This window comes from Manis pentadactyla, chromosome 3 (assembly GCF_030020395.1).
Source record: "Manis pentadactyla isolate mManPen7 chromosome 3, mManPen7.hap1, whole genome shotgun sequence".
Taxonomy (NCBI): domain Eukaryota; kingdom Metazoa; phylum Chordata; class Mammalia; order Pholidota; family Manidae; genus Manis; species Manis pentadactyla.
Genome location: NC_080021.1, coordinates 156,759,680 through 157,019,775, shown reverse-complemented (window position 1 = coordinate 157,019,775; position 260,096 = coordinate 156,759,680). Strand labels below are relative to the sequence as shown.

General features: G+C 40.7%; 1 protein-coding gene and 2 long non-coding RNA genes across 9 annotated transcripts; 2 read left to right on the top strand and 1 right to left on the bottom strand.

The window, feature by feature from the left end:
* Nucleotides 1-16,707: 16,707 nt before the first annotated feature.
* On the bottom strand, nucleotides 16,708-46,037 carry VLDLR (very low density lipoprotein receptor). Of its 4 annotated transcripts, XM_036928423.2 has the most exons (19): nucleotides 45,827-46,037; nucleotides 34,369-34,488; nucleotides 30,737-30,859; nucleotides 29,284-29,406; nucleotides 27,229-27,600; nucleotides 27,004-27,126; nucleotides 26,795-26,917; nucleotides 26,097-26,216; nucleotides 25,864-25,989; nucleotides 24,729-24,900; nucleotides 23,934-24,152; nucleotides 22,938-23,056; nucleotides 22,234-22,373; nucleotides 21,767-21,908; nucleotides 20,656-20,802; nucleotides 19,708-19,791; nucleotides 19,265-19,345; nucleotides 18,256-18,425; nucleotides 16,708-17,361 (listed from the first exon to the last, which is right to left on the bottom strand). In XM_036928423.2, exons 1-19 carry the CDS (start codon nucleotides 45,906-45,908, stop codon nucleotides 17,326-17,328), a joined length of 2,622 nt encoding a protein of 873 aa, XP_036784318.2. In that variant the 5' UTR covers nucleotides 45,909-46,037; the 3' UTR covers nucleotides 16,708-17,325. The 4 variants fall into 4 exon arrangements, with proteins under 4 accessions (XP_036784318.2, XP_036784319.2, XP_036784320.2 ...); XM_036928424.2 differs by lacking the exon at nucleotides 19,708-19,791; XM_036928425.2 differs by lacking the exon at nucleotides 29,284-29,406.
* A 176-nt stretch (nucleotides 46,038-46,213) lies between these two features.
* Nucleotides 46,214-134,762, top strand: LOC130682985 (uncharacterized). Its single transcript, XR_008996514.1, has 5 exons — nucleotides 46,214-46,826; nucleotides 102,639-102,791; nucleotides 104,254-104,341; nucleotides 106,065-106,188; nucleotides 134,353-134,762. It is a non-coding gene; the product is annotated as an uncharacterized LOC130682985 (long non-coding RNA).
* Nucleotides 134,763-135,236: 474 nt separating this feature from the next.
* On the top strand, nucleotides 135,237-192,661 carry LOC130682984 (uncharacterized). 4 transcript variants are annotated; one of them, XR_008996510.1, is made up of 6 exons: nucleotides 135,237-135,356; nucleotides 147,419-147,450; nucleotides 149,608-149,687; nucleotides 151,128-151,234; nucleotides 155,930-155,971; nucleotides 191,550-192,661. It is a non-coding gene; the product is annotated as an uncharacterized LOC130682984 (long non-coding RNA). The 4 variants fall into 4 exon arrangements; XR_008996512.1 differs by lacking the exon at nucleotides 191,550-192,661 and adding an exon at nucleotides 188,367-190,587; XR_008996511.1 differs by lacking the exon at nucleotides 155,930-155,971.
* Nucleotides 192,662-260,096: the final 67,435 nt, after the last annotated feature.

Sequence of the window (260,096 nt, the reverse complement as noted above, 5' to 3'; positions counted from 1 at the left end):
TCCTGAGTCTTTCTCTTCTCTATTTTCATAGAGTATCTTTTTCTTCCCATTCACTTTCAGTCTATATGTGTCTTTAGGTCTGAAATGAGTCTCTTGTACATAGTATGTAGATGGGTGTTAGTCTTTGTCCATTCAGGCACCCTATGTCTTTTGATTGGTGCATTTAGTCCATTTAGATTTAAAGTTATTATTGATAAGTATGTACTTATTGCTATTTTGTTAATTGTTTTCTGGTTGTTTTGTAGTTCTCTGTTCATTTCTTTCTCTTTCACTGTCTTCCCTTGTAATTTGATTTTTTTTTGGTGTTATGTTTGGATTCCTTTCTTTTGTGTGTGTGTGTATCTATTATAGGCTTTAGGTGTGTGGTTACCATAAAGTTCATATATAATTTCCTATATATAACAGTTTATATTAAGTTGATCACTTAATTTCAAACACATTCTAAAAGTATTTTTTATTCTTATTCCACCTCCTCATTTTATGTATATATCATAATCTACATCTTTTTATTTTGTATGCCTTATCTAATTTTATGTATAGTTGATTTTACTACTTTTGTCTTTTTAACTTCATACTTGCTTTGTAGATGATTGGTCTACTACCATTACTGTAGGTCGGTTTTCACTGATGAAAAACATTTAAACTTAAAAATATTTTTATCTGAATGAGTCCCTTTAATATATCCTGCAAGGCTGGTTTAGTGGTGATGAATTCCTTTAATCTTTATTTATCTGGAAAACTTTTAATCTCTCCTTCAATTCTGAATGATAACCTTGTTGGGTAGAGTGTTCTTGGTTGTAGATTTTTTTTTTTCCTTTTCAGCATTTCAAATATTTAATGTCACTCCTTTATGGACTGTAAAGTTCCTGTTGACAAATCTGCTGATAGCCTTATGGAATTTCCCTTATAGGTAACCATCTGCCTTGCTGCTTTTAAATTTTTCTTTATCTTTAATCTTTGTCATTTTAATTTCTATTTTTCTTGGTGTGGACAACCTTGTGTTCATCTTATTATGGGCTCTCTACACTTCCAGGACCTGGATGTCTATTTCTTCCCCAGATGGGGGAAGTTTTCAACCATTATTTCTTCAAATAGACTTTCTACCCCTTTCTCTCTCTCTTCTCCTTCTGGGACCCTTATTATGCAAATACTGTTCCTTTTGGTGTTGTTGCAGAGCTCTCTTAGCATTTTCTCACTTTTAGACATTCTTTTTCTCTCTGTCCCTCAGCTTTGTTACTTTCCACTACCTTGTCTTCCAGCTTACTGATCTGTTTGCCTCCTGTAGCCTACAATTCATTCCCTCTATTGTATTTTTCATTTCACTTATTGTATTATTTAGCTCTGAAAGGCTGTTTTTTATATTTTCTGTTTTTCTCAAAGTTCTTGCTGAGATTGTCAATTATTTTTCCCAGCTCAGTGAGCATCTTTATGACCATTTATTAGAATTCTGTATCAAGAAGATTGCTTATCTCCTTTTCATTTAACACTTTGTCTTGGTGTCTGGTTCTTTTTTTTCTTTTTTGTTTGGTGTCTTGTTTTGTCTTGTTTTTGTTTGGAACATATTCCTCTGCCTCATTTTGTCTGGATCTCTGTGTTTCTTCCTTTATATTAGATGGATCTCCTAAGTCTCCTATTCTTGAAAGTAGTAGCTTTATGTAGTAGGCATCCTGTGGTGCCCAGAAGCACAAAACTCTCTGCCCACTGAGGCCTGGTTCTGTGTTGTGGCTGAGCTGTAGCTGCTGGTGGTGGGCTATGGTCAGTGCCTGCCCTTATGCCTGTCTGCCTGGAATGGTGGATTCCCATTGCTAACCTTTGTGTGCCTTGTGTGATGTTGATATTTTTGTTAGGATGCATTGTGAGTGGGACCCCCCTGTCTGTCAGCAATGGCTGACTATCAATGGGCTGAGCATGTTGTGTGAGGTAAGGCTGCAGGGGAATGCCAGGGCTGAGCCAGAGGGATAGGTGAAGAGTTTCAGATCTGGCTCCTGCAATGATCTGGCGAGTTGGGCTGAGGGAAGGCTGGAAAAGTGTCAACCACCTTCCCTTTCTCCTCTGGAGAGAGCTCCCTCAGATCTCCACCCCTCCAGTACCCTTCCCAAGGCTACCAAATATTTCAAACTGCTGCGTCTGTGTTGGGTCTCAGGGAGGTTGACAGAGTACCCTGGTCCTCCACAAGTGACCGGAGTCTCAGCCCCACAGAGTGCTCCAACTCTCCTGGTGTGGGAGACACCCCCATTAATCATCAAAGCCCAGTGTAATGGGGATTCGTTTTCCTGGAGTAGATCTCCAGGGCCAGGTGCATCAGATTCCTGAGTGTTTATCCCTTTCCCACTCCATTCCTCTCCTTCCCACTTGTGGGCTGGAATGGGGGAAGGGCTTGGGTCCTGATCAGTTATGGCTCTGTCCCTTTACCCTTCTCGATGTGGTTTTCTCATTTTTGCCAGGTGTAGATGGTCTGTTTTATAGTCTCCAAGTCATTTTCAGAGTTAGTTATATTTGATGTAGTTGTTTCAGATGTAGTTTCCTCAGTGTGTATGTGGGAGGAGGTTATCACAGTAACCTCCTATTCTGTCTTCTTTTGGCCAATCACCTGTGATAGTGTTTTATAAAACAAAGCCAAGAACGTCCCCACTGTATACTTCTTATCTCTAGAAATATTTCAGTACTAAGGCAAGGGATGAGTTAAGATAATTCAGGGGATAAAGCTCTTTTTTAAGACAGACTAAAAAATTGTCTGTTTAAAACTTTTTTTGTCCCATCTGAGATATAAGGAAATAGTTTTCCCAGTCATTTTGGCTATTAATTCACTGCTTCTAATCTTTTAATCTGTAGTCATGCTTTTGAATGACTGTTTGGCCAAATTAGGAAGTGGGGCACAAGCTCTATGACACCAAGTCATGTAGTATGCCACACAACTATCTCAGGCATGAACACGGAACTCAAGGGCTCTGGAGCGAGGAGGCACATAAAATGAAAAATGAAAGTCAGCAAATTGCAAACATCTTTGGAAAAAATGACATTTTTCTTTTATTGCTGACCTCCAAAGGAATGCTTCTAGTGTATTTCATCATTAAGTATGGAAATGGCTGTTAAAGAGTGCTATATATATATATATACTTTTTTAAATTGAAGTATTGATATACAATCTTATATTGCTTTCAAATATACAATGCAGTGGTTCAACAGTTACTCGTATTATTAAATCCTCACCCCCTCTATTACAGTCACTATCTGTCAACATAGAAGTATGTTACAGAATCATTGACTATACTCTCCATGCAGTACTACTATCCCCATGACCAACTTATATAATGATTGAGAATTTTGTGCCCCTTAATTCCCCTCATCCTCCCCAGCCCCCACTCCAACCACTCCTCCATGGTAACCACTAGGAATGTCTTAGTGTCTGTGAGTCTACTGCTGCTTTGTTCATTCTGTTTTGCTTTGTTTTTATATTCCACAAATAAGTGAAATCATATGGTATTTGCGTTTTTCCACATGACTTATTTCACTAAGCAAAGTACCCTCTAAATCTATCCACGTTGTTTCAAATGGCAGGATTTCTTTTATGGATGAATAATATTCCATTGTGTGTATGTACCATATCTTCTTTATCCATTCATCTACTGATGGACACTTAAGTTGCTTCCATATCTTGGCTATTGCAAATAATGTGGTGATAAACATAGGGGTGCATGTATCTTTTTGAATCAGGGATTTTGTTTTCTTTGGGTAAATTCCTAGAAGTAGAATTACTGGGTCAAATGGTATTTCTATTTTTAGTTTTTTGAAGAACCTCCATACTGCTTTCCCCATCAGATGTACCAATTTATTTTCCCACCAACAGTGTAGGTTGTAAATGTACCAATTTACATTCCCATCATTTCTCCACATCCTCACTAATACTTGATATTTCCTGTCTTTTGGATAGTGGCCATTCTGACTGGTCTGTGGTGATATCTCATTGTGGTTTTGATTTGCATTTCTCTGGTCATTAGTGATGTGGAGCATCTTTTGATGTGCCTGTTGGCCATCTGAATTTCTTTTTTGGAGAAATGTCTGTTCAGGTCCTCTGCCCATTTTTTAATTGGGTTATTTGTTTTTTTTTGGTGTTGAGGCATATGAGTTGTTTGTGTATTTTGGATTTTAACCCCTTATCAGATAAATCATTTACGAATATATTCTCCCATACTGTAGGATGCCTTTGTGTTCTGCTGATGGTGTCCTTTGCTGTACAGAATCTTTTTAGTTTGATGTAGTCCCACTAGTCATTTTTTATTTTGTTTCCCTTGCCTGAGGAGATGTTCCAGGAAAAAATTGCTCATATTTATGTTCAAGAGATTTTTGCCTATGTTTTCTTCTAAGAGTTTTATGTCTTACATTTATGTATTTGATTCACTTCAAGTTTACTTTTGTATAGAGAGTTAGTAATCCAGTTTCATTCTCCTACATGTATCTGTCCTGTGTTCCTAGCATCAGTTATTGAAGAGGCTGTCATTTCCCTATTGTATATTTCATGGCTCCTTTATTGTATATTAACTGACCATAGATATGTGGCTTATATCTGGGCTCTCTACTCTGTTCCATTGATCTATGGGTTTGTTCTTGTCCCAGTACCATTCTGTTTTGATTACTATTAAGACTGCTATATATTTTTATCTTAAAGAAGTGTCTTTATAATCCTGGGTTCAAAGAATTTTTATTAAAAAATGCTTCATGAATTTTACAAAATGTCTTTTGGATTTTTTTTTATACTTGTCTTATTTGATCCTTTGAATATAAGATTACTTAGTATTAAATCATTCTCACATAGCTTGAGAATTATGACTTGGTCATGGTGAGTTGTGTCCTTTATGATATCATTGAATTTGATTTGCTAAAATTTGACTTGGTATTTCTTTTTCATTTTCTTTCATAAGTGAAAATGATAGGAGTATGTGTGTGATAGTGTATGCATGCACACAAATGATCATTGTCAGGTGTGGAACAGGATTATTCTAGCTAAATGCAGATCATTAAATGCCAGGACAAAGACTGACAGAACTGCAAGAAGCAATAGACAGACCCACATTTATAGTAAGAGATTTTTATAGTTTCTATAGTTAGAGATTGAGAGATTTCTCTCAATCATTGATAAAACAAATAAAAAACTACAAGGAGGTAGAAAATTTGAACAACACTATCAACCAATTTGACCTAATTGACATTTATGAAACACTTCACCTAACAAGAGTAAGACACATATTCTTTTTAAGTGAGCATGCAAATTTATCAAGATAGACTATATTCTTTCTTGTGTTTAGGTCTTCATATCTTTTGTCCCTAAGTATTTCATATTTGATGATATAAAAAAGCATTGTTATTTTAAGTTTCAATTTCCAATTGTTGTTAGTGTATAGAAAGACAATGTTTACTGCATTTGTATCCTGTAACCTGATAAACACACTTATTAGTTTTAGTAGATTTGGGGAGAATAGATTTCACAGGATTTTCTATATAGTTGATCTTGTCATCTGTGAATAAAGAAATTTGCCTTTCCAATGTGGATGAATTTTGTTCTTTTTTCTTGCTTTATTGCACTGGCTAGAAATCAGTGGTGAATAGAAATGATGAGAGAAAACATCCTTTTTCATTATTAAGTGTGATATTAGCTATAAGCAATTTGAAAGCTCTTTGTGAGACTGAGGAAGTCCTCTTCCATTCCTAGTTTGCTGAGAGTTTTTATCAGGATTAGATGTTGTATTTTTCAAATGTTATTTCTGCATATTCTGATGCTGTTGAGATGGCATGGTTTTCCTTTTTTTAAGCTGATGTTATAAATTACATTGATATATTTTCAAATGTTAGATCAGCTCTACATCCTTAGGATGCACCCCATGTGTTCATGATGTATTATCCTTGTTATATATTGTTGGATTTGATTTGCCAATATTTTGTTAGGAATTTTTGCATTTATATTCAAGAAGGGTAATTGATCTGTTTTCTTTTATTATAATATCTTTGTCTGGTTTTGTTTTCAGAGTCTCTTGGAATGAGTTGAGAAAGATTCCTTCCTCTTCAATTTTTCTGGAAAATCTTGGGTAGAAATGGTATTATTTCTTTCTTACATATATGGTAGAATTCACTAGAAACACTACCTTGGGCCTTGGATGCCAGGCTCAAGAACTTGGTCTTTGCTCTGAAGCTTTTAATAGTTCCCATGGTAAAAAGATGATGTGTGCAAAGTGTATTTTGGGAAGATGAATCTGGCAGTTGTGGGCGGGAGATATGTTACCTAGATTTAAGCATTATAGAAAGCATTATATTCTAATTTCCAAAATTCCTGGAGATAAAGATTTGCTCAGTCTTTCACAGGCTTGAGGGAATTCCCCACACAGAAAGGAAAGTGACCCCATTTGATGAAAACTGCAAATAGGCTGGAAGATGCTTTTTCTTTATGGAGTGGGTATGAAGGAGCTACAGCTACTGCCACTGAAAAATTGTTGTTGGTGCCCAGCATTTCTAGTTCAGCTAAATAAATCCAGCCTGGCTTGACACCCCCTTTATGAAAATGCCAAGACCAGACTTAGACTGAAGCATTTTTAAGTGACTGCAATTTTTTAAAAAGAAAGTGATTATTTCAGATTTCTTTTCTTTACAGGTTTAAAGAGTCATAAAAGAAACAAATATTAAGGACTTGTTCATAACACCACTGTAAATTTTCTGCCTCCCCATAGCACTGGACAATTTGTCATTTTGCACGAGTACAATCTCCTGTTCTGGGCATGGTCTTCTACATATTTCCTTCTATACTGTTTATTATTTTTTTAAGAACAATATTGCAATTTGATCATCAGATTGCAGCAGCCTCTCAGTGAGTCTCACTTTATTGCATCAGCTCTAAGAATAGGGTACAATACACCAGTGCCAACCAAAAAGCTTAGTAACTCAAACTGCAAAAATAACATGAATTTGTTTTAAAACTGAAACCACTATATAATACAAGCTCTTTTCAGCTCATGAGTGAAAATATTCCCACAAATAGATGTTTTATGAGAACATCTTTCAGCATTTCCTTCTGTACTGCAACTCAGTGCCTATGTATTAGTAAAGCAAGCACTCCTTTCTAATGTAATAAAGTGCTGTTGGGAGGAGGCACAGTTGACATCAATGGAAAATTCAATGGATTAGAGATGGCTTTCACTTGGCATCAGTGTGAATCACTTCTCATTGTCAATCTATTGACAATGTTATTTTAAACACAGAACGTTCTGCATAGTGATTTTCACTGTGAACCAAAAGTCCATGATGTCAGGCTTCAACAAAATATCTGGAAAGCCAAACTGCAAAATATGTACACAATGCAAATGTCCTTTTTCAAACAGCTCCGAAAAAAAAAAAGCTTACATTTGGACAGTACACTTCTCTTATCCCATGTGGTCCTTATAACGCCTATGTGATGTGACTTAGTTAAATTATATCACTGACTTCTTTTACAGGTGAAGAAATGAAGGCTTGGAGATGGAAGAGAATTTACCAGGATCATAAAGTAAGGAAGTGGCAAAACTCAGGTCAGAACTCAAATGTCTTACCTCTGACTCCCATGCTTTTAGTGTTATGGCACACTGCCTCTCCAGAGTGAAAATACAGATATGGTGATTAAGTGATTCCCAGTGTACAGAACTCAAAATACACACACCTAGTATATAACAGAGGGCAAGCCAGTATTATACTCCTGGAGTTCAATATTTTGTAAATAAACACCCAAATGATACAATTCCATAGAAAAAGAACCATTATGTTTCCCTATTAAATAGAATATTAATTCTATCCATTAATAAACTGTTTTGATGACATCTCAGAGAACTTATGTGTAGAATCTTAGGGAAAAGGAAACAGTCATAGAAAATGTGAATTTATTTAAATGCATGAATCAGAGACCCCAAACCTGGGATATAGACATAGACTGGAGAGGTGAAAGCATTTACAGTGCAGAAAATGGAAGAGTCCAAGGTTGCACACTCGGTGTTCTCTGTCAGCTTGAGCCCCAGATGTCCACTGCACACCATGCTGGCTCCCATCTTCTCCACCTTGCCACTCACAGCACTTCCCCACCTGGCTAAGCCCTCTCTTCATGGAATGCAGAGCAATTCTGCCATCTGCAGCCCACTTCCCACACTCAGCCCACAAACTCCTTTGGCAAATCCGAAGATTTCCCTTCTCTCTACCAGTATAGCCATTTCCTTTCCCAGAACATCCTCAGCTCTCCTGCCAAGATAAAAGAAGCTACAGTAAGTTTGGGTTTTAAATAATAATTTCCCACCCAGTGTTGCTGAATTTCAGAAAGAACTTGAGATTCCGTACACACTGGTGTGGCACTTGAGCGAGTTGGCACTGTTAATTAGGCCCAGTGAAGTCTTATCTGTCTCATCCTGGAGGCAGTTCCCAGAGTGCTGGGAACACAGTGCCTGCTGCAGGGGAGGGAGGAATGAGAAGTGAGGAGGGTGGCGTGCGGTCTCTGTTCTAGGCCTGTCTTTTTGGGAGGTGACCGGATCCTGAGATAGTGGGGTTGGTTTTCTTCTGGGGAAATAGGTCCTGGGCCTGCAATCTGGGAAGAGGCCGCGTTCTGTTTCTAAGCTCTTTGTTCATATTTGGCTTCTCTTCTATGACCTGCATGGGTGCCCTTCAGAGACTCATCTTACTTCTTAACACGTAAAAAAAAAATCCTCAAATTTTGGGTTGTAGGAAGCTCTTGTTTTCCAAAACAGTGCCCCCCCTTTTGTTTTTTGTTTTTCTACTAAAGGCTCACAGCTGTTGAATTTCTAGACTCACTGTGAGAGTGACTGTTACTGGGGGGGACTTAAGGCATTGTCTGGTGAGTGGGGTCTCCTTGCTGGGCCACTTAGGCAGACATTTTCTGCTTCCCCAACTGAGGCCTGTTAGCAGCCAGCCCTGCCAGGCAAGTGCAGACCCAGTGACCTGGGGGTACCTTTTAACTCAGAAATACCAGGATCCTAACATTTTTTGGGAAAAGTAGTTTTGGTAATTCTCCAGTGCCTTTAAGGATCAGGCAGATAAAAGAGAGAATATACAGTGGTTGGATAGATGGGAAATGTTGGATCCTATCTAAAGCCATTATATATATATAAACAAAAAAAATTGTGCAGCTCATAGAAAACACGCCTGTAGAGGACATTACTCCAGGGCTAGCAGGGAACCACTTACCAAAGTGGCCCTACTGACGTGTGCCTTGAAGGTAGGAAAGGACCCCCTTTGAGAGGGTGACACGCTGGGGCACTTGTGTGGTCTGGGGTTTTTGCTTTGGGCTCTTTTTCTTCTAGATTCAGTCTTCCATTGTCAGGGAGGAGCATGGCCTTCCCTTGGCTCCCAAGCAGCCTCGTTCAGTTTCTCCACCACGGCCGGGGTTGCGTCCATCACCCCTGCCTGGTCGGGGCGGCCAGACTGATACCGGCAGGCAGCACGCACAGCTGTGAGCGGAAAGAGACTTTACGGGAGGAGGGGACCAGCTGCCGTGACCCATCCTCCACTCCTGGGAGGCAGCCTTGCACACACCCGCCTCATGGGGCAGGCCAGGGAGGGGCCGAGCTCGCGTCCCTCTGCAGCAGCCCGCCGCAGCCATGGCCATCCGCCTACCGGGCTGCCATAGTCTCTGAGCTTGTCCCAGTGCTTGCCCTCGCCTGCTTGCAGTGTGTGCCTGCGGCCAGTGTGAGCCGTTCAGAATGGGATGTCACTCTCCTGCCCCCAAACCTCTACACTTGTCCCATCACTTAGAAGAAAATCCTGTATCCCAGCCAGAGCCCTTGGCCCCCGCTGCTCCCTTCTCCCCTCCCTCTCTGCCTTGGCCCCCTCCAGCTGCAGGGCCACCTTGCTGTTTTCGTAGGTGAACAAAGCGGACCCCTCGGCCTGCTCTGTCCTCAGTGGGTTCCTCCCACACTTATTCCAGGTTCCCTGCTCAGGGCACCTCCTTGGGGCTTCCTTGACTGCTGTACTCCCATTCTCTATCCCCTACTCTTTTGTTTTCCCTTGTAACTCTTATCACTACCTGACCTATTAAATGTCTGCTTCATGCCTGACTCCCAGCTAGAGTGAGCACCACATAGGATGGGACTTTGGCCTGTCACTGGTTCCCCAGAATCCAGAATAAAGCTTGGCACGTAGAAGGCTGAACAAATGAAGGAAGTAAGGGCAAAGCACGTGATGTGTGTGCGTGTTTGGAGAGGCACCTTCGGAAGGACTGGTCTGTATGTATCCTTCAATTTCATTAAGAGTTAAAGAATGTTTTGTATTTTCCCCTAACTGATGTTCAGTCTAGGATATGCCAATTATAAAACTGTTCTGGAACTGTTTAGAAACTGTCACGGTAATGCCCCTGAGGCCTGGGGAAGAATGCCAATTGTTACCTAGTTATCTAAAATCATCCTTGAGCCTTTATAAGCCCTTCTCAGGAAATCACAGGGCTATTCATCTGGGGTCAGGCCAAAAGGCAAATTTGCTTTCAGCTTTAAACAACTAATCCTCAGCAAATTTCACATGGGTGAATTTAAGAAAACACAAGGGACTGTGGGTTTAAAACATACTGTCTGTCCTAAATCAACCAGTCCTCCAGAAATGCCTCTGAATTGGAGATTACAGCATTAGCAGCAGTCAGAACCAACATTTAGCATTCTCCAACATTTCCTAGATTAGGGGCCCATCACATTTGCTGAGCATAATACATCCAAAGAGCTGCTAACTTGACTTTCTGGAGTGGTATACAATTTAGTATCTTCTTCCTCCACTGTTTAAACAGACCTTTCTCTATAACTGCTGAATTTACCAGTTACCTGTGCTGTTTAAGCAGCACAGGGTTATACACATGACGCTTTCTGCAAGGCTTATAGGTGCAAGATGATTCGTCTGGCTTTCTTGGAGTAAAAAAGGTTGCCAAATGCTAGCATTTCAAGGGCAGCAATTGACATTTAATAGAAGAGTGCAGACAAAATTCAGATCTCCAAATGGACATAAGTAAAGACTTCCACTTTTTTTTTTTCTTTAAACAAATGATGTTTTGGCACTAGAGAGGGAAACAGCAGCTGTTGAGTGAAGCACTCTCTGGGCATTGTCTCTACTTCCTTATGAGAACCCTGTGCAGGTCGGTGTTGGGATTTTCAGAGGACAGCAACTGGGATGGTGAGCGACTGCCTACGGCCACAGCTCATTAAGTGGCAGGAGAAGCATCCAAAGCTCACTGCCTCCATCTCCCTGCACAGCTGTGATCACTCGACATTCCATTCAGTAAGCAAATCACTGCATTTACTAGGGACTCACTGTCGAGCTTTTTAAGATGTGTTTTGAGTTTTTCTTGCCCTACATATTTTCCCCAACTACTTTTTTTGGTTCCCTGAGCCAGTTTCAAAGTGTAGCACCCAATATAATTTAGACAGTTGGGGGCCATTGTTTGGAAAAAGTTTCAGATGGAATAGCTCTGAGGCTCACCAAAATTTAGGCTAATCGAATTTCAACACAGACAGAGCTGATGAAGGCAAAGGATCAGAATTATTTTACTTGCTTGTCGAGACCCGTCTTGTCCCCCCAGGCCAGGGCTTCCTCCCTTGTAGTGCCTGTTCCCTGTCACCCGTGGGGAGGAAGCTCTGGCCTGGCGTTCCTTGGCCACAGCAGCTTTGATTTTCATTTCATGGGGAGAGTGGAAAGAGGAGGGTTTGAGGGCGCTGCTTCAGCTGCCTGTGGAGAGGTACTAAGGGGAATCTCATTCAGCTTGGCAAGTCCACATCTGGGTGGCCCTGCTTGTTTCCCAGAAGAGGGTACTGACCACCTTCAGTGATTCCATTAAGAAAAGGAGAAAGATTTGAGGAAAAGCTTCCTTTAAAAGTTCCGTAGAAAAATGAAAAGCTCACAGCAACTATCTCAAAAATAAATTTTTATTTTAAGCTAAATGTACAGGTCATTAATAAAAGAAAAATGTCTCCGTACAACTCAACAGGACTGGATGCATTCCAACATGTGCCTCTGGAGTTCCAAGGACCCTGCATGTGATGATTTGGCTGTGCACGGCTCTGAGCTCCTGAGGCATTACAGGCTCTTACGTCAAGTGACATTTTAAAAAGGCTAAGGTAATCTCGTCAAAGCCAGTCATCTTATTCAAAGAATTCTCTTCCCTCTGTGTATGTGTGTCGATTTAGAAATACCCAGGTCTGAGGAATAGATTCCAGAATACCTAGGAGCCCATCCTGGAGGCACAGAGAACATCACTACCCAGTTGACACAAGTCGGTTCTTCTGTCTTCTTGGGCATGTCTCTCCTTACAAGAGCCTTAAAATAGAAGGTTTGTTGTGTGACAGCAGTCTTCCCCAGTGTCTTTATATACAAGAATGATGTTGCATGTCAGTACATTCCTTTAGGGAATCTTTATCTTTTACTTTGCGATCCAAGAATCTACTTCTATTTCACATAGATGGCTAAGGAAAATGAATCTGGAACCTCCAGCATCTTATGGGCATGACACGTAACTTAGAGTGATTCTGTGCTGAGCAGGCGTCCTGGTGCTGTTACACTTCTGGGACACTGCCATGTTGGAAGCTGGCCTTCAGGGGCATCTGAGATACCTGAGAAACCTAATATCTAACCTAAGCATCCTAACATCGTGGGAAAGGGGACACGGCAAACGTGCAATGTGACATCCAACTTAGCCTTTACACAGTCTGCCTCCTTTTCTGAGAGAAGATGGCAGTAAGCACACGGGGTATGGAATCACATGTCATTCAAGGCCTCAGTTTCCACATCTATAAAACGGAGATGATACTTACCTATCTGGGTTGTTGTGAAGATCAAATAAAGTACACGTGAACATTTACTTAGCACATTACTAAGTTAAGAAGTTAAGTGGTAATAAGTTAAAAGAGGTTCAAAGTGCTTTAGTTGGCATCCAAAGACCGCTGGCTGCCAGCGCTTGTTACTATCTCCCAGGCGGTAAAATCAATGTTGAGGCAGAAACACACCACCTATATTTCTAGAGTTTAAACCATTTCATCCTTTAAGCCTTTTTAACTATCTAAAGCTGATATCACTGCCTCAATTTCAGACTTAGATCTCTTCAGACAGATGGAGTGGAATACACATGGGATGAGGTCTAATGCATGTTACACTCAGTAATGAGTCAAGTAACCTGTAACTCTCACTGCTAAAGTCATTTGCCAGTTTCTGTGCCCCAATAAATACACACAGGGGCCTATCACCGACAGTGATATTTAGCAGTGACATCTGCCCTGCACTTACTAAATGCCAGACATTGCACTGCGCTCTTCATGTGCATCCTCACTGAATCCTTACCACATCACGGCAAGATAGTCCCCCTCATCTCCACTTGGAGAGGCGATTAGGCACTTGCCTGAGGTACTGCATGCTAGCCCAACATGGATGCCAGGCTGTTAACCTCCTTGCCGCCATCTGCCTTTGTCCTTAAGCACAGTGAAGACAACTGTTTATGATGGGCCACAGGGTCATCCTCAGCGCTTGCACCCCCACCTTCAGCCTGTCTTAATCCCTGCCTCAGTGACATGGCTGAAAGGAGATTCACAGGGGGCTGTCAGTCAGCAGTCCTGCTTTGTTTCTGTTTCTCAGATGAGCCAGGCTCCAAACTGCGGAACAGATTCGGGAAATACATGAGAGAGATGGGGCACGATTGTAAGCTGTTTCTCAGTGTGTCTGTGGACCCCCATAGCTCACATACAGGCCACACTGCTATCTGACATTCAGCTTTCCACATGTGAAAGAGAATGGGAATGAGGTATGTACAAACGAGGCTGACCACCCTTCACATACTACTTTGAGTGGGAAGCTTCTGTGCTTGATTTGAGAGCAATTAGTCCAACAGTGCGATTGTTGAATCTCAGATTCATTTCCCCTGTATCTGGAGTGCCTTTGACACTTTCTCTACTTCTGTAGGTATTCCTGAACTTTCTAAGTTTAGGTCCATGATATGGTTGAAACATGGACATAGAATTCCCACTTTTCCCAAAGAGTCAAGAACACTTGCTTATGGAACTAGGGGCTCAAATTCAGTGATAAGGATTAGCAGATTGTAGTCTTTATTCTTGGACCTACATTGTCATAGCAAAAGTGTATATGCTTTTTGTGAATTTCTCCACTACTGAAAACAAGTATTTTAGCTTCCATTTGCATTCAAAATAACAAAAATGCTTCACTAGGTAAAAATTCTAGGAAATTACTCCAGTTAAACTACATGATGTCAATCAGAATCTTCTGGTTGGGGGTGAGGATAGTTCAAATGTAGACTTTAATTAGATTTCACATTTCTAAGTGGTGTTAACTGGAGAGTTAAGTCTAACTTTGAATGCCCTACAGTGTTGCTGTTTAAAGCCTGTCTTCTCATTTTCTGACTCTCTTACTTTCAAAGACATAAAGAATGGAAACAAGGGCCAAGTTGAAGCCTCAATCTTTTTTTGCCTTGTGTTTATCAAGAATAGAACACCACAGCCTTGGAAGTGATATCAAGGCTTTAAAATAGCTATAAGAATGTTTTAAGGAAGCTGGTTGAAAACTGGGAATGTTTCTTGCCAAAGAGCTTGCAAAGGCTACTTAAAAATTTGGACTCAGGGACTTGGCTGGATTTCCTTACCAGAGGCCACAAATCTGTTTATTCATGTATCATCAATCTTTGTAGTTAATTCCTAAAGTTTCTGGAGGACCCAACCCACTTTCAGTGACTTTGTATGACAGGGTCCTTTACCTCCAACTATCCTCTTTTAGTATTTGATAAGCTTCCTATTTTACCTCTCAATTCATTCTCATTTCCTACATTGAATTCTAAAATTCTAGAGGCCTAGCAAATTAAGGCCAGTGTTTCACATAGATTTTGCAAGTTCTTACTTGCATACTGAAGGCCAAGGCTCTAGTACCTCATGAACTATTATCATATACAAACTCACTAGCCATGAACTATTCTTATTTCAGTTGAAATATCTAGTTACTTTATTTCTTCAAGGGACTTTGTACCTCTTAAGTTAATATCCATGGCTACTTACTGGGGAGGGCAAGGTAAAAGAATGAAATGTTTTAGACTCTTTGAAGACTAGAATAAACACACTAGGAACTGAAATCCAAGAGGAGATGGTGGAGAATAATGCTTGATTTTGTTCTTAAAAACTATGACTTGGGGCCTTGTAGTTGATTAATATTATATAACCCCTGTAATGGGGAAAAACATGGGTATCATTCAGCTTCCTAGATGGGAATTGTGTATTGCTCCAATTAAAATAAATCAGTGAGTTTTATACCTCCGCAGGGCCAAAGGACCAGTCAACCAAACGGCCTTCAGAGGGAGCTATGATGAATGCTAACCTAGTTATCATAGGTACTTCAGACACCCTAGGTCAGCAGGCCACATCCTGTCTAGTGTAATGATTATTTGAAGAGGAAGCAGAAGGTGGACAGCAGAGTCCTAGCTTCATGGCGACAGCTTTTTCCTTCTATATGCTTGACATCCACACCTGCACAAAAAAAGGTTCATGGCTATACTTTCACTTTTAATCATTTGACCAAAATCCCAAGATGGAATATGTTCAACAACAAGAAGACCCAAGCAGCTTCAACGAGGATTACTGAGCTCTGCCTAAGCCACAGGTGGGATGTCCACTGCCTTATCTATTTTCCATAAGCAAGTGGAACATGAGTCATTATCCACTGACCATTCAGCTACTCAAAACACCTTTTCTTCATCCTTTTGCTACTGCATTGGCCGTTTAATCCTGAGAGGAATCATTGCACTGCCTGCAGTGGACTCCCTACCTCATTTCAGACTTAGAGCATCTTTCTAGGACTTCAAGCCTCGTCTCTTCCCATGCTTGCTGGCATCTTGAGAGTTTAGAGAAAGGAAGTGATGGCCAATCTAATGCAAAACTTACTAAAGCCTTGTGCTTTTTCCTTTACCGGATTCCTTATCTGCTCTTCATATTCAATGTTACAGAAATTATCCACAGAAGGAATCCATCCCATGCCAGCCAGGCTGAAAAATTAGGTGTTATTACAGATTCCCTATGAAGTTACATTAGAACAGGGGTTTGCAAATTTTAGTTTGTATCAGAGTAACCTAAAAGGCTTGTGAGAACCCAAATTCCTGGACCCCACCCCCAGGGTTTCTGAGTCAGCAGGTCTGGGATGGGCCTTGAGAATTTGCATTTTTAACAAGTTCCCAGGTGATGCAGATGGCAACCCTACCGAGAACCACAACCTTAGATTGTTCTGCAATGGCACTACTTGTTACCTCCCTAGCTCTTTTCCTGGTAGACTGCCTACACTTGTAAAAGAAGAAAGCCCTTTTCCATGCCTGCAAAGGCACTTGTCCTTGAACTATTTATAATGGTAGAACATGGAAAGTAGCAATGACTTAAGTACGAAGAAGCAGAGTTGACGTAAATCTTAGCTTGTGTTTCTAGATAAGAGAAACTTTCTGCTAAACAAGAGGAATTCTAGGTCCAGGCTAAGCTAACTTCTTTTACAAAATATAAAATATTTGGGGAGCAAATATTAAATGGTATCTCATTCTTTTAGTACTTACTTGATTATAAAGAAACTAGCAAATTATAGGCTTAGTTATATAACATCCAGATCTATATAGCTCATATTTAGTTAGAACACTTGATACTATTTAGGCTGTTTATAGAAGTTTATCCTAGAGGAATAGGCACAAACCATGATTAAGCTGCTTGGTTTAATTTGTTTAGCACTTGAAAAAAAAAAAGTACAGTAGTTTGAACACTCAGTCTTTGTAAACCTCCACTGAGGTCAAAGGTTTCATTTATAAGTACAAAATTAGTTTACAAATTTTTTTGGCAATTTCATCTTAGTAACCCGTTTTATCCTATTGCCATTGTCCCAACCATTGAAAAAGTTTACAATAATTTACATAGAAATATTTTCAAAGTGCTTAAGAATAGTGATTGTTCTCTGGGATATTTACAGATGGCCTATACACCGTATGTACAGGTGGATACACTATAGAACAAGTTTCATTGCTGGAATATGGCTTTCTAGGGAAAGTGCATATTTGGCCAGATGTGGCAATACTGTCTAGAAATTCAAGAGTTACAGATGCTTGGTAACCTCATCCAAAGCTGAAGTAGAATGTGGACAGGAATATTTACAAAAATAATATAAAAATGGTCAAGTATACAAACTTGATCCACGCAAAGACATCTTGATGTTCTTCCAGCCTGGAGGAAGAAAGAGACTTCAGGTGCTGGCTCAGTTACTGTTCCGAAGTGGGGTATTATTGGTTTAGACCTCAAAGGTCAAGACTTGTCTCAGAAGTCAAGCTAGATCATCATCTGTGCTGACAACTGATATCTGTGGAAGAGAAAGAGTATGGAGTGAGCTCGGCGATCCCTCACTGGCAGCAACTCCACTCTCCACAATGGACTGTGCTCTTGAGCTGGTCATTCAGAGACCAAAGGCGCATCGCAGGGAAGTCACAGTGCATCCAATACAGTGTTGAGCTGTCTCACTGACACATCTTAACTTGAATTCAACTGTATCTACTCAGCAGAGAGAGAAAATAGTGTGACTGATTCTGCCTGTTCTACTTAATGACCTTTAGAGTCCTACTCCTGGAGAAAAATATGAGGAGAAACATGTGTGACATGAGCCGGCTGCCATTCTTTGTTTCACCAGAGGGCTTTGGAGAGTATGCCCAGCACTGTGTCCATACTGTTCCCTAAATGAAGGCCAGATATTCCATTTGGATTTTAATTAAAGAACAGGTGACTGATTCTACTGCTGAAAGAAAACCCAGCTCTATACTAGGTGGGAATAGGACACTTTCAAGCATTTGGTAATTTTACCAAATGAACTGTGCTCAATATACTGACTTTAAGCCAACTTGCCTGCATATTATGTGCTGATTGACTTTCCAGTATTTAGCAGGCCACTGATTTAATAGTTCAAAAAGGAGCTACTTGACCCATGCTCATATTTACATGTAGTTTCTAAAACCAAAAAGTATCTCAAACAGTATAGTCACGACCTTAAAGTGACTTACTTGTCATTCTGTTGGGGGCAGATGCTTATCAGCTGACTTACATTCTAACAGGCTAGACTGTCTAATTTGTCAATAGATGAAGTGTTTGGTGGCTTCATGATCCTAATGGCTCTTCCTAGTCCAGGCAGCCCTAGCTCGAGTTAATACTTTCCAAAAAACTGTTACTGCAAGCCAGGATATATCAAAACATAAAGCTGACTTACTGCTGGATACGTGTGTCCGACAGAAGCACTGTGTCTACCAATGTCTATTGACAGGTCCTCTTCGGTAGTCTTCAAGTACACAGGATTGTCAAAGTTCATGCTTTTCATGTTCTTGTGTTGCCAGTTCCGCCACATCAAGTAGCCAGCTACTGCTGCCATTGCTAAGAGCACTGAAAAAAATCAGAAGGTGACTAAACAAAGTCCGGACTCAAGACATAGGAAAAATATCACGTTCAGGAATCCATGATAATTGACATTGATACAAGTTTCATGTTTTATGAAGCTGGGATAACTAAAAGTTAGAATATAAATGGGCCAGGAGCTTGATACAAGTTCCGACTGTGGTAAAGTGTTGTTCTATACACTGGTGCTGAGGGCAGCGCGTCCATCTGAGCAAGCATAGCATCCTGGGCCCCTCCCCAGACCAAACTGAATTAAAATTGCAGAAGCTTCTGGAGAGCTCTTCAACTGGTCCTCCTGGTGTCTTCACTAAGTTTGGGATCCAGTAATATAGGATAAAGAAGCCATTATAGCATAGTGCCTTAGAATTCACATGCCTAATAACAGCGTTATAGGTTCTTCTCCATGGGTTTGCAAGTTCTTAACTATTTTTAATTTACCTTCTATAAGTCCTATGACTGCTCAAGAAAGCATTTACACATTTCTTATCTTTTCTGTGTGAAGCACTATACATATTTCAAAGGAGAATAGAACAGTGCTCTTTAAAAGGGGGTTAGCTGACTAACAGGTCTCAAGTAGAAAGCCAGAACACCTTTCATATAAGAGTTGAATATTTGTCACTGCCAGTCACTATGCTAAGGACACCAGTGAACAGAAAAGTACGGACTCTGAACCCAGGTGCTGTGCTGGGGAGGGAGCGAATATAATTAAGTCACAAGCCCTCTGACAGTGTGAGGGGCCATGGGAGGTACCTCTCTCAATGAACTAAAAGTGCCCATCTGGTATCTAAGACGTTCATTGGATCCAGATATGTAGGGAATCTACTTACAGAGAGGAAGGATGGCCCAGGCAGCAGAAGTCCCTTTCGGGGGAACAGTGACCTCTGATACTGCTGCAGTCACGTTGATCCCTATATGGGATAAAAGGACTCAGTTTAGAAGGATCTAAACTCAGACTTAGAAATTTGCCCATCTGGTAGAGAACTTTGTGCCTTTGTATCCATAACTGATGTTCAGGATCTACTACAGTTATACACCAGGAACAAGTGGATTGGAAGTATCTGAGAGTCACATGCTGTAACAGCCATTCCACTAACAGTCTCTAATGGAAACCTTAATAAGTCAGGTCAGCTAAGATTTGCAGTTTCTAAGTCTGCAGTGTGAATGTTGGTTACTGATCAGGAACAGAACTAATAGTTAAAGGCTGCACTAATTATTCAAGCAATAGCTGCTGTTAGTTGAGATTAACAATTTGCAATACTGAACCCAATACCTCCAGGAACTAGTCCACTAGTTGTTGAAATTTCTGTTGTGCTGGTATCTTTTGTCTCACTGTAAGTCATAGTAGTTGCAGTACCTAAATTATAAAAACCAAGAACCTGGTTAATGCCAAGGTTCCAGAGAAGCTAGATGTTTAATTCCAGACAAACCATGCGATAGGTTATTTTAACACAATGGGAAATAGACAAACTACTGCTGAACTAAGTTGCATGGTGGATGTGTCAAAACTGAGAAAAATGGCAGTTCTTCATGCAAAATTAGAGCCATATGAGACTCTGGGCCGAACAGTCAGCATTTGGAATTTTAATTCAAAAAGATGCATAACCATACTTAATGACCTCTCTGAGCCATGGCCCAGGCTCCTAGAAGTTCCAAGAAACACTCTCAAAGACATTACCAGGCACAGTAGTCTTACTGCCAGACTGTCTTGCAACTACTTTCTCATTAAATTGAGCTAGTCTTTGCAGAGACTCAGTATTAAGCTAATAAGAACTTCACAACATGTGACTCTGAGTTTATCAAAGTCTTAATCAAAAGCTAAGAACAGAAGACTTAAAGGCAAGTCTGGTTTAAGTGTGCGTTTAAGATCATTATCACCCACTGGGCCATCTTTAAGCATAATGTCAGGCCTTTCTCTTTGGAAGTGTTAATACTTTGTTTAATATCTGCAAGTGGTGAGCTCAGTGCTGTTTTGGTACTAATTGGTACAAACCAGTGTAATCACACTGACACTGCAGACTCACCTAATGTGGAAATGAGTTAAAAGTCAGTTCTGAAATAATGACATGAACATCTGACACACAACAGTAGCAGATATGTTCTCAAATCTGTTCCAAGAGTTATTTAAGAGAGAATTTTTAAAATCCAGGCTAGTTTTTATAGACCATATCCTATTGCCTGTTGTGTGTCCTGCTTGTGGCTGAAAAGTAAAAAGCCTTACTTTGGCACTCCTGGCCATTTTCCTCTAGACGGTATCCATTGGGACAGGAACAGGTATATTTTGGGGAGTGGTCATTAATCTGTGGGGCTGGCAGGCATAGGTATTCACATCCTCCATTTTCCATGTCTTCTTCACACCAATTTTTACCTATGTAGAAATAAGAGTCCTTTAAAATCGGTATTCCAGTGCCTAAAGAAGTCCTGATACCAGATCCAAAAGGGCTTGTTCTAGATGAAGACATGAGTCCTTGTCCCCAAAGAGCTTAAATCATCTCTGTCAAACCAAGTCAAACTGTAAGTAAAGGGTGCAGGCCGCATGCTCTCAGGACACTACACATCTGATGGCCCACCTGGAAGTAGAGCCAGAGGCATGCCTTAAATAGGTGGGTGCTGCAGGAGCAGGGGAGGGGCAGTAAGTGGGCAGGATGGGCACTCACTATTGGTCTGAAGCTCAGGGGGAAGGCTCAGGGGAAGGAGATAAGCATGTTCTCCTGGTTTTGTCTGGCCTTTTTCCGACAAGGTGGGAGGAACCCAGCTACAGGGAGGTTTACGGGTTTTATTTAGGTAGAACCAGCCTCCTAGTGCAAGGAGGAGACAGTATGACCAGGTGTGTTTGAGGACCCACATGATCCTGTGTCTGATTATAAGATGTATCCTTCTGGGGGGAGGTAGGGAACGTTTTGGCTTGAAAGCTACTTTGGGGGCTAGTGCAGCAGTCTTGGCAAGAGGGAATGAAAGCCAACAGGATGTGGAAAAGACTGAATAAAAGATGGACTGCTGAAGGTTGAGAGGTTGGGAGGCAAGATAAGTGCTGTAGTTCTGAAGTGCTTTTGCTGGGATGTCAGAAATAAAATACACCAAATACCAGGTTTGGAGTGTTTGGAGTAGGGTATAAGAGGGAAAAGTTCCATTTTAGAGCAAGCTTTCATCTAGGGTATAAGAGGGAAAAGTTCCATTTTAGAGCAAGCTTTCATCTAAACATGCGAGTTGTTTAAAAGTCCAACTGAAATAAACCCAGCAAAAGTTGCTAAAGAGTCACTGATGCCCAACTGGTACTGCATCCTCCTGCTGCCCTCAGAGATGCCGTTAAGGGCCATGCTTATTGATGTTACCTGATGGCTGTACAAGTTCATGATAGATGATGATGTCTTGGGCATCATTAAGGTTGTTAACTAGAGTGGCCAGCTCTGATCCAGTGAATTTATTGGCACCATAGACTGCTTCGTTCTCACCATCTATCCAGTAGACACGATCCTAAAACAGACCCCCCAAATTAGCATGTACACCCAGGATTCACACAAGTCAATATCTCAGGTCATCATTATTTACTGGTAGGTTAATGAATCAAGTTTATTTAATGCTGGCCTGGGACATAAGATGTAAAACTGTAAGAAAAGCAAGTTCAGGTTTCTAAAAGTTCTATGAGGAATCAGCATCTAATTTGTCCCAGGTTTTAAGTGAATGCAGTTTCTCAAGTCATGCTCCCCCACCCTCCCCTCCTTTCCAGGCCAGTTCTTTCTCCCCAAGGTGCCAACAGTATCTCAGTGGTACACACTTAGATGTGAGACACACATCTTACCTCAAATATTGTTAGTGCCAGAGGATGAGCTAGGAACTCCAGAGACTTCAGGACTATCCGACGATCTTGGCCATTCAAGTCCACACTGGATAACATGTGCAACTTGGAATCCAGCCAATAGAGGCGACTCTTTACAAGGTCTATGTAGGAAGAGAATTATCATTGTATGGTAAACCATTACAGCTCTGGCTGCCATTTAAAATATCTAAGGAATCCAACAGTCTACTTTCATGATTCCTTCTCTAGCAAGGCTTCTTAATGGCACCCCTCCAAACCTTGTGAAGCAGCATGCAGAATCTGTACCCATGTTCATTTGGAGGACTAAAGGAGTACAAAGTAATGGACTCAAGAAATGGTACTCACATTACAGAAGTATTAAAAGAGGCTACCATTTCGTTCTCCCCTTAGAAGCCAAAGAAAATTGTTAGAAGCCTGCATTTCAGGAAATGCTAAGGTATATGTGCCAAGAGTATTTAAGAGAGTTCTCAAGCCCCGAGACTTACTGACTTTGTGTCACATGTGAGAGCTTGAATGGACAGAAAAGCTAGTAATTATAGAGCATGTAATTTGCCAAGCCCACCATTCCCCTTGTATTGCTTCATTACTTTTGTTCACCATCCCTGCTGTAGAAGGAGGCATGAGAGTTGTCTGCTGTAGTCTAAACTCTGGAAAGAAGGTGGTGGAGCAAGGCTGAACATACATACCAAGTGTAATTCCGTTAGGCCACTGGATGTCCACTGTCACCAGCGGCCGTCTATCAAATCCATTCATTCCTGCTTTTTCTATTTTAGCTGGTTCACCCCAGTCTGACCAGTAAACAAAGCTGGGAAGAATCACATTAGAAACAGGCCTCAGTGGTTTAGAAGGAATAAAGTTGTAGTTTGAAGTAAACATTCAATGAGGAATAGAAGACTCTAGCGAATGATTCTCCAGAGACAAATAGTAACACTTGAGGGTCTAAATTATGTTCTGGGTAAACAAAACTTAACACTAAGAACCTACAAGCTCATTGTTAAGTCTATTAATCTATAGTAGCCTGACATTTACATTTCAGCCTAAAGTCACAGATTGTATATTTCTTTTACAAAGGCCAATTTTTTCAGGGGAGTGACAGGTAATATCTTTTGAGTTTTATAGTAGGGTTTGGTCGATTGTGTTTTAGTGTGGCTTCATGCTGGCCAACTGTGATTGCTATAGCCTTACTCAAGCTTCCTAAGCCGCTTTTCTATACTATTTAGTGGCAATTTAAGGAAACTCTTCAGTGAAATGTTTCTAGAAAGGCTGGTTTATTTCAGTTGGACTTTCAGACAACTTGCATGTTTAGATGAAAGCCTTGGGGTAATGCTACTCAAATCCTCACAATTCACCTTGTTCATCCAGAGCTAACCGGACAAAGGGTTCACACAAACATTAAAAATCATTTGCATAGAAGCTGGGTGGGCATAAGGGTTCAGACACAGCTTTTGTGTCCATGACATCAGAAGTGTTGTCTCCTTAATGCCAACCAGCTGTCACACTGTTCGGGGAGGGCCTGTCATATGGATGGACCGCAGCACCACTGACATCTTGAACAAATAGGTTTTTGTTGTGGTGAGCTGATAAGTCTTGGGACTTCAGTACTACTTCAGGCATGAGGAAAGCTCCTGGCCCATGCAGATAGCATCCAACAGGCTACTTGATCAAAAACACAGAATACAAACCCGGACAATGGGTCCACAGCTATGGAGGCAGGCTCTCGCAAGTCAGAGTTAAACAGGAACTTCCTCTTGGTCCCGTCTAGGGTAGCTACTGAAATAGTCTTAGAAGCCGCATCAGTCCAGTAGATGGTCTTGTACACCCAATCAACAGCAATGGCTGCAGGATTATAGACATTGTCGATCATTTTAACATGTCTACCAACCTTGTCATCAATTGAGGCACTGTAACAGAATAGGTCACAAGAAATTTAAGTGTTTGACACCATCAGAGCCTAGAGAATGGACTTTCTGCTTACAAAATCATCAGAACTTTGTTCAGGAAGAACTCTAACACCATGAGCTCACCCCTCAAATTATTTAACCATGGTGCTTACAGATATTAAATTAATAATACTGTAGGTTATCTAGTTGCAGTATATATTCTATATGCAAGAATAACATACTTCTGAATGAAACTATTTATTTCTGTAGTCATCATTTGAATTTCTATTGTTCCCATTAAGAAAGAGCTGCCACTACCATTTCTCTTTGTAGCAACTATGAACAGTTCTCAACTGTAGAGAAAAGTAAGAAAATAGGAGAAATTAAGATGTCATCTATTACAATCTTATAGTGTAGCCATCTTTTACTTACTAGACAATCTAATGAGGAACTGATAGTAATTTAACAAAGAATTCGTGTTAAGATTTAATATTCCCTTTAATTAGGTGCTAGAGACAAAAGAAATTCCTCCAAACCATCCTGAAGACCAAGGGGCAATGACTATAATAAGACGCCAAGAATGAAAGTGAAAGTTACCTGAAGATGGCCTTTTGGCTTAAATCGGCCCAGAATAGTTTCTGAGCAGCAATGTCAGCATCAAGGGCCACAGTGTTTCTTAGCTGTTCAATTAGTTGGATGTATTCTTTCCTCTCTAAGCCAATCTTCCTGATGTCTCTTCGATTAGTAAAGATCAGACTTGGCTCTTTGCCTGCAAGACAGGAGACAGGTTTATTTAGTTTTTCTGTAGGAAGGCAAGGCTCTTCCAAGTCACCTCCTCCCAGCAGAGGAGCCTTTAAAAAGTGAAGGCACTGCTGAACACCTCAGGAGTGCTTGTGCAGGAGTCCATGTCCCTGGGACCTGCAAGCACTTCCCACTGTTTAAAAGGCAGTTCTGGGGTCACAGAATTCAACAATAGTACAGCTGATGAATAAGTTACTTATTTGAATTGCACTCAGGTTTCAGGAGCAGCAAGTAAGCAGACCTGGTGGACATTCATGGTATCATGTGCAGAAGGAACTGACCAAGGCAGGTGTCTGGGGAAATAATCTGCTATTTAACTGTGAGTTTAGTAGCACTGCGGTCAAGTATAGACAGTCCTCGACTTAATGATGGTTCATTCGACTTAAGATATTTGACTTTTTGATGGCACAAAAGTGACATGCATGCAATAGAAGCCACTCTTCAGGTTTTGAATTGTGATCCTTTCTGGGTTAGTGATATGTGGTCGTGTCATGTGATTCTGGGCAGTAGTGAGCCACAGCTCCCAGTCAGCCACACAATCACGAGGGTCAACAGCTGATGAACTTATAGCCATTCGGTAAACCATTCTGTTTTTCACTTTCAGTAAATAAGTATTCAATACCTTCACTATAAAATAGGCTTTGCATTAGATGATTTTGTCCAACTGTAGCTAATGTAAGTCTGCTGAGAGCGTTTATGGTACACTAGGCTAAGCTACAATATTTGGTAAGTTAGTGTATTAAATGTATGTTCAACTTAAGATACTTTTAGCTTACAATGGGTTTATTGGGACATAAACCCATCGTAAACTGAGAAAGATCTGTACTATCTTAATTTCATATTTAGTTTGACCATTGTAGTCACTGGCTATATCTTTGCAAAGCACTTACTCATAAAGGTACCAGAGCAACACCAGTCCAAGTCCATTTACCTACTGCCTTGCACACGCCAGTGGCAAGATCCATTTGATAGCCACGACTACATTCACACTTGTAACCACCTTTTAAGTTGATACAAATTTGACTGCAGATTCCAGGATTCTGGCATTCATCAATATCTAGGAAGAAATCAGAGTTAGTCTTGCTGTTGCTAGATAACCTGCAGAGACATACTGTTCTTCCCCATTACCCCCAGGACTTAGGTAGGCTCTCTTCTTCAGCTCACCTCCACAGGTTTTCCTGTCTATCAGTTCAAACCCAGCTGCACAGTCGCATTCGTAGCCTATAACTAGGTCTTTGCAGATATGGGAACATCCACCATTATTAACCAAGCATTCATTAACATCTGAAATGAAAATGTAGTAGAGTTACTCGGCAACCTACTCCACTCTGATATTTGTCCCATTAACATTTAAAATCCAGGCTATTTGTGATAACTGATCCAGTTAGTCTGGTTAAACCCATGACTTTTCTGAGATCTAATAATCTGTCTGATCAATAGGCATCTCACAGTGAAATGGAAAATAATAAACATTATCTTTTTGGCAAATCACCAGTTGGTTAATCAGTTACTTAGTCAAGTTTTTCTACTGCCAACCAGTTATCTTTAAGTATGTAAAACTATGAACTAGTTTATCACTGCTTGGGCTTTTAAGACATAATATTTCTACTTTTTAAAAAAATTGAAGTACATTTAATAAAATGCACAAACCTTAATGATTTTTGACACATGTATACATGTGAATTTTGACACATGTATACACTCATGGTGCCATAAAATTTCACTCTTCAGCCCCCCAGTTGAACATGGTTCATCAAAAGTAGTTGAGCCAGGCATTATGGAGGGCCCAAAGAGCACTAGCTATGTTGGATCTAAGTAACCTTCCCAACCCTGTGCTCAAATCAAGCAAGGCCTCCACTTACGACATTCCTTCAGGGGCTCATCACTCCAGTCTCTGCAGTCCTGCTCCTGGTTACAGACTTTACTGATATCTATGCATTCTCCACTTCTACACTTGAATTTTCCAGGACCCAAGCACTGATTGACTGCAAAGAGCAGCACAGACAAGAAATTCCATTAGCGTGTCTGATCCAAGCAGTCCTTTGACTAACCTGCAGCAAGAGGCCCTTACCATTTTTGCAGTTGACTTCATCAGAACCATCCACGCAGTCACGGATACCATTACACTGCCTGCTGCCGTGGATGCAGCTTCCATCCTCACACTCAAACTGGTCAGGCCGGCAGGTTCGAGAAGCTGCAGAGGGAGGGAGCACCATGGAATGAAGCCAGAGAAACTGTCCCCAGTTCATACATGGAAAAGAATGGAACATGCTGTCCTGAGAAGGAAGCTACTTACGACAGTTGATCTCATCGCTACCGTCCTTGCAGTCAGGATCTCCATCACATCGCCACTTCTTGTGGATGCACTCGCCAGAGCCACACTGGATCTCACTGGCTGGGCACTTGGTGTGTGTCACTGGCTGGCGGCCACACTGCTCCAGGGACTCGTCGGACTGGTCTGAGCAGTCTGCATCATCGTCACACACCCAGCTGATGGGGATGCAGGAGGAGGTGCTGCACTGGAACTCGTGGGAGCTGCAGGTTGGTGGCACACAGTCGAACTCGTCGCTGCCATCGTTACAGTCATCCTGGCCATTGCACACAAAATTTCTGGAGATGCAGCGGCCACTGGAGCAAGTGAACTCATCAAGGCTACATGTTATGTTGCCTATTGAGAGAGAGGATGCCCCATTGAACATGTGTCAAGATTGGTCCTTGCAGGACTCTTGTCTCCAAATCTAACATGCAGATTTTTTATCATGAATCCTAGCTTTCTAGCTTAACTTAAAAATTAAAGAGGAATTACATCAACATCCAAGTTCCTGGAATACAAGGAAACAGTCTCACCATGTAAAAGATGCAGGGACATTTGAATAAAAACAGAAGTGAAGGACCAAGAAACATAGTTGAAGACCAGAAATTAATCTGAGATGAGAACAATGGACTCTTAAAGGGACAGTGATGAATACTTAAACAGTGGTAAGGGATTTCATTTTGGAAGGCAGAGACTGAGTTATCTTTGTATGTCCATTTAAAGACATATCAGGCCAGGCCATGTCATTAGCTGAGGCTATCATGCATCAGGTATACAGACAAACGTTATAAGCATTATGACACTATCACCAAAATGAAGCCATTTTTTTATACCACCATTCATGCATCCTTCTCTTTAATGAGTTCTTCAAGTGAGGAACAGGAATAACAGGTCTTAAATACTTTCAAGTTTTAGAAAGTCATTGCTCGGATTAGATCGTGATCTAGCAGCTAGGTATGCTAATGATGATAAGCTAGTCAGACTAGCCAGTTTGTACTTGGATTCAAATTCCTCCCAAATGAATTCAGGTCACAATTTGGTGGTAATTACAGTAGAGACCACGACTCTCTTGGGAAGCAAAGTCTAAATTTAAGAGGGAAACACTTGGCAGCTCCAGAGCTTACCAATACATAAAGTTCAATTCTAGGGCTGTGTACCAAAACTCATTGGACTAGGTGCAGTAGTACTGACCTCAGAAGGCAACATCTACATGCAAGACTGCTGTTTCAACTGCAACTGCCCTCAGCTCCCTTGCCCATGACTGCATGAGGAGGCCCATGCTGGTCAAACTCAGAAGCTCTAGTTTTAGAGAACCTATTAAAGGGTGGTAGCTTGAAAGAACATTCAAAGCAATGTTTGTTCAACCTAGAGATTTTCCTAGGGCCTCACTTTTAACATGCAGTGTTTTATTGCAGGAAAATGGAAGGATAGGAAACACAGTGTTTGCAGGTAGCAATAAGGACCGGAGACAAAAGCACCATCCATCGGTTGGGTGCAGTTCTCTTTGGGTATCTGCTAGTAAGATGGCAAGTCACATTTCTGTGCCAGTTTAACTTTTGGCAAGGTTAAAATAGAGTCTAGTTTTGGGGCTAAGAAATGTTTGTATGATACTCAAGTAATTTATTCCAATAAGCAGATCTGATGCAGACCTAGGAGCGTGTGTGTTGGCCCTGGTTGCCTTCTAGTTGTAATGCCCCAGAGTGAGGGACGTCCATGAATTACTATCCAAACAGAGACAAAAGCCCACACGGCTGCTGCTTCTCTGAGGAACTTCTAAATTTTTTAAGTACCTTGAATGACTTACCTTCTTATTTCTATTTGCCTAGGAGAAACACCAAAGAAAGCCATGGTAATTACCATGGGAACTTCTTTCAGAGTTTTAGGGCAGATATGAAGGACAAGTAGTTGAGCAGATAGTGAAGTCGCTGAAAAGCAAGTCAATGGAGCTGCTCTTCATGGTTTGGTTAGTTTCCCCTGCCCACCCTTCTCTGAGAAAAAGGGTCTCTGGGATAAGCCACTCAACACTGATCTTCTTACCACAGTTTTCTTCATCTTCTCCACTGTCACAATCACTTTCACCATCACACCGCCAGGACACGGGGATGCACTGAGTAGAACGGGCGCCACAGCTGATTTCATTTATGCGGCATGTTCTCATATCTGTTGACGATACACAGTCTCAAAAGAGCCTCCCAACTCATCGGTGCCAAGCTGCTGCTCCCGCACTGCACTGTGGCTCAGCGGCCTGACACACTGGTGGAATCCGCCTCAGGGGCTGAAGCCCGGTGGGTCCTTGGCCAGCTCCACTGCTGAGAGGCCACACCAACCTGCCCTATTGCACCATGTTACTCCTTCATGGTTCCCTGGCATGCTCAGTTCTGGCTTTTGTTTTACTTGGCACAGTTAGGTTTATTGGCTGGCCTGCTCCTTGACCATTACTTATCTGTTGGATATCAAGGGGCACACCCAGATATTGTCACCTAATCCCGACTTCAGTAAAGGCTAGGCAGTCTAGGAGGTCTTCCTCTGCCTAGATTCCTCTATAGGTTTAAAGTGTGCAAAGAAGGGATGTCTCCTAATTCTTGACCTTACTGGTCACCCTCCACTACATGTAGGGTTCAGTCTTCGTGGAGCCTGTCTTCACCTGGGCAGCTTACCTGCCTTAACCAGTGTTCCTATTACTCTCTTTACGTCTTGCCTAGGAAATTGATCAATACGCTTATCTTCCTTTGTGCATGCTTTTCTTTTGTAATTATGTTCCAGATCTAAGCTCTGTTTATGTCAGGCTTCCACATTTAGTGCTTCAGCAGGCATCTACTGCCTCAAAAGGAACCCCAAGACTTTCTTCACCATGACATTGAAATGATCCCGATTTATGTGTCCCAAAACATCCTCCTCTATGATCTCATAGACTTTTTCCTGAATATCAGCCTAAGGACACATATATTTGCATACCTATTAAGTTTTTTTATTTAAGGTAAACGGTAAGCTCCCTACTTTAATTACTTTAAGTTACATGTTTTTAAAAAAAATCACTGTATCACCCTATTTCTAGCCACCTTATCTCTTTCACAATAGATTTTCTTTTTTCATAACACAAGAAGCTGTGTATCTAAAAGCTTATACTTGGCCTGTGGGGGAAACAGCTTGACTTAGCTTCCAGGACCAGAGTACCATCTGCTCAGCTTCATTATCATCAAACATTTGAAATCTATGCACCTAGTCAAGGAGTTCTTAATCAGATTTGCTGGCTTCAGTCTTAAATATTCAATAGTGAAGCTACCCAAGAGAATGTCAGTCTTGTAGGTCTAAGGAAACATTCTTTAAAGGACAGTCATCAACTGATAATGGCCTGACTGACCTGGGAGTCACTCAGCCTGCACTTCATAGTAGGCAAAGGAAAACTAATGCCAAGTTTGAGATGAAACAATTTAGCTAAGCAACACAGAAGAGACGGGAGAAGTTCAAGTCCAAAGCAAGTCACACTCACGGCACTGCTCTGGGCTCTCATCGGAACCATCCTCACAGTCCGGGTCCCCGTCGCACTGCCATCGGTTGGGGACACACTGGCCATTGGTGCACACAAAGTCAGACTCAGCACACGTCTTCTTCACTACAGAAGTTTATTTGCCAGGTTAAAAGTTGAAGTCATTTACCCAAAGCTCTATATTCCCACTGGGAGTAAAACTGCCCTTTGATATATGTTTTACTCTAAAAATAAAGCTGAATCAATTTTGGAGAACCTTAGGTAAGTTGGCTTTTTGTTTGTTTTTCAGAGGAGGGAGATACTCATTTGAAGACTTGGAGGATACTTGAAAGTCAAGGTAAGACAAAGATTGCCCCTTCTCTCACAACCAGGGACACCTTGCCGTTCATTTCTTGCTTGTTTTATAATGTTGAGATCAAGTAATAGTTTCATTTTCTTCATGCATTTCTTCTAAATCTTTCAAGTACTTCATAAGTTTAAAAGCCAAACATTCCACCCTATGACTAGATTATAATATAACTGTTCTCGGGGCAAATGGGTTTAGTGTAGAGATAGATACTCTAGTACTGAGTACTGTCACCCCTACATGTCAATGGGGACAGAAGAACCTACACAGTAAGAAACAGAGAAAGCTTAAACCTGAGTTTAAGAGAGGTCACATTTAGAATTCAAGGGGTGGCTAACATCAACCCGCTAAAAGTCACTGAAGCTGCCAATATCCATAATTGACTACTAGAGTAAAAACTGCCTAAGACAAGGTATCAATTCTGTTACCAATTCTGACTAGGACAGGCCTTTTCTCCTACCATTAGGGTGACCACACAATTTGTTGTTCAAATTGGGACATTCTCGGTAGAAAGGGGACACTGTTAATTATACCGGGGAGATGAGGATAAACCAGGACTGTCCTAAGCAAACCAGGCAGCTTGGTCACCCTGTGTACAGGGACATCAGAGAGTAAGAACATCCCATGGAGTGGGTATTCTGGGCTCATCCTTCTCAGACTATAGTCTTCCTTGCCCATGTGCCTATACGTTCTACCTCAACCTCCAGTTTAAAACGTTCTTCCCTAAGGAACATTTTACAATGGTAAACCAGCTAAGAGCAGACAGTTTGCTGAAAATCTGGAAGGGACCGCTTCAAGTTAGGGCTCTAAGCTAGGTACAACTCTCAGAGTTTAGAGGGTGCTAAACTGGAGGGCCATTCTGGGTTAGCCTCAGCTCAGATAATGTAAAGAGAGAAGGTAGGGATTACAGTCAATTTCTAGAAATCAAGATGGAGATGACCAATTATGATGATCTGAAAAGGATTATTCATCCCCTTGAATTAGTATAATCAAGGAAACAAGAAAGGGCCTGTTAGATTTATACCTGTTTCTAAAATCACTGAAATACTCAAACCCCATTTTTAATGGGTTAAGCGATATCCAAGGCCCATGTTCTTCTGGGCATGTAGAAAGATTCTAGAGGGTCTGTGGAGTTAGTTGCTGTAATTCAATCTGTGACACTCTTCAGAAGTTGCTAAAAGGAGAGTAGGGAATGGCTGTAAAGAGACCACATGATTTTAAGAAGTATAAAATGTTACATGGCTAGGAAAGATTGTTTTTACTACAGTGTTCAAGCAAAAGATAAATAGGGACAAATGGCTAGAGTTCATCTCCATTCTGAGCACAGACTAGGAGGATAAAGAAAGGCTATTTGAACTGGGCCTTGTGAGATGGATAGAAATGTGGATGTGCCACAGGGGAAGAGAACTACCAGTTACATACTTGGGGTATCTGAGTTACTGATTTTTCTGCGTAGCCTAATGCTTACAAAAGAATGAGTTAATGGGACCAATAGCTACACATGGCCTGTGGAATCCAAGCTAAAGTTGGCTAAAAATGCTAGTTGAGATGCTTGAAAGAAAGAGCCCTGCTGAACTATAACCAAGTTCAATATCAAGTGGTTGGACAGGAAAAAAAGTACAGTGGCTTTATGTTTAAATAATTGTGTAGCTTCTCCCATCCATGTAAGAACATCTCAAAATAAGCATTCAGAACCTCCCTGAGCAATGCTCCCACTTTCCTTCTCTATCTTTATGCCTGAGAAGCAGAGACAAATTCTGGCCAAGAATATATTTAATTTTTCACACCACACATGTTCTTGATTGTATGTACATCTAACTCCTTACCTCTTCCAAACCCTTCCACCCTGTGGCTGGAGGTTATGCACAGACTATTTTTGGAGAAGCCAGGCAAGACCCCTAAAATGACCCAGGTTAGTTTTTACTGAATTGGTCAGATGGTAAAAGGCAACTTTCAAAACATGAAAAAAGTAATTATTTTCTAAGAATAAACAATGGGTTTTGCCAAACATATAGCTCAGAATAGAGGAAGAGTTGCTACTTATGTCAAGAGGACAGTTGACAAGAGTGAGGTCCTTCTAGAGAGATCTTTAGTCAGGAAGTTACATTACCATTACATTACCTAGGTAACCCAGAAATAGCATGGAACTCAATATCTTGTAGAGTTGATTAAAACTTTAGTGTTAGGATGCAAATGAGAAAAGGTTGCACAGGATAATTATTCTTGGTCTTGAGACTGGAAATAAATTTCTTCCATGAGACTGCAGAATGGACTTTCTATGCTTCCAAATGATCTACTAATCCACACATTAGCATGAAAACATCCAAGATACTGCTCTGAGAGCTCAAGCATAGGATAGTCTGCCTTGAAGTTTACACTATAACATTTTAGTAGTGATGTACACTGATAACAAGATGGTTGTTGATGAAATCTACATTTAGCTTCTACTTCTGTATTTCTAGTTTGTATAGGGATCATCTTTACATAACATAAGACAAATGACAATGTCATCACTGACACTCAGTGTTCATAGAACACTCAGGGCTCATAAAGCAAACTTAAGGATGTGTTCAAGGTACCTCAATGCCGTCCTGACATGTAGTTCTCAGCTGTTCTGGCTTGACATGAGGTTACATTGATTGCATAACTAGGCATTTCTCACAGTGATCTTTTGATAGATGCTGATCAGTGGGTTTGATGGCATATCCCCACTCTCTTGGGAATGTCTTCCACCCTACCTAATGCTTTATTTTAGAATTAGCATCTATTTTAGGCAGATAATTAGAAAAGAATCCTTATCTGATCTTTCATCTGTGCTGGCTTATAGTTCCTATGCCTAGGGTTAATTAAACCCCCAAAACTTTAGTAGTTTCTTACTGTCCATGGCTGTCTTTGTTTTGGGGGATCAGAGCCATTTGAGAATATTAAAAAGAAAGTCTGTTCTAAGCAATTTTCTATCTCTACTTCTGGTCCTCCCCTCGCTTCCCCTGACTTCCTATCCAAATGTTTGTCTGGTCTATGATAAATCAGGTCCTGCCATTTGAAAAGAACTCCATTCTATCTGCAACACTCCATACTCAAGTTGATAACTCCATGTCAAACATTCAATTCTATTCCTCTAGACCAGGAAGTATAGAATCTCTGGACTCTGGTTCAAAGCAGTTCTTCAGAGTGGACTCTATTTTCAGAATCTCCATACATTTATATAAATGAAGATAACATCATCACATTTCAATGAGGTGTGTAAATTCTACTGAGGTGACAAGTGAGATTGTCAAACTCTACTCACCACAGTTCTTTTCATCACTGCCATCAGCACAGTCTTCGTCCCCATCACATTTCCACAGCAGTGTAATACAGCGGCCATTTGTGCACTGGAATTGGGAGGGTTCACATTTGGCTTTTCTTCCTAAAATCAGGAGGGAGCACTGAGCTGAGCTGGGATGCAAGGGTGGTAAGTTAGAGATGCATACTACCCAAAACCCATGGATGGGGTCCTCTCAGACGGCCAGCTGCAGACTCAGCAGACTGTCACATTCTGGGGCCCAGAGTCGGATGGGGCTTGGGGTAGTGACTGACAGTAATCGAGTTCTTAGCTGGGCATATGCCATCTAGATGAGACTAGATACCTTTCAGCGAGGTACAGCCATGGATGGACTGAGTTCTAGTTAATGTAATGTAAGCAGAAATGGTATATTCAACCTCTAGGAAGTATCCTCAAAGGGACAGGGACCCATTTTCCTTCCCCTTATTCCTTTCTGGTTCCTAAAAATTGAGCATGGTGGCTGGAAGAGTGATCTTGGGCCCGCGGAGCCAGACAAGGTAGGAGGACCTTAGATCACCCAGAGACCACAGGGGAGGGGGTGAGGTCACCGGCCTCTGGGCTCATTTCTCTCATTTAAGTCACTTGTCTAGCTATAATCACACAGCCAAATTCTAACCCTTTAATGGCACTTCTTGTTCACATTCTATACTGTTATTCATGAATGATACTTCTATTACAAGCAAAGTAATGGAGATTTAGGAGAGGTACAAGGAGACGGGAGAAATAGAAGCTTAACACACAGGTCTTAATCTTAGAATTTGAGGTCTAATTGGAAAAAGACATGTCTACAAAACAGCTCCGAGATAGGATTAAAAAATTTAAGTAGAGTTAAGAGGTAAAGGGAGATCGTTTATAACTTAGTGATGGGAGAAAAGCAAAGCAAGGCAGAGCCACAGACCTAGATTCTATTTCTCTGAACCTCAGTTTTCCTATGCTCAATGTATGATTATTTAATTTACACAAAGGTACGAACCAGTACTTGTAAGTAGGCCACTTAGTTGGTTTTTGTTTTGTTTTGTTTTTTTACCTGGTATGGAGCAGCTATCATTCAGGTGTTTCCTATCATCAGCAGTCTTTCCTTCTGGAGGATGTGATTTCACTGAGGTAAAAAGGCACAGATCTGGTTGCTTAATGCAAATATTTGAGAAAACCAGTGGAGCCATATAGTTCCTGCAGATTACTCAGGAGGCCTTCCAAGCAGAAAGCCTTCTGATTTCCTGCCACCTTTCAGCATCTGCAGCTGTGGCGCGCTGGCTTAAGAACAGATGCTCCAGTGACAGGCACAGACTGGAACTCTTGTGTAATATATGCAATACTGTAGCTGGCTTCCCTACTATCAGATACTCCCTAGCGTCTGGGAGCATTCTATGGTTAGTGACTAATTTCCAGGAAAATTAAAATTTGGTCCACATCAAGTTTACAGTACAGGTGTTTTACCTTTTTAGGTAATAAAAATATTTGTTTCAAAATTGTATGTACCACTGTGCTCCCAAGAGTCTAGCTAAGCTAGAACCCATATACAAAGCAGTAGATTCCATGGCACTTTCTAAATGTATTTCATACTATTCATTCATTTAAAAAATATTTTATTGGGTGTAAGACCCTACAGACTTAGAAGGGAAGCTGAAGGGAAAGTAAAAGTCATTGTCAGGAAACATCACCTGCTAGTTTTTGTATTGATAAACCAGATATGAAGGGCCTTGCTGCCTCCTGGACCCCCTCCCTAATGGTCCCCATTATAACCATAGTCTCAATATATTCTTAATATTCTCAGCACTGGGGTAGTCTGTCCCAGAGGCCACTGACTGTACCTCTGTATCTGCACCACCTTTAAGGGATGTGGGAGGGGCAGGAATCTACTTTGAGTACTTTTTCTGAAAAGTGGAAAAAGCACAATTTGCTGTCAGAGAACACAGATGGAGGTGTACTTGGAAAGAGCCAAGCTGCCATTAGGATGCTGTGTAGGCTGAAAGGTTCTGAGTCTTTTTAAAGGTAGTTACCAAAGGTTGTTCAGTCAAAATGAGACAAAAACTTTGATGTTGATATATACACTGTCAAAAAGAGAGAGAGAGAGAGAGTGTGTGTGTGTGTGTGTGTGTGTGTATGTATAAAATCACATATTATATACATTCTGTATATATGTAAGATATTAAAAACCCATGCGGTCAGACTCGGACAGAGTCCTAAAAGGTGTCAAATGCTGGTTTCCCACTTTGGGGTCAGGGACCTGAAAGATCCCCTTAAAAATGAGTTTTGAAGCTACAGATTTTATACACACTCAAGCTGGCCTGGGAATAACTACAGGCACACACAATATCCTAAGGCTGGTGTTTAGTCCACTACTGTCTTAGAGAAGGTCTCTGAACATAGTTGTAGCATATAAGCAATCAACACTAATAAATGATATTAAAGTTCCAGCAGCGCTGCTTCAAGAGCAGATATTGAGCAGCTCGGGACAGACATAAGCATTCTCTTACTGTTTATTCCACTATCCCAAAAAGGAGTTTAATTTCTATATTTTCTTATCTCAGATGTTTCCACTTCACCCAAGATTGTCTGATTGTCACAGAGCTGTATTTTACCCAGATGCACAAACAACTCTCCTTTAAGAAGCAGGGACAACTGGGGCTAGGAGAGGAGTAGGCTCCTAACATCCCTGCTTTATTAAAAGAATGGGTATGAGGGGGGTGGATATGGCTAGCTGGCTTTACAAAGGACCCTTTCTTTAAAGAGAGGTGAATAAACAGCACAGGCTTTATGGCTATGCCTCAGTTTCTCGTGTTTTCTAAGCACTCTGTTTTGAGAGGTTGCTACCAGGCAGAAAAGTGCTCCCTAGTCCTGTGGGATTCCTGCATCCCTGGAATGGCAAGAGCTTGGACACTTAATCGAATACTGAGATCCAGCCACCTGACTGCAACGCTGGATTTTCTGTCCAAGTTTCAAAAAGATTCTATCTGTACACCTCTGGTGCTTAACTGGGAATGTGGCTGCATGGAGCTCCAGGAAAACAGAAGGCACCAAACAAGTTAAGCTTTGGGTTTCCAAAGTTTTTGGGATTACAGGATTGTGGACCTGTAGTCTATTTCCATCCTTGACAGTTAAGTCTCAAGTTCAGCATTATAGTTTCATAAAGGGAACAGGCTGAGCTCTTAATCATCTGTACCCATGGTTCTTTTAATTCTTAGGCTAAGCTAAGGCCAATGATCCCTAAAAAACAACCCTACAAGCTGAAGCTCTAGGCACCCCTTATCTCAGGGTCTTTCTGCTCAGAAAGGTAAAAAGTTGGAGTAAATGTGATTTATAGTGGCTTCCCCAAAGCCATAGGTTTGCACAGGGATGCCTTAGCACCCAAGGGCTGGTTGAAGTTGGGAGAAAGGCTGTGACATGGGGAACCTGAGTATTCCACCTCTGTTTCAACCAGGAGGGCTTTCTTTTGATTTTTGCAGTTTGGTGTAAGAATTTGAAAAGGGTTCTAGTGCTTTAAGAAATGAAACTATTTGACAAGCTCTAGGTTTCCTTTACTGCTGATACTGAGAATGAATACCCCTGCCCCTTTGGGTCAGGGGCTTGGAAATCACTTGCACCTAGTCACGTACATGGCTACTTAAATTTGTAATGAATGAATGTCCAGAAGTGTCAAAGAATTATTCCCTAATTCTGTTGCTTCCACAGAAGGAATCAGATTGTGCAAACTCACTCTAGGCACCTATTCCCAGGAGCCTTGCTTACCTAAATTTAGTTACTACCCAGACATCTGGCAGTTCACTGGCTCTAAGCAACTCAGAGTTCTTAATGCATATAGAAGTCAGCCTGCTGTGGTCTAATTGTCCCTGCAAGGGTTAAACATGGAAGAGTAACATGTAAGCTTCAGAAGAAAACTGCGTAGGCCTCATAGGAAATATGAAGCCTTCAAAGTGGGCTACTAATTCCCTGTAGTGCTCAGAGTGGCATCTTGGCAGGAGTGCTCCAAAAGGAGTGGCCATGGCATGTAGATGTTCCTGAGCCTCAGGCTCAGACGTGAACTTCCACTTTCAGAGGGGCTCACGCTGCTGGGACCAGCGGGGCCAAGTGTTCAGCTCGCTCACACGCCCCCTCATTGCGTGAGCATACAGGCCTTATCATCTGCTGGAATTTCTTCAGTCCATTTGTTTTGGCACTTCTGGGACTGCCAAGGGCATTTATTTATAGTTGCGCTCACTTCTGCTTGCCACTTTTAATGCCAGTCTTTCTATTCATAGGCTAAAATTCATTTTAGGAAGAGATTTCCGACTCAGCAAAGAAATTTTCCTACAGGGAAGAAGGTTAGTAAGAGGAACTAAGGAAGGGAGTTTAAACTGCCAAGCACAAAGGCAGTGTTCTGGCCTTAAGGCCATCCTCTAATCCCTGTAAGAACGGGTGGGGGACAACTAAAAACTCTTACAGTTTAATTGTCAAAGAGTTTTTCCATTTACATAGGATTGAGATGATCTTAAGAACCATGCTTAAATATGTATTTTTTTTAACAGCCAAACTCTGTTGTAAGACCTCAGTATCTTAATTCATTTAACTCTCCATCCTACATGGTCAGCACTGCTATTCTACCTTTCCATGATCAGGAAACCTGCTCTCGAAGGGAAGTACCATACTTGCTCAAGATCACCCTGGGCAGAACTAGGATTTCAACAGGGGCAGCTGAAATCTGGCCTCAGATACTGGGCTACCCAGCAAGCATACTAACTAGAGCACCTGACTCAGGACTCCTTCCTTGCAGAATATTCTGTTGATTTGTAATTTGGGTAGTCAAGTCAGTTTAACCCAGAATTAGGTAGTTTCACTTACCAAGATGGCACTATTCTAACGCAGCCTTACTGTTGAGATAGAGACCCCACTCCCCATCCCATGTTAGTTTTTAAAACATGCTGCTTGAATGTTCTTAGTAGGTCTTTTCCTAGAAGGCCTACAGTGCTTGGTTTTCTTGACATGGGTCAAGTCAGGGCAAAGGCCCTCCTGAAATACTTCAGAAATTATTATTTTTGTGGGTGGTAAACTACTCCAGTCAGTAGTTCACAAGCTCTAGTTTGCATCAGAATCCCCTGGAGGGCTTGTTCAAACACAGTGCTGGGCCCCACCCCCCCGGAGATTCTGATTCAGTAGGTTGAGGGTGGAGACCAAATGTGCATTTCTAATGAGTTCCCAGAGATGCTGACGGAGCTGGTCCCTGGCCACACTTTGAAACCACTGCAAGAAGATTAGAAGGCTCACATTCTATTCACAATGGTGACTATTTCATTTTGAGGGTTGGAATATGTTGTATTCATCCCTGTAAGACCTCATGCCCATCACTCAATGGACATAGGTGATAAAAGCCAACCTTACAACAGATGTTATGGTGACAACCTGAACACCTTGGTGCTCCTTAGGTAGGTCATACCGATCTAGATGCCTTAAGCCGGGTGAACAGGTACTTCTCAAATCTGTCCTATCTTCCTATTTAATGCCATGTGCCCTATCTCTGGCCCTTTTACTTTTTCTAAATGAGCAGTCCAGTAATGAACCCAGACTCTTCTGCATTTTACCATCAAGCCCTGGCTGTGTCCAAGCTCTCATCTCCCACTCAATGTAAATCTGTCTCCCAAGACTGCCACATTCTCTATGAGAATCAGTGGACCCCACTCCCTCCCCAGGCCCGTTACCCTCACTGTTGCTTTGTTCGCTCATGTTACCCCTGCTCGCTTATCCACCTGTATGGGTACAGATGTCATGTCACCCTTTGAATGAAAATGGCCTCGGTTCCTTTCTTGACCAGTTAGTTAGGCATGATCTGGCTGCCTTCCCATAGTCCCCTGGGCCTGTCACACAACTGTCATGTGGTGAGATGCCTTCACCACCTGTTTCCATCTCTGTAAATGGAGATCCCCTTGGGCAGGGCCTGGAATTTACCTTTGTAACTTGGGACCTGGTGGCTGACATCTAAAGATTGTTTAGGCACGAGTAAGTATTCCTGGATGAATCAATTGATTTATTAGTTCACTAATAAAGCTGGTCTAAACTACAGATTTTTTCAAAGCATTCCTCCCAGCTTTTCTAAACTTGGAACCAAGTCTGGCCACTTGTCTCACTAGCTAGAGTACCTTTAAAGACCCTGGGTTATCAAGGCCACCATTCCCTGTGCCTATGAGGGTACTCTCACCTTGTTACAGCACTTTGCCATTTAAAAAGTGTACTTTCCTATACTTAACTGTCAGAATGAGTGTGTGAGTGTGGGTATGTGGCCTCATTTCCATGTGAGGAGAGAGGTTCCGACATGTGGGGAGCATGGCAGTAGCTAACTGGTAAAGTCAGAAACTTGGTGTTTTGAATCGGGATTTGCTTCTGATGTGTTTTAAGCACTCTTTGGTAATGTTGACAGCAGTCCTCTGTTGCTCAAATCATTTCTGTAAAATCATCTGCAGAGATGGAATAGTTTCTAGTTTTGTCACTTAAGACTCGTTTTGTGGTGATTTTCAGGAAACTTCACACTATAACCCAGGTAGCCTGTGGGAACTGCAGCAATCTTGCACTGTTATCTGCCTCTTTTTTAATTGTCTTAAACACAGGATTTGCTCATTCCTATCCAGAATTTCTATTCCAGGCTGTCTTTGGAAACTTCATTTCCTGATTTGACTTCCCCATGAAACTAAATGCCTTGGGGGTAGGAGCCAGCTTCCTGGTCACCGTGCCCCCCCCATGCCTGGTGCCATATGACTTCACTAGTTAGCTGCTGCCACCCTCCCCACATGTCGGAACCTCTCTCCTCACATGGAAATGAGGCCACCTACCCACACTGACACACTCATTCTGACAGTTAAGTATAGGAAAGTACACTTTTTAAATGGCAAAGTGCCATATGACATATGGTATGGGTATCAAGTGGCAGACGTACAAAGAAGGCCGGCGTCAGTACCAGCTACTTAGTGAACCTACAGCGCAGTTAATAACTCAGATCTTGGGAAGGCTTCTTAGGAAAACTAAAGATTAGAGGTAGTCTATAAAATGGGAACCCCATTTACTCATAGTTATTTGGGGGAAGTATTAAGTTATAACACCTGAAGTAACTTGCAAATGTTGTCTGTCACCCAAGGTTTTATCATTCCCTTGTTTGGCGCTTTGCAGGGGCCGCCCCACCCCCTACTGTCCAACCACATCTATATACCTAAAGGCTCCCAGCCAGTAGGGCCAACCCAGACTGTCCAAGATGGTAGCAAGATCACCCACTTTAGTCTGTGGTTCCATCTTACAGTTTCTACCCCCAAAGTTATCTTTTAAATACAAGCCATGTGCAGTCTTCCTCTTTCCCATCCGTAGCATCTCTAAGATGAAACACAAAGGATCTCTAAGCAAACACTGAGCCATTTTTTAGCAGAATGTCTGTACTTACTTTCACAGCACCTAGCGCACATTCTCTTGCTTAATTTAGATCTCCCAAATAACCAGCAGGCCTGAGCTTTCCCAGGAGCTGTCGCATAAAGGGAAAAGTGTACCACCTGCCATCTCATTTAGTTCCTGAAGTGGGGCTAGTGTATATAACTAGGTGGTATTAATGATATTTAGAACTTTTATTGCAAGCCAACAGAAGAGTCAGGCAAAGAGACATGGATACAGATAAAAAAAAAAAAAATGCCCAGAGTGAAATTGAGATGCTTTTCACTTATGAAGCCAGATTCTCCTAGACCTAAGTCATACTCTGCCTTTAGGTCCTCTGAAAAGCTATCAGTTCTCACATTTCCTAGCCAGAAACTCTTTAGCTGGACAAAAATCTTGTTCCTGGACCACTTACTTCAACTTAACAGAACCATCTTGTCTATCAACTCTGCAGCATGTATTTTGGGGCTCTTTGCCTTGAAAGCAGTTTCCAGGCTGTGGCCTAAGTACTTTCTTGATATTGGCTTAAAGCAGAAGTGAACATGCTAAGCAATTTTGAGCCCATCAGCTAACCATCTGCAGAGCAGCCCACCCTGCAAAACTCTTCTAAGGCAGGTACGTTATCATAAGCATCATTACAGACCTTATCATAACCCTTTGAGGCATTTAATTTCTTACAGGCTAATGTGTACAGGTGGCTTTCCAAAGATAGGTCAGTATCCAAAGTAAATTTAATTATGACTTGAGGCCATATAGGTGACTGCCTAGACCTGCTCATTATTCCCCCTACTGAAAAGTACAACATTATTCACATTCTGTAAGAAAGAGAAAATGGTCTGGATATTTAATGTTGAGCTCAGATATATCTATGCTGAGCTCAGAGTCTTCTGGTCTTTGGCTGAAACCCCACAGCCATATGGCTGGGAGATATCTGTTCCTTGATCATTTGGCCATGTTCTACTCTAGGTGTTCTTATTAAGTCTTATCAGTTTGCTATTCCTTCTGGGATAGAAGGGGCTTATAACTGCTTTTCTCTTCTTCTAGAATTGTGAAACAGCTCAGGTGAGATTGAATTTATGGTTACCCAATTTTATAAAAGGCAGAAACACTTCAATCAGCTCTTCATTTCTTTTGAGCACGGAGGCTGCCATAATTACCTCTGCTAGCAATGCTCAGTGCTTAAATATGCACTTTGTGGTACTGAAGTCTTAACACTTGGCTGCTCCACTGAACTTGGCTTTCATACATGCTTTAGGTATCTGGGGACTCAAGCAATAAAAGCAAAGGAATCAAAATGACACAGGACAGTCACTATAGCTAAATGTCATGTGAAGTGGGCCACAGGACAGTTCACAGAACAAAGCTGCTCCAGACTTCAAGAAGCTGTCGCTGCCAATGAAAGCCTGCCTGGTGACCCTCCTTTAAAGCCCCCACCCCCCAACTCTCCTTCTCACATGCTCACTCTTTGGCCTACGTGAGGATTATAAACATTGCCACACCTTCCCTCGGTGCTACAGGAGGCACCAGGTTTATTTTCCCCCTCACACTTTGGTCTGCTATCCCTCCAGGTCTATTAGTACTACCAATTTCACCAACCCACTCCCCGCAATTGGAGAAGTTTATGTCTACTCTTTTGCCAGTTGCTAGTCCTATCTGAATAGCCCTCACAAAACCCTGCTTCTTCTAGGTTCTGGCCTGAATGAGTATATGGTGCCCCAGATCCCAAGCTTGACTACCTAGGCTGGAGGAGAACATTCTAGAACTCCCAGGGATTGTTGCAATCAGGTATACTACACGACTGAATTTTAACTTCTCAGGTTAGTCTGACTTAAATCCTAATATACACCTGCCCTATAGCATATTAGACCAACACTGTCAGTGTGTATGGGGGCGGGGGTTGGGGAGAGGAGGTAAGTATAGAAAACCTGGGCCAGAAAGTCAGCCCAGTGCCCTGGGGCTTTGAACTTCAGATAGAAGCCAGTCTGGTTGGCTTAGGCTGCCCCAGCCAATCCCAAATCCCCTTCATTTCAAAAAGGATGCGCCTCCTTTCCTTTGAAGAATATAAAATAAGTCTTACATGGGCTTCTATTTTACAGTGTTCACAGCATGTGACATATTTTATATGTGACCTAGGGGAGCAAAGGGATTCTCATTTAGCTAACACAAGGTGGGCATATGGCTTCAGCTAACTTACGGCAACAGTTTAGGTGCATTCTTAGCATTCTATAGGATAAAGAATTAACCTCTAGTGGGAAGTTGTTATATGTTAAAAGTATATGATGAGAATGTGCAGCAAGAATGAGTGTTTTCCCCTATCTCCCAGACAGTAGTTTCTGGTGTAGCTCAGTCTTTTGAAAATTGTTATGAAAAGTATAATGCAAGTCATGTCACTATTCTGAGAAATCGTTTCATAAGTTAGTATTGCCCATCCATTAATGATTAATGTTTGAGTCTAAAAACTCTAGTAGGCAGGGCTTTGCTCTTCGGTTTGTTACACATCAGAGGCCATCTTCAGATGCACCTGCCCTTTTCAAGGAGTCTAGGCAGGGGAAAGCACTTGAGAGAACAGTCCATCAGCTCCTGTTGGATCTTTTACATTCTCTTAAAGATAATACTTCTTCAGGCTGCAAAATTAGGCGTTCTCAGAGACTTGTGACCAACCTGAATGTGACCAGGTGGCCAGCTAACCACAAAGACAGAGAAGCCCGTCTCAGGTTCACGTGCTTGAGACAGTGTTCAGAACCAAATGTCAGGGGGGCATTGGGAAGCTTAACACCCCCCCTCCCCCCTGCCACCCCCAGGTATTGCCAGAGACTGCTTGACTATACACTTTAAAGTTCGCTCTCACTTAAGGAGACACGTGACTGCAGGCAGGCAGGCTGGCCTCCTAAGCCACCAGGCCACAGGAGCTAGGGACACTGGAAGGGGTACTTCATCTTATAAGATGAGGGCTGCTTTCTGTCCCAGTTCCCTAGAGCTTCTGAGCAAGCCCCTTGGTGTCATGTCAAGATAACATCAGTCACCTGCCTAGGAAAGTTGCGTGGCCCCAAGTGGGAGTGTGGCCCAGGACAGGGCTCCCAGGCCCAGTGTGGCAGACCCTGGGGACTGGTCAGTGGTCACCTGCCCTCCCAACAAGCCACAGACACACGCCAACCCTCGCAGCTCTCTCGCTACTCCTTTTGATCTATTGTTGGGACTGAAGACTAATTACAGTCACTAGACTAGGGCTCAATTCCTTTCGAGGAAATCTCACCGGGAAGGCGGATCAGCAAACTAACCTGATTAAGTCTTCCTTCCGTTCCCTTCCCGACCCGTTCGGCTACTCGAGAGGTTTACAGACGCGGCCCGAGGGGTGGAGAGGGGAGGAGGAGGAACACCTAGAGGGGAGTCCTGTTTCAAGCCCCACTTGTCCTCTAACCCGCACTCCAAAGAGACAGCCCGGCGCCTGTGGAGTCGCAGTCCGGGTGCGCAGGCTGCGCACTTCTCCCGGCTCCGCGGAGCCTCCCGGCTGCCGCCCACCGACCGCGCGCCGGCTCACAGCGGCGGGGGACTCCCGGACCCGGCCGGCGTCCCCGGAGACGCCCACACTCGTTCACCGCGCATTTCCACCCTCCCCGAGGTCCCAGGAGATCGCCTGGCTGCCGCGCACGTCTCGGCCCTCTGTTCTTTCCTAACACTCCGCCTGGCAGAGGAGGCAGAACCATTGTTCAGGGGCTCAGAAGCCCACATTCCCGAGACCCTGCCAAGCGGGGTGAAAAACGAGGCAGAGCAGTGGCTTTGGGGGGGAGGGAGTGTAAGGGAATGAAGACTAGTTCAGGCAAGGCTTTAGGACACCCCAAATCCCGCTGTCCCCCAAGCCCGGCTCCCCGAAGCCGCGGCGCTGACAGCTCAGAGGCGCCACCAGGGTGGGGAGGGAAATAAGGCGAGGAGAGTGGAGAGGCGCCTCCTAGGAGGGGGTGGGCAGAAGGAGACCCGCGTCTCGGGGCCCCCTGGCGTCCCGGCTGGGTCCGGGCAGCCAGCGGAGGGGCGCGTCCCCACTCACCCGCTCCGGTGGCGCCGCTCTCCTGGGGCGCCCAGCACAGCGCAAGCAGCAGCCAGAGCGCCCAGCGCGCGGACGTGCCCATGGTGCCCGCCTGGATGGTGCCGCCGCCGCCGCCGCCGCTCGCTCCTCACAACAAGTTACCAGCCCTTCCGAAAGGAGGAAGGAGGGGGGGGCGGGGAGGGGGGAGGGGAGGAGGAGGGGAAGGAGTTAGAAGGGGGAAAGGGAGCGGGAAGAAGAGGGCACCCCCTCCCCTACAACTTGCACAATCCCTTGCCCACCAGCCAGCCCTCCCCCCCGCCCACCCGCCCACCTCCCCCGGCTGCAGTAGCAATGCAAGCCGAGCCTGCAGGCAGAAAATATGCAGGCGCTGCAGAGGAGGGGGAGAGGGGGTGGGGAGCCAAGAGCGGAGGAGAAAACAGAAGAGAGGAGCGGGCCGCAGAGCACCCACACTGGCGGCCGCGGGAGCGCGGGGTGAGGAGCGAGGAGGGCGCAGGAGGGGGAGTGGTCAGCGGGGCGGGGAGCGGCGGCTTCAGCCCTCCTTTCCCCTCGAGGCGCCGGACAGCCAGGTGCCTGCGCTGGGGGTGTGCGAGTGCGGGCGTGAGTGGCAGTGGCCGTGGCCGCCACCGGGACTGCTCCTGGGGCCCCGCGGCTCCGCGCGTCCGCCAGGGCTCACGGGGGCCCGGGGCGGCCGCTGGTTGGCTCGCTCGCCGCCCTCGCCTCCAATCCCCGGTGCCTGCCCTAATTTCCTGATCCAGGGAACCTGCCGCCGCGGCAGCTCTGAGCTCCCTACAGTCATTACCGTACCCTCTCGGCAGCCGCCAGCAGTCAGTGCAGCCGCCGAAGCAGTTAGCGCTGATGCAACTATTACTGCTATTGCCACCGTCTTCCCACTAACGGGGTTTGCAGCCCCTGGGGGGGGGGGTTGCAGCTTCCAAGGGCAGCAGGCATCTCTCTACCACCCTCTCCTGCGCCCCAAAGAGAGGCCGGTACTGTGAGGCCGGTAGGTAGCGTCTGGGGCCTCCTCCACCTAAAAGTGACGAAGAGGAGCGGGTCTGTTTGGGCTGCTCTGATGTGGGGTTCGGGATGCCGATCTCAGTCTCAGCTGAGATGCCATTTTTGCTAAAAATTAAATAGGTCTTTAAGTCGAGTGCGGTGCGGTTGTAGTTTGTCCTCTGTAATAGAGTGGGACTAAAATAACCCAGTCTGGGATGAGGAGGAGGGAAATTGCCAGCGCAGCTCTGCTGTTCTCTCATCAACTATTATAGTTAATTGCTAATTGCACAAAATGATAGTTTGAGGGCCTGTAATTAAAAGCTTAACCTTTTTTTGTTTGGAGGAAGGGGAACCCATAGGTTTATTCTTCTTGGTATACTTTGTAACATTCAATTTTAAGGTTTAAGGAAAAAAAGGAAGCAAAGGCAAGAGTCCTATAAAGGATGATGGATTCCTGTTCGGTGCCTGGCAGTACCCAAGCCTATAATGTGCTTCTTGTGTACTTCAGTTTTCTTGCACACTTTCCCCTGGCCGAGGTATATTGTCTGCCGTGGTCTATTAAGCATTTAACAAGAGACAGAGGGCGCACTGACCTATTTCACCTTCTTAAATAAAAGGTTTATATATATATATATGTATTTAAAGTTGTTTTTATCTTGAATGACCCAAACTTGGCAGGTTTTAATAGGACCTTGTTCTGATGCTGTGCTGTTGGTGATATGAGAAGTGGTGGGCGCTGCCTGGCTATACGCACTTCGCTCTGGTTCTCTTGGGCATTGGTCAAGGCTAGACATCAGTTGGGATGTTTATTACGAGGAACTTGATTACCCAGGAGGCAGGAGGGGAAAATGCTTCTTCAGGATACACTTTGTGGGGGCAGAGGATATCCAGATTATGACTTATAAACATGAAGGGGCTTAACTCTATGTGTTGGTGGAGACTTGCACTTGCTATATAGCTCATTTTGAATGTTATTCTGCCCCACTGTGGGTATATGGTTGGTACAAACGGCAGCAGCCACATACATGTTGCATGTGAAACTGAATTGAAATTTGTTTATGCCATCTAGTAGGGCAGATGCATGCAGGTGTTGTTCACCTAACAAACATTAAGTTGTGATGGCGAAACCTTAAATGCACAGCATCTTCAACATTCTCAGGGTTCTGAAAGGCTGTCCAATAAGAAGCTCTTCATAGAAGAGGAAGGGTTGTTAGAAGGATGAATGGAATTGCTATGAAAGGGCCAAACGTTAATAAACAGTCATGTGGCTTGTTTTTAATATTTTACTCTGGGATAAATGTATACTACAAACTGAACATTGCTATGGTATAATAGACTTATCTAGGACAAACATATATTATGCTTTCTATCTCTCGATATATTTATCGATATATAATTAAATTGTTAGTGAACTTAACTGCAACTCTGTGTTTAATCCTGTAGCTTTTTTATTGACTCAAAGGGAAGCATAAATTTGGCTCTACTTCTGATTGGCTGTGTAACTTGGGAAAATCACTGTGCCTTTCTCTGCCTGCCTTTTGACCTATAAACTGAAAACAAAACCCATCCCCATTATGTCAAAGTACTCCAAGAACCCAAGGACCAGCTCTCTGCAGAGCATTGATTGTTAGAAGAAAATGGTTATAAGGAGAAATGAATTTTATTGATACAGAAAATAACCAAGAAGATAAATTTATCATGAGTGGGACTGGCGTGGTTGAACTACAGATTGGTGTAGTGGTCTCAGAAGAGAGGTTGACAGTGCTAGATTGAGAAGCCTTCAAGTAAATGCATAGGCAATCCCATTCACTCCCACAACCCAACACTTTATATTTGCTGAGAAAACACATATCGGGCATCCCTCGGCACTGTGCTAGGGGGATGTTTACCTGTGGAAGCTCAGGATCTGGATGGAGGGAGGCAGAGAAAACAGCAACTATAGAACCCCATGCCCTGCATAGAGCTTCTCAAGATGCTGTACGATTACAGGGAGAGAGTAGCTAATCTGGCCATGGGGCAAGGGTATCAGAAAACACTTTCCACAGCAGCTTTCTCTGAGCTGCGTAGTGTCATCACTTTTACCATGTAAGCCCAGTTCTGCTTACTGCTGGATACATGGTAGGCTCACACTTCCTTGCCCCCTTATGGTTGGGTAGGACTGAAAGACCAATTTTGGCCATTTATTTGTGAGCAGAATTTATAATGTGCCACTTGAAGACTGCAGCATTTAATTACTTGCATGAGACCCTCTCTTTTTGTCTGCATGACAACAAGAAATGTTTAAGAGGGGCCTGCTCCATTAGCCTGGTCTCTGAATAACTAGATGAGTAGTTCTCCACTGTCTGCATATCTCTGGCCATGACCACACAGAGTAGAGCAAATGGCCAGTGGCCTGTTTTTGCATGGCCTATGAGTAAGAACGGTTTTTACATTTTTTAAAGGGTTGTGCAAAAATTAAAGAAGTAAGAAGAATATTCAACAGAAACTGAATGTTGCTTACAAAGCCTAAGACATTTGCCATCTGGGTCTTTTGAGAAAACAACTTGCTACTTCCTTACAGAGTGAGTATAAAACAAACCTTTGTTTTCTTTATCTACTGAGCTTTTGTTACCTCAGCATGACTTAGCATTAAACTGACTGATACACTGGTGGAGGAAGACCATGGTGAGCACAGGGAGCAAAGACAAAAGGGCATCAGGTATTCAGGGAAATGCAAGGGTGGTTCAAGGGTAGGGTTCAAGCAGGCTAACCATAGAAGCAAGGCTGGGGGAGAAAGGTTGAGGGCTCTCCTTTGATTACGTGGAGATTTGTATGCCATCCCTAACACTCTGGACTATATCCTGTAGGAGGGGCCTTGTGAAAGATATTTTTAAATTAGAAGATCATGCAATTCACTATGGAATAATTATAAAATACAGACAAAAATAAAATAATTTTTAAAAAGCATACTTTCAGTATGCAGATATTAATATATTCTGTTTCTTTCCTTTTAAAAATGTATTTAATTTTATCATCAGGTCACAGAATTGTACTGACATTATTATAATTGGTCCAGTTATAGATCTCTTTATTTGTTAATTTAATTTCATAAATAAAAATAAATAGTATCCATGAGCCCACTACTGCCTCCAAGAAGTAGAATATTGACAATAGCACAAATCTATCTAGGTGCTTCCCTGAGAGAACACATCTCCTGGCCTTCTCCCCTGCAGAAAACCACTATTATGCTAGGTTTGGATTGGAGCCTGATATACAGTGGGTTTTAGAAAATTCAGTCTGGCAGTGGTCTGAAGAGCGGCATGTTTGGGAAGAAAGTAGTGTAAGACCAGAGGAGCTGGTAGTGAGGGAAAACATAAAGAGGAAGGCAGTATAACTTGCAAGCAGCAGCGTTCATATAATTTCTTCATGAGATTTTTCTCCCCAGTCCCTTGGATGTATCTCTTAGAACAGTGTTTTCCAAGCATGCATAATCCATTGAGTCCCTGGCATTGTCTGCTAAAGCGCAGGATTTCCAGTGTGGAAATCCTGATTCAGTAGGTTAGGCAAGAAGCTGTCTGTGTAACCTTACTCCAGTTGATTCTTTGGACTAACCGTGCTTAAGAAACTTCCTTACAGAATGTCTTCTTCAATATAGTTTTAACTGCTGAGTAGCTTTACTTCTCTCAAATATACATACATATATATTTGTCCAGTTTCTCCAGAGAAAATGGGATAGGGCCCACAGAAAACGTGAAGGTTAATGTTGGGCATTTCCTTTCTTTCAAGCCTGGTAAGCTACTAAGTATGGGCAGCAGAAGTTATCTTTATCCAATTTGCTAGTTGGAGGTCCTGATGGCAGTTTTCTACCCCATAGTCTCACCACAGGTAGTAAGAAGGGAAATGAACTGTACCCTTCTGAAGTGTTTTGGTGGTAATTTCTCAGGGCTCCACAGCATCACTGCCTAATTGTGTGACAGCCTGGTGAAACGAATGGGATTCAATTCGCTCTAGACGTCATGGATAGGACCTTCTTGTGCTCTACCCTAGACCTACTAAACCAGCATGTCCCAAACTTTAGTTTCTATCAGAATCTGGGAAATCTGCTTGTTGTTAAATGCAGATTGCTAGACCCCACCCCAGTTTCTGATGCTGGTCTGGGGTGGGACCTGAGAATGTGCAGTTCAAGTTTCCAGGCAATGCTGATGCTACTGGTCAGGGAACACACTTTGAGAACCACTGTTCTAAACCCATCAGCATAACTTCCCACCTCAGCCATAGTAATTCATTCAAGGGCCTCAACCAGGCAGCCTGTGGCCTCTGGCTGCACTGCTCAGAGGCTTCAATCCAGGCACCTTGCTCAAGTTTGTGCAGTGATAATGAAGCTCAGGACTTCTGCTTGCTTGGAAAAGCACCCTCTTCTAGGCAATATGGTGTGTGGACTTGAGGCCAGAACTGCCATAGGGCACTCACATTCTGTTGGCAGTGTGAACTCATGGGTGTCCTTTATTCTGCCAAGTGTTAGGTTTGGTTTGGCTTGTTTTTCAATGAAGGAAAAAGTGGTCCTGCACTTTACTTTCCAGAAACTCTTGATAATTAATTCCTAAGTTTCTAGCCCCAAATTTGATTGTTCTCATTTGTTATAAATGCAGTTTACAGGAGGTTTTGGAATTAGCACTCTAGCAAAAGACTCTTATTTACAATAGGGGTTTCTATGGAAATGAGGGCTTTGTGGCCCCTACTGAGCTAGCTAAGTGTAAAGGCTTATTAGGACATAAGAATTTTAATCTGCAAGTTATAGGTAACGAAACAAATTCTTTAAGTATATACCATTTTACCATGATAGTTCCATTTTTAAACTTTTAGGAGTTTTGTGGATGTGGATAATTGATGTATCTAATGTTTTCCTATTTGGTTATATGTTTTTATATTATATTGCTGTCAGCCTTCTTTGACAGGCTGAGTTTCTGAGTGGATATGCTTCCTTCCAACCTGCTGCTTTGGGAAGGTTTTGTTCTAGCATCTCCATCGTTTCAGAAGCACATTTATGAGGAGTTAATGCTGATAATGGCCTTGTCTGTAGTGCATAGGGGCGTCGTGGTTCTCCAGCCTACTTTTAGGGTTCTTTGGTAGTTTGAAGGAGCTGCAGGCAATTCAGAATTGTTGCAGGATAGAGTGGCTTAAAGTGGGAGCAGATGCCAGAGGGGTAGCCAAATACAGTTGAGAAAGGTATTTGTATATTGTTTGGCTTTTCTTCCATTAAGCAGTTAGTAATCCATCAAAAGCTTTTGATCAAGGGCTGATGGGTTCTGCTATGTGTATTTAGAAATGTGACTGTTTGAGAAGGTGATTATATCTGTACAGGATCCAGAAGGCACCCACAGAGTATCTGGAAGCATTTGCACATTGAAGGACTGCAGAGAGTCAGTGTAGGTTAGTGGTTAAGAAGGAAGACACTGGAGGTACATGGGTTCAAAGCCTGGCCTTCCTCTACTAGATGTGAAATTTTTGGTAAATTATTTATCCTCTCTCTCAGTTTTTTTCACCTGAAAAAAATGGGGATAACAGGTTTATGAGAATTCAATGCGTTCATACAAAGAGAGCACTTAGAATAGTGCCTGACATATAATAAATTCTAGGAATTGTTAGCTTCTATTGTTACTAATGACACTTAGTATTGTTGTTATCAGAGCCTCCCAAGTAAAAGATAGGCAAAGGGATAGCAGGTATGGGCCCAGGATTGGAACAATGGGGGACATTGGTTCTGCACCCTGCCTACATATTAAAATCCCCTGGAGAGTTTTTAAGACTATCAACACTGGAATTCTACTCTAGACCAATTCAATAGCAATGTCTGGAAATGGAGCTTGGGTGTGAACACTTTTAAGCTTCCCAGATTCTAATTGTGAATCATTTGGTGTCAAGCCTGAAGCTCTGGCCCAGCCCAGAGTAGTACCGAAGGAAAGCCATGTAGTCATGTAGTCGGGTTTGAATAGACTTCACCCTCAGGGAGACTTAGAAGTTATGGTGGCTGCTGCAGAAGAATCAGAAGCAAGTCCCCTGCCAGTGTTCCAGAACTGTCCCCATCCCTGCTCTGTGTATCTTGGTCCTGGTCCAGCATCTCACATCCAGTTCGATGTGTCAGCTGTAAGAGGGCCAAGGACCATGGGAGGTCAGGAGCTCTGCACAGCCAGACTGTTAGGAACCCAGATGGCGTCCACCTATCAGTGATGGAATGCATACCACCAATCTCATGCCTTTACAAATCTATCTACCAAAAAGGATGTGTTGAGTCCCTTCTGTGGGACCAGGCATTTGCCAGGTGACCAGAGGGCAGCAGTCAGATAGCAAAGTGGCTGTTGTTGGAGAGTGAGTTGTTACTGTTTAGTTTGCTTTTTCTCTGGGAGCCAAAATTTAGGCTTGTTAAGTGGCAATTGACAGTCCTTTCTTCTAAGGAAGTTTCTCTTGGATTTGCTGCCAATGGGAAGTGTATTATTCCTCAGAACTCTAAGCATTCATTTATCGAGTGCCCACTCAATTATGAGGCATGACAGAGTTTGCCATCTAAGAGAGGAAAGACCACTTAATGATTCCTAGAGTCAGAAGTCTGGAATAAATGGACAGACAGATCAAAGAGTTAAGGGGATGCCATTGTAATTGGAGAAGCACTTTTAGCAGGAGCTGGGTCTTCCACCAAAATCTTAAAAGGAGCCCTTGAGTAAGTTGTGTGTAAGAGAAGGCATGTTTTTGAACATAAAAGAATAGTAATTTCAATGGATCACCTGGTAAATAACAATATGCAGATCATGCTTTTGCTAATGCATGGTGGGAACAGACTTAGTACTTGGTAGAAACTTAAATTTTAGTTTGAGATCTTAAGAATTATTTCCTGCATCCCAGGAGAACTTGATCTCTCTCAGAAAGCTTATTTATCACAGCAGTTTTCTAGGTCTGATTTTTTTTCTGGATGGACAATTCTTGCATATGAAGGAAATAAAAAGCTTCACCTTTTGGGAGGGGTTTCCTTCTGGAGTTGAAAGATGGTTCATGGTTATTGACCCAAATTGAAGGAGTATTGATGGCTAATGACCCCATCAGGCCTTGTTGCTGAACTGACTTGGATTTGCTTTGGAAAGAAGATAATGGAAGGCCATTTGGAAGTACAGATCAGAGTTCTTATGTGAATAGAGATGGAGAGGGGGGAGCTTTGGGGTTGGGCTGAAGGGGCTTGGGAAATGTCACACACCTGAGGCTTCTAGTGAATCTAATACTTGCCTTTCACCTTCTTAACCAGAAAACCCATTATCACCAATATCCTTTGCTATCAAAACTTACTCCATTCCCTTATAAGGAGTAAGTGCCCTGAGGGCAAAAATTAGGGCTTAAATACTGACAGGACCTACCGTGTTTGTGAAATTGAATTGAAATACATGAACAGATCCGTTCAGGTTTGATTGGTTCTCTTGGAGAACTGCAGAGAACCTGTGTGCCTTTCTGGGAATATGTGAGTACAAGGAGGCTGGATCATTGTTTAGTTTTCTCTCTTTACATTCCTTCATTACTCTCTTCCCTTTGCCAAAGACTCCAAGAAATAATGAAGAGGTGATGGAGAGGGGGCGGGCTGGCACAAAGACTGTTCAGAACACTCTACAGGAAATCTGTGAAGGTTGTGGAAGATCTTCTTTTCTTTACCTAGTGGTTCCACAATGCTCACTTGGCGAGAGGGGAAGTTTTCTAAATGTGAGCCAAAAAAATGATGGCTGTGTCTTATATAGTATGAGAGGAATGTCTTGAATTTGCACACTGCCTTTCTTCTGAGACGGCTCAAAGTATTAGGCAAACATAACATCATGAGTCCCTTGGAGGAGACTGTAGAAGACTTTCTGGAGAACAATCCCTCTATACCAGTTTGGAGGTGCTTAAGCACTAATCAGCGACTGTACTGGGTTCAAGTGAGTGTCCCAGGGTTGTTTGAGTTCTGAATCTCACATACAGACAGATGGGCCTTAACATGACATGTGGCTAGATGAAAGTCTAAGTGAGGTCTCTTGATGAACTCAAGATGTCTTATGCTTTAAACACGCACACTGTAAAGTTTTAGTTTCTTACTCTTTTCTTCCAATGGCACTGCTTACAGCTGGCCTCCATGTAGCATCTTTTTTTGGAACAAGGCAAAAATAAAATGAGAGAACAGAGCAAGAGGCACCAAGTAGTATTTGTGTTATCATGACAACACGAAATCTTAGAGAAGAATCCTTGAAGAGAGAACTGCAAACATCCTATCTCACTCTGTTATTGTGATTAGGATCTTGTGGCAGAGTGTGGTAGTTAGAAATTTTGTTAATAACTTGAAGGAAAAAAAGGAAGTAGTGGTAATTTGTGGTAGTTACAATTTATTTTTCTGCCTTTGCAAGGAAATTTTAATCACATCCAACGAAGCTGAGTATCTTCCTTTTTTTCATTCCACCTCCCCACTCCCACCCCATCTCTGCCTTGCCTTCTGCCTGACTCTCTCAAGAATTCTCAAGAGGTTCTGCCCGTGGAAGAAAATTCAAAGGATATGAAGAGAAATGGAACTGCGTCTTGTAGATCTAATATCATTTCCTCAAATCAAATCTACTTCAGGGGAAGATACACTGGAGAAATGATCAGAAATATCCCAACAAGGATTATTTGGAAATTGAAAATGAAAACAAGAACTATTTATCATGAGACCAAATTCTCTTTCCATTTCTTTTGACTCTGATAGGAACCAGCTTCAGTTCATTTATTTCTGCTAATGGGTCTGATACCCTGTCACACAGAGAACTCGTTCTTTTAGAATCTTAATTCCCTCAATCACCAGAGTACATCTGGAAGGACATGTTACTGGCCATTTAAATCTTGCTATAAATACTTGTCCTGTATCTAGCTTGGCCATGTGCATGTTGAGTTTACAACTGTAGTAGCAAGTTGCCCTTTCGTGTGGCTATCTGGATTTTTGGAGGGCTCTTTGGGTTTTTCTTGTTAATTTAAAAAAAAATCCTCTTAGGAGTATGATAGGAGTCTTTGAGTTTTTGCATTGAATAAGAGACTGCAATGGCTGTGGCATTTGTTTATAACTGGACTGCCAAATTCACCTTCTCAGCTTGTGATGTTGTACACATCACTCGTGCTGAGAAATTTCCAGTGTGTTTCCTTTCACAGGCTGACTCCTGTCCTGTGACTCTTGGAGTCTCCTGCCCACCTATTTTGGTGAGCGTGTTACCCCTGCTCCTACCCAGATCTGCCTTTTACAATCATGTGTTTTCTCACAGCTTACCTTTGACTTCAGTCCCTAGTATCATGTGAGGAAGGGTCTATGAAATTTTTGCCATTATATCCACATTGTCATATCCAGTAAGTTGGGGAATCACAAAACATTACTCTTATATGCCTTGTAACTTTGCCTTCTTCTGGTATTTTTAACCTTTTAAGACTCTGTGCAGTCTCTTCAACTGTGTTGACATTCCTGTAATTTTGGGGATCACAACCAGGGAGCTTATGCTAGGAGACGCCACACACACTTAAAAGGCCCTTACGTGATTAAGGAGAATAATCTGTAACCATCCTGTACTGAGTATACCTCCTATAGCCTACTGAAATTCCTCTGGAATCAGAACGCAGACCTGAAATGTTTGAAGAGTTCATGAAGTTCTTTCCTCTGGAGCACGTAGCAGGGGCCTCTCATAGATGTGACACTTTATACTGGAACCCTTATATAACTTGGCAGCACAGAGTCTGGGACTGGATACATGAGACACCTATCTGGTACTGATGTTGCTTCACTGAAAGAAGTTAACAGCTTCCACTGTGTGTCATTTTAACCACTAACTGATCTGTGACACTGGTTCATTGATATAGGTTATGTAGAAAACAAGCGCTGTTCTTAAGGTATAATCTCCACTGGATGGGCACTAGGGGCACACATCTGTCCACTGCCTGCAGCCTTGAGACGCTCCTGTTGGTGGGAGCAAGCACAGGTTTCCGAGCTGCAGAAGCCCGTAGCCATTCTCACCGGCAGAGCGGCATGCACTCACAGACCCAGGTTAGCTCTGAGAGGCGTGCAGGAGAGCTGTTCCGTCTGGCGAGAACCTGGCACGCTCTCCTGGAGTTCAGAGGCACCCTCTGAGGAGAGATGGCCAGGTGCCCTGTCTGATAAGGGAAAGGAAGAATGGCCCTTGTTAGAGCAACACGGGATTGCAGAGCAGAAGGAGACCTTAGCTCCCCTGTCATAAGGAGGCACGCTACTAAAAAGTGGCACTCTTGAAATTTGTTGCTCTTCCCCAGGCTCTGCAGGACCTTTGAGTTCAGGAGTATAGAGCGTAGCAGGCAGTGGTGTTTGAGGATGCCAATATGAAGTCTGCAGCCCCTAGATAAAATTTTCAGTTGCCTGGACATGTCCCATTAGTAATCAGTGGAGTGAGCAACCTTTGGTAGATTGTGTGTGAGTGTGTGTATGTGTTGGAAGGCTCCCTGGCCCCTACTGGTGGTAAAATAATTTCCAAATTTTAAGTAATATCCTCTTTGCTTGGGTATTACTTAAATATTACTTAGATGGTGACTGTGATTATCTTTTTTAAGAAAGAATGTGTTTTCAAAGGGGTCTTGCAGAAGACCTGTTTGACTCTTGGACGGCTTTGCAACCTTGTCCATTTTCATCATATTAATATGATGTGACCTATGCTGGCCTTTGGATTAAAAAAACTAGGGCTTGTGTCTAGGCTTTGTTACCCATGAGCTCTCTGTCCTTGAGAAAGCTCTTCAGCTCCTCCTGAGCTTCACTTTCTTTGGCTGGGGGAAGGAGATAATTCTTGCCCTGCTCATCTCTGACAACATTTCTCTGGCTCCTAGGTGAGAATAAGTGATTGCCAGTGGTTTGGGTGGAGCATCCAGTGAGGTTTATGTTGTGACACTGTGTTGATAGTCAGAATTTTAAATTATAAGGAAAGAAGGGGGTAGGGGCTGGTAAATTTGCATAAGGACTTTAGTGATCCTCCTGGGAAAGAAGGAACCAAAATCTCAACCCCCTGCTCCTTGTAATTTCAGGTTGCAGAAAACTTCAGGGTGGGCTGGGCCATCCAGTACTATGAGAATATAAAAAAGCCTCTAGAAAAGCACTTGGGATCAAAAGATGTCCTGGATATGAGCAAGGGGTACTGGGTGTTGCGTTGTCCTAAAAAGCAAAGGATTTGGCCTTAAGCAAATGGCTTGGATGAGTGACTGTAAAGGCATGACATTTGGGAGCCCAAGTCACTTTTTGCATGGGACGCCCTCAGGTGAGATACCACTGAGTAGGGAAGCCTCGTTTTTACCTGAAGATCCATGTTGCCCAGACAGGATTTTGTACTCTGGTGGAAGACTAGACTGGTTCTCAATACTATCAGTTGCTCCCTTTATTCAATATCTTAAAATGCCCCTTCCCTATCTTGCAATGAAAACTCATAGTTGATATCACATACATACATATATAGTCCACAAAAAATAATCAAAATAATATCCTAAATATAATGTAAAGGAAAAAGGAGTGGGAGACAATTCATAATAAAGCATTACGGCCATGCCACCCCAGAAGACACAAGGCAGCAGTCAGATATTGCACATGTAGGATCTCTGTGAATGCAGTGACACAGATGCCAACTGATACAGGCACAGGGGGTGGAGACCTGTATCTCAAGTTGCATACTTGTTGGTGATAGGATTTTCTGAAATGATGAGCCATAACTGGTGATGTTCCAAACAAAATAAAAAAACATTCTTCCCTTTGCAACGCCATAAGGGAGGGAAAGGCAATTAGCAAGCCTGGCCTACCCACTGGCCCAGTATCTGCTTTTAAATGCATATTTGTTTTCTCTATTCCTTATCATGTCGGTAATAAATCTACCATCACTGAAAAAAAAACGAAAAACCAAAAATGAAAAAAAGCAGTCATCTCTTTAGTGGATGTGGATGCTGCATTCCTGGAAAATTTGGTGTATGTTAAAACCATGCAAATTTATTTTGTGCTTATACATAAACGAGAATCAGGATCTAAGCTCAGATCATTGGAAGCAGGGGAGAAACCCATAATGCTGGGTGGAAGACCTGTAACTGTCTGAGTCACGTGGGCCATCTTTCCTGATGGGTAGAATGCATCCCCTGCTTTGCAGGTTGTCTGGAATCCCTGGCCCTGTCCACTAGAGGCCAGAAACACACCTCTAGTCACTTTACAGTTGTGAAAAGCCCTCTGAAGGTGGTAATACTCTCAGCGAGAAGCACTAGGGTAGAGGCCCAGCCTCAGCTACCTGCTTTGGACTCGGCCGGAAGTGACCACGCCCTACAATGCAGGCAATGCTAGCTAACCAGTGACCGTGTTGAACTTTGGGGACCCCAGTATAATAGCTTGGGTTTCCATGACCAATACCATAAACTGGGGGGCTTAGAGCCCAGAAATTTATTTCCCGTGGCTCTGGAAGCTGGGGAGTCCAAGTTCAGGGTGCTGACATATTTTGTTCACAGTGCAAGCCCCCTTGCTGACCCCCAAGGCTGCCTTCCCACTGTGTGCCCATGTGGTGGAGAGAGAGAGCCTCTGGTCTCTCCTCCTCTTCTTGTAAAGACACTAAAGTCATCATGGAGGACACGCCCTCCTGATCACATCTGAATTTAAGCATTTGCCAAAGACCTCACCTCTGGGGCTTCAGCATAGGCATTTTGAGGGGACACAGACATACAGTTCATAATACTGAGTTTCTGGCCCAACTTTGTTTCCTAAAGCAACCATCTTCTATTGGAAGCTACTGTCGTCTTCTGAGATCAAAGGAGCATGCCTGAATTCTGGCTATAGGGGCTAACTGGGAGCAAGACAGACGAACAAACCCTTTGTCTGTCAGGGAGTCCCTGGGGGAGCTCTTGCAGCTACTGAGTTGGGTAGGCCCTGTAAAGTGAGGTTAAACTTTCTGCTCTTCTGGACAGATAGAGTCCCAATTAAGTCATGTTAAGAGTATATATTTTGGAGTTACATAGATCTGGGTTTGAGTCCTGTCTGTCATCTGGTAGCTCTGTGACTGTGAGCAGCTTAATGGCCTGAGCCCCGATGCAAAAATGGGGATTGAAGGTTGGCGGTGAGGAGTTATGGGCTTTGTAGCCCTTCAGTACAGGGCTTTGCAGGGCTCTAGAGACATGGGAAGAACTCACTCCATGTAACTGTTGTTGCTTAGGGCAATACAGTCATCCTTTGAGCGCTTACTTTTGTGGGGAAGGGCATTAGTCACAACTAAGACTGCATAGAATGGCCCGTGACAAAGTACAGCTGCATTTCAGTGAAAAGGAATGGGAGCTTTTCGAGAAAGTAATTTAGGAAGAAAACAAACCAGCTCTGGATCATATTGCATGGAATGTTTTAAACATGAAAGCAAGCATCTTCCCTCTAATCTTTAATATCTAAGGGTATTCCTTCTTAATACTTCATACTGAGGCCCAAGGGACCTCTGAGTAACTAAGGCATTATGACAGTCACACAGGAACCTTCACACGTGGTATATGCATTGGCTGCTATGGAATTCAAGTTTGCCATCTTACGTTGGCTTGTCCCTGGCTAAGCAGAGTTAGAACCTATTACTACTCTGTGTAGAAGGGACCTAGAAGAGCAGTCCATGTGATCCTCACCTGCACTCTTGTCCTAAAAAGTGAATATTAATGTGATCTTAATACTGATGCAAAACAGGTACCCAGGCACCCTACTCCTGGCACAAACAGCAGAGAGAAATAGTTTCACTGTATTTAAGGACAACATTTTGCTAGCTCAGAACTTCTTAAAGAGATCCAGCTTTCTTTTGGAAAACAGCCCAGGATTCTTAGAGAAAATAAGAAGGTTGGAGAAGTATTCTTTTCCCTTATCAGTATCATTTTGCCAAAGAAAATGCTGGCTATTTCAATGAAGAGTGGAAGGAATATGCTTCCATCATTTCATGGGCACCTCTGCAAATTTGTTTTCCTTTGTAACACTAAGTCAAGTGCTTTTCTTATAACTGTCTTGTTTCATAAAAACTTAAAGACTATTAAAAAAAACACACAAAATATCATGAGGACTAAAGGGAAAGAAATATAAGGCAAAGTTGGTATAGATCATATTTGTGTACCTGGAAAAAAAAAATTTAGCTCTGGGCTGCCCAGCAACCAGGGCAAAGAGGAAAATCTCATTTGGTTACATGATTTTTAAAAACGAAGTTTCTTAGGAGGAGCTCTACTATGCCTGGCCCTAAGCACAGAAGTAAGTTGCTCACAGGTACTCCTAAAGAGAATATTTTGAGCTCTGATGATCAATTTCCCCAAATGCCCCACAGTGACTACCAGTGAATTATATAGGACTACTTTATAGAATAACCCTCACTGTTGGCATTTTGCCAAAGCATAATTCTATAAAGAAAAAGAAAGAGCCTTCAGGCAGTTCTCCATTTATACTATTCATTCTCAACTGAACTTCTGCAAAATATTGAGCAGCAACGAGTTAGAGGTCATTTCTGCTAAGTGTCTGGAATGCAGTTCTTTCTTGCAGATGGGAAAGCACAGAGCCACAGGCTTGAAAGAGTTCGATGTGCTGGGTCAGAGATGACATTCCTTTACAAATGTAAAAAGGAAACCCAAGGTATGGGGCCTGGAGGAAAAGGCCACCCACTTCTCCTTGTAGAGGGGCAAGTGCATCAGAGAAGTTGTAAAAAATTCAGGGGAAGAGGGAAAAAAATGATGATTTTATTACCTTAAGATAACTGCTATTAACACTCTGTATGTTTCCTTCCTTTTTTTTTCCTTTATGGGTAATGTTAACAAAATCAGATTTTTGCATATAATTTGTGATTTTCTGTTTTTCGTTTAACTAAGCAGCATAAAATAAGCGATTATATTTTATATTATTGGAGTATGTGAGGTTCTGTGATATAATTTCCACCATGGATTCAGCCCTTCCATAAAGTATGTTATATACCCGCATGACAGGAGTAAGCAACATTTTGGGACAATTACAAAAAGAGGCCCTGTACATGGAATTGTGATCAGTAAAGAGACCAGAGGAGTCATGGGTGGGTGGGGGTGGGAGGAGCCCGCATATGCAAACACTTCCCAATAATCTACCTACTGCTCACCTTGTTCAATTGTGTGTTTCTCCCTTCCAGGATATATAACCTCTCGGGGCTCCCCACTAAATGTGAGATCAGGGTTCAATTTTATGTGTATCCCAAGATAGAGCAAGAGCATCTGCTATATTTTTAAAAATGAAAACCTGTGCTCTTCATAAAAAGAGGTAAAAATAAGACATAAGATGGGTCAAATAAAGTGCTAGTATAGTGATACTATTTGGCAAGCTTTTTCTCTTTTAAAGCAGCTTTTCCAGGAGTCTCTTTTTTACATGGTGGAAAATTTTTCTTTTTCTGTGGGGCCGGGGGTGGGGATAGGGGTGCAAAAAGTCATCTATTGGTTAGAGAGAGAGGCATTGGTGTTTACATTCAAACTAGTCTGCATATGCAAACACTTCTCAGTAATCTACCTACTGCTCACCTTGTTCAGTTGTGTGTTTCTCCCTTCCAGAGATAAAACATTTCTGATGCTTAAATACAAGCTACAAATTCACCGAAGTCATGTCTCGAATGACCTCTAGGTTCTGATATTCCTTTGTTGATCTTGTATAGATTTGTTTATCCCCTTATTGTATTGCTTTGAAATGTGTCACTTTTCTTTACTACTTTGAATTACCTTCTGTTCCAGGAAGGGATACCTAAATGCATTTTCCTAAATTGTAGTCCTTTCTGCTGGCCAGATGCTGTGGTAAAATTATGCCTTCTCCAGGGACTGAAGTATGACTGTCAAGTGGAGGAGCTAACCTTTTTTCTTTTTATCATATGTGGCTTATAGAAATCCATCCCTCTTTATGATTGCTTTGTTCTCTGACAGACTGAAAAGGTGTAGGGGGAGGGAATCTGTCAGTAGATTGACTCAGACGATCCTTTTGTAGTAACAGACTTTCTTCTGAGGAAATGCTACCAAATGTGACTTTAATCATCTAAAACCTTCCTTTCCCAATAAATGAACATAAGTATCTGAAAATACACAATAAAATTAGAACCTCTCAGTTGATTTAATTAAGCAGGTGGATTAATGAGAGGATGTATTTTGCCTGCAGTTATGAATCTTCCTCTATTACCACTATTCAGTTAATGAAAGGAAACAATCAATACATGTTTTGGAGTTTTTCTTCCCTCCGACATTGAAAATTTTATGAGCTGCCAGTATTATACTGGATGTTAAAATTTTGTAAGAGGGAAAAAACTCCACAGCTTTCTTATTTCCAAAGGGAATGGATTTTTGTGCTTCTGGCACAACAGATAGTCCATCATGAGGTGATACGTTTATGGCCCATCTTCTGTTTAAAAAAATATACATGCAATATAGATAATCCATCATAAAGAAGGTCAATTTCCTGTCAAATTGATTCAGAATTTAACTGCAAGGTGAATTCTCTTTTCTCATTGGCTTCTATTCTTAAGCCAGAGAAGCACTGCCATGCTAGATGAATGATTAGATGGGGGAAATGTCTGATCAGAGGGTCAGATGGCTGCTAGGTCCCTGGAATTCTGGCAACATCAGTGGAATGTACCTGCTGACTATCATTCTCTTCTCTCCTTTCACCGTGTATGTTTCCCCCTTCCCTCTCTCTCTGTCTCCCATCCAGCTCCCCCTTCTCCCTTCTCCTCTAGTCTTACCCCTCACTTCTCCCCACCTTGCCCTCCTTCTCTCCCTTTCATCAATTTTTTTCTTTTTATTGAAATATAGAAAAGCACTGCGTGTAATATAGCCAACAATTTATTTCCACCATGAGAAATTAGTAATTAACATTTTAAACAGCAAATTTTATTTTTTTAAATTAAACATTCTAAATAAAATTAAAGTTCTTTCTCATTCTCTGGTCCCATATTCTTCCTTGCCCTTCCAGGAGGTAACCCTTAGCCAGTGTGAGTCTCATGAGGTCAATGACTCATCTGATGGCCCTTTCTTACACAGCTGTGTCAGCTGGAGCCCCATAGAAAGTTGTTCCTTTTGCTTTGGGTCATTAATTTATTACTCATCGATGGACCTGCAGGCCTTCCAGAAGCAAATTTAATAAATATCCACATCCTCTAAACAAACTGTAGGGGAAGACAAGCAGATTGAGTGGCCTGTGGGGTAAACTCAAGAGGAAGGATCAAGGGTAGGAGACTTTAGCAGATGCATCCAAGTTCTTTCAAGCCACAGGAGCTGTTCTTGGTGTTCTGTCTCCCATCTGGATAAGCTCCTAATTTTCCTTTCCTTCCCAGAAAACCTAACTTGGGTCTTCCTGACCTCATTCTTTATTGTTCTCTTGCCCTCTATGGATTCTAATGTCCACATTTCTAACCCTGGCCTCATGGCTGTTTCCTGATTCCCTGGCTGTGTGATGGTTTGGCAAACTCTGCTTAATTTACTTGAAGAAACTCAGCAGTGGGCTCTGAGAGTGTTGCCTCATCCTAACCCACCAGAGCACAGTAGGAGGTAGGTAGGGGCTGCTCATCCACCTAGCTAAGCTTTGACTTTGCCCCTAGATCTGCACAGTTTTGTTCCATTACTGCCAACTCTCAAGTTGTAGGGGGTAAGTGAAGACCCAGGAAGCAAGGCACCCAAACTGAGCAGTGCCAGGGAGCCTGGAGCCTGGAGCCTGGGCTGTCAGCACCAGCTCTGATGGAAAGCCTGCAGCCTACCACGATGGGTCTCAGAGCGCCTGAGTGAATGTTGTAACTACCCGTAGTTCTAGAGTTCTTTTCTAGGTCTCCGCTTGGTCTCGAGTCTGAGACCCAAAGCCTCTGCTTTCCAGGGCTCCAGGAATGTTCGCAGTGACCTGGGGCCCGAAATTCATAACGCTGGGCTAGCGCTGGGTGCACGTAGGGTACCTTCCCCCTCGCTCCACCGCCTTCATTACATGTGCTGTGATCAATCCACAAGCCTCTTTATGAGCTGCTGCATTTGCCTCTTCTAGCCCTTCTTCCTCCAGCTTCTTCCCATTCATTTTTTCCTTCTCTTTTGCCTTGACTTATAGGTCTATTTGGCTTTCTCTCTCAGGCTGTATCTGGGTAACTTGTCCTCTCAGCTGGTGAATTGTAGTGGCACATAAATGGGGAAATAGAAAATATTGATCAGCCTTGTATAAAGCCTGCCAAATTTTTCATCATCCTTTCTCAGTTTCATGAAATACCAGAGAAGTAATGTGGTGGGTATAGACTCCAACAGGCACCTGAGATTCAGGACTCAGGCTGTAGGTTGTATTTGCTATGAGGAGAAGATTTTCTATTTAGAGTCTATAAAAAGATAATATTACTAAAGAACAGCTCTATTTTTACATATACTATTCTTAGTGATTTTTGGTCTTGTAAATCCCCCAGTAATTAAACCTGTGGTCTGTGAAGAAGAGTAATTGATCCACTTTTCCTCTGTGCTATCTCTATTTAAGGTGATGTTATAGTGTTTGAGGGCCCTTTTACTTGTCCCTTTTCCCTGCTTTGTAATGGAAAACAAACCAAACAGTAAAACCAAATAACATAAAATAGCAAATGAAGCAAAATGAAACTTTCCTTATCCTCCTCAAAATTAGAATATGCTCAAGATTAAAAGGACCAGCCAGAGTTCTCAATGGAAGCCTCTTCCCGACAGTAGCAAGAACATCAGGTCCATTGACACCAGGGCACGTGGCTGTGTGGATTTTAATGTTGGCTCCAGCCTTCACCCGCTGAGGACCATGGACAAATCATCTAACCCCTCTGAACCTCAAGTTTTCTCATGTATAATATAGCAGTTGATGAAACAATCCTCTTAGGATAGTGTGAGAAGCGGAGGCAGTGTGTGCAAGGTGCTTAGCAAAGAGGTGGCATAGAATCAGCGCTCAGGTGTGGCTGACTCACAACTACTGTTCTTCTCTGCCTCCCCTCCTTCTACCCCACCTCCTTCTATAGTGAGTGGGCCAAAATATGGCTTGTCATGGAGTTGCCTGGGGTTGATCTGGGATCCACCCATTGCTATGTTACAAAACCTGCTACATTTCGGAAGCTATTTCTCTATCTGGGAATTGGTGATGATGATGATGCTATAACCCAAATTCATTTCAAGTTTTGACACAGTGCCAGGAGCAAAGTAAATGTTCAATAATTGTTTGTTATTATAATATGATCATTAATACTCTCTCAAGGATCAAAGTCTTAGATTCTTGCAGAGTTTCTGGGGTGCTGGCAGAGTTGATATGGAGATGGGGTAAACTGTTAATAAATTTAGATTGAGTAATCAGTGACTTTGCAGAGGAGACATAGTATTTTGATTTGTTCAGTTAAATGGAAGTGGGTCTCAGGTGATTTCTAAGGTCCCTTTAGTTCTGTTATAGTCCCCACCAAAGCCCCAACCAGCAGGATGATGACAGAGAAATGGAGCTGCCTCAGGCCCCCATCACAGAAGCTGCAGTTGCAGAGTTGGAGGGGAGCCCCTAGTCCTGCAGGCAGCAGGTGGGGTCTTTTTTCTGATGTCTCCACATCTTTTGTCCTTTCCATCTAAAATGTAAATAAACCCAAAGAGGGTCATCACTTGGGGAGTTGCCAACCAGCCTGCACCTTTGATGTGTTGAGTTAGTGGGAATTAACTGACAATTGTTTGAAAGCCAAGAGAGGACATGGGGTGGGTTCAGTCAGTGCCAGAGTGTAGAGCAGATGAGAAGAACCCAAAGGCCATCTGTGTGTTTTATAGGCTTTACTGAGCTCATTTACACTCAGCTCCTTTGCTGAACCTGCCTAGGCCACAATCTATAACCACTGTCGCTGCCCTTAAGCAGCGTAGGCTCCCTACTCACCGGTTCTGAGATGGCCTTCCTCTATGCACTGTCTGGCTGAACCTAATCCGTATGAACGGTGATATTCTTGTGTGTCCCATGGTAACTATACGCTCCTTCCTTCTAGCATATTCAAGCCTCATGACTTGAACAGTAGCTCAAGTGTGGATCTCCCAAACCACTGAGAAAGAGCCCTTCCCCTACCCCTGGCACCATCAACAAATAACAAGGGGCCCTCCCTGTGAGGTGCCCCCAGCACGGCCAGGTTCTCCTTTGCTCTCTCAGCCAACAGGGCAGCGGCCACCCTTCTCTGCAGCACAGACTCAGACTGGACTCTTGTCCATACCCAGCAGAGCTTGTGCACATGTTCTGGAATGGTTTAAATTAGGGGGTGATACAAGTCATCAAAACAGTGATTAACTTAATAAGCATGGCATTAAGTCAGCTGTTCCCTTGGGGAAAAGTCGAATTGGAAACCAGCGTGCAGTGTGCCTGTCTCACTCACGAGCTTCCATGAAACAAAACTAAAGATCGTAAATGTAGATGTCACACATATTTCAGTTTAGATGGACCATGGCCTCTCTCTTTTTGTGGGGGAAAGGATCATGGGGACAAAAAGAAGGAAAGAAGAAAGGTCGTGTAACCAGGTCTGGGGGAACGCCTTTATCGACGAGCAGCCACAGCTGCCTTGTATCAGGGGCTATCTGATATATTTAGCAAATTAAGAAACCGTTCTGGTGGACCTGCCCCAAGGAGGTTAGTATCTTTGGTGGTATAGAATATTGGGCTAATCTAATTATACATACTGACTGTGTTTAGTTTTATTCTTTTAAAATTATATTTTTGAAGATTAAATTTTACTTTTTATAAAATAAAAGAGCTAATTTTATAAAGGAGCTATGGAAACTTTTTTAAAAGGTATCTTGAGTACTTCCTCTCCAATTTGCTTGACTTGGTAGGTTAATTCTGAAAACCTAAGTTTTTCTTCAAACTAGAAGCCCCTCTAGTGAGTGAACATGGCAGTAATCAGATGAGGGTCTTCAGACCCAATGAAGGACCCACAAATACCACAACCAAAGGCTTCCAAAAGGTTTGTTTTTTCCTGACTATAAAATTAGTCTGTGTATATGGATTCTTTGAAAAAATACAGAAGAGTATTAAAAATATATATATTGCTAATGTAACCCTACCATGAGATTGTTAATACTTTACCATTAATACTTCCATGTACTTTCTCCCTTTTTTTGTATGTATCTTCTTTCCACATAATTTAGATCACATCATAATATATACACTTTCATCCTACCTTTACATACATCTCATTAGTGGTTTCTCATTTGTGAAGTTTTTCAGTGAAAAGGTTTCAACATAACTGTGTCAGGCTATTTAATTGTACTTATTATTGGACATTGTCAGTAATAACTAACATTGCAGCACCCTTTCAGTGTATTAACCCTTGGCTCTTCCCGTTTCTCTAGGACATAGTATTAGAAAAGGAACCAATTTGTTTTGGCATCTGACATGGTGCCAAATTGCATTTTAGACAGATGATGCCAATTTTTACTTGCTAGTGCTTATGGGAGCTCTGACTTTACCATATCTTCAATGCCATCACATGTTTTTTTTTTTTTTCCTTCCAATTTTTCTCAACTCTGGCTTCACTTTGGAATCAATGAAGAGGTTTTAAACAAACAAAACAAGGCTATTCTGAGCTCTACTTCCAAGCCAATTAGGTCATAATTTCTGAGGAGTTGGGGGACCAAAGCTCCCAAATGAGTCTTGATAGAAGAGGTTCAGAACTACTTTGCTAACTGTGCAAATGAAAAATATTCTACTTCCAAACCCTTTGCTATCAAAGCATATTAGAATTTAAGTAGTAGTAAGTATGTCTCATTAGCTTGAAACATATGCTGTAAAATTATGGGCCTGGGCGAAATATTTTGTCCCACGTAGATTTTCATATGCTTGGAAAACAGTAAGGCCATTTTTGTACCAAAAATAGCATCTCACCCCATCTTACTTTCTTACTGACTAGTTTTTAGAAAAGTTCTATGGGGCCTTTTTTACTTTTTCCATTTCATCTCTAAACTTTGTATCTTTGAGTTTCTTTTAGAAAGAGTGAATTTCAATTATCTTACTTTTCCCACTATTCAATTGTTTGTCAAATATTTCATTTTTTTTAGCATTTTCAACTCCAGTCATGCATGTTAATGCAAGGTTTTTGTTTTTTTTTAATGTATCTTAGTGTAACATTATTTTCCCATCTTATTTATTTTTTGGTAGACAAAAATACTAAAGAAGGCTCTAAATATCCTAATACAAATACTGAAGAAGCCCCATGAGTAGTTTGGCCTATCAGGTTTGACGAGGCTCCGCACATGTTCTGGGGCCTGCTGTTGCATTAATCCAGGGAAACCCTTTACGGTCACCCTATTTAGGGTAAGCTGATATGAAATACTCTGCTCTTTGGTGAAATACTTTCCTGTGTGTAAGAGATAAGGGAATGTTTCCTTCTCGCCTCTAATGATCTAACATCTCTGATGCAAGATATTTATGTAATCACCTTAAAGGCTCTGATTTCCTTATTTCTATTTTGCTCATGGCCCCACCCCTTGCTCTTTCTCAAGAAAAAGAACTTCCTTTCCCACATCTCAGATACTCATTTTCCTGTACTCTTGCAGCCGAGAGTGGCGTATGCCACAGTTTTGTCCAATTACATGTAAAAATAATTCTGCTGATAGCTTTGGGGAAGATGTCCATCTTCTGAATAAAGGTACAGTGATACTGAAATCCTCTTTCCCTTATTTCTCACCTTGAATTCTGATGTGATGCCTGGATTTTGGTGGCCATTTTGCAACCATGAGGTAGAAGACCTGAGAGAAAGACTAAGAGAATAGCAGAGACATAGGCTCTGCTGTTTTGAGCTGGTGAACTTATACCATTGCTGCATCCAGACTTCTTTTAGGAGGAGAACATACTCAGCTGAGTCAGTGTTAGATGGGTTTCCATTACTGTTAGCTGAAGGCATTCCTGGCTTACCCAAATAATCATCAATATCACATTTAGCCATTGACTGTAGCTTACTTTTTCCTATTTTTTTTCCATATAAGAGCTGAATTACAAAGGCCAAGACCATTTCTAAGTGAGATATGACCTTAGTATCTTCTTATCTCCCTTTTATTCTTTTCTTCCTTGGGCAATGGTCAGATTTCTTGGGCTAAGAACTGGGGAAAGTCACTGCTTCTTCTTGTCTGTCTCTGATTATGTTCCTGTGTATATTGGTAGGTCAGCTTACTTTAGTTTAAAGCTATTTAGGCTAAATCAAATATTTAAAAAGGGGGAGTTTAAAAAAGTTGAACCTCTTCAAGCTTTTACATTTGATTTTGGGCCCACAAACACACATAATGATAGTTACATTATTTCCCATTTGCTGTTGTTTCTTGTGGATTCCTGTCTTTACAGTTCTGGTAAGTATCTGCATGAAACTTAATGCAGGATATTGGTATCACTTGCTCTAATACCATTAATGCTACTCCAGTATTGATACAATTTCTTCACCCTTAATGGTTGAAACAGTTTTGGTAGTGAATGTAATTTCAGGTTACCTCTTATTCTGTACTGCCAAATATTATGGCAGCACCTTAATTGGTTTTATTAGCTTGAGCTTGAAGTTTTGGGTATACACAGCAATTAAGTTCTTTGGCATTTTGCATTAATCATAGAAGCACCATAAATTTTTGATTGGCTATATGATGTACGTATTTACTGAACACAAGTAGATATTATTTGTGTGCATTCAACTAGGGAATGGCTGAGAAAATGCAAATATGTTTGAGGTTAAATATATCAAATGTTCAGGCACTGCAACAGCAATGTGTTGAATCAAGTGGGGAAATAAAGGTAAATTTAATCTCTTTCCTCTACATAATCATTTCAAGCTTTATTTAAGAATTTTAGCTAAGAAATTTTAGATAGACTGCATTGTTCTCTAACTGGTCACTATTGGTTTCTACTAAAAGTGTAGTAATTTAGAGAACTGGTCAGTATTTTGTCACTATACTTAAGTTGCCTTTAGTCTGTGAGAGTATAATTAAACAGTAAGTATTTACAATTCTGGGCTTAAACTAAAATGCTGAAACAAAGACCTGGTTTATTTGTAACCAAGAATCAAGTACACCTTTTCTTTCAGACTTAACGTGTACTGGATAATGAGAGCAGCTATGAAAAAGAGCTTTCTTTGGAGCCCAACTCATGTTACTTGCTCACGGGAGCATCCTCTCCATAGCCTTGTCACCATGATTCTAGCACCATCTGATTGGAACAGATTGATCATGGAAAGAAGTGAGCCCATGCAGATGTTATTTCCTAGCAAAGTGCCTGGGAAAAGGGTGCAGAAGAGAACCCAGGCACTCCTTTGCACACTGACACATGAGAGCATGGACATGATCTTTTTTCCAGAGAAGTCTCTTGTAAATAAGAATCTTTCCTTTCATTCATTTATCACTCTCAGCTTTCTTTATGGACATATAACTGCATGCAAGCTTCAGCCTGACATCTTGATTTTAAATATGTAGAAGGGGTTTTTATGGTCTACCCTGCATCTCAGGCTTCCTGGTAGTATGTTCTCTGCTTGTCTCCAGGTAAGAGCTGGTTCAGTTTTCTGTGAGATCAGGGTATGGGTAGAGGAGAAGAGTATGTCCCTTTTTTATTCTTCGTATCTTTCTACAGGTGTTCTGATTCCTTACCATTCAGAGTTGGAACCCAAAAATCAGATTTCATTTTAGAAATCAGCTGCCAAGCCTTGAAATCCCCCCACATCTGGCTGGATGGCAGCAATGCCCAACCGCAAAGGCACAGTGTTCTTCCTGCCAACACTATTGTCATTAATGCATCTTCTCCATATTCTTAGGGAGTAGACATGTAATAGATATCTTAACCTCCTTACAGACAGAAGAACTAGCAAGAGAACTGAATCTCTCTGTCTCGGAGGCTCTCACTTAGAACTCACCCCGTGTTCTCACTCAGGCTCCTGGTCTTCACTCTGTTCCTCACTGGCCATGGAGGAAACTGGCCAAACACCACCTGCCTGGGCTGTGAGCTCTGCCCCTCTTTTCTCAGTTTCTCCTTGTTCATTATCAGCACAGACAAACCCCAGTGTGGTAAAACTCAATAAAATCCTCACAGGCCTCAAGCGATGAGGATAAGAACTCAAAATCTCTGCCATGGAAGCTAATTGTGTGTTTTTAATTAATTGCTCCAATTAGTCCCACTCTTTTCAGTCTGCTAGTCTCCAACAGTGTCGGTTGGGATGCTTCTGGAAGTGGAAATTGCTGGCATGGCAGGTACTCATCAATTAAAACTCTTATATGTGCAATATCTTCTTTTCAGGTTTTCATGGCAACCTGGGGCATGTGACAAGCATGGGTGCAGCCTTCCACCACTAGAGTGAATGGCATCAATCCATTCCCATTCCTCTCATTTTGATAGCATACAAGTTTTATTATGGGGAAAAGTCAACTATCTAAGATAGTACAATTAATGACAGGCTAATTTTAAAAGGCCTAGTCTTTCCCTTTGTTTATTAAATTTGTTCTTTAACATTTGACGAATAATAAAAGAACAGTGGGTAGTGTATAGTTAAGGGCTCAGAGGAAAATGGCTTTCAATTATAACCAAGCACTTCAGAAACATCTTTTATATCACTGATAGGAATACTTGTGATTAGCTTATTTGTTCATTCCAGTCAGGGTTCTTTAGGACCTCAAGTGAGAACTAAGGGTAGGCTTTTAGTTTTAGTTACATACTTGAAACTCATAAAACTTTTATTTTCCTCAAGTATTCAGCCTTTTTCTTCTGTAGCCTAAAATTTACTGTCCAATACAGTTAGGTTTCACCCAGAGCTACAGCAGTATGGTGGGTACTGTATGATTAATAATTAGATAGAATTCTTTCTATCACAATCTTCTAAAATGTGTTGTGGGCTATGGGAAAACATACAGGAAAGTGCACAAAACATGAATCTGTAGCTCAGTGGTTTCTCACAAAGTGAATACCCATGTGGGCAGATCCAAGCCCCCCTCATGTTTCTTGCCCACCCTCCCTTCCTACCCCAATAAGGGCATCCTCTTTGACTAGATCATTCCACTGACACTCATCCCTCATTCTTAGGTTTTGAGAAAATGGCTGTTGGTCTCACTGCTGCGTTGAAAGCATTATTTTTTTCTCTAGCTGCACTTAAATTTTTTCTCTTTGTATTTGGTTTTTAGCAGTTTTACTATGATTTGCTTACTTGAAGATTTCTTTATTTGTCCTATTTGGAGTTCATAGGACTTCTTGAACACACAATTTGTTATTTTTTATCATTTTGGAAAATTCTCAGCCAGTATTTCTTCAAGTGTTGCTTTGGTCTCACTCTTTCTCTCCTTTCTCTCTAGGACTGTAGAAGTATTTTAGAGCTGCTTATTTTCTCAACCCTCTTTCCTTCTGTTAAAAATATTTTTCAACTTTTTGTCTTTTTATGGGCTTCCATCTGAGTATTTTTGTCCTTGTGAACTAATTCTAATTCATTAACTCTCCAGTTCTGTATCAATTGTTCTGCTCTGATCCATTGAGGTCTTAATTTTGGTTATTATATTTTTTGATTTCAGAATTTGTACTTAGTTATTTTTCAATCTGATATATTACTCTAAAAAGTAATTTCTATTCTGTGCTGAAATCACAGTCAGATCTTTTATTTTCTTGAAAGAGTAAGCGTACTTTTTGTTCTTATGTTTTCAGTGCTCCATCACTCTTCACGGCATACCAACTCTGATGGGTGTCGTGGACCTGAGGCAACATTCCCCTAGGGTGTGTTCCCCATGTGTGGAACAGGCTAATGAAGATTCTCTTTGGATTTATTCATAGACTTTTTCCTTTTTGTTATGAAAAACTCATAGTGTAGACTAAGGTAGAAGGGAAAGCATATGATAGCATAAGAACCTACCACCCAGTTTCAACACTTATCAACATTTAGCAACTGGAGTTAAAATCCATGCCTGACAAGTCTAGTGTCTGGGTCCACTGTGGGTCTGTTTCCATTGTCAGTTGTTTCTGCTGTCTCTTGTTCTTGTCTTCTTGCTTTTATTTTACTGTGTCACATACATTGTACTGAAAAATCGTTTGTAGAAATAATTTGATATCTAGGGCAACTTCTTCCTACAGGCAAGATTTACTTTTCTTCTACTCCATGCCTGGAAGCTCCTACATCTTGAATTACCTTAATCCAGTCCAGGATGAAGATGATTCAAAGCTCAGCTGAAGTTACTGTAAGAGCCAACCTCCTAGTTCTCTTACCAAGGTTCTTTAGCAAGTCCAGGAATACAGCATTTGTGACTATCCTCATGAGGCTGCCGACAGTGCTGCTTAGCCTTTGGCTGCCTCCTCCTGAACTGGGAAGTGCCCCAGAGGAAAAGCCTGAACCTCGTACTTTACTATCCTGTTAGCTTTCCAGTGCTGTCAAGATAAATATGCATACGTACATAACACGTGAGTGTGAGCAAAAGTGTGTGTGTGTGTATACCTTTGTGATCCTCAGCAGGATAGTCCCAAATCTCTTAGTCTGCAATTACTAGAAGCAAAACCTATTCTGCACAGGTCTTGAACCTTCTCTTGCCCTGCAGTCTTTTATACTAGCCATTTTAAAAGGGAAAATTGAATTATAATATACAGTGATTCACATGGATTAATTTATTTCTGTATCAACCAGTAAGAATTTATTAATCATTCTTTCTATAAACTGCTTGTTTACTTTCACATCCATCCCTTGCTCCTTTTCTTCTCCAATTTATATTACAGATACAGGTTCCCTCACTCTTTGGCTTCCAGGTGGGTGTGACCTAAAAGAGGTACTGGTAAAAAACTGAGGGACAAGAATGGGAAGGAGAAGTCTGGGTATTCGTGCTGCACTTTTTGCTTTTTTTAGTATCTCTCTTATAGTAGCTCTAGTTAGTCTCCTGCATAGTTCCAGCTCTTACTGGAAGGCACTGATCTCTGGGCTGTGGTAACACATCTCTTCTCATTGTCTCCCCCACCCCAAGAGTGGTTCTCGTACCATTGCTAACTTGTAGGTTGCCTTATGCCATTAGGCTTCTCAACCCTTTTATTACTGTTGTGATCGGTCCCTTTTGAATTCCCATGGTGTCATAGTTCCCACTATTTTTAAGACCTCGTGTAGTTACTTCACTGGTCTATAGGGTTTTGTGCTGTAGTATGAAGTGCATAATAGGCAGTCCTGTCCTCAGAGAAGGTATAATCTTGACAAAGAAAAAAGGCCTCTGTATGTGAAGAAATGGCAGATGACCATGTTTGGTGTCAGCCTTAATGAGTCACACGACAAGGTCAGTGTAACTCAAGGAAGGGAGAAGCCCTTGAAATACTCATGATCATTTTTGGTGGAGGTAAGTCAGGCTCTATGGGATGTGTAGTAGAATAGAATAGAATATGCTCCTGGTGGTAGATAGGATCAAAGAGTTGAAATAGGAAATTTCTGGAGAATAAAATCCTCTTCCAAGTCTTTGTGAAAGTAGCTTTTTAAATTATTTTCCATTCAGACTTATAGCATAAATGAGTAACTTAGTGATACTTGCACTTGCTTTGAAAAATCTTTGAACTTTGAAAAACCTTTAAAACTATTTGATGTATTGGTGTTTCCGTTCTCACTTTAGACATTTGGTCTTGCTGGGCCATAGACTTGAGCTTCACTGAAAATTACCCTGTCATTCACTGCAAAGTAGCTCTGTCATTTCAGATGCTGCCAACAGACAATTGACTGAAAGCCAGGCAGTATCTGATAGTCAAAAAGCTTGAGCAAATATTTATTTTTCAGAGAAGAAGGGTTCATGATGGGTGCATGATGAGATACCTTTATAAGCCAGGATGTCACTGTACTTGTAGATGGACTGAAGTATCTGAAATGTTAGGAAATGGTAGTTATAGTATGTAACCAGTTATAGTTGACCCTCGAACAACATGTGTTGGACCTGTATGGGTCCACTTACATGTGTATTTTTTTCAATAAATACATTGGAAAATTATTCAGAGACTTTTGTGACATTTTGAAAGATTTTATTTTCTCTAGCTTCATTATAAGAATACAGTATATAATATCTATAACATATAAAATATGTGTCAATTGACTGTTTATGTTATTGGTAAAGCTTCTGGTCAACAGTAGTCTATTAGTAGTTAAGTTTTAGGGAAGTAAAAGTTACATGTGGATTTTTGACTGTGCAGAGGTAGGTGTCCCAAAAGCTTGTGCTGTTCAAAGGGCAGCTGTACTTGGATGTGGGTTGTTACTCTGCTGCTAAATTTCACTGTGCTTGTGTTCAGGTGCAAGCCCAGTGGTGAGGACTCAACATGCCTGTATTTGGTGTATATTGTTTTCATAGAGTCAGTGGGAAGAGGATTACATTTGGGGTCAGCTCTGAGTTATAGAACCCTCTTTAATCTTTTTTGGCTGTTTGATCTTTCATGAAGAATTTAATTTCTTGAATTTTGCCTTCCACATCCATAAATTAGTAAAAATAATGCCATCTCTTAAGCAGTTGTAATAAATTAGGTCTAAGTGTTTAGTCCACTGCCTCATAAATGGAGCTATTTCTTGCACAAACACTTGTTAGTTGCCCTCCTATGTCTAAGCTATGATGCTTGGCTAGGTTATTAAATTTGCAGTGGGGAGAGATAGTAGATGCCTAATGGCACTTCAGTATAGGACCTTGTGCTTATAATACAGACAAGGGAAAATCATATCATATCATATTTTTTCTTACTTTATTTTTAATTTTTTAATTGCAGCTCCTGAAGTTCTGGCACCTGACCTTTAGGATATTTGTATTCATTTTACATATTACCCACATGATGCACTTGGCTGTGCTCCAAAGGTAGAAGCTGAAATAAGTAAATGGTCTGTTTATTTGCTTTGTAACTAAGCTCCATTTCCTTTCCTCTCTTATATCCTGGAGCCCTCACATATATATATAATTTTATGATATATATATATATATCATAAAATGTGCATGAAATAACAAGTCATTACTTGCAAATTCCATTTCTTTTATTCCTCTTCAGGGCCTTATCAGCAATGGATAATCCTAAAATTTCATCTCCTAAGCAGGTTCCTCATCAAATACTCCCTTGCCTCCATTCTGTTAAGCATTCTAGCCAATCATTGTTAAGGCATCTGCTAAAAATCACAGAAAAAACAGCTCAGGGGACCCCCTACAAGCTTCTAGCTTCCCCTACCTAGAACAATTACTAAATCTTGTCAGAAGTCACATTATTTGCTCCAAAAATAGTAGTCTTTTGCAGTTTATGCTTATCTTGTCACCCAACCATGGTAATAGCATGTTTGACACGAACTGCCTGCTAATTACTTTTATTATTTCAGAGGTTTCATGAGCAACAGTCCTCCCTTGCCCCCTCATAGTCCCAAACATCTGAAAATACCATCTTAACTATATCCCTGAAGATAAAATAAATTCAAGCATACACATTTTCTGTTTGTTCTTTCACCTCACCTCAACCCATGCCAAGTATTTCAGCCATTCCTACCAAAAATGCTGGAAGTCAGAAAGGATATCATGATTTCTCAAAAGGAATTCTTGTCTCTTTGAATTTAAGGCTTTAAGAGTCTTAACTCTGGCAGAGGGGACAATTGAATACTTTAACTCCTTTCCTTTAAATTAAAGACAAAGCCAACAAATCATATTCTGTATTTTTAATTTTGTTAGCCAGTTTTCAGCTATTAGCAGCCTAGAAAACAAATGTAAATACTGAACTTCTGAATGCCAAGATATAATTTGAAATTTGAAAGTAGATAATGAAGACACCAAGCCATCAAAATCAATGAAATAACACCCATGGATCACATTCCAATTTTTGTTTTAAGAAAAATTTGATTGAGCAGTTAACAGGCGATCTAAGAGGCAGTAAATCAGAAATGGAATCAGAAATTCAGAAACCTGTGGTATAGTCAGTTTGGGCTATCATTACAGAAAGTGGTAGACTGGGTGGCTTACACAGCAGATGTGTATTTCTTAGTTCTGAGGCTGGGTCAGTGATCAAGTTCCTTGCCCATTTGGTTCCTGGAAAGGCCCTTTTCCTGGCTTGCAGCCTGCTGCCTACTCACGTGGCCTTTCCTCAGTTCCTGCATGAGGAGAGAGGGAGGGAGAGAGGAAAAGGTGAGAAAGGGAGGGATGGAGGGAGGTAGAAGAAGCAGAAGCAAGTCCATCAGTGAGCGCCCTAGTGTCTCTGCTCATAAGGGCACTAATTCCGTCATGAGGGCCCCACACTTATGACCTCATCTAAAACTAATTACTTCCCAAAGGCCACATCTCCAAACACCATTACATCAGGGGTTAGGGTTTAAACATATGAATTTTAGGGGGACAAAACTCAGTCCAAAGTACCCTGCTACAGTCAGATACACCAGCAGCAGCCAAAAGAAAGAGTAGTCCCTTTGTAGGGAGGAAACAAGGAAAAATGTATAACAGTTTATTTTTAAGAGGATCATTTAGTTCAAGGACATGTCACTCTGTGGAGGTGTGGTTCTTGAGGGCATCATGAGTACTAATGTCATAGTACTGAGTCTCATTCATTAAGAAAAGGATGATGTTTACAAGGGAATGGTGTGCTCTATTTTAGGATCCTTTTTGTCAGTGTACTTAAAATGGTGTGTCTGCAGGTGCAATCAGTCATGTGAAAATATCCATTTATGTGGATTGGGTTTTTTAAATTGAAATATAATTGACATACAATATTTTATTATTTTTAGTGTTTTAATTTTTTATTTACATTATGAAATGATCACTATGATAAGTCTAGTCACCATACAAAATGTTTATAATATTGACTATATTCTCTATGCTGTATACTACCTCCCTGTGTCTTACTTCTTTTACAATTGGAAGATTGTGCCTCTTAGTCCCCCTCATTTATTTTATTCTTCCCCTCCCTGCCCCAACTGCCCTCCTCTCTGGCAACCATCACTTTGTTCTTTGTGTCTATGAGTCTGTTTCTGTTTTGTTTATTTGTTCATTTGTTGTGTTTTTCAGATTTCACATAAAAGTGAATCACATGGTCATCTGTCTGACTTATTTCACTTAGCAAAATACCTTCTAGATCCATCCATGTTTTCACAAATGGCAAGATTTCTTTAATGGAATAATACTCCATTTGTATGTACAAGTTTGATATAGTCCTGTTTGTTTAGTTTTGATTTTGTTTCCATTACCTGAGGATATAAATCTAAAAAAATATTGCTAACTCCAGTGTGTGTATGCTGTATCTTCTTTATCCGTTCATCTGTCAGTGGACACTTAGGGTACTTCCATATCTTGGTTATTATAAATAATACTACAGTGAACATTGGGGTGCCTATGTCTTTCCGAATTAGTGTTTTCATTTTCTTTGGATGAACACCCAAAAGTGGGATTGCTGGATCATATAGTCATTCTATTTTTAATTTTTTAAGGAACCCCCATACTGTTTTTCATAGTGGTTACACCAATTTATGTTCCCACCAATAGTACACAAGGGTTCCCTTTTTTCGACCTTTCCCAACATTTGTTATTTCTTGTCTTTTTGATAATAATCATTCTAACAGGTGTGAGATGATATCGCATTGTGGTTTTGATTTGTATTTCCCTGCTGATGAGTGATGTTGAGCATCTTTCATGTGTCTGTTGGCCATCTGTAGGTCTTCTTTGAAAAAAGTCTATTCAGGTCTTCTGCTCACTTTTTTAATCAGATTGGTTTGGTTTTTTTTTTTTTTTTGGTTTTTGGTTTGTTTTGCTATTGATTGTATGATTCTTTATGTATTTTGATGTTAATCCCTTATCGGATATATCATTTGCAAATATCTTCTCCCACTTGCTAAGTTGCCTTTTTGTTTTGCAGATGGTTCCTTCACTGTACAAAAGCTTTTTCATTTGATATAGTCCTGTTTGTTTAGTTTTGATTTTGTTTCCATTACCTGAGGAGATAAATCTAAAAGAATATTGCTAACACCAATGTCAAAGAGCTTACTGCCTGTTTTTTTCTAGGAATTTATGGTTTCAGATCTTCCATTTTAGTCTTTAATCCATTTTGAGTTTATTTTTGTGTATAGTTTAAGAAAGTGGTCCAATTTCATTATTTTGCATGCAGCTGTCCAATTTTCCCAGCACTATTTGTTGAAAAGACTGTCTTTCCCCATTGTATATTCTTGCCACATTTCTCATAGATTTATCTCTTACCATATAGCATGGGTTTATTTCTGGTCTCTTTTTTCTGTTCCATTGATCTATGTATATTTGTATGAGTACCATACTGTTTTTATTACTATAGTTTTGTCATATAGTCTGCAATTTGGGCACGCGTTACCTTGTATTATTCTTCTTTAAGATTGTTTTGGCTACTGGGTCTTTTGTGGTTCTATACAAATTTTAGTATTATTCATTCTAATTCTGTGGAAAATGCCATTGACATTTTGATAGGGATGGAATAGTTTGTTTTCCAAAACCTGACAATCTCATGCGTTAACAGATACTAAAGCATTTTCTAGGGTCAATCAATAGGATACCATTTTCAAAGAACAGTTTTCTTTTAAATTGAATTATACATGAGCTAACAAAATTTAGTGTTGATATTTCAGTTGTTGAAAATAATCCATAAAGTTCTTCACTACTGAGCACCCAGATTGAATAAATTTATCATAGTGTTTTCTTATCCAAGCATATCTATGCATGAGAAGTCTTACTGTCTTTTTACCTAAAGGTGGTACTACAGATTAGGGGTTCAATAGAAGAGAAGACTTATGTTTGACCACAATTCTTTCACCTAGGCTAAGGAACAATGATTTCCTGATTTGTCTGCTCTTCATCTTAGTTAATCTTCTCTCCTGTTAATAGCCATTTGCTGGATTCTTCTGATTGCAGTAGCCAGATTTCCCTTTTCACTGTCTGCCACGCTTACCAAGCAGTCAGCGTCCATCTCTACAGTGAGGCTTATCTTGCCAAAAGTCCAGGATAGTCCAAGTCAGTCGGCTACAAATGCCTGTATCAGCCCCTACAGTAGAGGTGGCCTTGTCAGTGGGACCATAATAACTGACATCACTTGGCAAAGGCTCTGCACACTTTGGATGGTGTTTGGAAAGGTACAGTCAGCCACTGCCTCCAAAATTCTCTTTATATGTATATTTTCATGTCTGAGAAACCCCCATTTGGCTGACACACTCTTTCTTTAGCTATATTAAAATCTTTGAGGTCTGGTCTCATCTTGTTGGCAGTGGTATTGGGCTGTCTTGTTAAGGTGACCCTGCAGGTCTTGGTTGAAGCCTTGGTGCATTAGAGTTTATGTCTGGGTGTAATATTACTCCTGGATCTATGTTCTTGAGGAGGAGGCCTCTCTGTAGTATCCGAAAATCATCATGTACTGAATAATATTATGTACCACATGCTTTATCTCATATCCACATCTAATCTATTAGCAAATCCTAGTGGCTCTACCTAAAAAGCATATCCTGATTCTACTTACTTCTTCCCACTTCCACTGCTATCATTCTAGCCTGGGCCTCTACACACATTCACTGCCATGGTCTCCTAATCAGTCTCCCTATTTCCCATCTTGTCTACTGGGCTTTTTCTTCAACACAGAAACTAGAGTGATCTCTTTGAACACAGAGGTACTCATATCACTCTCTGCTGAAATCATCCAACTTCCTAAAAGACAGGAAAATTTAAATGGCCCTCCACTGGATACAAGGACCTTCCTGGTTTAAGGCCACATCTCTGACCTCACCTTCTATCCCCTCGTTGCTCATTCTGCTTCACCAACATGGGTCTCCGTATGCTTCTTCCAATACATCGACCACATTTGTACCTTGGGGCTTCTGCACTTCTTTTACCCTCTGTGGGTTAGGCTGTTCTTTCCCTCTAATATGTGTATGTCTCAGTCCTTCACTTTATCCTGAGCTCTCACTGGAATGTCCTCTCACTGGAAGCCCTCCTTGACCACCCTATCTAAAATAAGGGCCTCTTATACTGTATTGCTCATCTCTGCTTGCCCTACTCATTTATTTGCTCATGAAATTTTGTTCATCTCCCCCAACTAAAATGAATCCCACCAGGGCTTGTTCATAGCTGTATCCCCTGATCCTAAAACAGTGCCTGGAACCTAGTATGCTAGTATGCCTTCAACAAACACTTGTTGACTAATTGACAGAATATTCCCTTATCTTACTGAATCCTCACAGCACTTCTTTTAGATGTTAGTTGCTGGTATTCTGATTTTGTAAATAAACTGGAAATGCAGGCTCCATACTTTGCTTAGAGAATGTGGTTGCTATGGAGCTGAGTTTTTAATTTTGGCCCTTATGATGCCAAGTTCACTCTCTATCACATATTTTTAACCCCACTGAGTGATGTGGAACTATATGCCAATGTTAGTGAGTGCTGAGAGGTGGCATTTGAGGACTATGCTTTTGATATTCAGTGGCAGGGCAGAATCTTTAGGTTGTAGCTGTTTTTACAGTTAATGATGAAATCTCACAAGAAGCTAAGTGTGGCCCATACACATAGCTCTAAGTCAAGACTCTTCAGTCTCAGTATGGAGGATATGGAATTTAGTTTTCTGTTTTCTTGACATTCTGTTTCTAATTAACAGCTAGTGAACTTGGTGATCAGACATTGCATTGTAATAGTTATTACTAATTTCCGCACCTCCTTCAGATAGCTAGGTCATAACAGGAACTAGAGTTTATGTAGTCTGGGTCCAGAGCCAGAAGGCAGGAAGTTAATCTCATTAGAATCATTTATGCAAGGATCAGAGTCAAATAACCAGCTACAGATCCAAAATACAGAACGTTAAGCAGGTCTTTACAATAGATTACTGGCCCATCTCAGGAATGCCTGCCTGGCATCAGACAGGGAGGAGGGCCTGGAGATTAACCGAGTGCCCACATTTGCCTCTTGATGATGCCTGTTAGCCCAGGGCAAAGGCAAGGTCAGGAACCAGGCTGATCCTGACAGGTGTGTGCCTCTTGGACACTGCCTCAGCAATGGGGGTCAAGACTGCTCCCTGCCTGAGTTGCTGCTGGTGCATCTCTGAGTGGATAATGCTCTCACAGGTTGGTGTCATTTGGTTTTCATTTATATATAAATAAAATTCTAATGACTTCTGTCTCCTGATTTAACCTAGACAGCTGCAAGCACAAGTCTGTTGAAACTCCAAGAAATAAGTGGTTATACATAAATATGTTGTTTTTTTCTAAAGTAAGGGTACAATGGGCTCAACGTGAGTCAGCATATGAGAGTATTACTTAGAGGGCAAATGTAATTCTGGAACTCAAAAACAGGAACCAAGCATGAGGTTCTTTTCCTGCATACATCATTTTAACCATGTATTTTTATAACACCTATTATATTCCAGGTAATGTGTTATATTCTGACAACACATAGATACAACATCCAGTCACTTCTCCGAGGTTCGGGGTCTAGTGACTTCTCTGAGGGCCACTTCTAGACTCCTGTATTTTCCTATTTCTTTCAGCTTTCAAGAATTCTAAAAGGGGAAATAAAAATTTGAGATAAGTGGAAAATAAATTGATGAATTAATCCGAAGGTGACTTAATTATGAACTAGAGGAAAGATACAGACAGTTTACCCTATAGTCCATCTCCCTTCACACTTAATGAGAAGGCCTATGCAACAAGAGAGAAGATATTAAGATAAAACAGATGTAAGGGCCTTCCCTTCCTGCCCTTAAAACCATGGGAATATTTGTATATATATTACATATATCCTATATGTGCGTATGTGTGTGTACATATATTTGTGTCCCCCTCAAATTCATATGTTGAAGTCCTAACTTCCAGTACCTCAGAATGTGACTATATTTGGAGATAGGGCCTTTATAGAGGTAATTAAGTCAAATGAGGTCATTGGGCTGGGACCTAATCCAACATGACTAGTGTCCTTATAAGAAGACATTAGGACACAGACAGGCACAGGAGGAAAACCATGGAAAGACACAGGAAAACATGTCCGCCTGCAAGCTACAGAGGGAAGCCTCAGAAGGAATCAACCCCGTCAGCACCTTAATCTCAGACTCGTTGCCTCCAGGACTGGGAAGAAATACATTTCTATTGTGTAGGCCACCCAGTCCATGGTGCTTTATTAGGGCAGCCCTGGCAAAATAATGCAAATACACATACACAAATTCAAAGACTTCAGGCCAAAAGAATTTAAGAACTCAAATAACATATGCATGCGCAATATACATCAGGTAGTTTAGAAAATTGTGCTCAGGTGCTGGAGTGTGCTGGGTTTGCTAAGCTCGGTGGGAGGCTGAGAAATAATCCTGGCTGGATACTTCAGCTATGTGGATGTCAAGTGCTTCAGGTCTCCACTAGCTTATGCATTCAGTGAACATCTTTAAAGTGCTGACTATGTACCAAGCATTGAACTGGTAAGAGCTAGGGGCAGAAAACACGAGAATGATTAGAATCTGTCCTCAAGGAACTAGTTAGGGGCAGCCATTGCCAAGGTGTGAGAAATCTCAGGACGAACAATGAACAGGGCACCTCACAGTTGTTCCAGCTCTGTATTCCCATAGCCATGAACTATGCTTGATCTTTTTCTTACTTATTTTTCTTGTTTTAAAGGCTTCTTTTTTATTGACCTCCTCCAGGTCTTTTCTTCCTTTCTTTTTTTCCCAAATGACTGAGTAGGCTCCCAGGAAGTTATTCAGAGAACAGGATGCAGTAAATCCGACTTTTGTGTTAACTCTGACCTGAAGTGTTATCATCTGTCTGGCTCAATTCCAGAAGAGAGAACCACCTCCTGTGACCTCTTCCCCTGTATTTCAGGCCATAAATAGGTGTTGGGCCCCTGCCAAGTTCTCATAAGGGACTGTCAGTTCCTCACAAACATTACACAGCTGCAAAATCACTAAGCCACCCATGGTGACTCATAAAATCTACCTGTCTTAAATAGGGGGTATTAGAGATGTCACCTCCTGCCTATGACTATAATGCAATGATGAGCTCTAGTTCTTAGCTGACTGTCCAGAAGAGCCCTCAGAGGAACCAAATAAGAAATCTGGGAAATGTACACTTTGACTTACCCAGGATAAGTATTAGGAAGCAGACAGAGTAGAACTTCTAGACGATATTTTTATTCTAGGATTGTGATAAAATATAAATGGTGTTTGACAGCTGCTTGTGTGTAGTCAGGGTGATTCTCCAAAGAGAAAGACCAACAGCACATATACAGGTGTGTGTGTGTGTGTGTGTGTGTGTGTGTGTACAGAGGGAGGGGGAGAGAGAATGAGAGTGTTATTTTAAGGAATTGACTCATGTGATTATGGAGGCTGACAAATCCAAAATCCACAGGGCAGTCCAGGAGGCTAGAAACTCAGGCAGGGTTTCTATGTTGCAGAATTCCTGTTCTACCGGAAACTTTAGGATTTTTGCTCTTAAGGCCTTCAACTGCTTGGACAAGACCCACCCACATTATGGAGAACAATCTGATTGTAAATATTAATCACAGCTACAAAATATCTTCTCAGCAATATTTAGGCTAGTGTTTGACCAAACAGCTGGGCACCATAGCCTAGCCAAGCTGACACATAAAACTAACCATTACACTATACTACTTTTAACTAAAACAAGTACTCTGAATTCTTCATCATGTTATTGAATAAAAATCCTAATGAAGATAACTAATAGTCACAAAAATATTCTAAACCTCATATTTATGTCTCTATGAATGCTTTCAGCTGTGAGGTTTTGAACCACTGCATCACAAGGCAGGCAAGTCCATCTTTGGAAACTCTCATAGTTGACAAGTCCTTGCTTGACTTTACCTAGTCCCTGTCCCTCTCTTTTATAACTTTCATGCCTTAAATGCAGTTCTGCTCTCTAGAACAGCACTGGAGCAGGAGGAGGGATATTCCTTCTGTATGATGCTCAGCGTGGGGGTGGGGAACAGAGAATATTCTGTGCGTCAGGTAAGTTTGGGAAACATTGCTTGTAAGTTCTTCCTGCAGAAGATTTATCATGGCTCATATTAAAGGCTTTGAAATTTTGCAACAAAGAAACCAGCTGGACTAAACTTTAACAGCATTTCCCAGAGATCTGACCTTGAAACAATCCCCTTTTCTTCTTTTCAGTACAATCCTACAGAATGTGAGTTGAAAAGTTCTGCAAGACTCTCTGACACCATCAGTGCCAGCTCTTGGTTCAGATGTTCTGTCCCCCTGGTCGCTCTGCACTGTGGTTGTGTCAGTTTGTGTTGTGGAACATACCATCCCAGTCCTTAGTGACTTAAAATGATAGCCATTTATTATTTCGTCCAAGCCTAGAGTTCATTGAGTAATTAGACTGCTCTTCATTGATCTTAGCTGAGTTTTCTTATGCCTCTGCAGTGACAAGTGGGCTGGTGGCTGGCTGGCTGGGCCTAACCTTGGCTGGAATGACTGCTTTATTCCATGTGCCTCTCATATTGTTCCAGCAGACCAGCCTAGGATATCTTCATTGCAGCAACAGGTGTTGAAGAGAAGAAATGGAAACATGCAAAGCAAACACTTTTCCAAGTCTCTGCTTGCATCAAATTAAAAAAAAAAAAAACTCTTTTGGTCAAAGCACTTCCCTGGGGGAGCTTAGAGTGGTGGAATACTACAAAGTTACAGGGCAAAGGGCAAGGGTATAGGGTGACCATTGATAATTGAGGCCATTGGTTATATTCATCTGAAGCACCTGCCAAATGCAAATCTGAGAAATGGTGCCGGGATAGCTGCCTCAGAATTGCCAGGGGGGAACACAGTTATAATAGCAGTTCTTCAGATCCCCACCCCATAGCAATGCTTATAGTAGTGCTGGGGACCCACACTTTTAAAAGCTTGTCAGATAATACAGATGTGGGGCAGGTTTGGAAACTCCTGATCTGGACCCCTCTTCTGTTTAACAGTATCAGGTAAGCTCTCACAGTGATAAATGCTGCATGGGATATAAAAAGAGATTTAAGTTGAAGATGTTGGTGCTTCTTCCCATTGAGCTTCTGGTCTTGGGCAAGTAAGACTGATGTGTGATTAGTTACCCAGCAAACAGATCAGCTTTCAGTCCCGTGGCTGCTGTGACTCTTCCCTGACCTAAAGTCTGTCCTGCCTCTTAGGATGCCTACAATTAGACTGTTTTTTCAAATTCTCTGACACATTCCTTCCCATGTGTGCCATACCCTAAGTCGGGGCAGCTGTGGAAGGGAGCCTGAGCCAAGGGTAATACAAACTTAGCCCCATTTATAAGGGGCTGGGAATAGGCGATTCCTTCCCCGAACACTAAGAATGCCTGGGAGGGGGGTCAATGGAGTTACTGTTGTAAGGGGGTTGACTGTGAAAACATATAAGTGCCCAGCGTTATCCAGACTAGTATCTCCCAAATATATATACAACTTTTTATCCCCAATGTCATTTACATACAATAATGATTAGTTAACAGGTAGGCAATATACTGAAGTCATCATATCCAATTATCTATGTGTATATCATCTGTGGGTCAGGGAATAAACAACTAAGTAATATCTTGTGGAAGTTCATGTAATTTTTTACATTTAGAAGTTGGGAACTATATTAGTCTTCTTGGGCTGCCATAAGAAGGCACCGCAGACTGGCTGGTGTAAACACTTTTCTCACAGTTCTGGAGGCCGGAAGTCCACGATCAGGTACCGGCAGGGTTGGTGGGCCTCTTCCCGGCTCGCAGAGGGCTGCCTCCTCGCCTTGTCCTCACGTGGCTCTTGCGTGGCCTCTCCCCTGCGCTTGTGCAGAGACAGAGCTCGGGGGTGACTCTTATAAGGACACTGGCCTGTCAGATGAGGGCCCCACCATTATGTTCTCATTTAACTTTGATTACCTCACCAAAGTCCTATTTCCAAAAATAGTCACACTGGGGGGTTTGGGCCTCAATATATGAATTTGGGGGGACACAACTCAGGCTTTATGGGAACCACTGTGTTAGGCTGTTGCTGAATAGGATAAAATACCCTCACTCCTTACTGCTGCCATTTAGGATCACCTGCCAGATATAACTGGGCCTTGGAAACTTCCCTCAATCCTTCAGAGTGGTCACTGTCAAATATGTTTGGGCTGTAGTTATCCTAAGTAGCTCAAAAGACCCCTTGGCTTCCTACTTCATGTGTTACAGCTAGATTATGCAAAGCAATGGGGCCAAAAAATATGGGAATTGCATGCTTGCTTTAAAATCAAATGATAAACATATATAGATTTTACATTCTAGAATACTGCAGTATAAACAAATAGTCAAATTGTTTCAGGCTCACCTTGATCCTATGTTGCAATTTTAAAAAAGCAAGTAAAATATCCTCATATCCTCAATGAATATACTGCTGTACAAACATATTTTACATTTCCTTTATCAACAAGGGTATGGATGATTAATATTTGAATTGAAATACCTTTGTGTTTTAGCATAGCCCTTAGAATATTTTAGCTTCCTAATCTGCATATGTGCTTCACTGTAAGTTAAGTAGGCAAATGTTAGTAGCATAGTGGTTAACAGTGTGGGCTCTGAAGCAAGGATCAGCAAACTATGGCCCATAGACCAAATCCTGTGTGCTGCTTGTTTTTACAAATAAAGTTTTATTGTAACAGAGCCGTGCCTATTTGTTTATGTAGCATTCAGGCACAGTTGGGTAGATACCATATGACCAAGAAAGCCTAAAATATTTACCATCTTGCCCCTTACAGAAAGAGCTTGCCAACCCTCAGTCTAGAGTAAAGATCTTGAGTTCAAATCCTGGCTCTGCAGTTTCCATCTGTGTGATCTCAGGTGCATTATCTAGCCTCTCTGTGCCTTAGTTTTCTTTTGTGTAAAATGAGAACAGTAATATTACCTGACTCAGAGGAGTGTTGAGGGCAGTAAATGACCATGTAAAGATTTCAGCATAAGTCCTGCACTAAAGTAAACATTCAAACAGTAGCTGTTTTTAACTGAATAACCCACAACAAACCAAATTCATAATGAAGATGCTAAACTAAGAACAATTAATAATTAGAAAAGAAAATGAACAGTAGTTAAAAACCTGACCAACTCAAATCTATATTGGTTAGGCTCTTCCCTAAATATCTTTTCTAAGAATTTACAGGAATTCTATTTGTATGTGAGGCATCCCAGTGGAAACTTTTGAACAGTGGCAAATGTTGCCAGCCACTAAGCCATCTTAGGGGAATACAGAATAAATCCTTAGTGTGCTCTGGCAATATACTAAGTTTAGTTTATTAATAGCATATTTAGTAATCCTTAATAATTCACTGTGTAATTTTTCAGTAAATAGCTTCTAGCCATTCATAAAAATAGAAGTCAGTGGAATTACATTGTATTTTTGGTTCTGTTCCTAGCCTACTGGATGGTCCTTTGCAGCTGTCTCAGCCCAACCCTTTCCTGATGGATGTGCCGCCGTCAGGTCATAGAGTGAATGAAATCAAGTCATGGAGCCAATGGCTGGTTATATTGTCAGCCTGATTCTCTCTTATGGCTACAGGCTGTACCTTTCCCCATGGTCAGCCATGGCAAACTGGCCTCTGGGAGAATTGAGTAGTACTCTGTGTGGTTGGGTAAACGTAAATATCTTAGTGCCCCTGGAAAATACATCCCAGTGATGAGTAGTAGGCCAGTAGCATCATGTTTGTGAAAGGAAGTTCATAATTCAAGAGCTGAGCAGCGGCAGTTGCTCCCCCCACCCCACTCCCTCTACCTTGAGGGTTACGTGAGGTCACTGGCCGTTCTTTCTCCGAGGGGTTAGTTTGACGGTTGTATGGGAAACACTGGAGTAGCCGTCATAAAGAATAAACTGGATGTTTAGTTAGGAGTAGGAAGTGTGAACAGAAAGTTCCTTGTCTAATCTGTTGGTTGTTTGGGTCCTTATCACTGTCAGAAATCTCTTCACAAAATTTCAAGATGAAGTACAAATAATCATTAACCTGTAATCATGGAAAAGAGCCATCAAGAACGGTTACTCAGTGGCACAGCAAATTCATTCTCAACAGCACTCTAATTATTCATCTCATTTTTCAGATATTCACTAGATCTTCAAAAATTCCTGTGGGTAGTTCTTGCCCAAAATGCTCCCTAAAATGGTCTTCTCTCTCTTCTGAAGCTTGGCATCGTCTCTGGTCTGTGAGAATTTTGTCAGAGTCCCTTCTCTTACTTCTTCTCCTGTTTCTTTCTTTCTTCATGTTCTGCCACTGCATAGAGGTCTCCCTCCTTTGCGCCCCACCTTCCTCCATTGATTTCATCACTTTTATTCTCGTCCTTGAGGATTCCTTAAAAATGCAGCCTAACTTCAATCAAGTGAAAGGGAGCCATCCATATACATCTTTTCTTCTGGGTCACGAATGACTAGATGATGTATTATGGAAAAGAAAGAAGGACATAAAAGAGTGGGTGTGTGAATTTACAGTTCTTGTTTACCTTACTTGGTTTTTAAAAATGACATGTGTTTCCTGATGATAGAAAAAATACTTGACCATTGTAGGAAGGATGGCAAAATAAAGAATGCTAATAAAGAAAACATAACCCATAAACCTACCATGCAGGGTAACCACTCTTAATATTTTGCTGTATTTCTTTCCTCTCTTCTTTATCCACATATTAATTACACATATACTTGCATACAATTTATCTGCTGAAAACTTACATCATAATAATAGTTCATATGTACCAAGTGCTTACTATGTACTAGATATAAGGCCAAGCATTTTATCTATAGCATTTCATTTAATCTTCATTATAAGCCTGTGAAGTATGAGTCATATTATTCTCACTTTAAAGATGAGGAAATAGGAAAGAATGAAATTACCTGACCGAGGTAAGTAAGGATGAAAACTCAAGCAGGTAAGAGCCATGGTGTTAATGTTATGCTATTCTGGTCACCGTTTTGCTCCAGTAATATCAGATTTCATTATTTAAATAAATTTATTAGTGATTAGATTAATTTTTTTAAGACCCAATGAGTTATTATCTTTGAAAGAAATAATGTGTATTAATGGTGGTTCAAATTACATAAACTTTAATTTCTTAACAGCGTGCCACTTTTGCCTTCCATAAAATGAAGTGGGAAATTATTGCCCATGTGAAATGCCATAAACAGAACTCCATTCTTGTCATTATCCTGGTTTCTTGTTTCTTCTTTACTGTTCTAAATGAACTGCTGAATTTGTCAGGTGAGAAAGGGAGGAGGAGAAACCATCTCATTAACCCAGAAAAGATTCACATTGAATTCTCCCTCTATACCCACTTGTTCTGCCACCCTAGTAGAGAGACCATTACATCTTGATGAATACCAGGTCAACTGCTCTCTGGATCCACTCCAAAGAAAATGAGTACTAAATCCACATGCATCTAATACTAAGATCTACATGAATGCTAAATCCATTCTCCTAATATCTCCCCAATGGTATTAATCACGAAATGGGCTGAAGTTGAAGCTGTCAGCCAACTTAGCAACATCTGACAAGTTATCATGTCCCTAATATTAGAGTGTGTGTTCAATGTATATAAACATTTTACTGTTTGTTCTGAATGTTATATTTTATCAATATATAATGTGTATTTTCTTCTATCAGTGATTTATGTTTTCTACAATAATACTCTACAGAGTATAATTAGAAGTTCTGCCTCGTCTCCATCTAAAAATATTTGTGTGGGAAAATACTATCTGAAATCATTATACATGTGCACATTTAGAATCTGCTTTTCCACAAAATGGTTTAGTGACTTAGACATTTTAAAGGGCTGCATAATCTTGATTCTTTATATATATATATATATATATATATATATATATATAGTTTGTAAGCATGTAAATTTTATCTATTTTTATACATGAGCTTTGGGAGCACTGCTGCAGAATTTCTTTGAATTATTTTCATTTATTTCCCATGAAATGTCAGCATTGCTTCTTATTACTAAGAGAGCAGAGTAAATAAATATCCTAAAAGGTATTCTTGCAGTACCTGATTTCAATTACTGAGTAACAAGGTTAATTTAGAATAATAAGATTTTATGGCATAACAGGTATGAGATACAAGATGATTCATTTTAGTCCCTTCCTTCTGTGGATGAGGAAACTGAGTTTATGGCTTGCCCAGAGTCAATAGCTGGAACTAGAAAACCTTCCATAATATCTTAAAATAGGAGTGGGTATTTCACTGTTCCCCACAAAAAAAAAAAAAGCTTTTTATATTTGGAAAAACTTTGTGGAAAATTGAACACTTCCCTATATCCATAGTATTGAAAATGGAGTTGCCCCCTACTCTCCCACAACTTCTGCAACCAGCAGTATGCAAGACCATCCAGTGGTCAAATTGTTGAAGAACTTTTAGACTTGAAAAAAAGCAATAATAATACAGAGCATTTCTATATGTTCCTGTCCCAGCATGCCACTCTGTTAACATCTTATACATGTATAATTATCAAAACAGAAAATTAACATTAGCAAAGTACCATGAACTGAGGTAAACCAGAGATTCCATTTCAACTTTACTTTGAAGTGTTTTGAAGTGTCCAACTCGTGTCTCTTTGCTATTGTTGTTCCCAAGATCCAATTCAGGATTCCACATTGCATTTAGTTGTTATTTCTCTCTGGGTTCCTGTAATCTACAACAGTTCCTCAGTCGTTCATTGTCTTTTGTGACTTTGCCCACCAAAGAGTATTGATCTGTTATTTTGCTGCACATCACTCAGTTCAGGCCTGTCTGGAATCTTCTCATGATTGGACTGAGGTCACATATCTCCTTCAAAGAGTACCACAAAAATGGGTATTTATTCTTCTCCATACACTAAATTGTGGCATTCATGATGCTGATATGTGTTATTGATGATGTTGGTCTTGATCATCTGGTCAAGACATCTGGCACCAGACTTTTCCACTATAAAGTTACTATCCCAGTGGACAAAAATAGAACTCTCTGAACAAAAAAATGTATAATAGTATTCAATTTTTATCCATAAAATAATATAAATATCCATGAGTTATCATGACATAAATGAGTAGTTGGTAAAACAGTAGATTCTTGTTCACAGTATTGGTGCTCTATGAAGTCACTGTGTGTGAGCACTGCATTAGCTAGTACTGAACCGTTGCTCTTAGGGGAGATACAGGTTTAGTTTCCTTAAGCCTCTGGTCAAAACCTTTTCATCAGTTGATCAATACACAGCCTGGTTTTATTTGTATTTCTGCTAAAGACACCTTATTTGACATAGTTTTGATTCATTCACATTGAACTCAGAGCCAGCAGCATGCTCACTTACTCCCCAGTGAAGCTTATCTAACAATCATATTTCTTATGGAAGGTGCATCACAACTGTCTTGCACTTAGGACCATTAGACACCCTGCAACACTATGCTGAGGGTCATTTAAACAGCGAAATCAGCAAGAAAGTGCACAAAAATGTGAAAAATATGTCATGAAATAGATTGACCACTTGTTTACATTATATAGAAAGGGTCACTTGTTTACCATGTAAGAGCTAAAATAAGAAGGCAGAGTGTTGCCTTGTTTGACCTCAGCTGGAATGTGTACTTCGCATGATTCAAATATTTCATTGCTCTGAACATGTCCATGAATGACCAAGAAAGTACCATGGGTATGAATTCCAAGGTTACAAGTAAATTCCAACAAGTAGGTAAATCCTCAAATATGTAATCTCTGAATGATGAGGATGGGCTGTGTATGGAAAAGTGACAACTCTTCTTGGCAGTAGAATTCTAATTAATAGATGCGAATAGAATGAAGGATGTAGAAAATTGCCACTAGGCAGCCATCCCAGTGATCACTGTTACAGATGGACCCACCAGTGGATGCTAGAACAGTGGGCAAAGGTTTGAGGGACAAGGGAAATTGCATAGTCTTGAAGTGTCACCTCCAAGACGTTTATTGACTACAGGGGGAAATACATTAAATTTATACTTAAAGTTAATATTGCACCATTTCTATATGTTTCTAATATTTATATATCATTAGCAGATGTTGACCACCAATACATATAAATAGGTCGTATATACTCAGATTCTTGATGATAAGGGGGTCTCTAAATTTTTTTTTGTATTTTGATACCTGGATAATTAGATAGTGTTCACTCTATACCATTGATTTATATATAACTGGGAAAAGTCAAAGAAACTGCCACTTCGAGGTTATACTTGGGATGCTTAATGGTCACTGTGTAAAATCATTTCAGGTAGAGGTAAGTACTCGTTCTTCAGTGTTCCCACTATGCCCTATTTGAACAGATTACAAATGTCTACTTCATGCTCTAGAATTGATTGTGGATACATACGTCTCCTGAGCAAGATAGTGCCTGCATTCAGTGGCTCTCTCCTTCATCTTTATATCTCCAGTGACTCACACATAGTAGATGCTCAATAAACATTAATTGGAAATGGGATGGCATGGGGTAGGACAGGGTAGAATCCAAGATAAATACCCACGTCTGCTGGGCAACCACTGTTTTGTTTTGTTTTGTTTTCCAGACAAGTTTATTTTATCACAAGCGAGTTTTTGTTCTTGTCATATTTCCAGATGCTAATGTTCATCTCCAGTTCATGGTGAAAACAACTATACTCTTTGTTTGTAAAATCTCAAGTTACATGGAAATGAATGCCTTTTAAAACTCATTTGGCTCAAGGGAATTTTCTTATTCCACATGTTCTGGTTCAGATGTGACCTGCAGAGTTTTATTCACATATCTACCTTTATCCTAATAATGGTGGTAGTGTGTGTCTCAGAGGCAAAACAGACTAATGCCAAGAATTAGGGATTTTGTGAAGCAGCTCATCAGAAAAAATTCCAGTGTCCTGGTGGGTTCTGAGCACTTAGATGGTTTCACGTTAAACCAAATGTATTAGTCAGAGTAGCTAACTGACATAACAAACAACTCCCCAATTCCAGAGGCCTAACATAATACATTTTTTCTTGCTCATGAACAACCCAGTGCAGTGTTCCTGGCTGGGCAGTTTCCCTCAGGGAGTGTTTCAAGGACTCAGTCTTCTTCCATCTGGTGGCTCCATGTCCTTAGAATACACTCCCGTCAACGGTGGGTTTTATGAGCCAGGTGTAGAACTGGTTTCATACCTTCTACCTACATTCCAATTATGAAATCAATCATAAATCCACCCCTAAGTGCAAGGCACACTGGAAAATGTCTTACTTTGTGTGCCCAGGATTAAAAATGAGAATTGTTTGGGGAACAACTAGTCAGTCTGGCTCACTGGCTCAGCCTGGCATCTCTCTTTCAAATTCTCATGTCATTTGTTTTCCTTATTTGTTTCCATTACTTAACACTTTCTTCATTGTATTCATTCATCAGTTATTAAACCCATTAATACCATAATGGGCTCCTACAGCAAGCACACCAGGTGATGGAAGGTTGTAAAGAAAAATTAGGTTCAGGGCTCACCCTGGAATTCAATCTAGTTTACCCTTATTTAGCTGTCCAATTATTTGGAAGTCATGCAATACTCATTTAATTCTCTCATCCAAACATGAAATAATATGATTGTTGACTGCCTATCTCACAAAATATCTAAGTACTTTAAGTCACTCAGGCATCCAAATTTTGTCCCAAATATTTATTTCCTGCTCATTCATTTGTTCATGATTTACGTTTTTGTAGTCTTACTGGAAACAAGAAGATGCAGATGTCCAAGACTTAAGGAATATGTAAAGGCAAAAAAACTTTAAATACTCTCTTTAAATTTAATAAGCCTGGAAAATCTAGAAAGGGTTATTATCCTGTCTTATTAGAGAACTAGAGTTTTGAGAACCACTGGTCTAGTCCCCAGTTGTCTGTGAACTTGGTATTCCTCTTTTGTTAGTAAGTGAGCAAGTTGAATTCAGGGGCCTCCTGTAACAGAAACTCTTTTCTATCCACTAAGTTCTATCTTTATTCACCTAATGATGAAATCATCTTTGTAAGAAAAATCATTACTTGTGTAATTTTTAAATGTATTTATCATAGAAAAGGTTGAAAATACAGGTACACAAAAAAGCAAAAATTAGAAAAGTTCATTATCTGATTTCCCCTCATTAAATCCTGTTAAGGTGAATGTGCCTTTCCAAGTCTTTTTCTGAGTGTGTGTGTGTGCCTACAGTATACATAACCTTTTACTAATGGGAACATACTAAGCCTAAGTTATAACTTTTAAAAATTCATTTGTTAACATATCCATCTTTATATTGGGCAGTTTTTTACTAGAATTTCATTCTGAGCACAGTAAGTGTAAGTGAATCAATAGATTAAAAAGCAACACGTACAAGAAACTGGCATTCGTATGTGAAATCGGGTAACAGCAGAGGTAATACAGAATTGAGAGGAATAGCCGAGGGCGTGGTGGTTCTGAAATGGACAGTATGTGTGGTGGTTACTGCTCAGACCTGGGTTTAAATTGAGTCCAGCATAGTTATCATGATATACATTATTTTGTATGGACTAAATAGCTATATCTGAGTCAATAGTTAAATACTCCTTTGTGATACAAATGCAACACTAGCATCTATATACCCTAGCTTTATAGTTTACTAACTATAATCCTGCGGGCTAGATTTCCTTATTTGTCAAATGGCAGGCTACTCAAGAGGGTCCCTGAACGATTAAATGAGTCAGTACATAGAAAGTGCCCGGCATATGGTAAATGCTCAATGACTGTTAGCTTTTGTGATACTGTATGTGCATTTTAAAATAGTAGATGATAGTCTCTTTATAAGTAGGCTTTAAATCAGTGATTCCCAGTCAAGACTTACATCCCCTTCCCTATTCCCCAGAGGACATTGCACAACATCTGGGGACATTTTTGGTTGTCCCAAATGGTGGAGGTGGTGGTGGAGGGAGTGCTAGTATGTATTGGGTGGAGGCCTGAGATGCTGCTCAGTGTCCCACAGGGCCCAGGACGCCCCCTGCCCTCCCCTCCAGCCAAGACTGTCCCCGTCAGTAACCCTGAGGTTGAGAAATCCTGCTTTAAGGGAATGTATATGCTGTGTGGTCATAGATGGGAAATTTGCTATCAAAGTCACACAATTAAAAAGTAATCCCTGGTCATCAATTAAGTCTGGAAAAGAGGTTAATAAATATTACTCAATCCACCTGATTTTTGATCAAATGAAAGACTATATTTAACTCTTTCATAAACTAAGGTACTATGCAAGTATAGGTTAGTTCTAAATTATTTTCCTCAACTTAAAATTTTACTTATTCCCCTACATAGGTTCCTTTTCAGACATCTTTTTCCTAATTACTTCTGCCCATGGTGAAATTTTAATACTACAAGTAATCTGTACATCCAGGCAGTTGGATAGGGTTGAGGTTTTGAGGGCCAGAAACCACTGTGACAGTGATGATCTTTTGCCTCACAGGAATCAATTTTCACTCCCTTAGGGCAATATCACTGTTGAGAAGGCATATTCTAAAAAAGAGGAATGAATTTTGAGAGTATAAAGTGAGTTTTATTTATGTATTTTCATGATGTTCTGACAACTTAAATTAAAAGGACCTTAGTATCTCCTGTCCTGCATTTGGGATCCTATAGAGACAGCAACGGGAAACTCAACAGTAATACTATTGACTTAAAATGCCTAGGGCCCACATTGGGCTGAAGTGCCTGCAGGATTTTAAATGGACAGCACTGCTCACACACAAATGGAGATTTAGTGAATCTGAAAATGCAAAAGTAAAATCTGGTAGAGGACAAACATATGAGAAATTGAAGAGGAGATGAGAGCTTCCTAGAGAGGCAGCACATCTGAATTTAAGCTTATCATGGAAAGGACATATCAAAGAAAGGTTTGCGAGGCAATAGGATGGAAGCAAAATTGTGCTGGATAAGGAAGTTGAAAAGAAATATTTTCTGTTTGTAGGTGAAAGTTACTACAATAACTAGGTAGCTTTTTTTCCCTTTGTTTGAAAAGGAAAGGTTAGGTACAACTAAATCTGCAAAGTGAGAGGCACGTCACACAGAGTGGGAATGGGAAGCTGACGGCCTATATGTTAGCTACCTTGCAGTCAAGCCATAGGTCCGGCGGAATCTTTATGCTGTCGGACCTCTTTTCATCTATTCCCTTTGCTCTTCACTGCCCTGCCTCCCATTTATAAATCCTCAGCAGAGAAAACTCTTGTCCAAGTTTTCAGGCTTACCTCCTACCACACATGTACGCAGACCCCCTCCTCGTGCCTGCTCTGTCCCCCAACATTCTGATAGTTCTTGTGGGTTCCACAGCCTCACTTCTGCTTCTCACCAGTCCTTCTGTTAGGACAGCCTTCTCAGGGTTGCCTTTCTCCCTTCATACTTTTGTACTTGCCCTTTTAATTCCTGCTTTCCCATTCTAACCTTGGGAGGCAGGTATGAGCCTTAGTACATGTATCTGACCCCCTGAGGCCACACAGTGTGATTAGATCGCATGTCCTCTGACTCCACATCTGATGTTCTGCCTACTCTTATGATGCAGGCCTGTCTAGCAACTTGACTGGCATGTCGTGCATCTTCAATGAACATTTAAGTTGTCTGCATCAGAAATTCTTCATTTCCTGCTCCTTTGTTAGCATCTGTCAGCAACTGGGAGACTGAATCTTTGCCTTTCTGTCTGTATGTGCTTTGTTATTGTCCAAGATGAAGGCTGAATGTTGACCCCATAGAATAAACATCATATACTTTGGTTCTGTAGCGTGCCCCGTGAGTGTTTAGGTACTGCTGTAGGTAAGTGGCCACATGGAAGGAGGGGCCAAGGTGTTCACAGGCAGTGCTGGGTGTCATGCTCCTTGAAGGTAGAATTTGCTGCCCTTAGTTTGTATATCCACAGGCTTCCCCTGGCCCTGGAACATGGTTGGTGCTTAACTCGTGTTTATTGGAGCAAAGGAGCTATTGTTTCCCTCCTTTTCCATATGGGTGTCTGCCAAGTCTAGAACAATTCTCCCTTCTCTAGGAACTCAGAATTGGCATTAGCTATTTCTTGCTTGAACTCCCACCCCCATCCACCTCCAGCCCCAGTTAACTGGCCAGGGTCGAACACCTGACTGTAACTGGCTAAAATACCATCACTGAGATCTGGGATTGAGACACTAAGGGACAGAGGGTCACTCTGTGTGGCTAACCCCAGAGCATATAAATCAGGAGCTGTTACAGAGCTGTCCTGTGGATTGAAGATTGGAGAAAGATAGACTTCCAAGATAAAAGGCTGAAGCCACCATTTAGAGAAGACAAAATATGGATAGACATCCCTGAGGAATTCCAGTCCATTCCTAAGTCTTGGTTGCATTTCTGCATTTGATTCTCTGAGGCAGCCTCGTGTTCTTAATAGTAAATTCATTTTTGTGTTAGTTGGTTCAAGTTGGTTTCAGTTGTTTGTAACAAAATCTTCTACCACTGTATCAACATTTCAGATTTCTCATTTCAATGAAAGAAATTATACTAAGCAGAAAATATAATAACCAGGAGAGACCAAACTTAGTTTAAAAACTATAAAGAGAAATCATTTGGGTATTTTATATGTTAAAAATAGATTTGAGGGAATTGGTGGAATAATGCTGAGGGTCTCCATCTATTGTTTTTTTGAAGTAATAGGGAATTTTTCTTTCCAGAAGAATTAGGAGCATGCAGATAGAGAAATAATAACTGCCTAAAAAACAGACAACAGTCAATGATAAAGGACCAAAGAGTTAAACTAGGGCATGTAAGAAACCTGAAAGTCATTCCTCCGTGCTTCCTGAACTTCAGCCCTCATATCCACTTCATTGCCAAATCCTATTTCCCATCTAATGGTCTCTTGAGTCTGTCTCCATCCATGACTGGCCATTATTTCTCACAAGGAGTCATGCAGTGGCCTTTTGGAAGTGGATTTCTGGCAGCCCCTTGTGCCCCCAGGGTTTCTCCACACTGGGGCCAGAGCGGTCTTATAAAAATGTCCAGTTGATCCTGTTAGTCCTTGCCAGTGAAACCCATGCAGCCTTCTTTTTGTTCTTCCCCATTAAGCACTGTAAGATACAGCTGCTGTCCACCTGTCCAGCCTCGTCTGAACCCCTTTCCCTTCCATGTCTGTGCTCCTGCTCTGCGCTTCCTTTCAGTTCCTTGCTTGGCTCCCTGCACCATGGGACTTTTGCACAGTGTTCCTTCTTCTGGAATGTTCTTTTCTGCTTACCAGCCTTCGTGGCTTTCCTGAGTAGACTGATGATTCCTAAGGGAGCACTGTGCGCCTATTCCTTTCTACCATTTCTCACCGTGGTGGTTTTCCTCTTTTCATCATTTTGTTGTCTGTCTATTCTACTAGACTGTAACACCACCAGGGCAGAATGCATCTGCTTTAGATTATTGTTTTAGTCCTAGCCCCCAACAGAATGATCAGATATTTATTGAATAAATAAATATGTGGAAAGGTAAAAAAATGAGAAGCAAGCAGTCAAACCACAAAAAGCAACCTCTCGCTTTTAATACTCTTTCCAAAGACTGGTTTATAATCCTGTTGTTTGTAACTCACAGTTTCTCTTAGATACTAGGCTAGTCATGAACAATATTATTAATAATGCTAAAATCCCTTTGACAAGTAGGAATATATGGTTATCAGTAGATTACATTAATTAATGTTAGTAGGGCTTCTTGGCCAGCCCACAAAGGCCTGGGTAACCCACAGTGTCTCTGAAATAGTAGTATTCCGTCCTGAAATCTACTAAGCCCTGGTGCATGTGGAGGGAAAGAGGACTCTGATTTCTAGCAGAGGAAAGATGCTCTGAGAGGCATGTTCTGAGGTCAGCCCTTCTGGTGGAGAGCACAGGGCTGGGCAGATGGGAAAGGAGGGGCGCTTCGGGACCACTGGAGAGAACAAGCTGCTCATGAGGCAGTGGATGTGGCTGCCTCTTCCTTTCCCTCTGCACATGTCCCTTTTGAAGGTGTGTGCACTTCAGCAGAAGACACAGCTTACCCAGCTGGAGGAAGACCTTTCATCCAGACTGTAGAGCGAGCTGTACTTTGGGCTAGAATTCCTACATAAACATTCCATCCCAAGAAGAAGTAAAGGAAAGGAGTTTCTGAAGGTAGAAGATTGGTAGAGAAGCCCTCTGAGAGCAGGGGAGTGACCTCAGGGCAGTGTGTGGAGGAGATGATCGCATTGGTTGCTGGAGAGAAGGATGGATGGCGCTCAGGGAATGAGAAGGCAGCAAAGGAGAAAAGAGCTCCTGCAGGCTACTTGCCTGAGAGTGAGGTCAGGCCTGCTAGTTCAATGACTGGATTTTCTGACAAATATTCCCAGAGCCCATAGCTCAGGAGAAGGACCAGTTACTTCAGCTAGACTTTTCTGGAGAATATCAGTTTTATTTTAGAGTAATCTGGCTGCAAAGTTAAGAAAAATCTAAAATCCAAGAAATAATCAAATTACATAAACAATTACATTGCAGTGAGTTGTTTTAATGAAACGGGATAGCACAGAGTGCTCTGCAAAAGCTTTTTTGTTGAAATTCCAACAAAGGGGTTGCTGGAAATTATGGCCACTGTTCTTTCCAAGAGTTTTACAAATACCATCCATGAAGTAAGATGCATAGGAATTCTGATAACAGAGTTTTCTTGTATTCACCATCCCATTCCCTTCACTCAGGAGGTGGTCTCTTATTCATGGCCATTGGATGTAACCAGCGAACCGAATACTTGAAACCAATTTGCTGGTTTGAGAAGAGGTAATGGATTCTCACCGCATGTATACACTTGGAAAATTTCATTGTTTAACTCTACATTTTGATGATTCTCACCTCACGCTCTAATAAGTTAGGCAGACTGGGTGAGGTATATGGATTCTCCTCACTTTACTGAAGTCTTCAGAGGCGTTGAAAATGTTTAATGGACTCTCAGTGTTGCCTTGAGTTTAAAATACTGAATGTGCTTCTCAGAAAATGTCTGGTTAGGTGAGGCATATTTTTTTTGGAACCATGTGCTTTATTTTGGGGGAGGATGTGGGAGAGAAATTTCCTGTACATTTTGCTTGGTACCAAGAAGATAATGGAGGTGATGGAGTCAACATCAAATTAAATATATTTCTGGATATTATTTAAAATGATCACTACTTGAGCTGCTGTTGACTTACTGTTGTCAGAATTGCAGTGTTCAATCAATGCATTATTCAATTATTAACATTTATTGGTCATAGGTAGGACCTAAATTTGTTTTCTTGAAATGAAAAGAAGCTACTGTCACTGATGGAAAGTATTGTGTCAGGCACACACATACTCCCTGAATGACCTTGTGCATTTGTATTTTCACCGAGTAATAAAAATTCAATTGAATACTTAATGTTCAACTCTTTGGGTGGGTGAAAATAAACAAAAATTCAGCCCATTTGTGGTCCATATCTCTTCAGTATATTGTCTGAATATATATAAGGTAGTGAAGTCAAATGCTGCTGAGCACACCCCTTCAGATCCTGGAGATGTGGGTCCCACACCACTGTAAACCCTCCCCCTCCACTTATTCCCTAGAGATATTATTTTGGCCCAGGGAAGTTTCGTTTTAGCAGGAAGACTGCCATTTTTGAACCAACCTGAGCAGGCTTTGTGGCAGGAAACATTTATTGTTCCCAGTCATCATTCATGAGATGACTATTATGAACAAGTTTGCTGATAAATCCATAGCTGCAGGGGAGGAAATGAGTTTGTGACAAGGAGAATTTCTTTCCTCTTAATGGGGAGAGACCTCTTTAAACTTTACCTGTATGGGTTTATGGTGGAGTAGGCCCTATGGTTATTTGTGAACTTGAACCAAGGGGTCTTCCTAATAAATAATTGCATTTTAGAAATAAAATTCTCTTGGGCCTCATTTGGAGTAGTCAGTTGGTGAGGAAAGGAATCAAGTTACTATTTTTCTCAAATTCTACAGTTTTGGCTTTGATATATTTTTTTAAACTGACAAGTTATTTTTCTTTTAGTCCATCAGGGTGATGCAGAAGACTGTCCTATGAACCAGGCAGAGCAATGGAAGCCAAAGAGAGGGCTCCGGTGTCTAGCCACAGGCACGCCACAAGGGACGAGAAGGAGCAGCAGTTTCAGCGAACAGGGGAAGAGAAGCTGTGTGTGGACAGGTAGCAGGAAGGGAAGCATTTAATTCCCTGTGGTTATTATTGGCTCATGAGGCTCATGAAATACATAGCCCCGACTTAAGGATCTTGTGGTAGAATGTTTCAAGGACTGTGCAGCAGCCGTGCCAGCCACACAGAATTGTTCTATTTCTAAACAATCGCATGCTTTGCCGATTAGCATTTTTTCTTTCTGCTGCATCTTTTGAGATAATATCCGGAGAGTCAGCAGTAACCCTCAGACTGAGGCAGCTTGCAAGTTGTGAGGTCTTAGGAATCAGGGTGACCTCAGGATGCAGTTTCTAGTCCAGAGCAGGTCACCTGTGACTGAAATTCTCCTGAGACACAGAACAGAAGGACTTATTACTATGAAGGAAGATGCAGAGTAAACCTTTTCCTCTTTGCTCAACGAATGAACCACATTTAAAGGGGGTGGTAAGAACACTGGCAGAATGATGTTCTTACTGTATTAACTGATTTTCCCCCTCTGGCAGCTCCTTTTGCCTCTGTGTCTGTCCCCCACCCCCCAGCCCCATTCAGGCATCACTTATTGTATAAGGGGAAAGAGGAGTCTTATCAAAGAATGTGGGGGGGGGAGAGCTTTTGATTTTCCAAAGTCAACACCCTAAAGGTGCTTGGCATGGAAGCTATGAGTTGGAGAAGGCTTCTAGCCTCAGGAAGAGCAAGACATTTTCCAGGTGTGCAGTGGGGAGCTGAGGAGGAGGAAGGGGAAGAGGTTGGGGAAGGAGGGAGAGGTCTTAGAAACCGGTGGCCCTTCTCTCCTCTGTGCCTTGCTCCCTGGAGGGGAAGGGGTGGGTATGTCAGCCCCAGATGGCTTTGGTTACCATCACTCTGCAGTAGAGCTCAAGGAGACAGCAAAACCCCAGAACAGACATAGCTGAGGGCTGTCTAAGGAACAGATAGTCTGAACCAGCCTTGGAGAGTTGAGCATACCCAGCACAGTGTGCCTTTCAGACACAACCAATGTTTGGGAGACCTTCAACTTTGGAATCAGATCTGGAGTTAATTCCTCGATTGAGCCCTTACTTAGTATGTGACATTGGATGTTGCTCAACCTGAGTGTGTTTCTGCCATCGGGATGGACAGTAAAGCCTACATCATAGGTTGTGCTGAGGATTAAATGAGATAACATAGTACAGCATAGGGAATATAGTCAATAATGCTGTCATATCTTTATATGGTGACAGATGGTGACTACACTTACTGTGGGAAGTGTTTGGTAATGTGTATAATTGTCAGATCATTATATTGTACATCCAAAACCAATATAATATTGTGTATCAACTATAGTTCAATTTAAAACATTTTTATAAAGGTAGTTTAGGTAAAGGACCTGGCACATAGCATGGGTTCAGTACATAGTAGCAAGAGAAAAAGTACAGCATGACTATTGTAGCCATCGGCACTGATTTGCAATGGTCTGTGCTTCCTGTGTTCTTGCTTCTAGCCTCTGCTTTAAGTCCAGCATTAAAGGAATTCACAATGAGTCTCAAGCTCTTCCATGGTTATGAGCAAGAGGTCCCTGGAGCTAAGAGGTGAGTAAGAGGTGATCTGGGTTTTGGTGTGGAAACTGCATTGTAAATTCCTTGGCACAATTAAAAGGCCATAGAACTAACAGTAGAATCACCATTATGTACTTGCACCCATACAAGATGGGAGATGTCAGTGCTTATCTAAAACTCAGAAGAAGGAGGTCCAGGCCCTCCCACAGCCATAAATACCACCTCCTGAGCCCTTTGGTGTGGAGTTGCATGATATTTGAGTGCAGGTCCTCATTAGTACAACCTTCCACTCTAAGGCTGTAGAATCTTATTGTTCCTGAAATGGGCCTGGAAAGCTGTGGCTTGAGAATGGAGGACGAGATCAACTTCCCCATGACCTCAAACCAGGCAGCATGTGGGGTCGCTGGCAGGTTGGAGAACAAAAATCTCATCCACTGTTTCCTACCATGCCCATCCTGTGTCAGATATTTACAATATCTTCAAACTCCTAGTTTAATCATGTTGAGTACTGGATGAAGTGAGTATTATGGTTTGGATGAATAAAATTGTGGTCCATTGCTAGGAATGGTTTGGTGCTGCACACTTAGAGTTGGGGCCTCTTGATTGCAAATTTGTGTCAGTGTTTACCACTAGAGTTGTCCTGCATGAATGGAAAAATGCCTAATGTCCTTCTCCACATCATGGTTTACAACCTGGATGATGTATCACTTTAATCTGTGTCAATCTTATAAAAATACATATGCCTGCTTTCCCCCTATTACATCTCCAACCCTGAGAGTCTGAGTCAGTGGATCTTGGGGATAGCCCACTGGGATCTACATTTTAAAAATATCCACAAATTATTTGACTTCACAGCCAGAGCTGAGAACTACTTCTCTGCTTTAAAGCTGCATAGCTCTTCTTAATAAAAACAGTGAGAGATGTAGCATCTCTTCTTCTGAGATTCAAAATCTTGGCTGACCTTTTCATTTTTGCCTTGGTGGGCATTAAATGGAAAACTAGCTGACATGAAAAGATTAGGACTACTTCCAAAGTAGAGAAGGTTGGAATAGGGTAGGAATAAGGACCACCCAGGGGAGCTCTTGAGAAGACTCTAGGCTAAGTAAAGAAGAGCTAATACCAGCTACGACAGCCAGCTGAGAAGCTGTGCTGGGGCTTTTCAGGTTAAGGACATAATGTAGGACTGAAGGCAGACAGGTAGACTGAGTTACGGTAGTTTACCAATCCTGGGACATCAATGCTCACATTTTCATCCCAGGCATCTGTTGGCTGGGTGCCACTGAGATGCCATTTGTCATTGTGCAGAACAAATTTTGCTGTAATTCATGGTGGCATAACAGATCCCTCAAAGTTTCAGTCAGCAAACAATTTAGGACTATTTGAAGAAAGAATAAAGTCTTGGTTCTTGTCTGAAAATCTACTGTTGTCATTTGCTAGTTAGATTTTTTTTTTTTTAAGTAACAACATCAAAACCTTCAGGTCAAATATGACTTGCTTGGCAGAAAATTCTGTAGGTAATAGTGGAATGCTTTTAAAAGATAGACAGCATTCTCAATGCTATTATAAAATTTTAATTTTTTATTGAAGTATACTTGACACACAATGTCCTATTAGTTTCAGGTGTACATCATGGTGACTTAACATTTTTATACATTTACAAAATATTTCCCTGATGAGTCCAGTTACCATCCGTCACCATGCAAGGCAGTGCAGTATTGTTGACTGTGTTGCCCCTGCTGTGCTCTTGATGACACAGATACTGATACCATGTGAAAAGTGGGAATATACCAATCCTGAGTTGAAAAGCAATCCAGGAGAGTTAGAACCTAATGTGAAGAAGTATGGGATATAGTTTAACTGCTGCATTTTTTCTCTTAACGGTAGGTAATCGTGATGCATCTTACAGCTGATGGGGTCTTAGATTCAGTGTAATACGGTACTTATGTTAGACTTTACAAAGGAGAATACTGAATAAAATTCTCCTCTAAACAGTCCCCTGAAGGAAGCATATATAAAACTCTAGAGAGAGCACAGGGAATCATAGACCGTGTGTGTCTAACTTACTTAAGAATGTTCTTTCTGAAAAAAGAATTACCACCATGTATTTAAACAATAATTATGTTCTTAAAGAAAAGCACCTGTGTTTCATTAAGAAAAAATTAATTGCTTTTTTATTGGAATATTCTGAAGAGCCAAGTAGGCATGTGAACAGGAACAGACAGATGGACCCGGTGGACTTTCACAGAGTCTTTCACATTTGGAGGTCATTTGTTCCTTCCTGCCCTCATGGGCTGGGGTTCCTAAGAAGCATCATAGTCTCTTGTTGGATACCTCGTAGCAGAATCCCTCAAGACCCGTAATCCACAAGTCCCATCCATTTTTCACATGTGCCCTTTGCATTTTTCGAGATAGCTTTCATGTCAACCTAACACTGCTCTTCCATAGATTAAACATCTCTTTCTTCAAAGATTTATCGTAATCCATTTTTGTGAGGCCTTCCTATCCTCAAATCTCTCCTCTGAATACCTCTGATTTGTCTATGTAACCCTTATGACTAGGTAACATAAATCCAGTTCATCCAGGAGTCTTAGTTTATGCCTATTTTCCAGACTTAAGTGTCACCTACAAACCCTTTCATTCTAAAAAAGAGTCCCAATTAGTACAATATCATATATGGTAACTTACTTGCAGCAGAACTGAATACAATATCTAAGGCTGATCTGACTAGTAATAATTAGCACAGGACTCTCACCATTAAGCCTGGACACCTTACAAATGCAGTGAAAAGGATGCCTAGTGACTGGGGCCTTATCATCCACTGCCTCGTGTTAGGCTTGTGGCTGATGGCTGTCCTCTGGGCTTTCCATAAAGCTATGTCTTCTCTGTGTAGTACTGGTGCTGGTGGTTCTATGGCATTCATACCTATGAAATTTCATGACGTTAAATAAAATTCAACTCATTGTTCAGTCTGTCAAGAAGTTTGTTGCTCAAAATGCTACCTTATCCCTTCCAACTTCTGCTATCACAACATACAATCTTGCTTTTCTTTATCGTTATCCGAGTTCTTGATTAAAAATATTGCTTAGAATAGTCTGGTGGCATATTACCTTTTTTTAGTTGATCTTCATTCACATCCCAGGAGTCATTTAACATTACAAACTCACTTAGTTGTAGTATCATCCAGGCTATATTTCTACCCCTTACATGATAATATCTTGGGAGACCTTAGAAAATGCCTGTTGAAACTTCAGATATCTAATGTAGAATGTCTTTTCCTAATGTATTCATCTAGATCGTGGAACAAAAAAGAAAGGAAAGAAAACAAACAGAGTTTATTCCAATGTGACTTAGTGAGCGCACTTCTTTTCAGCCTGTGTGAGGTCTTGGAAACATAATGACTGACACATAGAATAGGTGAGTGGCCAATGAACACTTGTTGGCCCAAGCCTGATTTTTCATTGAAAAGATCTTGTTCATGGCTCTGGCTGTGAGAAAAAGCCTATTTCTTTACACCTGTCAAGGACATCTGCTTTGGGAAGTCCCACACACAGCTTAGGTCCACACCAGAGTATGAATTGACTATTTGTTAATCATGTAAATATTATTGCTGAAATGAAAACATGATTGAGGCTGGAAGTGTGATCCGAATGCAGAAAGTGCCAGCTCTTTAATGTAAGTAATTAATTAGGCATCATCTTTACATCTGGTGATAGGTCCCAGGGTGTTAATCAAATCAAATACCACCAGCTGCTGAGAGAGCAGGCTCTTTCAGGAAGGGAAATGGATTGAAATGGATTTCCTGAGGCTCCATAGCTAGGGACGCCTATAGAGAAATTGCGGATATACTCGTAACAGATCAAACACATACTGTCTTGAGTCAGCGGAAGTGGTGGAAAGAGCCCTGATTTGGGAACCACACAGAGCTGGGTTCAACTCCTCGTTCTGTTTCTTTCTAGCCTTGGAAAATCATGTGAACTGAGCCTGTAGTTACTTCAGCCTTAAGGTGGAGGTGACATTGGGGGCCTTTTGTGAGGGTAAGAGACTGTGCAGATGGCACCCCGGGGTTCCCCATGGCAGTTGGGGTGGTAGTGATGGTGGCTGTTAACAGTTGAATGGGTTCTGGTCCTCACTCTGCTGCTTATGGTCCTCTTTGGCCTTGGACATACCCTTCGCTTTCAGAGCTTGCTCTTCTCATTGCCAAAAAGACAGGAGTGGACTAGATGGTGTTCCAGGGCTAAATGCCCATCATTCTGTGATAGGGATAAGAATGAGGGCAATTTGGCGATAAGTGGACATGGGGAAAATCCACTCATCTATAAGAGGGTGGTCCAGACACCAGTAAGAAGATGTCCTACAGAGAGTTCGTTTTCCCCATTCCAGCCTCCTCCCCACCAAGCAGGCTGGGGCCCCTTGACATGAGCCATCATCGCCAGTTCTCACCACCACATCTACCTGGTCATCCCAGGTGGGGGCTCATAGTGGAGCTTGTCTGTGCAGGGAGACACTCAGACTGTGAAAAGGACACCTTGAAGGAAAAAGCAAATTTTGGAATGTGGGGAGGGTCTGTCTTGAACTATTGAGATATTTAAAATAACATTTCTTTTTCTTTTCTTTTTTCCTATTGCGAATTAATTCATGGTCAATGCAGAGAGCTATGAATACACATGCAGAGAGCTACCATCATTAACATTCTATGTATGTCCTTCTAATCATTTCAATATAAAACAAAATGATCTCACATTACCACCAGATCTTTTAGTCTACTTTCTGAGGTATACCTATCCATCCTCATCATTGCTGTTTTAAGTTTTGCTGATTTATGTTCCTAGTAATGCCTTGGTTGTTCAGCAGAATTATCCAAAATAGTACGCTTGCCCTTAGGGCTTATGCAAAACAATCTATCAGGAGAAGGAAGGAAATTTTAGAATTTCTGTTTATAATATTTTTACCTCTTCATTTCAAAATTGTGTGTATGTTTATTTCACAACATATACAAATATCTTGAGGTAGTCAGTTCAGGGCTGGGATTGTGGTTCAAGGATACCCTCAGGGATGGGAGCTCCTTTTAACTTTGTGCCCTGTCACCTAAAGTGCGGGCCTTCATCCTCAGGCTTGCAGCCTTATGTTTGCAAGATGGCTGCTGTACCTCTATGCTTTACAGCTACATCCCAGGCAGGAATGATGGAAAAGAATGAAGGGCAAAGAGTTTTCTCCTAGTTAGGCTCTGTTTTTTATTCAAGAAAGGATTTTTTTCCCCTCACTAGTCAAATAAGGGAAGTTGGGAATTTGGAAATTTTAGCTTTTCAGCCTCTCTAGCTAAGGAAGTCAGGGGCCCAGGGAATTAGGGATAGTTTGAGGGTAGACAGTCCCTAGGATCTGCCACAGTCCTTGCCCCAGAAAAATGCACATGTGTGTGCAGGTGCAGGTGTGCATGTACACACTCAACTTACCAGGTGATTTCAGGGGGTTTCTCTCCCTGAATCCTAAGTGGCGGTGGACGGAGAGCATCTCTGTAAGGCCAGAACAAGAATGGATGGGTGCTCAGTTCAGCCCAAAGCCAGGGAGCATGAGAAAAGCAGTAGGGGATGGCGATCAAAGAGAAAATGAAAAGTAAGAATATATGAATGAGAGTGGCAGATAGAGAAACAGAGTAGACACAAAGGTTATAAGTAGTAGATAGTATAATAACAGGAAAAAAATACAATGACAGAAAGAGAGAAAAAAAGGATAAAGCAATATGACAGTAGTCATTGAGATAAACTGAAGTTTGAGGGAGTGTAACCCCCTTTAGGACCAGAGGCCAGCCCTCCACTGAGGGGCGAGGGTGGTGAAGGCAGTGGTGGAGATGGGCACCACATAGTGAAGAGTTAGGCCAAGTCCTGTTAGCTTCTGTAGGGTCACAGGACATTCATTAGGAACTCGAAGGGGTTCTCTGGAAGGTTGGGTAACTTGGAGATTGAAGCCTGGCAGAAGGGATCCCGCAAGGTAAGCTTGGCTCTGCAGAGTGCCGCAGCCTGGTGTTCAGGGAGCTACGGCAAGCAGGTCCTAGTGGGGGTATATAAAGAGAGGGGAAGAGCTGGCTGGCAGCACCCGCGATCTATTGTTTGTGCTGCTTCGGAAGATACTGCTAAGACAGGTGACACTGGTGGCTGCAATGCAAAAAAAAGAGAGATTAGAGATTTGCTGGGGTCTGAGGAAGTTACTTAGAATAGGGCTGCTTTTGCTCTTGGTTCAGTAAATGATTTTTGAAAAGATAACAAGTTTACACTGACTCACGTATGCTGCAGCTGGGCATCTTTCATTTTATCTTAAGAGAAAGATGCACATGACCGAATGTGAACATGTTCCCTGGGTGTTGGTTGGTGTAGTAGGCCGCCAGGGCTGCCGTGACAATAAACCACAGACTGGGTGGCTTAGGGAATAAAAATTATCTCCTCACACTCTGGAGGCTAGATGTTGGGGATCAAGGTATTGGCAGGTTTAGTTTCTACCAAGGCCTCTCTCCTGGGTTCTCACATGGCGTTTTTTTCTGTGTGCACACCTACTTGCTCTGTCTCTCCTTATAAGGAAAGAAGCTGTAGTGGATCAGGACTCCACACTTTTGACCTCATTTAACCTTAATTACCTTAAAGGCCACGTCTCCAAATACATTAGGGGCTAGGGCTTCAACATAGGAATTTTGGGGGGACAATTCAGTCCATGACAATTGATTTGTACCCATTTAATATAGGTTCTATAGCATCTTATAACACCAGCATTGTTACTTATACTCATCATCATGTGCCCCTAACTCTGCAAGAAGGGGTAGTCATGCTGGTTATTCGGTTTAGGATGACAAAGCAATGTGTCACACTTTAGAAAAATTTCTATCTTCTGCAAATTGAAAAGACAGGTACCCCAGTGGAAAATGGGCAAGGACTGAGAGTCAAAATTCACAGAAAGGGAAGATACCAAAGACTAACAAGACTATAAGAATACATGCTCAAACTCCTTAGTTAATAGAAAAATGTGCCATAAATTAACAAGGAGTTATCTCTTTGCATGTAGTAGACTGGTAAAATTAAGATAATGACACATGGTGGTGGTGATGTGGAATCATGGAACCCTAATACACTAATGATGGGTATGTAAACTGGGGTAGAAAGTCTGCAGAGGACTCTGGTGTTGCATGTTAGGTCTATGTGCTTCCTGACCCAGCAAATCCACTCCTGGGTACACATCAAGAAGGAATTCGCAGAGTTCCTAAGGGTCCTTTGTGAATAAGGTGCCGAGGCATTTCAGCTGGCCTGGGACAATTATAGTGTACATCTGATTTCCTGGTAGAAATTAATAGAATGTTTTTCATTCCCAAAAGTGTACACCCTTTGCATAAGGATTGTCTTCACAACATATTTGTGTTGGGGGCCAGCGGGCAGAGGTAGTTTGGGGGCTGGAGGGGCAAAATGCTATATGTTCATGCCATTTAGCAGAGATAAATAACAGACGAGACACACCCACAGCAAAATATATACATCTTAAAAACACAGTGCTGAATAGAAAAATAAACAGATTGAGGTTTATAACAATAATTTGCATATTTTTAAGATCCATGCATATAAAACTCTGTGTTTTATAAGAACGCATGCTAACAAAAGGCATGCATCAAGTACATTGAAATGGTTGCTTTGGGACAAGTGGAATAGCAGTGGGATTAATGGTAAAAAAGAAAGAAAATGAGAAGGGTCTTCTCAGACCAAAGATGATGATGAACCACTGAGACTTATGATTAACTCATCAGTATTTGAAATCAGAAGAAGAGTTCCATCAAAATAGATAAAAATAAAGATTATTGTTTTTATACACAGCACTGTTTACTGAACAGTGACATGTAAACAACAGACATGTAAGCAACCAGCTGGAATACCTCAATGTATTGTACATTTGTGTTCAGTCTGCTAGATGAAATCTGAGCATTACCTTTTCTTCTTGAAAATATCTTTGAGATATAGGAACAGGGAATGATTCAAATGACATGTGACACACGTCCACACAGGACAACAACAGATTACTTGACAGGTATATCCAATAGAACATTCTGCAGAGATGGAAATAGTATTTGCACTTTTTGGTATGGTAGTCACTAGCCGCATGCAGCTACTGTGCACTTGAAATATGCTAAATGCAAATGAGGAACTGAATTTTTTGTTTTTTTAAAATTGAAGTATAGTTGATATACAATTTTATATTGGTTGCAAGTATACAACAGTGATATGACAGTTATCTACATTATTAAATCCTCACCCCAACTAGTGTAGTTACTGTCAACACAGAAAGATGTTACATATGTTATTGACTATATTCTGTATGTACTTTCATCCACTTGATAATTTATGATTGAGATTTTGTGCATCTTTATCTGTTTACCTGTTTTACCTATCCCACCCAACCCCTCCCCCATGGTAACGTCCCTTCTCAGTGTCGAGACTATTTCTGTTTTATTCATTTTTATTTTTTTTAGATTCTACATATAGTGAAATCATACGGTATTCATCTTTCTCTGCCTGGCTTATGTCACTTAGCATAATATCCTCTAGGTCCATCCATGTTATCACAAAGATCAGGATTTCTTTTCTGTGGCCAAATAATATTCCATTGTGTATATGTACCACATCTTCATCCATTAACTTATTGATGGACACTGAGGTTGCTTCCATACCTTGGCTATTGTAAATAATGTAGCAATAAACATAGAGTTTTATCTTTTTGAATATAGAGCATATATCTTTTTTGAATAATGAGGAACTGAATTTTTAATTTTAATTTAAGATAACTACATGTGGCTAGGAACTATATTGGACAGCACAGCTTTAGACAATAATTAAACATTAATGGGAATCATTAATTCCCATTAGGGAAGTGAAGAATCTTCTTAAAAGTATTCAAAAAATATTAAGCTATAGTGTTTCTTTGAGAAATGGCATTTATTTATTTGCTTATTTAGTGTCTGAGGCTGTAAAAGACATTTACGTCTACTTAAATAAGTATCTTAAGTAGAACAAAATAAACATAAAAATAGTTGAATGAGGAAAGCAGAAGAGAGAGTACATAAAACTAGGAAGTATTGATAAGGCAAAATCAGGTGTGAGGTTAATATCTGAAATTCACACCAGAAGGTATATAGATTGCTTGAGACAGGGCTTAGATTAAGCACTAAGTTGCTCACAGAAGGAAATATCCTCACACACATGATCTACAATATTTACAATAGCAATGACCACAGAAACTACTCCATGTACTAAGAAGCAGCCCAACCATTTTCCATTCTGAGATCAGAGAAAAACTTTCCCTTGGGCTTTCATAAGGAGGGCACTGTGTAATGGAGGAGTGACCTAGAAAACTAGTTTCCACAGAAAGACTCAATCCAAGCCATGTTGATATGTAAATGCTAATTTATTCTAACAGGGTATGGAATCCTTGAATTTCTGTAAAATAACTCGGGTTCAGTTGCAGAATTGTTTGGGAACTGTTCCTATGTGCACAGTACACCTGTAGCCCACAGATTTTTGCGCACTTCCCCTTGATTATGAACCACAGGGCCAGAGATTCCTGGTCATTTGAGCAACAGCTAATGAAAGGAAAAAGAAAAGGATTCCCCTTCCAGGCTGCAGGACTGCCATCGCCGTATTCCCTGAGGAGGGAGTGGGAGATGAAGAAAGGATATTTTCCTTTATCTCTTCCAGAAACAACTTCAGCAGCAATGAAATTTTTATTGAAAAAAAACTGAACATAGTAATTATTGTTGAGACTACAGAAACTAAATTTATTATGTGGGAGCAGGTGTCACCATAACAGTGAAACCAGCAAAGAACAATGCATAGTGGGAGGGTTTGGTGGCTGGCGTCTGCAGAAGGAATCCACTCGGAGAGGAAGTCTCCAGATGGACAGCTGGTGTGTGTGGGACGGGGCAGGAGAGGAAAAGCGACAACCTGGTGTTTTGGTATGTTCTGGGTGTGGAACGGGTACAGTTCATCAAGCTCTTTTGAAGCCTGATTGAAATAACCCACGAGTGCTGGCCGATTATATTTGGCTTTGTATCTGTCAATTGACCTCTGCTTATTAGCTGTTTCCAAGAGCCTGAGAAAGGGAAGTGTAGAAGATTGATGCTAAAATAGCTGTAATTATTTCCTTTTCTGTATCCTGTGTGTGACTTCGTAATGTGTCCCGTCAATAGGTGGAGACTGTTTCTCAACCTCTTGAATCTGGGCTTGGTGATACTTTGCGGCCAGTAGAATGTGGTGGAAATGGTGGTGAGCCAATACTGAGCCTGGGTCTGGGAGGCCTTGAACACTCTCTCTCTGAACCTTGCGCAGCCACCCCGAGAACACACTCAGGCCGACTTCCTCAGTGATGAAGAACAAAGCCCATTTCCTCATATTGCCTGAGGTTGTCTTAGATCAGCCTGCCTGTGGCCCAACTCCCAGCTAACCACAAGTGTCCACGAGAGGCCCGAGGAGATCAGCTGAGCTTGGCCCAGGTCGGCAGATGTGTGAGCAAAAACAAATTCTTGTTGTTTTAAGTCTCTGAGTTTTGGCATGGTTGTTACACAGCAATGGTTAACTGATACGGGAGGGTTCCCTGATATCAGTATTACAACTAATAGGAAATTTTGTGCACTGTTCTAAGTTAAAAAAAACAAAAATGCTATAAATGAAAAACAAACAAACAAACCACCCCTTGGCATTCTGGTTTGGGTTTTAGGATCTTACAAGTCAGTGAGCATGGAAGTCTTGGAGAACCTGAGTAGCTCTGAGTAAGTGGACGGAATTGAATTTCTGGACTTGCAAAATGGAGGGTCAGACTCTAGACAAGTGGCTTTCAAAACACCTCACCTGGGATTCCCAGCAGGAGTGTGAGGAATAACCGTATGTCTCTCTTATAAATAAAATCTCTAAAATTCAAGTCATCATTTCCCCATCTCCTACTTTACATGACAGAGGGTTGTTTTCTCTCAGTACATTTAATTACTCCTAAATTGCCGTGCACTCATTACTATAATTCTGTGACAGATCTTTTCTCAGAGCAGTGTCTTCCACTCTGTTGATTTATGTCTCATCACCCTTCAGGGAAATGAGGGGGGAATGTGTACAAAAATACCTGTCACAAGGGAAGCTGGAGAATACCAACTTTTAATTGGGTTCCACAGTGGCTTCTGTCCATGGCTGTGTCTGACCCCCTGACATTTTCCTTCCTGTGAATCTTGTCAGTTTTACCATGAGAAGCTTGGTGGTGCTTAATGTTTGCAGCAAAAGAGAGAAGCACAGCTAGACATGCCCCCCACTCCCCTCCTTGAGTCACCAGCATCTGTTATGCAATGACTGTGTCTCATTATTGCTACTCTGCTGGGCTGGCAGATCTTTTGAAAGCAGGAATGGAGGGCTCAGAATCCACTAATGACTCCTGGGAAGATGCTGGAGAAGGGTTACTGTCTGTGCTTGTCTGTGTCCTGCAAGAAATGAAAGATTTCTTTCCTTTTCAGAACTGCGAGAGGAGGCAGTACCTGAATTCTTAGGTTATCCATGCAAGAAAACCAGCAGAATTTAGGATTTGGTTGATAAAATATAAAGGCACTTTGGGGCTATATTTGGGGATTTAAAATGTTCCCATGCCCTTTCTCTTTTACAGAAATTATAGTCAGAGCATTAGGGTACACTGCTTTTTGAGATGGGACGGTACTGCTGGGTTTTTGAGGCACACTGGCTTCCGGGCTCTGCTGTGTGAACTGTATGCTCTGTGGCCCATTACTTGACTTTTCTGAGACTTCAGTTCTCATCTATAAAGTGAGAATGGTATTAAATTTGTCACAAGGATTAAATAATTAAAATGTGTATAGTTCCTAGCATGCCTGGAGCATAAAAACACTTGATAAATGCAGTTCTTTTGTTTTTCTCTCTTTTCACCTTTTCTAATTTTTATTGTTTTTGTTTGCTTGCTTGTATTTTTTACTCTGTAGAATGAAGGATGGGTTTTTGGACAACAAGAAGACACTCATACCAAAATCTTTCAACGGCTTGTATAGTTTCCCTAATAATCTCTCTTAGGGAAATGTGGACCAAAGCAATAGTCCAAATTTTAAAAAGGACAAAGCTATAGTCATAGAAAGATCTGTCACTTCAACACTTCAAAGAAAACATCCTTCCTGGTCATTTCCCTGTTTGCTTTATTTAGAAAAACATAGCACTTTCTTCATGTTTTTTTTTTAATCCTTTATGCTATTTGCTCACTCTCATTATTGTTTCAATACAGTCAGTTAATTCTCAACCCTTCCCCAAATCATTAAAAAATAGACCAATAATAATTCCCCTTGGGCTCAATATGTATCATATATTTCAAAAAAAATTGTCAAACTGGCTTATTTCTTTCACCTAGGCAACCTAATTCCAAGTAGCAAAACTGGATTATAACCCATTCTACATGTTTGTGCATCTATTGGGAGATACTTCGTAATAATAATTGTGCCAGTCCTTCATTATCTTTGTAATGAAGTGATTAAAGATTACACTAAGAAAATGGTTCAGAAAGTATTCAAAGTGGAGAAAAGGGAACTCATCTTGACTGCTCAGTTGCTCTGTTCTTCCCTATGCTGGGGTCTTTCAAGGTTTGGAGTCAGTCAGCATTTTAATCTCTCATATCCTAAATAGGAAACTAAAGCCCCAAGATTTCAAATGGCCTGCCTATAGCCCAAGAATCTGAACAAAGGCTGCTTGACTTTAGAATCCATGTTCTTGCTTCTCATCCCAGCTGCCTCCAAGACTAGGATTCTTACCCTCGGCTACCATTGGAATCATGTGGGGAGCTTTAAAAATATAGCAAACCCAACACAATACTGAAAAAGAACAAAGTTGGGAGAGTCACACTACCCAATTTGAGCACTTACAGTAAAGCTTTAGTAATCAAAACTGTTCATTGGTGAAAGGCTAGATATATAAATGCATGAAACAGAGTAGAGAGCTCAGAAAGAGTCCCACACAAAAATAATCAACTGATCTTTGGAAAAGGAGCGAAGACAAGGGAGAAAGAATAAGCCTTTCAACAAAAGATGCTGGAAAAATGAGAAGTACATATGTACAAAAAAAAAAAATTAACCTAGACCCAGAACTTATACTTCTACAAAAATTAACTGAAAATGGATCATAGACCTAAGTGCAATACACAAAACTAGAAGACTGTTAGAATAAAACATAGGAGAAAAAAGCTATGTGAACTTGGATTTGTTGATGAGTTTTTGAATATAGAATCCAAAACATGATGTATTAAATTAAAAAATTGATAAATTGGACTTTATTAAAAATTAAAAACTGTGAAAGACACTGTTAGGAGAATAAAGGACAAAATATATACACAGAACTCTTAAAACTAACCAATTAGAAAACAATCAAATTTTAAAATGGTCAAAAGATCTGAACATACACTTCACTAAAGATATACAGATGGAAAATTAGCATGTGAGGGGATACTCTACATCATTTGCCATTTGGGGATTGCAAATTACAGATGTAATGAGGTAATGCTCCATCACTATTAAAATGGCTAAAATTTCTAAAAATGCCATTAATTGCTTATAGGGATTGGGACAACAAGAAAATCTCTCATTTTTGGTGGGAAAGCAAAATAGTAGACACTCTTTGGAATACAATTTAGCAGTTTCTTAAAAAAGCTAGATGAAGAATTATAATACCATCCAGTGATCGAATTACAACATATTTACTGATCTGAAAACTTATCACCACACAAAAAAAGTGCATGTGAACATTATAGCAACTTTATTCATAATTCCCCAAACTGGAAGCAAGCAACCAAGGTGTCCTTCAACAGGTGAATGGATAAATAAACTCTGGTACACCTATACAATGGAATATTATTCATCAATAACAGAAATGAGCAATCAAGCCAGAAAAAGACATGAATGAATTTTAAATGCAAGTCGCTAAGTGAAAAAGCCACATATTATGTGATTCAAATTATGTAACATTCTGGACAAGGCAAAATATAGAGATGGTAGATCAGTGGTTTCCAGGGGCTCAGGGAAAAGGGTTGAGTAAGTGAAGCACACAAGAGATTATTTAAGACAGTGAAACTGTTCTGTATGATAACTGTAATGGTAAATTCATTATATGCATTTGTCAAAACCCATAGAACTTTATAGGGCAAAGAGTGAAATTTAATGTATGTAAATAAATAAAAATCATTTAATAGGTCAGGAATCCTGGGATGAAATGCAGAATTATGTAACTATATTACAAGTGTATTAACCAACCTCACTAAAGAGTGTTAAGGAAAATAGTTGCTGATCTAAGTAACCTTGGAAATGAGTAGAATCTGTAAAACTAAAGGCAAAAGGGACTGTACATAAGCAGTTGTTTCCGATGGGGTACAGTTAACAATTCTAATACCGCTATACGTGCATAATGGAATTCAACAATTAAGTAAACCCATGGATATTGGTGGGAGCCACGTTTCTCACTGGTGAAGTGGGGGTTACAGATAAGCAAGAAGAGGCTGGAATCATTGATGTGGTAATTGGAGTTAGAGTTGTGACTCCCTCATTAGAATCAACACGGACTCATGGTAGTTTAATATAGACACAGATGGCTACATATGGAATTACTTAAAGATGTGTGTATATACCTGGGTTAGTACATATACACATGTATTTCCTTGTTCTGTCAACTGAGAGGGCCTAGAAGCAATGTAATTCCCAAAGCAATGAGCACACCTAGAACCCAGATCTACATTTCTAATATCATTCTCCAACAAAGGGCACCAGAATGTGGATAAATGGCTGGTTCTAGAACTAGGGTAGGAAATGTACAAGATGAACATGGAGCCTCTTATAGTGCCAAAAGTAAGAAAGTGCTTGAAACACACCACCACCACCATCATGATGGGGGCATGTCAAAGGGACACAAAGCCAACTTAAAGAGCTCCCAATGGCCAAAGCTGGAACATTTGAGGTGCAAAATAAAGTAGTATTGGACTGAAGCCCAAAGTAGAAAATAAATAAATGAGCCCATACTTACATGAATAAATAAATACATGGAGGAAAATAGGAAAAATTCCTGTACCAAAGAATTCTAAGAATTTTATGTAGATACTATAAAGGAAGTGGAATACAACTGCTCACTCCTTAAGGGTTGAACATACTGACTGTGGATAAAGTGAAGGTTCCTGTGGCCAGGATTCTCACCTGGCCCTGGTTGGCTAGCTCACTACACAAATGTGGGCAATTCGTTGTTATTGACTCTATATAAAGAGCCCTGCCTAGTGCTCTGGGTGACACAGTGGCATGGCTGGAAGGCTGCAGGAGAGCAGAGCAGAGGCTGGAGTGGTGGCAGTGCTGAGGACAGAGACCTAGAGGTTGGCTGTGCGGGCAGAGAGGCCCAGAGGCAGAGACCGGCCTGCTGCCTGCAGACTCACTCTGAGTGAACAGGATTCTAGTGACTGTCCTGCCACCTGGAAATAAAGTTCCTTTGGTCCCACTGAATCCATCGTGAACTTGCCTGGGGCTGAAGCCCATTGGCAAGACAGTGACTTCCTTCGAAAGAGTGTTATGCCCCGTTTCCTTGAGTCCCCCGTGTGGAGCCGCAGTCACCAGCCTCAGTCGGGAGATGTAAGAGCAAAATAGGTCTTTATTGCTAGTTTGAACTAGGGTCCCAGCAGCCCAAAAACACAGGACTTGGTCTGAGACCCTGAACAAAATTCCCTTTTTGCTCTTACACTGTAGCAAAAAACAGGTAGGGGCTTTCCAAGAGGGGTGGTTTATTGTGACCTTAGCTGATTGGCTGAGGAGGGTTGCTGGGCAAGGTTTCTGTGGGAATGGGTGTGGCTTGAGCAGGAAACTCAAAATGGGGGACACAAAACAAAATGGAGGGACATAGTTATTCAAAATGGAAGACACAAAATGGAGGCAGGGGTCATGTAGGGGACACAGCTATTCAAGATGGTGGACACAAAATGGAGGCAGGGGTCATGCTAACCTTCCAGGGGTCCCACAAGAGCACAGTTTGAACAGGGAAGAGAGAGTAACTTTATACTGGAAAAACGAAACAGTATCTCAGTGAAATGATTATTGATAAATCTTGTTGATACCTGTACCCTTAAATCTGATGTGATGAGAATGTGGTCTTCCCAAGAGCAAATAACCCCAGTCTAATCCTGAGAAAAACATCACACAAATCCCAGTTGAGGGTCATTCTACAAAAACACCTGACCAGTACCCCTCAAAATCATCAAGGTTATCAAAAACAAGGGAAGTCTGTGAAACGGGTACAGAGAAAAAAGAGCCTCAGGATGAGAAGGGGACCGTGGGCTTAGAGTAGGGTGAGGGCCTCTGGAAAAAAAAACAAGGTAATCCATTAGGAGATTTGCTTTGGCCTGCTGGGGGCCCAGTTTATTTTTCTAATTTAGCCAAGTGCTACTTTTCTTCCTCTAGCCCTAAACAAATGATTTGTTGCGACTTGGGCAATGTAGCAAGCAAGCCCAAAACAACATAGTAAAAACAGGAAGGATTCCATCTTAAAACCCAATTGTTAAAAAGCAAGTTTCTTAACAAACAGACAGTAACTCAGCCCACCTTGGGAGCAAAGCAGGCAGCCTTGCGTGACATGCTCCAGACCAAGAAGTTGCTATCCTGGAAGGAAATCAGAGCAGTAAAATTCTTAAATAACCAGGAAGACTAATTAGAAACTTAATGTTTCTTCAAAGGTTTTTGGGATCACTTAGCAGGTGTACATCCCTAGCCCTTTGTCTCTCAACTGCCTATAAAACCCCTAGACAACGCACCACCCTGGGGCTCTCTTGTCCTCTCCTGGCCTGAGCCAGGAGCTCTGTCCTCTTGAAGTTCATTGCTCGGCTCCTTGAACAAGAAGCCCGGCATCAAGGAGCCGTGATGACTGAATGTCCTGGGCCATGCTTGGTGGCATCTTGGGGTGCTAAAAGGAAATTAGGGGAAAACTGAGGAAATATAAAAAAGTGTATGGGCTTTAGTTAATAGTAACGTTACCAATATTGTAACAAATGCACCATACTAATAAGAGATGTCAGTAATAGGGGACACTGGGTATGGGGTACGTGGGAAATCTTTGTAGTCTCTGCAGTTTTTTCCATAAATCTAAAACTGTTCTAAAATTTAAAACATTTATTTAAAAGAATTTCCAATGCCTGGGTACTATCTGAGATTCTGATTTAATTTGATGTGTGGTCTGACCCTGGAGACATTAAAATCTGTCCAGGTGATTCTGATGTGTCTCCAGCCAACTGTCTGTCCCACTAAGGAGAGGGATTGTTTTTACAAACAAGCTGTTCTTTCTACCTTCTTTCTTGCTTAATTATAATAAATGCTTTGACCTTGTCCTTGAGAAAATAGCAGTATGACTTCATGATTTTGGTTGTTTGAATACAGCACTTCTTTAAATGTACAGCCAGTGATAGGAAACTTAGTGCTCTTTCCCATCAAATAAAAAATCTTGTCTAAGAAACTTTAAAAATCATAAACAGTTTAGGTAAATAGATAGTAAAGGGCAGACTGTACTAAATGTATCGTCAGCTTAAATGTAAAAGGTGCCTTTAATTTCCCTCTGCTATGCTAATGCCGTATGTACATGGAGGTAAAATATCCCCTAAGTTTCAGTTGCATACAGTTTGCCTTTAATTAGATAGTAGGCTTATTCTCTGGGGTTTGATCATGACAAATGAGATAAAACATCACACACTGGCAAACACAGCGTAAAGGTTCAGGAACTGTGAACTGAACTGTGTCATCCATTTTTTCATATAGGGAACCTGGCAGGAGGGGTGCCTGGCAATCCTATCTGGTGCCAGACATCATTGGCTCCACCAGGCAGCGCAGAGGGGGTCCCACTGACCCCAGCACCCAGACCAACCATCTCTTGTCAGATATCGAATTTTGTGAAGGGTTCATGTAATGCATGTTGGGTAATGTAATAGATGATAGAAAATGAATTTCCAAAAGGTGATACCCATGTAAAATTTAAGTAGATAACCCCTAGAAGGCATTTCTGATCTCAGTCAAGTGTGTATTGTTGCATTTTAATTCCATTAAGTCCATTAAGGTGTGTCAGCAGAGAATTAAGATATGTGACCCAAATACGTTTCTTTCTAGTAATTGAGGGTACTGGAGAACTAGCGCTCAGTGGGTCTCAATGGGGGTAAGGCGGAATTGGGGAGGGTCAGAATGACCTAGGGAACCCTTGCAAAGTGTATAGGTGGCTACCACTAGGGTGTGTCAGAATGGTGAGGTGGAGGGTGGACACAGGTCTGGTATGTGTATGTTTTGAAAAGTTCCTCATGTAATTCCTATGTACCCAATCCAGGTGAGTATTGTTGAGATATAGGAAAAGGGAAATTAGCCTCTTTTCCACTGTAGGATGGGGCTGGGGAGGTGACTTTAAGGACCCCTCCAGGTCCCACCTCTAGATAGGATTCTGTACACTTTGGACGGACCTAGTCTCTCTCTCTCCTTCAAAAGAGCCACTGGTTGTTCCCATCTACCCCTCCCTCGAGGTCATTTAGAATGATTGACTGGCTTGGGAAGAGCTGCCTTAGGCATTTCTTTGCAGCATCCGCCGTCTCTAGTGAACTTCTGCTAGCTGTGTATCACAATCTGTTCTTGGATGCATTTTCTAATCAGGGCCTTAAGTGACAATATGTGCTGCTGATCCAAGGAGGTGTCACATGCACAGAGGATGCACTGGCCAGAGGGGACCCTCAGTGAGGAGATTCAGAAGCTCACTGGGCATTTTTTGCTCAGGTTGAAGGGTACCCTACATCCATAGGAAGGCAGGTGTGGTTGTGTGAGCAGGGCTAAAAAGAGTTGCCAAAGGGACTTCATCAAGCCTTTGGGGAACTGTTTAGGTTGCGTTCAGAGCTTGGCCCTAGACTGTGGCTCCTTTTTGTTAAGATTAGAAGACTGTTACTGTAGAGAAGCCTAGCAGCCCATCAGATTGATAGCCAGCTCTGCCAAAGGATAGAAAATGTCAACACCCCTCCCTCAACTTTCATTTAAACTAGAATTTCATATCATATTTTCAAGGCATATGAGCCCAGAATAGACCTATGTTTGTTTTTCCCTTTGTTTTTTCTGTTAATGGATTTAGAACAGCCCTGCTACATTGGGCATGTTTCTCATCCTGACTTCAAATTTTCTCCTGGTAGAAATCCAGTTTTTCCTATGATATATAAAATGCTGATTACTTGGGATTTTAAAGCATAAAGTGGGATTAAGCTCAGTGGGAAACTGTCCAGAATAAAAGAGCTTTTGGTGGCATGTTGTACAATATATGACATAAGCAGAAATATCCTACCACCCCAGCAAATGTCCAACCTGGCTTCCTACATGTGTTTCAGGCAGCAGAAGCTGTTGGTTGTAAAGGTGAAAAGAAGGGATGAACCTGTGAGGATTCTAGAGCAGACTGTAAATCAGAGGTTGAGGTTCCATGTCTGAGAAATCTTTGCAAATGTTCCTTCTCTGAGTCTGCCTGAGCCTGGGATGTTGGAGGAGTGAAATGCCCTGAGTTTCTGGATGCCAGTCAGGGTTTGCCTTCTCTAGATTATCCAGCTAGAGAGGAACGAGATTCTTAAAGCCATGTACAGCTTTGGCTTAAAACATTCAGTAATCTCTCAAGAGAAAAGAAGGAAGGAGGGAGGGAAAGAGGAAAGAAGGAAAGAGAAAGAACTTCAGAGTGGCCCACTGAAACCGCATCCTTTATCAGCAAGTGTGAGTGCCTCGGTTGTGCCAGGCACTGTGGTACGATGTGCAGGTGTGGCATGATAAAATATGTATTTGTCTTTGTCCCACTTCCTGGCTCAGAGCTCCTAAAATCCTTGGCAATTCCAGAGTGTTAGGAATACCTTTTGTATCCTAATGGGGTGACTAAACACAGGTCCTTAAAAAGCTTTAAGGTGGGGACTGTTGCCAGAGGAACCAACCATGTTCTTAGATGGTCAAAACCATCAGCCCCACCTCCAGCTTCCACGGAGAAGAGAGGAGCTGGAGACTGAGTTCTATCACCAATGGCCAGTAACTTAGTAAACCAAGCCTACATAATGAAGCTTCCATAAACACTCTGAAACATTGAGTCTAAGAAGTTTTCAGTTGGTAAGTAGTTGATGTGCTGTGAGTCAGGGTGGCACACTCAAGAGAAGGTGTGGAGGCTCTGCCTGACCCCCACCTCTCTGTACCTTGCCTTCATCTCTTCCATTTGGCTGTTCCTGAGTTGAATACTTTATAATAGAACAGCAGTGGAAAGCAGAGAGCTTTTCTGAGGCCTTTGAATCAATTCCAGTGAATTACTGAATCTTAGTTGGGGTTGCAAGAACTTCCATATTTGTAATCAGCTGAGCAGAAGTGCAGGTTGTCTGGGGACCCCATTTGCAAGTGGTGTCTAAAGTGGGGCCACTTTGTGGACTGAGCCATTAACTTGTGGGGTCTGTGCCAACTCTGGATAGTTAGTGTCAGAACTGAGTTGAATTATCAGCCACCCAGTTGTTGTCAGAGAATTGGAAAACTGATTGGTGTTGGAGTGATGTAGCTGAGGATAAAATGGTGAACAAGAACAGACATGCTTCTGCTCTTCTAAGATTGATAACTATCTTGACAAGTGTTTGGATTGTTAGGCACTGTGCAATATACCATGCAGTTGCCCCTCCAGATCCACTCACTCTCGTCTTTAGAGGCTGACCCTTATGGACCACACCCACGGGCATCCCACCCTCTGTCTCTGGTTGGATTTGATCATTGGGGAGCCCTGGAAGGAAATTGAAGGAAGGGAGGTGAGCGAGGTCAGGGTGTTTATTCCTATCACCCCCTCTTTGTGAGGATGCTCTGGGCTGCCGTAGATGGAATACCACTGCTCCTTTCAAGGCAGTCTCCTCTCCTTCCAGGTCCAGCCAACCACTCCTCCTCCTCATCCCCTTGTGCTTAGGGGTTGGTAATAGTGTTTCAGCCCCTAACCCTGAATTATTGCCCAAAATCCCCAGTGGGTTTATTACTCCCTTTTTAAAAAGTTCCATAGCAAATAAACCTCTGAATTATCCTGATTTAAGTGGTACATAATATTGGGACCCTAACTAATACAAGCACTGTCCATTTAAATGCTAGATTTATTTGTCAAGTATGTTGGGTTTTGTTTTAATATGGTTGATGCTAAGCCAGTGTAGGTCCAGGCTGGAGGGGACTCCCTGCTCTGGTCAAGTTCACTCTGGATTCAATGAGACCGAAAAGTGACAATGGAATGTTTAGGGTAAAAAGGGACTTATACCAAGGTTTGTTCTCATGGTGGCAGAATTTCTTGCTAGAATCTCATCCGCCTCTGGGTCAGTCTGCAAGTAGCAAGTCCATCTCAGGAGCTGCCTCTGCTCCAGGCTCTGTCTCTGCTCCAGCCTCTGCTCTCCTTTGCCTTTAGTACCAGGAGTTCTTTTTATAGCAACACAGGCAACGATGGTTTATCACCAATGGGTATGCAAGCATGTACCTGTGCAGTAGGTTAAGTACTACATCATTACATGTACACAGTGAGTAAATTAGGATCAGGTGAGGATCCTAGCCATGGAACTTCCGTTTTCCATTTAACTACTAATTAAGAATGTCACCACATTTAGCAATGATAAAATTATACTATAGAATACTTATCTTCATATTTCTTTGGCAGAAGAGTATGCATTCAGTGAGGTAAAGAGAAGGGGAACCAGGACATCAGTTCTATTTTATAGCATTTAGAATTGCTATTTCAGTTGCCAAAATGCTGTTCTTATCCATTATGATATGTTCCAGGCTTTGAAGGTACATCAGTAGCCTGGGATTTATACCAAGATAACATGTTGGTGAGCGGTTGATAAATGTTGCAAAAAGTCATTATTATTAACTGTTTTATTACTGAATAGGAACAGAATATTAGCATTCAAAAGTTCAGTAGCTGTGCCTGAAACATGTTTCCTTTCATGACAAACATTTGAGTGACACAGAGAGAGAGTGCCCAGAAATAGGTGGTGAAGAAAGCACAAAATGTTGGCTTTTATTGTTTACTTTTCAGAGGTTCTGCCACAGGGACCCATGTCATGAAGTTTACTAATTTACCAATTTGGTATTGATCTTTTCATCTGAGCTCCACCCAGCACCTCCTTTAGAATCTATTCTAAGCCAGTTTTTCCAAATGATGAATTTTCTGTTCAAAGATATAAACTTGTGTGTGGCCTTTCATAGGAGTTACCTTGAGCCTCCTTTCCTCCTTAGTTTGCCTCCCAAAATCATTACTAAAATATAAATTAGGATAATTATAAATTAAATATAAATATAAATTAGAAATATAAAATATATATATATATAAAATATATATTACTGAAATATAAAATAGGATCATCAAACATGGTTTCAGCCTGTCTATAATCCATTGATCTGTAGATAGGAAAGCTTTTCTCAGAAGATGCCTATGTACATCTCCGGAGAATTGGTGAGAAGCTACCTTAATCATTATGATTAACCTTTAGAGATAAAAATGATGGCAAAGGGCTTGTACCTCCAAACATTACAGATGAGGAAACTGAAACCCACAGATACTAGAAGAATTACTCAAGAACTCACTTGTATCAGTGGATGTAACAAAGTAACACAAACTGAGTGGCTTAAACAACAGAAGTTCATCAACTCCCAGTTCTGAAGGCTGAAAGGCCAAATCCAAGGTGTTGGCAGGGCTCCAGGTCTCTCTTTTGGTTTGTAAATGAACTCCCTGTTTCTGTTCATATCATCTCCCCTCTGTGTATATCTGTGTCCAGACTTCCTCTTATGACACCAGTTATATCAGATTAGGGCCCACCTTACTGATCTCATTTCACTTGATTGTATCTGTAAAGGCTTATATCTTAAATGAAGTTACATTCTAAGGTACTAGGGGTTAGGACTCTGACATATGAACTGGGGGATCGGGAGGCACGATTCAATTTAAAACCACCTGTCTGAGGACTGACTAAAACCTTGTTCTTCTGATGCCCTTGGTTTTTTTTTTTTTTTCCTATTACACCATGTGCCTTTTAATATTCTTGCCCTGTGGCCACAGAGAAGACCATTTCCTTTTTCATAGAGGTAGGATACAGGGGTCTGGTTAGAACCTCCAGTTTTCTTAGACATTCCAAATTATTCAATTTAGGAGATATAAAGTCAAAGTGAATTTAGGGGAGTAAGGATTCTTATTAATATAGCCTGAATATGTTCATCTTGGGGATAAAGATAAACAACACCATTTTATTATTACATGGCTGATAATGTTGAACTTCAGAGCTAGAGATATTCTCCTAGGCTTATTACATACACTGAAGTTTGTATTATTACCTGATGATAAACAAGTTTGTCCAGTTATTTCCTATTGGATGTGGATCTCTCTGTCCCTGCAAAAAGCACCTCCCGTGAAGCAAGCTTTCCTTCTAGAGGTCCTATGGATGACGCTTTGGCAGAACCATTGCCAATCTTGGCATTTAATTCTCCTAAAATAATTTTATCATTGTAGAGATGCATAAAGCATATAATGGTTATGAAGCAGCTGAATTGATACCAGATATCCTAGGGAAACACTTGCACATTAGTATACAGGATAATTTTGTTATGTTATACCAAGTGGTCTTTTAAAGAAGGTAGATCTGAACAGGACAAATAAATTTTTGTTCTTTTGAAAACTGCAAGTTTTCAGTTCATGTACCATGTCAGCAGGGTCAGTGTGGCTTGCTCACCCTTGCATTAATGAAAATTGCTTTGATTAAATGTTAGAACAGAAGAAAAATTATAGGGTGTTGGACTCTTTGGTAATGACTACATTCTTCCTATTCTCATATGGCCTCACATGGCTCAGTTTGAAGGAGAGAAACCTGATGATCAGAGAAATAATATGATCAGCTCAAGAACACAAGAGCACTCCTCCTAGACCAATGTAGTTTTCACCCAGGACAGCACTTGTGATGTAGAACTCAGGCAGTGTGGACTAAAGAGCAATCCTAACTGTCTAGTGCCCTTCACCGCATAAATTGGGGAATAGCCTGCATAACCAAGTCACAGAATATGCCTCTTGATATTTAAAAGAGGTGGTAGTTTGTAGAATTTTCCCCCTGTGCCTGCTGCCATAGTGTTTCCCAAAGCATATCTCTTATATTACCAGCCTTGCAATATACACCAAGGAAAAAAATTCAGTGGTTAAACAGATTTGGAAGATGCCACATACCATATCCTTCCCTCACACACATTGGAATGCTGAAGGCTTTGCAATGTCTTGCAATGAAGAAGCCATGTAACTTTCTGTACTCAGGTGTTTCCAAAGTCATCTGATCATGGAACCATGTGTTCATGTAAAACCTGTAAGTTGCAAGCCACACGTTTTGAGAACTCCTATCTAAAATTTGCATAAGTTGAAGAGATATACACATTGAAAAAGAATTTAGATCAAGTTCATAGATGATAAAGCAAGAAATCTGCAGAGATAACCCAATAGATACTTAAGTGACAGTGCTTATAATCTCCCACAAAATATTTCTTATGGCTATTTGTAGGAATGAAATAGTAGGCTGGGCTGGGCTGACTGACTTTTCACTCAGTAGGATCTTTGTTAATTGTGGGGCTGTGGATGACTGTGTGTACATATGTGTGGCCTGGATAATCAGATGGCTTAAAAAAGAACAATGTATTAGGCTGGCAATCTGAAGGCATGATACATGATGTTGCATTTCAGTGGTTCTGTTCCTCCACTCTCAAGGTGGGTGTGATTCCACGACCTCCCATTCCCACAAAGTGGGCTCTTAGTACTCTCTGCGTGCTTGAGATCTTAGCAAATTCTGTCTGAAGGTGAAGAGAAGGAGGAGGAGGAGGAGGCAGTCAGGCTGATGACATAATGTCTAAGTGTTTGGGTCACTCTGGTGGAGCAGAGTGCTGGGTATAGAGGGCTGCATCGTTCCCAAGGGAGATGAGGGTGGACTGTCTGACCCCCGCAGCCCAGCTGATTGGCCATCTACCGTGTTGGTAGTTAGATGCTCCTATGACAAAGACCCTTAGATAATGAAAACTATCTTGAGCTGGCTTAAGAAAAAGAGAAAATATATTGAGAAGGTATTTGAGCCTGTGATGGATTATAAATAGTTGAACAGTCAAATCTTAAGTTCAGAAGCATGACAGCTCAAGGGATCTGCATTTAACTCTGTGTCTCTGAGTCTCAGCTCCAATTTTGGGTCAAATGTGCACTGTAGTCCATTTACTTAGGACACACCCATTTGTTTAGGAGACAATAATACCTTGATCTCAAGGAAAATAGGTCGTTTGTCTAGCCCTAGGGGATGAATTATCAGAGTCTCAACCAGTCATAGTAATCTCATTTCCCTTTGACAGTAATTGGTGCAGGCTGGCCATGTGACCCAGTACTAGTGTCAGAGGTAGAAATAGAAGATGTCTGGATATGGATTCTGGAAAAACTTTTGTTTTTACAGTAAAAAGGAACAACAGAGTCATGTGGCATGGTTCTTTTTTCCTTTGATTTACCCCTTTTTCTCAGGAGTTCAGACAAGATGTCTGGTGGTGCAACAGCCATCTTGTGACTGTGATGTGACAAGCCCAGATGGAAGTGCATGCTAGGAATAGGGAGCACAGAGGAGAAAGAGCCAAGGTCCTTCTCTGATTGAGCTGCCCTCTGATACTCACCCAACACCTCCTGATTTGTTCTTATTTCAGAAAAATGGTAACCTATTTGTTGAAATCATAGTACACTCTAATAGGTTGTTGTTACTTGCAACCAAAGTCATTCCTAAGTGAAAAGCTTATGTAGTATAAATATAGATGTCAGGAGCCAGTCCCTACGGTCCAGAGAGTGATTCTCAGATCTTTAATGTGGGAGAGGACAGGGGATGGCTCATGAAATGGTGAGATATTCAAAAGCCACCCCAGAGCCTTGAAATCTCACTACTGCCTCAGAGCACAGAGATGGAAACCTTTATGCCAGTACATACCTATCCTAGATAGAATTTATCAACTCATTACCTAATCAATTAATTGTACTAATCATTAATGATCCCCCATGATCTGAGTATATTTCTAGGTTCTGGGGATAGATAGGAAAAGACAGAGCAGTTGTTGGCTCTCGTTAAGTTAACATTCTAAAGGGAGAAGAGACAATGAGGAAAAATAAATGAACAGAATCACTTCAGATGATGAGACTTCAATATGGAATATGAAATGGAATGTTGCACTAGAATGTTGTGGGCAGGTGTGTGCATGGAAGGCCAAAGGAAGGGAGATTTGGAGTGAAACTCGAGTTGCAGAAAGGAGGCAGCTGTGTGAGACCTGAGCTTCCCAGCTCTTGGGGAGTGCAGGGTGAGTGCAGAGGCCCTGGGCGGGAGGGAGCAGGCCTGCTGGAGACAGAGGGAGCCGTCACTGGGTGTCTGCTCCATGTGGTCTGGGAGGCCTCTGTGCTCATCTAGCTGTCCCCGTCCCAGCCCTCAGCTCCCAGGCGTTGTGATGGATCCGAGGCTGCTGACAGGGCTACATGTTCATGGGTGACTTTTCCAATTGTTGGCTTCAGGCCATCAGAGCCCAGGGGACGGATGGCTGGGGAAGGATTTATTAATACACTGTGATCAAAGTGGCTGAACGTCCTCGCTCCTGTTGAGAATGGACCCGTGTCTCTCAGCCACAGTGCCTAGGCTCCCCAGGGGCTGGCTTCACTCAGAATGGGGTCAGCCCTATTCTGCAGGGACTGGCAGAACATTCAGCGGGTGCACAGCTGCTTCAGAACCACACTGCAGTCGCTGCATGAAATTACAGCAGCCACATTTGATGGGTCTCCCTGTTCAAAGACCAATGCAGAGAGGCAAGGAGCCAGGGAAGGCCCTCAGCTCTGGCTCCCAGCCTGCCATGGCTGGTCATACCCGACATCGTTTTCAAGTGGTACTTATCAGTGAAGCAGTCACACGAGATCACAGGGCTAGAAGTCCCCTCAAAGATCATCCTGTTTGCATTCCCCATGTGTGTGGTATTGCCAAGAACAAAAGTGTTGGAATGCCACCATCTCCACTTCTGGCAGGTTGCCTGCTGAATCAGATATCCACCTGTTCCAGTAGAGAAACTCATTCTTTTTCTTCTAACACTTGAACTTGGGGGCAGTGAAAACCAGTGGAATTTTGTCTTTGGGCTGTTAAATTTCTTCTGGGGTCCTGTGTATTCAGTGGGACCCTAGAAGCTGTGGTTGTTCACCTTAGAAGGGAAAGGTGGCATTCAAGTCCCCACTTAGGAACTCTGGATTCAGTTCGTCTAGATCTGGGATAAAACAAATCATAAGTATCAAAGCTGGAAGAGACCTTGGTGACTAATACCCCTCCTCTTACAGATGGAAAAATGACTTGAACAAGGTATGGATAAAATGAAAGATTCTCACCTGGCCCTGGTTGGCTAGCTCACTGCACACATGTGGGCAATACATTGCTATTGACTCTATATAAAGAGCTCTGCCCAGTGATCTGGGCGACACGTTGGCATGGCTGCAAGACTGCAGGAGAGCAGAGCAGAGGCTGGAGCGGTGGCAGCACCGAGGACAGAGGCCCAGAGGATGGCTGTTTGGGACAACTGTGCAGGCAGAGAGGCCCAGAGGATGGCTTTGTGGACAGAGAGGCCTAGAGGACAGCTGTGCAGGACAGCTGTGTGGGCAGAGGGGCCCAGAGGCAGAGACTGGCTTGCTACATGCAGACTCGCTCTGAGTGAATGGCATTTTAGTGGTTGACCTGCCACCGTGGAAATAAAGTTGGGTATAACCCTTTTAACCCAAGAATGTTTTACTGTCATTTTTCTTTGGTCACACTGAATCCATAGCAAACTTGCCGGGGGCTGAAACTCATTGACAAGACAATTGGCAACAGTCGGCAGGGTTCATTGTTGACCAAGGGAAAAGACAGGCTGCCCTTATGGGAGGGGTGCTTCAGCAGGCTGCCCCTGTGAATGGGAAGACAGTGGATTGTCCCCCAGTGGGTATGTGGTCTGAGGTGGCTTGCCTACCTTGAGGCAGAGATTGCAAAATGCACAACAGACCCCAGGGAGTCACTCCCTCCTTGATTGGCTTATGGCTGCACTTCATGCTGTGTGGCCCAATCAGGGTGATCTACCATCCTCTCCTGCTAGATGGCAGATGTATGCTGAGCTCCAACAGGTGTTTCGGGAACTAGACATAAGAAATTCCATCTGTAGTCCAGAGAATCATGGCCCAGATTAAGAGACTTTCACTACAGGTATGAGAAATATTGTGCTTCAAATGGCTCCCACATCCTTCTTTGGGTCTCTGGTGGCCATTCTTGTCCCTCACTTAGGGCATCCCATAAGTGAGGTGACACATACAGTAGCAGACTTAGGAGAGGCTGAAGCAGTGAGAACGTGGAAAGAAATAAGGTCTGCTATTCACAAGAAGAATTTAAAGGGCCCCATGAAGGTTACGAGGACCCAGATGTGGGTTGATTTAATAAGGGCAGGAGCAGATGGAAGGAAATTAGATGGGAAGCCAAATAGGATATTACTGGAGCTATGGCAACAACTGAAACCAGATCAGCATTAAAGCCATTAAGACCAAAGAGGTAGAGGTCAGAGACAGAGCAACAAGATCAGCCTGTGTGTCCACAAAACTTTTTTGCTGGAGAGGCTAGAGAACAATACTCCAGCTTCTTTGCACAGGGACCATTGCAGAGGACTGAGGGTACCTAGACTGAGAGAATCCTGGAGGGGTGGAGTGTGAATAAAATGAAAGCTTCTGTGGCCAGGATTCTCACCTGGCCCTGGTTGGCTATCTCACTGCACACATGTGGGCAATATGTTGCTATTGACTCTATATAAAGAGCTCCGCCCAGTGGTCTGGGTGACATGGTGGCATGGGTTCAAGGCTGCAGGAGAGCAGAGCAGAGGCTGGAGTAGTGGCAGCACCAAGGACAGAGGCCAAGAGGATGGCTGTGTGGGATAACTGTGATGCAGAGAGGCCCAGAGGACGGCTGTGTGGACAGAGAAGCCTGGAGGCAGAGACCAGCTTGCTGCATGCAGACTCGCTCTGAGTGAGTGGGATTTTAGTGATTGACCTGCCACCATGGAAATAAAGTTGGGTATAACCCTTTCACCATAAGAACATTTTACTGTCATTTTTCTTTGGTCACACTGAATCCATAGTGAACATGCTGGGACTAAATCCCATTGGCAAGACACAAGGGTAATACTCATACTACACAAGGAAGGTTCTTTGATATCCTCATGGGTCTTTCATAGACATTTACAGCGTTTTGTTATAATGTGCTGCTTTGACTTAGGAACAAAGGAAAAAACCTCATATCCACAATGAGTTCAATCAAAGATGTCTGTGCCGCCCTCGGGTTTGACTCTCACCATCCTGGACAGGAGGCATTTTTTTTTTCTCATTTCACAGATGAACAAAATGAATCCATTTAGTTACTAAGCAATACCGGACTTAAATTTAAGCCTTCTGACTTCTATCCGCTATCATTTCCAAGTCCATCTCCACTTTTGTTCTTGGAGGGGTGGAGGTGCATAGCAGAACTGAGCCATAACTTAGGTAGGGGGGATACATGGGAGACCTGAAGCAGATTCTAGGTTGTTAGGAGCTCTGAGGAAAGATTCTGATTTTTGGCAAACCATCCTCATCTTCACTAATAGGGGAATAATCCCTCCTTGCAGCCACTATATGTGCTGGGTGCGCTCATCCCTGCATCCCTCCACTTAAATCAAATGCCACCTCCTGGTCAGTGTGGCACGTAAAAGCCTGGGCTGTTAGAATCAACAGGTCCAAACCCTGGCTCTCCCATTTACTCTGGATGACCCGAGGCTGCATCCTTAACCTTCCTGGATCCCAGTTTTCTTACCTGTGATATGGGGCTGCTAGTGATTGTACAATTCTGAGAAGGTGCTAAAAGAGTAACTGAGGCCAAGTGTTGAAAAGCAAGTGCCCAATGAATGTCAGCTGTTGCTGCCTTTGCTTTTGATACAGTGTGAAGAATCCTGTCAAAGAGCTGCATTTTCTTCATCAGTTAGAAAAGACTATGCTCATAGATCACGGCAACTGGTAGGCACTCCAGGGTGAGACGTAGCAGAGGCACAATCACGCTCAGCTTCCTGCTCAACTCCAGACAGTGATGTTCCAGGCCCTCTACTCTAGGGTCATCTTCTCAGTGGCACCTCTGCCACTAGCAGAAAGCCTCAGCTTACCCACGGGAGAAGGTGACGCTGACCTGGAAGTTCTGCTCAGAAAGGAGAAAGAAGAGCCTCTTATGTAACTTGAAGAGTATAAAGGAGCCAATGGTAAAAGCCACTGCCCTGAACTCTTCCAAAACTCCATAAATCTCTTGCGTAGGATTCTGCAGTCATGGCAAAGGTATTGTTTGTCTTGCTTGTCTTACGACACACTAGAAAAAGTTAGCTCCCTCCCATTAGAGTGTGTGTTTATGTTTAAAGGCTATAAAAATGCTACTATTGAAAGTTATTCCCCTCATCTAGAATAAAATTCATGTTCATTTTATGGTTTCTCAGCAATATTCTGACTTTAATTGGATTGCTTCCTATGACTGTCTGTGACCACACACAAGCCAATTCTCCCTCCATGCCTTTCTCTCTTTTATTCTTGCTTATTCTTTGTGCATATTTAGATCATTTCTCTCTCGACCTTTCAGTGGCTCAGCATTTTGTTGCAATGCACAAGTGAAGTTGGCAAACAGAGCCAGGTTACAAACTGTGAAGCAACAGCTCAGCCTCACTAGGCGAGCGTGTTCTGTGCTATTTCTGGCCAAGCAGATGCAGCCTTGCTGGCCTATGGTGAACAGTATCTCCCAGGTAAAAATAAATCACTAAGCTCAAGATGCAAAGTGACGCAAACCCTTCATTTACAAACAGATCACAAACTGGGAGCCATGTGGAAAGAAGACTGGATTGGGAATTAGTCAGGATCCTGCCCTGGGTTTCATCCAGATTACTCTACCAGTCAGCCATCTGGTATCAGTGAGTACCTGTGACATACAAAAATTTCTTTAGTCAGCAAAAAATAGGGAGAATATAGTAACAAATCTGTGTGTGCCATCATCGAGATTGAGGCAATCCTAACACTTTGATGAGTTTGCTTCAAACCTAGTTATTTGTGGATTCCTCCTTAATTCCATTTCCCTTCCTCCCACTTGAGATAAATGGGCTGAATTTGCATATTTTCATACTTCTGCTAAATATACATGTATCTTTCAACAACAGTTTCTGTCATTTTGCATGTTTTAAAACTAAGTAAATGGAAGCACACTGTATAGACCATTCTGCAACTTAGTTTTAAAAAAATTTGGCATCAGATTTCAACAAGAGAGCTCTGGTTCTACTCATTTTAACTGCTATGTGGTATAATTTTTTATGAACAGACTACTCTCTCTATATATGTATATCCCTTCTCCTGTTGATATTAGATTGCTTCTAATTTTGCACCATTATAAAGAATGCTTTGACGAGTGTTCTTGTACATTTCCTCTACTAAACATACAAAAGCTTTGCTAAGATAACATTTTTCAAAATGTCTTGTCTACACCTACAGTTAAAGACACACTTTAAATGGAAAACCCGCAAGTACACCTCCATTTCTGTGTGTCTGTATGTGTACACATATATGCAGAATAAAATTTTCTGAAGATAACAGTCACACTTATTTTGTATTCAGTTATAATCCAGTTTAGTCTGGTCTATTTCACATACCAAAAACTGTGCTGGTTGCAGTTTACTAAAGTGATTCCATGACGCAATGTTGCCTCTCCACTAAGAACTTGAAAAACATGTTCTAGGTCATGAACCTAGACATGGAATTGCTGGGTCATAGATGATAGCCATTTGCAAATTGAGGTGTTTATGTCTTTGTGAGTTTATTTTATGCATTTAAATGGATATTTGCCATTAAATAGCATTCTAAGTGTTTCTAGAAGGGGTCTTTTCAGGTTACTGTGTCACACGGCTGGAAATGGAAGTCCTGTTTTAGCTTTCTGGGCTTTAATTTTTTCATGTCACAAGGAGCCAAATCCAAACAAAAATACTAGACTCTGCAGCATTTTGCAAACTCCTCTCTCAATTCCAGGGTCCTGGGGAGGACTTCAGGATTGCCACAATGTGTGTAGGTCAGGGAGTGGGTGCTGGGACAGGAAGGTGATAGAATGGTAGGTAGGATTCTGGGCCTCTCACCACAGTCCCTTGCTCCAGAAGCCCATTGTATTTATCCATTGTATTTCCTTTAGATTCAATAGGCAAAAGAGGTGTGCAGCTTGAAATATTCTTACACTATGGGTTTATTCTTCAAGGCTCTTTCCTGAGCTGAACTTGAACGAAAATAACTTTTGAGTCTCTGGACCACTTAAAATTGCTGCCAGAATTAAAGAACCTGTTGGCTTAGGGCACAGAGCTTTGGCAAATAATATTGGTTAACCCAAGCTCTTTGTGGATTTCTGCCACTGTGGAGCCTGACTTGGGGAGGATGGCTTTGGAGTCCTGTGGGGCAATAATGAGGGGCACTGTCCAGAGGCGGCCGCCCTTTGGGAGCCGCCATTTCTATTCTGTGGATCACTGGTTTTCATCCACACGAGGCTGCTCTAAAGAAATTCTTTTGTTTTCATTGTGCTTGTATATTCTGTGAATAAGGGCTTAATATAAATTTTTCTGAGCTCCATTTTTGTCCTGCCAAGTGTTCTACATGCTCGCAGTAGAGCTCACTTGCTCAGCAGGGCACATACACAGTTCAACCATTATATTCACAGAGATGAAATTTTATTATCATTTTAATGAAACTATTCAGCTCCACAAGGGTTTAGTTTTGCCTTCCCAAATATAGCAGGAGCTAGAAAACAGGCAGTAACTTGGTAGTAAAATGACTTCAGGATGGGCACACGTTAATTTATACAGAATCATGGATCCCTTTCCTAATAATAAATACCCTTGCTTTCTCTCTTGTTCTCTCCACCTGCCTGGGTCTGGATGACTGCCTCCTCCCAGATTCTAGTCCCTCCCTTCAATTTGGCCCGCTTGCATTTCATCTTCCTTAATCACTGTTTTCATCCCATCACTGCTATGCTCAGAAACCCTCAAGGGATCTTTATTTCCCACCACATCAAATCTAAATGCGGCTCTGCCTGTTTTCAAGGCTGCTCCTAATCTGTTCTTTCCTTACGTCTCCATCTTTATTTCCTTTGCCAGATGTGGTTCTGGTTCCTGTGGTTTAGAGATAATGGAATTTTTGTACACCAAAAAAAAGCAACATTGAAATCTGCATCATTTTTCTTAATCAGCCTAGTCCCTTTAAACAAAGGCACACATCGGCAGTGATTGCTCACCTCCCCCGTGGGCCATGTGAGCAAGACTGCAGGGTCCTCTGAGGGCAGCGGGTGAAGAGCAGTTTATGCCCCTGTCTCTCTCCACATACTGGGAGCACAGGCACTGGAATGGTTTGTGAAAAGCTCTGTCATTTGGAAAAGACAGGCAGAATGCAAGCAGCTTAGAAGGCAAGTATGAAAGATATTAAATTTCTAGCTGGGAAGGTCTAGTTCAAAAACTTGGAAAGAAGTATATCCCATATAAGGCAAAATTCAGCAGCTCTGAAAGCCCACGAAAGATGCTGCTGGGACTGGTAAAAGGCATTCAAGAGATGGCTTACCTATTGGAGTAGGCTTATAACATCTATGAATATAGTTTATTTTCACCATTTTGTTTATCATGGTGTATATTTGCCTTTTACTTTGTTTTTCTATAAATACTTGAGTAAGTCCTGCCTCTTCTGCTTAGTAGCTGTATGATTTGGGGCAAGTTTCTCTATGCATTAAGTGGAGGTAATGATACATAGTAGACAGCATAGTGAAGACTAAATGAGATAATATAGAGCATAGAACATGGTCCAAGACAAAAATATTAGCTATTAGTTCCTATCATCATAATCATTACAAGTCTGTGTAAGCTGCTTTTCATTTGAGCTGCTGTTAAAATTCCACCTTTTCTCAAGTTGACCTTTAGGCCAGTTTAGTTCAGCAGACATATTACTGAGTGCTTAGTATATTCCAGGCACCAATGTGACACCAATGGTACTATAAGTAAGACACTGACCTTGCCCTTGAGTAGCTTTCTAGCAGGGAAGGCAAACCCATTAGTAGATTATTTCAGTTTAAGGCTGGGCTGTCCAATACACTCACCAATAACCACATGTGGCTATTGAGCACTGAAAATGTGGCCAGTGTGAATTGAGATGTGCTGTACATGTAAAATCTACATTGGATTTTAGAGACTTGGAATGAAAAAAGAATGTAAAAATATCTAATAATTTTAGTAAGGTATTGATTACCTGTTGAAATAATATTCTGGATAGGTTGGGTTAAATAAGAGACATAATTAAAATTTTACCTGTTTCTTTTTAAACACTGTGCTTACTAGGAAATTTAAATGTATGTGGCTTCTGTTGTATTTCTATTGGACAGCACTCTTCTAAGGTGATACAATGGATGTTAAAACAACATGCTTTGGGAATGCAGAGAGGCAGCATGTCATGCAGCCGAGGGGTTGAAGGAAGGCTGCCTGGAAGAGGCTGCCTGCATTCTGAGCTGAGTCTTCAAAGATGAGCGAGGGGTTGAAGGAAGGCTGCCTGGAAGAGGCTGCCTGCATTCTGAGCTGAGTCTTCAAAGATGAGCAGAGCTTAGCTAGACAATGACAAATATGAGTAAAGAGCATTCTAGATTGCGGTAACAGGAAAGGCATGGAAAGTATGATGTTTGTGGGGACACTGGAAACAGTTGGTTGCCCCACAGCAAGAAGTAGTGTCGGTTGGGGACTGACAGCAGGTGAAGCTACCAGAGAAGGGCAGCCTGGTTTCCCCATCATTTAACATCTAATCATCATTCAGTTCATATCCGTGAGGTCTGGTTATGTTTATTCTATTTACTTGTTTGAAGTTTTGTATTATTAGCTATTGAACATTGGAAGTTTATACAAGAATAGGACTCTCCTGAAACTAAGACTAGTGAATGCACACATGCTGCTCAGAAGGCAGAATGCCATTTTCCCCCTGCAGAAAGCCCTACCGAGTGGACAGGCTGCCTAAAGTCACTGCCCAGAGTATAGGACTAATGAATGAGAACCATATAGGAAGCAAGCACTTTTGATATGTTCTGATTCACTGGGTCCATGGAGAACACACATAACTGCCTTCACATGCACTTATCTGTCACGGAAGTTCAGTGGGAGTCCCTCCCACCTCCAAATTCCCACCACTAAGGAGTAAAATAATTCATCAGATTGTATTCATTTGGATGCTCATCATACTCATTCTATCATGAATCACCCTCTGATCTTCTGCATTTAGTAGCTCATTATTAAGTGGGCATTTTAGTAGATCATGCAGGAGTAGGTGGAAGAGGACTAGCAAATGGAGACCCCAAACCTAACAGGATGGAGAAGTTAGAGAGTTTGAGGGCACCTTCCAGGCCTACTTCTCCCTAAAGTGTATTTGAATAACATGGGAATCTGAAAGTGCTCATTCCGAGTCATTCTGTCCATGGGTGGAAGCAACCACCTCTGTTTTCATCAAGGTCCCAGGTGATGTCAGTGCTTTTGGTCCATGGACCTCACTTTGAGTTGCAAGGTCTTAGAGTCTCTTCAGTACAATTCTTTCTCCAGGCTGAAGTCTACATCCCACAGCCCTGCTGAGTGAGTCATTGGAAGCCTTTGCAGGGAGACCTCTGGTGTGCTTCATTCCCTCCTCCTTTGGGGAGTGAGTCCAACTGTGGGAACAGATTTTCTTGTCCCTAGATGCTATCTGGGAAATTTCTGTGCCTTGGTCCTTGTTCTGTTTTTGGAACCACAAGATAAAAATTTGAAGAACATTTTTATATTCCCCTTAATTCTTCTCAGTGGATTAAATCTCCTCATCTCCATCTGGACTCTCCCAGGAATTAGTGTTCTGTAAGTCCCTCTTCTAACTGAGCACAACACTCCAAGCTCTGTCCAAACATCAGAGTAAAATGGGCCTCTTCCCTTCCCAGCTGTTGACTCTCTCCTTCTGCCAGAGGGTCCTCAGTTATTCAGTGGTTTGGCCCCCACATCAGACTTTAGGTTCGGACTGAACTTTGTTGATAAGAAAAAGCCCTGTTCTTTCTCACTGGTTGCTGTAGACTCATCCAGCACTTGTGGAGTTGAGTTTTTTAAAAAAGAAGGTTTTCTGATTATGAAGTAAATAGTTGAAAATTTACAAAATGTGAAGCAAAATGACTACTATTAACATGTAGCTGTATATGTAAACCAATTATTTTATGCATAGGGATTCCTATGTATTATCAGTGGTATTGAGCTATCTTTCATGAAAATGTTTCATGTAGCATTTTCATTAACTATATAATATTTAATTATATTGAAATTTTGTAGTTTATTCAACCAGTCCTCTGTTGTTGGACTTTTAGGGTATTTCTGATTTTTTTATCATTAGAATTAATGTTTTAATAAACATTCATGAAACTAAATTTTATATACATGTTTGATTAAGGTAAATTCCTAGAAGTGAAATTACTGAGCTGAAAGAGATGGTATTTAAGTTTTTTAGTTTATTTGTCTATCATACTGTCTTCTAGAAGTATTGTACTAATGTGTATCACCACCAACAGTAAGAGCACTGATTTCTCTACATACTTGTACCCATAATCATTTTTTTAAAAGTCTTTGTCTATTTGGAGAACAAAAACAAATGGTATTCCACTGTTTTATTTTGCATTTTTAATAACTAGTGATATTGAACATTTTCTCATTTGTTATTGCAATTTTAATTACTTCTTTTAGGGAATTCTATCGGTTGCTCATTGTTAGGACATTTTAATTTTTCTTACTGGCTTGATGGTTTATAGTACAAAAGGTCTTCTGCCTTTAGTACCTCATTATTAAATGGCTGTCGTGTTGGTCATGCAAAGAATTTAGTGCAAAGAATCTTATCGCAGGTAATTTCCCCAGTGTCCAGTGTGTTATTTGCATTTTAGTTTGGTATTCCATTATAACTGAAATGTGTTCTGGAGTGTGGCCTCTATCAGATTATTCTTGATTTATAGAAAAGTTGTATGTTTTTTGTGTATGTGTTACTTAACTGGTGAGCTTGCTAAACATTCATATTCATTTGCATCATTTTTAAGTTAATTTTGAATCTCATCTCTTTATCTTATTGTATTAGCTAGAAATTCCAGAACAGTGCAACTTAAAGTGGTGTTAATAGGCATCCTTGTCTTGTTCCTGACTTTAATAGGAATACATTACATTTCATTATTAAGCATGACACTGGCTTTTGGTTTGAGATCTGTATCAAAGCAAACATATATTTGCTAACAAAATATCCATTTATTCAGATGTTTTCATAATTTAAAAAATCAACAATTGCTGAATTTTATCAAATTATCTTTTAGTACCTGTTTATAAGAATGTGCTTTGTGTGCATCTCTTTCTCTCTTGAAACATTTTCTAACTTAGAGAAAACTTGTAATTCCAGGACAAATAACTGTTTTTCCTGAACCATTTGAGAATACGTTGCTGACATGATGCCCCATTAACCCTGAATACTTTAGTGTATATTTTCTACAAACAACAAATATTCTCCTACATTATCAAAATTCAGCCATTAAAACCAGGAAATAAACACTGATAGATAACATTGTCATCTAATTTCTAACTCCCATTCAAGTTCTGCCAAATGTTCCAGCCCCTAACAGCTAGGAGTTGAAGTTTTTAACAAACATCTGGATGTGAATTACACCTCAATCAAGCCATTATTAAGAGAACTGAGTGTTGCATTTAGGTTACTAGGTCTCTTTACTCTCCTTCAATGTGGAATCATTGTTCAGATATATAGGTGGCACTATTATTCAGTCCTTTCTTGCTTTATTGACCTGGACACTTTTGATAATTACAGGCCAGTTCTTTCATAGATTGTTCCTCTACTTTAATTTATCTGATGTTTCCTCATAATTACATTCAGGTTATGCATTTTGGCTGGAAACATCACAGAAGGGATATACTGTATTCTTCTCATTATACCTTTTCAAGTGCTACATGATTTTGATTTGTCTCATTATTGATGATGTTCAAATTGATCACTTGGCTAAAGTGTTACCTGTCAGGTTTCCCTCCTGTCAAGTCATTTGTTTCCCTCTTAAATAATTTTATTTTGTGGAAAGTTTAAAGGGCATAAATATCCCATTCTTTATCATTCATTCATTCATTTATTTTATATCAGTATGAACCCATGTTTTCATACTGAATTTGCAATGTTATGATCATTACTGAAATTACTTATTTTGATGTATTACTCCAGATTTGACCAGGGGGGGCCCCTTTACACAGGCGTTGGTGTCCTTTTGGTGTATCCCCTTCATACTGTGGGGATACAGTATGTGAAGGATCCCCTTCATACTCCTCACTCTTTGATGCAAGATGTTCCAGTTTCATCTTGTACTCTGCCTTCCCCAACCTGAGAAACAGTCATTTTTCTGAGAAGCCTGGTTCCTCTTGTGGAGAATGATATTTAGACACCCAGGGTTGATCTCTAAGGTATGTTGATGGCTCTTTGGGTGTTATTGCTTCTAAGCCATTCTCAGTGGACTGAGCTAGAGAGAATGTGTATGTCTATGTGTACCTTGCTGTCTCTGTAACGTTTCTGTCTTACGTGTCCATCCGTCTGTCCATCTATAGAGAACCCCGAGTTTATAGTGATACTGTTACTCCAATCCCACTCAATAGGTTTATTCTGGTTTTCTCCCTTTCCATGTTAGTAATTCCCTTATCTGAGAATAAGAAACCATGACTATTGCTATTCTTAAGATAGTTTCCTATGTGATCTAACTCTTGTGTAAAACCAATCTTCCATCTATCCCCCCTTTGTCCCCCCCCGTGTATGCCTTTCTCAAACCACTCCACTTCCAACACACTCCCACCTCTTCTTGGACCCAGCTAGTGGCTTTTGGACTGAAATGTTCTGGAAGGAAAGGGGGATAGAATGAAGAGGAGAGAAAGCTGTTTTTCTCTTTTGCCTTGTAATTTTGTGAATTATACTAATAAATTTTTCCAATATTGACATCTCTGTGGACTTTCACAATGTCCTGCTTTGATTTTTCTACTCTTCCATTCAAGATTTTTTGATCAGGTCATTTATTTTGCGGATCTGAAAAAGCTTTGGAGTGCTAGAAGTTTTCTTAGACATTCCCTTAATTTCATTCTCTTTCATTTCTACAGGGGGAATACAAGTCTTTCTCTTGACTTCTTTGCATTTTTCCAGTGCCTTTGATATTTTGGAAATGCTACCAGAATAATGGGTGCTTTTTCAGTGATGGAAATTGTTGATAAGTCCCAGAAGCAAAGAATCACAGAGTATCTATTTCCAGTGGTGATATATGACTCTCACAAAACCACACCGTTATTTAAAATACCCTAATGAGATTTTTCATAGAAATGGAACAGAGATTCCTAACAAACACTTCCTGGAATTTCCCTTAAAAAAAGGAAGGAAAAAGAATTCAACTGAAAGCCCATTTTTTTGCCTAGTATTGGAAGGGACCAGCCTTAAAGAATAATTGGTGAGTAACCAATCCCAGTACCACTATCCTTCATCCCCTCCATGTCCAGCCTGACCCAAAAGAATTTCTCGGAGCCCACAAAAAGGTTAATTGAAAAAGATATATTTGCTTTGGAAAGTATTTGCATTTTAAGCAGAGATGGAATTTGGGGAAGTGCATATAGACATCTATCCTTCTGGTCTCAAACCACTTCTATGATATCCTAATTATCATAATAATTGTCAGTGACCTGAAACCTGGAGCAGCTTACGATGGTTAAATAATGTCAACTGTTTTGCTCTTCAGGCATGTCTTGTCCCCTACGTAATCATGACCACATTGCCTTGGGTCCAAGAAGCCTAAAATGCATTAATTGCTTATGCTTATCTGCATAGTTGGTTAATTTTGCAGGTTTGATTTTCTTCCTCTGACAGCAAAGCCTGGATTGCTGTCCTTCTCAATATTCACACTTTCTATCCCATCTCCCCTCTACCACCATTTCTGTTTAAAGAAGATATCATTAATGATATATGTAGATCCCATCAAAAAGATACATTTGCCCCTGTGTGCACACACACACATCCCCACAGTACATGTGTGATCCTATTTATGTTATTTTAAACTTTTTCTTGACTGAGCCACTTCTAAAAAAAATTTGAGTATGACAAAAGCTGGCAAAAGAGATGAGGGAAGAAAGGATGATATGTTTTGGATATGAGTTTTGAATCTATTTTAGCATAGTCAGTTTGACTTTGGGGACCCATGTAGGGAGTATCCCAATTATCCAAATAAGGAAATGTCTGGAAGCAATAAATAGAAGTTGCATTTTGGAAGTACATCAACTGGAATCTTGTCTGAGCCTGTGCTTAGAATGTTCATTCAACAAATATTTATTGAGAGCCTTCCGTGTGCTGGACACTGGCCTAGGATCTGGAGATGATAGATCAATAAGTGAAGATCAGCATGGTCCTTGCTGGTAAATTTAACAATTGGTTTTTCAGAAACAAAAACCTTGATTGTTAGTAGTTGCCCATTTCTATGATATAAATACTCCCACCTAGCTATTCAAGCTACCCATGTTCTATATTGCCTGGCACATAAGAAGAGCTCATAAAATGGCAACCACCATCGGTCTTCATATCTTGATTGTAATTATCATCAATAAGCTTGCTTTGACAAGTTTAATGAGTTCTACAGGGGACAATGTCTAAGGTGCTCAGGCGTGGGTGTGTGTGAAGATGTAGAGAATCAGAGAAGGATCTAGATTTGGTATGGTTTCCTCAGAAAGATGTGGGAGGAGGGAAAGTTAGACAACAAAGTGGGACTTTCTCTTTTTTCTAAAAATCTATGAGTTCGAATTTTCATGAGTTTATGTCACCTTTATAATTTCTAAAAAATAGAACTCTCAGTGCCCAAGTGGAGCAAGCATGGTCAGTGACCAAATGCAGAGTGGATAGAAGGTGGTTGTCATGAGAGGGTCCTGTACCACAATATGTGACTTGTTGCAGATGGAATCATTGCTAAATGATTGTTAAGCCATTTTCCTGGTTAAAAGTGACTTAAGCTGCTGACAAGATAAAACAGAATCAAGAAAGTTGTTAAGTTTTCTGTCTGCTGTTGAACAAACCACTCTAAGTCGGTAGCATAAGACAATGACAATATTTATTTTGCTCACATATTTGTAATTTGGGTTGGCCATGCTGGGGGCATTTTGTCTTTGCTCTGTGAGGCAGGTGGGGTGACTGCAAGGCTGAAGGGTAGAATCATCTGAAGGGTCCCTCATTCGTGTGTCTGGCTCTTGGCTGGGACCACAGTGGGACTGTGGCTGGAACTCTTCCATGTGGTGTCTTTTCTCTCCCACAGTATGGTGGCTGGGTTCCAAAGGTGAGTGTCCCTACAGAGAGCCAGGGGGAAGCACACTTTCTTCATATTCTCTTACTCAAAGTGGTCACAAAGCCCAGGTCCCAGGAGAGGGTAATTAGAGTCTGCCTCTTGAGCAGGTAGTAAATTCTGCAAAAGGTGTGAGACCAGAAATAGTAATGTCATTTTTGGGAAATACAACCTACCACAGTAAGTCCTCTCCTTTCTGAACTACGTATCTATGTATCTGTCATCTGTACTACATACTCAGAGCAAATATGGAAAGTTATCCAGATCCTTTCAAGTTCTCAGCTGAAAGTGAGTATTGCAACTTTACTCCAGAAATCACATTCCTGCACTGTGAAAGCTGTGCATTCTTTTTTTTTTATTAGTTTTATTTTGGTATCATTAATCTACTATTACATGAAGGACATTATGTTTACTAGGCTCCCCCCTTCACCAAGTCCCGCCCACAAACCCGTTCACAGTCACTGTCCATCTGCATAGTAAGATGCTGTAAAATCACTACTTGTCTTCTCCGTGTTGCACAGCCCTCCCCGTGCCCCCACCGCCACACTATACATGTTAATCGTAATGCCCCCTTTCTTTTTTCCCACCCTTATCCCTCCCTTCCCATCCGTCCTCCCCCAGTCCCTTTCCCTTTGGTAACTGTTAGTCCATTCTTGGGTTCTGTGCTTCTGCTGCTGTTTTGTTCCTTCAGTTTTCTTTTGTTCTTATACTCCACATATGAGTGAAATCATTTGGTACTTGTCTTTCTCTGCATGCTTATATGGAAAATAAAAATGATTTTACTATTACAGTTTTATATTCCCCATGCCTAGCACAGCCAGTTTTTAATTTTCCTGTGTACCGTAAAGTTTATCTTAACCTAAAAGGCAGATTGACACATACAGGGATAGTGAAAGTCTACCCTCACTAGGTCTGACTCAAGTAGTTGATGGGTTTGTAGTATTTTTGCCTGTAAGCTAACTTTTCAAATGCAAAAAGAGATTGAGCATGGAAAGGAGATTCATGAAAATGAATGTTTTACAATGGCATTTCAAATATTCCTCTCAAAAAAGTATCCTTATTTATCTATCAGCCCACTTTACACAAGGTTGTATTGATCTTAATGTGTTTTGAGAGTCAGTCAGATGCACTTCTCATTTATTTATTAGGGCTTGAGTCAACCTATTCATCTGTATCCCCAATGTCCTTGGTTCTTACTGGGACATGAATTTATAGGACAGACTAACAGGAGACTAATCACCAGGTATGTATGGATTACCAAGAGAGAAACATACATAGAATTGTCAGAAAACATCCAATTAATGGAGTCTGCTACCTTTGAGTCTCCTTTTATTTTGTGGTATGAATTGTTATCCCCAAACCAGATGTAAATTAAATCTGCAGGATCCTGATTTATAAAAACACTATTACTTTAAATTTTACTTCTTTGAACACATTAAGCTCTTTTGCCAAGTTATGTGTAAAACAAAAAGAAAAAAAAGCAGATATTTACACTGTCTTTGAAAAAGTGTGAAAAACAGCTTTTATTCATGGTGGATAAATTCATCAAATTGAATTTTAACAAAATTTTCCTCCACATATTTTCTTGTTTAGATTGAAGATAACCATGAGATACGTCTTTTAAGGTAAGTCAACGTTTTTTTATTTCAGAAGCTTGCTAAAGACGTGTTACTTTTAGCTATTGTTTTTCTCCTGTAACTGCAATGCTGATATAGCAAAATGAGGAAACTGCTGGCACAAATGGAACCAAATATCCTGTGCCTGCATGTTTGTTCATGGATGTATACTCGTAAACGACATTCACTGATCTTCCCAGCTCAGACGATTAATTATAAAAATCATCACTAAAGATAGTCCACATGGTTGTTCTTCAGCTCACTTAGGGAAGCTTCTACAAAGTACTGGTTTTTCTTGGGTCTGACTCTCGCAAAGATACTGACTCACAGGCCAACTTTGAGACGGAGGAATCTGTTCTTCAGATATTCCCTGTATGACTCTGAGTATCAGCTCAGCAAAGGAGTGGGAATATTTGCTAACTCTTACAATATTTTTTGTGAGGTAAGGTATTTTTGCCTTGAGAGAAATTTTTTATAGCTCAGGACAAAGTAATATTATCTTTGAATTTCTATTCCCATTACATTTTACAATACAAACTCGGGTTTACAGTAAATTTGTATATGTTGACTCACTTTTGAGTAGAAGTTACAGCTTTATAAAAGAAATGGGGAAAGGAATTCCAGTTCATAAATCTCATCATTATTTCCCTCTTTAGTTTTGTGTTTGGGATGAAATATATTTTATATATGAATATTATGTAGAATGATAATGATGATGATTCTAATTATTGGGTAGGATTTTTCCTTTAGATTCCCCAGGTCCCTTTAGCTGGCCCTCATGTAATAAATGAACAACTACAATTAATCATGGTTAGAGGCAATGAAAGGGACATGCCTCAGAAAAGGGAACATTGGTGTATAAAGCCACAAAGAATAAGATTTCCATAGGTAGAGGGAACAGAATAAGCAAAGGCACAGATGCTTGAAGTTACCTGGCACATTCAAGGATGGGTGAGCAGCTCACTGTAACCAGGGTCCTATATATATATGCGAGCTATCTGTGGCTTGAAATATTCAGACAAGACTTTCAGTGATGGGGGCAAAGAATTCTATCTCAATTCCATTCCCAGTGGTCTGGAGTGACTTTTAAGGAATGTGTTATGATGAGTTCTGCGGCTGCATCTGGCTCTGGAGTTGATTAGGGCTCAGCTACGGGCAGAAGATGGAGCAATGTATTTTCTATCCCTGGTCTACATGATGTCAGTTTTGTGTATGTATTCTTGATGTTAATGTTTTCCTTCACACCTTCTCTTAATTTAGCATATAGATTCAGCATCTTTGTCCTGCTTTTGATTCTTATGATAGCATGGATTATATATTGAGATCCTTGAGGGATTTGTGATATGCTGATTCTTGGACAAGGGAGTCTTGCTTTGGTATCATTTTAACCCTATTAGTGGGCACTGTGGCCAGACTCAGTGAGAACAGGCAGAATACAGCCCAGTGTCCACTCCTGAGTTTCTGAAGCAGTCAAAGGGATGATTGACTGACTGTAAATCTGATTTGCTGCATTTATGGATTTCCATTTAAAAGCTGATGGGGCACAGACATATTTTTCACCAAAAGAAAAGGAGCTAAAGTAGAAATGAGGCCCTACTTCAGTTTTTACCAAGAAAGTTCACACTGATTATCAGCATCTGCAACTCTTGGTTGGTCTAGTAATGTCTTAGTTTACTAGTTTTCAGAAACAAATCCAACTACTTTGTGATTTAAGCAATTTTTAAAATGCATATTTACCTCCTTAAAACTGTAATTTATAGGAAAATTTTTTATTCCCACTACTTCTTTGTTATGTCTAGCAATCTCATTTGGACAAAATATATAGGCTATTCATTAAAACCACTTAAAAATTTTATAATTGCTTAGCATGGTTATTCAATTCTAAAATTAGGATCTATACATTGTAATTTCTGTGAACATTTCATATAGCATTTTCTGTCTGTTCCATCTTATATCTCCCACTCCCTTCTCCCTGGTACCAAAATGTTATTAAATCTCTGCTGCTTCTTAGCCATTTTAGAAATGAGGAAATGTAGAAAGTACATGCATAGGAGATGGATGACTCTCATTGATTTTGCAAAAAGGGAAAGAATGGGAACACGATCAGTAAGGCAAAATTACTTTGAAGATTTCCAAACCCTGTCTCTCTCTCCCATGATTTTGAAGGTGGCTCTGTGTATGTCTGACAGCTGAAGTTTGAGATGACTTTTCTGCATTGTCTAAAAGAGCAGGAAAAGATGTCTCAGGTACCTTAAAATTACTTTATTGCCAATATTTTAAAATTGCTTTGGTTTAGTAAGTTAATAAGGTCAATTTGTTATTGGTGCTGGAGGGAACAACTTTATTTTTGCCTGGAGATTAAGTTAAAAACCTTAGACTGTGAAATCTAGGGGGAATTTTGCCAGTTCTGCCAAATTATTGGATATGGGGCTTGTTCTATAAGAACCTTCACCTAGCTTTAGGTCCAGAGTTCTGCTTGGGAATCCCTCAGCCTGATGATTATGGAAGTTCTTAGGTACTTCCTCTCCCATTACTTTTGATAAGTTGCTTAATGCACAACAAAGTATGGGGGGTCAGAGAGACTGCAGTTCAAGCCTCCAGTGTTGCCTCCTTTTAGATTTGTGCTGGCCAAGTTACTCGACATTCCTCACCCTGATTTATTCAAGTCATTCAAAAAAAATGAGGCTCAGACATCTAGAATGTGCTTAGCCTGCAGATTGAGCACACATTGCTAAACAAAAGACATAGTTCCTACTTTCAAAGAGCTCAGCTCATAAGATACATGAAAATGAGTTGCCAATTACAGTGTCAAGGACAAGTTCACTGACAGCCCCAGGCTTTGAGATGGGACACAATGTGCAGGCAAACCTGTTGGAGAAATCATGTCAAAGCTGAGATAATGACTTGGAGCAACTTTGAGTGGCTTAGCTTTCTTCCCTGTAAAATGGGGACACACCTACCTTGTTAGGTTTTAGTGAGAAGTAGAGACACTGAATGTAATTCACAAGCACTGTGCCTGACAGTTCATTATACTAAATAGGTACCATCCTAGGCAGTGGAGATTCCCATGAGCAGGATGCTGTCCTGTCCTCTGGACTTAGAGGCCAGAAGTCCAGCTCCAGCTCCCTGGGCTGCCTCTATTATTGCTCTTGTCCCCTGTTGTGTATTCATTGCTTAGCAGTTCCTAGTGGACGTTTGCTGTTCATCATATCCCCTCTAGCAGAAGCAGTCAATGCCTAGTTCATATTGCCCTTACCTTTTCACCTTATACCTACCCAACTTTCAACTGCCAGCCTCTGATTTGCATGATGGTTTTCTCTGGCTGCTGAGGCCCACTCAGCTCACACATGAGGGAGGGAGGCTGGGAGGATGAAGGAATTAAGCCCCAACCCAGCTGTTCCCAAACTGTAGTTTGGATACAGTTAGGGGATGAATAGCCCAACTCTCATCCCCTGGGTCCGATGGCTCTGAGGCATGTCCCTTATACCAGCTCCAAGTTCCCCTACAGGAATTAGTTATCCCATAGTGATGTCTCGATTGATAATTTGCCCTCTGTCGACTGTTTCACCTTCCCCACTTCTTTTCCAGTGTTAAGAAAAAAAAAAGCCACAGGCTCAAAAAGGAGGCCTTATGCTAGGTCAAGTCACCAAACCCAGAATTAATACCTAAGTTGATTGTGCTTTCAGCCTCTCTCCAGAAATGCAGTCCTAACTGGTCAGTCAGGAACTTTCTGGTCAGCAGCAGTAAGGTGGCCTGCCGCATGGACCTTCTCCATCCCCCAGAGGAAGATGAGGTAATCTACCTAGTAAAACCCTTTTGCCCCAGAGAAAGGTGACCTCACCTGAATAATACCTTTTTCTGTTTATGACTTCCTAGTCCTACATTTAAAAACCTTTCCCTTTCTGTGGCCTTTGGGAAATTTCTTCCACTTGCTAGATGGGTTGCTGCCCCATTCATGAATTAAGAAAACCATTGAGATCATTAAAATTTACTCAGTTGAATTTTTGTTATTTAGCACATTTAGTGACAGCAACAGGATCTGAAGTGATCTTGCAGCAGCTTTTGGGGACAAGAAACATAAGCATGGTACCCATGAACCGCTTGAATTCAGTTCCTCCCCATACTGAGCTCCACTCTCTTTGCATTGAGCACCCAATCCAATTGGCTTTCCTTTACTGGGCAGGTCAGCTTGAGCCAACCACAGCTCCCAGGGTGGCATACTCCAGGCCTTAGCTCTGTCCCTGCATTCCACATTGGGAACTGCTGACGGTTTCGTCTGCAGCCCCCATTGTTTGGGGCTTGCTGGTTCAATCCCTTCCCCAGTCCAAGGACCCATGCAGATTGTTGGTGTGCTCAAGGCTTGCTCTTGACCAGGATGCAATGGCATCTCTTGTTTGCTGCTGATCTGTTAAGGTGCACCGCTTTGTCTGTCTTACATTATGTAGATAAAGGCTATTATTAACACATATCTCAGAGATCAAAGAAGCTGCAAAAATTGGTGGGTCCAGGTCAAGCATTTAAATGATTAAAGAGCACTTGCCACCTAACTCAAAGACTCCTGTGATAAGAGAAATTGATCATGGAATGGGTTAGACTCATAGGTCATCTGCCAACTTCAAGTGCAACCACGTACACTATAAAGCACTCTGAAGTTCCCAATCCTGCAACATGGCCCTCTTAGACATGTTTGACTCTGAGAAACCCAAAGGTGAAATGGGATCCCTTAATTCCAAAGAGTTGGGCGCACCACCTGTTGGCACACTTGCTTATTTTACGTCTAAGAAGGAGAGCCCTGGCAGTTGCACATATCTAATAAAATGGCAAAATCTTAAAGACAGCCTGGAATTACAATAGCCATTATGGGCAACATTCCAATTAGTTGAAATCATATAAGAAGTCTACCTGAAAGCAAAGTTTCCCAAGTTAACAGAATGGGATACCTATTTTAACTGACACCACTCCTATAGCTCTCCTCTCACAACCTTTGTGTACTTGTTCTAATAATCCTGTCTGAATTATATTTCCACTCTGAAAAGACCACATGACTGTGAACAAAAGACCACCAAGTTAATGGCCTTACAGATGCCCCCCACATCTATCCTCAAAGGAGGGCCCCCATACGGGCCCTCCTGGAGTTGATGAACCTGAAGGATTTAATGGTAAACTGATACATTATTCCCTTAAATAACCAAGGAAAAAAAATATGGTGGGTACCAGAGCCTGCACGGGAGAGTCTGGAAAATAAATGATGGAAGCCAGCAAAGGGTGAAAATTCTTGGCTCTTCTGAATCTCTGTGAGAAGTGCCCAGTCAAGAGAAGAAAATAAAATGAGACAAATAGGAAGGCAATAAATATTTTGGGGGTTCAGTTTGGGGTTCAATTTAGGGTGAGGAAAGGCTTACAGTCAGATTAGGGTTCGGAGTTAATTTTGGGGCTAGCTTTACATTTAGGTTTAGGCTTGTGGTTGGGTGTGAGTAAAGGTGAGGGTGAGTGGTTAGGGTGAATGGCCAGAATTAGGGGGAGCTGTAGTTTTAGGATTCAATGTAGGGTGAGGATAGGGTTACAGTCACAGTTAGGATTCAGAGTTAATGTTAGAGTTAGCATTAGGTTTAAGTGTAGATTTATGGTTAGGTGTGGCTGAAGGTGATAGTAAGAGTGAGGGTCTGGGTGAGTAGCCAGCATCAGGGTGAGGGCTAGGTTTAGGGTTCAGTATAGGGTGAGTTTAGGGTTACAGAAGAAGTAAGGGTTCGGATTTAATGTTAGGATTAGCATTAGGTTTTACTTTAGGCTTTTGGTTAGGTGTGGATAGAAGGTGAGGGTGACAGGTTATGGTCTGTTGCCAAGGTTAGGGTTAGGGTTAGGTTTAGGGTTAGGGTGAGGATATGGTTACAGTTCAAGTTATGGATTGGGAAAGTAGCAAATTAAGGATGATGTAGGTGGATCAGACTACGATGTCATTTAAGTTTAAACACAATTCTTTGAGTAATTGATAGCGACTGTCCTTATCTTACAAATCTTTGCAAAACTAGAAATATGGCTCTGGAGAATTTTCTAATTCCACCCATTCCTTTTCTGCAATCCCAAAACCTCCCCCATTTACCTCAAAAGGCTTGTAACTTACCAGGGAAGTTTTATCTAGATCATTCAGATCATTCCCAATTCCTAAGACTCAGTGGGGGCAAGAAAAGGGAAAACAGGCCTTTTAAAACTACTGTTACAGAAGATTTTGTGCCCAAAATCTAGCCCATAGCTTCCATAAAGTTACTTGTCAAGGGCAAATAGACATCCTGTGTCCTCTGCACAAATATTAATAGAGAAAGTTTTAGCCATCAAGTACAGGTAGCCTTAACCTACCGCATTCCAGAAAAACTGTTTGAATCCAACTGTTTTATGTTATAAACTAGTGAGTTTTGCATTATTGTACCCTTCTCAGGGCTAAAACTTTTAAAACAACTAAGGCCTGTGATTCCATCTGTGTGTGTGTGTGTTGTAGATGTGTGGTATTTTCTACCTCTGGATGGTGTTGCCACAGTTAACTTGTGAAAGAATTCCATTTCATTGACTTAAGCTAAAGTAATTATCAAGACATAATAGAAACAATCCAAATGTTTTTCAAGTTCACATGATCTAGGATTAATCTTTAATAAATAAAAGCTAATTGGGGTTTGTTGGTTTGTCTTTAGAGTTAGCAGCATTAAATATAATACTTGTGTTCCACCTAGGTTTACTAAATGTCAAAGAAGGTCATGTTATCTCTGTTGCAGAATTTCTCAGCTGGAAAGATAACTTAAAGATGATGGTTAGCTATTTAATGTCTGATGAAATTTTCATAACTAATGTAAACAGTTATTAAGATAAGAACAAGTGAATTAAACGGATGTAAGATAAATGTTGATAAAGACCTTTTCAGCAATATTTATGTCTACCTAGTTTCCCCAAGTGTTTTTGGTAACTTAGAGTTTTACTAAATTACATGATGGCTAGTCATTAAAGATCTAGATCATTTCCAAATGATATAAAATACTCTAACATTAGTTACTGAATATAGGTTTAACTACATTTGGCTTATTACAGAGAAACTAAGAAGTATGTCAATGTATTAGAGGTATATTGGAAAATTGAAAAAGGCATATGCTTCTAGAAATTATGAATAAATTTTTTAATTTTCCGTCCTAAAACATGTTGGTGTAGTAGTTCACAATGGCTTACTACTTAGTGGCTTTAATTACATATCTTATAATTTTTTAAATCCAAGAGATCTTAATTTCTAGTGAGAACTAAGTTTTGAGGAAAAGAAATATTTGGAAAGAAATTTTAATATGTGATCTAGCTCATTAAGATTAAAATGAATTTGACTAAGTTAAAAGTACAAAGTTTTCTTGGACTTTTGGTCTGCTTTTGACAACAGAAAGTGAAAATTTCTATGCCTTTTAAGTGATCTATATAGAAAACAAAGATCCTATGTTTAACATAATTTCCTGTATTTGCTGTCTCTATCAATTCTTTGATTCCTTAGGAAAACCATGTCTTCTTTAGTATTAAAGGAGCTAAGTTTTGCTAACAGATAATTCAGTTTTGTAATGATTTGCTGTACTATTTAGCAAGAGCTTTAAAATCTTTTCTTGATATTTTTTACAAACTTCCCCAAATCAAACTCTAAATGAGTTCTTTTTGACCTGGAAGAAATTTTGGGATTTTTCTGGAGGGTCCCTGGACATTCCAAAAGACTTGTTAAACTAGTTAGGCTTAGTTGATGTGTTAAATTACATGGGAAGCATTATGAAATAAGAATACTAAGCTTCCTAATGTTTTATTTGTATAATTATATAAATCTTCTAAAAATTATATAAATTCCTAGAAATTATGTGAAATTCCTAGAAATATATCCTGGTATAACATTATCATTTACAATTCTAGCTATCTTAAAATGTTGTATGACATCTTCCAGGACCCCAGTCAAACACAGGTAACAAGTAAATGATCTTCTTACTGTTATTCTCTTAACTTTCTAAAATTGTTGTCATCAAAATTAAGGCTCATATTAAAAACACTGAACCTTCATATCAGGGAAATGACGTAGCTGACTTTCATGCAAAGACAGCAGTAACAGAATCTACAAAGATTGAGGCACATGTAGATGAGGTCCACTCTGCCTCTGCAAAAAAATGGCCTCACATTGCCATTGTATGACATGGCAACAGTCTGCTTCTGAATTAGAGAAACCAAAGTTGTATAAACAATGGCTATAAATTAAACAAGCAGTCAGGGCTATGAAAAATCCATGACAGGCTTCTTGGTTCTTCCTGGCTCCCTGGCAAACCCCATTTCTCAGTTTTTGCATTCTTTACCCACTGTGGTACATTGAAGATGACTCAAATTATAAGTAGACATTAGTAGACAGACTTCTATAATATGGTGAAAATGAGTTATCAGCAAAATGTGACTTGTTAGGTCCATAGTCCTGGAAAAACTGTTTTTGTTCCCAAAGGCCTCAGACCTCCTCCTGGACTTCATTCAACTGCCACTTAGTGTAAGTTCTCAATATGTTCTTGATATATGTATGTTTTCCAGATAGGTTGAAGTTTTTCACTGCTATAAGGCTTACGCCCATGCAGTGGCAGCGAAACTATTAGAAAATGTGTTTCCCACTTGGTATATATATTCCACAATCTCCAGTGATCAAGCACCCAGTTCATTAGGCAAATGATATGGGCCTTAATGAAAGTCTTGCAAACTTCTTGGAAGTAGCACTGTCCCTGTCACCTTTAATCATCAGGAAAGACTGAGGGGACTAAGGGGATGCTCAAGCTTAAACTTCTGAGCTTCCGTGGCCTAAGGTACTGCCTTTGGTCTTGCTGACTGCTCATAGTGATGCCAGGTTCTCGTTCATGGAGCTGACGAATGAACTTGAAAAAACAGTCAAGGTAGGAGAGCAAGGCAGAGGCTTTTATTTAGAGAGAAAACAGAGCTCCTGGCTCAGACCAGCAGGGGACAAGAGAGCCCCGGGGTGGTACGTTGTCTGGGGGTCTTGTAAGGAGTTGAGAGATAAAGGGCTAGGGATGTACACCTGCTAAGTGGTCTCAAACACTTTTGAAGAAACACTAAATTTCTTCCTGGTTATTTCCAAGAATTTTACTGCTGTGATTTCCTCCCAGGATAGCAGCTTCCTGGTCTGGGAGCATATCACTCAAGGCTGCCTGCTTTGCTCTCAAGGTGGACTGAGTTATTGTCTGTTTGTTAAGAAACTTACTTTTTAACTATTGGGTTTTAAGATGGAATCCTTCCTGTTTTTACTATGTTGTTTTGGGCTTGCTTGCTACATTGCCAAAGTTGCAACAAATCATTTGTTTAGGGCTAGAGGAAGAAAAGTAGCACTTGGGTAAAGTCAGAAAAGTAAGCTGGGCCCCCCTCAGTAGTAGGCCAAAACAAATCTCACAATAGATTATCTTGCTTTTGTTTTTTCCAGAGGTCCTCACCCTGCTCTGTCTAAGCCCATGGTCCCTATCTCAATAGTACCCGCTTTGGGCAACAAACTCACTTCATACAAAATAGTCACCAGCAGATCAATGTATAGTGGTGTACAACCTTCTGCTAATTCTTTGTTGTCATGCTAAGTGTTAGATTCTGTAATGTCTTATGCTCAAGCTTATGATCAACAGGTTAAAGAGGCTTTCCCAACTCAAAAGACCTTGTTGATTACAGTCTTGATCTTGGTGACTTGGTATTCTGGAAACATCATCAGAGGAAGATAGCCCTCAAGCCCCATTGGAAGGGAACTTACCACTGCACATCCTGAACACTGCACTGCTATAGAAATAGAAGGTATTAAGCCTCAGTACACATCACACAGCTAAGAAGGCTCCACCTGACACCTAGCTCTCTGCAGATGCTGGAGACCTCCAAATAAAACTGATGAGGAAGAAGACTACCCGACTTCGAGGTAGACTACTTCACCCCAGATGATAGATCAAGATTTCATACTTCAACGAAACATGAATACCCTTGTCCATCTTTTCCTTTCCTTTACTCTGGTGTTCGCCTAGAAAGATAATGCCCTCATATGTATCTCCCAGGCTGGTGCTAAGGGGGTAACCTCTGGAATTTAGAACACTTTATTTCAGGTTAGGAGAAAAATATGTGCCTGTAAATTTTCTCAAGAAAAATAAGTCATCTCATTGGTCAATTCTCCTGAATTTTTTCATCTAGTTAGAAAGGCCCTGTCAGGAGACTGTCATGATTCAGGATTTACTCCTTTTGACAGATCACTACTTCCCTGGTGAGGGATAAATGTGCATGAGGCAATGTTCAGTAACTGCTCCTTAATTCTTGACATAACTGCAGAACCTGCTTCTAAAGCAATAATAGCCCATTGAAGATCCTTAGACTCTCTGGCCAAAATCATTCTCGATAATAGCTCCTATTATCAAGAGTTCTTTGACTGTCTTTTAGCTGAGCAGGGAGATGTCTGTGTGCAAATGAAAGGAGGAGCCACACATTTAAAGCTAGAAATGATTGGTGTAGTGAGGAAAGCATGTCAAAAACTGAGATAGGATGAAAGCTAGGTCTCTTGGGGCAAACAGCCCAATTATGAATGGAAAGGAAAAATTCTTGAAAAAAGCAGAACAGCCTTATTGGTGACGTGAAGAAAGTTTTAGTGGTCTGGTTAGAAGACAAACAGCTGCAACATTCCCTTCAACCAAAGCCTAATCCTGATCAGAGCCCTAACTGTTCAATTCTAGGAAGGCTGAGAGGTGAGTGAGCTGCAGAAGTAAAGTTTGAAGCTAGCAGAGGTCGGTTTATGAGGTTTAAGGAAAGAAGCCGTCTCTATAGTATAAAAGTATAAAGTGAAGCAGCACATGAGGATACAGAAGCTGCGGCAAGTTATCCAGAAGATCTAGCTAAGATGACTGATGAAGTAGTTACACTAAGCAACAGATTTTTTGCTGTAGAGGAAATAGTCTTCTATTGAAAGAAGATGCCATCTAAGACACTCATATCTAGACAGAAGTCAATGTCTGGCTTCAGAGCTTCCAAGGACAGGCTGACTCTCTTGTTAGGGGCTAATGCAGCTGGTGGCTTTAAGTTGAAACAGTGCTCCTTGATCATTCTGAAAATCCTAGGGCCCTTAAGAATTATGATAAATCTACTCTGACTGTGCTCTCTAAATGGAACAACAAAGCCTGGATGACAGTACATCTGCTTAGAAGATAGTTTAGTGAATATTTTAAGACTATTGTTGAGACCTACTGCTCATTGTATAAATAGTTTCATTGATCTCTTATATTGCTTTTTACTCTCTGAGAGTTAATTCTTCAGAAAGATAAAAAAAATCAATAAACCTATAGCTAGATTCATTAGGAAAAAAAGAGGACTCAAAATCAGAAATGAAAAATAAGTTACAATATCACAGAAATACAAATGATTATAAGAGATTGCTATGAAAAACTATACACCAACATATTAGACAACATAGAAGAGATGGGTAAATTCCTGGAAACATGCAGTCTTCCAAGAACAAACTATGAAAAGATAGAAAATCTGACCAGACTGATTCCTAGTAACAAAATTGAGGCAGTAATAAAAAAAACTCCCAACACACAAAAGTCTAATATCATCTAGCTTAACAGAAGAATTCTACCAAATATTTAAAGAAGAGTTAATACCTATCCTACTCAAACTATTCCAAAATAATTGAAAGGGAAGAAAAGCTTCCAATTCATTCTATGAGGCCAGCATCATCCTGATACCAAATTCAGACAATGACACTTCAAGAAAAGTACAGATGAATATCTCTGATGAAAAATCCTCAACAAACATTAGCAAGCCAAATTCAAAAATGCATTAAAACAATCAGTCACTACAACCAAGTGGGATACATTCCAAGAATGTGTGGATGGTTCAGTACCCACAAATCAATCACCACATTAACAAAAGGAAGGATAAAAACCATATCTCAATATATATAGAAAAAGTATTTCATAAAATTTAAAATCCATTTATGATTAAAAACTCCCAATGAAGTGGGTGTAGAGGGAAAGAAAATATCTCAACGTTAATAAAGGTCATATACAGCAAACCCACAGCTAACATCATACTCAATGGTGAAAAGCTGGAAGCTTTTCTTCTAAGATCAGGAACAAGAGAAGGATTACCACTCTCATGACTTCTATTCAACATAGTACTGGAAATCCTAACTACATCATTCAGACAAGAAAAAGAAGTAAAATGCATCCAAGTTGGTAAGAAGTAAAATGGTCACTATTTGCAGATGACATGATACTATACATAGAAAATCCTAAAGACCCCACAAAAAAGCCTGTCAGAATAAATGAATTCAATAAAGTCATAGGATGCAAAGTCAATATACAGATATCTATTGAATTTCTATAAAGTAGTAATGAACTAACAGAAAGAGATATCAAGATAACAATTTCCCATTTAAAATTTCACCAAGAAAATTTACACCTAGGAGTAAATATAACCAAGAAGGTGAAAGACCTGTACTCTAAAAACTGTTAAGACATTGATGAAAGAAATATGATAAGCTATCCCATGCTCATGGATAGAAAGAATTAATATTGTTAAAATGGCCATACTCCCCAAAGCAATGTACACATTCAATGCAATCCCTATCAAAATACCAATTACATTTTTCACAGAACTAGAGAAAATAACCCTAAAATATGTATGGAACCATGAAAGACCCTGAATAGCCAAAGCAATCTTAAGAAAGAAGAACAAAGTATGGAGATATGATGCTTCCTGATTTGAAGCTATACTATACAGCTATAGTAATCAAAGCACTGTGGCACTGGCACAAAAATAGACGCATAGATAAATGGAATAGAAAACCCAGAAACAAACCCACACTTACACACTCAATTAATCTATGACAAAGAAGGACAGAATATACAGTGGGGAAGAGACAGTCTCTTCAGTAAATGATGTTGGGAAAACTGGACAGCTACATGCAAGAGAATGAAACTAGACCACTGTCTTATACCATACACAAAAATAAACTCAAAATGGATTAAAGACCTAAGTGTAAAACCTGAAACCATGAAACCCAAAGTAGAAAACAGGCAGTAAACTCTTGAACATCAGCATTAGTAATTTTTTTTTTATATATATTGCCCTCGGCAAGGGAAACAGAAGCAAAATAAGCTAGTGGGACTACATCAGATTAAATCTTCAAAGGAAACCATCAACAAAACCAAAAGGTAACCTACTGAATGTGAGAATATATTTGCAAATGATATATAAGGGGCTAATATCCAAAATATAAAGACCTCACATAACTCAATAGCAAAAAATAATAATAATCTGATTAAAAATGGGCTGAAGAACTGAATAGACATTATTTCAAAGAAAACATACAGATGGCCAACAGACATATGCTCAACATTGGTCATCAATGAAATGTAAATGAAAACCACAGTGATATTATCACCTCACACCAGTCAAAATGGCCTACATTAAAAAAAAAAAAGAAATCACCCATATTGGCAAGCAGTGGAGAAAAGGCAGCCCTCATACAGTGCCGGTGGGATTATAGATCAGTGCAGCCACTATGGAAAGCAGTATGAAAGTTTCTCAAAAACCTAAAAACAGAAATACCATATGCCTCAGCAATTCCACTTCTAGGAATTTACCCAAAGAAAATAAAATCATTAATTTGAAAAGATATATGAACTTCTATGTTTATTATACAATAGCCAGGATATAGAAGCAACCAAAGTGTCCATCAATAGAAGAATGGATAAAGATGTGGTATAATGAAATACTATTTCATTGAATATAATGAAATATTATTCATCCATAAAAAAGAATAAAATCTTGCCATTTGCAACAACATGGATGGACCTAGAGGGTATTGTGCTAAGTGCAATAAGTCTGACAGAGAGACAAATACTATATGATTTCACTTATATATGGAATCTATAAAATAAACAAAAATGACTCAAACACAGACAATGGACTGTTGGTTACCATGGGGGAGAGGGATGGCAGATGGGTGAAATAAGGTGAAGGGGATAAAGAAAGACATACAAGTTTCAAATTATAAAATAAATTCATCATGGAGTTGAAAGTACAGCATAGGAATATAGCCAATAATATTGTAGTTTCTTTATTGACAGATGGTTCTGCACTTATCACAGTGAGCATTTAGTAATGTAAATAATTGTTGAATCACTATGTTGTACATCTGGAACCAATATAACATTGTATGTCAACTATAAAAAAAAAATTAACTGCTCATTTACAATGCACCTGGTTACTCAAGAACTCTGACAGAGATGAACACTGAGATTAATGCTGTTTTAATGCCAGCTAACACAACATCCGTTCTGCAGCCATGGATCAAGAATTTCAACTTCCAGTCTTGTTATTTAAGAAATACATTTTGTAAGGCTATAGTTGCCATAGATAGAGATTCTTCTGATGAATTTGGGCAAAGTAAGTTCAAAACCTTCTGGAAAGAATTCACCATTCTAGATGCCATTAAGAATATTCATGATTCATGGGAAGAGGTCACACAGCAATATGAACAAGGGTTTGGAAGAAGTTGATTCCAGCCTTCATGGATAAGGTTGAGGAGTTCAAGACTTGAGTGGAGGAAATAACTGCAGATGTGGAAATAACAAGAGAACTAGAATGAGAAGTGAAACCTGAATATGTGGCTGGATTGCTGCACTCATGGATGAACAAAGAAAGTGTTTTTTTGAGAAGGGATCTACTCCTGACGAAGATGCCATGAAGATTGTTGAAATGACAACAAAGAATTTAAAATATTACATAAAATTAGTTGATAAAGCAGCGGCAGGGTTTGAGTGGATTGATTCCAATTTCAAAAGACGTTTTACTGTGGGTGAGATGCTATGAAGCAGCATCATGCTACAGAGAAATCATTTGTGAAAGGAATAATCAATCATTTTGGCAAACTTTATTATTGTCTTATTTTAAGAAATTGCCACAGCCACCCCAGCCTTCAGTGACCACTACCCTAATGGGTCAGCAGCCATCAACATTGAAACAAGACCCTCCACCAGCACAATCACAACTTCCTGACAGCTCAGATAATGGGTAGCATTTTTGAGCAATCTTCTTTAATTAAAGTATATACATATTGGTTTTCTTAGACATAATGCTATTGCACACTTAACAGACTATAGTATAGTATAAATCAAACCTATATATGCACTGAGAAACCAAAAAAGTAATTTGACTCACTTTGTTGTGGTGGTCGGAACTGAACCCACAATATCTCTGACGTCTGCCTTTATATGATTTTGATTGGTTTGGGTCTTGGGGACCATGGCTTTGAAATGACCTCCAAGCAGTGGGAATCATCCTTCTTATAGTAATCAAAATAACCTCCCTGGTGCATAGTATTCTTTCCAAAGCTTCAAGGGCATGTTCATAGCCACTAACCACCAAGCAAATGATCTAAGACTGGAATGTCAAAAAGGAGTAAAGAGAATGACCAGCTTGTGTGACATGTGACTATCACAGGGGTTAAGCAAAATGTCATGATCTACAGATATCATACAGAAAAAACAAAACCTACAAGAACTTCAGAGCAGTCGCTAACAGTAACAGTAGACCTTAAATTTTGATCACATCTTCCAGTTGAGCTGAGAGTCTGATCAAAAAGGGAGAATTGTTAAAAAGAAAACTATATACCCGAAATGGAGTCACTTTTGCTAGGCTAAGTCACCAAACCGGAGTTTAATACCTAACCTAATTATACTTGCAACCTCTCCTGGAAATGTGTTCTTAACCGGTCAGTCAGGAATTCTCTGGTCAGTACCAGTAGGGTAAACTGTCAGATGGGTCCCCATCATCCCAAACTCCACCTAACAAGATCCTTTTTCTCCAAAGGTAAGGTGACCTCACCTGAATAATCCCTTTTCTGTTTATGACTTCCTTGTCCTGCCTTTAAAAAAAAAAATTTCCCTTTCTATAGCCATTTGGAACACCCCTGTACTTGCTAGCTGGGATGCTACCCAGTTCAGGAGTTGATTAATAAAGCCAACAAGATCTGTAAAATTGGTTGAATTTTTGTTATTTAACACCAGCAAATTCCTGGATTCCCCCCAACTCCCAAATAAATCACTTATACTTGAACCCTGGTCTCATGTCTGCTCAAACTAAAATGTCCACCCAGCATCCATGTCCCTATCCTAGATTTAAGGAAACCTGCTGCCTCTAAAGAGCCCATCTCCCATGACAGAAGCTGAAAATGTCAGGTTCACTTGCGGCTGAGGGTGGACACATGACCTGTGCTTTACCACTGCACTCTCTAATTGGAAAGTAATGTCATGAAGAGGCAGGAAATGCCCAGAATTGATTTTGTTGACAGATGGTGGCAGAGACAACAATTCGTTTGGTAGCTTCTAGCATCCCATGCTGCGGGCACACTTGTTGCGACCTAAAACATTGAACGTGGTTCACCCAAACAGTTCTACTTGGAGATTTTTGAGCACTGTTTCTTCCCTGCTAGTCTCAGAGCCTGGTTCTTTGGTCCTTTCAGAGATTCTTGACTACTGCAGTATCTTTCATGATAAATTGCTTTCCTGCTAATATGTCAGGTTGGTTCCTGTAGCCTGTCTATATCAGTCAGGATAGAGCTGCAAACACTGTCTCCTAGGTCTTCCAAGCAGATTGGATTTAATACAGACAAGTGGTTAAAAGGCAGGCGGAAAAGCTGGAAAGCCAAAAAGGGAGCAATGAGGCAACCCACAAATTAGTACAGCTGGAAGCTTCCATCACCCCACAGGGCTGCCCGGACAGTGGAGAAAGGCAGTCCATTGTCTCACAGGAGCGAGAATCACAGTCGGGGCTGCCTGGAAGGGTGACCAGTGAGATCCAGGATCTGAAGCACCACAGGCAGGAGGGGAGAGAAGGACAGAAAGAAGTATCTAATCTTCTTTTTCTCACTCTCCAGTTTTACACACCTCCCATATGCTTTAAGTACACAGAAGCTAGAGGGCAGGGGAGCCTGTAATACAGAACAGGGGAAGAGCCAGAAACAGACCTGAAAGCTGATAGGTGGTTGACATGAACATGTAATAAGAGCTTAAACGCTTTTTGGCTGAATGAGTAAGAGAATAACCAAGGAAAGGGCTGGAACCAGTCCCTTATGTTATACTGGCTCTTAAAGGAGAATGGGGTGAGAGGATTCCTCCTAAGGTTAAGCAATCAGCAAGATAGGAGAAAGTGGAGGCAAGGTAGGGTCCTGGGTGCTGCAGCTCAGAAGCAGTCAAGTCTGCCAGACCTTTAGGGAATTTCTGTCAGAGACCTCAAGTTATCCCTTGAGTCTAGACCAGAGACTCGGAGAGCTTATCCATGAGCTCTGGGCATCACAGCATCTAATCCAGGCTATTCCCTTGGTAACTTGGGTTATTTAGTGAGGATAACAGGGCTTACCCACTTTCATTGGGCAGGTGAGAAGCAATGAATAATGAAGATTTTAAACACTTGGCAAAATAGAGAAATGTGTCACAGCAGGAATCTTAATTGATAAACTAGAGACAAGTGCATTCACTCTCACAGTTTGAATTTGTGGGCCTATCCTGGATGACTTCCATGAATAAATGGAATGTAATATCTTTGTTAGTGGCAGCACATAAGGGAAAACACAGATCTGTGTTTGGATTTGTGAGAAGGATGATGGTGTAATAAAGAACATAAATTTAAGATTCAGGAGAACCTTGCTTTAATCTCTGCTGCTCATTAGCCTTGTGATTTTAGACATTAATTAAACTGAGCCTCAGTTCGTTGTTTAAAGTTGGTATTATCATAATAATTACTGGCTTAAAATTATAATTTTCATGATTATGTGAGCGAAAGCTGCTAGCACAATGCCCAGCACAGAATAGGTGCTTCAGAAATACATTTCCCTCCTCAATCTCCCTTCTTTTTATCAGAGCACTAAGTTGGGGAGTGCAGGAAGTGAAAAAAATAAAATACTTCCTAGAAAAAATGGCTAGTGTGGACCAATTTTATAGGGAAATGCTCAAAGGAATTGAAACCCCAAACTCAGTGCTCCTGCTTATTGTGGAAAGCACCAAAATCCATGGGAATCCCAAACCATTTACTCAGAATTTCAGATGTCCTATAAAAAAATTAATCTGCACATTATTTGGTTTCTTAAAAAATCCGCACTTTCCATGGCTGCCGTGAAATGTCTTTGCATTTATATTTTGCGTGGGATTTCATTTTCATGTGGTGTCTTAGTGTTTCTGTGACCCAAGCAAGGGTGCTTGTGACTTTATTATACTGTTCCTTTTGGCGTAGCTGGAAATGCGATCCCCTTGAGGCCCAGCACAAAGGGGCTGGGCCTCCGCTATGGGTCAGCAGCAGCAAGAAGTGTTGCCAAGATACCATACAAAACACAACGTCTCCCTCTGGGTTTCTGAAACAGCTGTCCCTGCTCAGCTGCTGAAATTTCAGTTCCGTCATTGAAATCCAAACACATCTGTCCCTGAAACAAGAAAATACCTAATGGAGTGACTTCCTCCATGCAGGCTAGTCTTTGCAGTTTTATTCAGCCCTTAAGGAAGGGTGGGGACTGGGTGCCACCGAGGTGCCTATTCAGGGATGGAGGCAAGCCCAGTGGAGGGCCACTGAGGTAGAAAAGCACCAGTCACATTGACATCTGGGGCTGCCGTCAGGCTATTCAGAGCTTGGCTTGGGTTGGAACAGCACAGGGAGTGCAGATGAAATCAGGTCTCACTTAAGCTGTATCTTTGTGCAGGCACCCTAGACACCTTCTCTCCCATTCTTCCAGTTCTTTGGCAAAATCCTTTTACTCTTTTTGATTCCAGAGAGAAATAGTGATATTTATCCCTTTATTTAAATGTTAGTCATGTGCCTTTAGATTTTATCATGACCTTCTGTTTTAGAAGATAAGGTCTTAAATCAAAATATACTCCTTTTTTTGTCTAAAGGAGTGCTTATAGTATCAAACCAAACATAACCCATGTCCAAGGTGTTGGAGGTCAAAAAGAAAAGTCCTCCCCTACCATTTTTTAGGATTAGGTTGCACCTGCACGGGCCCTTTTCCAGATAGGAAAAGAAGCTTCCCAGGATATGGGAGACCCATGTTCTGAGCTCAAGGATTGAATGCTGGGGGAGGACAGCACTAACCTTTCCAGCGCCTAGCAGTGCAAACCCCATGCCGGCTGGTGCCCAGGACCCCTAGCCCTGAGGACTCTCTCGGAAGTTGGTGCTCTGAAATTATCTCAAAAGCACCTGCTCTTCCTGTGTTCCTTTTAAAAAATAAGTAAATACACAAATCTCCTTATGTATTCATTCATTCATTTACTCATTCTTTACAGTAACTAAATGGCCATAGTTAACTATGTCCTATTCTTTAAGGATTAATTTAAACATATTTAGCCATTCATTTCAATATTTACTTCCATATTTTTAATAAAATGCTACCTCTATTCACGTCCTTTTATGGTGGATGATGTTTTATCTCTTATATTCCTTTACCCCTCCTCCGTCCTTCCAATCTGTTCCATGACAATTTCAGGATTTGCATTATCTGGCAATGGAATATTCACTGTTGAGCCAAGGAGCCTATTATCATTATGTTTCCATTCTTATTCAATTATTATTTTTCCTAGAGTTGATAATTTGCTCATTTAAAAAGAAAATTTGTTTTCTCTGTACATGTTAAGTCTTCCCAGCCCCTCCAACAACTCATAATATTCAAGGCACTGTTTTTAGCACATTAAGGATAGGAACATGTTTAATTTTACAATAAATCAATGAGGTAGGTACATTATGATCCATTTTAGAGATGAGAAATGTGAAGCAAAGAGGTTAATCAACCTTCATACATCGTAAGTGGCAGAGCCAGGATTTGAACCCAAGCAACCTGGCTCCAGCATCCTCACTTCACAGCTCAAGCAATACAGCCCTTAATACTTTCTGCACAAGAAAAGTTTCTACACAAGCAAATCTACCAGATTATCAGCTTATATCTGTACCTTTCTCCTGTAAGTCCCTGACCTCTGGTTTCTCTGGATTGCTCATTGTCTGTATTTAGGTCCACTTGTCACACTATGACTTATTTTCACTATTGTCCAGGGAATTTCCTTCCTCTCCCTCCTGGGCTGAGTCCTTGTTTTGGGGATAGCATTCCTTCTTTCTTGGTCTACCTCACTGTTTTAGGTGGAGCCATCCTGTGGCAGCCTTCCTGAGAATAGGTGCATGGAGGCAAATACTGTTTAGATCTTGAATGTGAGATGCTTGTATTCTATTGTGGTGGCACTGGGTGTAGCGCTCACTGACATTCTCATTCTTGATCAGTTAGGTGGGACCTGTTTTTCCCCTCTCTTGAAACTTTTACTATCTTACTAGTGTCTAAATTTTACAGTGGTGGAGGGTCTTTGCTCATTTCTCAGTAGGCCCTTCCAGTCTGGACGCTCATGTACTCCGGGTCCAGAAAATGTTCTTGTAATATTTATCTTGACGTTTTTCCTTTTAAGATCCTATTGGTAAGATGTTGGGCCTGTGGGATTGGCCTCCTAGTGTCATCTATTTTCTCAATATTTAAAAAAAAATGATTTTCATATATTTTAAAAATTTTATAAATATATTCATGTACATAATTTTAGCCGTTACATTTAACTTTCTAAGAACACTTTTTTATCCTAATAATAATCTCTTATTCCTTTATCTTATTACCATCCTGACCTTGTTTTAAGGACAAATAGCCTATCTGAGGGCATTAAATATAGTTGTATTACAGTTTTCTTCTTTTTAATATGTTGTCTCTGCTTTTTTGCTTTCCCTTTCTTCCCTTCTTGTTTTGATGTCTCTGTGTTTTGTGTTAGAGACTTTCTTCAAATGTCAAATAATCCTTGGCTTTCTGCTAATATTTTAGAAGTTAGGTAAAGAAATGCTGATTGGAAGCTGTGTGCCGTTGGCCACGGCTTGTCCCTGTCGAGCACACTATGGAATAATTGGGTTATGAAGTGCTTGTTTAGTTGAGAGATTCCTAAATGTCAATACCTATGGGTTTTTCTCTAGACACATGAGGTATTTATTTGGGTAAAATTTTATTAAGGTTTTGTGAAGATTGAGATAATATATTACAGCAACATAAACAGCTTAAAATTCAATGTTAGATATGTGGGTTCCTAAAATTCCTTCTGCCATGTCTACAACTTGGACTCTCTGTACCTGCCATATTGCTTAGCATTGTCTTCTCTCCCTACTACTAAGTTGTTATTTTTAATCTAGAGCTGTTTGGTTCATGCTGACCCATGTCCTCAGAACTCTTTTTCTACCTCTCATCAGTTTTATAAATTATTTTCCTAAACAATGATGGTTCTATGAAAAAAGAGGAATTATCATTCAATTTGTGCCACATACTCAAGCACCGATTGTTGAGTTATAAACTCTAATAGTTATCTGACAGTTATTGATAAACTTGACTCTTGGACTGGTGCCAATTTATATGTAAATATTATTTCCTTATAATATATAATTATTGTGTTTAGATTCATTCCACTCATTGAGATTATTACATTTATCTTGAAGTATACTAATCTTGTTTCAGTGACTCTGCTAAAACCACATGTTTATTTATCCCCTTGATGACTGTGCTTGAGATTTTCTAAATATTGGAACAGTCACACTAGACAGTTTCATCTGTTAACTTTCAATGCAACTCCCCAGGCCCTTTGGCAAATTTACTGCTAAGGGCTCTTCCCCAAGCCCTTAAATGCTATAGAAATATGATAGTTGTACATATAACTGGATCCTTAAACATGATTTCCTTTATATGGAATCAAATACTTGATTTCCTGGTCTTATCATACTAGATCTATAGCAACATTTGATACACTAACCTCTGCTTCTTGAAGCTTCCCTGGATACATCGTCCTCCTAATTTTGTTTCTATCTCCTATCACACTGGACACTCTTTTATATTTTCCCTTGTTAGGTCCATCTCCTCAACTTGACCTCTGACGTAAAAGTCCTTTGGGATTCTGTACGCACCCCTTCTCTTCACTCTGTCTACCAAGCCCCTAGGTGATTCCATCCGGTCCATATTTTTACACTGATAATTCCCTGACCTTTATCTTGAACTATGTTGTATCCCCAGGACCCTGACTCTGGTTGCCTACTTGACATATCCACATACATTTTTCAATAGACATTTAATGCATAGCTTGACCAATACAGAATTCCTGAGTCACTGTTTTTCACACACCCTCTAATTACTCCTTACATATCTCTTTTTCCCATTTTGGAAAATGGCACTAATGTCCAGCCACTTGGTCAAGCCCCAGATCTTACAATTACCCTTGATTCTTCTGTTTCATTTAAGCCACAAAAGCCATTTATCTAAAAATCACTATTAATTCAACCCCAACAAATACCTTGAATCTGTCCAATTCTCTGCCTTTCCATGATTCTTACCTTAGATAAAGACATATTTCTTATGCACTACTGCAGTAGCTACTTACCCAGTATCCGCTGTTGCACATAGCAACCATAAAAAACATCCAGAAGCAGAAATCAGATCATGCCATTGTTCAAAGTCCTCCACAAGCTCCACAAGTCTCTGTGACTTACAGAACCATACATGCTAGCTCTTGCCTGACCACCTTTCACTGGGTTCGTCACAACACCACCGCATTCCCTCCCTAGAATCGTTGGCCTCATTCTTCCTCTGCCTAGAATGAGCTTCTCTCTCATTCACACATTCTTTCTTGTACTCTTATCTTGTCTAAAGAATCTTTAGATTTATATTATGGTAACATAAACAGCTTAAAATTCAATGTCAGAGAATCTTTCTTTGCATGCCCACCTAAAGTATCTATACAGCCATTTTCTTTCCCATCTGCCTATTTTAAGCCTATGGGTAATACTTATCTCTATCTGATATTTTTCTTTTTTATTTATTGTCTGTTTAGCCCCCACCAGCATGTAAACTCCTTGAGATCAGTGACCTTATCAATCTCATTCAACATCATCCGTGTCTGGCACTGAGAAATCAGTCTATGCCTATTTGTTGAATGAATGACTTAATAGATGGATGAAAGGCTCTAAAGAAGACATCTAGTCCAACCTCTTCATTTTTAGAGGTGAGAAAACCACAAAGAAAAGCGACTTGCCAAAGATCACATAGGTAGCAGGCTGTTTGGCCTATGGTTTTAAATTTATTCATTGTTATAGTGACCTCAACTACTCAGAGCAACTATTTTTAATTATAATATTGGTTCCACCGATTTATCAGTTCCCTGTCTCACTCTAGTGTCTTATCAGCATCATCCCACTTGCAGGTGCTATGGACAGAAGCCAGCTATACGCTCCATTGTGTCAGTTGCCAGTACTGGTCGTCTTGTACTGGAGCAGCTATAAGCTTTGTTTGTGAACTTCCAGAACTGGCTTTTTGGCTCTTCTTTCCTGTTGACCCACTACAAATCCTATTTTTACCAAACCAAATACTTGATAGTGTTCATACATAGGGTAGAATTATAAATCTAGTTTGTTAGCATTTTAGTGTATAGTTACAGTTTGATAGAAAGAGCTTTGCTTTGGGAAACCTGGCTTTTCATCCATTTTCATTACTTAGAAGTTATCTGATCTTAAGCAAGACTTTAGCATTCCAACCTTCAATTTTGTTACCTGTTCAGCTTTGCCTGGAGCAGGAAAAAAAACAAAACAAAACACAAAAAGGTCCAACAACCAATTCTCTCAGTCTCTCTCATGTTCTTTCTCTCTAGGAATAATAAATATGAAAATTCACTTCACAGGGATTAAATGAACTCATTAATAATCAGTTAGTTGGATTAAATGAACTCATGAATATTTGCTGAGTGTAAAATGCTTACAGATATAAAAGATTAAATGTAAGGGATTGCTCACATTAATCAGTTCCTAATGTATTAAATATACAGCCATCAGTAATTGTTGTGATTTTTAAAGTCCCTATTATGTGCCAAACTTGAAGAATTATTTCCTTATCCAGTATACTTTCAAATAATGATTTTGATTCTTTTTAATAAAAGTATTATATTCACTGTAACCAGGCCAAATGGTAAAAAATTAAGTACCCTTTCACCTCAAACCCTACAACTATAACTCCCAGACATAAACAGTTAGCATCAGCTTGCTCTTTTTAGTTATTAATAATAAGTTGACATAATAATAGTTTTGCTCTTAACAGTGAGTCCAACATTGTTAGAAACACTTTATAACTCATTTTGATGCTCACAATAACTCTATGGCTCAAGTATTACTCTTAACCTCATTTTGTATATATGAGCAAACTGAGGCACAGGGATGGGAAGCTATTTGCCCAGTGTCACACAGCTAGACAGGCATGCGAGCTCAGGCAGTCTGGCTCCAAAGTTCATGCTCTTAGTTACTATAAGCAACTTGTCTTAGACACCTTTCCATGTGAGTGTATAGAGACCTGCATAATTTTAGTTATGCAGAACATTCCACTGAATGTTGTACCTATCAGCTCCCAATTGTTGGGAATTTTAATCTCTTCTAGATTTTTCATTATTAAAAATAAATTGCCAAAGGACATCTGGTGCTTTTGTGTGTGAGTCTGTCTATGGCAAACACTTCTAGAAGTACATAGTTAAAATAAAGGACATATACACTAAATTTTTTTAGTGATACCACCAAATTGCTGCCCACAGTGAATAGTCACTTTTATCTGGAGCCTACAAATCACTGGAATCACTGAGGGGACCTATTATTTTTATGGGCCCCTATTTTTGTTTTTGTTTTCTCTAATTGTTTTTTAGATCTGATTGCTTCTACTGTTTGACAAGGAATTTCATCACATGATAAACGCAACATTTTGGGGAAGCTCCTATTCCTGTGAAGTGATGCCAACTGCTCCTGGGCATGGGGCGAGCAGGCATCTGGTCGACCTCATGGTTTGTGCTGCCTGGTACCCTGAGGCTCTGGAGAAATTATTGTGAGGCTGTTCACCTTGACTCAGCCTGAGATCCACCCTGACAGATTTATTGGCTCTTAAACATTTATTTAAGCAGAACCTCTAAGCCAATATATGGTTTCATTCATTTGCACTCCAGGGAGAGAGAGAAATGAAAACTGTGAGGAGTGAAACTTCACAGACATGTATCTCCACCTCTACCTCACCCTTGCAAACTTCTTAAGAAATGGAATTCTTCATTTCTTTACAAATCTAGGTCTCTCTCTTTTTATTTTAACTGGAGTTTTTCTAAGTCCATTAGTATGTGAAAAATACTTTGGTAATAAGGACATACAAAGGAAATAACAAGATTACTCAATCAACTACTTCACTGATTATTTGTTTTGTAAGGGAAAGCACTAAATAAAATTTGATGCCTGCCTCCAAGAAACTTGCTATCTTCTCCAGCTTTTGTAGGAATGGAGTGTGGAGAAAATGGATTGAGTTTAAATAGAAGGGAATTTAGAGCAATAAGTAGGAACATATAAGGAAGATCAGGACTGACTAATATTATACCTATTTTCTTGATGAGAAAAATAAAGCTTAGAGAGGTTAAATGACCTAGCATAACTTCCTCAAATAGAAAGTGGTGAAGTCACAGTTCAAGCTTCAAAGGTCATGTTCCAGTTTCAAAGGTCATGTATTCTTTGTTGTGCCCTTTGGTGGTCTCCAAACCTAACAGATACAACTTTTCTAGTTCCATCAACTTAGCATATTGATATCTTTTTGATGTGCTACCGGCACATGGGAATGATAGACAAAATATTAAAAAACTTGTTTAAATAAATGGCCCAAGAAGAAAGGAAAAGAGGGAGGGAGACAGACAGACCGACGGAAACAGAGAGAGGAAATTCCCATGTGCCAAAAATAAAGAAGAACCTTATAACCAATGCAGTAAGTGTATAAACTAATGCCAGAACAGAGCAGAGAATATCAGACATGGCTATGGGAACTAATAGCTAGGGACTGGGGTTTTTAACACATATCTAGAATGAAAGGCTGGCCCTTGGTCTAGTAAAAAGTGAGGAATTAGAAATGAAATTCATACATAAAGCTAAGACTGAGAAAGAACTGCTCTCACCATATAAAGAGACTTCAAAACATCATTCACTTACTACAAATGCAACTGGCAAGATTCTCACTGATGTCTGGTTTGGAAAAAGTTCCCCACAGTAAGTGGAAATTATAAAACCTGTGTCAGGCATAGATGTAGAATCCAAATTTTAGGCTATTTTCATAGTATGGGAATCCCAAATAGAGATACTAATTTCGATACTATAAATATTTCTGACCAGTGAAATTCCTGGACTTCCCAGGAGAATGAAAGCTAAGTCTTCTCCACAAGTTTACTACCATACCTTAAAGTACACAGGAATTCCACTGGGAAAATATATCCTAGCTGAAAATAGGCTCACAATTTAAAAGCGCAAATCAAATAAGGAAGTGGTCTGCAACATGGGAGAGTAAGCAGATAAATGTGGGAGGAAGAAGACCACAGGAGCCTCAGATAATCATAACAGTCTGAAGTTATCTACAAATTAAGTATATTTACAATCACCAAAAAGATAAAGAGAGAAATAAAAACCCTCATGAAAGAACAAGACACTAAAAAAGAACAGGCAACCCAATAGAACAATCCAATATGAAAAACAACCCAATAGAACAATTCAAAATGAAAATAAAATTAAATTAAACACAGTGACCAGCTGTAAGAGCAGTCTGGCACAGTTAAAGAGAAGATTAGTGATATGAAGAATATATCTGAGGAAGTTACCCAGAGTGCTGCAGAGAGAGAGATAAGAGGTATAAAATAAAAAAAAAGAGGTTACGAGATAAGGAAGATGAAATTATAAGTGTCAATTTAGACCTAATGGGAATTTCAGAGGAGAAAATGGGGAAAGCATATTATTTTAAGTGAAAATAGCTATGGATTTTCCAGAAATAAGAAAAGCCATGAAAGTGCAAATTGAAGAAGCACACTGAGTTCTACATAATATATAAACCTACTGCTAGATGCATCATATGAAGAACAGGACACTAAAGATAAGGAGACTCTAGTTGAACAGCAAGTAGCAAAAAAAAATAACATACAAAGGAACAACCATAAGAATAGAGGACATCAGCAAAGCAGAGACCAGAAAACAAACCTGGCAGATTTCAGGTTTACCTGGGAAGTATATTAAAATACAGTATTAAGGTTTTACTGCAGATGCTCTGGATAGTATTCAGGAATATGCATTTTAAAAAAGCTCAGATCCTCAGGTAGACTTAAAACTCTTTTGTTCCTTAGCACCAAATACATAGTCACCCATATATTCATATATTCACACAATTATCTCAAGTGTGTGTTACCCCTCCTACACTCCTTTAAAAAGTGGAGAGGTTGGATCCATAATCAAGGATAATTTTTAAAGTTTTTTTTTCACCCTCAGTCTCTAGGGGATCCATGGTAAATGGTGCCAGATGATCCCAAAAGAACAAGGCATAGGAGTCAACACAAGCATCTCTGACCTCACTATTCTATTTGTCTACCCGTCCTCTCCAGTTATGAATGATGAGCATCCGAGGAGATGGGGCCCTGCCTCATGCCTCTAGAATCCTGTATGTGTGTTTGATGGAAAGAATGAGTGGCCCATGTGTGAAGCAGTGGGTAAGACATGATTCCTATCTTACTTGGTATTTCATAGGAAAGACACAAAGACACTTTAACCCATCAATAGAGATGTTACCAACTTTGCCTTTATAGACATTTTGTTCTCAAATTACCAATTAACTACTATAATAAAGGCTAATTTCACATTAAAGTAATATTAGGTATAAGTAGAATATTTACAATAGCCATACTTTTTGAACTAGTAGCACCACTTCTTACAGGAATTTATCTAAATACCTCAAACACACAAAAAAACCTTTATACTCAAAAGATGTTCATTCTAGCATTATATATAGGTGAAAATCTGGATGTCTCTAGAAATGATGGTGGGTGGTGAAATTTTGGCACATTGTTCCAAACACATATACTAATATATTTGTTTTTTGGCTTGAATTTACACACATACTTGCTTTTCCCCTTTCAGTAGACAATGCTTAAATAATGGCACATCCACATGTCAGAATTACTCCAGTTTAAAAGTTATGTTTTGAACAGACAATTCACAAAAGAATAAAAATGTACCATAAAAACATATAGAAATATTTAACCTCAGTAATAAAGGAAATAATAAAATTCCATTTTCATCCATTAGATTAACAGTTTCTATTTTAAAAAAAGGATTGGTAAAGCCTAGTGTTGATGGAGTTGTGGAGAAATGGGCACTACTTTGTTTTTGGCAAGATAAGTTGGTACATATTCTAGAGAGATATTGGGCAATATGTAGCCAAAGTCTTGAAAATTCACATGAATTTTTTTTCCACTCAGCAATTCTGTGTAAAAACTATATTTTAAAAAAATTGAAGAAGTGTAGCATTGTTTATATTATGAAAATTTGGGACAACCTAAGTATTCAAAAATAGGAATTATTTAAATAAAATATGGTGTTATACAATGAAATATAGTTAAGACATTTCTAACAGACAATTTAAAGGTTGCAACATTGAAAGTAAACCAAAGCAATACTTTTGTTAAATTGTAGATAAAAACACATAAAACTTCAAGAAAGAGATGTACTAAGATTTGATAATAATTCTCTCTGGGTGGTGAAGATTTATGGGTGATTTTTCTTTTTTCTTTACATAGTATTTCCTATAAATTTTGCAATGAAATTTTAATTAAAGAAAGAAGGGTAAGTGATGGTCATAAAAAACTTTGAGCTATATGAGATAATGCCAGTTACGGCAAAAAATGAAGGTTGTCTTATGATTACAACTATGTAAGAATGTGTACATTAAAAGAAGGAAGAAAGGGGGAGGGAGAAAGAGAGTGGAGGAAAAAAACTCTCCTGACCACAGTTTTCTCTGACCAGTGGAATGTGGGCAAATGATTTCCATTTTTATGAATTTTTCATACTTCCTAAAACACTACTAATTTTATACTTAGATGAATCAGAAGGAAACTTAAGAGAGTAATAGCATCTTTCCATCATATTTTAACACCAAATTTATAAGCTTAGTCAGGCTACCACATTAACTAAGTTATACAAAATATTAGTACTGAATTTATTATTTCAATCAATGAGAACAGAGGAAATTTGGAGACTTTTCTAGAATCCCCTCATGAACCCACCCGGGAGCTGGGCAGGATGAGAACTTGCTTTCTCCGCTCAGCATTCCATGTGGGTCTCTAGAGGGGATGGGCACACTGAGATCACGGTGGCGCCGCGGTGCCAGGCCCGTGTGGCGGTGCAGTTGCTTTCTGGCTTGAACTCACACATAGGCTTTGCCTTTCTGCTTCCAAGCGGAGGGTGGCTTGACTGCACCAGTCTGGATGTCAGCAGGCGGCCTCTGGCCCCAAAAGCTTTCTCTGTGAATTACTGTGTGTGGTTTCTGCATATGGATACTTGGCACCCACACACATATTCCGTATTCCAGTAGAAGATGTCCAGATTCTGGCCTGGATTTTGGACCAAAGCCAGACTTTTTCCAAAGAATCACCTAGTTTCCATCTGCTAAGATACCATATTCCCTTTCGCCTTTCCAGATACACAGCATGCTCTCTAGTCACTTTCCAGCTTCCAGGCACTCCTTCTCCAGTCCCATTTCCACATAGCCACCTGATGAACTGATCTTGTCATTCCGTGGCCCTAGAATCTTCTGCGGCTTCTCATCACACTCGGGATAACATATGTATTGCTCAGATGCAACACACAGTCCTTCATGATGTGTCCCCACCTTCACCACGCATTTCCCACCTTCCTCTTGTGCTCTAACACAGTCCCTGGACTTGACCTGCTTTCTCACTTGTCTCTGCTTTTCCACATGCTGTTCCCTAGCTTTCTCCACTTTGTGCCCCCTAGCAGTGCCTCCTCATCCTTCAAAAGTCAGTTTGAGGGTCACCTTCAGCCAGAAGCCTTTCCTGACTTGCCTCTTACTTCCCATCCCCCCATCCAGTCCCAGGGGTCTTCACACATGACCCCTACAAACATCCAAGTGTATTTGCCAGCTCAGCTCTGTTCTTTGCTTGATTGTGAGGTCTTTGCAAGCAAGGACTGGTTTTTCTGTGGTTTTATTCCAGTGCCTCAACTACTTTCATGGTTTCCAGGGAATAGCAAGCACTCCAAAAATGTACCCAGCCCTCTACTCCTGGTATAATCCCAACATACACAAGACATGTACAAATACGTTTCTAGCATTAAGCCCCAAACTGGAAATAATCCAATTGTTAACCATGGAATGCATAAGGAAATCATGACATTTTAAATAAATCCTCTGCACCAGTGAGAATGAAGAAATGCATGTCATGAATTAATCTCATAAACATAATGCTGAGTGAAAGAATCCAGGCAAAAAAGAGTAAATAATGTATAAATCAATTTCTATATGCTCAAAAGCAGGCAAAAGTCATCTAAGTGTTAGAAATGAGACAGTTACCCTCGACAATACAAGTTAACTGATAGGGAGCATCTGAGATCCCAGCAATATTCTGTTTCTTGATCTGGATGCTGACTATGTGAACATTTTCACAATGTATTTATGATTTATACATGTAACTGTATCTTACACTTTAAAAGAAAGTTTGATTTAGGAGACTTCCCTTTGTGAAATACATTTCTCTGTGCTGTTTGGGACAGTGACAGAACTGGGGACTGCAGATTGTTCCAGGGAATTGTCAGCTTGACAGATGTGCTTTTTCCCCCACACAGAATGGGGTCACATGGTAGAAAGGAAAATTTATCTTAAAGATTTGAAAAACTCTCCCTATATTGAGTTTAGATTTGCTTTAAGAAAGGTGATGCCTAATGGCGTCAGCAGGTGTTGATCTGGATAGCTTGACTTCTCAACTTGAACTTGGGCAAGTTCAGATAACTCTGGAGTAAGTCAGGGTGTAGATAAACAAGTAAGTATAGTTGGAATTTCACTCCTTGCTTGGTATCTTCATCCTTCTGCTTTTAAGGCTCCTGCCACCCATGGGCATAAGCTTATTTGGCCTGCACACGTCCATACAGCCTTCCATTTACTTTACTGATTCACATGTTACTGTTGCAGTTGAAAACTGGTTTTCTTTGTCTCAGTACAAGGATTGTGCTTAATTATCTAAATTGGTATCTTTCAGCTGTTGTGTTTGGCTTTATTCCCCCATACAGACTATGGGACATCTTTAAAAATACATTTCTTCTCTTTAAACCGACAAATGTGGAAAAGGCCTGTCTTTGCAGTTTGTGCAGCCATTTTGGTTGTCTTATGATTATATCAGGACAATATCACTGAGGGCAGGGGAGAGTACTGGGTTTGAGATGCCTCTGGTTCGCATGGTGGTCATTTTCTCTGCCTGCAAGCAGAAGCCCAGGGATCAAAGCAGAGAATAACAGTCAGTGTTTATTAAGCATTTCCTATATACCAGAAACAGATCTTAGCATTTTTATAAACTGTGGCAGGCAGAATAATGACCTCCCCAAAATGTCCACATCCTAATCCCTGGAACCTGTGAATTTGCTACATTACATGGCAAAGGGGCATTAAGGTTGCTGGTCAGCTAACTTAAAAATAGAGAAATAATCTTGGATTGTTTGAGTGGGCCCAATGTGATAAAGGTCCTTATAAATAGAAGAGGGAGGCACAAGAGAAGATCAGAATGACGTGATATGTGAACTCAGCCTGCCATGGCGGGCTTTGAAGACGGAGGACAAGGCCATGAACCCTGGTACGTGAGTGACTCTAGGAGCTGAGAAGAGGCAAGGAAAGGGATTCTATCTGAGAGCCTCCAGAAGGGAATGCAGCCCTGCCAAAGCTGTGATTCGTGCCAGATTTTTGACCTATGGAAATATAAGAAATATATTTCACAAATTTGGGGTAACTTGTTACAGCAGCAATATAAAACTAAAACACACGTAGGTTTTCTTTGAATCCTTACAACCGTATTGTACCAGTCAGGGAATTTTAGGAGTTGACTGACTTGGTTATTGACCTGGATGTCATGAGACAGCAAGATCTGGGGACAAATCTTGAGGAAGAAATACTATCTTACAAGGCATCTCCCCAAAGGGAAGCCTTTATAATCTTCTTCAGGCCAGGAGCAACAGGCACTTCCGAAGGCCCAGTGATTCTGAGGACTCGGGGCCCTCAAATTCTTCCACCTAGATGTCCCCACCCCATGTCCTAGGTGTCCATTCTTTCCCTATCAGTTACGCCAACTATAGCATATTAAATTTGGTAAGGCTGCATATCAAGTCTTCTCTGCAATTTGACTCTTAAGTCCTGGGTCTGATTTTCAGCCCCATCTGCCTTGTGCCTATAGTATTGGATGGTCTCTTGCAGTCCACTAGAAAGGCCTTTTGGGTTGCACATGATAGCTTGTGTTAGGTGGTTGCCTAGTGTCAGCCTGCCAGCTCCATGGCCCTTATGATTACTATTGGTACCATGTCTTTCAAGTATTAGTGAGTTTGCATATGCCAGTATTCCATCCCTCTTGACCCCAGGGGAGATTCTTAGTAACTGTGAAGTTATAATGTGTCAGGAGATAACACTACTTCTCTCCTACATGGGTGTTTCTTTCTGGTTCATACAACATCCAATTCCACAAATACCCCCTCTGCTACATCTTAGAATTAAAATAATGTTACTTCAAAGTCAAGACAAAATACCAAGAAATACAGAAGTGGAACTCCTAGATATGTCAATTTGCTTGTGTTTTACAAACAAAATGATAAATTTGATAACTGAAAAATTCCCCAAAGTTTCCAGTCGTGAATGAAGTTGAGGAAGTTGAACCAGAATTGTTATTAAAATATTATGTTCTACCTTTGCCTTCCTTGTAATGACTTAATTTTTAAAGAATGCTAATATCTACTTTGGTTTGCCATATTTTTTCATTTTTACAGTACTAGAACTTTGTCAGTACTCTGAAGGATAAATGGTAAGAAGGAATAGAGTGAACTCATATGTAGCATTACTAAATTTTTCAAGAAGCAGGGCCCACGGACTTTGCATCCTTTGTCCATCTTTTCCCTCATCCCCTTATCCTCAGAATTGCAGAACAGGTGTGGAATTCGCAATTAGAAGAGCAGGATTCCATGTTATTTATTGTCTGTGTGCCTGAAAAGTTGCTCTCCAGCCTGCTTAGGACAGATAAGCAGAAAACACACTTGGTATCACTCTGCTCTTCCCCTTGCTTATGATTCTCCAGCCACACCATGTTGAATTTCTACAACACGCCAAGCTCTTTACCCTCAGGAGGATCCTGTGATTTCCTCTGCCTAAACTACCCTTCTTGCTACTCTCCAAATGGCTGGCTACTCATGCTTTAGGTCCCAGCTTAAATATCACACCACTGAAATCCTAGGGAGTCCTTCCTTGACTGTCTGTCTAAACTAGATCATCTCACAAAATTCACCATCCCTGTACATTATTTCCTTTATGACATTTATAACATTCTGTAATTTTATTTATGTGTGCATGAAATTTACTGTTTATACATCCAGCTATGAGACCTTAAAAGGCAGTGCTAGGTCAGACCTTAGCATAAAATATTCTTAATAAATACTCTTTTAAGCAAACATGTGAATGTACTTCACTGAGCTTGAGTGTATTAGTGACGCAGTATAGGTGAAAAACATTTTAATTGTAAAGTATTTTTATCTGTACCAAACACTAACACTAGACACAAATAATATTTCATAATATCCAAAATGGTTCCCTAATGGATCAGTGATTAGATGCTACCCCCAAAATAGGGGAGTATCTCTCTGTACTTTATGGATTTTTATTTGTATAACAATGTTTCAAATGCTCACATCCATAATTCTTACAATATTTTCTTGAAATGTGTCTGTTACTTTATCTTAAGTAAATGCATTATGTGCAAAATTTGAGTTGTGTGAGAATGACACATTATCAGGGCTTTGAGTGTGTAAATGATTATATGTAAAGTAAATGATTATATGTAAGAGTCCAATGTTGCTTTCCCTTTTGCCTACCAGTCAAATTCTTCAAATTCCTTTGATGCCAGAGTTAAGTAAGAAAGGCAATGTAGGACTGAAATAAATATGCCTCTGAAATGCCAGTCGCAGAAGTATCCATCAGCTTTGAGCCCTGCCTTCACTGAGCATTGGATACGCATGAGAATCTGTTGCTTGCCACTGTCACATGATTTGCATCCATAATCAGAAAAAAATGAGGCTGAAAGTTCAGGTGCGGATTGACATTCTCTAGCTTGCTGAAGGAAGTAGATCATGATCTTTCAAAACTATGAACGATCATTCAATGTCCATTTCTTCTCAGCCACCTGTAACATCAAATCAAGATGCATCAATGGAAGGCTAAGATTTTGCATTGCAAAACGATACCCAAATAATCTAGCTATTTCACATAGGGCTGGGGCAAGGGGAAATTCATCAAGCAGTGGGTTTTTAAGAGAGAAATTTGGCTTGTATCTTTTTATACATGAGGTGAAGGACTCTTAGGTTGAAAACATTATCCAGAAACAAAATCCTTTGTGACTGTAATCCTGTCAACAGTTTAATGATAATATGTCCTGGAGTCATCATTAGAAATACGTAAAATGGGCACACTGGTCTCTGAAGCACATGAACTATCTAGGATCTATGGGAAGTCCATCTCCATGTAATAGCATGCTGTCTTTCACAGGTACAGGATCTGCCACTAGTACTTATTTAGTGATTTTCTCAAACTACACCCTCCTAGATTATTTCCAAAGGACCATAAGAAGCAGGGTATAATTTGAGGACTCAGTGATGGCCTGGCTGCCTTGGAGTGCTGTGGCTTTCCATTTTACATGGGTCCAGAGAGGAAAGAACAGTATTAGTACTTACATTTTGAGTACCTGTGATGAACCAGGTTATATTGCAAATATTACCTCATCTCATTCAGCCCTCTAACACCTGGTATGAATTTTTTTTTTTAATATTTGTTACAAGGAATCAAACAAATCATCAATGGACACAAACTAGTAAGGACCAGAGCATGCATACAAACCCATCCCAGCCACCAAGGCTCATGCTTTCTCCTCTATACTACCTGCTCTGCACTTGAACTCTATTAAATGTTGTTCTGCTCTCCCTGTCAATGTTAGAGCCAGTGCTCACCAGCAAGGCAGATTGGGTCATTGGCTTTCAACGAATGCTCCCTTTTTAAAAAATCTAAGTTCAGGCCCTGGAGAGTTTCCTCTCAGTGGTTCATAGCAGTGCCTATTGACATTGTCAGTCAAGGTGGCAGGGTCCTTAGGAAGAGCCCAGCTGAGTCTGCTCCACCAGTGCTGACTGCCGGGAGCTGAAGCTGATGCCCACTGAACGCCATACTCCAGCACTTTCTGTAGCAGAAGCTCTCAGGATTGATGGCTTTCAACTGCAGCTCTCCTAAATCACCTTTCTGCCACATCCCTGGCCTTCTTTCCTAGCGATGAGACCCCTTGTCAGGAAATAATCCTTCTAACCACTATTAGGCAAATCATTAGCGTAGTTCTTTATGGACTTTCCAGTCCCAGCCAGCTTTGGCTACCCAATAGGTGATCATGCATAAAGCCGCACAGATCCTTGAAGAAAATTATTATTACAACTTCTTTGCAGATTTCCACTCTGCATCATACTTTTGTCTGCCCCCTCAGCCTGCTTACTTGGCATTAGGCCAGGAAGTACTCAGCTTTCTCTTAATCTCCGAAGGGGACTATTCTCCAAGGAGATAGGAATAGGGAAACATTTACTTCTAGGTACCTAGACTCAGGTTCTATAAAGATGTAATACCATAAAAATCTGATTCTCCCTTCTTGGGGCACTGGAGCATCTAAACATATCAAGACCCCAGAAGAGTCCAAGAAATTCTTCAGTCATCACAAGCAGATGATTCAAATGCAAAACCAAGGCTAATTCAGGACACATACTGAATATTTTTCTTTCTCTCATGCTTTCTATGATAATTTGATCTCTCTTAACTTGAAAGACAACCTTTATTTGATTGAACTGTCTGTGGCTGCCAATTGGTTTTCTCTCTTGCCTTTTACTATTTACTTTCTGGACTAGAGATGAACCTGCTTCAATTGCCCTATTTCCTCATATTTTTTGCAATTTGGTTTCTTCCTCCAAAACTCTAATATTGGGTTCCAGGGACCTTTTTAAGTGCTCATTTTCTTTCCCCTCTCTCTAGAACTTTCCAGGAGAGACACCAAGTCTCTGGCTCTCAACTCCAGTAAGCTCCTAGCCAAAAGTTAGCCCCAACTTATTAGTTACATATGGGAGGCATCTTGGAAGCAAATCTTCCAGCACAATAATCACCACCGACCACTGGCTACTCCCCAGCTAATACTTCAAAAAGCAGAGATAAGCCTTCTCCACGGAGCCCTGCCCAGGCAGTGTTCAGTGGGAATCAGCTTCAGCTCCTGGAAGTCAGCACTGAAGGAGCAGACTCAGCTGGGCTGTTTCTAAAAGGGGAAAAAAAGAAATGGCTCTTGTTTTAAGCCACCGTATTAAGTAAAATATAACTTCAACCCTAAATGGTATGACCTTCCCCTGAATCTTTCTATATTATCCATCTATGACTGAACAATGCTGTCTTGCGTTAGAAGGTTTTTTTTTAATGTGTTTAGAGAACAATGCTAGCTTGATGAGTATCTTCTTGGAGATAGGTATCTCATACTGCATTTGTTGAGTTAGCACTGTGGCTTTCTAGGCAGTAAATACTCTATAAATATTTCTTGATTCCAACTAATTCAGAAACTATGTGTTGTATAAAATAATTACTTACTGAGCAAATTCTGCAAATATGAGATATGGTACAGCACATATTAAAAGTTACCACAGACTCTAGGTAGATAAGTACACTGACATTTAAGATACTAAAAGATTTACATTATAGGAAATGCATATAATCACCAATTTTTCAGTCCTCTAAAATGGTTACTTAATGCTGCATTGGTATTTTATATCCAAATCTTGGAATTTATTTTAAAAACTCAACCCACAGTGGAGTCTCAACACTCAACAAATTCTTTTTGATTAGTCAATTACAATACAAATGAAACAATTTTGTGGTTAATTAGCTAAAAATATCTGTAATATTATCTGTACAAATATTATATCTATAAATAATAATTGCCACTAACAGCCAAATTAGTTAGACTTCAGGTTTTTTCCTAACTCTTTGTATTTACATCAATTTTTTCCCTATATCCTAAGCAGTTAAGTTGCATCTAAAAATAATTGGAATGCAAGGACTTCTCGAACGGCAGAATGAGGGGCTGTGCAGATGTACTCCCCAACAAAACAACCTTAACTGGTTAAAATTATTTTTAAAAACAAACTACTATTTCAAATCTCTGTAAATTTCCTAAGGGAATAGAGCAAATGCATAAACATTTATTCAAGAAAATCCACTAAATCTTGGTAAGAATAATGAGAGACTTTATCAGTTGAGTCATGATCTGCTCCATCCCTTCCCCTCTTACCCCCTTCTCATCATGATGAAAGCTCCACTTCAAGGAGGGCTCCCTGTCTCCCAAATTGCCAGTCAAGTGCTGTAGTATCTCTGTGGGATGGACAGGTGCCAACGTTTCTCATTCTCCTCTAGCTTCCCATTGCAGAAGCTAATTTTTAGCAAAGGCGGCCAGGTTGTCAGTAGCTCCCCTCCTCCATACAGCCTCTCTCTTAGGCCCACTGGTTCTATCTAAGGCAAAGTAGGCTGATAATACTGGAGCCAATTACCCTCACCACAGTTTGCTCATAGAGAAGATATTCCACCCTGGGAGAGGCAAGATGAGAAGACCAGAGGCTATTGCCCCTACCCAGTAACCCATTCATTCAAGAAGAGGAGTCACATTCCAAGAGAATTAAGTCTTTGTCCCAGCTTCAAGATCCAAAACAGTGACTGAGATTTTTCACAAAGGTTGAGACAGGCCCAAAGAATATAAGGTATTGAACTCTTCTCAGATAAAATGCATTTATTTGGAATAGAATGTGAAGAAGTTTAATCCTAAAGGCATTCTCAAAGGACAATGGAGAGTTTGGTGGTAAGCAATTAAGAGAAGGTTGATAATTCCATGAAAGCAACAAGGAAAACTCTAGGTCAGCTAGATTACCAGAGAGAACCAGGTAAAGGGGTAACTGCTAAAATGAGCCCTCCTGGAGTCAGAATAAACCTCAGACTGACCCTATAAAGGGGCCTGAGTTTAACTGAATCAGACTCTGGAGCAATGTATGTACTAGGAAATTATCAAAAGTAAGAAAGTAACCATTCAGCAATTAGTATAACCTAACAGCTGGATGTGATATTAACAGACACAAAACATATAACTGGAAAATAGACAAAGAGAACCCTGTTAAAACCAGTCACCCCAGGCTGACTATGCACCTTCTCAAGAATGACATCAGAGGCTTTACACTGCATAGGAAACAGATTTTGCTAAAATACCCCATCTATGTTACTGAACAAATAAGCAAATAACAAGCCTGAGGGAAGAGAAATCAACATCCAGAGTTGCTACAGTATCACATCAAAAATGTTCAGTTTTCAACAGAGAAAAATTATGAGACATGCAAAGAAACAGGACAATGTGACCAATACAGGGGGATGAGGGCAAGCAGGCAACTGCCCCTAAGAGGGCCCAGATGTCAGACTTAACAACTTCACAGCAGCCATTATATCTTCAAAGAACTAATGGAAACCATGCTTTAAATAGTAAAGGAAACTATGATGATAATGTATCATCATCAAATAGGGAATAATAATAGATAAAAATTATAAAAATGAACCAAATGGAAATTCTGAAGTTGAAAATACTGTAACTAAAATGAAAACTTCACTAAAGGGACTCAACCAAGATTTTAACTGGCAGGAGAAAAAGATAATGACCTTGAAGGTAGTTTTATTCAGGTAACACAATCTAAATAGTTATAAAAGAAAAAAGAAAAATTAACAGTGCCTCAGAGAAATGTGGAACATCATTAAGAATACCAACATATGCATAAAGGGACCAGAATGAGAGGGGAGAAAAGGGAGCAGAAAAAACTATTCAATGAAATATGGCTGAAAATCCCCAAATTTGTTGAAAAACAGTTACCCATACATCCATGAAGCTCAACATAGTCCAACTAGGGTAAATGCCAAGAGATCCACACCCAGATGCTTCCTAACTGAAATGTTTAAAGACAAAGAGAGAAGATCTTAAAAGCCGCAAGAAAAGGGACTCATCAAGTACAAGGGAACCCCAAAGATTAACTGCTGATGTCTCACCAGAAACAAGCCAGGAAGGCAATGGGATGATATAGTCAAAGTGCTGAAATTAAAAAAATAAAATAAAATAAGTTGACCAAGAAACTTACATCCAGCAAAATAACTTTTTTAAATGAAGGCAAAGTCAAGATATTCCCAGATAAATAAACTGAGAGAATGTATTGCTATCAGAGTATTTTACAAAAAATACTAAAGGAAGTGCTTCCAACTGAAAGAAGTGACCACAGATAATAATTTAAATCTATGTGAAAAAATGAAGAGCACTGATACAGGTAATTATGCAGTTATAAAGGTAGTATAAATGCATGTTTTTCTCTCTTATTTAAAAAAGGAGCTGTGTATCTGTATGTACGTATGTGTGTGTGTATATCTATGTGTGTGTGTGTTTCTATGTATATATATAATTGTATTTTGGGGCCTATAACATAGAAATAGACTATATTTGATTACCAAAAAGATGGGTGTGAACAAAGCTATACTGGTGTAAGGATATAACACCATATGCTAACTAAAAACCACAGCAACAAATGAGAGCAAGAAATGGCAAATAAGATAGTTAATATAACAAACTCCATAAATATATGTTTGTTCTCCTTTCCTCTCTCAGATCCTTTAAAAAATACAGAATTATATAAAGTAATAAATTATAACACTGCACTGTTGGGTTGGTAATATAGATGTGATATGCATAACAATGATAGCACAGAAAGGGGAAAGAAACAATACCACTATATGGGAGCAATTTTTCTCCATTTTAGTGGAATTAAGTTAGTGTAAATCTGAAGTCGAGTATGAAAATTAAGATGTATATGGTAATCCCTAGCGCAATCACTAAGACAATAACTAAAAAATATATATAGTGAAATGTTATGTTAGAAAATATTCATTGTGCAGGATAAAGAAGATGTGGTACATATACAAAATGGAATACTATTCAGCCATAAAAAAGAAGCAAATCCTACCATTTGCAACAACATGGATGGAGCTGAAGGGTATTATGCTCAGTGAAATAAGCCAGGCAAAGAAAGACAAGTACCAAATGATTTCCCTCTTTTGTGGAGTATAACAAAGCATAACTGAAGGAACCAAACAGCAACAGACTCACAGACTCCAAGAAGGGACTAGCAGTTACCAAAGGGGAGGATAGGTGGGGAGGGAGGGAGAAGGGGACTGAGGGGTATTATGATTAGTACACATGGTGTGATAGGGATCATGGGGAAGACAGTGTAGTACAGAGAAGGCACATAATGAATCTGTGGCATCTTACTACACTGATGGACAGTGACTGCAATGGGGTATGGGGGGGACTCGATAATATGGGTGAATGTAGTAGTAACCAGATTGTTTTTCATGTGAAACCTTCCTAAGAGTTTATATCAATAATACCTTAATAAAAAATAGAGAAAATATTCATTGTACAAAAGAAAGAAGTAGAATAGAGGAACAAAATATTGTTATGGGTTATATTGTGTCCCCTCACCCAAATTCATATATTGAAGTCCTAACCCCCAGTATTTCAGAATGTTACTTTATTTGGAAATAGGGCCTTTACAGAAGTAATCAAATTAAAATAAGGTCATTAATGTGGACCCTAATCCAATCCAACTAGTGTCCTTATAAGAAGAGGAAATTTGGACACAGACACAGACAGAGGGAAGACCACATGAACAGACGAAAGGAGATGGCCATCTTCAATCCAAGGACAGAGACCTGGCCGCATCCTTCCCCACAGCTCTCAGGAGGAGCCAGCCCTGCTCACACCTTGATCTCAGACTTCCAGCCTACAGAGTTGTGAGACAGTGAATAACTGTTGTTCCGTTGCCCTGTCTTCCTACTTTGTTATGGCAACCCTAGAGAATTAATGCATACAAATAAAACAAAAAGTAAAATGGCAAATGTAAATCTAACTACATCTATAGTAACACCCAATGTGAATGGATTAAACATTCCAAACAAAAAGCAGAGATTGCCAGACTGAATAACAACACAAGACCCAACTATATGTCATTTAAAAGAGACACACTTTAGATTCAAAGATACAGATAGACTGTAAACAAAAGGATGGGAAAAGATGTACCCTATAAATAGCAACCATAAAAAAGCTGGGGTGACCATACTGCCATAATGGCAGGCAAAACAGACTTTAAAACAAAAATAAGTTAACAAAAATAAAGACATTTTTATTAAACCAAAAGATCAATTCATCAGGAGGATAGAGTAATTATAAAAATACATGTGTCTACCATGTTGCTCATGTGAAACCTTAATAAGATTGTATATCGATGATACCTTAATTAAAAAAAAATACTGAGTCCAAAAACAGAGCCTGAAACATCTGAAGCAAAAAGTAAAGAAAATGAAAGAAGAAATAGATAACCAACAATCATTAGAGACTTTAATACTGTAATTTCAATAAAATAAATAGGCAAAAGAAGAAAAAATAGAAAGGTTGAACACCACCATGAACCAGTGAGGCCTAACAACTGCACAATAAAGATTCTTCACAAGTGCACGTGGGACTTCTCCACAGAGGTCCATATGTTAAACAATAAAACAAATCTCAGTAAATTTAAAGGAATTTAAATCATACAAATGATGATATCCACGATGGAATTAACTTAGAAGTCAGTAGCAGAAAGAAATTTGGGGAATTCACAAATGTGTTGATATTAACCCACTCCTAAACATCCAGTAGGTCAAAGAAGCCAAGAGGGAAATTGGAGAAAAGTTTGAAATGAATGAAAATTAAGATATAATATAGCAAAAGTTATGATATTCAGATAAAGATAACTTAAGACACGCTTAGAGGGAAATGTATAGCCTATATTAAAAAAAAGGAAAAATCTCTTATCAATCACCTAACATTCCACTTTAAGAAACTAGAAAAAGAAGAGCACATTAACTCTAAAACAAGCAAAAAGAAAGAAAAAAATATTAAAGTAAAATTAATAAACTGAGCAATAGAGAAAAATTTTTAAATCCAAACAATTCTTTGGAAAAAATCAACCTTTAGGTAAACTCACACACACAAAAAAAGAGAAGACTCACATTACCAATATCAGGATGAAAAAGGGGACATAACTACTGACCTTATAGAAATAAGAAGACTAAAAGGATACACTATGGACACTACAGTTGTATGTCAACAAATGAGATGATCTAGAAAAAATGAACAAATTCCTAGAAAGACAAACTACTAAAAGTGACTCAAGAAGCAACAGAAAATCTGAATAGGTCTAGAACAAGAGATTAAGTAGTAGTAACTATTTTAAAAAGTTAATGCCTAATGATGGAAGGGGAACATTTTGGCCTGGTACAGAGTCAACTTCCACTTCATAGGTTGGTTCCTGGTAGTTTGTGGGACACCCCTAATGAGAGAAGGACTGGTACAGAGTCCACTTCTCATAGCTCCTCTGTGCATGGAAGGTACCTATTTCCTTACCACGGTTCTCAGCCTCTCTTTTTCTCTTATTGAGACTTGGCTGCTGAGAGAACTCATTCTGCTAAGCTTGAATCCAAGTCTTGGAGCAAGGCAGACCCACTGATTAGTGGTAAAACAATAATCACATAGGTTACTACTGCTGTATGTAAATTCTACCTCTCAAGGTTAGGAAATGTCAACCTAAAGGAAGCCTAACAGGGTTCCTCAGTGTAGGATTTCTCAGAGCCTTCAGTATGCTCTTGAGCCTTGACTGTCCTCAAGGAGACATTTAAAATTTGCAGTATTTCCCAAGCTTATTTGGCTAGAAAACAGTTTCTCACAGAGCATTTCATGGAGCTAATGTTCTATAGAGAAACACTGGTGTAGCCCAGTGCATTCATTTTAGAGAAATGGAGCCTAGAGAGACATGAGAAAATTGGAGTCCAGAGAAGCAAAGTGACTTAGGTTGTACTTTAAATTACTAACAGAGCCAGGTCTTGAACCCAGATCTCCCATCTCTCATTAGGTACCCTATGCTCAATGGTAGCCCGATGATCATGGACTACCTGCGATGGAAAGCTTGTGAATTGTCCTTTCTCTGTTGTTTGTGCACTAGAAGAGTGTCATCCTTCATCAATTGTCTAAAGCAGAATGAAAATATTTATCATTCCCGTGATCAGCAATTGTCACCTAGTAGAAGAAGCTGAAGACAAGGAAAATTGAGTCAATACTCAGGCCTGTTGGGTATTTCCCTAGCTGTCTAGTGAAACATCATGCTTCTCCCCTTACATAGGTATGTAGAGGTCTAACTATGCAGCCAGGTGTGGTCATAAGACAAGTTCTCACTAATGGACATACAAAGGAGGTCATGAAGCAGGAAAGATACTTTTTCTACTCTCTTTTCCCTTTTACTAACTAGATGCTAAGAACACTGGAGCCCTAGAAAATGAAAAACTATACCATAGAAGGAAACCTGCTTTCTGAACCTGCATGTGATGTGGAAAGAAGTCACTGGCTTACCTGGGAAGAGTCTTAGCTGAGCAAGAAACAAATTTCTGTGATAAATCACTGAAAGTTCTGGGTTTGATACAGCAGTTCACATTGCCTTGTTACAATGAAAGAAAATATGGACAGAAGAAAGGACGGATGTCAAAATCTGTTGGGTTCAGAAATTGGGAGCACAGAGCTAGTCCACCTCAACTAGAAAGAAGCTGGTACAAAACATACTAACCCCTCATCTCAGGGACCAAGGGGGCTGGCACGCAGTACCCCTGATGCCACGCCCTCCCTCAGCCCATCTCCATTCATTCACTAAATCATGTTACTCACTATGTATTCTTCATGGTGTCTTCTCTCTATTCCCACTTCTAGGACCCAAGCTGGGGCATCGTCATCTTTTGGCTGAATTACTCTGAATACTCTCTGACTAGTACCAGCTTCTGTTAGCTGCTCTCCTTGCCTGCTGCTCATTAATCTATTCTCCATGCTGTGTGTTCAGAATCATCTTTATAAACACACAAATCAGATTGTGATCCACCTCACTCCCCAACCCCCAGCTTGAATCCCTTCAATTAATCCTTAATGTGATTGCAATAAAATTCAAACTCCTTTGCAAGATATACATGGACCTCCTTTTCAGCTCTCACTTCCCCTGTCTTGGACTCTATCTCCAGCCATTCTGAATTTCATTCGGCTCCCTGAGCGCATCTTGCCTCCCAGCCACTGCATAGGGTATTTCCACTTCGGAAAATGGCCTGCCCCTTTCCCTCCTCCCCACCATGTCCTTGACCCCTTCCTTCCCACCAATCTGACTCCCACCCCACTGAGCTGTCACTTCTGCTGGGAAGCTTCCCCAATGCTCTCAGACAGCATTAGCTTCTTATTTTCTGTTTGTCCTTAGAACCCAGTCCCACCCTTATCAAAGGACTTTCATGCTCTAATTATATCAGTATCCTTCACTGGAATGATCCTTGAGGGTGGGAACACCTCATTCACCATTAAATCTGAGCACCGGTTGGGTGCGTGGCACAGAGCAAGTACTTGAAAAATATTTCTTGGAAGAATGGATAGGGTGGGCATGGATGGTGGGGATGGATGCCCGTTCTGGACAAGCCCAAGGAAAGAAGTTTTATATAAGGCAGTAAGCAATGTTGCTTAACTATTAGTGAAAATAGGATTACATTTTTTCCCATACCCTTATTTATTTAACTCTGCTCCATAAATGTCTTTTAACATGTGACAATCCAAAGTTGCTGTTTGTTGGATTTGGCTGTTTGATGGATTTGACTCATTGATTTAGTTTGTTTTCTAGTGTGAGTAGACAAGCCAGCACATTTCACTCCCTCTCTGCAAACCAGACTATGAATAAACCTGGCTGTTTGGTCATGAGGAATGCTGCACGCACAGGGCTAAGATCTTGGCTATGGGGGCAGAGATGTCTGGGCTGGGTCCTGTGGCAGGATTCACCACTGGCCACATGAACTTGAGCAATGAAGCAGTTTCTACAGTCCTTCTCAGAGTGTCTGGTACATGTTAACAGCTCGCTAGTTGGTAGCAATTATGATTGTTACATTTTCTACAAAAACTAATATTATCATTATCCTGCCCTAATGTTGCCATAGATCGTGGCTACTACTGGGGAGGTTGTACACTGTGTGGAGGAAAAGTAACCCACAGAGACCAGCCCTATGAGGTCATCTGGAAAGACCGATTCTCCTCATTGGACAGACAAGAAACCTGCACTCAGCAGGGTGAGAGACCTGCTCCTAGTCACGTAGCCAGTGAGCGCAGAGCTGAGGCTCAAACCACAGCTGATTCTGAAGCCAGTTCTCTTTCCACTACACTGCACGGCCCCTGGGTGTTGCATTTGCAGGTCCCATTGTCTTCCAAGTGTTTAAGATCAAATAGGACTAAGGATTCCAAATCTGCCCTCTGGAACTAGCTGTTGCCCTCCATTCTGTAGGTGCTCAGGATTGCGGGCCCCGGGGAATTCTGCCCAGGCTCTAACACTCACGGGTGTGGCTCCTCTCCCCAGACGGCCCTCTTCCAGGCAGACAGACCCGCTCCCTCAGAGACCGGAGTGTCCTTCTACAAAGTGGCTGCTGCATCTCCCTCTGGGACTAAGCAGAGAATGCCAGCTACCCGCTGCCCTCCAGAAGCCATCTATGGAACCTGAGCACCCTTACCACTTGAGCAAACATCAGGGTCTGCTGAGCCTCTGAAGTCTGGTTCTCAGTGCAAATTGCCAAAGCAGATAACACCTAAAGTACTCAGAAAATCATAGATTGTCCAAGCTTGACAAGACCTGAGGCCTCATCTGAGTCTGAACTGTTTATTCTGTAGAGAGGCACTCTAGGCACAGAAACAAGCAGGAGCAAATATCCAGGCTTTGCTGGTGGGGGTGGGGAGGTGGTCCTGAGTCCCATTCCACTGTTCTTTCCATCACAGCGAGATACATCTTTCTGAAGCATCAGCATAATTGGATATCCCTTTGGAGACAGGCTGCCTGAGACAGAAAGCTGCTTAAGACTTTTGCCATCACTATGGGGAGCCATTTTGGACATAGGCCATCTTTGCTATGTGCACCACTTCCACAGGATGGGATGGTTGTAACAGGAGCCCTAAGGGAGGTCCAATGGAGGTGTGGACAGTTTGAGAGCTGCCAAGAATGGTGCTCAGTACTGGGTTTTTGGTACAGAGAAACGCTCTGGAAAGGTTCATTAGGACCTTTCAGTCAAGCCAAAAGGCCAGACCAGGTAAGTGGCTGCCAGCCATCATTTGTAGGGGGTAGCTCTTGAATGGGACTGGAGAATGAACACTGCCCCATGTGGTTGCCTTACCCATAGCTTAGGGTGGCGGGGGCTGCGGAATCCTAAAGGCACCAAGCCAGGCTGATCAGTTCCTGAAATCTTTGATGTCTTCAAATTCCTATAGACTATTGATGTTTTAGAACTTCACAGGAGGGTTCCTGAACCAGGATTTGCTCTAATCAGACAGACAGACAGAGGACTGTCTAATTGATGTCCTCTGTTCTTCAGAGTGTCCCAGTCCCAAATCAGCAACAGGCAATTCCCTGTAGTATGTCAGGCCATGCTGAGGACTAACAGGAGTCAATCCACAGCAGACAGCCATTCACAGATAATGGAGAACTGAAAGGTCTGAAAGGGAAAATTGCCATCTCCTGGGAGCATATTCAAATTCCATCCTGTTTAAGGCAGGAGATAGCATTTTTTTAAAGCCTTCATTATCCTTCTTATCTAGTACATGTAAGAGTCTAAACATCTGACAAATGACTTGGTAAATGAATGAATGAATGAAAGAATAAAGTGAGTGTCTGAGATAATGAATAAAGAAACTATCCAGGTAGAGAATGACTGTGGAAATGCACAAGGGGATTGCAAAACCTTGATAATGCATGCATAAATTCACATTAATTCTATGCTGCAGAAAGAAGTTTGTCTGTTTATATAATTCCTACTGACAGAGCATCTCCTCTGCTGTTCTTTACTCTCCTGAGCTAAGTAGAATGAGAAACCTGTAACTATTTTGTTCTCTGAACATTTGGGCAGAATTAAAATAACTCTTACATGTTATTTCTTTTATTTCTCTAGCCAGCCAAACATTTGTTCCCAGTGCAGAGCCCAGATGAGCTATTTTTCAGTAAACCCTTTCAGTGTCTTGTCTATTGCCACCACCTGGCCTTGTCACCACAACATTCCTTAACACCCTGGTGGGAAAAGGCAAACTGGAAGCAGACAGCAGTGGTAAAGTGAGGTGGGGGCCCTGGGTCAGGCAGCCCTGGGCTTGGGGTCCTAAGTCCACCATTAAACAGAGGGGCATTGGGGAAGTTGCCAAGTGCTGGGTAACACTGGAACTTACACCGTGAACATGATTTTAAGTAACCATGCAAGGAAAGTTCTCTGCTTCATGTCCATCCCACAGTGAATGTTCAAAAAATTACAGTGACTGCTTGCAAAGTATTATATTTTGTTTTATCATATTACATTATATTCCATCATATTGCATATCATATTATAGTGTTTAGTGTTGTGTCATATGGTATTATATATAGTGGTAGTGTATTGACTGTGGCTTTTTTAAACCAGTGACTCTGGGTGTGTTGACCAAAGGCACATCCTCCACAGAGATCTCCTCTAATCACTTTCTTAAGTTTCTTGTCCACACTCAAACCACTCTTTATTTCTCTCTTCTGTACATCCTGAGGTAGGACCCAGTGCTCTTCAAGGAGAAAAATCTTGTTCTTCCTCTCAAACAACATTCAGCTATGCCTCTGTCTGGGCCATACTGGGCTTCCCAATCAGGAGAAGGCACTGGAGTTCAGAGTCCTAATGGGAGCCCTGTGTTGAAGGAAGGAAGTCTACTTCCAATCTCCTTTGCTGACCTGACTTTCACCCTTCCCCTCCAGCATTCCAAACTCCCACTCACCTCAACAAGCTGCATTTTAAAAACTTGGTTAGAATTGCACAAGCTTAAGGTCATGAGAGCTGAAAGATAGGGCCAAAGTGGAGTCTGACAGTTTAACTCCTTGCTCTGGGGTGGTCAAGGCCAGGGCAGTGTTAGTGAAAGGCCAGGGTTTTCTAGCAGCCTTGGGCAGTTGGCCTTATGCTAGGGAAAGGATTTGGAGCTGAAGACATGTCATCAGATTAGACCTGGCACAGCTCTGTGCTTAACCCAGTGGCAAACATGACTAGTTACCGTCTCCTCTCCCATCTTTTTCTCTAAGTTGTAGGATCCCTATTTCTCAAGGGTGCCAGTATGCTCAAAGAAGATGGAATCCTTCCCCCAGCCTGAGAGAATGAAGCATAACTGGCTTATGCCAAACATGGCAATCCCATACCCCTTGCCCCACAATTAACTTAAAAGTGACACAAGATCCAGTTTCCAACCAATGATACCAAAGGGGCAATTTGTTGACAAATTCTTCACAGAAGATCTTTGTTTTCTGTTATGAAGAGAAATAGCAAGTCCCTTCCTAACTTGAAAGCAACTGTTTGAGAACGTGGCACTTGGAGCTACAGTAACCATTTTGTAACTATGAGGCAATAAACCAAAATGCACAGGATAAAACAGTGAAAAGATAGAACATGAGTTTTTTGATAATATCATTGAACTGCTAAACCAACCTGGAACCATTTTCTTCTAGACTTTCATGATTGGTGTGATGACTAAATATTTCTATTGTCTTAGTCACTATTTCTTTTCTGTTACTTACAGCCAAAGACATCTTATGTGATACAAACACTATCCAACTTGTGTTGTAATTCATCTACTTCATGTCTATGGATATTTTATTAATTTTTGTATTTTTAACATTGAATATGATCCTGGCACTTGGTAAGACTTTGATAAATGCCCGTTGAAATGTGTTTAGGTGATAAAAACTTCTGAAGTTGCTAAAGCATGAAGATTGGAAACCAATTTTAGGTTTTATAAAATTCTCACTGCCCTCCCTGCTAGGAACCATTTCATTTCTGTGTGATCCTACCTTCACTGGGGCTAAACAATGATTGAGAAGGACTCTGAAAAATGAGTGGTACTGTGGTTACTGATGAGAAATCGCTCTCTCCTGAGAATTCCCAGCAATTCCCATCAGCCAGATTTAGACCTAACTCTCTGGTGATCAATGTTTCTGATCTGAACTTGGCATTCAAAATCAATGGGATATTTAAATTGGCATTACCTTAGAAAACCTAGGACATGTGCTTTATTTACCGTCTCTTGTTTATTAGGCACTTCATGGCATTGGGGATGTAGAGATGAGCGACCACACAGCCCCATCCTTGAAAAGCTGACACTGATAAAACAGGATGTCACCACTGAGGTAGAGGTGTTTGCGAGGTATCTTACTCGGGACTCTTGGCCTATCACTGGGCACACGTACCACCTTCAGTGCCCCCTCTGAGTTAAGTAAGAAAAACAAATTCCTAGGCACATGTCTTTGACAAAATGGTGTCTATGAAAACTTCCCCAGCTTGTTACTCCTAAGGTGACTTTTTGGCTGTCATCATCTGAGATTCTTAATATTTACCCCATATTCTGCAGAGGCACCCTTTGCCCAGAGAGCTCCATCTGCATGGCTCACTTGGAGCACTTATTTCAAGGGGAATGCAAGTTGAATAAGTAGGTGAAGATTTGGGGAGCCACTTTTTTAGGTGGAGGGGATTACGAGTAGTGCCTTCCTTCCCTGTGAGTCAGCAAAGATAAAGAAAATACAAGTGAGACCCCATTCTCCTCCTCAGCTGACTGTGACGTCTGGACAAGGCCCGGGCTCTGGTGCTCAGCTTCTCTGCTCCATCACCTCGAGAGCACCTTTCAGCTCCATGAACTGCAAGTGCACAAAGGCACAAACTTAGAGTTACTAATTCCCCCACTGGTGTGCCTTTTGTACAAATTGCCAAGAACTGGTTTTTCTATTGCTCTTTCCCAACACATGAAGCTTCTTACCCTCCCTTCACATTATTTTACCCCTCTCATACTGTCTGATCATCAGGCCCTTAGGGGTGCCCTGGCCTCCTGCTGGCAGACCCAGCTGTATTTTTCTTGTTAAAGAGGCACTGATTCTGGAGCCTTATTACTCGGGAACAAATCTCAGCCTCTCCACTTAGTAGTTGTGGGATGCAAGTCACTGTTACTCCTCTGTCTCTGTCACTGCATCTGTGAAGTGGTGATTCACTACCTTTCTTCCAGAGTTACCATCCTCAGCTTCCCGTTTGCCAGCTCGGATCACTGATCCCCTCTTAGCTGACCTCCCACTACCCTCGCTCCCTACCCAGACTTGCCACTGTAGAACCACAAGCAGAACCATCACTACATTTCAGACTCATTCTCCATCTGAATTTATGTACGTTGTGAAAGGCCAAACTGTCTCAACATACAAATTTTTTAAATAAAAAGAAGAAAAGTCCAACTGCGTACTTATTGTTTGAAGCAAGTTATACATCAATAAAATATTTACTTAAAATTTTTGCATTTATGGTAAATCCACTTAGCCAGACTTAAAGGGGTTACTCTCTCCCTCTGATGTCTTTTTCTCTCTTACTTTTTAATTCAAAGGGATGACACATGTACACATAGTCATTTTAGGAAAATAGCATCAAACAGAACTGCAACAGAGTGAAAATTAAAAACTATCCACCCCCAGCACCCAAGAACAACAGCTGTTGACATTTTAAAAGATGTTTATTGTTCTTTCACAAAAAGTGAAATCATATGTTATATGTTAATATTGTTTTTTAACCTTTTTAATGTAATTTACCTGTAAATTCCAGGGTATTATTTTTAAAGGCTGTGTTATAGTCCATTAAATGAGTGTAGCTCAACTATTTAACTATTCCCTACATTTAAGAGATACAGATGGTTCCACCATTGAGCAGTATTGTGATGAACAGGTTGGGGCTAAATAATCACTCTGCACTGGGGTTCCATTCAATTTGCATTTAAATTATTCATATCATTCTTCCCAACCCAGGGTATGTTTTTTGATCTGTGAAGGAATTCAAAATTGTTTTATTATGTACCACATCTTCTGGATTTTCCTTCTGAAAGATTTATGTTTCACTGCTATTTTCAAAGATATGCTGGGAGGGAACAGAGGCACTTGGGTCACACATCCCATGTGCTAAAGTGGCCAGAAGCAAGGGACCTCACACTCCAAGACCCCTGGCTCACTGGAGGCTGGTGTGCTCAGAAGCCCTGTTATGACTCTCAAAGGCATTTGTTTCCTGAGTGTCATTTGCAGTGTTTCCTCGGTGCTAATGACTACAAACTGCTAAAAGCTGTGAAAAGCTAATTGTTGTGCAAGGTGTTTCTGCTCTCCCCCAACTGCCAGGAGAGCTCACAGTCAGAGATCTCATTAGCGTCTCTGACACGGTCCTCCAGGGGAATCCTCCTCGCAGCCTGGTAAATGCAGACCCAGAGCCAAGAGGCTTTGTGCTGGGCCTGCAACAAGATCCCAGGAGGCAAAGATGAGGGAAACATTTCCCGTAAGAAAACTAAGGAAAAGCGATGGTGTCAGAGAGCGGAGAAGACAGATAGGGACGCGGTCTTCGTAGGCAAGTCTCCCAAAACAGCAATGCGGGAGCCAGGCACTGTGCGCAGTCCCTTGGGGATTTTTCTTCTTTAGTCATTTGCACTTTTCAGAGGAGTACACGGAGGCTTGGAGACTGGATAATTTCCCCCCAAATCCTTTAGCAGCTTACAGATCTAGGACGTGACTCTCAGCCATTTTACTTTAGAAAAAATACTCTTAACCACTACATCGTAGTACTTCTTGAGAACTAGTGGACCAGCTTCAGGCCATACTGGAGGGAGGGAGAGAAAGAGGAAGGGAGGGAAAGGTGGGGAGAAAGAGCTGGGGGTGGGGGAAGGAGAGAGAGAGAGAGAGAATGTACATGCATTAGGAGAGAAAAACTTTGAACTCTAAGCTTAATTCGTCACATTCCATGATTGCCTCACAAAAGGTGGGTTGGTTAAGAAACCAGCAGCATGCTTAGATAGGCTGAGAATATTTCTTCCTCTAAGCTGAGGTGCAGGATCTCCCTCTGCTTCCACAAAGGTCTTGTAATCTAAGCTATCCATTTTTAAAAAATCTGTTCTGTTGATTACCTATTATTTCCCTGTCCTTTAACTTAAGTTTAACAATTTATCTAATAAGGCAAACATAGGCCCAGTAATGCTTGTTTAAATTCCTAGTGCTGCAAGTTTGCAAACAAGTTGTCTACTTCTCTGTGGACTCAAGAGTTATTCAGCTGGAGATCTGAGGTTCAGAACCACCCTCTTCAGGACCCAAATTTTAAAAATGTATCCTTCAGTATCCATCTTCCTTTCCCCAGGTACTAGAGCAACTTGGTACTTTGTGTTGGTAATTTCACATGCAACATTGTGCTTTCAATTCTGTATAAGGTTTTTCAAAAAAGAAAATTAATTAATTCAACAGCAATAGAAATTGATACAGAAGCCATGTCTGGATTGCCTTCATGACTGTTTGTTTGAGTTCATCCCACATGTTTGAGAAAACAAAGAAGAGAAGGAAGTCAGTCTGCTAACACAGGACAGAAGGAAGAACATTGAAAAGCAAAACACTGCCGTTTACTATGGCGGGAAAAGTTGCCTGAGCAACACAGAGACTCGAAGGATGAAGGACTGGCCTCACCTGCTATCCTTCTGTCTTTTTCCCTGCCTCGTTAGCTTAACAGATAGCAGTTGCCTTCACTGGCTTGACTATTAATAGGGCGAAAAACTGGCATTGAAGTTAATGTTAAACTCTCAACCAGCTCGATTCAATAACGAGTTTGCTGTGAGCCAAAAATTAACAACACCAACAGAGGAGTCTGTATTATTTCCAACACTCAGGAAATGACATGCACTGATTGCAGATGATAAACTATCCCTGACATAATTATCCCAAGCAGATGATTTCATGCAGTAAGAGAACTGGATGCAAATGATGTGATCTGAAAGTTAAGAGGGAAAGGGACAGAGAAGGCTCCTGAAGTGGAAAGAAAATGGTCCCTTAGAGAGTCAGGCCTCCCCAGTGCTATCAGGGCTCCGTCCAGGATGGGTTATTTCAGTGCAGGTTGAATAGAGAACAGCTGTTATTGTTCCTGTTTGTCATCATGGGCTGGAGCAAAATGAGGACAGCCTACTTCCAGGGTTGCTGAGCTGACAATTACCAACAGCTGTCACCCCCAGCTTGAAAGGACAGGACTGTCATGGGAGAGGTGCCTCCCTTGCTTGCATTTGGGAGATGGAAGGCCTTCTGCCTTCAGCTGAGCTCACAGCCAGCATAGGAGCAACAGTTTGCAAAAGACTTCCGTAAGCTGGCTGCATCCTTGTGATTTCTTTTTGCTGGAATTTGGGACAAGGCCAAACACATTCATGTTTCCCAGAAGAACATCCTGCTCCTACTGTGTAAATGAGAACCATTTAGGAGAGAACGAATAGCAATCTCCTCCTTGAAATCTGCTCTTCTCCTGAATTTCATCTCTTGATGAAAGGCTCTGCTAGCCATCCTTTGCCTAAGCCAGAAACCTGGCAGACGTGGTCCCCATCCCCCTTCACTAAGCTTTCCATTTCCCAGACAAGGGTTCCTACCTGTTTATATTCCTAGCATTTTCTCTTCTCTGTGCTCATGTGTTCTGCTCTGGTTCAGGATGTCCTATTTTCTTGAATCACTCCCTGAGATAGTGACCCAAAGGTCTCCCTGCCTCCAGGCTTGTCACCCTCTATGCCACAGCAAGATTTTTCTTTTAAGCCAAATCTGATTATGTCTCTTCACTGGGCAAAGTGTTTGGTAATTCCTCAAAGCTTGAAGGAGAAAATTCAAACTCTTTAGCTTAGTATAACAAAATGTAAAGAGCACACGTTTTACCCACTTTGTTTGAGCAGGGTGCAGAAGGCCCTGAACCCCAGGGAGGCCTCGCACTACCCTCTTGTGGAGGCAGGAGAGCAAAGGCTACATTAAGTGTCAGTTCAAGGCTTAGACATAAGGATTGGGGCACACGTGGCAAAGCTAGGGTTACCCCAGTAACCAAAGTAGGGTTACCAAACAAAATATAGGATGATGAGGTAAATTTGAATTTCAGAAGAAAAACAAATAATTTTTAGTTCTAAGTATGTTTTGTGCAATATTTGTTTATCTAAAGTTCACCTTTAACTGAGGATCCTGTATTTTTATTTGTAGAATCTGGTAAACTTATGGGGTGTGAGATGGCAGATGAAGGTGAGGGGGACCTCCCAAGACACTCAGTAGGAGAGATCTAGGGTCGAATATTAGGAAAAGGACTGTCAGTTAAATATGGCAGATGAAATGTACAGTTCTATCTCAACTCTACCCAGAAAAATTCCCAAAATGATAGAGAATAAAAAAGAAAAGCCATAAATTTTGAAGGAAACGGGAATAGGGCATGACAAGTGGATGACATATTTCCACTGTTTTGGAAATTTTGTTCCAAAAATTTGCTTCCTAGTGACACATTTGGGAGAGGTACCTAGTAATATGTAAGTGGTAGCCTACTGCATAATGGAGAAAGTTTGTAGAGGGAGAAAGAAACTGATTAAGCTGCAAAAATCTGGCAAGTCTCAACAATCAAGGGACACATGGGGCCTCAGAAGGTTTTGGGGGTGAGGAGGGATTAGTCTGTATAAAAGCAGGTAGCACCAAGCACCCTCCCTGCCCCAAGATCATAGGAGTTGACAGATGTACTGGAGTATATGAACATGACAGGCTCCAGGCACAGAAGAAAGTGGCATACCACACTGAAAACAGAATAATTAACTAAAAGCCTGGATAGTAAATGGTGAGATAACAGCCATTGATTGGAAATATCATTGATCACTTTAAAATGCTACCCCCTCCAGCAACCAGCCATGCCTATTTGGATAGATCATTCATTCTGCTTTCTAGTGACACATTCTTAGCCATGAACAGACAGCTGGAAGTGACTGATATTTAAGAGAAACCTAAAATAGGAAAGAGACCCCCAAAAAGATAAAAGTTACTTGGAGAAAAGACAGGGTCTATAAGAAAAGTTCAAAAATATTATAACTGTTTATTCTCAGAGAAATAAGAGAACATTTTGAATCAGTGAAACAATGGGATGCTATTTTCTAAAATTCAAAACAAGAAATAATCAAAATACAATAAGAAAGAAGACATTCAGCAAAATTATGGAAGACAAAAGTTAAAGAAACCTCAGAAAGTAAAACAAATGATCAAAGAGATGGATAATAGCAGAGAGAACATAAAATTAGAGAAGCAGAAGATAAGATCTACCCAAAAGAAATTTCAGAAAGAGAAGGGAGAAAAATGGAGAGAAAGGAATTATTAAAGAGATTAAACAAGAACATGAATCTCCCATTTTAGAAGGGTTCATGAGAAATTTTAAAAATTAAAAATTCTAGTTTAATTGAATTAAAGTCACAAATCAAAGCAGCAAGAAAACGAATCATGGTGTTTACCACTGACACCAGGGACAAGGAGGATCCTTAACACTTCTGGGGACAATCAAGAAGAAAAAGGTCACACATAAAAATATCAAGAATCGGAAATGACATTTAACTCCAGCCACACTAAAAGCTAGAAATAATTGGGAAACGCCTTCAGAATTCCAAAAGAGAACTACTCCCACCCAAGAAACTCTATCTCCTGCCAAAGCATCAAATCACCTGCGACGGTAGAATAGCGATGTGTTCAGATATGCAAGGTCACACAGCATGAGTCCAGAAATGCACAAAGTGGGCAAAGACAAAGCCACTAGCTGGTGTCAGGCCTCCTCGCTGGGCTGTGAAAGGACAGGGCGTGTGGTTGCACGGGGCTGCCCTGGGCTCTGGCGGGCCCTCGGCTGGTGCTCGCACTGCTTCTTCCCTGCACAAGTCCCCACCCCAACGGCGCCATTCCCCAGTGAACACATGGCCTGCTCATGAAAGCATCACTTACGCTTGTGACAGGATTGGCTTGCAGTCCTCTGTGCCTCCATCCCAGTAGATAAAAAAACTCACTCTATTCCATTTGTCCCTTTATTTGCTGGCCTTGCTGTGTAGACGTCAGTTCCTCGGGTGCATTTGTTTCCATTTCTCTGGCACTAGGTAGTGATTTGTGGTAAACTCTCAAGTAAATACCTAGATGGATGGATGCATGGATGGCCTTCAGGAAAAAATGCCATTACCCAATTAGTAGCCATAGGAAGGGAAGGGTCTCCATATTGAATCTGTGTGCTTAGAAAAAAAGATAATTTCATCCTGCATCTCCCCCAAGGGGCAAAGTGCCTTATTTTCCACTTATTCATTCAACAAACATTTATTGAGTACTGTGTCCTACACTTACTACAGTCTCTGTGAAATATCAGATAATGGATTCTTCCTTTAATTTTCATTGAGGAGAAACGACAGGTATATGTATGAAATCCATAATAGAAGAGCTACTTAACAATACAGGAGATGTCACAATGTAGGATAAAATCAAGTATCAAAGTAGAATATCCTCCAGGAGCTATAAATACTGCAAACTGGATGGAGCAGAGACATGGTGTCAAGAGTCGTGGTTGTGGAATTGGCCTGATGGGGACACACTGCTGTAGACTGTTTGTGTCCCCTCAAAACTCATATGTTGAAGACCTTTTGCCCAAGGTGAGGGTATTAGGAGGTGGGGCCTTTGGGAGGAGTAATACACATTTCAGACACCACTGAGATACCCTTTGCCCTTCTTCTGTCTGAGGACACAGGGAAGACATCATTCAGTGAACCAGGAAGCCCTGGCCAAATACCAAATCTACTGGCACCATGATCCTGGACTTGTCGGCCTCCAGAACTGTCAGAAATAAATTTATATTGTTTTTTAGCCACTCAGTCTATGGTGTTTTGTTCTAATAGCACTACGACACATGTATTGGAGACCCCAGAATGCCACACCAAGAGGGTTGGGTTTTCCTTCCCCAAATTTCAGTCCCCCAGTAGTTATAACCACAAAGAATTAGCAGCTCCCTCCTGCATATTCCCACAACTTCCTACACTCATTTCGGATCGCACACCTATCACGGTGAATGATGAGAACCTGTCTGCATGGCTGCCATTCCCCTAGACAGGGAGAATGTGAGAACCAATGCTATCATTTTTACCATTAGGTCTGCACAGCTTAGCACAGTGCCATGAGCTCAGTGGAGGCCCAGGACATGCTTATTGAAGGAAGAAAGCGAGGGTGGTGGGAGCTGAGCAGACTCAGTGCATGGAGAGATGATACCAGAAGCTGAACTCAAATTAACTCCTCACCTCTGGGCCCATGCTATTCTTCATGGGAAGTGCCACTTAACGGTTCTGGGTACAACTGCCCTGTCCTGCCACACGCCTCGGTGAGATTAGCTCTTCAAAGCTTACAAAATAGCTTAAGAAGGCAATGTACCACCTACCCTCCTACTTCTTGGCCCAGAAGAGATGTCTCTCCCTTGTACATAAATAAGTATAACTTCTCAATAGTTCTGGCTTCAGCCTGAACACCTGACTTGGAGAATTCTGCTGTTGATTTAACATTTATCAATTCCTGATCCCTAAAGAAGGCCATCCAGCATTAGAAGCAAGTATCTACCTTACATTTCCCAAGCAGCAAGCTCTGTTCTGCGAGGAGCTCTGTCTGCTTTCTGGGAAGTTGCAGGAGCTACATAAATACGCATGCGGGGCTACGAGCGTTGACCAGATGGGTTCTCTGTATCTGATTTCTAGAATTACCACTTGGGGCATATAGTCTACGTTCAGTTCCACCCTGAGAAGCTATATCAAAACATGTTTTTAAAATCCCTGAAAGGTTCCTGCATTGCCTTGTTTTCCCTTAGGGAATAAGCAGAGATTCCAGCAGTTACAGCTTCATGAGTTCTATCCTGAAATGGTGCCACGCTCAAATGTAATTAAAATGAAGGAGCTGTGTTTTGTTGTCCCTGGCCCCCGCCTCAGAATCGCTCTGTATTTCTTCCCCTATGAATCAAGGAACAGCTGGTAAACCACTTTTAAAAAATTCCTTTTATCACATGCTCAGACTGGGAAGGCCTTGCAAGTGTCATCTTTTTCTAAATAAGTAGTTCTCTGTGTTTATTCTTTCAGTAATTTACTGAGCAGTTACTTTGGGGCAAAAAAAGTCTTCCTTAGAAAGACACCATAGAGAATAAGATGTGTTTTCTGCCCTGACCAACCCATGAGGGAAGGCAGACACAAATGGAGAATTAGAGTATAATGTGCTAGGTGCCACTGTACAAGTTTCTGGACTGTGCTGGGGAAACCCAGTTGCAAAAGACTTGCTACATCTGGGGGTGTTAGAGAAGGCTCCCCAGAGGAAATAACATTGAATCTGGGGCTTGGGGTGAGGGATTACTGGGAAGGAATGGACCTTCCAACACAGGCAAACTGTTCAGGCATTTGTACAAAGGTATTGAAGACCTCACTAGGGGTGTATCTGAAGAAAGCTCAGTGATTATCAACTAATGGAAAAATGATGTGTTAACCATTGAAGTGCCTAATTGGGGATGAAATTTCCTTCCCTTACCTTTTGGTCTATCAGTCACCTGGTTCCTTTCAGAAGGACTTAATGCCTGGATTATATTTTATGAAATTCACATTCATGAGTGTCACTATTTGCAAGGTGTTCATAGTTTGCCCAGGTAAATACCAGTTTATGCTAGTTGTCCTGGTATAATTAGTACAAGTGCCCTCTTTGGTGCTCTAATGTCTCTATGTTTGGAAAAGAAATAATAAGATACTCTACCTATTTGAAAAAAAAATCCATAAAATATTTGTCTGACCAAGAGAATATGACTTTCTCTTGCTAGATCCAGTCATTAAACAAGAATGGCTTCATGTCCTCTGAGAAAAAAATATCTTTACTGAGACAGGTTACTTGTAGAGAATGCAGGGGACTCAATGAATGCCAAAGTGTTTCCCAAGCACACAGTTCTACAATCACAGATATTACTTCCCCAATTCTTTTGAAGTAAAGAACAAACAGACACCCTTGCCTCTTCTCCAAACTAGCATCATTTCCCGCAGGCCAACAGAGTACCTAGGGGTTATAGGAAATTCAGTAGCAGATTACACATTTGGAAAAAAAAGCTTTTGTATTCCTTTTCCCAATGGGCTTCACACCAAACAAAATGATTTCCATTTGTGACTAAGTCACAAGTAATTCTCCCTCCCACCAGCTGGAAAGATGTATGGAATACACTAGGGATTCAAGACCAAATCTCACAGAAGGTCAGGAGACCACATCTTTGCACTGTCACCACAGAGGTTGGAGAGGTTTGAGTCTAAAATTTTTCTCAACAATTCACAAACACTTACTATGTCAGGATTTGTGCTGGGATATGGGAAATAAAACTTAGAAATAAGCTGCCTCACTTATTCTTGAATCACAAATGGCTGTTATGCTGCATTAAGAAACCCTAAAATCTCAAAACAACAAAGGTTTATTTCTCACTCAGATGCCACGTAAATATGAAGTCAGATAGAAACTCTACATAATCCTCATCTGGGAACCCATGTTAAAGAAGCAGCCTTATCTGGAACTGTCAGTTTCTGTGGGAGGAGGAAAAGAGCCTGTGGTAATGGACACATTAACTGCTAAGCTTCCACCAGAAAGTGGTATCACCTTAGCACATTTCATTGGCCAAAGCAAGTCATATTGCTAAATCTAAATTTAAGAGGGAGGAGAATGACAATCCTACCATTTGTTTCAAAGACAAAAGAGCTGAAGTAAGTGTGAACATATTTAATGACTATGATAGTCAACACAGAAATTATTTCTTTGGAAAGGAACATGGCCAAAGAACTCAGTCACACTGCCATAAGTTCACTCAGAGTCTTGTATAAAAATCTGCTTGAGCCCAGCACTTAATGAATATACAATCATAGGCACTTGAGAAGAATGTGTACTCTGTTAATTTGTGGTGTGGAATGTTCTGTATATCTCTCTTAAGTCCACCTGGTCTAATGTGTCATTCAATGCCACTGTTTCCTTATTGATTTTCTATCTTGATGATTTATTTGTTGATATAAGTAGGATGTTAAAGTCCCCTAATTTGATTGTGTTACTGTAAATTTCTTCCTTTTCTGTTAGCATTTATTTTACAGACTTAGGTATGCCAATGTTTGGTGCATAGATATTTATAATTGTTATAGCTTCCTGTTGGACTGATCCCTTTATCACTATGTAGTGTCTTCTTTGTCTCTTCTTTCTTTGTTTTGAAGTCTATTTTGTTTGATATAACTATTGCTACTCCTGCTATTTTTTCACTTCCATTTGTGTGGAATATCTTTTTCCATCCCTTCACTTTCAGTTTATATGTGTCTTTAGGTCTGTAGTAAGTCTCTTGTAGGTAGTATATAGACGGGCCTCATTTCTTTATCCACTCAGCCACCTATGCTTTTTGATTGAAGCATTTAGTCCATTTACATTTAAAATAATTATTGATAGTTAGGTACTTATTAACATTTTGTTAATTGTTTACCGATTGTTTTTGAACAAAACAATCTTATCTGTTCCTTTATTGCTCTCTTCCCTTGTGATCTGATGACTTTCTTTAGTGTTAATCCTCAAATTCATTTCTCTTTATTTCTTGTGTATCTATTGTAGGATTTTGGCTTGTAGTTACCATAGGTTCATATATAGTTTCCTATAGGGATACAAAAAATCTGTTGCATTTCTTTATACTAATAATGAACTATCAGAAAGGGAAATCAAGAAAAAAATCCCATTTACAATTGCAGCAATAATAATAAAATACCTAAGAATAAATTAAACCAAGGAGGTGAAAAACCTATACTCTGAAAACTATGACAATAAATAAAGAAATTGAAGAAGACATTAATAAATGGAAAGATATTCTATACTTGTGGATAGGAAGATTAATAATGTCAAAATGGCCATACTGCTTAAAACAATTTACAGATTCAATGCAACTTGTATCAAAATTTCAATGGCATCTTTCACTAAACTAGAGCAAATAATCCTAAAATCTGTATGGAACCACAAAGACCCCAAATAGTCAAAGCAATCTTGAGAAAGAATAGCAAAGCGGGGGGAATCATGCTCCCTGATTTCAAGCTATCCTACAAAGCTACAGTGATTAAACAGTATGACACTGGCACAAAAATAGATATACAGATCAATGGAACAGAATAGAAAGCCCAGAAATAAAGCCATGCATATATGACCATTTAACCTATGACAAAACAAGAACATACAATGGGGAGAAGTATCTTCAATAAATGGTGCTGAGAAAACTGGATAGCTACATGTAAAAGAATGAAAATAGACTGATACAAAAATCAACTCTAAATGGATTAAAGACCTAAATGCAAGACCTGAAACTTTCAGTTTATATGTGTTAAACTTCTAATAGGAAACTGAGGCAATAAACTCCTGAACATCTGCATTAGTGATTTTTTCTTAATGTCTCCCAGGCAAGAGGAAAAAAGCCAAGATAAGTAAGTAGGACTTCAATGCTTCTGCACAGCAAAGGAAATCATCAACAAAAGGAAAAAGCAACCTACCAAATGGGAGAATAATTGTAAATGACACATGCAATAAGGGGTTAATATCCAAAATATATAAAGAACTCACTCAACACTAAAAAAGCAAATATTCCAATTTAAAAATGAGCAGAAGACCTGAATAAACATTTTTCCAAAGCTATACACATGGCCAAGAAACACAGTGTCCATTAACATATCTGTATGGAACCACATGTGATATGATAACATATCTTGTATGGAACAAAATGTGATATGTACATAACAATGGGAAAAGGAAGGAAGTTCTGACACATGTTACAACACTGATGACCCTTGAAGACACTATGCTAAGTGAAATAAGTCATAAAAATACAAAGAGTGTATGAGTTCACTTTTATGAGGTACTTAGAGGAGTCAAATCCACAGATAAAGAAAGTAGAATGATGGTTGGCAGGGGCTGATGGGAGGGGGTAGTTGGGAGTTATTATTTAATAGGTATAGAATTTCAGTTTTGCAAGATGAAGATAGTTCTACAGATTGGTCATATAACAATGTAAATGCATTTAACACTACTACATTTAAAAATGGTTAAGATGGGACATTTTGTTATGCAAATTTTACCAAAATGAAATTTTAAAAATTTTATAACAGAATTAAGAGAACAGACAACTCCGTAGTAAAATCTCTGTTGTATTAATTAATCATCTATTGCTGCATAATAAATTGCCCCAATATTTAACTGCTTGAAATGATAACCATTTATCATCTCAGTTTCATAAATCATAAATCTGTGGCTTAGTTGGGTCTAAGATCTCTCACAAGTCAATCTTATATGAACATCTGATTGTGGGAAGACCCACTTCCAATGTACTTGGGAGGATTCAGTTCCTTCCAGGCTGTTGGAGTCAGTATCTCAGTTCCTCTGTGTTGCCCAGCCTTTTTTGGTTCCTTGCCATAAGGGCCCTCCCACCACAGGGCAGCTTACCACATGGCGGCTGACTTCTTCAGAGTGAGTAAACAAGATAGTAATAGAGGGCAAGAGTCTTTTTGTAATCTAATTTGAAAGTCACATCCTGCCACTTCTGCCATATTCTATCCTTTAGAATCAAGCAGCTAGGTCCAGTCCACCATTAAGGAGAGAGGATTATAGAAGGGTATAAATACTAGAAGATAGGGATCACTCAGAGTCATCTTAGAGCTGCCTGCACTGTTTTTCAGTAACTCATATATCAGAGGCTAAGAATAGAAGAGATTTGAACAAGGCTAACAAATGAGCATGTATAAAATACTGCACCCAACAAGTATAGTATATATAATTTTCAAGCACTTATGGACTATTCACCAAATTTAACATTTCATTTGTACTGACATATTTTAGTAATTGAAAACAGAATACATTTTATTATCAGAGTGGAAGTATGGCAGAAATGAATAACAAAAGATAACCCAAATGTCTTGAAATTAAGCAATATCACAAAGGTTAAAGAAAAAGAATCAATGAATGTTAGAAAATGTATTAACTATATTATGATGAAAATAAGACACATCAAAACTTGTGGGATATAGCTAAAATAATTTCTTAAACAAAGAAAAAAGTCTTAAAAATGACCAGGCATAAAATGTAGAAATGAATCTTAAAACATTATTATACTAAACATAAACAACAGAATCCAAGAAATAATAAATAATATCTGAAATTTTATGGGGAATTAACTGTATCATGGAATTATAAAAATAGAGAATGACTTCAAGGATTAGCAGCTAAATAAATTATTATTCCAAGGTAAAAGTGGGACCTCTTTTGCTGGTAATACATTTAGCTTTACATCTGGACTAACCCTCCTAATTTAAGGACTAAAATGAATGATACATTAAAAAAAAACTTTTGAAAAAATCTAAGAGACAAAAAGAGAAAACAAGAGATTTTATCAGTACTCAATATAAGTGATGATGGGAACCCAAAGATTCAAGAGGAACATGGAAGTTGTTTTTGCTTTGATGACATTTATTTATCAAGTTTGATAAATTTGATTCTAAGTACTCATGAGATCATATGAATAAGGGATAGAAGATAAAGCCCAGACCTTTCCAAGGTAGGGAATCTAATAGGTAATCGCCCATGAGGCTCAAACACCCAAATGGCTATACTTCCAATATAAGGGCAGGCAGCAAGAAGATTACCTCATGTGGATTTGCAGCCAAAGTTCAAATTCCCCAGGTAGTCCCAGATGATCATAAACCATTAGCTTTTTAAAGAAATTGCTATTAAAGGAAACCAAATTGGTAGTACTCATGGGTTTATGGCAGAGGAAAACCAAATTCTGTCCAAAGGAATAAACATTTAAGACAATCTTCAAGGAATTTTCAGAAATGATTTCTCCAAGGAAAGTACACAACAAAAATTTTTGAGCATACAAAAAATAATCCTTCATGAACAGAAAGAACAGTGACAAAAGACAATAAAAGACCCTCAAATATTTCAGATATTGGCATTATCAGACACAAAATTTAAGTAACTTTGCCTACTATGTTTTCATTTTAAAAGACAAAGTTAAAAATATCTACAGGGAACAAGAAATTATAAAGAATATAACCAAGCAGATATATATATTTAAAACCACAGAGATTCTAGAAATGAAAAGTATAATACTTTAAATTTAAAAGTCAGGTTCAATAGCAAACTAATTTAGGTGGATAACGTTAATAAATTTGAAACTCAAAAAATTATCCATAAGGCATTATAGACTATAAAGTTGTTAAATATAAGTGAGCTTAAAAGACTTGAAGACAAAAATAAGTATTAAGTATTAAAATATGTATATTTATTTGGATTTCAAGGAGAGAAGGAAAAAAATCTGATAGTGGCAATACTTAAAGATAAAACATGAGGATACATTCCACAATTGATCCAGTGCCCTATCTAGAGATTTTTTTGTTCTCCAATACCCATTGAAACCCAAAAAGGATAGACAAAAAGAAACCTATACAAAAACACAGCATAAAAACTGTAACACTAAAGACAAAGAGAACATCTGAAAACAGCTAGAGAAAAATTATATATTACCATGTAGGAGTAACAGACTGACCATTAGTATCTCAAAGGTAAAAATGAAAGCTAGAATATACTGGAGTACTATCTTTAAGGTGCTGAGAAATAGTAACATCCAATCTAGAATTCTATACCAATCCAAATGTCTTTTGATAGTAAGGTTGTAACCAAGGGAAAAGGTTGGCATCTCAGCCTTCATATTGTATGTCTCTTTGCTGCCTTAATCTTTGGGTCAAAAAGTTTCTGCTCAGCCTGTAGCCCTGCACATAGGCATGCTAATTATCAAAAGGAATTTTGCTTATGACTTAAGATTTATGCAACCAGCCCCTTACTGGAAATTTGCCTCCTCTGAGGAGATAAAGAAGTGTGTACAGAAATGATGACTGGATTGTCAAGGACTTTTAGCAACATCATGGCCAGACCATGTCAACAAAATGACTGGAGTCAACTAACCAAGAACAAGGAGTTTCACAATCCTTCTAGGATCCTTGTAATGTCCAGATGTCTGAGTGGATATCTCCTGATTTCAACACCCTCTTGTTTTCCCTCCCCTTATATAAAAGAAGCTTGAAATCAACCCTAAGTTAAGATGGTCCTTTAGGACATTAGTCTGCCATCTTCTCCCATCTACTGGTTTCCCAAATAAAGTTTCTTTCCTTGCCCCAACATCTTTTTTACTTATTGAATGTTGTGCGGTGAGTGGCATGAGCTTGGACTTAACAATATAAAATGCAACATTTTTAAGAAACAAGACCTGAGAAAGCAGGCTATTACCAGATCTTCTCTAAAGAACATTTTAAAGCATGTTCATTAGGTTGAAAAAAAAGTGATCTGAAATGGAAAGTTCGAGGTGCAAGAAGGGAAGAATAGAAAAGAAACTAGTAGCATGTGGGAAATCTAAGGAAATATTGAGATTTCAATTGGGACATGGTGACAGTTCATAGTGTTAGTAAGGTCTAAGAAATTGTAAGGGAGATGGTAAAGGTACTGATTAAATATAATTTGATAAGCTGAATATGTATGTTTTCAGTTGTAGGCTAACCATTAAAGAAGCAAAGTATATAATTTTCAAACAAGTATAGGGACAAAAAGGAATCACACACAAAAAATGCTTAAAAATGCAAAAGAAAACAGGGATGGATACCAAAAGAAACAAAACAGATGGGACAACACAAAATATGATAGTAGATAATAAATCCAATCATATGAATAAGTATACTAATGTAAATGAATCACATGTTCTAGTTAAAAGATAAAGATTACCCTATTGCATTATTTTTAAAAAATCTAACCACACATTATTTATGAGACACCTAAAACAAAAAGATATAGAAAGGATGAAAGTTAAAGAATACAATATATCATGCTAACAGGAAACAGAAGATAAATGTATACATATATTAATATCAGACAAAATAAACTTTAAGGCAAAAAGAATTACTTTAGCTAACAATTACTTCATAATAAATGCTAAGTTTACCAAGAAGATACTACATTTAAAATTTCATATGTACTTAATACAGCCTCAAAATGTATAAAGTGAAAAGCAAAAGGATTTTAAGGAAAAAAATAATGTCTTCATATTGGAAGACATTAACATACCTCTGCCAGGAATTAATGGAACACAAAAAAAACAAAAACCAAACTTCTAAGGATATAGAAGACTTGAACAACATGATTAACAAATGTGACTTAATGGGAAATTATAGAATGTCATGCTCAAGAATTGAAGAATATACATTTATTTCAAGCAAACATGGGACATTTCACAAAAACTGGCCATATCCTGGGCAGCTCTCCACAAATTTCAAAGGACTGAAACTGGATTCTCTGACCATAGTAATAACAAGTCAATAACAAAAATGTATCTAGAAACTCATATACTTGGACATTAAGAAATACCTTTCTCATTAGCCCAGGGGTCAAAGTATAAGTCATAATGAAAATTAGTAACATTTTCAGTTTAACTATAACAAAATAGTTTCAGACCACATGGGATGCAATTTCAATAGCACTTAGATATGTATAGCCTTGAATGCTTGTATTAGAAAAGTTAAAAATTAATGAGCAAAGTATCTATATCAAGATATTAGAAAAAAGGACTGTAAAATAAGCCTAAAGAAACAGAAAAAAGGAAATGATAAAGGGCAGAATTTAATGAAATAGAAACAAGCATAAAATAGAAAGGATTAACAAAGCCAAATATTGGTTAATTGAAAGTTAATATAATCAACAAACCTCTGGCAAGCCCAATTTAGAAAAAAAGATAAGGCACAAATAACCAGGGTCAGGAATCAAAGAGGCAACCACTGCAGATGCTGCATATATTAACAAGGTAAATTATTCTGAACTTCACGTGAGCAATTTAGAAAGTTTGGGAGAGATTCATAGAAATTTATAATTTACTATAAAGCTGTCTTTGATGCAAGAGACAAGTTCACATTGAAACTGTTCCTCAAGCTCAAGTCTAAATTCCCCGAAGAGAGAATTTAATTCACCCCTCTTTAGTCCAGTGACCACAGCAGACAAGATGAATTAAAATCAGAGTGTTGGATTAAATTGCAAAACACATCTGCCAGGGATCAGTACTGAGGGGAAAGAGAGAGAGAGGAGAGTTCTCAGAGAAATGGGGTCATTGTGGGGCGCAGACTTTCCGAGGAAAGGTACAAGTGTATGACACTTTATATACATATATATATATATACATAGTCAGTTAGTACTTACATGTTTTCCATCTCTAGACTTTTCCAAGGCAGTTCTTAGCAAAATAGGGTAGTGCCCAGTCCAGTTCACTGAATAAATGCCTCAGTGAATAAATTTAACCTCCTTGGGATTTGAGATTTTTATCTGTAAAATAAGAATAACAATACTTTATGCCTGAAGGCATTAACCCATAATACTTAGACCCCATAATACTGAGATTATTTTTTAGATTTATAATCAGATATGAGGCTTTAAAAATATACATGTTTTTATACGTACTTTTAAGAACAGAAACTTTTTTTTAAGTTTTATTAAAAACATTTTAAATTCATATTTATTTCCAGCCTTATCAAAGTATAACTGACAAAAGTTGTACATATTTAGGTTATACAACATGATGGTTTAATATAGGTATATATTGTGAAATGATTACCCACAATCAAGCTAATTAACACATTCCTCACCTCAGTTTTCTTAATTTCTTTTTGTGCTGAGAGCACTTGAGGTCTAATCTCAGCAACTTTCCAGTAGACAGCACAGTATTATTAACATAGTCACTATCGTGTATAGTAGATCCCAGTACTTTTTCATCTTCTATCTGAAGTTTTGTACCCTACAACCAACATTAAACATATATATATATTTTGCTGGACACAGATATCTTCAGGATTGAACTGAATTGGGCAGGCAGCACGGCATGAGCATTTCCTGCATTGTTCAGAGTGTACCTAATGTGGGCCATTATTTCTGATCTCATTCCTTGGGCACAGACTTTAGGATGTGCTCCCTCTATCTGGGAAGGGCTGACTTCTAGAAGAATAATGTTCTGTTTCTTTTGTACACCTTCTCTCTGTTCCCTTATCTCGTTATACTAGTTTCTGGAAAGATCTGATTCCGCATTTGCAATAAAGTTCACAGATGTCAGGCAAATTCTCTCAAACATTATATTTCCAGAACACAAGTCTGATGATGTTTTTTCCCCCACTACAAAATACTTTGTGGTTTTGGTGCACAGTTTTTATTCCATAAATGTTACTACACAGACTTCAGTGTTTGAGAAATACCAGATTTTTAAAAATCCAATTAAATCTAACTTTAAGCCCTCATTCTTACAGCTGGCAGGAAATTCAATCACTATACTTAACAGTGGTCCTTCCCTTTCCCTGGAGTAGTCCCAGAAGCCAGGAACAGAGAAATCCAACTCTACTCCCTTCCTCCGCCTCCCCACTGAGGAAAATGAGCCAATATCATTCAAGAGAAAGAATGTTCTTTCAACAGCTTCTCCTTTGGGCCCTGCCAATGCCCCGGGGTAAGGGAAAAGCTCAGGATACCTTCCTAAAAGAAGAGTGGGGTGGGTTGAGTAGTTATAAACAGACATTCAAATTAATAATCACAATAAATCATTGTGCCACACCCTCAAATATTCTATGTGTTTTTTTGTTTCATCTTGTTTTTACAGAACAGAGTTCAAAACCCTTACCCGGACTTCTAAACCCTCCGTCATCTAGATTCTGTGTGCTTTTTTAGTTTTATTTTTCTCTATACCTGTCAAGCCCTGCAGAACTGCTAATAATCCTCCCCCTTGTTCTTTAAGTTACTTTCATGTTTGAGTATCTGTGTTCAGATTTCTCTCTCTGGGCCCCCTATCTCAGAGGGAAGCACCTCTTCCTTCATCTGTAAAGATTCTCAAGGATCATCTCCTTAGGGAGACTTGTCCTGAGTTCCCCGGGTAGGAATGGCTACTCTTCTGTAGACCCCACTATTCCCTTTAACACTTAGGTACACTTTTTAATATAGGTGTCTTCCTCTACTCCCCTACAAGCCCTTGAAGAGAGCAGTCCTGTCTCAGTTCTCCATGCCAGTAACTACCCCAGGTTTGGCTCATAGATGGTGCCCCATAAACAAACCCAAATAGAGAATCAAGAATAAGCAAAATGAAACAGAGAACCAGAATGGCTGGCCCTACAAGGCAGTCTTAAAGGCCTTAACCTCTGAAGGGCTGTGGATCTGTGTGCATGTTGCAGCACCATCTTCAAGGTAGGATCATTTCACGTGAAGGAGGCACATCCTTCCAATACCTTTATGCTAGGGCCTGATTTTCTCCCCTTCAATACATCCTGCCTTAAAATACTTTCATTTGTGATCTGGGTTCCCAGTCATCAGTTCCTGGGACTACCGTTGGAGGTTTCACCAAGAGTCTAGGCCAGAGTAAACCAATCAGTGAGACACAGCTGTCAGCAAACTTCTTTTCTTCTAAAGTCTTGAGTTTGAATGCTCTTCACATAGTCCCATCTACTGCTCAGCTCTTAAGGCATTTAAATCTGTGTCCCCTAAACTAAGCCAGCTCTCCATATGAGCCAGTCATTTTCTAAATCCTTCCCCAACTCAAGCCAGGAGTTACTCTGGTAGGTAGCTGACAATTTTATTGTGGATGCGTGTGTTCAGATGGAAAATAGTACAGGGAGTAGAGGGAGAGATGAGAGGGCAAGACACAAGAAAGAAAGAAAAAAAAAAACCCAGAAGCTATCAGTTCTGTTTTCACCTTGTAGCCAACAGGTATGTGTCCTATTGATGTTGCTTGTCGAGCAAAATGGGAATTTGCCTAGCCTTGGGAGAGTCATCTAAACTTCCCTTCCACTCGGGTGATTTTTAGCCACCTACATACAGTAAGTGTTTGAATAAATGTGATTCTGTTCAGTTCAATACATAATTATTATGCTGTGTGGGGCTACATCCTACAGCTACAGGGATGGTGTGGACAGCATTCATACACTTAGGGAACACATAGTTTAGTTAAGAAGACTGACATGTGGACAGATAAGACAGAACTCTGCAGAGGGAGATGTGGGGATTTGGAGGAGAGGCACTTGGCCCAATATGCAAATTCAGGGTAGACTTTTCAGAGGAGCTACTCTTTGTGCCAGGAAAAGAAAGGTAGCCAGGGTGCATGGTGGAGGTGGGTGATGCCTCAGAAATAAGACTAAAGAGCAGATGATACAGGATACCACACACTGGAAATTTAAACTAATCCGAGATTCCTAGATTTTTTTAAGTAAGAAAATGAGGTAATTAAATCCGAATTTCAGAAGGTACTCTGTTTTTCTGTGCAGGTACCTTAAACTATACTAAGACATTTAGTAAATGCAACATGAACTATTTGTGTGTGCTTGTCAGTGCTTGTATAAATGTTCATATATATGTGCTTTTGGAAAATTCTACATGTTCTTCATCTTCCATTCTTCTTATTTTTGCTTTCTTGCTCTAGACACTAAGATAAAGCTAGTTGGCCAAAGACAGGTCAAAAGCTTCCAAAAGGAAAATAAAATCTAAGACATCCTAGTTTCAAGTTGGCAAGTCAATGAGTCCTATGGAAATTTACCAGATCCTACCTGAAACTGGCTCTACCTAGTTCTTTTTATACTCTTAGTTCTCCTGCCACTTCAGCTCCATATTTTAGAAAAGATTTAGGGTCTGTAATTTTGTGTTTTCTATAAAATCCCTTTATAGATTTTTTTTAATGAATGCCAGTTCTTGCAAATTGATTCTGCATCTGTTTTCCATTAAGGTTTACATGAGTGATTAACAAATAGGCTCTCAATGAGGAGAAATTACAGGGCTTATTTACAAGGATGTCACATTTTAGCTTTCCTCCAAGCTGTGGTTTTTACTGCCATTGCTTATATTTCTTAGTTTGCTGACATTCTGGCTTTCACAAAAGCAAGATTTAAAGGAGCTAAATATTGCTTAAAGGAAAACTTCCCACTAGGTGACTTTCTGTAAATCTGACAATAAATTAGCATGAATATGTTTGTTTACAGGGCAGTATCTTTCTCTGCAATGGGATACTAGGGGAGGGAACCTCGTTTTATCTTGGTCTCTAAATTCCCAAATGGAGCAAGGTATATGATTTGTCATTTCCATAGTTACTGCCAGAGGCTCCGCAAATACTTTTAATAAACTCTGGGTTGGGTACCTTTCTTTCTGTAAGAATTATGAAGAATGTAATTGTGAGATTAGCAAGGTTTGTCCTCTATGCTTCCTACCCTTCACCTTGGCCCTCAAAGGCACCATCTTTTGACCCCTGGTTGTGCCAGACTGCTCCCATGTCTGTCCTAAGCAATCCTTGCCAATCTGAAGCAGGTGTCCCCTCCTTTTTCTCTCCCAGTTCAATTTGGAAGTCATTTACTTGGGAAATATACTCCCACTAAAGTATTAATGGCTAGAGGTGTTTTTTATTATTCCTTCTAGAGAGATTTTAATTTTTACTAGGACTGGATTGCTCTCATTCAAAGAAAATAAATCTGCAAAAATTGTGGCAAAACTGATTTATATTCTGAATTTATTTTTCATTCCTTCATTTGGCAAATAGCTATAGTTTTAAGTTACCACTGTGACTAAGGCACTTTGTTAGGTGCTGATGAATACTTCAGTGGAACAGAAATCGATCTTGTTTTTAAGCAGCTTACAGTTGAATAAGCACTACAGCTTTTCAGATGGGAGGCATTGGGCTAGCAGGGGTCTTGGTAACTGCTGTAGCCCAGCATCTAGAAGAAAGCCTGCACTTCTTAGGTGCTCAGTAAAATCTGTTGAGGGTTGAAACAGATAACTGGGAGATGAGGAGATCCCAGACAAATTAGGCCCCGGATTATTGTGCAACTTTGCAGGGAAAGGTGGAGGGAGAAAAGTCCCTTTTAAAACTAGGAGTTTAATGGGACCCCTGTGAAGGCAAACACACCTTTGATTAGCTGTTGCTGCCAAAAATTAGAGGGGAGGGAAATAATCCCCTATGATTAAAATGAAAAACTCAAAGCCTGTAGCTGGGGTTTGGGAAGGAAAGTCTACTGAGGTCTGGGAAAGCCTAAAAAAAAAACAAATCAAGGTAATCTGGATGGGAATTAACTCATGAAAGAAATATTGATGTTTAGTGAGACAGATTTTTCAAATGTAGCTTACTTTCTGATTTCTAGTAATTGTTAAGTTTTCACACTAGTAGCCACTATATGATGAAAACCTATATAGCCACTGAAATCATGTACAGGTTATGATTAAAATAATATATGTACATAGAATTATCTAGAAGAAAATACACCACAATGTCAACTAACAATAGTTATCCCTTAGAGGTAGGGTTATGGATTTTTATTTTAAAAATTTTAAATACTAATAACAAATGTTTAAATTATGAATTTTAAAATTCATTAAAATAATGAAGTATTTAATAGTATTTAAATAAAGAATGTTTATTGCCAGAAAAATATTGTTTTAAAAAACGAATAATTATTTAATGTAGCTTAAACACTTTAGTGACAAGGCATGTGGGGGCATGGAAGTGCATGTAAAACTAAGTGTGGAAAATTCAAGATAATGCTGGGTGCTGGGAGAAATCTGCTTATTAAATGTCAGTGAAAATAAACACCTTGCTTTCGAGTAAGAAATTCCACTTCTGACCTGGAAGTGTAATTTTTTACTTTTTACTTTCATCTGATTAAAAGGCAAAATACTTCAACAACTCTAAGGAATAAACAGGTAGCAAATGTCTCATCTCTGAAAGGCACTTGGAGCCGTAGGGGGCTGGGGAGGTGGGAGGGAAAAGGGAATGGCGCCCAGGTGCTGACTCTGTGACAATTACAGGTTTGCAAACTACTCCACCCTTTTTTCCTCCCTTGAGTCAAGACAAGAAGATCTATATCTAAATGTCTTATAAAGGTAGCCTAAACTACACTGAGGTTTTGACACATGTACCAAGATTTGTTGGTGGTATTTACCCTTTTCTGTTGAAATCAAAGCATGTCAAGAAGTCCTGTGTGGCGTAAACAAAAATGTAAACAATGAATACAACCTTGGGAACAGTGGAGTGTTAGACAATTTTTTTTTTCTTCTTTTGCTCATCTGTTAACTCCTGCTTTTAATTTTATTTTTACTATGAGCATTGTCCCGTCCAGCGGGACCTAGTTATTTGTGGAGACGAAGGGGATCTGACCTGGAAGAAAATGGGGGCGAGAGAAGAGCGAAGGCAAGACAGTATTCTGATCAAGCCTTCAAATTTTATTGTAAGACGGGGGTAGATATACACCAGTGTTCAGGGGCAGAGTGGGCCATAGGATACTTGTAAGCAGGGGATTGGCTGCATAGCAGGGATGGCGCAGCGAGTTACATTCTGATTGGTATATGATAATGGGGAAGGAGGGGGAGAAGAGTATCTCTTGGCGCGCGCGGGTCTTCTTTGTTGGCGCGCGCGGGCTTGCGGCTAAGCTCCAGGAAGTGAAGCAGGAACTTCATGAACTGTGGTCGTCTTGTTGTTTCAGTGGCCATCTTGTTGCCTTTGTGTGGCTCCCAACATCTCCTCCCTTTCTATTTATTTCAGAAAGGTGGGCCTTAATCGAGTGAGGGAATAGAGGCCTGGCTCCTCCAGTAAGGTAACATCTTGCGAATGTCTACCTATATGCTCTCGGTATCTTTTAGGGAGGAGAGGCAGAGCTGAAAGCCAAATTGCTAGCTGATTTTAAGGCTTTATGTACATATGGATACCAACCTCTATGCAAACCAGGCATATTCTCAGGGAGGACCAGAGAGGTTCTAGGAAGAACCCTCCCTTGCGGTACTTTGTCTCGCACTCATCTCGATGCCCATACCCTCACAGTTAGGGGTATGCTTGGTTCTGGCCGACCAGCATATGGGCCACATTAATTACGGTGCCAGAATCGATGGTACCATGGTTGAGGCGCCTGTAAAGTTGAGAACTGGAGGCCGGGAGCATTGGTTGGTTCGGTGTCGGATCCTTCATCACAGGCTGTAAGTCTGTGATAATGAACAGCAACTGCTGGCTTGACGAGCTGGTCAACCTGCTCTCGAATAAAGGCTGTTAGTTTTCTTAAGGCCCAAGGGCCAAAAGACACTAAAAGGAGGAGTCCTGCTAAGGGTCCAAGGATGGTGGGGATCAGAGTTGTGAGCCATGGGGACTTAGTGAACCAGGACTCAAAGGGACTTTGGCTAGCTTCTCGCTCTCTCTTTCTCTGGTCTAGCCTTTCTCTAAGCTTTGACATTGAATCTCTTATTATTCCGGAGTGGTCTGCATAAAAACAGCATTCTTCTCTTAAAGCTGCACACAGTCCTCCATCTTTTAGGAGCAGTAGATCTAGCCCCCGTCTATTCTGCAAGACGACTTCAGAAAGGGAAGTCAGAGATTCTTCAAGTTTGGTAATAGATTGTTCTATGGTTTTTAGATCGTCGTCAATGGCGGTTCTCAGCCCTTCATAGTTTTGGTTCCCCTGGATGATGGCAGCTGTCCCTGTTCCTACTCCTGCTGCAATTCCTACTCCCACTAATGTGGCTAGGGTCAACGAGACTAATTCTCTCTTGTACCTATTTTTAGGGTCGAACTCAGTGACAAATGAGGGATCATCATGATATATAAGCCTCGGCACTAGTTGAACCATAACACAGAAATCATGGGAGAAATTGAAAACAGAGGTGGAAACACACGGTGTTAGTCCAGTGTTACAAGCCCACCATCCTTGACGGGGAGGGACTAGATATCTAGATTCACTCGAGGTAACTATGGGTATGGTGTAATTACACAGACTCTTATGGGTTGAGGGAATTGTTCCTAAACATGTAGCTTTTCCAGTTACCTCAGTCAGGGTTAACTTTTGCATGCCCCAGCTACAGGCTTCGTGGCTGGTCGTATTGTTAAAATTGCCTAACAATCCTAGTCCTTCATAGTAAGGAGGTGAAGAGGAAAAGCATAACCAACAGGATTTGGTAGAATTTGGGTTGGTGGTATTTAGAACTCGGAAAGCTCCTTCAAGGAGGTTGAGAAGGCGCTGTCCGGTGCTAGGAAGGAAGGTGGGTCGGTTAAGAGTGGAGGCGAAGGAAGGGGTGGCAGCGTCTGCAGGTGGGGCTAGGGTCGGCGCGGGCGGGGCTGGGAGACGCGGCTGGTCTCGCAAGACAGCGTTGGGTCCTACTGGGACAGCCGGAAGAGGCTCTACTTTAAGCTTGAGCATAAACAAGACTCCATTATCATAGCCACTCTGGTAGAGTCTCAGTCCCCACATAAGCCCGTTTTCCCAGTTTGTTGTCTTTTTTCCTGCATCTGTGAAAGAGATGTCAATAGGGTTGCAGATCGGGTATTGGGTACAAGTATTATTCTGCGAGGGCTTCCGCTGGATATTTATGAGGCTTTGAGGAGATCTCTTTGCACCTTTTGTCAGCCAATGACATGTCCCTGTTTGTTCACAACCCCAATATCTACAGAAAAAATCTGTCCACCCACCACACTGTGAGATCTTGGCACTGCCAGCTTGGGGGCCTGGACATACATAGAAGCAGGTGTTTTGGAGTTCTTGCATGGAATTATGGGAACCGCATCCTGGTATCCCTATTCTACCTTCGTGCCAAGGGTCTTGTTTGAAGAGAGAGCACAGGTCCACAGTGAGGTTAGGCCACCAAGTTCCCCTAGGGTGTTGTCCTGTTAAATGGACTACTACTTGTTGGGAAGCCGGGGTGATGATTTGCCATGTGAGCATCTTAGGTTCATGGGGGTTAGGGTTCTGGAAGGTGGGAAGTAACTGGGTCATTAGAATTGTTAGTGACACAATCATTTTTACACAAGCGAATTTTAAGAGGGTTATCAGTTCAAATTATTTGCCAGTCCGGTTCTGGTTGAGGCGCTTTCTTCACAGAGACTAGGTCTCTTGCTTGGAACTGGTGAGACACTGAGAGGTCCTTTGACCTTGCCTCCTGAAATTAAACAGAAAGGGAAGGCTTCTCAGGGGTTAATATGCCCTGGACTAGAATTATTGTTTTTGCTTTTATTTGTGTCTAGAAGTTTAATGAGTCTGTCTGGGAGCCATCGGGCATTTTGTGCCTTAGCATCATATATGCAAGCATGTCCTTTCCCCCATATGAGCACAGGGTCAGGCCCGTGCCATGTGTTGGTCATCGGATCTCTCCACATAGCCTGTGCATAATTATCTGCCGTGGAGGGATGCCAAAGGCGATCAGCAGCGGTTTTACCCGCGGAGTCATAAGTAAGGAAATTAAGAACAAACAATGCATGATTTAGGAGTGTCTTTGCATTACCTGTTTTCGGATAGAGTACTTCTCCCCCCGACTGAAGTTTGAATAACATGTTTTTAAGGGTTAAGTGGGCTCTTTCAACAATGCCTTGGCCTTGGGGATTATAGGGGATTCCTGTTATGTGCTTAATACTTAACTGCGCACAGAACTGTTTAAAGCTAGAGCTGGTGTATCCAGGCCCATTGTCAGTTTTTAAGATTTTAGGTGGTGGTAGATATGCCAGGCATGAGAGAACATGGGTAATAACATTTTTAGTTGCCTCTCCCGTTTGCAAGGATGCACATAGGAAACCACTACATGTGTCAATAGACACATGGATATATTTTAATTTACCAAAGGGAGGGTAATGAGTGACATCCATTTGCCATATCTCTCCTGGAACTAACCCCCGGGGGTTGATTCCGTTATGAGGCTCTGGGAGGAGAGTTAGACATCCTTGACATTGCCGAACTATTTGGCGGGCCTGTTCTCGGGTGATTGAAAATTTGAGTCTAAGAGTATGAGCATTGAGATGATGTAGTTCATGAGCCCGTTGGGCTGCAGCCAAGGGTGAGTCTGACGTGACAGAGGCTACTAATTGAGTCGCCAGATCAACTCTGTCATTGCCTTTGGCAAGCGGCCCTGGAAGGCCAGTGTGAGCGCGTATGTGCCCGATGAAAAAAGGGGCATCGCGGTTTAGAATTAATTTTTGCAATTTTGCGAATAGGGGGGAAGCATTTGTAGAGGGACGTATGTAAGGCACTGTCTCTAATAGGGGAACAGAGGTTGCTACATAGGCACTGTCAGTGTAAAGGTTAAAGGGGGCATCTATTAAAAGCTCAAAAACTTTGATTATTGCAGTTAGTTCAACAAGTTGTGCAGAAGAGAGGTCTGTCTGTATTCGAGTAACTTGCCCATTAATACTGAAAGCGGCTATACCGGAGGAGGACCCATCAGAGAACACTATCACGGCCCCAGCAATTGGCGTGGTTTTAGTCCTCTTGGGAAAGACAACCGGGGTCTTTTGAAGGAACTGGACTAATCTGTCTGCAGGGTAATGATTGTCTATTGTCCCCTGGAAGGAGGTGCAGCTAATTGCCCAATCATCATCATGTTGAATAAGCCATTGTAATTGAGATGTATTGTATGGGAGGGTTATAACTTCAGGGTCTCTCCCAAACAACTTGAGAGCTGCCTCTCGGCCTAAACGTAAGAGGGCAGCAACTAATTGAGGATAGGTAGCTAAGACTCTAGGGGGGGAGGCTGGCAAATGAACCCAAAATAGTGGATGGTTTTGCCAAAGGACTCCTGTAGGGGAGAAGGGGGTAGGGAAAATGAGCAGCCACAAACTTAGATGTGGGGAGAAGTAGCTAATGGTCTGTTCAGAAATAGCCCGCTCTACAATGGTTAATGCCTTTTGTGCTTCTGATGAAAGCGAGCGGGGGGAGGAAGGATCAGGGTCTCCGCGTAGGACATCAAACAAGGGCTTTAACTCTCCGGTGGTCAGCTTTAAATAAGGCCTGAGCCAGTTGATGTCTCCTAGCAGACGCTGAAAATCATTAAGAGTGTTTAAGGAGCTTCTCTTTAACTGAATTTTCTGAGTGAGGATTTTATTAGAAAATAATTCAAAGCCTAAAAAAAGTTGGGGGGGGTGGACCTGGACTTTTTCTGGGGAAATTTGTAGTCCTCGATCTCGGAGGGCAGTGACTAGCTGTTGACTGACCGCATAGAGCTGTTGCTGGTCAGGACCGGCAAGAAGAATATCATCCATATAATGGATAATATACAAAGTGGGGAAGAGCAACCTAAAGGGGTCTATAGTCTGGGCTACAAACTTTTGGCAAAGAGTGGGGCTGTTGGCCATTCCTTGTGGGAGAACTCTCCACTGAAACCGGGGAGAAGGCCCTACACAATTGGTAATGGGTATACTAAAGGCAAAACGTTTGCAATCATCAGGATGCAAAGGTATGGAGAAAAAGCAATCCTTTAGATCAATTACTAATTTGACATACCCTTTAGGGATGGCTATTGGAGAGGGAATTCCCGGTTGTAATGCGCCCATAGAGACCATAGTCTTATTAACCGCCCTGAGGTCTTGTAGGAGCCTCCACTTGCCTGATTTCTTTTGGATTACAAAGATTGGGGTGTTCCAAGGGGATGTAGAAGGTTCAATATGTCCAGCAGCCAGCTGTTCCTGCACTAACTCTATGGCTGCATTTAATTTTGTAGTGGTAAGGGGCCATTGATCGATCCAGACAGGAACATCACTTTTCCAAGTAATCTTGTCTGCCTGGAGTGCAGGAGGAGCAACGGCCCTTACGAAAAATGTTTTTCAAACCCTAAACCTGAGCGGTCTATCTTAGGCGTGGCCAGTATCGGGTTGGGATCTCCCTGTTTTAGTTTGCCTAACCCCTGACCAGGGAGGTAACCCTGTGAAAGCATCTGCTGTGTTACAACTTCATTAGGGCTACACATGATGACCTTCATTTGAGAAAGGATATCTCTTCCCCAAAGATTTACCGGCAACCCAGGAACTACGAAGGGTTGAATGAATCCGGTATTTCCTTCTTCATCTTCCCAGTTTAATAACTGTGAGCTCTGTAAGGTGTTTCTTGACTGCCCAATTCCTTGTAGATGGGTCAAGGAAGCGTGTAAGGGCCAGCTGGAGGGCCATGAAGCCTGAGATATGACCGTAGAGTCGGCCCCCGAATCTAAAATTCCTTCAAATACTTTTCCTTGGATCTTAAGTTTAAGAGTGGGGCGTTCTTTAGTAATAGCTTGGATCCAATATAAGTCTGAAGAACCTGGGGTAGAGGAGCCTCGCTGCTTATGAATAGCAGGGTGAGATGTACTTAAAGGGAGGGGGAGCGCCTGCGCAAGACGCTGACCTTTCATAATGCTGACAGGGCACTGGGGGGCACTAGCAAGAATTTTTATTTCTCCAGTATAGTCATTGTCAACTAAGGAAGGGTGGACAATAAGGCCGTTTATTGTGGTGGAAGCTCGCCCTAAAATTAGAAAATAAGTATCTTTGGGAGGTGGGCCATAAATTCCTGTGGAAATAATTGTAATTCCCTCCTCAGGCGTTAATATTGTTGAGGAGGAGGCACAGAGGTCAAGTCCTGCACTCCCGGGTGTGGCCCGATAGAGGGCGGGAGTGCTACAGCTAGGCTGTTCCCCGAGGCCGGCTGAAATGGAATTGGCTGGGGGGCCCGGGGCTGGCCCCTCAGCCCGTTTCCCTGAAAAGGGGGGGTGAAAGGATTTGTGGTACTGTAAAAAGGATTTGTTGGATTGTTACGGCACTCTTTGGCCCAGTGCCGCCCCTTATGGCAGCGAGGGCAAATACCGGGGACTGACCCAACTCTAGGAGGAGGAGCTGTGGTAGGGCATTGGCGAGCGAAATGGCCTGGCTGTCCACATTTAAAGCAGTTACGCATAGGCGGTGCGCCCCTGGGGAAGGAAGGAGGATAAGAAACCGGGGGAGTTTGAACAGCGGCACCTACAGCTAAAAGGGCTTGGACTTTGGATGTAAAAGGATCGACATCTCTACACATTCTCAGCATTTCATCAAGAGTTTTGTCTCGAGTCTTACCGCGGAGGACGGCTCGACATGCCGAATTGGCGTTTTCATAGGCTAGCTGTTTTACAATCTTATCATTGGCAGCCGCGGAACCAAGGGTCCTTTCGGCGGCCTCTAACAGTCTGCTAACAAATTCGCTATAGTCTTCTTGCGAGCTTTGAGTGATCTTAGTTAGAGGAGTGTTAGCAGTCCCGGAAGCAGGAAGTGATATCCAAGCGCCCAAAGCGGCATCTTTCACTTGAGATAAAAGACCAAGGGGAAGGCGCTGCTGCCTGGTTTCAGAGATATATCTGCCCTGTCCTGTAAGCTTATCAAAAGTCCAGGACGCTGTTGGGGAATGAGGGTCTTTTACATTGGCAGCAGCGATGGTCTGACAGCGGTCAGCAAAATCTGCCTTCCAAGTTAAAAACTGACCACGGGTAAGCACAGCCTGGACTATACGCAGCCATTCACCTGGGAGTAAATGTCCTCCTCGAGACAGCGAATCAAGAACAGAAAGGGTAAAAGGGGCATTGGGGCCATAAGCTTTGACGGCCGCGTTCAGCTCTTTTAAGCTTTTGAAATGGATTTTGTGAAATTCTCTAGGGCCATCGGCAGGCTCGGCCGGCTCTGGCTCAGCCTGCTCCTCTCCCTCACTTTCTATTTCCTGAGCAGCAGGGGCGTCTTCGCCGTCGCTTTCAAGATCGCCCTCCTCCGGGCTATGTGTTGTGGAGGTGGGGCCAGAGCGGGCGGAGGCCCGGGTAAGAACAGGAAAGAGCAGTTTTTTAGGTTGTTTTTTAGGTTTTGTGGCTGTAAGCGGTTTCTTAGCGAGGCCCCTTTGCGAATATAATGCGGGACGAACTGGTTGGGAGACAACTAATTTTTGGAGATGGCAAGTTATTCTTTGTTCTACTATCTGTGCTATTAGGTCTTCAGTGCTGGTAGGGGGGCCAACAGGACCGGGAGCCGGAGGGGGTAGCGGAGGGGCCGACGGGGGCAAAAAGGCCGGGGCGCAAACATTGGGAGGCTGAATAGAGGGAGTGTAAGAGGCTCTTTTCAAAACTGGGGGTGTGTAAGAAGGGGGGTTAAGCGACGGGGCGGCAAGGGGCCAATCTGGGTTGTGATACTTGGCCGCTTCGTCTTCTAGTTCAGCCGCGTCTCTCGGATCTAAAGGCTCGCCATTTTGGCTCTTAGTCACGACTGGAAAAACCTTTTGTGTATCGACAAAGTCCGAATCTCGAGGGAGAGGCGGATAAATGCAACATTTGGGAGGGGTATCATGGAGGGCACCGAGCAAAGATGGTGTCGGGCTAGGGGAGGGGGATTTAGCTGATTTTGGGGCAGGGGGATCACTCGAAAGAGACGATTTTGAGGCCGCCCGAGATAGGGGGCGGAGGCAATATTCTGCCACTGACAAGAGTTGGCGTTTATCAGGGTCAGTATTTTCAACAATATCTCTGATAAGACCCCAATAGGAAAATACTGAAACAGGAACAGAGTCAGGGCCGTTTTTGATAAGATAATCATTTAAATCTCTACCTACTTTCTGCCATTTTTTAGGATGAATTTCGGGGCCATTAATGATAAACCACGGACAGACTTCATCAACAAAAATAAAAAACTTTACCAAGTCTTTCTTTTTAACTCGAACTCCTCTCTCCCTAAGTGAACTTTTTAGGTCTCCTATGAAGACCGCTTCTTTACTTAATTTAGTTCCCATTTTCTTGTAAGGCGGCCGGTACTCACCAGGGACGACGGCTTCCGTGAGCGGCGAAAGGCGTCTCCTATTATTTCATTAGTAAGGGGTCTGCAGACGATCTCTTTCTCGGGGGTCCGCCTGCGAAAGATCCGCACTTCGAGCCCCACGTTGGGCGCCACTTGTCCCGTCCAGCGGGACCTAGTTATTTGTGGAGACGAAGGGGATCTGACCTGGAAGAAAATGGGGGCGAGAGAAGAGCGAAGGCAAGACAGTATTCTGATCAAGCCTTCAAATTTTATTGCAAGACGGGGGTAGATATACACCAGTGTTCAGGGGCAGAGTGGGCCATAGGATACTTGTAAGCAGGGGATTGGCTGCATAGCAGGGATGGCGCAGCGAGTTACATTCTGATTGGTATATGATAATGGGGAAGGAGGGGGAGAAGAGTATCTCTTGGCGCGCGCGGGTCTTCTTTGTTGGCGCGCGCGGGCTTGCGGCTAAGCTCCAGGAAGTGAAGCAGGAACTTCATGAACTGTGGTCGTCTTGTTGTTTCAGTGGCCATCTTGTTGCCTTTGTGTGGCTCCCAACAGAGCATATATTGTACAATAACAGCAAGAAGGAATAACACTCAATAGGATCAAAATTAAGTCAAACAAAACAAATATACCTGAATAAAGAAGAGACCAGAAGAAAATATGCCCACTATTCCTAGTGGTTGTCTTTGGGACAGACTATAAGCAATAGGTAGGTTTCCACTCTTCTCTATCCTGGATGTTCTCCAAACTTTCCATAATGGACATAGGAAACAATACATATAACGTAATCCTACTTTGTAAAAAAATTGCATACTTACATAGTTTCTGCAGGGAACTGTTTAGAATATATATATTAGACTTGGAAAGATGGATTATAGATGTTAGAGGAAGGAAAGCTGCCTTTTTGTTGATGTCAATATACTGTTTGATTGTTTGCAACAGGTAGGTATTACTTTAGTAATTTTAACAAAAAGGAAATTAGAAAAATGCACAGGAAGAGTCTGACAAGCCTAGGTTAGTCTCACTGGCTTCTTTGCACCCTTTCACAGGCGTTTTGCATGTGATGTTCAGAGGATGTCTGTCCTTTGTATAGTAGTACAGTTTTCCCCTGTTTCAGCTTTGGCTCTCAGGTTTGTAGTCCTTTAAACAATTTCAAATGCATCTTAAAAATAAAATTTTATATGGAATTCTCCCCACTTTTGCAATGTATTTGAAAATCAGGGAGCCAGGAAGAGTTAATTAGAATCCTAGCTTTCTCTTCGGTTTATAATACTGAAGGTAATAGGACCTAGTAATATGAAAAGGCTGTTGGTTTGGCTTATATTTTTCCTTTTGAAAACTAGACTGACAGGTGAAAATCACTGTTTATCTTATTTAGTTGTGTCTCCTCATGTCCTACATGCAGAATAGGATCAAAATCTGGGGGTCAATAATTTTAGAATCCAAGCCCTAGAAAATTATGCATGGCATTTCTATTTAGGGGCTTTTAAAAATGAAAATTCTGTCCCTTAAGCAACTGAGGAAATGGAGTTCACAGTACTGTCTTGGTAGAGTTGTAATGTTCAGTCGTGCAGGCTGGACGCTGCAATAAAGGTGCAGTGCCCCTGCAGGGTCGGGTCAACCCCAAGGGCAGGCTGCCCTCTAATTTGCACAATGACTAGACAAGGGTTGCCAGCAGCTGGCCAGGGGCTGGCAAGCACCTGAATTCCTATTATTAGTAAGGAAAATCACTCTCTCTTCTCATTCTCTTGTCTTCATTATTTCACCTATTTGTTTTGCTCAATTTTTAGTCTCTTTCCTAATCTGTTTCCTTCCCCCTTTACCTCTCTCCTGCCCACAATTCTCTTATTCTCTTTCTTCCTGTATGGGTTAGTTGACACACACGCACACGCGCGAGCGATACATTACAATCTTAACCCCCAGGACTTCAGAATGAAGATAGGGACTTTTCAAAGGTGTAGTTAAGTTAAAATGAGGTCAGTAGGGCGGGCCCTAATCCAATATGACTGGTGACCTTATAGAAGCAGAAATTCGTTCACGGGGAAATTGCCATGAAGGCACAGGGAGGACACCACCTAAGGCCACAGAACGCCTGCGTCTCCCAGCGGCTCGGGGCGGGGCCTGGAACCGCTCAGTGCTCAGTAGGAGCCAGCCCGCCCACACTAGATTTCAGACTAGTAGCCTCCAGGACCTTGGGAGTGGAGTTTCTGTTGCTTTTGCCATCAAATACTTTATCTCCGCGGTTCTTGGAAACTAATAGGCCCCATGCCAAGCTCTCAGTCTCTCTCACTCCGTGCCTTCTTTTCTGCTTCTTTTTCCTGACCTTTCTTGTCCTGGGAAACCCGTCTTCATTTCATTCCTCTGCTTTGGTTGTCTTGGCTGGTCGATCATGTGGTCACTGTGTCCACTGAAATAAGCCCGACACCAAGGAATCTCTAAAGAAGAGACAAGCCTGTTTGCAGGACCCTCTTGTATTGCATTTTTAGGTCATTTATATGCCAGGCATTACCAGAGCCAGCATGTCTTCTCCGTTTCTAGAGTTTTGACCCCATGAATTATCTAGCGCACATCCTAAGTACCTGCTGAATAAGACCCGGGTACATATAGACCATTGCTCTTGTCAAATGAAATTGAATTCTGTACTCTCTATATATTATCAATTATTGGCTTTGGTCTCGGATAATCAAGCACCTCCATGCTGTTTTGCTTTCTGCCCATTTAATAATTAAATAAACCTTTTTGTGATGACAGGAATTAATTTTTACTTTGGCAGTCATAATTGTGCATGAGATTGCTTTGATGTAGAAACCTGTCAAGACTATAGATGAAAGAAATCCAAAGCAACATATCAGGCAAGCTAGAAACAGTACTTTCCAAGAAGTACTTGGTCCTGAGTTATCATCCTGAGACTTTTGAAGCTGAATTCCCAGTCCTGGACTACACTACTCCAGGGACCCGCTTGCTGGTCCTTACGCTTGCTTTCTTTGGGGAATAACAGGAATGAACATCTGTGGGCTGATCTCTCTGAAAGTTATGTGTAGTGTCCTGACCTCCTGCAATTTTTTCAGTCTTCATTCTGAAGCTGATTTATGCCCTGTTCCTAAAGGCTTTATAGGGATTTTTAACCACTTCAGGCCAGGTTTCTCCTACACACAACACTAGCATGCATCAATCTGTTGTTGAGAACTGCTTCCGAGCTTCTTGCCAAGTGCCATCCATTTGATGACATTGTTATCACACTTATCCTAGGGAATTATTTATAATAAAATCTGGCAGCTTAAGAGTTCACATCATTATTGCTGGTATATGAACTATTTTTAAATACTCCTGAATTACATTTGTGAATCCTACTCAGCAAGTCTGCCTCACACTACTGAGGAAATTTGCATGGGCATTAGTGGGGCTCCATTGCTTACCTCCCAGTGAATACCACTTATACAGGCAAGGGCTTCACAATCAGACAGACCTGGGCTCTGGGTCATAGCATACCAGTTACTTAACCTTTCTGAGCCCCAAATTCCTCTTCTGAATGTAACTGAGGAGGATGGCAGAATTACACCACCTTCTGAAGTGGGCAGATCAAGCTAAGGGAAAGAACTTCGTCTCAGGGCTTCTGTGGGTCCTTTGTACCGCTGCAGAAATTGATGGCTCTTTTGTTTGAATTTTTGTTTTTTAATGTAGTGGTTCTAAAATTGTTGTTGCCAGACCAGTGACATCAATGTCACCTGGTAGCTTGAAAGAAATGCAACTTTTCACTCATGCCTGCAGAGTCAAGCTCCAGCAAGCTGTGTAATAATGAGGTCCCTAATGACTCTGACACATGGTCACATATGAGAACCACTGGTGTACATAGGAAGGCTTGGAATTAAGTGTGGATGTAGAGGCTTACAAGAATTAAAAGACTGCTCTGCATGATAGAGTGAGAGGGATCCGGAGTTCCTGGGTGCATTCTGGGAAGGGGATACGTGAAGGCTGGAGCCACCAGGATGGTGCGAGACCAAGGTGCTACATGAGGTCACACAAGCAATGAGCAAGCCCATCCTCAGGGGTCCTGGCTGAAAGGACTTGAAGAGCAGGGCTGCCTCATATGCTATTGGGGTCATTCGCTGTGTGATGTGGTTTTGTACCTCCTCCTTATACTTACAAAAGCTTAGGAAAATTCTTCCTGCATGCAGTAACTTTTCATGCATGGGACCTTGTTTTAGGGAGGGAGGGAAGTTTGGATATACACCAACATGAGATAAAGAAATCGGTGGATAAAATAACAGAGCAAAAGATATGAATGGAGACAGGAAATCAGAATCAGAGATGATTATACTCCCAGGCAGGGCTTCTCAAATATCAATACCACTGACATTTTCAGCTGGATCATTCTTGGTTGTGTGGGCTCTTAATCGTAGTCTGTTCAGCAGTATTCCTGGCCTCTAGCCACTTGATGCCAATAGTGCCCTGACCCAAGTTGTGACCATAAAAATGTCTTCAGCCCTTGCCAGATTGAGGGTGGGGAATCACCTGCTTTGAAAACCCCTGCTCTTGAGCCTTCTAGGGTCACTGGGTTCTCTTCAGAATATGTAATAAGTGAGGCAAGTGCATGTGGTGAGTCAGTTTTATCTGAATCATCAGCAACCAGATTATCCTAGCTGACATCTGGGTGGCCATTAAAATGGTGCTCACTCCCTTACAGAGCACTGTGGAGATGCAAGGAGAATATCTGGAAAGTACCAGCAGAGTACTTGCTGCTGATAGACACAGTATCTGTCTTTTCCATTTCTATTGTCAACATCTTAGTAGCCCCCGACCCATGGTTATCATAGAAATTTGCACAGTGCACTGTTTACTACTTGTCAAACACTGTGGAGGGTCTGAGACTTTGCCCTCTTTTCAAGCTAACAAAGTAACCTACCCCAGTTTTGTAGATGCCAAGACACATAAAACCATAAGTCAGAGACACAGGACCACTTATTACTCACAGAAATAGCAGTAGCCAGAGTAGCAGCATTTTCTTGATCTAGTTTATCAATCCCAGTTATCACAGGGATGATAAACACAGAGGGCCAGATGATACGTTCACACACAGTGGATCACCTAACAAGACAGGAACCTGGAGCCTAGGGAATCTGAGCCTTTTATACTGGACTGTAAGCATGTCTTCCCTGTGCTCTGGATGCAGACACTCTACCTTCCAAGGCTGTTTGCTCTACAGATGGATTTCCTTGAAAAAGATAGTCCTGAACAAAGGCCATCTACCTCTACTCACAAGATGTGCAGAAACAAGAGCATCTCCAACACCACTTTTCTGTAAGAAAATACAGCTACCCTGACTACTGCTATTTCTATAATAAGTTGATCATGTTTATTCATCTGCGGTTGGAGACTTTTATCATATGTTTATTGACCACTTGGATTTCTTTATTCTCTGAAATGCTTATTCAAGTATTTTGCCCTTTTTCCTGTTAGGTGTTTATGTTTTTCTTATTGATTTCCAGCTTGCTGTACCTCCTGGACACCAGTCCTTTGTAAGTTATATGTACTGTAAATAACTTCTTCACTCTATGGCTTTCCTTTTCACTCTTTTTATGTTGTCTTCTGATGAACAGAAGTTCTTGATCTTTAATGTAGTCAAGTTTATCAGTCTTCTCTTGCATGGTTAATGGTTTTTTATCCTAAGTTTTTCCCTATCTTTAAGATACTTTCTTTTATCATCTTCTTAAAGCTTTATAGCTTTGCCTTTCACAAACATCTTTAATTCAACTAAAATTCCTTTTGCGTGTGGTGTGACATACATGGGGTCCAATATTGCTACCCATTGTCCTAACACTGTCTACTAACGATACTCTCATTTCCTCAGCATCTCTCTTTCATATGCATCTCTTTCACATACATAGACCATATATGCATGGATGCATTTTCTAGGTTATCTTTGCTGTCCCTTGGCATGTATGTGTATCTCCACACCAATATGATACTGTCCTTACCATAAAATAAGTATGAAAACTGGGAGAACAATTCATTTTACCTCGTTCTTCAAGAGTACATACAGCTGTTTTTGGCCATTATACTAGCATATAAATTTTAAAATTAACCTGTCCAGTCCCACAAGTTCTATTGAATCTATAAATCAATTTGGGGAAAGTTGACAATTTTTACATCAAGTCCTTTAGTCTACATAATATAGCTGTACATTTATTAGGTCTTTTTCAAATGTTTTCAAAAGTTTAATAATTTTCTATATGGGTCTTTCACATATTTTGTTAGATTTATTCCTAAGAGTTTCCTATCTAAAAAAATTTGATTAATGTGATATATAGCCCTATAATTTTCTGCATTATATTTTATATCTGGAAGTTAGCTAGATTAATTTTTATTAATTGTAATAAATTTTCTGTGTATTTTTATAACTATAAAAATTATATCTTCCCTAAATAGAGAGAGTTTTTATTTTCATGTGTTAATTCTTTTTCTTATTATATTTGTGGTCTTAGTCAGTGTAATGTTGAATAGCAGTAGTAATAACAATTACTTTCTTCTGAATTTAAAGGAAAAGCATTCAACATTTCACTATGAAGCATGACATCTGCTAAGTGGTATTTTTAGATACTCTTAATCTGAATCAAGTAGTTCCATTTTTTACTACTAGTATGGTAGGAAATTTTTTAAGAATCATAAATGTTATTGCATTTTATCATAAGCTTTTTCTTTATCCATTGATACCATTATTTTTTTCCTTCATTAATATCTTAATGTGGTTAATTACAGTAAGTAGAATTCTACACCCATTTTTAAGCTAAACTTGCATTTCTGGAATGAATCCAAATTGGGACTAACATGTTATCCTTTTACCCATTACTAGATTAAGTTTGCTAATATTCTGTTTAGTACATTTGCACCTATATTAGTGAGGGAGATTGGCCTGTAATTTTCCTTTCTTTGTGAAATTTTATTATGGGGGTTATGGTAGCTCCTAAAATGTGAGTTGTATATGGCAAAGAAATATTATATTTATACTATACCATTTCCACATCCACTGCATATAAGACTACATCTCCCAGCCCCTCTTGAAGTTATAGTGACCAATAGGAACATGAATAAAAAGGACATGTGTTTTCAGTCTAAGTCAGTTAGAAGTGGCTGTGTCTGCTCCATATTTTCTCCTGGAGGTCACACACATTCCATATGGTATAATTACAAGATGGAGGAGGGCTAGAGCACAGGATTAATTACCCCCACTAATGGAGACTACCTGCCTTTTTCTATGCTATTCCTTCTTTTTCTATTCTCTAGAAGTTGGGTAAAATCAGAATTGATTTTTTCCTTAAATTTGTGTAGAACTCACCTTTTTGGGGAAAGGATGACTTCTGACTCAGTAATGGTTGTAGGACTGTTCAGGTTTTCTACTTCTTAAGTTAGTTAGAATAAATTATATTTTTAAAGAATTTGGTCCTTTTATCAAAATTTTCCACTTTATTCAAATGAAGTTATGTTAATATAAAATATTCCCTTGTTACATTTTTAAATGTTTGCAACATCTGTAGAATATCAAACTTTTCATTATGATAGTCATTATTTGAGTCTCCTCTTTTTCTCCTTGACCAATCTTGCCTGAAGTTTCTCAGTTTTCTTAGTCATTAAAAAAATTAATATATTTTGCCTTAAAATTTATTTAATATAGGAGCCAACTATACTTTAGTTGTGTTGTATATTCTTTAATTTCTAACTTTCTTAGTATTGTAGCTATGTGTTTTGTAAATGACATACAGTTAGATTTAATGTTGTTATTTCCATTTTCTACCCAGCCTACAACCTTTCTGTGAACTGAAGCATTTGGTTCGCTTACATTAATGTAACTACTTATATACCTGTTTAAAATCTATTATTTTATTTTGTGATTTCACTTTTATTTTTTGACCTGTTCTATGGTTTCTTTGTTTTTAATCTCATATACTATTTCTTTGGATTATTTTCTCATTCTACTTATTTTTCCACTTGCTAGAATGGCAGTTTATGCTATTATTTCTCCACTTTTTTAGTCACTGCAACAATTAAATTATAACGTTAACTTCTGAAGTCAATCAATACCATTATTCCACTCACAACTTTTATTATGGATTTTGAATATTTAGGTTCAATTCTTTTCCCTCCTGACTCATATAATATCATCTGCATTTTACCAGTAGCGTGTTTCCTTTAAAATTTGTAAGACAGTTTTATTTTATTCAATCTGTTATCCTTCAGGCTTAAGCATATATTTACCATTTCTTTGCTCTGTATTTCTTTTTATTCCTTCTTCTTAGATTTTAGATTTTAAATTTTAGATCATTTCCTTCAGAAGTTTATCTTTTGTGCTCAAAAGGTTATGGAGGGTTAGGAGGTCCCAATGCTTGTATCTCCCACACAAAAGCAAAAACAAAAAGAATGAAAAAACTAAAACTAAATAAGCACACTGCAAACTGAAGAAACAGCTCAGGGAAAGCTCTGGACTACAAAGAAGAAATAGCAAAAATCCTGTGAGATCAAGCATTGAGGATGGCTATGTAGAAAAATACAGGAAACATATTACCTCCATCATCCCATCGCCTAGTCAAGAGTAGCTCGGTACTAGGAGGGATCACCTAGAGGAATTTCATCCCATGAGGCAAAGAAGAGCAAGAAAACTCCAATTCTCACCACTGTGGACATTTGCAGCCTTTGTTACAAATGTTTCTATAGTTTTCACCAATGCTGATCCCAGCTGACAGAGCTACCCTAGAGTTCCACTGACTGCATCTATTCTAAGGCTGTGGCTGTAGCTGTGGTGAGTCTTCCCTTCAGGAGTCCTATTTGCTGCTGTTCCCTGCTCGCCAAAATTAGGGCACCTTACCATATATGGACCAGAACTGCTCTGTGCTCCACTCATGGCTCCAGGTCAGGGCTTTGTCCCACCATTACAGGACAGCCTCTGTTGCCCTGAGCTCCACCCCAGGACCCAGAATGCTGGGGACAATAGAAATAGAAAGCTCAAACAGACCAATAACAAGTAGAGATTGAATTAGTAATCAAAAACCCCCCAAAAAACAAAATTCCAGAGCTAGATGGCTTCACTGGTGAATTCTACCAAATGTTTAAAGAAGAATTAATACCAATCCTTCTTATACTCTTCCAAAAAAAATTGAAAAAGAGAGACTGCTCCCAAACTTATTTTACAATGCCAGCATTACCCTGATATCAAAGCTGGCTTGTCAAATTGACAGAGGAGGATGCTACAAGAAAAGAAATTGCAGATCAATATCCCCAATGAATATAGATGAAAAATTCTCCAAAAACAGTAGGAAATCAAACAAGCAGATTAAAAAGTTCATTCACCATGATCAAGTGGGATTTATCCCTGGGATGCAAGGATGGTTCAACATATACAAATTAATAAATGTGATATACCATTTTAGTAAAATGAAAGGTAACAATCATACAATCATTTCAATAGATGCATTAAAAACATTTGACAAAATATAAAACCCTTTTGTAATAAAAACACTCAGCACATTGCAAATAAAAAGAATGTTCCTCAGCATAAAGGCCATATCTGACAAGCCCACAGCTAATATACTCAATGTTGAAAAGTTATAATTCTTTCCTTTAGGATCAGGAACAAGACAAGGATGCCCACTATCATCATTTCTATTCAACATAGTACTGGAAGTCCTAGCCAGAGCAATTAGGCAGGGGATGAAATCCAAAAGGTATCCATATCAAGGAAGAAATAAAATTATCTCTGCAAATGACATGATTTGATGTATAGAAAACCCTAAAGACACCACCAATAAAGCTGTAGGATACAAAATCAATATATAGTAAAAGTTAAATTTCTATGCATGACAATGAGCTCAGAGAAATTAAGAAAGTTTCATTTATAATAGAATTAAAGTCAATAAAATACTTAGGAATAAACTTAACGAATGAGGTAAAAGACCTATATATTGAAAACAATAAGATAATTGTTGGAAGAGATTGAAGAATAAACACATAAAGATATCACATGCTCTTGGGTCAAAAAAAATAATACTGTGAAAATATCCATATTAACAAAAGTGATTCAGGGCAATCCCAATCAAAATCTTAATAGCATTTTTCACAGAAATAGAAGAAACTTTCCTAAAGATTTTTTGGAACCACAAAAGACCCCAAATAGCCAAAACATTCTTAAGAAAGAAGAACAAAGCTGAACACTATCTGATTTTGAACTATATTACAAAGCTGTATTAATCAAAACAATATGGTACTGGCATTAAAAAAGGCAAATAGACTGATGAAACAGGATAGAGAGCCCAGATATAAACCTATGCATATATGGTCAACTAATTTTCAACAAAGATGCCAGAACATACAATGGGGAAAGGATGGTCTCTTCAATAAATGGTGCTGGAAATTTTGAATATCCAAATGTAAAAGAATGGAAACTGGACTCCTATCTTACACTACTCACAAAAATTAACTTAAATGGAATTGAAGATTTAAATGTAAGACCTGAAGCCATAAAATTCCCAGAAGAAAACATAGGGAAGAAGATCCTTGACATTGGTCTTGGCAATGATTTCTTGGATAAGACACCAAAATCACAGACAAAAAAAGTAAAAACAAGTGGGACTACATTAAACTAAAGAGCTTCTATACAGGAAAATAAAATCAATTGAAAAGACAACCTACAGAATAGCAAAACATTTACAAACCATGTATCTGATAAGGGTTAATATCTAAATATATAAATAACATACAATTCAATAGCAAAAAAGCAATCCAATTTAAAAATGGGCAAAGGACCTGAACAGACATTTTTCCAAAGACCACATACCGATGGCCAATAGATATATGAAAAGACGTTCAACATCACTATTCGTGAACCAAAACCACACCTCTTAGTAAGACTATTATCAAGAATAAATATTGATGAAGATGTAGGAAAGAGGGAACCCTTTATATACCGTTGGTTGTAATGTAAAATGATACAGCCATTATGGAAAATTATATGGTGGGCCTCCTCAAAAAATTAAAGTCAATTACCATCTGATCCAGCAATTCCTCTCCTGGGCATATATTTGAAGGAATTGAAATCAGTATCTTGAAGAGATATCTGTGCACCCATGTTCACTGCAACATTATTCAAAATAGCCAAGACATGGAAATGACCTAAGCATCCATTAGCAGATGAACTGATAAAGAAGATGGGAGAAAAAATATAAATATATATACATATGCACACACACATATATATATGTATGTACGTATATTCTGATTAGATGATTAGAGAGTTTCTCTTTGTCTTTGGTTTTCTGCAATTTTTCCAGAATATATTTAAGTACAGAGCTCTTTTATTATTATTTTTTAATTTGTTGCACTTTTTGAAGTTGTGGATTGGTGACCTCATTTAAGGAAATCATTAGCAAGTATGTCTAAATGTTCTTTCTATCCCCATCACCCCACTTCTCTCTTAGAACTGCTTAGGCATGGGTTAAACATTCTCACTTCATCCTTCATGTCTTTCACTTTCTTCCATATTTCCCATTCTTTCTCTTTTCTGACTATATTCCAGATAATTTATTCACAGCATTTTTCAGTTGTCTGATTTTTCACTTATGAACTGAGGTTTTATTTTTACCAACAATTCTTTAGAGAAGATCTCTTTTTTTTTCTAATAGGTCTCTTATAGTTCAGTGTTCTTTGTATAAGTTTCCAAGTTTACTTTTAATTTGTACATTACAATCATAGTTATTTTATCATCAATATTTTATAATTATAATATGTGAAGTATTTATAGGGCTGTTTCACTTGCTGTGTTTCCTGATTCTCACTCATGGTGCCTTACTTTCTTGGTGCTTAGTTATTCTTGATGTGTAGTATTTATTGTCCTACAGTTTTTTTTCTATGGAGATTTTCCTGGAGTCTAGAATAAATGTGCCTTCTTTTAAAGAGAATTTGCCTTTACACCTGATTGGGAGTACTGTCGGTCATCAGTCATGTTAAAAGGAGTCATGTTAAAAGGAGTCTTGAGGGTTCACGGATCAACCTGGAAATGCACACCCAGGCTGCAAATATGGGTGTGGATGAGCTGTGGCCACCACTTTTTGTCAATATTTTTTCCTTCCCACTCTGTCTAGAGTCAAGGCACTATCTGTTCCAATCCCCTGGCAGGTGGTGGTGGTATGGTAGAGTTTACTTCTGGGTCATACTTACACTGAGAGTTTCTCTTTGGGAACCTGAAGGAATGTGACCACCTTAACTTCTGTTGCACTTGATCTGGGAGAATATTTTTAAAAATGGCCAAAATTATCAAATGCTCATATAAAAGTGGCTTTGATGCTCAGGCTGTTCTAAAATTTTTAAGTTCCATTTTCACTGAAACTGTATCCTAATAGTTTTGTTTAATGAATTTTTTTTTAATTTAAACTGTTTTCCTCTAAAGTTTTGGTCCAAATAACTTTATTTCCCATTCTCAAAATCAGAAATCTATGTGTGTTTATGTATACATGTTTTAGAGCTATCCCATACAAAATGGTTAGGAGAGAGTCTTTGAAATGACATATCCTAAAATGGTGAGAGGGTATTATTTTGGGTCCCATTTGTCAAGCTTGAAATCCCTAAGGACACATTCTTCTTCCCCAAAAGTTCTTTTTGTTTCACAATAGGGTATATGAGGAATCATACTTTGCCCCTTTATTTTGATAGAGATCATCAACAACAGCTATAAAACACAAGTGAAAATGATCATCTGATGAGTTCTAAGTCACTTTAAGAAACTGGCTACATTGCACTTAGCCTGGTTCTGCGGGTCTCGCTAAGTATAACCACCTAGGTCTTCATGAAATGTCTAAGTTCATAAAGCACTTGAACCATTATCTTCTAATACGACCCCTACAGCACCCTTGAGAGCTCAGTGGGGCAGCAGCAGTTAGCGCTCTTTCACAGAGGTCATCGGACATCTTTGGGTTTTGGGGTGGCACCTGAGTCAGGACTTCATTCTCCTTATTTAGCGGTTTTCACCTAAAAGGCTCAGTGTCACCATAACTGTGTCATAGAAGTCTCAAAATGAACCTTTGACAACTGTACTGCCTGATACATATTTCTAAAGTGTGAGAACGGAAGTGTGCTAACTCTGAGCACAGTCCCTCTGCTCACAAGTTACATAATCCCCCTTCCCCAAAATAATAAACATCATGACATCATGACTTTGATTCCTACTGCCCTTACCACTAGTTCTGCTGATAATCACGATTTTAAGAGTTTGGCTCTTCTCTTTCCCCCTCTCTCCCTTCAGCTCCCACTCCCTTTTGTCTTTTCTTTATGGACAGCTTTCCATTTGAGATTGGATGAAATTGAGGAAGGGCAGTTCAGAAGAAGGTAGTGGGGATGTTAAGTTGATTTCAACTGAGTTTCGTTTTCCAGGCTCAGGATTGGGTGTTGGATCAAAAACTAAAGCTCAGCTAAAAGCTGTGTGATCTTGGTGTAAACCAAATATCCCCAGGCCTTAGAATGTTTGTGATAAATGGCATTAACAGTTAAATCTGAATGTTACTAACTCTAAAACCCTGACCACTACTTAATTTCCAGCCACATGAAGGGAATCTGTGCCAGTAACTTGGAAGGGCCTCCAGGATTCTCTGACACACATCACTCGACACTGTCCGTGGTCTCTCTGTCCCCTCAGGGTGCCTTACCCATCTGCCGCGGTGGGTGCACATCTCTGTAGTTCCTCCTGGCTGCTGTCTGCTTGATCCTCATGTCATCTCAACAATTCCACAGTGGCTGGAGAACTAACAAGAAGAAATGCCTTCCTCCTGCCTTTGTGAGACACTCAGAAGAAACCACACAGCAGAGCTGTCTATGTCCTGACATGTTACGGAGCTCAGGAATACAGCCACTTCAGTTTATACACAAAGACCTTTTGTCCCCAGGGTGGACAAATCCACAGAGTGGGTGGGTCAGAGAGGATCTTTGTGCCAGCTGCCAGGCTTTCCTCGGGGTCAGGCTCACCTCACACTCAGACGGGAACATTCCTTCCTCTTACTGAGTTCTCTCTCTCTCAGGGGCCTGACCATTTTCTGGGAGAGTGCTGAGGTGGTCCACCCCTACCCTCGCCCAGGCCACTGGGCATCCCAGGAGGTATATGTCTGAGGCTCAGTCTTGAACACGGTATGAAGTATTCCCAGGAGGATCCTTGGTGCCATGCTAATCAGAGGATCAAGCAGAGAAGCCGTCAGTAGGATAAGGACAAATCTCTACAGCTGCTGTGTCTAGATCTTGGGTTAAAACCAACTGGAACCTCTGCATATCCTGCTGGCTCCTACCAATAGCCAGGCTCCCCTTCACTGAAAATGGAATTTAATCTTATCCAAGGTGAGAATATACTCGGCTTGAAAGCTGTACGCCCACACTCTTGAAGATGGGTGTGTACCCATGTAACCAGCTCCAGCCAACAGGAGGGAAGTGCGGGTGGGTAGGGCTCCAGGAAACTCCCCTTAACGGGAGAGTGGACGGCCGCTCAGGCCCACTTTTGCCCTCCTTCCTTCGTCTTCTTTGCTTCCTGGAATTGGATGTTCTGGCTGAGAGTTTACAGACATTTTTGCACCATGAAGTAAATAAAGATCAAAGGCAGGCAAAAAGTAAGGATGGTAGCACAGGAAAGTGAAGGGGAACCCTATCCCCAGTGACAGGGAGTTATTACACCCACCCTGGGGTGGCTACTTCTAGACTTTTATTACAAGAGAAGAGAAACCTACATGCGTACCCGCGCATGGTAGTTTCAGTTTTCTATTAACATGCAGCTCTTCCTAGTCCTGACTGAGGAAGTCCTCTGGTTGTGAGTAGGTTTGGAGCAACTTTTCATGGAGTCCCATGCCCACTCTCCCATACTTACCTCTGTATCCTTGAGAAATTTATTCAAGTTCCTTTTGCCTGCTTAATTTCAAATGAGAAATGGAATAATTAGTGTATGTATCATAGTAATTAAGAGGAACAAATAAAATAATGCAAGGAAGCTCTTAGAAGAATCTTGGGAACTGTCTTCATTAAATGTTATTTGTTATGATTATGATTATGATTACATGTGAATGACCTAGCCCTCTATTGGCTCAGCTAGATATTAGTGTACCTGCAGTTTCATATAAATGCTTATGTTTTGCTCCTCTCCTTGTTTCAGACAAGTCAGGACCTCCCTGTTGGTAGGCTTTGGTTTCCCCTCACATACAGAGAGGTAAGAGGTGTGGGTGTGCACTGGTATACATGGTTTCTCTCCTCGGTTTCTGACACTAGAGAATGGTCTCATTTTAATAAAAGTCATAAATTCAGTACTTTGTCTTCAAGCTGGTCAGTGACAACTCTGGCAAGCCCACGTTTTCTTCATTTAGGATTTTAAATTGTTCTGCAAACTTTACATCAGTGCAATCACTTTCACTCAGCATGAAAATATAGCCCCCTCTATGACGTGGGGCAGAGTGGGGCAGCTGTCAACAAAGCTTTGCAGACACATGTCACTTTCAGCAAAGAAACAGAAGAGCCGCACTTCAATCCAAGGGCAGAAAACCTCAAGCGGAAATCAGTCCAGATGCCTCTCTCACACTTCCCTTGGACACGAAAATAGGAATGGCTGAAACTGAAAATGATGTGGGAAGAATGAAGCACCATTTGTGTAGGACACAAAAACACAGAGCCCATGAATGCTATTTGTTCCCACTCCATTATTCAGCATCTGCTGTTGACCCTTTGTCATTTGCATCCTTTTGTGCTGGGCCACCTCAGAGATTTCCCATTTTCCGAGACAGATGATGAGTTCCAAACTCCCTCTGAATAGACCATTAGCTGACCATTTGTTTCTGTAGCAAGGGTGATGTGGGGGCTTGTTTGCAGCAGGATGGCTGCTCCCTGCCTTATTCTGCCTCTATTATAGGGAGGAAGCAAGATAATGGCCAGTCCTTGGGGACAGCCTCATGAAGACCCTCGGCCAGGTGCACAGGATAGAGGCAGCTAGTTTCAATGTTTTTTTCAGAAGGTGCTAGTTCAGATTTTCCTCTGTTTGCTTTTTTAAGCAGAAATGGAATAGAAAGGAACCAAAGAAAGAAACAAATCTATCCAGGGGAAACAAGGACCAAATTTACCATCCTACTTGGAGATTGCAGCTACATCAAGCCAGTCAAATTGGTATACTGGGCAGAGTTCGAAGGAAGAGACTCCTCCCGCACCAGTGGCCAGAGTGCAGGCTTCTCACCCAGGCCTGAACCACATGCTCATTTTTGCAAGTTCCAATGGCCTGAAAAACATGATCTCCTTCTAAGCCTGCAAAACCCCAGGAAACTCTTTTGTGCTCAGGGAGTTCAGTGCATTCAAAAGGAGCTGCCCAAGGCCCTGTTTAATATGCAGAGGTCAATGGAAGAGAGCATGGTTTCATAAATGGCAAGTGAGGGAAAATTTCAAAATGGCAATTATGTTTTCCTGCCAGATTTCACGTGCTCCTCTGAGTCTTATCCTTGCTGTCTTCCTGATGCTTTTGATAATTATTTAATTGGTCTCTAGTCTAAATAAATGCTGTCTGAACTGCCTTTCTCCGGGGTGGTAAAAAGAGTGACTGATTATACAGTTCCCAGATGAATAAATACACAGAACTTTCCTTTTCTCTGATCATAGAAAAGCAGCACTTTGGATTTATTGATGGACAAAATGTATAGAGAATTAAGGCAATGAACTGCATAATTTTCAATATGCAGATGTTTTTGGAAACAGCCAGGTATCTAATGACAGAGCAGCAGCTTTGTAAACACCTGGGGGCTAGGAATGATTTAGGGTAGAGAAAGGGGGAAAGAACACAACTTAAAAAAAAAAAACATTTTTCACATAACATATTTAGAGAAAAAAATATGAATCCCTTAAGTGTAAAATTAAGTAATCACACATTCCATATAAGCATCCTTTTTTTATCCTTGATTTGGTGCTTCAATAGTATTTAGGTGACCCCTATGAGAACTTTGAATTTGGACCATTCAAAGGTCAATGAAAGAATATAATACATTCCCTTTCTAAACTCACACCTCCATGTTGCTATCAAATGAGAAATTTTTAAAAAACACCATAAAAGTCAAATCACAATACTGGTATAATTGTTTCTATTACCAGCCACTTCAGTGGCAATCACATAGGTAATCCTAAAGCAGCAATGTATATATAAATGGCATGAAAAATGGGATTTCAAACCAAGTCTTCTCTAGAGCTCAGCAGAGCTGTGCAAACCACTGCCAGAGCCCAGATTTCACCCACCATGGAAACTTGTTAGGCACTGGAGTGGTATGAGGTGGATTCTGCTTTAAATTGTGGGGTCCCCATTTGGCCCTTTATCTAGCAGAGTAATACCTCTGTCGTTGCTGCAATCCAAGAGCATTAGGAGGACTAATGAGGTGATCCCATTGTAAAACATTTAGACCTCCAAAGCAAAAATGGGAGCTGTGGATTTTGTCTCCGAGAGAGAAAGGCCTGCCACTGTCCCCTCTGAAGCCTTCAGTAAACACCCCACATGGACAGACGTGGTTCCCTCGCCTGCTGTTTGGTTACCCTGTACACCTTCTCTGTGGCACGAGCCCCACTGTATTGTTAGCGTGTCCTGCATAGATTGGGAGAACTTGAGAAGCCAAGTCCTACTCATCTTGGTATCCTCAGAGCTAATGCAGCTCTAGGCACAGCAGGTGCCCAGTTAATAGTTGTTGAAGAAATGATAATATGCCAAACATTTTTATCATCCAAAAGTATTGCCTCAATTCGGCATAACCTTCTTTGAAGCAATGCCCCTGTTGGTTAGTTTGTTGAGAAAAATACAACTAGGGCTAGATGTGGATCAGGAGAACCAGGTAGCCAGCTTACCTTCCTTGGGGGAACCAACATTCACTTGTTTTGTCAAGAAACCAGTCTTAATTTTGACCAAACATTCCTCTGTAGGGTCATTATTGTTGCTTGGACCAGCACAAGAGCCTGTGCCATTTTCTTTGACCATATGCAAGGCGATCCAACTCACAGGAGAATGGAAGAGAAAAAAACTCCATAGCATCCCGACTCTGTGCGTCCATTTAGAACAACATACCCGCTGGTGTCAGACCGCTGACCTGCAGATGCAGCCTGAACCGGGAGACCTTTCCTGATCAGCACATACCTTTTTAAGAGATATGATCTGGAAAAGAGCAAGTATGGCTCATCAGGAGGCTTCATGTCAGTACCCATCACATCACGTGTAACCCATTCTACAGATTAATGTGATCTACCAAGTTCTTGCAGGCAGTTGAATATGCCACCCTGATGTGGTTCAGCCAACTTTCAAATTTTTCTTTTATTATGGTATTAGAGGAAGGCACTAAGGCCCAAGGTCACTTATCCGTTTGATGCTATTATAGGAAGCCTTCTATGTTAACTCCCAGGGGTTCCCACCCCTTGTTGTCCACTCCCTGTGTAATCTATGTCCTTTGTGGGTGGGCTGGATCCAGTGACTGGCTTCTAACAAACAGAATAAAGGAAAAATGACAGGAAGACACTTTGCAGAATAGCTTATAGGAGACCGTGATGTGGTCTTGCGTGGGCTCTCTCGCTGTCATTCTCTCATCATTATCTTGCCTTCTTGGCTTGGTCACTTCGATGAACCAGGTGCCTATGTTGGACAGGAACTCTCCCATTTCAGAGGGAACTAAAGGTGGCATCTGGCCGACAGTGAGTGAGAAACAGAGGTTGTCAGTTCCACAGTTCATGAGGAACTGAATCCTGCTGACAACCACTGAGTGAGCTTAGGAGAAATCCTGCCCCTATCAAGCCTGAGATGATGTGGCTTGGCCCAAACCTTGATTACAACCTTCTAAGAGATGCTAGGCTGACCCCCTGGTTGCAGCTTTGGAGAAATGCAAAAGTCAAAGGTATAGCTTAGCCACACTTAGATTCCAGACCCATAGAAATTGGGAGATAATAAAAGTTGCTTTTCAAGCCAATCTGTTATTATGCAGCTAAAAATGTTCTGGTAGCCATTCTGGGGTTTGGCGGGGTGAGTGGTATGTGGGGTGTTAGACAGTGTTCCCAACACCAACAAGCAATTCTCTGAAGGGGGTTTTCCCTTCAGAGCACCAAGTAATTCTCCAGGACCCTGGGTGTCCTATAGTTCAACCCAATTGTGACACTATCTACCTGGAGATAGCAACAAATTCCACAGATTAAGGGCTCAGTCCTACAAGACTCTTTCCCATCCCACCTTCAGAGGCCAGTCGCAAGCCCAGGTTATCTGTGCTTCTCAACAACCAGCTATAGACTGGAGGTTCCTGCACACCCTCGAATTCAGGATGCCAATTGCTGGCCCAGGTTGTTACCTGCAGTTCTGATCGACTGGCTGTGAATCGGGTTCCGATAACCTACTCCTCCAGTTCAGTTTGCTAAAGCAGCTCACAGAGCTCAGAGAAACTAGATCCCTGATTTATTATAAAAGGATGTAACTCAGGAACAGCCAGATGGAAAAGATGCAATATGGCAAGGTATGTGGGATTGGGCACAGAGCTACTGTGCCCTCGCTGGGTGAGCCACTCTCCCGGCACCTCCACACGTTCACCAACCTGGAAGCTCTCCAAACCCTGTGCTTACAGGTTTTTAGGGAGATTCATTATACAGCATGATTGATTAACTTCACTGGACACTGGCAATTAATTCAACCTCTAGCCCCTCTGGCCTCCCTAGGGGTCTGGGGTGGGACTGAAAGTTCCAGCCCTCTAATGACGAGGATGGGTCTCCTGGAAGCCAGCCCCATCTTTAGGTGGGGTCTAAAAGCCACCTGGTTAACATAACATACACCTTTAAGGCTCTTACCACTCAGGAAATTGAGGGTTTTAGGCTCTTTGCAAGAAATGGGAACAAAGACCAAATACATATTTTTCTTATTATAAGTCACACTACCACAGCCCGTCAATCACAACTAATACAGTGGCAGATGAGACAAGGTCCCAACTCAGCCTCCTGCCTCTGTTCACCTCTCAGCGCACTGCAGGCATGGGCAGCCCTGAGCCCCTCTCCTCAGCCAGCAGACATCCATGCTCAGAGTGAAAAGCGTTGTCCCCTTTTTTTGGCTAGACAAAAATCTTCACAAGCATTAAAATAGCTGCAACTGATCAAAAATTAAACGGAGCAAGAGGGAATATAAAAATGAATATGAGTCACTAGTGTGTTATGCTGGCAATTATTTCTGCATTTAGGGAGGCAAGTTTAGTTCTTTACTTTCAAAGGCAGTTTGTCCACACTGGGGACAGAAGAAAAAAATAAATCCCTCTGCCCCGGACCCCACTGTCCTTAGCAGAGCAGGAGTCGCTCCCAGCCCAGGAGGGAGCTGCGGGTGGGCAAGCTGCACATGTCGCTGCTCAGCTGACCATCTGACATTGCTGGATGCCCATGTCCATCCGACAGGACCTGGAAGGGAGGGGCCATGGTCCCGTCTGGAGCTCCCTCTGTGTCCTGCCTCTAAATCCACCAAGGACCCTACTCCACAGCCTTGGCTTGGGGCCAGCCCTTCTGTCCTGCCATCTTCTGAGACTATGAGCAATTCCCTCCCTTCATTTATATTGCTTCTGTGAAGTAAAACTCCGTCATGTTCCTCCAGAGCCTTCTCTTTTTCTAGGTTATATAAATTTAGCTCCTCACCCTCCTCTCACAACTTGCCCTCCAATCCTCTTGCTAGTTTATTAATTTTTCTTCATTTTTTACACATATGCCCAGGTACATACCCTTTTGCAGGATAAAGGGCCATGGGAAACAGGACTGAAGAAAATGTGAAAAAGCCAATTTATACTGGGAAGGGGAAAATCAAGAAATTTCTTTAGTCTGATAGTAAATGCATGGCAACTTGGTTTGGGGAAGGCCCCAGAAAAGAATGCCATTTGGAAAAGCTTATGGTTTTTAGAATTTGTATTCGGTTTCTTCCTCAAGATAGAGAGTTCTAGTTAAGATGAGGCTCTAAGGTGTTTCCAATGCAGGCTGAAGGCCTGGGGGCAGGAGACTTACCCTCCTCTGGCATTCCTGCTCTCCTGTTCTGATCTCGGAAAACTTCAGTCACTGTGCCCAGCAGACCTCAACACTCAGACAAGCTCTGGGGCCTGGAGAGCACCAGAGGGCCCACCTTCCCCAGGGGTGAAGGCTGGGACAGGGGACACCCACTCTAACCCTGCCTCAGGGTAACCCCACATCTGCTCTTAAAGTCAGAAGAGTTGTTCTGGGGATGCAGGCCCTCCCTACCCTGCCTGGGAGCCTCCCAGCCCACAGGTACCTGACTGCATTTGGGTCATTTCATTGCAGTATGGAAGATGTATCAGCCAGAATCAATGAGTCTAAGCCTTGGTTTTCTAGAAACCCTCTTGAAATCCAAGTTCTTTTTCTTTTATGATTTAAAAAGCTTTGCTTCATTTCTCTCTCCTTTTCCTCTTGCTCTGTAACCTGGTTTAGGGAGTTGAAAATACAAATGCTCTTGCTACTTAGGATTTAAATGTTGGCTACTTCTACCATAAGGGACTAAGGAGAATGACTACCTTCTTCCAGACTTTCCCTCTGACAGTAACAAGGCAGTCTATGTGCATACTCCTGAGATGTGACTTGACATAGGACGAAATCCGGGGCACAAAAATGTGGTTTCAGATAAAGTTTCAAGGTTATACTGTAGCTTCAAAATCCAACAACTTCTAGAATTTTTACTTGGTGCTGTCAGCAAAGGAGTGGTTATCCCTGTTTTGCCAACAGACACCCGAAAGTACAAAGAGGTTCTGAGATTTCCCTTTCCTACATTACTCATGGTAGAACCAGGGAACTCAGGATGTGTCCTGCTTCCCAGAACTGTCACCTGATGAAGCAGCCCTGTGGGAGCTGAAATCATGGAATCTTCCACCATTATTTCATTATGCATCTTTTAGCTCTTCTGCTACCAATTTTGTTTTGTGGCTTTTAAAGAAGGGGGTACTTAGCTTTACAGGAAAGAAAGGTCTTTCTAAGAAATACCAAATTGCATTATTCTAAATGGCTTAGCCTGATGAGTGGATTCTCTGGTTTTACCTCATTTAATTTTTAGCAGGCCATAGTGCTCTGCAGCTGGCTTCAGGGGGGCCATCCAACAGGTAACCAGGAGGGATGGAGGCTGGTAGTACTTAGAGAGATCAGGGTGGATGGGCACTGTGTGTGTGTGTGGTCTGAGTTTAAGCACTGGAAAAGAGAGACACACACAGGTTGGTACGGATTGAATTGTATTTCCTTAAAATTCCTATGTCCTAACCCTTATTACCTTCTAATGTGGCTGTATTTGGGGATAGGATCTTTTTAAAAGAGGTAATTAAGTTAAACTGAGCCCTTTAGGGCGGGCCCTAATCCAATCTGACTAGTGTCCTTGTAAAATGAGGAGATTAGGACATAGAAAGAGAGCCCCCAGGGACGAGCAAGCCCAGAGAGGCCATGTGAGGACACTGCGAGCAGGCAGCCACCTGGGAGCCAAGCAGAAGGGTCTCAGGAGAGACCTGACCTGTTGGCACCTTGATCTCGGACGTCCAGCTCCAGTACTATGGTATCGCTACTGCAGCCCCAGCAAACTCAGACATAGGTCAAGATGAGGAAGAGACCAGAAGAACCAGCTCTACAAGCTGAAGGGCTGGAAACATGTGGTCAGAAGAACTGACCATCTGCCTCACCTCAGAACTGTCTTCTGGGCTGTGTCCGACTGATCCTCAGATGTTGAATTTCCTGTCTGATCTCTCAGCTCCTACTAGCCCTGTTCAACTGTTGCTGGGTGGCTGCATCTGGGGAGGTGCCTCCTTGTGCCCTAAGTGAGCATTAGGAGAAACTTCAACTTGGACAGGGGAGGGTGTTTGACTCAGAATGTGAACGAATTCTGGAACAGGTTGGATAGGAAGGAATTTATTATAGTGAGAGTAGCAGGGAATGGCAGCTTCCTGGCAGGCAGCAGAGAGGAAGGAAGAGCAGAGGAAGGAAAAGGAAGCTTGCTGAACTTTGGCTCTGCATGGGGCAAACCCTTTGCTAACACTTACAGCCAGGGTCACCCGGCATCCAGTGTCCGCTTGCATCTGCATGGTGCGGGGACTAAGCTCTTATTACTCTAGGATTTGGGGGAGCCACAGAGCACTGGATGGAATGGGATTATGTTCTGAGAACTTCTCAAAGGCAGAGAAAGAAGATTTTCAGACAATCTAACTAAAGAACATGATTGTACAACTACAGTCCTGTCTGGGTCGCCTAGGTGATGGGAACTTGCAAGCCTAAATTAGAGCTCTCAGTAGCTCTTTTTTACTTCTCTGGAGTAGAACAGAGACAGAGTAAAGACTTGTGCTTAAGTCTAGAAAATAGAATGAAATAGCAAAGTGACAAAGACATCACTGGAGGAGTGCAGAGACAAAACAGTAAGTCAAGCAGTGAGAAGGCTTTACTTAAAAAGTACACACTTGAAGAAAGGGGAGTGCAGGCAACCTCAGAGAGGACATGCACTGAAGACCTCAGGATTCTGTCTTTTGGGGCATTCAAGAAGGCAAAGGGTGGGAGAGGGGGTTGTTGGGCGTAGGCTTGAATTGTCATGATGTCTCTCTCTGGTGAGAGACATTATGTCACCATCCACAGTCAGTCTCCTAGGTAATTCTATAAGATAAACTTAACACAAGGAATTCATTGATCTGGTTCCTTTCCCAGATAGTGGTTTCCCTCAGGCACTGGGAGCACAGCAGTTAGGACTGCTTGCCCTGCCTGAGGATAGGTTGTTGGCTGATTACCAAAACATATGTTAAGAATTTCCCTCCTAAAAAAAATGGAATCTTAGCCTTAAGATGGAGTCCCTCCTGTTGTTAATATACTGTTTATATTTTGGCATTTTCCGTCATAGGCAGGAAAGGTTAATGATGATGCTTGTCTCATGTCCCCACCCTTCCTCAGTACTACCAAGTGTGATGTATGCTTTTCCCACCTCGTGGGCAACAAAATGGATCTTGTCTTTTCTCTGTGAGCAGGAGAGGAGGATTTATCTAAGCAAGAAGGACGTTCTCATGGCAGAAGGGAGAAGGTAGGTGAATGAGCAGGGCTCCTGCTCTTTGGAGGACGAGCCTCTGGGTGGCATACATCTGTGTGGCAGACACAGCGAGTCACCCCCAGACACGCCCATACCTTGGGCCCCAGAACCTGTGACTCAGTGCATGTGGGCTCATGGTGTGATTGAGAGGATGGGCCTTCGGATGGTGAGAGTATCCCAGAATATATGGAATCATAGAATATGGAATCACAAAAGTCCTTGTAAGAGGAAGACAACTGAGAGAAGGTGACATGACCATGGAACCAAAGGCTAGAACAACACACTCTGAAGATGGAGACAGGGGTCATAATCCAAGGAAGGCAACATCTTCTAGAAGCTGAAAAAAGCGAGGGAAGATGTTCTCTCTCTAGAGTCTCCAGAGGGAACCATCCCTGCCTGTACCTAACTGTGGACCAGGGAGACTGAATTTGGTTCTGAACTCCAGAGCTGTAACAAAAGTGTGTTGTTCCAAGCTACTAGGTCTGTGATAATTTATTGCAGGTGCAATAGAAAACGAGTACAGTGTTGTTAGCACCCCCTCACCAGTCTATTTCTCCTTCCGCCTCAACCCTCCCCCCAAGGCTTTCTGTCAATCATGAATCAGCAGGGACTGCCCTGAGGGAAGGGCTGTTGGGGGGTCTCTTTAGAGCTGAATTTTCAACCTGGTCACAGCTCTGAAGGCCTCTCCTGGCCCAAAGTCCAACTATGGGACAGTTACACCTTTTACTCCATGTCCTGTCAGCCTGGACAACTTCAAAGCACACAGCAAAAATCTGACTTGAGCCTGGTAACTTAAATTACTGTTTTATTTATTTCAAGAAAATCCAGGCACCTTGCTATGGGCTTAACTGTGTAAGATAAGTGATACTATTCCATTTCCCAGAAGAGAAAATAGATACACAGAGAGACAAAATAACTAGTTTGAGGCTGCAGAAACTGAGGCCCATCTAATTCTAAAGACTCATTAAAGACAAATGCTTGTGAGGTAGACTTTGAGTATCCTAATGTTTGTGCTTTGTCCACTAGATGAAGCATAGCAGGAATCTCACTAGGAACAGTGATTTTTATGATTTGCTTTATATATGGCTCTGATGTGGGCAGCAGTTTAATAAGCTGTGGAGTCAAGGAGCCCTCACTGAGTTTCAGCTCTATGAGATCTTGAGTGGCAGAGCAGAGGGGCTATTAAAATAAAATTATATGCAACTTCAACTTAGCACTTCCATCCCTGGGAATATAGTCCTTAGAAATAAAAGGACGAACCAGGTAAAACTACACAAGGATGAATATTGCAGATTTGTTTACAGTGGGGGGAAAAGTAAATGTCTGTCACATGGGAATAGAGCAATAAGTAAGCTATAGCCAAGCAATGGAATATTATGTAGCCATTTAAACAATAAGCTAGATCTATATGAGGTAACTTGGGGGAAAACCCCACAAAGTATTGTGTATTGAGAAAGACAAAAATACTGATAAGTAATTATGACATAACCCCATTTCCTTAAGTCAATAACAAACCCCCCTATATTTAAGATTATAGAAGGAAAAAAGGTATTGCATGATACCAGACAAAATTCAGTATCCATCCTTAATTTTTGGAAAGTGCAATTAAAATAAAATAGTTTAGATAAATAAGTCTGTAACAAGATAAAATACTTGTATCATAACCCCGAAGCTAGCATAATGCTTAATGGGAACACTAGAAATATTCCCACCAAAGTCAGAAATAGAATTTGATATTGTGCTAGAACATCAGCACAATTGGGTAAGAGAAAGAAATACTTCTAAAATATGGAAAGCAGCATGAAAAACTATGATTTGTGGATGCTATGACCATATACTTGGAAAATGAGAAAACTGAAAAGCTACCTTAACCAGCAGGAAAATTCGAAGATGTTAGGGGTATAACTATAATCAAAACATTAGCTTTCACACACACACACACACTAAATATATATGTATATAAACATATATATATGCATAATAACCACACAGATGATAAGACAACATGAATATAGCAACTGAGACAGGAATTGATTTCTTGAGAATATGTAGGGGCCAAAAGAAGAAAATGTTTACAATACCCCTGAAGATCTAAAAAGACTTTTTAAAAATGGAAACACTCCATGACAAAGACTGAATTTTCCATTACCTTATTTGTTAAGTTTAATGCACCCCAATACACAAAAGCTTATTTTAAAGAAAGAAAAACAATTAGATAATGTGATTCTAAACCTCACATGGAAACACAACCTGAAATAATCAGGAAAAGCAAAAAATAATTGTCAGGAGTACAGAATTAGTCATACCAGGTGTTAAAACATATTTAAAACCTTCAATTATTAGAACAAAATATATGAATAGAGTAATGGAATTGAATAAAAAGTCTGAAAAAGACATATATATACAGAATAAAGAGAGACTTGAATTCAATATATGATAAAGAAGGCATCTCAAATCAGTCATGAAACGATTCAATAAATGTTATTGGGATAACTAGAAAAGTTATCTAGAAGTACATAAAACTGGATGCATGCCTCAACCCAAAGAGTGGGACTGTTCCCAAATGGATCAAAGATTTAACTGCAAACACTCATAAAATGCTTATAAAATCTACACAAAAACAAGGGGAAATTATTTTATAGCTTGCAGTGGTGATGATCTAACCAGAAGTCAAATTTAGAAGTGATAAAAATGATAAAATTGATTGAAAAACAAAATTTTCCTTGGGAAAGTCACCGTACCTAATCAAAAGATGAAACGAGGAAAAGCTATTTGCAGCTCCACTCACAAAAGGCTACCTCCCGAATACATTGAAGGCCACCCAGTAGAAAACTGGACCTAGGGTATGAATAAATAACACACTGAAAAGGAAATACAAATATTTCTCAATTGTGAGAAGATGCTCAACCTCATTTTAAGAGAAATAATCCAAACTACCCTGACTTATCTATTTTCATCTGTCAGACTGGCAAATTTCCAAAGTTTGATAAAAACTGTTGGCAAAGTGTGGCAGAAACAGGCGCCATAAACACTGCTGGTGAGAAGACAGACTGGCCTCACCCCAGCCGGACAACTGAAACAAATCTGCCAGAATGATTCAGCAACAGATCCCACAGATCCACGGGTGCTTGCAGGGGTAGACACATGCCACAGGGCAGGGTTTGTTTATATCAGCATCGTCTGTAAGAGAGAACACTGAGAGCACCCTCAGCCCTATCAAGCACTGGTTAAATAAGTTATGGAATTCATTTTTAGAGATTAATAAAATGAAACATATTTCTTTTTAAAAAGAACTAAAAGCTCTTCATGCTTTGATTTGTAAACATCAGTAAGACACAGTAAAGTGGGAGGGAAAAAAGGTAGGAGAGTGTATATATCCTGCCACGAGCGTGAAAAGGGAGAAACAGATCCTTACATGCATAAAAACCCTCCAGGAGTCATAATAGATTAATAAGAGTGCTTCCCTTTTTAAAAATAGTTTTGGCATTTTGAAGCATGAGGAGGTATTAACCTATTCAAAATTAAGTAGATAAAAATTTGAGTTTCTCCATGTTGATCTTTGCCATCATCCAAAACATATTTAAGAAAAAGCTACTTTAAGAAAGAAGAAACTCCCCAAGTTTCAATGATGAAGTGATAGTGTCTTCAAATTCTGGTTCCACCTCTGAGTAGATGTGGGACCTTTCGGCAAGATATTTAACCCCTGAAGCTTTACCTCTAAAATGTGTATAATAGCACCCTGGGGACTGTTCTGAGGATTTACTGTGGTAATGGCTGCATGGGGTTGTGGCCCAGAGTCAGCCCTCAATAAATATGACCTACTCTTCCCTCGCAGCCCTGTTCTGGAGAGGACGACATGAACTGTGGCAGACGCTACTGGTGCAGAGGGCGGGCACTTTGTGAATATTCACGCCTCCCCTTCCCTTCCAGTCCCTATATTGCCTGCCTCCTAATAGGCCTTGTTGCTGGCAAATGTTCCCTGCTTCTCAGCTAATGTACAGAGGCATCTTTCTTGATAGTTTGCCATCAGGGAAGCGAGGAAACCTACAAGCTGAAAATAGTGTCAAATTCTGTGCTGTTTCAAAAGCCATCCACCCTTCTCGTACAGAACTTCTCTAAGAATTATAAACTACCAGGCCTGCCGGCTGGAAGAAAATAAAATTATAAATGCAGCTGAGGAATTTCAGTGATCAACTCTGGATACAGATGAACAATTCTGCTTAGAAATTTTCAGGATCTCCAAGTAACCAGAATTTAGAAGCTATGCAAAATTAATTAAATCTATCCTTTTCTGCCTCTCCTTTCCACTTCCACTCCCATGTTAATGTTTGAGTTGAATGGTCTTCAGTTCAATCTAAGGAGCAGTCGTAACTTTAAGTGGGAGATCGGTCATTAATTATTTTAACTAGAAGCTTCTAAGTGCAAAGCATGTGATGTTAGTCTCCACAGGGTATGAGGAAAAGGGATAAAAGTTATTGCTTTGCTTTAAAAACTGAATAACATAAAGTAAACCAATACTTTGGGAAAATAAAGGGTTGTTCATTCCATCTGTAATATTTTTCTATGAAAAAGAGATTATATAGCAATATCTTAAATAAAAGGGATTATATTTATATAAAATAGACAAGGAGGGCTAACCTAGAGAGGGAGCTTCCAAATTTTTGAACCACCATTACATAAGTAATGCATGTTGATTTTTAATCATTCTTTTCTGCTCCATAAGGGAGCTCTTCCAAGAGTGTTTACGAGGCAATACTTTATAGGCAGAGTTTAATTAACTTTTGAAGATATAAATCTCTATTGAATAACGTAATCTATGATTCAAGTCACAGCTGGAGCCTGCAGGGGGAGCACGGCCAGGGGTGAGGAACAATTTCACACTCTTATTTACGCCCACACCCCTGCAGTATGGGCGTCAGCATGCCCACTTTGCAGATAATGCACAGAGGCTCAGGAAGAGGGGGCCAGCTGAAGTTGCCCTCAATGGGGAACAGCCACGTGCCAGGTCTGCTTGCTACAAGGCACACACCCTTTATTCCCTGTGCCCCAATACCTAGTTCCCCTTGCACTTCACTGTAGCCATTAGTGAGACGGAGGGCCAAAGCTAGGTGTGACCATGGCCATGGCCCAGAGATTGGCTACTGGCCACAGAGGAACCCAGCTCCCTGCCATGGTCTGCTTCGTGCCCAGAACTGAATAGACTGTGATTTTAGATTTCAAGCTCTTACAAAGGGGTGCTGGTGACAAAGGGGACAGAATCTACTTTTCAGGCCTTTGAAAAAGATCATTCAACTCTGAGTTTTTAGAGTTCAGAGTTGCTCTTATTTAACATGACTTCATTGCATTCCATGCCCCAGATTCTGGGTACCACATCCTCCATATGCCCCCTGGGCCCTATCCATGGCCTGTACTTCTCCAGCTCTTCTGAAACCTCCTCTCCTCCTAGCTGTCTGTTAGTTCATGTGACAAGGTTATATCAATAGAATTTTTTTTTTGCAGAATTCTGTTTCATATCTTGGCTTATTTTTCATTTAGACACTAATCATTTTAGAATTTCCATTTTAGCGGCTCTGTAGTCAGTGGTCCTCAGCACTAAGACCAGATGGGTTCACGGGCAACTTGGAAGAATTTCCAGGTTGAACTCCTTACTACAAGGTATTGTTACCTGAAGTACCTGTAATGTCATTGACTGTGAGAAGTTATTAACAATCCACTCACTGCCAGCAATGCAGTGCCGCTGCTCTCTGACCAACCGGGAAACTCCAGATCTTATTCTGATGGTCTGCTCTCTAGAACTACTTCTGCAATGGCTTCAGCTCACATTCCTAAGAAGAGAGTCAGAGCCAAAGATGATAGGCTAATACTTTGTTGGAACCCAGGGCCGTGAGAATAATAGAAAATAGAATTGAGGCCCAAAGACGGGAAGCAGTGAAATATAATGTGTTACTGTGTGGACACAGTTCACAGCGAGCGGCAAGGAGATCCCACCGACCATCCAGCAGGCTCACCTGTTCGGGGGACACCTCCATAACAGCTGTTCTCGGGGGCAGTATGTTGTAGGGAGAGAAGGAATCTATCTGATGGCTCCTCCCCATCGCCCATGAGTAAAGATTTATTCCAAAGATTTACTTGAGTTTTCTTTTTTTTGCCTTTCAGCAGGTACTTGGGAAACTCTCAGCAAAAACTTCAGAGTCTGAAAGTGGCAGGAGGAGACAAAGGCTCTGTAGTCGGTGGTCCTCAGGCACTAAGGCCAGATGGGTTCACAGGGAGTCAACTGGCCACAAGAGTGGCCGAAGGGGAACAGCGTAGCCTGTGGACCTGGAGACAGGTGGGGCCAAAAGAACTTGAGGAGTGGTCTAAGAAAAGTCCCATTTATTATACTCCTAGACACTGTACAGGAGCCTGGGAATACAATAGAAATGTTTTCTGCCATCAAGAAACTAGTGAAAATAATAAAAGTAGACTCTTCACATAATATTTAGTACCAGAATAGAAAAAAAAATGTTAATGCCCTATCTCTCCTAAAGAGGAACTCCAGCAATGCCTGCAAATTTGGGGAAAGGTGCTCTCAGAGGGAATGATCGTAAACTGCATTCAGGTTTGTAAAATCAAAGTCTGTAGTTAGAGGAGAAACTCAAGAGCTCATTTGACCAGCCCTTTACTCTCAATCGCCCAAGGCTTTATCATACCGAGACCCAGGAGAACTTAGCACCAGCCCCACCCCCACCCAGCCCAGCCTGC

Excerpts from the sequence above, each read along its gene's own strand:
- VLDLR (XM_036928423.2), bottom strand. The coding sequence starts at position 45,908 with ATGGGCACGTCCGCGCGCTGGGCGCTCTGGCTGCTGCTTGCGCTGTGC. Across the intron at positions 24,901-25,863 it reads TGGCGTGTGCAAGGCAGTAG|GCAAAGAGCCAAGTCTGATC; the intron begins GTAAATGGACTT and ends CCTGTCTTGCAG. Across the intron at positions 22,374-22,937 it reads GCCTAACGGAATTACACTTG|ACCTTGTAAAGAGTCGCCTC; the intron begins GTATGTATGTTC and ends CTTCCTACATAG.